The sequence below is a fragment of the Crinia signifera genome, chromosome 2 (genome assembly GCF_055691185.1).
Source record: "Crinia signifera chromosome 2, ASM5569118v1, whole genome shotgun sequence".
NCBI classification, from domain to species: domain Eukaryota; kingdom Metazoa; phylum Chordata; class Amphibia; order Anura; family Myobatrachidae; genus Crinia; species Crinia signifera.
In genome coordinates, this window is record NC_139218.1 from 233160505 (window position 1) to 233448862 (window position 288358).

General features: G+C 42.0%; 2 protein-coding genes across 4 annotated transcripts; one reads left to right on the forward strand and one right to left on the reverse strand.

Annotated features, from left to right (window-relative positions):
• The first annotated feature begins 7186 nt into the window (after positions 1-7186).
• CCDC138 (coiled-coil domain containing 138) lies at positions 7187-54106 on the forward strand. The gene is made up of 15 exons (XM_083174018.1): positions 7187-7345; positions 13323-13378; positions 13999-14134; positions 24902-24999; positions 25080-25267; positions 25846-26004; positions 31995-32114; positions 33584-33661; positions 33745-33846; positions 37781-37921; positions 42883-42999; positions 43229-43406; positions 45245-45421; positions 51920-52058; positions 53588-54106. The coding sequence occupies exons 3-15, from the start codon at positions 14016-14018 to the stop codon at positions 53757-53759; spliced, it is 1788 nt and encodes a 595-aa protein (XP_083030144.1). The 5' UTR covers positions 7187-7345; positions 13323-13378; positions 13999-14015; the 3' UTR covers positions 53760-54106.
• A 28471-nt stretch (positions 54107-82577) lies between these two features.
• On the reverse strand, positions 82578-203076 carry EDAR (ectodysplasin A receptor). Of its 3 annotated transcripts, XM_083174021.1 has the most exons (14): positions 202942-203076; positions 202619-202835; positions 128571-128647; positions 126876-126998; positions 126530-126711; positions 125934-126019; positions 102621-102707; positions 102207-102335; positions 101180-101251; positions 98960-99032; positions 96953-97112; positions 88153-88233; positions 84197-84257; positions 82578-83233 (listed from the first exon to the last, which is right to left on the reverse strand). In XM_083174021.1, the coding sequence occupies exons 3-14, from the start codon at positions 128619-128621 to the stop codon at positions 82899-82901; spliced, it is 1440 nt and encodes a 479-aa protein (XP_083030147.1). In that variant the 5' UTR covers positions 128622-128647; positions 202619-202835; positions 202942-203076; the 3' UTR covers positions 82578-82898. The 3 variants fall into 3 exon arrangements, with proteins under 3 accessions (XP_083030147.1, XP_083030145.1, XP_083030146.1); XM_083174019.1 differs by lacking the exons at positions 202619-202835; positions 202942-203076 and adding an exon at positions 140243-140383; XM_083174020.1 differs by lacking the exons at positions 88153-88233; positions 202619-202835; positions 202942-203076 and adding an exon at positions 140243-140381.
• Between the last annotated feature and the right edge of the window lie 85282 nt (positions 203077-288358).

Sequence of the window (288358 nt, forward strand, 5' to 3'; positions counted from 1 at the left end):
CGTACATTGGTGGCAGCGGGTTACCAGGGCAACGGTGCTTGGCTGTTCTGACAGTGCGTCAGGAGGACGCTGCCAGATGGGAGGAGTAACCTTCCTAAACACGGAGGTTGTCTCGGCTTCTAGCTGACTGGGTGGATGCGCGATGACGTTATGACGCATCGGACGCACGCCCCTGTCACACAGGCTGAGCTCCGTGATACGCACGGAGGTGTGCACTGTCCTGTACTCTCTGATTGGAAGAAAACCGGATACTCCATATTTGGAGATCCGGTGGGTAGTAATATGCATACACAGGGTAACGGAGTAACGTAATTGGCCCTAGCAAATTGCACAGGGTGGTGTGAATTAACCTAATTGTTGTTGGCTATATATACGTTTCTGGGACACTGAATTAGTGTGGGTCAGTCCAGGATGAAGGCAGGATAAGCCGAAACGGGCTCCGTTGACTGCCATAATGGTGAATATGTTCCATTCATTGAATTGAGACCCATGTCTTATTGTACCTGCTTATTCCATCAGTTGCAGTTGTACCCCAGCAATATATGCTAACTTTCATGTCAGGTGACATATGAAATAAAAACCCTTTTTTACAAGTATCATCAGGAGTGCTGCCATCTATATCCTTTGGATATTCTGTTTTCCTACAAATACTTTAGGCTACTTTGCACCCAATATATCATCAATTGTAATGAGTGCTTGCTCCCCAAAGGTTTTTATATATATATATATATATATATATATATATATATATATACATATATATGTGTGTGTATGTGTGTGTGTATACATATATATATACATACATATATACAGATGTAGCGGGATTCATCTTTGCAGGTGATGGCGATGGCATCGCCATCCCCTGCCCCGCCGCCATCTGTATGCCGGAAGGGGACGCGCGCGCGTCCCCTTCCGACGGTGCTGCCCTCGGTCGCCCAGTGCCCACACCGGGCGACCGCACCCCCTAACAGTGGCCAGAGGTCCCCCCCAGCCCCCTCGAGCGGGAGGCGGACAGTATTGCGTCCGCCTCGCCGCCCGGATACTGAGACGCGCTTGCGTGGGGGACGCACGCGCGTCTCAGTCAGATAGAGGCGCCGTGCGGATCGCCAGCAACAGCAAGGCCCGATACATCTGTATATTATGTATTTTATTATTATTATTTATATACATTTGGTCTATCTATAATACTTTAACTGACCCGGCATATACTGGGTCACCTAAGTGTCCATCTCCGTGCTTTGCTCCGCCCCTCTGGAAACCCCCTTCTGAAAATCCTGGGTTTGCCCCTGAGGTGCTGCAATGAAGTTACAACATCAGTGTGACACACTTAGCCAAAATGCAAGTAATAATATGATGTTCCTTCCTGTACTTTAAAAAAAAAAAAAAATGTTTTCCTATCTGCCTACATCAGGGGTCCTCACACTATTTTGCTCTGGGACCCCATACAGACAATAAAAACAATTATAGGACCCCAGCAAGTTACTACAGAAGGTCATATCATCACATGTGTAGTCGGTAGACAGCACACGGCAGCATTGTGGAGGCACAAAATGATGAGAGGAGTCTGAAATAACAGACAGTTCAACAGATTTTTCAGACTCCTTGAATCACTGACAGATTAAAAAGTCATCAGCCTGATGGTCCGTGACCCCATGCTGAGAAGGTCGGGACCCACTTTGGGGTCAGGACCCACAGTTTGAGAACCGCTGGCCTACATGATCCATCTAGCTCTGCTGATACTATTCACTAGTGACGTATGTGTCCGTTAAGCACTGTCCCAAGTCTGACTCTCCACAGTGTTTAATTTGGACGGATGTGCCTGTCAAACAGTGTCCTGAATCTCCCCTCCCGTGGTCCTGTGGGAAATGGCACCTAAATCACAGTGGGAAAGACTTATTTTGAAACCAAAACCAGTAAAATCTGACGCAGAGATGATGATGTATTGGGACGATTTGGAATTCGAGCCTGGCAGGAAAACCCAAACCTCAGCTCAGATTTCCTTAGCTCCCATAAATTTGGGTAAGCTTAGTGCTCTGAGAACTGAGGGGCAGATTTATTAAGCTTGGAGAAGAGATAAACTGGAGATAACGCACCAGCCAATCAGCTGTGTTTGAAAAAGACAGTTGGGAGTTGATTGGCTGGTGATTTATCTCGTTTTACCTTTTCTCCACTTTATCTCCAGTTTATCTCTTCTCCAAGCTTAATAAATCTGGCCCTGAGCACCCTCATTTCAAATTATTAGGTGTATTTTTTCCTGTATACACTGCTTATGAAGCAAACATTAGTGTTATTCTTAAAGTAACCTTGCCATCTACTGTTTAAAGATCATATTGCATCCCAATAATTCCAAATGGAATCAAGCGCCTATGAAATTATTGAAGTTAGAAGATTTTTTATGGTTCTCTCTGGTCCATGCCATTCCTCCATGCAGTCTTCAAAACAAATCAACTCCTTTTTTGTGGCACAGTATATGTGAATACAACCTTTTCAAGAGCAGAATGTGATTCTCATTTGTGGAGATTCCAAAAATGTCAGATTCACGCGATTACACATTGTCACATAAAGAACAATTTTTTAATTAACATTATTGAAACAAAATAAAATGTGTTTAAAATTAGCCACTGACATTGGAAAAACAAATTCTAAAATATCCAGTTCCTGTTACAGAATTGCGGATGAATGGCCCACCAGTCCATATGCCTCTCAGGCATTTGCCTGAAGTGGTGGATAGGCAGTCCGGCCCTTTGCGCATCATTAACGATGTGCTCTATAAGTACATTCACCAATTGGGGACCTGATGATGTCACTGAACGATATCGTTCTTTGTGTATGTACACTCTATATCGTACAAGCGAAAATGTTGACAACAAGGCTCATGGAGCAAATCTTCTAATGTGTATGGGGCTTGACAGTATAAAGCACAGGGTATGGGTGAAAACCGGACTAACACAAAACCTCCGGACCGCCGGACCGGACATCAAACTCTGCATTTTGTAGCTTGTAGCCTCCGGTCCGGGGGGTGTCCTGTCCGGGGGTGTCCTGTCCGGGGGGGCTGCCTGTGACACCTGTCACCAGGTAGAGGAGGGGGGGTAGAATAAAGCCTCCCTGTATGGTCCGGGCATGTAGCAAAAACCGGACGGTCCGGACCACCCGGGGAGGCTGTAATATCCCATCCCCCATGTCCCTGGTCAGGGCCGCCGAGAGGCAGGGGGGGCGGGTACAATTTACCTGGGCCCGGGCCTGCCAGGGGGGCCCGGGTCCGGACACACACTTAAAAAAAAAATATTTAGTGGGGCTGCGGGTGCGTCGGGAGGACTAGGACCTTTCCGCCCGCCCGACCGCCCGGCCAACCGCCCGCCCATGTGTCCGGCCACCCGCCCGTCAGCTACGGCTGCCCCTGCCTTCTCCTGTCTGTCCTACCCCTGCACACAGAGAGACAGACGCTAGAAGTCATAGTTCACCTCTAGCGTCTGACAGGAAGCACAGCTCTGCACTTTCTGGTAACGCTGCCGGGCTGTGCTCCCTGTTAAGACGCTGGAAGTGAAAAATGATTTCTAGCGTCAGTCTCTCTGTGCGCAGGGGAAGGCAGGGTAAGGTAGCGGCAGCAGCAGCAGCAGCTGAGGGGCTGGGGCCGGACACAGACACATATTAACCCCTTGGCAACGAGCTAGAACCCCTGGCAATGGAAATTAACCACCCTTGGCAACCAGCATTAACCCCAGGCAAAAAATATAAAAACCCTTTGGCAACATCCAATAACCCCTGGCAACACATATTAACCCCTTGGCAATGAGCAAGAACCCCTGGCAATGGACATTAATCCCCACCTTGGCAACGAGCAAGAACCCCTGGCAATGGAAATTAACCCCCCTTGGCAATGAGCAAGAACCCCTGGCAACGGAAATTACCCCCCCTTGGCAACGAGCAAGAACCCATGGCAACGGAAATTAACCCCCCTTGGCAATGAGCAAGAACCCCTGGCAACCGAAATTAACCCCCCTTGGCAATGAGCATTAACCCCTGGCAAAAAATATATAAACCCCTTGGCAACATCCAATAACCCATGGCAATGCATAACCCCTTGGCAACGAGCAAAAACCCCTGGCAACGGACATTAACCCCCCTTGGCAACGAGCAAGAACCCCTGGCAACAGACATTAACTCCCCTTGACAACAAGCAATAACCCCTGGCAATGCAGATTAACCCCTTGGTAACGGACATTAACCCCCATTCGCAACAGACATTAACCACCTTGGCAATGGACATTAACCCCCTTGGCAACAAGCAGGTAATTTATATTTTATTAGAAGCCTTACTGTGGGGGGGCAACGTGGTGTGGCATAGTCAGTGTGTATCGATTTTTGTGTGACATCCCATTTTTTGGGGACGGTCCTGCGAGAATTAGACACTGCATGCGTCTACTCAGGCAGGCAGGCAGGCAGGCAGGGAGGCTGAGGGCATGTCCAGCAGTTCACACAGCACTGGCCATGCCCTCACAGCGACAAAACGGTGCCTAAAATTTTTTGGCGCGTGCCTGCGGCACGCACATATATTCCTTACACCGCTGCCAAAGTTGGGAGGTATGCATTAGGTGTGAGGGGTATTGCAATGTGTGGCATAATGTGTCAGGGGCATTACAGTGTGCAGCATAGTATCATAGGCATTGTGGTGTGCTGCATCATGTTTCAGAGAAATGGCGGTGTGTGGCATAATTTATCAGGCATTACAGTGTGCAGCATATTGCGCAGGGGCATTACGTTGTGCGGCATAGTATCAGGGGCATTGTTCAAATTTTAGTAGCTCTCGGGGAGGTTTTTTTTTGTCTTTTTTTTGTTGCGAGTAGCTTTCGCTCAATTAAGGTTGAAGACCACTGGACTAGGAGAGCGGGCATGGGGTTTGCTGTGTCCGTGCAGCGGCGGCCACACACCAACTCACGCATGCGCAGTCTAATGCCGGGCAGCGTCTGAGCACTCGCTCAGACACTGCCCGGCTTTTCCCAACCCGGCGTGCGGCCTGCGCTGCGTGATTCGGTCATAGGTCACACTGCGCAGGCCGCAGTGCTGACCACCAATGCCGGAACCTGCTTGCCGCTGGGCCTCCCTCATCATACCCGACGCCGGAACCTGCTTGCCGCCGGGCCTCCCACATCCTGCCATATCCTCCCACATCATGCCCGACGCCGGAACCTGCTCACTGCCGGGCCTTCCACGTCCTCCCACATCATACCCTACGCCGGAACCTGTTCGCCGCCAGGCCTCCCACGTCGCACATGTCTACCCGACCCCTGCCTCTGCACAGCGGCTGCCTGCCCCCCTCCGCAGCTCAGAAAAAGTCAGTGTGGGGGCACAGGGTGCAATTTTCGGTACTTATGAGTTATCTGGGCGCCCGATTTTTTGATTGTATGCCTTAAGTTAAGGCATACAATCAGATGCGATGCGATGCGATATCGCATCGCATGCGACCATCGGATGCGATGACCCGATTTTTCCATAGGAATCAATGTTAAAATGGACTGAGTCCATTTTAACATGGAATTCAATGGGAAAAAGGGGTCCATTTCATACCCCTACTATCCAAGTGGGCATGGAGTTGGATATAAACCTGTGGCGAGCGTAGCGAGCCACCGAGCCCGAAGCGTGGCGAGGGGACGGTATTCTATGTCCCCTCGCGGGGCGCGAGCCACCGAGCCCGAAGCGTGGCGAGGGGACGGTATTCTATGTCCCCTCGCGGGGCTCGCTACGCTCGCCACGCTTCGGGCTCGGTGGCTCGCTACGCTCGCCACAGGTTTATATCCAACTCCATGCCCACTTGGATAGTAGGGGTATGAAATGGACCCCTTTTTCCCATTGAATTCCATGTTAAAATGGACTCAGTCCATTTTAACATTGATTCCTATGGAAAAATCGGGTCATCACATCGCATTGCATCGCATCGCATCCGATGGTCGCATGCGATGCGATGCGATGTGCCCGATCCGACCCGATTTAGAAATCGGGCGCCCGGATAACTCATAAGTACCCAATTTTCTTTTAGGGATGCCAATCCCGGGATCCCGGGAATCCCAGGATTGAGCATTTTTCAATCTCAGTGATATTGGTGTACCGGCCCCAAGATTTCTGTTGCCATCCCTTACATAGAAATGACCTTCTAGACCTACTGTACTTTGTCTCTGTCCTTGCGTCCCCACCATCTCTGTCCCCACCGTCTGGCCCTTTATCACCACCGTCTCTGTCCCTGCATCCCGCCATCCCGCTCTATGCACCTTTGTCCCCGCCATCTCTCTCCCTGCATCCCCACCATTCCTCTCACTGTCCCTGAATTTTGCCTCAATCTGTGTGGCATAATGTGAATTTTGGCACAATCCATGTGGAATAATTTGAATTTTGTGTCATTCCATGTGGCATAATGTGAATTTTAAGACATTCCATGTGAATTTTGGCTTATTCTGTGTAGCATAATGTGTAAGGGGCAAGTATAAGGAGTCTACTAATGTGTTGCATAAAGGGTATATGGTGTGGTACACACACCTATATCCTTTAATGGCCACACCTCTTTTCTGTAGCTCGCCACTCCAGGGGGGCCCCGTGACGCTGTTGTACCAGGGCCCAGGATTTCTCTTGGCAGCCCTGTCCCTGGTGATAGCTATCACAGGGACCCCCCCAGACAAGACACCCCTGGACAGGACACCCCCCGGACCGGACCCTACAAGCTCCGGACTGCAGATTTTGATGTCCTGTCCGGCAGTCCGGGGTTTAGTCCGGTCCGGTTTTTACATAGTCCCTAATGGACATCATGAACAATTTTGAGATCCACAACCACCAGTTAGTGAGCTACCAATCTTCTAGTCCTAACATAAATAATGAAGGCCAGCATATGATTGGCTATATGACTGGCAGACTCTTTCCTTTGTGCAGTGCAGCAGTTATTCTAAAAACAGTGATATGTGTAACCACCATCAGGAGAAACACTAAACCAGGCATGTCCAACGTTGGCCCTCCAGATGTTTTGAAACTACACATCCCAGCATGCTTTGCAATAGTTTTAGCATTCTCTAATAGCAACACTGTGGCAAAGCATGCTGGGATGTGTAGTTTCAAAACATCTGGAGGGCCAACGTTGGACATGCCTGCACTAAACTATCATCATAGAAAATATACGACTAATTCTGTCGCCGCGAGAACACGCCTGGCTGGCGGGAGCGCGCACGCAGTGTGAGCACGCCGGGGCTGTACGGCTGTAGATCGGGAACGTTTGTTGCCTAGGGAGACCCGGGCGTCAGGGCGGAGCTGTGAAACGGTTTCCGCCGCTATCGGTTGACTGAGTGACGTCATGTGAACGGTGCAGGTTGGTGTGACAGTGACCCAGACCCGGCAGCGGTGCTGTATGTGGCCTGTTGGTGACATAGCGGGTGGACATTGGGCCCGGGCTAGCTGGGTGTGCCGCCGGTGGGTGACATAATTTCCCTGGTGCTGCAGCTCACCCGCTGCCCGATGTGTGCATGCTGCTGTACTGTCTGCACACAGCGCCCTGCATACTGGCTGCTGTACTGTATATCTGCCAGTTGTGAATCTAGCAACTGAACAAGGGAAATACATTGGGGCTTTATTCATTCATTTACACGGTATGGATTATAAAATAATAATAATACCATATAAGTGTCAGCCCTAACAAATGTGCCCTAGGCAACATTTTAATTAGTTCCCCTAACCATAGATCATAGGCCGTCCTGCCTGCAACACTTCCCCATTCAATGACACTCTAGGCATTCACCTGTATGGTCTGTGTCAGGCCTGCCCGACCTGTGGCTCTCCAACTGTTGTGAAACTACAAGTCCCAGCATGCCCTGCAATAGATTTAGGATGCCCTTATAGCAAATCTGAGACCGTGCATTCTGAAATGTGTAGTTTCACTACAGCTGCAGTACCACAGATTGTCCAGGCCTGGTATATGCCAAGAACTAACTTTGACCATATAGTAGCATACCTCCCAACTGTCACGCTTACCGTGGGAACGGTATTCGAGGACGTTCCCGCGTCCCGCCCGGGGCCGCCATTGTCCCGCGGTGGGGGGGACAGTTGGGAGCCCCCCAGCTTGGCAAGAATAGACGCTGTGCGCATGCGCACATCGTCTATTCAGCGCCGAAGAGCAGCGAAAATGGGGGCGTGGTCGGAGTTTGCGTCACCCGTGAGGCCACGCCCCTTTTTCCAAGGCCGCGCCCCCTTTTCGGGAGCGCGCGCAGCTTCGCCACGCGAACGTCCCGACCTCCCAACTTCAAAAGTTGGGAGGTATGTAGTAGTACATTTATTTATAAGGCGCCACAAAGTGTCCGCAGCGCCGTACATAGCAAACAAAAAACGAATTACAAGGTAACGTACAGGGTGTGTTGATAAAATACAGCATAAATAGGGGTATAGCTGATGGAACTAAAATCGGCATCAGTTCAGAAGTAGGTGTCGAAATTGTCGAGGAGACTGAAGATGAAGTAGAGGAAGGGAAGAACAGGACAGGAGCACAGGTGAGGTAAAGAGGTAGGGTGAGTACGTGAGGCAGGAGGACCCTACTCATAAGAGTTAACATACTAAACTAAAAGTATGTTTACATATAATGTTTATGTTGGTCTTCAGCGCTCAATTCTGATCGAATAGAATTTTAGCGTTTCCCACAATAGCTCTTTAGTATATAATATACAAAATAGAACAATACATACGTACTAATTTCAAAATGGGTTTACACACATAAGTTAGCAATGGGTTACTAATGCCCCTTTCCCACTGCAGCTCTTAAACGGTATATTGCCATTTTTTCCCCACAATTTACCTTTTAAGGCTGCAGTGGGAAAGCGCCAGTTAAAGTTAACCGGTATTTCAACCCGTTTTAAAAGCAGAGTCCTACACATTTAAATACCGTTTTTAAGGCAGTGGGAATGCCACTGAAACGGTATTTAGTAAAAAAATTAAATTGGCGTGGGGTCCCCCCCACTGCCATAACCAGCACCAGGCTGAAAGAGCCGGGGCTGATATTAAAAAATCAGGAAACCCGACAAATAGGGCTTCGCTGATTTTTTTAAGACCAGCCCCAGGCTCAAGGGCCGGGGCTGGTTCCCAAAATACGGGGACAAAATGACTAGGGGCCCCCCTGTATTTTAAGAACCAACCCCAGGCACAACCAGCCAGCAGGGTAATGCCACAGCCGGGGGACACTTATTATATAAGGTCCCGCGGCCAAAGCATTAACCCTACCGACCAGTCAGCCTGGCCAGGGGTCCTGGGGGAGTGGGGACCCCCCCAATTAAGGCCCCCCCTCCAGGACTTACCTGACCAGGCTGAAGCCTGGTGCTGTCCTCGATGCTCCTGGGCGGTGGGCATCGAGCTTATCTTTGATAAAAAAATAGATGAAAAAACTATTGTTTTAAACTGTGAAACTATGAGTCCCAGCAAGCCTCCCCCGCAATCTGGGACTTGGAGAACCACAAGTCCCAGCCTGCGGGGCATTAAAGGGCCCACTGGGTCTTGTAGTTCCACAGTAAAAAAAATAGTTAAATAAACACACTGACAAGCCAGAAAAATAAAAGTTTAATACATACATTACACAAACACACTGATACTTACCTATCTTGATCCCGTAGGTAGGTCCCAGGGTCCGTTCCGGTGGCTTGGTTCCGGGGCTGGTCCGGGGCTGCAGGGCTGAAGAGTCCGGGGTCCTGGATCCATAGTAATCCAAAGGGTTACCTGGGGAAGGAAATCCTACTCACCTGTCCTCTGGCGTCCACCCCGGCATCTTCATTTCAAGTCGCGCTGCTCCCGGCTGCTGGTACCCGCTCCGCTGTACACTAGAGACGCAGAGATCCTTCATCCTAGGCGTCTCTACTCAGAATGAATTCTGGCCAATCAGGAGCCGACTTTCTCGGCTCCTGATTGGCCGCTAGGAGAACATTTGTATAATAGTATCAGTGGATCTAAAGTACCGGTAAATTACTTAATTATCAGTAACTGGCAATAAATTAAAATGTACAACTTTTTATAATATTTAATCAATATTTTATTATAAACAGTTAGCTTTCATCAGTGTCAATGTTCACTGATGAATAGGGATTTGGGATTAAAAAATGCCCGATCCCGGGATTGACTTCCCTAATAAAAAACCCTGCCTCAGCCGCCCTGCATATTTACTTACATGAGCCAGGAGGGTGGGCGGTGAAGCCGGGCAGGTGGGCAATGGAGCCAGGGTGGGTGGATGGGCTGATAGAGAAGGGAGGTCAGCGTGCCCAGGATGAGGCAGGCTGTGCGTCTGTGCGCAGCGTGACCTCTGACCTCGTCAAGCTGCACAGAGCCGCACTGCCGGGGATGGGAGAAGCCATGTCGCATCTGAACGCCTGATCAGACGCTGCCCAGCATTAGACTGCTCTTGAGTTTGGAATCTAATTTTGAAATCCCGGCGTTTCGGGGGACTAATCCTGGGATTGGCCACCCTACTGTTGACTTTATGATCTGTCATCATAATATGCCAAACCCCTAAGTTTACCCGAGTTAAGTTTACATTATTTTTCTGGATACTTTATGATATGAGTGTTATTGGTCACTGCAAGTCATATCCACTTATAGCAGTTTAAGGGGTTGGGATCATTTGGTCTCCAGCATGATGGTCGACAGTCATTAGGTTGACACCATTAGGTCGACATGGGAAAAGGCGACAGGTCGCTAGTTCGACAGGTCATTAGTTCGACAGGTCATTAGTTCGACAATGTCTAGGTCGACATGGGGTTTTTCACAGTTTTTTTACCTGAATGTCAACACAGTCGACATGGACACTGTTTAAAGTGCACCGCATCCGCTCACTATGTGTCGGGCACACTATTTTATTCTTCCACCACGCCCTAGTGCAGGCATTCCCAACCCTGGTCCTCAAGGCACACCAACAGTGCAGGATTTGTAGATATCCAGGCTTGAGCACAGGTGACTTAATTAGTATCTGAGGGATTCTGATTAAACCATCTGTGCTGAAGCCTGGATATCACTAAAACCTGCACTGTTGGTGTGCCTTGAGGACCGTGGTTGGGAATGCCTGCCCTAGTGGATGGTAGGGCATGTCGACCTTTTCCCATGTCGACCTAGACCCATATCGACCTAATGGTGTTGACCTAATGACTGTCGACCATCATGCTGTAGACCAAATGACCCTATCCCCTGTTTAAGAAGGAGATGTACTAATATTAAGCCATGGCAAGTGATAAAGATGAAATAAAGCACCAGCCAAACAGGTTTTAACTGCCATGTTAAAACCTATATATAAAAAAAAAAAGATGACAGGTTGGTTTTATCTACACTTCATGGAGGCCCATACACCAGTGGTGGTGATCATCTGTTCCCCTCACCCAACGGCAGTGCTGTCCCACCGACCAGATCTGACGAACACTAGGGATTGGGGTTTATTAGCATTTTAAAAAAATCCTGATTCTACAATCCTGCTGGGACGGTATTGGGATTTGGGAATTGCTCCGAGAAATAACAGATGTATTGGCCCCATTAGTCTCTATACAGCAGGGTTGCCTACCTGACCCTCTCCTTCAGGGAGAAAATGCTCTGTTCCTGGACTTCCCTGGTAATGTATGATTGCCATCACCTGTGGGGAGCTAGGTAATTGATAAGAAAGGTGTTTCACCACAGGTGATGGTAATCATACATTACCAGGGAAGCCCAGGAACAGACAGTGGTGTAGCTAGGTTCCACGGTGCCCGGAGCAAGGGCATGTTTCGCGCCCCCCCCCCTGATTTGTAGTAGGTGGGACCCTTGCGTGGCAAAAAGGGGGCACAGCCTAACATTATACCCCGCACCGTAATGCCCATTACACATAAAGACACATGCCGTAATGCCCATTACACATAAGGCCACACATGATGCCCATGATTGGTGGCGTGGGTGGGGGAGTGGTGGGTGCAGAGTTACTGCAGTTATCAGCGGGGCAGATGTGGGGTGGGCGCAGGTGTGGGAGCATAATACAGGTACACTATAATAAATAATAACACCAGTACTCAGTCACCAACAACATACTGTATGTAGCACCTAAACCATCTAATGCTGGTGTTGGAAACACACAATAATTAGCTGTTACACACTTGGAGGCACACACTTTTAACAAAACCATTTATAAGCACTTACTGTTACAAGGGATGCAAACAGTTAAAGTGCTCCAGACACATGCAGCTTGCTCTGTGTAGCAGCAGCATGATGACAGTAGGGAGGACTCCATAATTTGAGTGCAGTGCAATAGTTCCTAGCCTTTTGCAAGGAACAGAAAGTAGCACTAGTAAGTCACAGTACTAGTGTTTGGCTGCTTGTGAGGACTGTGGACGGGCTCCGTAGTTTCAGGCTGTCAGGGTCTGCCCTGTATGCTCTGCTCGGACAGAGGGAGCTGTATGTGTATGCTCTGCTCGGACGGAGGGGAGGGAGCTGTATGTGTATGCTCTGCTCGGACGGAGGGGAGGGACGGGACTTCAGGTTGCCATCGCTGCTGCCCTGAGTGGGATAGCTTACCTTAAGTACAGCGGCAGCAGACAGCAGCGCTGCCGAGCACACAGACACAGCTGTGGGGATGGAGAGGCTAGAGAGAGCTCCTCCCTGCACTGTGGAGCGGCCGCTCTGTAGTGTCAGACTGACACACTGGGTGGTATAGGGTGCCTGGCGGCTGCCCTGGGGAGCGGGCAGGCAGGGCAGGGGGAGCCGGTGGCAGAGCTCCGGCGCCAGTTGACATGTCTGCGCCCGGAGCATGTGCTCCACCGGCTCCACCGTAGCTACGCCTCTGGGAACAGACCATTTTCTCCCTGAATGAGAGGGTCAGGTGGGCAACCATAAGTAATATATAGTTTACTCCTTCCTAAGGTATTGCAGGTTTTTAGGACGTATAGCAAGCAACCTTCTTCAGTTTGTGAATCATTAAGTATAAAGACATCCCATTCCAAAATATATTGGATTTTCCATACTGTTGTTTTGTGTAACTAGACTGATCCAAAATCTGCTTACTAGGTCACAACCTATAAACGCCTCAATACTATTGCATACCTCTCAACATGACCCTCTCCAGGAGGGACAGAATGCTGTGTTCCTGGACTGGCTTATTAATGTGTTATTTATATCACCTGTGTTAAAACACCTTGCTTACCAATTTACCTGTTCAAAGCAGGTGATGGCAATCATACATTAACAAGGAAGTCCAGGAACAGAGCATTGTGTCCCTCCTGGAGAGGGTCATGTTGGGAGGTATACTATTGCATTTTGCCTGATGGATTGACTAGTAAAATTGTCTAACATTGTTCTGGTTTTCTTAGACCTAAGAAACTTTTAGTGGCAGCCAGAAAAGTGGGACATTCACCTGAATACATAGGTAAGCTGCAATCATTGCTTTGTGAAGGAAACGCTGTTTGTCATCAGTTACATTACTTTTTCACAACTCTTGCTTCTTGGGAAAGGAGATTCTATCTATATAAAACATAGCACTCAAACAAAGGTATCTTGTGTGGGTTATTTATATAAATATGGTTAGAGGAATTTAATTTTGAGATAGTCCCCAAAAAAAGAACGAGCAATAAGTAACATCCTATCTCATGTGACTTTCAGAAAGTCTTGGATTATACTTCTGTCACAGCTTTACATTTGAGCTCATTTCTGAATTGCTGTATTTTTCTGTGGTCTCCAAGATAACTGCTCTCCAGTATGGCTGCATCCACGTAATGGGAGGCTAAGTGCCACTGCTATAGAACTACTGTTCATAGTAGACTAGTCGGTTATGATATAGCGGATCAACAGTGTCTAGATTGACCATGCTTAGTTAAACCCATCTAGTTAGACGCCTAAAGATAGTCGTCAGTATCTAGATTGACAGTAATGAAAATTAGATGCAAATATTAGGCCGACAGGAGCATGGTACACTACCGTATATGGAGGTTGGTTTGTTTGTTCAAAAGATATACTTCAAATAATGTCATCATTCATATGTTTTCATAGGACAACTGGATAGTTTGATGGCAGACTGCAGGATGCCTTTGTCACCAGACTCTCCTTCAGCTGCAACTCTTAGCAATAGAAAACATTATAATAAAGCACTCAAGGAGTTGTTGAGGATGATACAAAACACTAATTGGTAAGCAAAATAACACTTTATACTGAAAAATATGCTAATATATACTTTGTATGGCTCATCTGCTGCAGTGTTTTATACCAGGGGTATTCAACATGCTGTCCTCCATGCAACGCCATTAGTGTTGGGCGTCTTTTTTTTATCTTCATCTAAATACAAAATGTTCTGTTACAGTGTTTGGTACTTATGTAGTATCTGGGCTGCCGATTTTCTGATTGTATGCCTTACCTTAAGGCATACAATCAGATGCGATTCGACGCGATTTTCGGCAAAATCGCATTGAATCGCATCCTATATCGCATGCGATTTGATGCGATTTTGTATAGGTTTCAATGTTAACAAGGTCCTGTTCATTTCCCCACTATCCAAGTGGGCATAGAGTTGACTTTATAAAGCGTGGCGAGCGCAGCGAGCCACCGAGCCCGAAGCGTGGCGAGCGAACGCAGATTTCTTAAAAAGTATTCTGTGTCCTGTGTGCTCGCCACGCTTCGGGCTCGGTGGCTCGCTACACTCGCCACAGGTTTATATCCAACTCCATGCCCACTTGGATAGTGGGGAAAGGAAAAGGACCCCTTTTTCCCATTGAATTCTATGTTAAAATGGACTCAGACCATTTTAACATTGAATCCTATGGAAAAATCGGGACCATCGCATCGCATACGATTTGGTCGCATGCGATGCTACCGATCCGACCCGATTTCTAAATCGGACGCCCAGATACTACATAAGTACCAAGTGTTTCTAAAGTAGAGTAGCAATTTGTATGAACATACAGCCACATTCTCACACAGAAAAATGCATTCTGCATATTATTTTAATCAGCAAGGTCTGCTTGTGCATCCTACCGGCATCAGTTTGGGAATAAGTTGCATTTTAATGGAAAAAGTGGCACAAAAACACACTCTTGACTACCAAGCCATGGCATGACTAGTAGAGCTGTTTAATGTGCGTAGAGGCTAGATGTACACATCTGTATGTCTTAATACAACTTTGCTGCAGTCACACCAAACAGCCTCTCTGGGTATGCCAGATTGCGTAAGAATCTTCTAGCATCAGGTATCTTTTTTTTTTTTTTGTCTTTGCCTCATGTATTTGGCAGAAATGTGTCTTAGTTGCAATGCAATGCGACTAGGATACACAAGGAGACTGCTGATTAATATGACATTTATCCATATAGCCACTTTTTTTCCAATATAAGTTTTGTTCTGCTTTGTATACAGACTCGGCCACACACCATATACAAAATTGAAAATGTCATATATCAAATTAATCACCGGTTTTAGCAGAAAAAGATGCCCAATGTTGCACGGGACCTGGCAGTTAACTCAAGCGAATCATCTCGCGTTTCGTGGCCGATTGAGGCTAGATGTATGAGGATGCTTCTGTAGATCACAGGCGATACTATCCCAAAAAGCAATATAATAAGATATTATTGTGGTTACATTTATACCATTTCTGTTTATTTTATTTCTTAAATGAGAGTTCTCTGAGTCGTTACAGAACAATCCACATGAAATCTTCTATACAAAGAAAACATTATAGGGGTGATTTATCTTGGATCGGAAAGGGCCGAATTAGGCAACCATCGAATGATTTCTCTCACCTTCGGTGGCATGTGAAGGGATAAGTTCTCGGACCCATCCGCTCGCGTGTTTCCGAGGGGATGTGGGCAGAGCTGGTGGCAGGGGGGGGGGGGGGTGGTAGTTTGGCAGGGCTTCGTTTAGAACGCTGCTTAGCGAGTTACTCTGAATCAGGCCCTATGTGTACTTAATGTAGATGAAATGTCTATACTCTATATTAAGTGGTGCCAATAAACCTCTTAATGTTAAATCGTCAGTTATCTCAAATACAGTAATCAGTCCACTCGGGATGCAGTTAAAATCCCGGCGGTCGGGATCCCGGCGTTCAGAATCCCGACGCCGAAATCCCGACACTTTCTCCCTCCTGGGGTGTCCACGACACCCTTGGAGGGAGAATAAATTAGTGTGCCGAGTGTAGCGAGGCACCGGGCCCGCTGCGTGGCGAGCGCAGCGAGCCCGCAAGGGGGGGCGTTCCACGTCCCCCCCCTTGTCGGGATTTCGGCGGTCGGGATTTTGAATGCCGGGATCCCGACCGCCTGGATTTCATACTGCTTCCGTCCACTCATATAGAATGGTAAAAAGCTATTGAGCACTAAATGAATTTCAGAAAAAGTTGTACTACAACTCACTAGGAATAAAAGAAAATATCATATACTAGCTGAGGTACCTGCCATTGCTCGTGTTTGGTTGTGCAATTAGCATTACTTGAACTTTATCCTTGTCTTGTTTTAAGCTTGACAGCTCTTCCAAAAGACCCAGGAGGTGGCTGCCTAGTGTCATCTACAACAGACTTTTTATTACGGTTTTCTCATTTTTAGATTTGAACATGTTAGGAAGATTATATATATATATATATATATATATAAAGTATAGGTGGGGCAGCACTTCCAAACACCAAACGATAGTGCTCCGGTGCCAAGCTGGTAGATACCGCGGTATCCAGTAATACAAAGATAGACAAGCGGCACCCGGAGGCTGTTTCAATAAATCAACGCAGTCAAAGCTGGATCAAACGTTTTCGAAGTTTAATCACTTCGTCATCAGGATACAAAGCAAGAGTAAACGTACATACCTATATCAGGAACACCACACCACGTGAAGTCATCCTGCCGGCCCCGGTCACGAATGACGCGCCCACTGATGACGCAATCATCCACCGCCCGTTGCCCGGACAACCATAAAACATAAAATCAAAAAACACCTATATACAAAGTGCATACAAGAAATATACATACAAAAGTCATCACCAGTACAGTGGTAATGAGTCATAATGATCTTCAATACAAGCAACAGCAAAAAAGGGGCTGGAGCGATCTAGAACATGGTCGCAGTTGCAGGGGTAGATGCAAACGTTTCAAGGGTGCTGAGTACAAATGTTCACTGTAAGCGAGAAAGCGCAAAAGTGTCAATACATGCAGGCATAAAGCAGGAGGACATAAAGCAGGAGATAATGGCAAAGTGCTAGAACACGCACCAATATAGTGTGGTGATCTGCACCGGTGGTGAAACATCTGTGTACACATCATAGAAAACAATGTAACCCCGCTGATTCGTTAAGCCCTCGGGGCGCAAGTGTGCCTAGGCTATGAATCCAACGCGCTTCTCTTTGAAGCAGCCTAAGTGATCGATCACCACCACGTTTGTTAGCAGGTTCGTGGTCAATGATAATGTATTTGAGCTGGCTCATGCTGTGACCGGCTGTCAAAAAGTGCCGAGCAACTGGTTGGTCACTATGACCACTAGCATATGCGGCACGCAGGGTCGATTTATGTCCTGCAATCCTCTCCCGCAATGTGCGGTCGGTTTTGCCGACATAGCCTTTCCCACAAGGGCACACTATAAGGTATATGATGTATTTCGTCAAACATGTAACCACATGTCGGATAGGGATGCGTTTACCAGTCAGAGGGTGCGCAAAACCGACCGCACATTGCGGGAGAGGATTGCAGGACATAAATCGACCCTGCGTGCCGCATATGCTAGTGGTCATAGTGACCAACCAGTTGCTCGGCACTTTTTGACAGCCGGTCACAGCATGAGCCAGCTCAAATACATTATCATTGACCACGAACCTGCTAACAAACGTGGTGGTGATCGATCACTTAGGCTGCTTCAAAGAGAAGCGCGTTGGATTCATAGCCTAGGCACACTTGCGCCCCGAGGGCTTAACGAATCAGCGGGGTTACATTGTTTTCTATGATGTGTACACAGATGTTTCACCACCGGTGCAGATCACCACACTATATTGGTGCGTGTTCTAGCACTTTGCCATTATCTCCTGCTTTATGTCCTCCTGCTTTATGCCTGCATGTATTGACACTTTTGCGCTTTCTCGCTTACAGTGAACATTTGTACTCAGCACCCTTGAAACGTTTGCATCTACCCCTGCAACTGCGACCATGTTCTAGATCGCTCCAGCCCCTTTTTTGCTGTTGCTTGTATTGAAGATCATTATGACTCATTACCACTGTACTGGTGATGACTTTTGTATGTATATTTCTTGTATGCACTTTGTATATAGGTGTTTTTTGATTTTATGTTTTATGGTTGTCCGGGCAACGGGCGGTGGATGATTGCGTCATCAGTGGGCGCGTCATTCGTGACCGGGGCCGGCAGGATGACTTCACGTGGTGTGGTGTTCCTGATATAGGTATGTACGTTTACTCTTGCTTTGTATCCTGATGACGAAGTGATTAAACTTCGAAAACGTTTGATCCAGCTTTGACTGCGTTGATTTATTGAAACAGCCTCCGGGTGCCGCTTGTCTATCTTTGTATTACTGGATACCGCGGTATCTACCAGCTTGGCACCGGAGCACTATCGTTTGGTGTTTGGATGTGCTGCCCCACCTATACTTTGCATTGATACTCCTTAGCTTCACTGCATAGGGGATATTGGGCCATAGCACCCATCAACCACTGTTGCTTTCCAGGACGCATCCCCACACGGGACTTTTTCATCACCAGTACTGTGCTTTTTTGTTATGACAAGCACTGTCAATGTTGAAGTGGGTGATTGTGCGGAGAATTTATCTCTCCTGACTCAGGGGACCTTTCTTAACTTTTCTGCGGCTGAGGCAGATGCGATATTATTTGACCAACTACTATGTGATGCGACGGTACCGATACCACTCAATCATCTCTACAAGGATTGGGTCCGACTAAAACAAAAGGAGATTGACTACTTGTACCACGGGATAACCCTGAGTGGGTACTACAAGGATAAACGCATCCCCCGCGGCTTTCGTATCAACAATTCCCCAACGATTGGCCGATACAATACGGCTTTCTGTAAGAGATGGATAGCCGTTCTTAACAAATGTAGTTTTGATTTACTACTTCTGGTTATTGAGGAGTCGGCACGGGAGCTGGGCATCGCAAAAGAAAAAATCAAGACCTTTGAGGCCCAACACCTACCAACATTTAAGGCCGATACCTCTCAAAATTGGATAGGTAAACTGGACACTCAGATCGCCACTTATCGGAACGAACTCATTGCATTTAAAAAGGACAAATTGGCAAAGGTGAACTCTGATTACGAGTGCAACCGTGTATATCAGTGGGCCAGTGGCTCCAACCAACAACACAATCGCTATCGCAGACGTCCGAGGAATTATAAACAACTATGGCAATCCGATTCCTCTCAGGAGGTAGTCACTAACAGTGACTCCGAGGGCATCGCTGAGGCTTCTGGTTCTTCACATGTGACCCCTTTAGGGGACGGTACCCGCCGCGGACGCGGCGGCAGAGACACAAGACCCGCCGAGGGGGCGAAAGGGCCAAAAGGGCGAGGGCGAGGACAACCGGGACGACCACCGCTACACAGGAAGGTGAAGGCCTGATATTTAACTTATCCAACCACCCTCTGTCGGACACTGAACTAAAAGTTTTGCAACGAGGCATGTCTTTTGTCCCTACAGTCCAACCGAATAGCATGCAGCTGACTATCGAGAAGTACAAACTCCATAGACAATTGAAATTGCACGAACATTTTAGAGGTTCTAAAGCAGCAGCACGCATTCCTCCTTCAACCCCTCCTGAAGACCCGTTACCCCCTTCTTTGCTGAAATTACAGCCCCGTTCCCGGTTTGAACCGATGTCCAACAGTTCATCGATCAAGACGTTTAATCGCATGTTGGATCACAAAATGACTGAGACCCTGGGATCGGGGACATCTCAACGTGGTAAGCACCCTAATTTAAGCAAAATGGAGAAACAAGCTTTAAAAGATTTATCTGGGTACACAGACATAACTATTAGACCAGCCGATAAGGGCGGGGCTATAGTAGTGCAAAATCTTGCTGATTATCGTAATGAATTGCTTAGACAATTGAGTGCTACTGAGGTCTATCACAGGCTTGATCATGATCCTACTGCTGAATTCAGCAAACTACTCCGGGACAGGCTTAACAGGGCGGTCAACGATGGGTTTATTACCAGTAATTTGAAAACAGCGTTAATTAATGAGAATCCGGTAACTCCGATTCTCTATTCGTTACCTAAAATTCATAAATCGTTGATTAACCCCCCCGGCCGACCCATAATTTCTGCCCGGAACGGCCTATTCCAACGGGTATCCACGTACCTTGATGCCATGCTACAGCCGTGCATCGTACGCCATCCGAGACATTTACTCGACACTACGGCTTTCATCAATAAACTCAATGCGATACCATGTATACCTGAGGGATCGTTACTGTGCAGTTTGGACATCTCCAGTCTGTATACGGTGATACCCAACCGTGAGGGATTGGACGCCGTACGTAGACTTGTGACTAACAATGTGGCTTACACTGGTCCTGATGTCGATTTGATTATTGATTTGCTGGAGCTTGTACTTACATGTAATTTTTTTCTGTTTGATGGTGTCTATTACCTGCAGGCAGCGGGCTGTGCGATGGGGTCGAATGTGGCCCCATCGTACGCCAATGCCTACATGTATATGATTGAGGATGATCTGATGTTGTCCAATGCATTATTTGCACAATACGCGGTCTTCTATGTAAGATACATAGATGACCTGTTCATTATGTGGTCTGGCCCACAGGAGAGTATTGTAAAGTTCATTAATGATCACAACAACTCTGGACATCCTGTCCAATTTACACACAACATCAGTGTCGACACGGTCAATTATCTCGATGTTCAGGTGAGCATCAGAGACAATAAAATCTGTACCGAATTATTTCGCAAACCTACTGACAGAAACACCACGTTGCATGCCTCTAGCTTCCATCCCCCTAAATTAAAATTCTCCTTACCCTATTCCCAATTTTTGAGGGCCATTAGGGTCTGTTCTGACAGAACCACTGCCACAGCGCACATTGACAGAATGATCCAGGACTTCCTCATGAGAGGTTATGATGATAAACAATTACAGTTGGCCAAAGACAAAGCACTCAGATGTCAACGGGACGAGACCCTTAAACCTACCAACAGAAATAAGGATATGGAGTCACGGTTCCCCTGGGTTAATCACTTTAACACTGCCAGTGATGACATTCGCACCATTTCTAACAGTCTATGGCCTATTGTTCAGACTGACCCTGACTTGCAGCTAGGAACTAAAAAACTTATGCCCTGCTACAGCCGGGGCAAAAACCTCAGAGACTGGGTGATGAGGACAGACATCAGTGGTCTTGACTCCTCACAATCTGTACAGAGTAACTTCTTAAGTAAAAGACCAGGCTGCTACCGCTGCCTCAATTGTGTAGTGTGTAGAGCACTCATGATCGGTACTGACTTTGCGCACCCTCTGACTGGTAAACGCATCCCTATCCGACATGTGGTTACATGTTTGACGAAATACATCATATACCTTATAGTGTGCCCTTGTGGGAAAGGCTATGTCGGCAAAACCGACCGCACATTGCGGGAGAGGATTGCAGGACATAAATCGACCCTGCGTGCCGCATATGCTAGTGGTCATAGTGACCAACCAGTTGCTCGGCACTTTTTGACAGCCGGTCACAGCATGAGCCAGCTCAAATACATTATCATTGACCACGAACCTGCTAACAAACGTGGTGGTGATCGATCACTTAGGCTGCTTCAAAGAGAAGCGCGTTGGATTCATAGCCTAGGCACACTTGCGCCCCGAGGGCTTAACGAATCAGCGGGGTTACATTGTTTTCTATGATGTGTACACAGATGTTTCACCACCGGTGCAGATCACCACACTATATTGGTGCGTGTTCTAGCACTTTGCCATTATCTCCTGCTTTATGTCCTCCTGCTTTATGCCTGCATGTATTGACACTTTTGCGCTTTCTCGCTTACAGTGAACATTTGTACTCAGCACCCTTGAAACGTTTGCATCTACCCCTGCAACTGCGACCATGTTCTAGATCGCTCCAGCCCCTTTTTTGCTGTTGCTTGTATTGAAGATCATTATGACTCATTACCACTGTACTGGTGATGACTTTTGTATGTATATTTCTTGTATGCACTTTGTATATAGGTGTTTTTTGATTTTATGTTTTATGGTTGTCCGGGCAACGGGCGGTGGATGATTGCGTCATCAGTGGGCGCGTCATTCGTGACCGGGGCCGGCAGGATGACTTCACGTGGTGTGGTGTTCCTGATATAGGTATGTACGTTTACTCTTGCTTTGTATCCTGATGACGAAGTGATTAAACTTCGAAAACGTTTGATCCAGCTTTGACTGCGTTGATTTATTGAAACAGCCTCCGGGTGCCGCTTGTCTATCTTTGTATATATATATATATATATATATATATATATATATATATATATATATAATGTTGACCCATTCCATTAGTATTCCTTCCCACAGCTTTCTATTATGTGTAGGGGTAGCATCTTGGGTGAGAATAGACCTCTCCGCCACATCTCGTAATTGCTCTGTTGGGTTCATGTTGGGTGAATGTGGTGGCTACACTATTTGTCTGAACTCTCCAGAATGCTCTTTGAACCGATTCTGGACAACTTGGGGCCAATGACATGCTGCATTGTCCTGCTGGAGTATTATATCGTTGTAGGGGTACATGAAGTCATTGAAGGGCTGCAAATGGTTACCAAGCACTGCACCATAGCCCCGTTATCTGTCAAGGATGGGTTCAGATGGACAGTACACAGGCTGTTAGAATGGGTCTGCCGGGTTCAGAAAGTCTGCGTCCAAAGACTCATGCCAGGGCCCAACACGCCCACATTTTATAAAACTGACTTGGTCACAGCTTCCCAAATGTTGCAGCATGTCAATCATTCTGAAGTGACGAGCAACAGGTCCTGTACATGGAGACCCCCAAAAATCTAAATTGTATTTAAACCATCAGGTTTGCATACAAATCAGAATTGGACACTAAGGGGGTATTCATTCCTTGCCGAAAGTCAAATATAGGTCCTTTTCGCCTATAATAGATTGAATTCACATTCGACCTACTCAATGTTTTTTAATATTTTCCAACTGTCAGAAACATTCCAAAAGTCACAAATGACATCGATCTGAATCCACATTTTTTAGACAGAAATGGCTGCTCTTTCCACGATTACACTTTGAGTGCCAACATCTCTGTGAGATGTGCAAAATATTTTTATATATATATTTGTTATATAAATAAAAATTAAAAATGTTATGTAAAAAAAATTATATTTCATATATCAGGTTAACATTTCAGGTCATTATGATGGATAAAAATGGGTACTTGTGAGTTATCCGGGCGTCCGATTTTTAAATCGGGTCGGATCGGGACATCGCATCGCATCGCATGCGACCATCGGATGCGATGCGATGACCCGATTTTTCCATAGGAATCAATGTTAAAATGGACTGAGTCCATTTTAACATGGAATTCAATGGGAAAAAGGGGTCCTTTTCATACCCCTACTATCCAAGTGGGCATGGAGTTGGATATAAACCTGTGGCGAGCGTAGCGAGCCACCGAGCCCGAAGCGTGGCGAGCGTAGCGAGCCCCGCGAGGGGACACGGAATACCGTCCCCTCGCGGGGCTCGCTTCGCTCGCCACGCTTCGGGCTCGGTGGCTCGCTACGCTCGCCACAGGTTTATATCCAACTCCATGCCCACTTGGATAGTAGGGGTATGAAAAGGACCCCTTTTTCCCATTGAATTCCATGTTAAAATGGACTCAGTCCATTTTAACATTGATTCCTATGGAAAAATCGGGTCATCGCATCCGATGGTCGCATGCGATGCGATGCGATATCGCATCGCATCGCATCTGATTGTATGCCTTAACTTAAGGCATACAATCAAAAAATCGGACGCCCAGATAACTCACAAGTACCTAAAAATGTTTGCGGGGCAATTTATACACCTATTTTGACAAGTTCACTTGGCACTCAAAGGGTTAAGCGTTCATTGCCACCAATGCAGATTCGGGTTTTCAAAGAGCAGGGTCCTGACCAAAAACTGCTGGAATTGAATAGGTCCTGGCAGGTATTTACCACTATTCGAAATATCATCTAGGATTGAATACCCTATTTTGACAAGTTCACTTGGCACTCAAAGGGTTAAGCGTTCATTGCCACCAATGCAGATTCGGGTTTTCAAAGAGCAGAGTCCTGACCAAAAACTGCTGGAATTGAATAGGTCCTGGCAGGTATTTACCACTATTCGAAATATCATCTAGGATTGAATACCCTATTTTGACAAGTTCACTTGGAACTCAAAGGGTTGAGCGTTCATTGCCACCAATGCAGATTCGGGTTTTCAAAGAGCAGGGTCCTGACCAAAAACTGCTGGAATTGAATAGGTCCTGGCAGGTATTTACCACTATTCGAAATATCATCTAGGATTGAATACCCTATTTTGACAAGTTCAATTGGCACTCAAAGGGTTAAGCGTTCATTGCCACCAATGCAGATTCGGGTTTTCAAAGAGCAGAGTCCTGACCAAAAACTGCTGGAATTGAATAGGTCCTGGCAGGTATTTACCACTATTCGAAATATCATCTAGGATTGAATACCCCCCTAAGAGGGAAATTTAAGGGTAAAAGTGCACCACTTGATGCAAAAAGGGTGGGTGTATGAGGACAAATTTGTAGATGTATATTATGTACTCATGTTGTAATTTGTCTCTATACAAACACTTGTATACTGATTGCATTTTTCTGTTAAATCCAGCCCCTGGCCCACCCTTACAGATGGAGATATTACTGTTCAGGTTGTTAGATGGGGGAAACCTCAATAGAACTATTTTTTTCTGTTAATAGGATTGCTAATTCACAACTGGAGATGACAGATGACCACATTGTTGATGGAGACATATGCCCAATTCAGGATTCCAACACCCGCTTGTACACCGAAATAGGTAACAACAGTATTAGGTGATAAGCAGTAATACATATTAGAAAATGATGTTACCAGAGGCTGTGTATCTTTCTATTACAGATGTTACGTTGCCATCTTATTTGGCCACAAACACTTTCACTGATCCATCTCTGGACTCAAGTGGTTCGGGTGCTATAAAACAAAACACTGGGCGGTCACACAACAGCTTTTTAAAAGGCTCTAATGTTTTCCCTTCTGAAGTCCATGGCATATATGATGAGCTGTCAGAAATCTACCAAAAACTGCAGGTAAATAACATATTGTGACAAAAATATGAATTCATTAATTATGAAATCATTTGGATTGCTCTACTGGTTTAAAGAGGTCCTGATAAACTATAAAGATCTGAGGTGACAGAACATAGTGGGGCTTAGTCTTCATTTTTACATTCAGAATAAATACTGGCTGGTTTTACATGTAGCCTAATGCTGGACAGCTTTATTTTTATATTGTGATTTAACACTCGCTGCACATGTTATATCTGCCCCACCTATAATGCAAAATGACTTTGCCAAGGTGCTCGCAAGATCAGATATTGTAACCATTATTTTACTCGCTCTGTTAGCCCTTTTTTATAAATCTACCAATTTGTGATGTGTATACAGAAATGTATTTTATAGAAAATACAGAAACTAGTGATAAAGGGTCCCAATGTCTACTATAGATTTTATTATGTATACTCAAAGCATTTGTCTTAGGTATATTATTTAAATAGGTATGTATGTTCCATTGTAACCTTACTTGCTATATTATTTACTTTCTTAGCAAAAGTAAGCAATTGAGCCTCAACTTAATAATTGCAATGTATGTGTGTGTTATGCTGTAGCAAGAAAGGATGTCACAGAATGAGTATTCACTTCAGCTGAAAAAGCGAGAACAGCGTTTGCTGGAAAGGGAGGAGATGCTGTTAAAACATGAAGCTACCCTAAGCAAGATAAAGGGTGTAGAAGAGATTGTGCATGAAAAATTTCGGATCATGAAAGAGGTAAATAAATATTCTTGTATAAAAATGAGCACAGGTTTTTGGTGTTTCACTTACAATTGATCTGTTATCACATAAGGATTGTATTTATTATGTTTTAAAAATTCGCTGTTGTATTAACCTTAATTTTGCTGCAGTTTGGCTTTGATTTGCTTTGTAAAGAATGTGGTGTTTTGCAGATTATATGGATTCTGCTTATTGTACATATTCAAACTAACACACTGCATTCTCATCATTGTCCTCTGTTCACAGCCTCCATTGTCTAAAACCAGATATAGGGGTATATTCAATGCCTCCGGCGAGTCTCTGATGGCGAGCTATATGGTGAGCAGTGCTGATAGCCCACTGTCAGAGTATTCAATGGCGTCCCCTTCACTCTCCGTTTCCAATTTGCTGGTTCTTTTCAGCAAGGTGGATACGGCAAGTGCGGCCATCAAAACGACAGGGCTCGCCATAAAATGCACAGATTTCTCTAGTGTAGCAATTGCAGTTTGGCATGGATGATGCATGGTTAGAATTACAGTAGTGAGGTTTTGGGTTCCATTCCCAACACAGCCCTAACTAGATATTTTCCCATGCTATAATGGGGTTACTCCTGATTAATCTGGTTTCTCCCAAAATCTGAAAAATATTCTAGTAGGTTAAATGTATTCCAACAAATAGAACCCTAGCATCGACGCCAGAACAAGGAACTCTCTCATGTACTTTGCTTTGCAAATATATCTTTTATATAGCTAATGCAGTAAAATGGCAAAGATTGGAAAAAGAGCCAACATCCCTTATGTTACTCATCAGGAAGGTATGGTCAGTGTATACATTAGAATATATGAGTAGAATCTTTCAGAGCACACTGAAAAGATCCATGTGCTCTTGGCTCCATGTATGTCCTACTTTGCATGGGTCATATAGCAATCTATTAATATTTTCACTTGCCAAACAACTGTGTAAGAGAGCTCCGTCTTTAACCATAAAACGCCCTCCTTTCCCTCCTACATAGTTTAGTATTTATTGTTTACACAAGATGTTTATATGGCCTGTGCGCCAGTAAAATTTTTGGTTATCCCTCACATGCACCCTAGTACTTTTTGCAGACCATCCCTTTGGGAAAAAATCTTTCAATCCAATCTTTTCTAAAATAAAAAGAGTACTCATTTATTTTGATTATCTTTTCTATATACTGTCAATATTACCCACTATATAACTGTTTGAAATATATACTTTTTCTTTAAATCACATATATGTCTTTAATGTTAAAGATCTTCAGAATCTCATAATAAACTTCTTTGAAGGATGCACAATTTCCGTAGTGTTACGAACAACTGGAATAACACTTCTTACACATAGCACATCAATCAGAATTCTAGTACCATATGTCCCAAAATAAAAGGTATGTCATTTTCTAGAATGGACATATTGAAACAATCTAGAAAATACATTAAGTGGTACAGTGATTTTTAAACAATTCCACATTGATTCACCAGGTATTTTGTGCAATATGCTGCATATCCTAGGCCAACAGTGCTTTGTTTGTGTTGGAATGTTTTGACCATGTATGTCTAACAAGGATACCCGGATAATATTCCAATTGGCCAAAATGATTTACTATGAAAAAGAATCACTCTCTTCAGACTTGTACATACACTTCAGCAGCCAAACTTAGAAAGAAAAAATCTACACGCACAGCAGCAAAAATATCAAAACACTAAGTTATTATATACAGGGTGAATGCTATTATAATTGTATGTGCCCACAAACGCTTGAAAAATTATCAGTTATTGTTCAGGGATGAGGGTAAACACAGTTGGACAACAGGGTCATCATCCGACCTACATTTTTGGTATTCTTTAATATCTGGCCACTCTTTTGAATTTGAGTACAATATATATTGTACATATTGTACATATATGGATATTGAGATTTTGCAATTGTCTATAACCTATGGCTAGCTTAATTTGCGCAAGGTTCTCCGCAAATAAAAAAATAATAATAATTATGTATCCATACTTTAAATCATGGAAAGCAAGTTATTTTTACTATATGTCTTATAAAATAAATAAAAAACTCCTGCAGATTATATTCTTAGTGTATCACTAAAACATATTAGAATCTCCTGAGCGAGTCAACCAGAATAAGGGCCAGAATCCATTAAAGGTTAACTGATTTCTGCATTAACGCAGATGTGGCACCCGTCAACCCCTGCTAAGGCAGGTGACTGATGTCTTCTGGGCTAATTGGATAGACCTGGGAGATCAATTAGCCTGTGGAAATCTACTGTGGCACATTGACTTGCCACTTTAGTGTGTAGGTAATGTACAGAGCTTACCGTGTTTCTCCTCCCCATTGTCGAGGGATCAATTCCCTTTTCAGGATTTTGTCTGTGTCCTCATATTATTGTTTTGTTTACAACTTATTTTTTTTTCTTTTTTAGATCTTTATTTTATTTTACATTTATGTTTATGGCTTTATTTGTATTTACTGAGTATAGACTTGATATGTCCTTCGCAAAACGTATCACCAAGTATGATATCGCCTCTTTGGTCCATTTTACATTTATCTCTTGTGCCCAATTAGGTTTTGTGCAACTACTCTTTAGCGTCATTGCTATTGATTTTTCAAAGTTCACCCCAAACCCTGAGTGACTACCTATTTTCTTAATTTTTTTCCATGAGGGGTTTAAGTGAATCCTTTGGGTCTGATATATATATAGCAATATATAACCTACAAAAGAAGATATTTTAATGTTTTGTGTGCCTATTTGAATCCCCTTCCTGGTTGGCCAGGATTGTATTGATCTTAACACAGGGTCCAAAACCAGGTTAAAGAGGTGTGGGGACAGGGGGCACCCCTGTCTTGTCCCTCGGAACATCTCAATTTTGTTTACTTTTGTAACCATTTATCACTGGTTTATTAACCACTGGTTTATTATAAAAAAATTCAACTATTGCTCTAAAGTCTGTTCCAAACTCTCCCTGTGAAAGTATATCCCTCAGATATTGCCATGAGACAGTGTTGAATGCTTTTTGTGCGTCTAAACTCAGTAGCATGTTTGATTGCTTTGCATTAGGCTGGGCAGCCGATGATATTGCTGTTAAAGTCAATCTTATTCCTTTCACCGAATGTCTGCTGCTCACAAACCCTAACTGATGTTTTGTTAACCGTGAAGGTATAATGCTCTACAATCTTGTTGCCATAATCTTTGCCATTATCTTAAAATCAACGTTAAGAAGAGTGATTGGTTGATACGAGGAGAGCTCTAACAGATCCTTTAGGTAGCAATATAGTATGCGCTGAATTAAATGTGGGGTATATGATATAATTTTATGAATTAAACGATAAGGTTGTAGTAGTGTCAGGGCCATCTCCTTTTGTAAAATTTTATAGTACTCTATTGTCAACCTGTCAGGTCCCAGGGATTTCCCTAAGCATAGGTGCCAATTTATTTTTTGCTGGTGGGTGCTCAAGCCAAAAATATAGAGGAGTGGCTTCATGGGGAAGGGGTGTGGAGACAAAATAATACCAATTTATATTACGGAGCACAGATATCTCCAATATTAAAATTATGGGAACAGAGTTCCACATACATAAATGCCCCCACAGTGCTAGTACATAAATGCCCCCACAGTGCAGGTACTCCGCAGACAGAATACACTCTTCCGGGCATACTGTTTCCCAGGTGGCGGGTCCGGCAATGTGGGTGCTGCAGCCGCAAATTAGCAAGTTAATATGGCGGCCCAGCAGTGGGACTCGGGCCTGTGGGTGCTCATCAATTTCCGTGGGTGCTCGGGCCCTTGAGCACCCACAGAATCGGCACCTATGTCCCTCAGGACATTTTGGCTATGGTTGCTGCTATTTCTTCCTCACTAATGTCAGCTTCTAACAGTTCTCTCTGGATATTTGTGAGCTGTGGGAGATCAACCTCGTTCAGTACCTTTAATGATTTTGAATCAGGTTGTTGTGATTTTATATATTTCATCAAAATAAGCTTCAAATGTATTTAAAATATCTGAGGATTTACATAATATCGTCCCCGGATTCTCTCCCCTCATAGCCGTAATATTGTTTCTACATTTTTTAGGTTTAGACATATTTGCCAATAGGGAACCGGTTTGGTTTCCCCACTTAAAAAAAAAATGTTTTTTGTATAATCCATATTTAATTTGGCTTATGCCAATAACTAACTTTCTAATATATGTCTCACATGTTGATATTTCTCTAAGTCATCAGTTGGGTCATTAATGTAGTTTTGATATATAAGTTTTGATATAAATATCAGACTGCCTTTTTTAATATATCTAATTTATCCTGGGGTATTTTTCCTTGTCTAGATGTGTATGCTATGTTTTCTCCTCTTATTACTGCTTTTGAGGCCTTCTATATTAATACCACATGCTCAATATTGTTTTCCCATATATTCCACCCATTTGTTACTTAAGAATTGTTGAAATAGTTAGAGTGGTATAGGTAGCTTGGGAACCTCCATATTCGGACTCTCTCCATGTTTTGAGATAATTTTATTGAGACTGAGACTATGGGATGATCCAATATTATTATTATGCTATTGATTTTACTAGCCACAATTTTGGGGACTAAGTAGTCAGCCACGAATATATAGTCTAGAACAAAATAGAACAAAACATATATGCTCTATCTGTCCTGTGAGTAATTCTCCATTGTTCACTTATCTCCTGATCCTCCATTAGTTGCTGTATTGGATTATATTGGTGTCTACCAATGGTCCACCATTAAAGTCTCCCCCCAAAATTAAGTTTGTGATTTCCCTACTCAATAATAATGGTCTGATATGTGAAAAAAAACACAGTTTTGGCTTCTATTGGTGCGTAAATATTAACTAGTGTAGATTTGATATCCCGAATTTGTAAATCCATTATTATATATCTTCCTTGTGGATCTATTATGGTTTCTTCAATCGTGTACTATAGGTAAACAATGACGTATATTAAGCGTTAAATCAACCCTATATGTGTAATGTTCCAGCTGCTAACCATGCGGGACTACCAAATTCCAATACAAGAGAAGAAAATAAAATAAAGATAGCGCTAGGAACAGATAAATAAAAAATAGTGCAATAGTATGTACCGGCCAATATATATATATATATATATATATATATATATATATATATATATATATATATATATATATATATATATATATATATATATATATATATACTCTGCGTTGCGGCCTGGCACTCTCCCAAATCTGTATTGCCCCGGTGCCCTCCAGAAAATGTTTAGGATGATCAGGTACTTGAAAGCAAACTGCGGCACTCCAGGGTCTTGTATAAAGTATCAAAATGGCATTTGTTACATTAAATGCAGAAAATCCGACGTTTCGGGGATCGAGTCCCCGTTTTCACCACACCTTGAAAACGGGGACTCGATCCCCGAAACGTCGGATCTTCTGCATTTAATGTAATAAATGCCATTTTGATACTTTATACAAGACCCTGGAGTGCCGCAGTTTGCTTTCAAGTACCTGATCATCATATATATATATATATATATTTTTTTTAATTGAATAATATAAAACTGTAAAAAAATTAAAAATACAAAAAAACTATAAAAAAAAATAGAAAATACTCTTTTTTTCTGGCTACAAAAGCCTGATTAGTGATCCACTAATAATCCGTTGGTTAGTACCGTGGACGGTAGCTTCTTCCGCCCACTCTTGTGTCTCCGATCCATGATAGTATCTGGGTCTGACTCTCGGGTCTCTCCCTTTTTCGAGTTGAGCATGGCGAAACGCTAATGCTCCATGCGTGCCGCCCACCAGAAGTCCTCTGTTTACAACTTCTTAACAAATGTTGTTATTTTTATTTGTTTTTTCCCCCCTGCAGTTGTTGTTGTTGTTTATTAAGGAAAAATTCAGGTTTTAAAATAATATTGACCATTCTAGGCAACTTGTTTAATATATATTGAATTTTATCTAACTAAAGTTCTTTAACAAGGGGTGTATTCTTTACCTTGCAGCAGCATGATGCGGAGGTAAAACAGGTATCAGATGCCCTCAAAGAGAAGATTAAAGAAAACAAGAGGATGAAGTCCTCATTTGATACCCTGAAGGATTTGAATGACACTTTAAAAAAGCAGGCAAGATGCAATTATCTGTCGTCTATTCTTCGTATTTGATGTGTGAACTGTGTAATGGCCAATTTAGAATGAAAATGTGTATAGTATTTAAATAACATAATGCAATCAAATTCAGATGCATTAAAAAAAAGAATAATTAAAGTGAAGATAAAAATATAGCTAATGATCTCTTAGAAAGAGCTCCTTATGAGTACTTTTTTAAAAAGAGGCCAATATATAAGCTTTGCAAACCATTTCTTTAATTAATAATTTACAAAGCTATGCATAAAACAACATATCAATAAAAAAAGTATATATATATAATGGCGGACTTAAAAAAAATCTCAAGTCATATATGAAATTCTAATAATTTTATATATTTGCTTTCTGAAGCAAATCTATAACTGTCCACTATTTTAGCACTAAGGGGTAAATTAACTAAGATGGGAGTTCTTTCAAAGAAGCACCTCCTAGAAGATAATAGATCGAATCTCATTTGTTGCTATGGGCTACATCCCATCTTCAATACAACTACCATATGAGTCGCTTACTGCCACAAGATGTGGCTTGGGTGAACTCAGAGAGATCTGGCAGAAGGGTATTTGCACAGGCTTAGTGTGGCATCTGGGTGTACACATATCTTTAAACATGTGAGTTGTGAGTAAAACCATCAGCATTGCATTTTAAGGTAGCTAGTGTAATACCCCTTTCACACCAGAAATGCAGAGACCAACCCGGGAATTAAATTCCAGGGACATGCAGGGACAGTCCCTGGTTGGGACCCATTCACACATGCTTTTGAATCTGGGACAACCCGGGTTGGCACCTTTCTCACTGAACCCAGGATGACCCTGCATTTCTATGAGAATATAATTGAAAATGGCCTTTTATCGGTCCCCCAAAGATGAGGTCATTAGGAAGAGGGGTAAAGAGAGAGAGGGAGGGCAGGCCTTTGCAGACTTTGCAGGCTTTAAGGGGTTAAATAGCACTGATGGGGTCTGTTGTGCCACAGAGCTTGCACAGTATCTTCTTGCACGCTGTGTGAATGCCATTGCAGATATTCTTGGCTTTAAGGGGTTAAAACGCACTGCTGTGTTCTGTTGAGCCACAGAACATGCACAGTGTCTCCCTGCACACTGTATGATGCCTCTGGACATGTATGTGTGCTTCCACATTAACAGGAAGTTGCCCTGCTAGCCTCAGCAGAGGCAACACGGGAAGGAGGGATGTGTCCCTACACCTTTCATACCCGCCAGGATGGATGGTCCGGGATGGACCGGGGAGCAACCCTGCTACCCAGCAGGGTTGAAATCCTGGCAGATTTGCCCAGGAATTTGGTACAGGAACCTTTCACACCAGCACTAGTCGCGGGTTGTTCCCGGACCCAGCCCGGAAATTTAGGCTAGTGTGAATGGGGTATAAGTAATGTTACTCCCATTGATGCCCTCTTCCTGGTTTAAATATTTGTTATTTCTGCTTGTTTTATAAAGCTGAATGAAGTAACTGAGCAAAATAAGAGATTGGAAATCCAAGCTAAGAAAGTTCAGTCCCGTCTAGAAAACTTGCAAGTAAGTTACGTATTCACCATTATATTGATGTTGCTGCTATTTGAAGCCAATATTTTGCTAAACAGGGCCACATATTTTTCCAGAGAAAGCAGGCGTTCGCTGCAGTACAGAAGTGCAAAGATGTTTCTCAGGTTGGACTATATCCAAAGCTTCAGCGAGCAGAGAAAACATCTGTAAAACCAAAGGTAAAATAAGCCAATGTCTGTGCCATTGTCCATCCATGGTTGATTAAAAGAAATGCAACCATTATCCTAGTTAGCTTTATTTTGCTGGGCTCGGTTACAATATAAGTATGTCAAAAGTATGTCTCCTTTGTAAAGCGCAACAGATATAAGAAACTGTTAATAAATAAATGAGTATTGTAATGATTGGATTTGAAACATCGATAGATTAAACTGATATCGCCAAGGTGCACATCCAAATCTTTTCTTCCTTTTGTGGGCACCTCATTTTCTCATGGGCTTCCCCAGCTGAGACTAAGGAGCTCTGACAATGCATGTGGGCAATCAGGAGGTGTGTAAGGTACAGTAGAATTCTCTTTCCTGTTTAGTGACCCTTTAAGTCTCCTTTCTTCTGCATTGTTGCCTGGAATATTTATTCTCTCTCACAGGGGAGTGTTTGGACTAGGGCCCAGGTAGACGCATTTATATATGTAATAGACGTTTTCAGATATTTGTTCAGAGATGCCTGTCTTCAACCTTTTTGTTGATACATTTATCTGCAGTTATATAATATGGTGCCAAGTCTTTACATAAAGCTACACAGACCTATACCATTTTGCCACATACGCCTGCTTTCGCCTGTGTAGGTGGGACAGCACCGTTCTAATGCAGGAATATCTTAAAGGCATGTTAACGCAATTACAGTACAAACAGAGGAAACAAAGAAGCATATGCGCCTGAGAAAGTTGTATTTTTGTATGTGGTCAGGACAGATGCAAATAGTGGAATGTGATGAGAGCAGTTCACAGCACAATTGAAACATTTATGTTTGTGAATACTTCACTGTCATTCCCTCATCTGACAAACTATCAAATAATCAACTTGTCAGGAAATTGCTCCTGACTACAGTATTCTGCGCACTCATGACGAGGAAGCAACTGTAAGTGGACCGTAAGAATTCCAGTACGCAATCTGCATTCACCTACTTCAAGCTACAGCTCTTACATGACTCTTCCCCAACACAGTCACTCACGTTCACTTACCTCAGCTACCATTGATTGCACAAAGCCTGTGACTTCATTTTAAACTAGCACATGCTCATTGTTCTGGCAGCTAAAAGCTTAACACAGCCAAACAATCAACCTCTTCTAAATATACAAATTTGTTTAAAGCAATAAAGACAATTTAAAAGGAGAAAGATTTAGAATATAAATTTACATAGTACAATCTGCAAGGGAAATTGGTTTGGAAGAATGAGCGGCTCATCAATATGACAATTTACTATGTAATACATCAAGGAGCAAATTTACTAAAGCTTCTAAAAGGTGATGTTTCCCATAGCAACCAGATTCTATCAATCCTGTATTGCATCCTAGAAAATGTTAGACATGATCTGATTGGTTGCTATGGGTAACATCACCTTCATTTTTAGAAGCTTTACTAAATCTACCTACAAGTATATAACTGTTTTTCACTGGGTGGGCACTGAGAGAACAGGGTATGGTAATATGGGAAGAGATTTTCCCATATATTGTGGTTGAATCCAAAATATTCCAAAATAGTATACCTTTTATATCTTCTCAATAAACAAAGAATGAACACCCCTTTTTAGCAATTAGGCAGAAGTTTCCACACATTTACATATCAAATACGATTTTTATATTGATTTCATTGAGACCCATTCAGAAGATATACAAATACTGTAGATTCCCTATTAGACTGTTATGTATACCTCTGTGTACCTGAATTGAATTCAGTACCTAGATTTTTGAAATCATGATGTATGAGAATATAAATATACGCATTTACACCAAACAGAAAGCCTCAATGCATTCTCAGAGCAAATCTCTTTGTGTTAGGCCTTCCGCTGGGGTGATGCTTTCATCTCTTCCAGTTTTGAGAATTCACTCTAAAGCAGTATTTCCCCAACTGTGTGCCTAGGCACCCTGGGGTGCCTCGAGAAACTTGCTGGGGTGCCTTGGATTGGTATTTCAGGACCAATTTGTAGTATGGGCAATACATTAGTCAAAACTAGAGGCGTAACTAGTACTATGAGGGCCCATAGCAAAATCTTGAAAGGCGCCCCCTCCCAACACCACCACTACAATGTACCTTGGGGGGAGGGGGGAGAAGAGAAAATAAGGAAAATGAGAGACAAACGGGTCAATTAAATTCAATGAACTGTGATTAACTCCAGGAGGGAGCTGCCGGGGCTATTCAAATAAGCTTGCTGTTATGTCAGAATATTTAGTGCAAGTACTGCCATTCTCCGACTAAATTGCCTCACCGCAATGTTGTTTGCATCCCGCTAGGGCACAAACAGTATTGACAAGTTTCGGAGGATTTCTGCTCGCACCCTTCCTGGGGTGGAAGCAGAAATCCATAAGTCTGGCTTATCAGCGTGCTGATTTAAGTAGACCTGGGGAGCTCTCTCATAATTCGCTATTCACAGTGTGCTGAAATAAATCGACCCCAAAGAGGGTGTGGGAGAAAGATAAAGTATACTGATGAAAAAATTAGTTGCCAGGCTCCATAACAATTTCATCTCCTGCACCCTCTATAGTTAAACCACTGGTCAAAACCAGTGCTGGTGATTACCAATCATAAAATATGAGGGCAAACACAAGCAAATCTGGTCCCTCACCACATAATGATGATATCTAAAAACGATTGACTTCATTTTTTTTCACATTTTCCAAACAAAAAACCTTTGACATAGGGGTGCCATGAAAATATTATGTTACTCTAGGGCTCTGTGATTCAAAAAAGGGTACTTGTTTTCTAGCACGGCGCCCCCGATTTTGATTGAAGTGCATCTTATGCAATCGCATCGCATGCAATAGAGCGGCATGCAATGCGATTTTTAATTGTACAAGCAATGTACCCCTAATGGGTGCTTACAATGTTAAATGCACCCCCATTGTCAACGTCACCCCCACTATCAACGCCAACACAAAGCGTGGCGAGCGCAGCGAACCCGTGAGGGGCGGCGGTACGCGTCCTCCGACCTTTTCATACCCCCACTATCCACGTCGGCGTGGAGTTGACTTTAGATAGTGTGGCGAGTCATCGAGCCCGAAGCATGGCGAGCGCTGCGCGCCCCGTGAGGGGACACGGATTACTCTACATGTATTCCGCGTCCCCTCGCGGGGCTCGCCACGCTTCGGGCTCGTATTACATGTCCCCACTAAATATGGTATGCGATGGACGTTGTGCTAGGAAACAAGTACCCAAAAAAGTTCTAAAGCTAGGTGCAATACAATTATTGCCAGTAATCTGGTGCTTGGCCAGTTTTATTGCATAGTGCGTATGAACAATTATTTGGCGGTAAACCGGAAAAATTAGGGTCAGTAAACACTCCTTGTACTAGATCAGAAAAGCTCGCCCTCAATCTCCCCAATACAGAGCAATGTGTTTGTATTCTTGATAATATGACATTTCCCTTGTCATGAATGTAAATTAAGTGTGGTGTGTCAGAATTTTTTTTTAATGCGTAGTTTGTAACTCTGATATTGGGGTCTTCAATTTGCTGAAAAATCACAGATTGTTGTGACAACCACAAAATTGAACAGTGTGTATTTAGCTTAAGACCAGAACATAGCTTACCTCATGAGGCTTTTGAGACTGTTATATTAACCCTGAAGGTTACAGACATCATTTACAACAGGGGTGGCCAAGATCTACCAACAGTACAAGTTCAGGCAACCTGTGGATCTATAGTAGGAATGAATGCAGCATGTTTGAAAATGTGACAGTTAGTAATGACTACAGCTATGCAATAGCTAGGTGATTTTGAAAACTTGGACCATTGGTACATCTTGAGGACCAGTTTGGCCACTCCTGATTTACAGTATATGATGTTCTTGAGGTTACATACATCATCATGTGCATTTACCTAAATTACTGTTTTGATTTACAGATTACACCTGCTAATGATAACATGTTGACTTTTCTGCAGGTTACTAATAATATGCAAATATACAAGCTTTTAACTGTTCTTATGGACTTTATATCAGCATCAGAAGAAAATGGAAGCCAAGACCAATCATTATATGTAGATAAATTGCCCACAAACTCTGTGCAGGAAAGGTATGCCAAGGTATGTGTATTACATTTTTATACAGCTCCTATAGAACTGCAACAAAGCCTAGCTGAGTAATGCTGTCACATACTGTGCCTTTTGTTTGCAGATGTACATCCTGATTATTAAAACACAGTTACTGTATAAAACAGTGTTCTCCACCAAACATTTTGCTAGCCAGGTGGCTTCAAGTAGTAGTTGAATGGGGTCCTTTGTGAAAAAAAAGGGATGTGGAATCACAGGGAAGGGACACACATTTTACCCATTTTATGGCTCCTTATTGCCCATCAAGCCCACGCAGAATAGCAAGCGTCAAGCGTTAACTCAGTAGAGGATGTGGATACACTACAAAGCGACTTAATTAAATTGGAAAGGTGGAAAATATGATTTAATGTTGAAAACTGTAAAGTAATTCATTATGTACTCAAACAATGCTGCTGAACTGAAGGTTCCGCTTGGCAGTATCTGACATGAGACGCTGTGAGCAGGTGGAGCTATGAGACCCTCAGCCATGATTGTCTCTTGAATGGTGCCAAAATTTAAACTGTAGCCCGATACTTATAGTCAGAGGCAGCCAAGCGACTTGTAGCCTTGTCAAAGGGCAGCCGGCCTGAAAAGGAAAGCAGAGGGAAAACATTGAATAGGTAGCATTATATAATACTAATAGGAAGTAAAAATTCTATTAAAAAAATGTAGATCTACAGTAGATTCAGTAGTCCGCTGCTATTATGGAGTGTTCAATGATTATTGATGATTATTTTAGCATGTTAAGTATACATAAAAGTCCATATAATCCTTGTTGAATTAGCAGCTCACTCAATAGGTGTGCTGATTGAACAAATAGGGATATTAGGATCTTATTAAATTATTTATTAATATTCAATAACATCTATAACAGATATTTTATAGTTTATATATATATATATATATATATATATATATATATATATATATATATAATATCTCCAGTTCTGATGTAATACTATTATAGTGCAGCACAGCAGTATTGTATTGAAATCACACCCAAATGGAATATAGAACAAAAAATGTTAAAGTCTATTACGGGTCCGAAGTCTCTCCATGATGTCCCTGTGGATTTATTTATATGTTCCAAAGGGTTTATATAATTGTTTGATTAACAAAGTACCAAGAAACTTGTCCGAATAGTATTGCTTTCACCTGACGATTCTGTGGGGATCAGCATTAGTAGTACCCCTTTAATGATGGGTACATGTGTGCCAGTATAAATAAGGGGTGCCCAATATGGGGGTATATCAGTCCCTTATGATCGATGTTTGGGTGCTACCATTATTTGGAGCAAGTCCCAGTGGAATAGATATGCAGCTTACCGCCCTGCCTGTAATTACAGAATGGTCACCTTGCAAGTGGTGAGCTCTGGTCCTGTCAAAGGTAATCATTTTTTTTTTTGTCTTACAGCATATTCCCATATGGGGGTTATTGGAATGTATTACTGCTGTGTTGCTCTATTATATTACCATTTATTACTGTATGTATTTTTATATGCATTATTACGTTTTAATGAATGAATTAGAAACTGGCTTCCCTATTTGTTGTATACTTACGGATAACTATAATGGGTGCTGACAACTGATGCAGGACATAAGGTAACTGGGATCAGGTAGTGTCCAACTATGAGGCATGTCACAGATTAAGTATTGTGCCTTCAGGCCTTTTGAGGTAAGCATGTACCCTCTGTGTGTATCCAGATGAATTACTTGCTGCATAGAAAACTGGTGCTGTCATGCACTGGGAGGAAAGAACCTGAGCTGACTGCATATCGTTATTAGTACCAAATGTTCTGCCGGTGATCACTTCCAGTTTTCATAAGAGTAAAACAAATTGCAATAATGTCTAGTCCCAAATTGAAATGACTGCTCTACAACATCAGGGGGTAGTGTAATAATGGGGAGGGGAGAGGGTCATACCGTGGCCTCTCAACAGAAACCAGGACTAGAGCAATATGAACTGACACAATAAAGTAACCAAGTTCTTGGAAATAAATTTGAAACATGTTTTGATATGTTACCAAGGGAAGTATTTAGGAAAGCATTCACAAGGGAATGTAATTTTGCACAGTAATAATGCGTGCTTTACAAATTGCATGACCCCTGTATAAGAAGGTAAATTTAATCATTTACATCTTTCTAAAGAAAAAAAAGAGTGCTGATTATAATAAGATGGTCAGTGCAAGAAAGAGTGGGGTGGCCTGAGAAGACCCGAATGTATATTTTTCTGCAAATGATCATATGTGCAACATGGCAAATCTCATTCTTTGTTATGCAGTTTTTTATTATTGGGATCTGAGAACATCAGTCTGTATCCTGGGGCAATGATTTATGCCCCCTGTGTGCCCTACATGCCCTAAACTATCACATGCCTTCCGGCAGTGTGTTCAATTACATAATTGCACTACATCATAAATGCCCCTAAACACTGCACTACATTACTACAGTACACGCCCCTATCCACTGCACTACATTCCATACCCCTACTTCTCTGTGACCCCTCAGAACACCCATATATCCGGCACCTGTGTCACGTGCCTCTAGTTGCGGCCCTGGGTAGAGGGAGGGAGAGAGATCATCTATCTCTATATATCCAAGATTCTGCACTGTCTGCTTTCCAATTCATTGATTGCTGGGTGCCTTCTGTATGAGACAGCCTATCACAAATATACTGCAATAGACAATGGCACACTAGTAGAAAGAAACAAGTGTAAAAATGCAGTCTTGGTATCAATTTTTCATCACTTTATTGCACTTTTTTCCAGATCACAAACATACTGGTAGGTTAATTAGATTCTGCCAAAATTAACACTAATGTGTGTCTGCCCTTATGGTGTAAGCACCAGTGGGGCAAATGCTGATATTAAGGAATATATTCTCTACAGCGCTGTGTAAATTTCTGTCACTACATAGATAATAATGATAATAATTACATACAGTATGTTCTACCAGTCAAAGGTTTTAGAACCTCCTAGTTTTTTTTTAAATTTCTGCAGGTTAAAGTTTTATTTTCCTCTGAAAATGAACCATTGAATGAATAAACAATTGGCAATAAAAATAAATAAAACAGACTAACTTTGATAACAAAATGTAATCATAGTATTTTTATTTCACAAAGTAGCGTTTGCAGATATAACCGCTAAACGCACTGTGGTACGCTTGCTACAATGGAAATTGAATATGGGTCGGGAGGCTGTTCTTAACTGTAGTAGAATTTCCCACAAATGTCTTGCACTTGTAGGTTTTTTTTTGCTCTAACTCTTGTGTCCAGTCCATCCCAAACCAACTCAGTCGGGTTTATGTCTGTAGGCTGTGCTGGCCATTCTATGACTTGAAGCCCAATATCCTGTTTTAGGATGAACAGTTGACCAACTATGTGTAAACAACATGTATTGCTGTGGTAGCTCTTTTGATTGAGGCTTCCAATGGCTCTGTGTAAATTGCAGACTCGAGATCCAGCACAAGAGCCTCAGACCAGCCCACGTTCTCTTCCATGTTTCACAGTTGGCGTCACAGGGATTTACTTAAGTAGTGACTTAAACTTTGACAATAATTAATATAATAAAGATCTACAGAAAGGGGGCATATCATCTTATTAAAAACACAAAGTGGTCATAAAAACAGAGCAATTTCATAGACAACATTCAAAATTCATTTAACTGACAAAATGGAAATGTTCTTGGCTGCTTATTTGCTGATAAGCCAGATAGGAAATACAGTGGCAGTTTGCAACATTTGTCACTTTTTAAATGGATATATGAAATGTGGCATCTACAAATCCTATCATTCAGCATTTGGTCCACATAACCTGATGTACTATACAATTGTGGCCAGTAATACAAAGTTCTTCTAAAATTCCTTTGCTTTCTGCATAGACCTTTGTTAATATGTAAAATACCTTTTCTTTCTGATATTCTGACTGTTTGTTGTACATTCCATTGGAAATCTTAGGCATAACAAAATGTATTTTATTTTATTTTACCATACAAAGAACCTGACCCAGAATTGTATGTAATTCTGGAAAAAGGGAAACCCTTACTCTACACGCACTGCATTTGTGATTGCACTGGCATTTGCCTACTAATTCCCTAACATATGACAAAACCACCAAGACAGACTTCCACATCTAGGTGGAGACTGGAAAATAACTAAATGTCAGAGACATTTGTGTGTGTTTGTGTGTGTGTGTACAGTCAGTGTCATTAGCATGGTTATGGATGTGGCCGAGTTCTCGCAGTATAACAGTGTCCATATAATTTGGAAGTCATACGGTTGAATCTACGTGACACGAAATTTAAGGTGCATACACATGGATAGATCTGGTAGTTCTTGCCCGATCAAATCGTTCCATGTGTATGAACAATATCAATGCTGATGCACATACCCACCTGTCGTTGATAGAGGTTTATGGTCTTTCATGCATGCAAAAAGACCATAGACTAATATTTTGCAATGTGTACCAGTCGTTTCTTGTGTATGCAGGATGAATGATTTGGTAAAGCTGATTGACTGGCTCCCACTCCACTCCACCATCATTAAAGATCAATCGTTCATGTGCAATGGTTTGTACAATCGTTCACTATTTAACACCAAATCGTTTGTCCAGGAGTTCTGAGGAAATCGTTAATGAGATTGGATCATTTGCTAAATCTTTCTGTGTGTATGCACCTTAACTCATGCAGTCAATGTTGATCTGATTGGTGGAGGAGTGTACAGACCAGCTGGCGGGTCTGCACAGCGTACAGATACGTAAAGTAGTTATTTCACAGTTTACACAGTCCATCTCTTGTTGTCATGCGGGAATGCATAAACTAGCATGTGCTTACTATAACCGTGTGCAGGATTGCAGTTGCATCAGCATTAGCGTACAACTCTGAATCAAGCCCAATGTATTTAATCTGTGTCTTGGAGCTTGGTTTTAAAACCTGAATATGTCTTGCTGTCTCTTTTCAGGTCCTGCCTGTTATCGTAGAGCAGTTTGAATGGATGCCATTGGTCGGCAGTAAACTGCATTTATCATTCATGAGGTTCACATATTGGGCATTGAGACAACTTGAAAGTGGAACACAGGTTATGTTTTTACTCTTCTGTGTTTGTATTGCTAGGAGCCATTGTCAGCAGAGATTCAAGAAAGAGCAATCCATATAAGGAAACAAAATACAGGCTCTGACCTGACTTAAGGCAACAATAGATTTTATAAGCACACATATAATAGCTTTATGTTCTGAGCATTTTATATATAGACTCAATACTATCTGCGACCTCTTGTCTGATTTCCTTGTATTTTTTATAACCACAGTCTGCTATGACCTCGACCTTGCGGCGTCTGGGTGATGAAACATATAAAGGAGTCGCGTATCAACCTACAGAAGAAACCGCTATATCAAATAAGTCAAGATCTGTGGCCTTCTTTAAAAGCAATAATTTACCACTGAGATTCATATCAACTTTAGTCATCCTAAAAACTGTAACGCAAGGTGAGTTTTAGCTGACAATTCTTAATCACTGCATAAACGGCAAATATAAACTGCATATTTATTTCAGATATAATTTGCTATTAGTATGTTGCTGTGCAGGACCCTATACGACGGATCAAATTATAATGTCACATAATTAATCTATCATACTATACTGCATTTGGATATTCCCAGCAGCAGTGCACGTGTTGTGCTAGTGACTGCACACCATTTTTCAAACAAACACTATTGTATCAGTTTTTGAACTTTTACCTTTGTTCAATAGAATCGACTTGTGGGTAATGTTATTTACATGGCAGCCCATTAAGGTAGTTTATTATTATTATTGTTGTTGTTGTTTTTTATATGTGACACAAGGGTTCAGCAGCACCTAGCAGAATACATAAATAAGCAAAAACAAGAAAACAACAACTTACAGTACAAGGACGGTAGAAGAATGAATGTGTGCATGAAAGCGCTCTGTCACCCCCTGGTTATACCTTTAGGGCTGGGGAAGGCAAAATGCGTCGCTCTAGCTGCTGTAAAATTACACATCCAAGCATGCCCTTCCACGGTTTTGCTATTTAACCAAGCTAAAGTAAAACTGTAGTTGGACACCAGACTTGTTTTCGTAAAATAAATGCATAGGAGTAATGCAGCAATGGGACACTAGAGTCTGACATTGAACTTATTGAGGAGTATTCAATGTTTTTTGAGAGTCTGGCTCACCGCTCACTGTTCTGTGTCCCTGTGATCTCTCTGAAGTGCTCACCACTTTTTCTTATCTCCTCATTTCTGACTTCCTCAGTATTCAACGTGTGGCCAGCTCGCCGGCCCCTTTTGCGAGCTTAGCATAATTATGCGAGTTCAAATGGGAGAGCTGTAACTGGAGACATCTGTTATCTCCTGCTCTCCACGTGAGCTGGTCAGACTGGGATATTCTCAGCAGCGTGTTCCTCACATTTGTGGACTTGTATTTTTTTTACAAAGGTTTAGAAAGGTAAATGTTTTGTTCAGTATTTATTTTACAACAAATGGCTGTGTGACTATTTTAATTGGGTTTGTGCAGACGGGTGTATTTTGTTCTGTTTGGCCTTTATCCTTGTGTTGTGCTTTTGGCATTGTTTCTTTGCCCTGTGTTTTTATTTAATTTATTTTATAATTGTTAGTGTGTTTAAAAGCCTGTTTGGGGGTTAGGTGAGGAAGAAGAGAGGAAGCATGGGAAATTACTAGGAGCATTCCAAAATGATTTCTTATTGGTTACCATTAAAATAACTTATTAATTCCAAATAAATTAATATAGAAGTACAGCATTATGGCACTTGCAATAAATACATTAGAGTACATTTTTTTAATTTATAAGCCATAAAAAACAAAAAAAATAACAACTTTAAGAAAGATAACCTTACAGTTCACCTAAAAAAGATGCCGAGGGAAAAATGGAGAACTGCTCTAAAAAAAGAACCAAGCAGGACTCGCAATTTGTGCATTGAATACACTTTTGGAGAGAGACACTAAAATCCCCATTGAACAGAAATGGAGAGAAGTGCAGGGTGAACTGAGTTAGCTTCGCAAAATATTTTTGGAGAAGCAACAGAGCTGAATACAGGGAAGCACAAAATAGGAGAGAAAAGTTCACCACTCTCCAAAAAACATGCACACTCAACCGTTATTTACAGCGACATAGGAGCATTGAATACATGCCATTGTGTATAAGACTTGCTTGCAGAACACTTTGTGCATGTTCTGGTCAGGAAGTACCTTTGTGTATATGCCTGTTATTTATTTTCCCCCATGTGCTGTACCCTACCGAAGATTGTAAGAGTGTACATGTCCCGCTTCTATATTTGTATTTCTAGTGGACTACCTTGCTCAGGCATTGGATTCACTTTGTATGGACTTGAAATCTGATGAAGGAAGATGTCTTTTCCTAGAATACCAGGCTGTGCCAACTGTTGTACATCTTTTACATGTCTCAAACCGAGGGCTTATTTCCAGTGTGCTTGACATTTTACTGCAGCTTTCAATGGAGACCAGTAAGTACACATAAAGTGGTAACATATACTTGTACCGGAACTTCTAATTTATCACAGTGATATGTACTGTATATACTTTGTAGGAAAAGTTCTATGATGAGAATATTATTTGCAATATATAAACTCCAGTACAAAGTAGGATGTTTGACTGTATATAATATGCAATTTATTGTAGTAATTCCTGGACCAAATTGGTGGCAGCCAGATTTCAGAAAAGCTTCTGCAGAGCAGTGCAAAAATCTATTTTAAAAGGAAAAAACCATATGTTTTCATATTGCAATGATTCACACCACAATAGTGACAAATAGAAAAGATGCCCGATATAGTGAAATGGGCTTATACCAACATGTCAAATATTTCAAGCTTGTCTGCTGGAAGTCATTTTCTCACTGGAAACGGTCTCATAACAGCTGCAGCTCTATAACCAGAATAAAAGAAAGACAAACACAGAGCCTAATTGAGAGGTATATAAGTCAGTAGTTACAGACATCTCCGATATATACAGATCTGTGCATTATTTGTTCTGTGTACGTACAGATTTGTTTCTGCAATGTCAGTCGCCATGCCACAAAGCATCAACATGATTGACATGCTGCCACATTTTGGCTCTGGCTGCATAATTTCACATGACATCCTGAGAGTTAAAGTAGAATGTAAACTACTCAATCAAATTAGTAATGCCGCTCAGGTGCTGAAAGGGAATAGGGTGTACCCCCAACACACCAAAGGGCATTAGTAATAAGATTTGAAAAACCAACATAATAGTAGGTAATTCAGAGATCTTAGTTACATATATTTAGCATAAAATATGATAAACTTCCGGGCCTCGGCAAGGCATCTCCTATACCGGGGTCCATATACTCCATGATAACAGCATCCATTCTCTACCATATAATTGTCTACTGTAAGGCTACAGGATAATAGCACTTACCAATATATCTAATTTGAGGGCCATCCTATCTGGAGTTACCCCTAAATCTTCCTTGTGGCTCTACAGGAACCAGCATGCCCTCCAAATGCATGTCAAATGCCTCTTGCACAAAAGTGAGTGTAAGATGCTCCTTCAAATTAGTAATTCCACTCAGGTGCTGAAAGGGAGGGGTTGTTAACCAGCGCTCCAAAGAGAGATATTTGATGGTCAGCCAGTTGTCCCAATGGGTGTGATTTCAGATACAGCCAGAGCCAGATTAAGCCTTCGGTGGGCCCGGGTCACTTTAGACAGGGGGACCCTCTCTCTCTTGTCATTACTGACCACAAACTAAACAGGAAAATATTACGCTGTCAAACACAGAGTAAAGGCAGTATAAACTACAATAGAATTACTAAAATAGCAGAGAAAAGCAAGTGATAATATTAGCAGCAAAGCTTTGCATGTAGATCATACATATGTATAATGTCTCTGACTAGTTCACATAAACTAGGAGGCAAGTTTAAATGTTAGGACATGTTATAATGCAAAGGTAGGAACATTGCCATACGAGATTACATGTAAACTCCAAAGTTGATGGGAGAGTACATGTAAACCCCATGAGTATAGCGTGCTAGTCAGGGCATCTGGGTTATCAGAGAGTTTTACCCATAATATATGTGGTCTACAACCGGAGGTAGTCAGAAAGAATAGGGATAGATTATGTGGGTACGTATTAACTTGGTGGAATTAGATGTCTTGTGGCATCTAGAAAATATATACACACACCACATGGAAGCCTGTTTTTGTCCCTCTGTACCTTGCACTGTAGGACATCTCACAGGCTCAGCACGGCCTCTGATTAAAAACCCTCCCAAAATGAGGCTGCTGCTGCTGCCCTCCACATTCCTGAGAAGCAGGTGATGAGCTTCACCAATCAGAGCTTAGCACAAGCCTCTGACCTCCTGTGCAAAGTCTCATGGGACTTAGTCAACTGCCAGTATTGCACTGCACACTTGTGCACTCAGTGTGCCTCAGCACCTTTAATTATTGTCACATTGGCAAATAGGTGAAGCTGCAGCACTATCCCACTCCCATGCACAAAACCTTTAGCTTAAAAATAAATAAATGTTTAAATACATGCCAGCCACTAGATAGAGCCCCCCTTAATCGGGCCCAGCAGTGGATATCTTTAAACTTAAAACACCTCCTGCGGGTTTTGCATATATTTTAGTGCAGCCACTGTACGCAACAGATATGTTATAGAATCCATCTCCGAATAAGACTCACAGTGTAACAAAACAATTCAGTGTAAAAAGCAGGTAATTACCTACAAAACAAGAATATAATAGTTTTAATGGAATGTTGACGTCTTCACATGGGACAATGTAGGTCCATACACAGCAACAAACTGTATAAGTGGAATTTTCATGCAATGTCAGTGTATTATACTAAAACTAGTGCTTAATTAGACTTCATTAGAGGGTCTTTTGTTCAGCTAAAGGTACTATACATCAGTCACTCACTGCCACAATTTCCTTATCCACTGATACTTGGGTAGGGGAATCGGTGAGATCCAACATGCTAGATTTCCTCGATGTGCCGATCCCGAAGGAAGAATATTTAGGACCTGCAAATCAAGGATTTTTTTCAAATGCAGATTTTCCCAGATTCCCAGAAGGATTGTCAATCAGTGATGGCCGCCGATGGGTGGAGCGCTTCAAGGGACTGCACACCCTAATTCTATACATAATAAGAATGTGCTACCATGTGGATACTTGTAGCCCTACACAGATTGAAAAGAGAGAAAATGCCGATGCGTACTCTAAAAACCAAGAACAGACAATAAGAAGAAGCCTTATAAACTCTACAATTTAACATGGAGTAAAATTGGGGTTCTACCATACTTTTTTGCCAATAAATATGGGCCCATTTACCACAGATTAGAGACCTCATCAGGTGTGTCTCTGGCATTCATAAGGTTCAGGTTCAGAACACGGAACTCCCTGGTCAGCATAGCCCAACCACCCCAAGACTTAACACAAGTGAGAAGCACAGTAGCAGTGTAAAGTTTGAACACTGCTACTACACATGCGTTTTAACTGCAGACTTTCAGCTTTAATTTGAGGGTATCTACATCCACATCAGGTTAACGGTGTTGGAATTACAATGGTTTCTATATGTGCCTCCCAATTTTTACACACCAAAAGTAATGGGACAATCGACTCAAAAGCTATTTCATGGACAGGTTTTGGCTATTCCCTTGTTATTTTATCATAATTTAAGCAGGTAAAAGGTCTGGAGTTGATTCTAGGTGTGACATTTGCACTTTTAATCTGTTGCTGTCGACTCTCGATATGAGATCAAAGAGCTGTCACTATCAGTGAAGCAAGCCATCATTAGGCTGAAAAATCAAAACAAACCCATCAGAGAGATCGCAAAAACATTAGGTGTGGCCAAATCAACTGTTTGGAACATTCTTAAAAAGAAAGAATGCACCGGAGAGCTCGGTAACACCAAGAGACTAGGAAGACCACGGAAAACAACTGTGGTGGATGACAGAAGAATTACTTCCCTGGTGAAGAAAACCCCTATACAACAGTTGGCCAGATCAAGAACACCCTCCAGGAGGTAGGTGTATAAGTATCAAAAGTCGACAATCAAGAGTGAATAAAGAGGGTTCACCACAAGATGTAAACCATTGGTGAGCCTCAAAAACAGGAAGACCAGATTAGAATTTTCCAAACAACATCTTAAAAAGCCTTTACAGTTCTGGGACAACATCCTATGGACAGATGAGACAAAGATCAACTTGTACCAGAGTGATGGGAAGAGAAGAGTATGGAGAAGGAAAAGAACTGCTCATGATCCAAAATATACCACCTCATCAGTGAAGCATGGTGGTGGCAGCGTCATGGCGTGGGCATGCCTGACTGCAAATGGAACAGCAGCAGGATGAATTCTGAAGTGTTTCTGGCAATATTATCTGCTCATATTCAAATGCTTCAGAACTGATTTGGACAGTGCTTCATAGTGCAGATGGACAATAACCCAAAGCATACTGTTAAAGCACCCAAAGAGTTTTTTAAGGCAAATAAGTGAAATGTTATCCAATCACCTGACCTGAATCCCATTGAGCTTGCATTTCACTTGATGAAGACAAAACTGAGGGGAAAATGCCCCAAGAACAAGGAGGAACTGAAGACATTTGAGTAGAGGCCTGACAGAGCATCACCAGGGATGAAACCAGCGTCTGGTGATGTATTTGCATTCCAGACTTCAGGCTGTAATTGACTGCAATGGGTTTGCAGCAAAGTATTAAAGAGTGAAAGTTTGATGTAGGAATGTTTAGTTTGTCCCATTACTTTTGGTCCCTTAAAAAGTGGGAGGCACATATAGAAACCGTTGTAATTCCTACATTGTTCATCTGATTTAGATGTAAATAACCTCAAATAAAAGCTGAAAGTCTGCAGTTAAAGAACATCTTCTTTGAAATCCATTGTGATGGTGGATAGAGCCTAAAATATGAGAATTGTGTCGATGTCCCAATATTTATGGACTTGACTAACTATATACTACAGTCACTGCCAAATAATTGTACTTCATTCAGCTGGCTAGTAACTCTGTGATGTACGATATGTTACAAATTCAAAGGAATTTTGTTACTCTATACACATTTATTCGACTTTCATAGAACTTGATGATGCTATACCATAGGTATTCATTCAATTCCTATTGGCTGGGGAGAATAACCTATGGACACTTGTTACCAGCCAAAGACTTTCATTGAGGTGCTTTCTAAAAAAACAACAAAAAACAACTGTATTTGAACTCTGTGAAATACAGATATAGCACCTCTCATCATTGCGGAGGTTCTGACGTTCCAATTTTCTGCTTGCACTCCAGTCCGCCAAGGGGCGTGGGCGCACGCCATGCAATACAATCCGCCACCACTGGGTGGCTAATGCTCCATCAAGCTAGCATCAGAGTGATATTATGTAATATGCCAATGGAACCCCACCATTCGCCGTACGGAGCACGCTTACTGTATGAGATGCTCGTGCACAATGAGACGCTTGTGCGAAATGAGACGCCCGTGAACATTGCTGCGAGCAAATGGGCTGTGAAGTGTAATGAGCCTATACAAATATTTAACTTCATGTTCACATAGCCGATGCTGAATATTTTTAACTGTTGGTACTGTACAGTAGCTGCATTATTACTGTCTCTTCCATGGAGTAATGTGTATGCGCTTGAAGTCAACTGTATGTGAAACTTGCACATGTATTTCTGCATATAAATAGATTAGATTAGATTTAAAAATTTAATTTTACAGAATTGAAATAAATTGTGACTATGCATTTAGGGATGGGTTTAACTGCAGCCTTGCTAGTAACAGAAAGATACAAACTTCGAGATAATGAAATTTCATTGAGTCCCAGCACGCAGCCAAGCCTACTTCTTACTATTGCAGTAATATATTCCTTTTAACTAGAAGCTAAGGAATGGAAATGTATTTTAAATTATACCTCAAATGACTTCCTAAGTGGACAGTAGATCTTCTATCTTGTTATAATATATTGTGTTCTTAAGAGAGGTGGATTGTGCTGTATACTGGATATTAGAGATGCCAGCAGATGTGTAAACTGCACATTTAATGGTGTGTTTGTACTATATATTTGAAAGATGGACACCTTCTGTTTTTATGCTCTGTAGCCAGGGATAGGGGATATCTGCATTGTGCAGTATACTGTGCATTAAAGAGGCCTGTGTTTTAAAATTGGAAAGCAGTATACTGTATCTGGATTTTATTCTGGGTATTGTGATTGAAAGATGTATGGGTTTATGATGAAAAATAAATGAAGGATACACAGTCTATTGTGCAATGCATACCCATCTAGTCCGGTATTGTGTTTTTTTGCTATTGCAGAGATGCCTTGGAATGGTGGTCCTGAACCAAAACAAAATAGTCATGGTCCATTTAATAGGAAAAACCAGTGCTGGTGGCTGCAAATCATAAAATATATGGACAGACAGAAGCAAATCCTGTCCTTTACCACATAATTAAGCAGAAGTAGTTTTTCCTAAACAAAATGTACTTATCCCTTTGAGTGCCAAGTGAATCTGTCAAAACAGGTGTGAAAATTGCCTAGCAAACACTAATATTAATCATAATGACCTAGAATGTTTACCTTATATAGGAAATATAATCTTTTTTTGTACACATTTTTTATTTGAATTTATATAACAAATGTGAGTGATGCTGGCATTTTTAGTGGATATTTTGCACATCTCTCACAGAGATGTTGGCACTCAAAGGGTTAATTTAATAAATGTTCTAAATTTCTCAATAAGAAACTTTTGGCCTGGGCAATAATTCCAAAAAATATGTGCTTACAAACATACCTTCGTATGGTACAGTGTACTGTAGACTTGTTAAGCTGCATCATAAACTGATACATTTACCTTGTGTCGGCCAGTTGCTAAACTCGCCATACAGTCCTGCAATCCTGCCCTTTGGTGAGGAAATGTTACCCACAATACACAAGCATTTAGGACCTGCATGGTTACACAATGTTTGTATCTTGCAGGATTCTTGCAACCATTCCTCGAGTACTGTAGCACTGAATCATTTTTCAGGACTTGTTCTGCGTTACTTAAAGATCCAAAAGTGGATGTGCAAATACTGGAAAAACTAAGCATCGTTCTGCAGAAGCTCTCCAAAGTCAGGTACATATCTGTAAATTATATGTTGAATTGTATTTTGTTGTTGACACTACGTAATGTATGTGAAGTGTTTTTAAATAAATATTTTCCTGAATCCCTTTTTTATCACAGTTTTGTTATTATTATATAAGTTATACATTCTTTGGTACTTGTGTAGTTTCACGGCGCCACCTGATGTCGCATGCGATTTAGTACCGGTTGATTTTATATACCGAGCCCGAAGCGTGGCGAGGGGACACAGATTACTTGACATGTATTCACTGAGCCCGAAGCGTGGCGAGCCCTGGGAGGGGCCGTGGAATACATGTCACGTAATCTGTGTCCCCTCACAGGGCTCGCTACGCTTGATACACTTCGGGGTTGGTGGCACGCCGCGCTCGCCACACTATATAAAATCAACTCCATGCCGTAGTGGATAGTGGGGTTATGAACAGATACTAAATCGCATGCAAATAGCATGCGATATCGCATGTGAATTAGGGGCGCCGTTAAACTACACAAGTACCCATTCTTTATATATTGGCACCTTAAATGGAAGATCATAACTGGAATTTTAGCTAACTTGGCACAAGAGCAACTCCTGATTATTAAACCTCCTCTACCAGAATCTTGTGAATTTCTATTGTTGCTATTGGCGTTTGGTATGTATAAATATACCAAAAATAGTTAAATGAATGCTCAAAAAAAAACCAGTTATCATGTTTACCAAAAGAAAAAGAAATAATCACCATTAAATTAATGAAAACAAAACAAAAAAAAGACCAGTAATGCAGTACAGACCAGTATTCACCACAACACTTTAGTGAATAACACTGAGCAGCTGCTGTAGAGACTGATGCTCTTGTACCTGAGGATGTGTAGTGTCTGGGACTCTGCTGGGAACCTTTCTGTATCATATGGTTCAATGAGTAAGAGATGTCCCACTGGCTTTATGTGTTAAATGCTTCATTTTTCATTTATATATTTTTTAATCCAGAAACAATTAGGTGCTGGTGGCAGTCAGGATTCGGGAGGGTTTAGAAGGCAACAGGAGGTAGGGAGTTGTGCTGCGGGAAGGAGAAGTTCACGAGAGTCCCATGTGTGAACAGAGGGACTCCCATGGGGAGATGGACTGTGGAGAGAGTCGCAGAGGGTAAGACAGGTGCAGAGGTGCACGGGGGAGTCACGCTGTGAGGAGGGACAGCAGGTACTAGGGGCAGACGTGAGGCTGGGACAGCACTGGTAATTTAGCAAAACGGGTGATCCAGCACACTGCTGGAATTCGGGGTGCCAGATTATTGATGTTCTACCTGTGTAATCATTTGGTATGTGTCTGGGACACCACTTTTTATTGACCAGCCATATGGCTGCATCTGCAGATGCCTTATTTATCAATATGTGGCCTCCTCAGTTCACAGGTATCTATTCTATCATTCACATGCTGGATATATATATATATATATATATATATATATATATATATATATATATATATATATATATATATATATATATATATATATATAAAAATGTATGTCTTCTTTGTTTTGCAGGAGCAATAAAAAGCTTTTTGACATGTTTAGCATTCCTCAAGTGATTCAAGAAATGCAGAGGACAACAAACCCAGATCATGCATTTCTGGTTATTAATTTGAACTCCATTCTTTTCCATTTGGGTTTTGCAAAGACCAAAACTGTTTCACCCAGCGTCAGCATCAATCATTGACAATGTTATATGTGTTTCCTGTTCCTCTGACTGTTTAGCCTGTAGTAAATATGTGCATATTGTAATGTGAGTAACTGTATTTTTCAGTGTACCTTCCTTAAAGTTATTTTATTGTGGTAGTTTGTGATGGTTGATTAAAGCACTTATACATTGGTGCTACCTGCTGGCATTTTGTTTTGTGTTCTGAATTGTTAAATCTTGTGGTATTTATTCTTATTGGTTTTATTTGTATTGAACCAAACAAAACCTTTACATATTTCTGACTATGGTTATTACCTGTTTTGTAAAGTGGTTAATTCTGTTTATAGATTTATTTAACAAAAAATAAACCTTTTCCTTTACATATATATGTGTGTTGATTTTCTAAGTCATTTTCTAGATTTATTTGATTGTAGTTACCCTAATGAAAAAAAGGGAAAAGGTGGAGCGCTAAAAATTGGATCAATATGGTACAATTAAACTTATGTAAATGGTTTTATTTGCTTAATATTATGTGGATTTTTAAAGCCACTTGGTAGGTATAAAATGCTTTACACAATAATACATATAAACATATTTGAACAAAATACAAAAAGATTTTGGATAAATATAAATAAAAAGAATATTAAATGGTACATATAATAAAATGCAAATAGGGGTAATACTTATGGCATGGATTCCCTTGGTGTCCTTTTATGGAGGTACTTGTGTATACTGGATTTTAACGTCCTGGGGCTAGATTGTGGTGGGGTCCATAAACCTTACCGGATGGAGGAGCGCTGGAGGAAGATGGTAACCCAAGGACACCCACTATCCCCAAGGGAATCCATGCCATAAGTATTACCCCTATTTGCATTTTATTATATGTACCATTTAATATTCTTTTTATTTATTTTTATCCAAAATCTTTTTGTATTTTGTTCAAATATGTTTATATGTATTATTGTGTAAAGTATTTTATACCTACCAAGTGGCTTTAACCCCTTCCCGACACATGACGTATATATACGTCATGAGTCGGTTGCGGGGGAATCAAGCCAGCTCACGGAGTGAGCTGGCTTGAAAGAGAGCAGGTAATGGCTGTATATTACAGCCAGGTACCTGCTCTCACGGCCACGAGCGGCGAGTTCGCCGATCGTGGCCGTTTAACCCTTTAAGCACCGCGGGCAAAGCGCCCGCAGTGCTTAAATAGCTGATCGGAGGGGGGGCGCCCCCCTCCGGCGCCGATCGGGGCCCCCCGCGGCGAGATCGAAGGGTGCCGATCGGTTGCCATGGCAGCCAGGGGTCTAATGTAGACCCCTGTGCTGGCCATGTCAGCATACCTATTACATCCTGGATGTAATAGGAAGTGCTGAAAATCACTATGTTCAGCCATAGAGCTCTATGGCTGAACCTAGTACAGGCGATCGCGCCCCCTAGTGGTCAAGTACACTAGGGGGCCTTGTAGTAAAAGTAAAAAAAAAAAAAAAATAAGTTTAAAAATAAAAAAAAAATAAAAAAATATTAAAGGTTCAAATCACCCCCCTTTCCCCATTTCACAAATAAAAATAAATAAAAAAAAAAAAAATTAAACATATTTGGTATCGCCGCGTTCCTAAAAGTCCGATCTATTAAAATATAACATTAGTTATCCCACACGGTTAAAGGCGTAAACGGAAAAACATTCCCAACGCCAAAACTACGTTTTTTGGTCGCATCGCCTACCCAAAAAAATGTAACTAAAAGAGATCAGAAAGTCGCACATATCCCATAATGGTATTAATTAAAAAGTACACTTCAGCCCGCAAAAAATGAGCCCTCACCCAGGTCCGTAGGTGGAAAAATAAAAAAGTTATAAGCCGCAGAACATGGCGACGCAACGCAAATTAGAAAAAACGTAAAATTTTCTATTTTTTTTTTAGTGGTAAAACGTAACGAAAACTATATAAGTTTGGTATCACCGGAATCGTAACGACCCATAGAATAAAGATAACCCATCATTTTAAACGAACTATGAACTCCAAAAAAAACGTAACCAGCGCAAAATTGTGGAATTGCGTTTTTTTTTCCTTTTTACCCCACATTGAATTATTTCCTGATTCCCCAGAATATTATACGGTATAGTAAATGGTACCATTAAAAAGTACAACTTGTCCCGCAAAAAAAAAAGCCCTCATGTGTCTATATAGCCGGAAAATTAAAAAAGTTACGCTTATTTGAACGCGAGGAGGAAAAAAAAAAAAAAATTAACAAAAAACGCCCGGTCGGGACAGGGTTAAAAATCCACATAATATTAAGCAAATAAAACCATTTATATAAGTTTAATTGTACCATATTGATCCAATTTTTAGAGCTCCACCTTTTCCCTTTTTTTCTTTATACCTTGTTTAGGGGTGTGACACCCCCTAGTAGGAACTGCTTGACACAACACCCTATTAGGCGCTTGTATACTATTAGCCGCAAGGCTACTAGTTTATCCTGTAGTTACCCTAATAACCATTCCTGATCATCTACCTAATTGGTCCACTTAAAGGCCTCAACTAGACAAGTAGAATGCATGATGTTTTCAGAGTGCTGCATTTGGTAACATGACCTTCTTATAATGTTACTGCAATGATTGGTTGCCCTGCTCCTGAGCTTACTGCTCTGATTAGTTACCCTGCTCCCAGCCCTGTTACCACTCCCTCTTTCCCCTTCTAACATGACCAGGCCCTAGTAACATATTCACAACTGGACAGGTTTCTGCCTTGCACAAGATCAGTACATTCATATTTTAACCCTTTTGAATTTGTCAAAATAGGTGTGAGAATTGCCAAGCAAACATTTTTATTCCTCATAATGACCTGTGACGTTAACCTTATATAGAAAATGTAAGATTTTTTACACAACATTTTTTATTTGAATTCATATAACAAATGTGACCAACACTGGCATTTTAGTGGATATTTTGCACATCACTCTCAGTGATATTGGCACTCAAAGGGTTAAGACACTATAGCTATTTGAAAATTTTATAGTTTACTGGATTCCAATGGTTTTAGTATTCCCACTTTAAAAGGGGCTGGAGTTTGTATAGTTAGCAAGAGAAGAAAATTAACAAGACTGTTCAGACTTTAGTCAAATTTAATTATATATGGGGGGGCTGCAGCCAAGCAGAGTTTACACTAGCGCTAAAAGGTGTAAAAGGTTTTAAATACTTAAAATCTAAATAGATGAATACTTCACACCTCATGTTTCACAAGAATATGATTAGAGCTGACTGGGGAAAGGTCAATGCCTGGTGTTACAGCACACACTCATGTTTCATTTCTTAAACTTTAACCCCTTCCCGCCGCAGCCTGTTTTTGCCTTCCTGACAGAGCCCTTTTTTTCAAATCTGACATGTATCACTTAAGTGGGGATAACTTTTTTTTGCTTTTACTTATCCCAGTGATTTTGAGATTGTTTTCTCGTGACACATTGTACTTCAAATTAGTGGTAAATTTGGGTCGATACAGTCTGTGTTTTTTTGTGAAAAATACCAAAATGTCGTAAAAAAAAATGGAAAATTTAGCAATTTTCAAAATGTTAAATTTTCTGCTTGTGAGACAAATAATCATACCACTCAAAATAGTTAATAACTAACATAGACCATATGTCTTCTTTATGTTTCCATCATTATTTCAACCTCCTTTTAATTTTTTTGGACACTAGGAGGCTTAAAATATGAATAGCAAATTCTCAAATTTTCAAGAAAATTTCAAACACTGATTTTTTTAGGGACCAGTTCAGTTCTGATGTGACTTTGAGGGACTTGTATGTGAGACACCCCCATAAATGATGCCATTTCAAAAACTGCACCCCTCACAGTATTCAAAACAGCATTTTGGAAGTTTGTTAACCCTTTAGGTGTTTCACAGGAATTAAAACAAAGTGTAGGTGAAATTTCAAAATTTCATTTTTTTTGCAGATTTTCAATTTTAATACATTTTTCTAAGGAACACAGTAGATTTTACTAGAGAAATGTGACTAAAAATTGATTCCCCCAATACTTTTGTTTTCATAAATATCCTATATGTGGCCCTAGTGTGCACGTTGACCAAACCACAGGCTTCATAATAGAAGGAGCACCTACTTGATTTTGGAGCCTCCTTTTTATGAGATTATTTTTTAGGCACCATGTAGGTTTCTAGGCACCATAAGATGCTAAAAGTTAGGAACCCCCCCACAAGTGACCCCATTTTGCAAACTACACCCCTCAGGGAATTCATCTAGGGGTATAGTGTACATTTCAAACCCCCAGGGGTTTCACCAATTGTGGTACAACTGGGCTGTGAAAATGAAAAATTACATTTTTTACACAAAAATGCAGTTCTGGCTCAAAATTTTTCATTTTCACAAGGAATGAAGGAGACAAAGCACCCCAAAATCTGTGCCCCAATTCCTCCCGAGTACGGCAATGCCTCACATGTGACCAAAAAATACCATTTGGGTGCATGGCAGGACTCAGAAGGGAAGGAGTGATTTTTAGATTTTGCAGCTCAGATTCTGGTGGAATGTTGGTGGGTGCTATGTCGCATTAGCAAGACCCCCGAAGCACCAATACAGTGGAACCCCCCCACAAGTGATCCCATTTTGCAAACTACACCCCTCAGGGAATTCATCTAGGGGTATAGTGTACATTTCAAACCCCCCGGGGGTTTCACCAATTTTGATACAACTGGGCTGTGCAAATGAAAAATTAAATTTTTTACACAAAAATGCAGTTCTGGCTCAAAATTTTTCATTTTCATAAGGTATGAAGGAGAAAAAGCACCCCAAAATCTGTGCCCCAATTTCTCCCGAGTACGGCAATGCCTCACATGTGACCAAAAAATACCATTTGGGTGCATGGCAGGACTCAGAAGGGAAGGAGTGATTTTTGGATTTTGCAGCTCAGATTCTGGTGGAATGTTGGTGGGTGCTATGTCGCATTAGCAAGACCCCCACAAGTGACCCCATTTTGCAAACTACACCCCTCAGGGAATTCATCTAGGGGTATAGTGTACATTTCAAACCCCCAGGGGTTTCACCAATTTTGATACAACTGGGCTGTGCAAATGAAAAATTACATTTTTTTACACAAAAATGCAGTTCTGGCTCAAAATTTTTCATTTTCATAAGGTATGAAGGAGAAAAAGCAACCCAAAATCTGTGCCCCAATTTCTCCCGAGTACGGCAATGCCTCACATGTGACCAAAAAATACCATTTGGGTGCATGGCAGGACTCAGAAGGGAAGGAGTGATTTTTGGATTTTGCAGCTCAGATTCTGGTGGAATGTTGGTGGGTGCTATGTCGCATTAGCAAGACCCCCAAAGCACCAATACAGTGGAACCCCCCCACAAGTGACCCCATTTTGCAAACTACACCCCTCAGGGAATTCATCTAGGGGTATAGTGTACATTTCAAACCCCCAGGGGTTTCACCAATTGTGGTACAACTGGGCAGTGAAAATGAAAAATTAAATTTTTTACACAAAAATGCAGTTCTGGCTCAAAATTTTTCATTTTCACAAGGAATGAAGGAGACAAAGCACCCCAAAATCTGTGCCCCAATTTCTCCCGAGTACGGCAATGCCTCACATGTGACCAAAAAATAGCATTTGGGTGCATGGCAGGACTCAGAAGGGAAGGAGTGATTTTTGGATTTTGCAGCTCAGATTCTGGTGGAATGAATGGTGGGTGCTATGTGGCATTAGCAAGACCCCCGAAGCACCAATACAGTGGAACCCCCCCACAAGTGATCCCATTTTGCAAACTACACCCCTCAGGGAATTCATCTAGGGGTATAGTGTACATTTCAAACCCCCAGGGGTTTCACCAATTGTGAAAATGGGCAGTGAAATGGGCAGTGAAAATGAAAAATTAAATTTTACAGCTCAGATTCTGGTGAAATGAATGGTGGGTGCTATGTGGCATTAGCAAGACCCCCGAAGCACGGTGAAATGATGAACCTAATAATCCATAGATGTGTGGTATATTTTAAAACACTCCTTTATACATAGGCCGGGTTTGTCGGGGCAAGTTTCACAGTGGAAAATAGTATCCTTTCTTATTCCCTTTTTATAGCAAACTTTGCACCTTTTTTGTGTCCTGCCCTTTTTTGCAGTGGAGGGGATTTCGTTAGGAAAATGCTGCCCTGGTACAATACGGGGGCCAGTACTAGAAGTACTGGGGCCCTCTGCCTGCTGGTTCCCAAATATTAGGCCCTTTATGACTTCCTCTTGAAAGTGCATAAATGTCCCCCTCTGGCTGGTAGAACGGAATAGCACGTAAGCGTTATACAGTGCCATCTGGATGATATACACGGCCAGCTTCTTGTACCAGATTTTTGTTTTCCGCAGGGGACTGTACGGCTTCAGTACCTGATCTGAAAGATCCACTCCGCCCATGTACTTATTGTAATCTAGGATACAATTAGGTTTTGAGGTGTGGGTACTGGTACCTCGTACAGGGACGGAGGTGGTACTGTCTCCATGAATTGTTGTCAGTATAAGGACATCCCTCTTGTCCTTATATTTGACCAACAACATATTTTCGGTGCATATTCCCCTGCTTTCACCCCTTCTCAGTACTTGGGCAATGTGCGTTTTTGGGAGGCCTCTTTGGTTCTTGCGCACAGTACCGCAAGCTGCTGTACCTCTTGAACCAAGGGCCTTAAACAGGGGGATGCTAGTGTAAAAGTTATCCACATAGAGGTGATAACCTTTATCCAGGAAGGGGTGCACTAAATCCCAGACAATTTTTCCACTAACACCTACGAGGGAGGGGGGGCATTCTGGCAGTTCAATTCTTGAGTCCTTCCCTTCATATACCCTAAACCTGTGGGTGTACCCTGAGGTGCTTTCACACAGCTTATACATTTTTATGCCATACCTTGCCCTCTTATTGGGAAGGTACTGGCGGAATTTAACCCTTCCTTTAAAATGTATAAGGGACTCGTCGATACAAATACATTTTTCAGGGATGTACATCTCTGCAAATTTGGCACTGAAATGATCAATGACCGGCCTGACTTTGAATAGCCGGTCAAAGGTGGGATCATCTCTGGGTGGGCACTGTGCATTATCGGTGTAATGTAAAAATTTAAGGATTATCTCAAAACGAGTCCGAGTCATGGCCATACGGTAAAGTGGGGTGCTGTACAGAACATCTGTACTCCAATATTGCCTAATTTCTGGCTTTTTTACTATGCCCATATGTAACACCAGACCCCAAAACGTCATCATCTCTACTGCATCTACAGGGGTCCACCTAGCAAATGATGACGTGGGGTTTTGAGCAATAAACTGCTGGGCATATAAATTACTTTGGTCCACCATTAAATTTATAAAATCATCAGAGAAAAATAATTTGAAAAAGTCAATTTCTCTGAGACCTGTTGAATCAAATTGGATTCCTGGGATGGCCAAAAACTCAGGAACCTGGGGCTCAAAATTGTCTGGTGGTGGGGTCCATACGGGATCAATCATTTGGGGGGGGTCTCAGCTGCTCTACAGGGGCGTCTTTGAGGGGGTCCCTCATCACTAGAGGAGGAAGAGGAGCTTAAGACGAATCCTTCAAATTCCCCGCTTGCATCACTGGCTGTGTCAGAGTCAGAGGCAAGCATGGCATATGCCTCCTCCGCTGAATACATTCTTCTGGATGACTGGGATGACATTTGGGATGACATTTGGGATGCCATTTTTATTTTTGTGTTTCTGTAAGTGTAATGTTTCAACACGTGTATAGTGTAGGGGGGGTACAAACTTTATTTCAATGTAGTGTGTAGTGTGTATGTAGTGCAGAAAAAAAAATACTTTATACAGGAATTTGATCCCAATAAAAAAAAAAAATTGAAGGGGTTAAAAAAAAAAAAAAGGTCCTGCGCCAAAAATTGAGCACAGATGTTGGTCAGTAACGTCCGTCACTGAACAGCGCTCAAAGGCAACAGGAATTTGATCCCCAAAAAAAAATTATATCAACCCTGTGCCAAAAATGCTGTTCAGTGATGTACGTCACTGATCAGCGCTCAGCGGCCACAGGACACCCACAAAAGCAACGTGGGTGTAAAAACAAAACCCCACTGCACTCTCCAAAAAAAAAACAATTTAATAAAACTGCAGAAATAAAATTATATCAACCCTGTGCCAAAAATGCTGTTCAGTGATGTACGTCACTGATCAGTGCTCAGCGGCCACAGGACACCCACAAAAGCAACGTGGGTGTAAAAACAAAACCCCACTGCACTCTCCAAAAAAAACAACTGCAGATCAGTGATGCAGTGATGCAACACTGATTAGCAGTGAGGGGCAGCAGGCACACAACTGTGGGTGCAACCTGACAGGGTATATATAAAAAAAAAAACCCTGGACCCCCAAAAAGTTGCTGATTAGCACAGATATACTGATCAGCACAAAAGGGGGGGTAGCAGACACAAAATATAGCACTCTCTATCACTCTCTGTCACTATCTCTCTCTATCTCTCACTATCTATCACTCTATGACACTGCAGCAGCAGCACTGACAGTTATATATATATATATATATAAAAAAAAACCTGCACCCCCAAAAAGGGGGGGTAGCAGACACAAAATATAGCACTCTCTATCACTATCTCTCTCTATCTCTCAATTTATACTGATCAGCACAAAAGGGGGGGCAGCAGTCAGTTGCACAGGCAGCACAAGCTTTGGTGCAACTGACAGGTATATATATAAAAAAAATAACCCCTGCACCCCCAAAAAGTTGCTGATCAGCACAGATATACTGATCAGCACAGAAGGGGGTGCAGCAGACACAAAATATAGCACTCTCTATCACTCTCTGTCACTATCTCTCACTATCTCTCACTATCTCTCACTATCTGTCACTCTATGACACTGCAGCAGCAGCAAACAGGAAGTGACAAGATCCAGGAAGCATCCAGCTGCTGGCAGCACGCTACCAGCGGTGATCAGGTAAGTATCAGGCAAGGATCAGGTATGTATATCACGACAGATTGGCCGGTGACCGCTCTGCACGCAATTCCAGACCGGAATGGCGTCTGCAGCGCAGTCACCGTTAGTTTAAATAACGCGCTATGGCTGTGATTGGTCCGTCGGTCCGACGGACCAATCACAGCCTTGGGGGCAGGTGGGGTGAGGTGTGGTCATCACCGGTGACCCCCTCACGCCCCCTCACACCCGGCGGTGATTGACACCTGTGTTACCGAGCGTCATATTCGCCGGTAACACAGGAAAACGCTGCGATTGGCTGTTCACATTGAACAGCCAATCACAGCGATCGCCGACGGGGGGGAGGCATCGCCGCCCCCCCTGGACATGCTGGGACATGTCTGCTGTCAGGGACAGCAGACATGTTTAAACTGTCACCGCGTCTATAGACGCGGGGACAGTTTAAAGTCATGACGTATATATACGTCATGTGTCGGGAAGTACATCCCGGCCATGACGTATATATGTCAAATGTCGGGAAGGGGTTAAAGAACTCCATTGAAATGTATCTGATCTGTACTGATATGTAACTATTTATGTTACTGTACTCTTTTTTTCTGTGGTGGGTATGAGTAGCACACATTTGCATACTTTATGCAAAGTAAATGGACACACACTTAACTCCGCATGAGCACCTATGGGGACACACTTAACTTCGCATGAGCATCTATGGGGACACACTTAACTCCGCATGAGCACCTATGGGGACACACTTAACTCCGCATGAGCACCTAGTGCTCCACTATCACTGGAACAGAAAATGGGCTGGGAGATTTTTTCTCTTTCCAGTTAGAAGGCTGAATTCTACCTTTTATTGGCACAGAGTGGGTCTGGATAGGAACCTGTGGACAATAATCGTATATCCAATTTCCTCCTCCTGTAAGTACCATATTACAGATGAGTTGAGACCAGAAGTTTTGGTACTCTTTACCTAGCACGTCGCCCATTGCGGGCATTGAATGCACTTAAAAATCGGGTGCGACGCGACCGACGCGATGCCCGCGATTTCCCATAGGGAACAATGTTAAATTTCTCAATTGACCCGATTTTTCTGTTCAATGCCTCAATTGACCCGATTTTTCCATAAGAAACAATGTTAAATGGCCCACAAAGGCCCAATAGGCACCCTAAAGTGTGAAATGGCCCCCACAATTGTTAACGCCACCCCACGATCAACGTGAACCCGAAGCATGGCGAGCGCAGCGAGCCTGTGAGGGGCGGCGGTACGCGTCCTACGACCTTTTCATACCCCTACTATCCACGTTGGCGTGGAGTTGAGAATAGAATAGTGTGGCGAGCGCAGCGAGCCCGCAGCGTGGCGAGCGGACGCGGATACCTGTGAAGCCCGCGAAGGGACCCGTTTACCTGTGAAGGTATCCGCGTCCCCTCGCGGGGCTCGCTGCGCTCGCCACGCTTCGGGCTCGCCACACTATTCTATTCTCAACTCCACGCCGACGTGGATAGTGGGGGTATGAAAAGGTCGTAGGACGCGTACAGCTGCGCTCGCGACGCTTCGGGTTGACGTTGATCGTGGGGTGGCGTTAACAATTGTGGGGGCCATTTCACACTTCAGGGTGGCTATTTGGCCTCTGTGGGCCATTTAACATTGTTTCCTATGGAAAAATCGGGTCCATTGAGGCATTGAACAGTAAAATCGGGTCAATTGAGAAATTTAACATTGATCCCTACGGGAAATCGCGTCGGTCGCGTCGCACCCGATTTTTAGTGCATTCAATGGCCGCGATGCCCACGATTTTTTTACCCGCGATGCCCACGATCAAAATCATGGGCGCCGTGCTAGGTAAAGAGTACCGAAGTTTTTACTACTATTACAAGATTTAAACCTATATCTTAATTATTGCAATTATTGTATAGGGGAAAGGGGAGAATTTTTACAGTTTTATCGCAATTATTTGCCTAATGTTTTTATCAGACAATTTATTTAATATCCTTTTTTTTTGCAGTAAAATTTACCGTTATCATGCGAAAAACACATGAGCTGGGATAAGTTCCCAGATCTATGTGGTTTCTGCAATCATGGCCACAAAACAACTGCATTTATCGCAAAGGTTGTTTTCCATGCCAACGAGCAGGTGAAACAATATCCCCATTACAGCTGGCGATTGGGAATAATTGAATTACCCCACAGGGATCAATTTGATCGATTTCCCCCCCCCCCCCCCCCCCGCATATTATAAGGTAAAGTATATACAAATATATTGCCTCAAAATTATGATTCTGGAATATAGTTAGTCAAAGTTGTTTATCAATAGTTAATAACAGATATAATGTCTTCTAGTATATACTCATGTAGTAAAGTCAATGATGATTGGCAGTAACTGCTAATGATGACATTAGTGAAAGGCTAGTTACATATCTGTTACCATAAGCTGCCAGGTCAGCTACATAAGACCCCCCTGAGGAAATGAACAGACCAGTTCAGACCAAACATGTTGCTCCATGAGAAAACTGAATTTTTTGGTCTGATGGGAATTTTTGCCTATTTGTTTAATCCCTGAGGACTAGTTTTGGGATAATATATAAGAATATTTTGGCTAATTCCCACTGGGGGATGTCAATCTTATTAGAATTTGGTTGCATGCCTTTTCTCCAAGTGACTCATTAGAGCAGGCTTACCCAACCACGGTCTTCAAGGCACACCAACAGGGCAGGTTTTAGAGGATTAAAATCCTACAAAATCTACATGTCAATCCACATCTTCTCATGCACCTCTATACCTTTAGTGATAGGTTTATATATTAGTTTATTTACCTATTACATTTTAATTCAATATTAAGTAATACAGGTTGTAACTGGCACTACTGGGAAAATGATATGTAACTGGCACTTAATATTTGCAAGAAAATAATTGTTTGGCATTCAAATTCAGTGCCTGAGATAGTACACAAACTTTGTTTTGTGTTTTAAAACCTTATTTCATGCACAAATAAAATATATTTGTGTGTATTTCATGTATTTGATGTGTTAATACGACGTAAATGCAAGATACCTCAAGATTCCTAATTCAAATATAAAAATATTCTAAAATATGGAATAACAAAATATGGAATAACAAAATGCTTCTGGCTCCGAGCATTTTGGATACTCAACCTGTGTAATCATGTCATACATTAAGTAATCTCATTTGATTTAGATTTACAACAAAAAACTGTATTTACTCACTAGGTGGTGCTAATTGTATTCATAATAGGGTTGTGCGTTTCTATGAGAGAATTTAGTAATTAATTTGCCTTTAGGGATTATCAGCAATGGTTTATAAAAACTTACACACATACTGTGCACTGTTTCCGAGGTTAAACACATAAATACCCAGCATATTTTCTTGCATTGTTTGAGCCCTAAATAATAAAATAAGAAGTGCATTTTGGTGTTTATTTATATTGAAAATGAAACATCTAATGTTATTCTCACATAGAGGTGCATATTACAGGTCTAAAGTTGCTAGCCTTTACAACACAAAATAGGATTTGAACATGATCTTATCTCCAAGTGCCGACTCGGGACCTGGCAATAATCTTGGTAGGGCTGCCTTTGTAAAAGGGGTCTCAAGACGGTTTGCACCCAGGTTGGAGCATATTACAAAATCCAGGGTGCAACCTGGAAATGTAGTGTAAAAGGCGTATTGGGCTACTTTTATTAAATACAGTTTAAATTAATCTTATTGTCATAGCAAGCACTAAAGTTTGGAATCAGGTCTCCACTTCATTATCCTTTTTAAGGGGAACCATTTTTGTTTTCTGCCAGAAAGTTCAGAATAACAGCCTTGATTATGGCCCTTAGATATTGAAAATATGTCTTAGGTTTTTTCCTCCTCGAACATTTCAACATAATTGGTAAAGGGGAATGCAACCTCTATCAATTATGTATACTTGCCTACTTCTGGAAAACAGTTTCAGATAGAATGTATATGGTACTGTATGAGAATTGCCATGCCATGCTCCACCTAAAGGGTGTAACTAGCTCCATCTACAGGCTTGTCTTTTGCTGCTTAGCTTGCTGCACCCCATTAAAAGTGCATTTTTTTTCATAATGAAAGGACATGTTAAGAACATAATTATTGTTTGAGTTATGACTCTTCCTCCATCGTGTCTTTAGTCCTTAAGAATTTTTAAGGGAGAACTGTTTCTGAAGTTCTTCCTTTTATCTGATTATATTTGTTTTTGTTTTTTTACTTTTTTGGTTCTTGTGAAAATATTTTATGTGTTCAGACCAGTTATTATTTTCTCTAAGGTTTAAATTTCCCAACAACGCTGTGGTAATCCGATTTCTATGCTAGCATGCCAACCAATTAATTTTGTCATTATAAAACCCACTAATTAGAAAATCACATAAAAGCTATGTATACTAATGCGTTACCTGTTTTCTGATGTGAGGTTTTAAGCAGAGGGCCAAGTCCACAGAAAGCATTCAATCAATAAGAAGGGATTTCCTGTCAATTGCACTCTGATTTTAGTACATATTACAATTATAATTTCTTAGCTATTTTACCTCACAACCATTGATCATATACCAAAACACATTACGCTAAAAAGGCAATTTTTTTTGTATTGGTTATTTAATAACAACCAAAGCTCACTGTGTATTTACCCTCTAAACAGCTGTATGTATTATGCTGTGATTTAAAGCCCCAAACACATTATTTGAGCCAAACCACCATCCTATATCTAACCATATGCAATTTCTGATATCTAGTCATTCCCAACCAAATAAGAGGCACAAGACGATTATCCACTATACTGTCAATAATTATTTGTTTATGGTAATATATAACCATTATACTGCATACTTTTGGTGGCTATTACAGAGTCATGGTGCAATGAGATTCATGACTGGATATAGCTTTACCAGGATACAGTTTGTTTAGGAAGGACAGAATAGGAAAGATCAGAGCCATGTATGTTAGAAAAAAAAATACTACTGAGGCCCTTTGGGTCACCAGGCAAAAGAAGAGAGGCACCATTCACTCTGGGGTGATCTATGGACTCCCAGACCAGGAACTGGACAGGAACCTACAGTATTGCTGGATATCACTAAAATGGCTTTAAAAGGAGAGATCATAATCATGGGAGACATTAATCTACTTGATATCAACTGGGAGGGGACTTTTGCAAATTCAACTTGAAGTGACAAATGTCTAAATTCCTTACAGACCGCATACCTCAAGCAATTGGAAGGGAGCCCACTCGCAAATACGCAATATTAAATTTAATACTCAAAAATGGTGACATAATTTAGATATGTATGTGGGTGGGAACCTAAGATCAGTTGACCATCAATCAGTATGGTTTACTATAAAGACAAATACGGATGGTGTAATGGTTAGCATTGCTGCCTCACAGCGCTGAGGGCATAGGTTCAATTCCCACCATTGCTCTAACTGTGCAGAGTTTGTATAGTCTCCCCGTACTTGTGTGTGTTTCCTCCAGGTACTCCATTTTCCTCCCACAATCCAAAAATATACTGGTAGGCTAATTGGCTCTGAACAAAAATTAACCCTAGAATGTCTGTGTGTGCATGTATATGTGGTAGGGAATATAGATTGTAAGCTCCACTGGGGCAGGGACTGATGTGAATGTTCAAATATTGTCTGTAAAGCGCTGCGGAATATGTATGTGCTATATAAGAAACTGTTAATAAATAAATAAAGACAAGGACCAATTCATATCACACAAAAATAAAGACAATAAATTTTAGTAAGGCTGAGATGGCAAAATGTATACGCAGTTCATTATCAGATTGGAGGAACTTGGATGGAGTGCAGTAGAGAGGGGAAAACTAAAAAGTGCACTACTAAAAGCAACAGACCTTTGTATCAGAAGAGTTAGGAAAAGCACAAGGAAAAAGGAAATCTGTGCAGTTTCTAAAAGAGGTATGTACTGGTGTGAAAGCAAAAAAGATAACTTTCAGGAAGTATAAACAGTCTCAAAATAAGGAAGATGTGTATCTTGCCAGATGGAGAAAGTAGCCCAGTGAGTTGAGAAAGTGGGCAAAACTTTTTTCAAATATATATGTGAAGTTAGAAATTCAGATGGAGGAATAATAAGACTTAAGGCAGAGAGTTGGAGCTTGGTGGAGGGAGACAAGGCAACAGCAGGTCATCTGAATAATTATTTTTGCTCCGCATTCAATACAGAAGGAGAGGGGAATGGGCCACAGGTAAGTTGCAAGGACATTTGAAAAAAGGTGAATGAAAATATACAGTATGTACAGATCTCAAATCTGAAAGTGGATGAATCAATGGGGCCAGATGGTATACATCAAAGGATACTAGCAGAGCTTAAAGACGTGCTGGTAGCACCATTACCAAAATTGTGCAACCAGTCGCTAGCTACAGGAGCAATTCCAGATATCTAGAAAAGACAAAAATGTATGCAAAGAAGAAGCTACAGATGGAGCTGCGATTATCTGTCCTCCCTTCGCATCGCAGCGAACCGCCTCGGCACGCCTTTCACCGACAATGGGATGCGCATGTGAGACACTCCAGCACCCCATTGCTGCGAATGGGGAGCACAGCTCGCATGCACGCTCATCCTATTCTGGGTGAATGCCGTGGTGCACAGGGAGGACAAATAAGCACAGGGAGGACAGATAAGCACAGCTCCATCTGTAAATAAACTCAAAGGAGTACATTTACTAAGATGATAATTCTATTGAAGATGGGATTCTATCTATTCTCTTCTAGAAGGTGCTAAGTAAATAAGTAGAATATGATCGGTTGCTATGGGCAACATCCCATCTTCAATAGAACTCTCATCTTTGTAAATTTACCCCAAAGTGAGGGACTGGATACTAAAGCAGTGGAATGGATAAGAACCTGGTGGAAGGATAGGAAACATTTGTAATAAATGGTCTGTATTCGGACCAGTGCTCTTTAAAATCTATGAGTAACAACAGACAGACTTGGAGGTAAGAGGGCCCTGCTGCAAGCTTACAATCTATAGGGATATAGGAGGGAAACACAAGGACAGGCACCAGTAATAGCATAGCAGTCCCACCAAATTGCAAGTCCAGAATAATAGCTATATAATACATAAGTGCCTCAGAGGGTTATGCGTGTGGAACTGAAATATGATAGGCTTGCTTGAAGGTTTGGAGGCTAGCGGAGAGTCTTATTGTGCGTGGAAGGGCATTCCATAGGGTGGGAGCAGCCTGATGAGAGTCCTGTAATAGTGAATGGGAGCTAGTGATCCGTGCAGAAGAGAGACGCAGATCTTGTGCAGAGCGGAGAGGTCGAGTTGGGAATTATTTTGCAGAGATATATGCTGGTGCAGTATAGTTAATAGCTTTATATGTGAGTAGAAGTATTTTATATTGAATACAGTAAATACAGGCAACCAATGGAGGGACTGGCAGAGCGGATCAGCAGACGATGAGCGCCTTGCTAGGAAGATCAGCCTAGCAGAAGCATTTAAAATGGATTGTAGAGGTGAGAGTCTTTCCTTAGGAACACCAGTTAGGAGACTATTGCAGTAGTCAATGCGGGATATAATGAGTGCACGGATAAGACATTATGTTTTTTAGATGTATGTAACATGATTTGGAGACAGATTGAATGTGAGGAACAAAGTTCAGAGTCAAGGTAGTGGAAAGTATTCATTTTTGTAGATGACACAAAGAGATGCAGTAGGGTAGACATACCGGGAGGGGTAAAAGAAATGATTGAAGATCTAGGTAGACTTGAGGAATGGTCAAAAACGTGACAACTACAGTTTAAGGCCAAAAAAACTGACTTAAAGGCTGGAAAGCAATGTAACAAGGTAATAATAAAGGCAAGTCAGATGCTCGGCTGCATAGGTAGAGGAATCAGGAGCAGGAAAATGAAGTACTTATGCCAGTGTAATACACTGAGTGTATAGGTCAGATAAATGACCTACAGTATATGCTGAGGTGTGAGAGGACCTGACTTACACAATCTGAGTTACCTTTAAATGGAGCTCAGTATTGCTCACTTTTAATGTGTCATCTTTATGAGCCTGTAACATCCACTTTTCATAACTCACAGTTATGCAGGGTAGAGATGTGTGCTGCCTGAAAGGCGGTAACGTGCAGTGTGAAAGGGGTTGCAGCTGTAATGCCGGTTGAAACCACTGTTATTTTATCCTGAAATGCAAAACCTATACACACCCTATATATCGCAATACCAACATATATACAGTGTTGCATTTTATATTGCATTCAGTGGCATATATATATAATAGGTGTATTTTTTAATACTTTGCCACCGCCGCTGGAATCAGGAGGTTGAGGTGGCCATTTTTCCAGTGATCTGTGCAGGGGCAATGGATTCTGAGTGCTCTAGTGCTCAGCCTCCACAATGCAGCGGAGGTTTGCGCAGACGCAATAGAGTATTAGCGTTCTAGTGCTCAGACCCTACTGCTCACGGCAGAGAGGGAGCCTGGCCAGAGGAGACTGCACATGGGGCTTCAACTCTCTTAAGACACCCATGGTTGCATTAACCTTTACTCGCCTAATGGTGAATTTTGTAGCTCCCTATATGTGTTCTTCATGACTTGATGATGCTAAACCTCATAATGCTCTCAGTGGTTTATTTATGCTTACTCCAGTGGTATTCATAAGGTGAATTGATTGAACATGAAGATGAAAGAAAACCACAGCAAAACATCACAAAGAAACAAATTCCACCACTGTATATAAATGTATATAAAATACTTAATGTATCACTTTAAATCTAGCAGATGTATGCATACTATCCTACTTTCATTATCTTCTTTGCTGAAATGCTGCTTATATTAAAAATTGGGAAGGTCCTCCGTCTACTGATAGGAAGAACACATCTGGTAAAATTTTAAAACATTCTTTGTAGCAAAACAGATTTGCTATTGAACCTGAAAGGGAAACTATGTTTTGTTCTCTGCCAAATAATTTACTTTAAAACAAAATACATCTCTAAATGGAAAAACAATGTAGTTCAAATTATGAAACAATATGGGGGAAATTTACTAAAATGTGTATTCTACTTCACATGTGATGTTGCTATGGGAAACCAAACAGAATCGACTTTCTTTAGTATTAGATTCTAGAGGGTGCTAAATAAATAAGTAGATTCTGATTGGTAAGCAACATCACATGTGAAGTAGAATACACATCTTAGTAAATTTCCCCCTATGTCTCTTTACATGTTAGCACATATAATATAGCTTACAGTATACACTGGCATGAACTCATACCTGCATGTTCATTTTGGCAAATGGAACATCAAATATACTGTAAGATACTTCCAAGCAAGGGAGCAATGTTTTGATCCCTATTATAAGAAATCTAAACCTGTAAAATTATAATATATCATTATTATTTTTTTTATATATCTTATTTAAATGTTATAAACAGTGGGATTTTGACCTCTTCATATAATGATATTGCTTTCTACAACAAAAGTAATCTATGGTGTTCATTGATTCTTAGCAATCCCAACAATTTTGCCACATCCATAGGCAAATGTATGGGGAGTTCCGGTTGCTTGATTGATTGATAGATAGATGAGAAAGCACAGATGGTATAATGGTTAGCATTACTGCCTCACAGCACTGAAGTCATGGGTTTGAATCCCACCATGACCCTAAGTGCATGGAATTTGTATGTTCTCCCCATACTTGCATGGGCTTCCTCTGGGTCCTCCTGTTTCCTCCCACAATCCAAAAATATACCTGTGGGTGCAGCCGCAGACGTTTGGATGTTCCCTCTTGCCCCTTCAATCGGGCTGGATAGAATTCACTCCAAGGAGCTACAAATATCCTCCTACTGATTTACAATGATATACCAGTATATAACAGTATATAACAACTTACCTGAGCGGTCAAACTAAATTCTTGAAAGTTTCTTTCTCAAACACCAGTGGGGTTTTGGACTCTGGTCAGTGCACTGACAAAATTGTGTGTGTATATATATATATATATATATATATATATATATATATATATATATATATATATATATATATATATATATATATATATATATATATATATATATATATATACAGGTCCAGAATAACCCACCGTAGCGGGAATAAACGGCACTCACGGAGACTTGAATAAATGCAAAAAGGTGTATTGAAAAAACACAGGTATGTGTTTTTTCAATACACCTTTTTGCATTTATTCAAGTCTCCGTGAGTGCCGTTTATTCCCGCTACGGTGGGTTATTCTGGACCTGTATTCATTGCACTTCTGGCACCTGGAGCAGCTGTCATTGAGACTACCCGAGTGCCGGCAGGATTGGATGGATATATATATATATATATAATTTTGCTATACATATTGGCCCTTATTCTGATTGAGTCGGACGGCTGCGTGTTCGGTCAGACGGCCGATGTTTTGTGTTTGCGCATGTGCAGAGGTGTTTCTGCGCATTTGCGAATGCCACGCACGTCTGAATACGCCGTGAATTCTGTACAGAAAACGATCGGTCAGAACAATCCGAACAGGGGGTGGAGAGGGGCGTGAAGGGCTGTTTGGGCTCATTACCATATGCGTACGCCCCGCATTTCATGGGTGTTCCCATGAAAATGCTGGGCGTACGTATGCTAATCCGGACGTGACACACGTGTGGGGGGCGGACAACTGACATAGCCGGATGCCAGCTGCCCGCCCATATCCCTGCTTTCCCACGGAGAAATATCCGAGTGGTCTGGAGTACTCAGAGCTGTCTGACCGCTCAGTCCATCATTCCATGGTCGGCGACCATCGGAGGATGGGGGAGGTTCCCACAGATGGGAAGTTGTTCACGTGAAACATCCACTCGCGGTCCATTCGCTCTGCATCTTACCACATTCAGACGGTGTGAGCGATCCTTACGGTAGGCGGGGCTAAGAACACTCGGTGGCCGTCCGAAAATACGCTTCCGTCAACTAGAATAAGGGCCATTGTGCTGTTGATATATATATAAGTCCTGAGATCCGGCACTCGCTTGAAATAGGCAGCTGAAATAAGCGCACCTTGCGTGTCCTTCTCATTATTTCCGTGAGTGCCGCCCGTTCTATGGATATATATATATAGTAATACAGAATGGAGTCACTCACCAGTCTCAGGCAAATCAAGGTTGATTTATTCAGGCAGCATGGCAATGTTAGTGGGCATCGACGTTTCAGTCCGCCTCTGGGACCTTTTACAAGTTCTTGAAAAAGGTCCCAGAGGCGGACCGAAACGTCGATGCCCACTAACATTGCCATGCTGCCTGAATAAATCAACCTTGATTTGCGTGAGACTGGTGAGTGACTCCATTCTGTATTACTATACAAAGTAGTGACCTGCTAGCAAGTTCCCTACCCTGGATTGTCACCCCAGCAAGATATTCATGTTGATGTGAGTGCCAGTACCATGGACTATATATATATATATATATATATATATACAGGGAATCCGCACGCAATTCAATTTGCTCATCCAGGCGTTGCTCACTCCAAGGCACAAGACCACAAAACACTATTTTTGAAGGAGGGCACTCACCATTTCGCAGATAAAATCTAAACTTTTATTTATTCCATTAAAATATTGAACTTGGTCAACGTTTCGGTCTGCATCTCAGACCTTTTTCAAGAAAATCAGCCAGACAAAAATGAGATCCTTCTCCAACAGAGACCTAATTGAGACTGGCCCCTCAGCAACATTCTATTACAGACGGAAACAAGATGGCGGTGCGTTCCACAGGGTTGTAACGCACGCCAGGTCTGTGTATACAGCATTGTACAGCGTGCAATGCGTAGTATATATACATATATATATATATATATAAATAGTCCCGATATGGCAGCACACTCACTCGAAAATTCAACGGGTCCTGGTGCCTCCAGCTGTAGTCCCCACTGCGAAGGACACAATATGTAGATGCTTGTATGTGTGGCATGCAGGAAACAAATGAGAGGTTGAGAAACGTCTTGCAATCTAGCCATTTCTCAACCTGTCATTTGTTTCCTGCATGCCGCACCAACAAGCATCTATATATATATATATATATAGAGAGAGAGAGAGAGAGCAGGGTAGGATATGGTTAATCCAATAAGGGCACTCACCAAAGTCTCATCATGAAAGATTTAATTTTGGTACATTACCAGTCAGAAAATATGTGGGACCTACATATTTTCTGACTGGTATTGTACCAAGATTATGGGGGAGATTCTCTAAGAATCTCCGCCCCCCTTCGCCGCCCATCGCAATTATAATTATCGCATATGTTCTTGCGTTAAGAGATGTCCTTTGCGGGTCCCGGCGGCTCCCCCCTCCCTCCCACACCCGGCGCTGCTGCTGCGCCGGGTCAGGATCAGTGCATGGAGGAGGTCACAAGTCAGGGCAGCACAGCTCTGTGCTGCCCGGACACAGGTGAGGGGGCGATGCGGGCCGGCGGGGGTCCGTGCAGGGCGGCAGGGGTCTGTGCGGGGCGGCGGTGGGTTCGCGTTAGAAGCCCATAGGTTTTTTATGGGGCATCGCCAGATTTTTCTGGCGATGCCCCCCGCCGGGGTAACCCGGTGGGGGATGCTTAGAGCATCCCGAAATGCGGTAAAAACCCAGATAACGGGGTTTTTACCGCATTTTCACCTTAGAGAATCTCCCCCTAAATCTTTCATGATGAGACTTTGGTGAGTGCCCTTATTGGATTAACCATATTTTACCCTGCTCTATATATATAGTTTTTATGAAGTAATTTTTATTTACTGTTTGATATTTAATGCCATTCAATGCATGTGAAGTAAAATAAAAATCAATTAATTTAATTATAAGCGCTCCTTGTTAGTCATATTGACTTATTCTTTTTTTTTCTGAAAATTTACTGGTAGGTTAATTGGCTCCCAATAAAAATTAACCCTAGAATGAAGAAGAGGTGTATTAAAGCAAGCACCTACCAATCACCATTTGCAAACAAATAGGACATTTTAAGAAGCTTAGTGAATTAAAACATGGTACTGTGAATTGCATTGGGAAATTTCATACCTTTTGGATAAAGTCAACTGGAACGGCTCCCATACGCTTGTGCAATTTGGTTTGTTTTCACCCTATTCCGACGAATCGGGCTGAGAAATCAGGTCAAATCGCATGTGTTTGACATCCGAATCAACCTGATGCATGGTCCCATGCACATTGGGTCAGAGGCCGGATGTGCTGCACATAAAATAAATTGTATGTGCAACCATCAGGTGCACATTGTGAGTGCTTTTTAGCACCCAAGATGTATCGCATCTGATTTACTTTAAACTCTCCCGGCAGCTCCCTGGGAGTCATTTTACATGCTGTAAATCACATGCGATTTACTGCATGTAAAGAAAAGGCACATCAAGTGCCAAGTCGGATGAACTACTCCCGTGGAGCTGCCAGGGGAGTTTAAGGGAAGACTGGTCCGACTTGTGTCTAAGACAAGTTGGATCAGTGTATGGGAGGGGGGGGGGGGCTTAAGTGCTATAATTATAAATTGGAAGCATTTAGGAACAACAGCAACTAAGCCATGAAGTGGAAGACCATGTAAAATCACAGAGCAGGGTCAACTATTGCTAAGGCACATGGTGCTTAAAAGTCGCCGACATTCTGCTGATCCCATAACGGAGGAATTTAAAAATTCCACTGGTGTTAATGTGTAAGCACAAAAGTTGTGCGTCAGGAGCTTAATAAAATGGGTTTCCATGGCTAAGCATTGGATGGAGAGGTGTAAAACACACCGACACTGGACTCTGAAGCAGTGGAAACATGTTCTGTGGAGTGATGAATCACACTTCTCTGTTTGGCAGTCAGATGGGGTTGTCAGAAGCCAAGGAAACGTTAAGTTCTGTGAAGTTTGGAGGGATAATGGTATGGGGCTGTTTTTCAGGGTTTGGACTAGGCTCCATGCCTCCAGTGAAGGGCAATCTTAAAGCTTCAGCATATCAAGACATTTTGAACAATGCTATGATTCCAACTCTGTGGCAACAGTTTGGGGAAGGCCCTTTTCTATTACAACATGACTGGGCCCCTGTACACAAAGCAAGAACTATGATGACATGGTTTGATGAGTTTAGTATGGAAGCCCTGACCCCATCCCATTGACCCCCACCATTTGGATGAGCCAGAATGAAGATTGAGAGCCAGGCCTTCTCATCCAATATCCTTGCCTGACCTTATAAATGGTCTACAGAATGATTAGGCACAAATTCCCACAGAAGCACTTCACATTTTGTTGAAAGCCAACTTCATATTAATGTATACGTATTTGAATACAATGTCATTATTGTTGTAAAAGTGCTTGCGCATTAGGTAATTATCATTAATGATATGTACAATAACAATATTTTTGCGCAAATCGACTAATCATTGTCTTGTCGTTATTTCAATCTTGGCATCTTTATAAATTGGTTGACCGTAAGCACTGTCTTCATTTTACCTGTGGACCTTTTGACCTTGTTACATGTAAAACATTTAGGTTTGACCTTTTGATGGTCTATCAAGTGGATTTCATCTGATCTGCAACTAGCATACAGCTGGTGCAAGTTTAAACGATCAATGATGGTGATTTCAGCATCTGTAGTCACTGCCTTGGGCCTCTGAGTTTTTACACATCCATATGTACACTAGGAAGGATCTTTGTGGCAGCATTAGCATACAGTTACAGGGGCACTGCTGCAAAAGTAGCAAAGAAAAGCAGGAAAGCAGTGACCATCTCAGAATTGTACCCTATGAGGCGGGAGTATCATGTCCACTCAACAGACCCTGCCCCCATTAGTGTTACTTCCAGAAATTTTCCAGGCTGCACCTGTTCTGAACCCCACCCACTAAAAATAATAATTTTAGATAATGCCTGAGCTCTTACCTCTGGGAATATTTTGTCTTTGATCTAGATCCAGCTGGTTTGTCTATTCCTCAGTACTTTATTTATCCACTTTAGCTGCAGTTGCATATAATTCAAGTTACATTCCTTCCCCTTTTTAACAATGTATCCAGATTATTTGAGATAAAGATAGACAAGATTTAACACACAATACAATAATATAACCAATGCATAATTTTTTGCTATGATAAATGAGCAGCTTCATAAAACTTTTTTGTTATCTTTTTATTAGCAAATTGGGAAACACATCTATACAATATAATAATTTATATATACAAAATGAAAACATAAGTATTTAACTCCATAGCATAGTAACTCATGCAAAAGCTTGTATCGCTGCATTAGAGGTCCATACATGTGAACAGGAGAACATGGTTTACCAACTCTCTTGTAACATGGATTAATGTGCTGTCATTGTATACAGAATAATAGTAAGTGATCACAGTTCATTCTCATCCTGTTAGCAGAAATGCCTAATAGCTGGGAACCCATCTGTCTGAATTGCTCTATTCACCTGGCAAAGCAAGTGGGCATGCCAATGTGTCTCCAACAAATGCTTAGTTTTTATTTACACATGCCTGCATGTTAAAGTTTAATTTCCAGAATTAATTTTTCTGTCAATAATTAGAGATACACACATATGTTTTCTAAGGTAAATTGTAGGTCTTGAACCAGTTCAGCAGCTCCACTTTGAAGTCTTTAAAATTGTTTAGATGTTAGCTAAAGGTGCGTTCTTGGTCGTATTTTAGTTCACTTTTCAAGACTGTTAAGAGTTGGATGTATTACACAGTATTTGTAACTTTTTCCATACAAAATGTGTACTTGGACTAGAATGTGGAACTCTGAATGTTAAAAATACTATAAAATGTAGCAGTTTAACCTCAGTGAGGTAACATTTTATAATTTATTTTGTTTTCTGTAATTTTAACTGTCAACTGTGACTTTAAACTTCAAACCATGACTATGACCACTGCAGTCACACCCAACCTGAGCTGGACTGTAAACCATGAGTGTACCTCACACACGTTTGACACACTTGAATTGGTCTAATTAAGATAAGTCCAAATAATTTAAACATCTCTACTAATGAGCAGCATAGTCCAATGAATATGGGGAAATGGAAAATATACCTTTAAGCTGCCATGAATACACTCATATTCCATTAAGATGGAACAGAACAACTGAGATTAAGGGGGTTATTCTGGTTGATTCGCTCGGATGCTAATTCTCACCCCTGCGAGTCAACCAGGACCCGCCCTGCGAATGGTGGTATGCCCGCCCCCCCTCGCAGTGTGTGTTTGCACGCAGGGCCTGCAAATGGATGTTTAACATAAACATCCATTTGCAGCCTGTGGGAACAGTCTGTTTGCCGTGGACGCACACACTTGGCGTATGCAGCTGCGCATGTGCATACACCAAACATCGGTCGCCGAACGAACTCTGGCTGCAAACGGACCAGAATAAGGTCCTAAGTGAGGAATATGGTAACAACATAAAAAAAACATAAGTTATAGTTAAGAATATAAAATATATTGAAAACATCTTGTGTTAAACGACATTTTGATTAAAGCACCCCATATCTGTTGAAGTTATGCCTAATATATGAAAGTAACTGAATGTGCTTATAAGACAGGGGAACTCACTACAAAATACACAACTCCATTAGGGCAGGTTTTTTTTTTTTTAAATGTTACAAGTTTTATGTATTATAATAAACATGCTTCATTAGAACGAAATGAAATCATGATGAACATGATTTTAATGGTAGACATGGTAAAAATAATCTGCCTTATAGATACTTCTATGGAAGGAAGAGGAAAATTGGTTATTTATTACCAGTTATTTATATTCCGCAGCGCTTTACAGAGAATATTTCCACATTCACATCTGTCCCTGCACCAGTGGAGCTTACAATGTACATGCACGCACAGACATTCTAGGGTTAATTTGTCGGGAGCCAATTAACCTACCAATATAATTTTGGATTGTGGGAGGAAACCGGAGTACCCGGAAGAAACCCACACAAGTTATGTTATTTTGTCTAGTATTAAAATGGACCCATTCTGTGACTGTGCAAAAAAGTCTTGCAACAACAGTAGGTAAGTATCATGCTGTCAATGACTGACAGTCTGAAACAGTTTGTGGGAGTGGTGGGGGCGGCAACCGCCTCCATTTAAAAAAAATAAACAGGTGTGTCTTTGCCATTGAGTGGGGTACCAGGAACTTCATCACAGAGATTTCCTGACCTCTTGGTAGCTCTTGAAGCGGATGGCTTATGTGACTCCATGGGTCAATCAGTTGATTGATGATGTCGGTGATGATCCGATACTCATCCAAAACTGGATCCTAGGATGCAGTAATACAGAAGATGGCATGACACCACCTGCAGCATTACCATATTAATGCTCCCACTGCTGCTTCTATGTAAGCAGCAGCGATAGTACCTTCAGCCACACCTGAATTACCACCTGTGAGTTTTCGGGGTTATTTTCAGGCTTCATTGATTATCTCTCGTCTCACGTCTCTCCTCTCTCATCTTTCTCTCTCTCTCTCTCTCTCTCTATCCTAGCTGCTGCTCTAAGTCTGATACTAACTATGTGGTAGGCTTATATTTGAGGGCTCCTAGTCTCTTTTTCACTGACTTTCCCCTTGTATTTCCCACTGTCCAATTTTATCTGTGTTTGGAAAAAATATATAATAGATTAAATCAATATAAATTGCCTCGATTCAGGAAAAAAATGCTTTAGCCAAGAAATGATACTCATCTAACAGAGCAGGTATTGCTGCCAAATTGGAGACGCCTAGTGCTACCTAGACAGTTATCAGATAACAATTGTTTTCCTTTTCTGAGTATTTACCTTTGCTGACCTGAATGCACCATCTGTTATGATCTCCATCGTAAAATGGTCTGCTCACATTTTCCACTGAAAACTATGTAAAAGCCTTGTACCCACAGTAGTATGTAACAATATTATAAATCATATGAAAATGGCTAATATGCATTTTTACTGGTTTGAGAATAACATGAAATGAATGCAAAACTAGAAAATGTAGAGTTCCAAACACACCACTGATGCAACATAAAAAAACTAAAATGAATACAAAAGTTTGTAAAGTTCATAAAAAAAATTATTTGAACATGTTTTATACCATGTGTGTGCATTTGAATGCACTGGAATACAAACCCAAGTATAATACAAGTACACATACACTAACAGGCAGGTTCAAATAGCCATTAGGACTACTGTGTTGCTAAAGCTCTGCCTACTGATGCTGCTGGTTCCCCCATGCATCAAGCCCTAGAGGGTGCACTTAATGTGTATATTTACTAAAAGCCTCTGAAGCTGTGAGGACCAAAACCCATATCAAGTGTCCCCTCTGGGAAATCTGTTGATTCTGGGCACTTAACCCAGAATGTACAGTATGGGATAACGCATGTTAGCCATTGGCTTACTGCACAGAGGAAAATGCCTAGTAATTGAATAGCTCTGGGCATTAAACCCAAAACTTTGGCCTAGCAGGTAATTGAAGCTGTGTTATAATGTGAATTGAAGGATTTTGAATTTGATATACATTTTCTCTAATGTCACAAAACACATTGAAACGTGATATTAGACTAAAAATTCTGGTAATTTTTTTCATGTGACAGCTGGATGGTACATTTTATTATCTTTATTAGTGGTTCTCAACTCCAGTCCTCAAGTTCCCCCAACAGGTCATGTTTTCTAGATTTCTTTAATCATGCACAGATGAGTTTATTTATTTTTGCTGGGTCAGCAATTATTCCATCTCTTTCCCCAGATGCAAATCCTGAAAGCATAACCTGTTGACCAAGTATTGAGGACTGGAGGTGAGAATCATTGGTTAACACAGAGTCATTTTTTTTTAGTGACAGAATGCTGCACCTTTAAAATCAATGATTCAGTTCAGCCTAAAGTAGTGGAAATGATCGTGGAAAATAAGTTGGAAATACCGGAGCAGTCCAGGGGAAAGGATAAAGCCAGCACATATCCAGTAACATGGTCATACATATTACAGTTTTAATTCAGTGAAGTTTAAATATCATCAATGGAAGTAAGACTTAGGAAATGTAAATCAATCACAGAATTGAACAAAAATAACACTATAATAAATGTTAGAAGATTACAACCATGCATTCCGTTCATTGTTATTTTATTTGGAAACCAATCTAAAAATTGGATTCACATTTTGCCATATTCTTGCAATAGGTCACATTTCATGGATCAACACTACTTAACCCTGCAGATTTCCGCATATCATATATATATATATATGATATATCACACACATAGTTAAGCTGTCAGGTGCAAGTTGTACCCAGGTGCAGGCTTTATAGTCAAGTCAACTATATTACACTTGCATTTTCTGAGTTTCGTATTGCCAATGCCATCTAGCAATGGAATCAGTATGTCTGTCCTACAGCTAATAGAATATTCTCTATGGAACGTTTATGTGAACACACCAAGACAGCCTCTATGGCATTACAAATCATAGAGCTCATTGTACATGTTATTACCATAATTGTTTGTGAGCACATGAACCTACAGTATTATAGGCATTTGGATTTTACTCTAAATCTTCCCCTACATTTCTGTTTCGTTATCGCTGCTACAGAACTGGCTGCCTGCAGAGTGTTTGCAGCTCTGTGCTATAAGTATCATTAACACTGCTGGTTTAAATGAATATACCATGTTCTTGGTTAGAATGCTTGTCAATAAGTGTCTTCAGAAACTATCTGATGAAATGAAAACATCTGGAAGGAAATGTATGGATCTTAATAGAGTTGTACAATGGGTAGGAGAACAAAAGTGACCCTGTTCTGTTACTCATGCAACATGAAATGATTCTGAGCTCTAGCTTGAATGAGCCACTTTATAGATCTTGCGTGGTCCACTTATCAAATTGTCTCTGGATTCTGAATCTCTAACGACAATCATAAAACAATAATTACTTCTTTGTGGGGAATATACAGCATTTAGCTGTTATTCCAGTTGAATTAATCAGTTTACACACAAGTGGATTGTTTAAACAAGTTCTTAGTTAATCGCCTAACATGTAGAAAGGAAATAATCCTTCCGCTCACAGGTTCCATGTACAGTTTTAAATAATTATATTTAATAGTCTTATTCCTCAAGGATTTTGAACTTTCCATCAGAAAGGACTGTCATGTATTTACTTCCTTTGATGCCTTCGAAAGAGTCACAATCCTTCTTTTCGCTACATATTGTGCCGTATGCTTTCTTGACCTCTTGTAGTGCCTAGTCAAGGCTAAGCATAATGGCTCATCCTAACAGCAATATCTTCCTCCATTCCGAAACAATGGTAAAAGTCAAACTTCATCTCATAAGCTTTCACTATTGGGCACTGTAGGTGGTGTAATTGTTGGTGTAGCTTGTGCCCACTCTATAATGTCTGTACAAAGAGATTCCACTGCATCCAGTCTTTCAATCTGTACCAGTTTGGTGAGCAGATCTGGTATGCTGTATCCAGCAGTACTGATGCGATCAAAGAGCTGAAGTCCATCTGTCATTCCTCCTATTTCATCTCTCTTCAGACCAAAACTTTCAGCAAGGTGGCGCCATGTTTTCACTATTGCCTTTTCTGTATTATAGGTAGAACTAAGCATCCTGCTGGTCTTTTCTAGACAATCAAATGGTAATTCTGTTGGGCTAAGACCTGAAAAACAACAAAAACAGTCATTATAACTTTAGTAAATCTCTGATTCTTGGATAGTTGGATTCCTTGAAAACAAATTAAATATGTAAAATGTTAATCTCCTTATGGGCGGGATGTATTAATATACATCGCCGCCCTTCGCCTGCCAGCCGCCTCGATACTGCCGCATATGTACTAACATATGCGGCTAGCATCGGGTTGCGGTGACGGAGACCCCACGATACCTGTGATGTGGTCTGCGGGGGTCTCCGTCACATCCCGGCGGCTGGCAGTGTCCCCCTGCGTCTCCTCCTCCCCCCTGCAGCCGGATGTCCTGCCGGCTGTGACACCTCCTGGGGGAGGAGGAGATCAAAGGGGGGGGGGGCGCGGACGGGTAATGCCATGCAGAAACGGGGCGGACGGGTAATGGTACATAGGAAAATGCGGTAAAACCCACGTTTTACCGCATTTCCCCTGTAGTACATCCCGCCCTATGTCTTTCTCAAGAACCTAGTGGACTGTGTGATATTGGTATATAGCAATACATGTCATATGCATATGTAATAACAGATACTCTATGCGCTTTAATTACTAAACTAGAATATACCACATGTGGCAAACTGGCTTAAAGTGTAGCTGGACAGCTGTCTTCCAGTCCTGCAAATGGCCAAGGAGATTTCTCCTTCAGAGACCCATATACTCTACAGTGCTGTTTTTCATACTAGTGCTCTGAATGTACTGTGGTAGCCAATTGGAAGACAATTCAGGACTGGAAGATAGCTGCTGTCTGGCTACACTTTAAGCCAATTTAAGACACTCCTTAGGCAATATTACAACTGGTCTTACATTTAGCATTTTTTTTTTTTGTATTTTTTTTTTGCATTAAATGGTATTTGGACTAGCAAATAGGGAATAGGTGAAACTACACAATGACTGTAACTAATAAATACCTTATAAAGTAGTGTAATTATTTTGTATACGCACCTTCTGCAACACTGCATACATTGGCATAAAGATCTAAAATCTTCTTCCTGCGACTGTGAATCTGGGAGGAAAGAAAATATTGCTGTTAATATGAATTAATTGCAAAATCCATAGTTGAGGTATATATTGTAAAGAATCTATTTTTCACCAACAGGCAAGGCATAATAGAATGCTATTTATTTTAAAAACAATGTAACATTTTTTGACTCTCATTTTCCACAGGTAAAGCAGGAGCAATTACAGTACATGAGTAATACATGCTGATATACTGTATAATTAGGGGGAGTTACAGCTACTTGGCTGAATGTCTTCCTTGTATTGTTTAAGGTCAGTGTTCATGAGTTCCTCATACAGAAAAAAAAAGTTATTACAAATATGGTAATAGTAATAACCCTTTGAGTGCCAAGTGAATTTGTTAAATTAGGTGCGAAAATTGCCAAGAAAACATTTTTATTCATCATAATGACCTGTAATGTTTACCTTATATAGGAATTATCATTTTTTTTTTTTTTACACAACATTTTTTATTTGAATTTATATAACAAATGTGAGCGACGCTGGCATTTTCAGTGGATATGTTGCACATCTCTCACAGAGATGTTGGCACTTAAAGGGTTACAGATACAAAAAGGAAATAACTTCCCATCTCAAGTGTTCTAAACTCCACCTAAATTATCTTTTTCGATTTGAGTACATTTTTAATGATTTCAGATTGTTTAAAAATTGGTTACTCAATGTTGGGCTTCCAGAGTTAAGCCACACATTTACTGTAACTAACAGATGATTTCATTACAAAATACTAGTTATGTGTGTAAATGTGTGTTTTAGCCAAACCAATTTTGGATTAAGAGAAGTTTTATTATATGTTTAAACGATTAAAATCGCCCCTTGGAAATATACCCCTAAGTCAGTGGTTCCCAAACTGTTTTTTTTATCATGGTGCCCTGGAATATCAGAATTTTATTTATTCATCACTAGACCAGAAGTTTTTTCTTAGGAAATGCTGGAAAACAAATATAAACTTAAGTATCATGCTTATGAATCATATTTAAGGTCATTTGTGTAGCACGGGACAGGATTTGCTTCAGTTTTTCCACATATTTTGTGATTGGAAGCCACAAGCACTGAATTTTCTTTACATTGCCTTTAATTGGAATTGGTCCTCGACCACCACCCAGGGCACCCCTGCAAGAGCCCTGAGGGACCCAGTTTGGGAACCACAACTCTAAGTAAAGAATATTATGTAGACAAATTAAATAAATGAGGATTTTTTAGGATAAAAAAAATATATATATTTTTAGATTCCAAAATAACTAATTGCAGCAAAATAACCTCATCATTCAGAGAAGCATTGTAGTGGGAGAATGAGGTTGGGCTGGTTTGCTGGATAACTAATTGGTAGTCTAAAGCTGGGTACACACTTTAAATCTGTCATCAGCCGGATTGTGGCCCTGATTCTGGTTCACTCACAAAAGAAAATTCTCTATCTAATGGAAAAAGCATGTGCACTGCAGGGGAGGCAGATGTAACATGTGCAGAGAGAGTTAGATCTGGTTGAGGTGTATACTTCAAACTGAAATCTATGCTGCAGTTTAAAAATAAAGCAGCCAGTATTTACTCTGCACAGAAACACAATAACACCCAAATCTAACTCTTTCTGCACATCAGAGTTTGCTTTTGTGAGTAAACCAGAATCAGGCCCTGTGTGTACACACTGGAGCAGTGGAGCAGACCAATCATGTTCTGTGCAGCACATCAAATTTGACATCACATCACATGCAACAACATAACATGCGACTGCGGGATTGTGCAAATTGGGCATACACAATGAGCTTTGTAAGTGATATCATGTTATGAAACGGCATATGTGGGCATTGCAGCATGACCTTCAGTACACGCACGAATCAATTTACAACAAAATGGATGAAGCAGAGAAAAATAAGGATATTTTGTAATTGCAGAGTGAAAGTCCTGACCTTAACTTAGTTGAAATATATCTGTAGGAGTGGTTCATGCACTAGCAGAAATATCATTGACTAGAGGCCTTGTCAATACTTGTGTGTGATCACATGGAGCAGCTACTGGCTTTCTGTGACCACACTCTCCCACTGTATCTCTAATCGTGTGTCTGTGCCTTAGTAAAAGAAGAATGTTCACACTGATGTGGATATGAAGAGCACGCTGTTCATGATTAATGGTGTAAATAGGAATAGATAAAGGAAATCTTTATAAGTTGATATGCCTGTGCTGGTAATGTTTGATGTCACTGTTGCTAAATAAATAATAAAATGTGTTAATTAAGCTGAGGGTTGGTATATTTAGGGGGTTATACTGGTCCGTTTGCAAGGACCGTACGTTCGCATGGGGAACGATGTTTTGCGGATGCACAGCAGCATTCTTGCATTCTTGGGGTGTGTGCGGCCACAGCTAAAAGACTGTTCACTGGGTGCACGTACCCAAGGATGCAGCCCAACGTGTATGCACAGTTATGATGGCTGTACACACATGTGCAAGCGATTTTTGCTCGGGTTACCAGCTTTCCATAGCGGGATGCTTTTTAAAGCCATTCAATTGGCTGCTAATACCAGCAGATGAGTGGTGGCAGCCAGCGATGATGCGCGAGCGTGCATCAGCGCTTGCCGCCAGGCCATACACATTGGGTGGTTTTTAGCTGAAAGCAGCTTAAACGGTAAAAGTGATTTTCAGCTCAAAATTGCCCAGTGTGTATGGGCCTTCAGGGGTAAATTTACTAAAGCTTCTAGAAATAAAAAAAAGGTGATGTTGCCTATAGCAACCAATCAGATTCTATCATTTTCTAGGATGCAACAGAGAAACAATAGACAGAATCTGATTAGTTGCTATGAGCAACATCACTTATTTTAATTTTTAGAAGCTTTAGTAAGTTTACTCCTTATTATTGAATATTAGGTTAAAACCAGAACACAACTCACTCTCATATATGTAAAAGGCTGCAGAAAGTAAGCGGTTTAGATAGGAGGTGCAACTGTAAAATGTGAATGAAGATACTGTATTATTTCGGCATATTGGCCCTGATTAAGGATGAGGTAGGCGGCCGAGGGGTGTCCAGCACACCGGGTCCAGCTGCTAGTGTATTGCTAGTGCATCGCTGGCTGTTTCCACAAATGGTAGGTTGCCACTGCACAAACACTTGGACGCCCCCCCCCCCCCCATCGCGCCGTGGACTGCAGTTGTGTTTTTTGCAGTGTGACTGCAATTCATGGCCTCTTGCAATCACAATCTGTGATTATTGCAGATCTGCGTTGAATGCTGAATTAGCACCATTGTGTGGTTGCAATTTGCAATTTATTTATTTTAAAATACATTTTTATTATATTTGTTGTTTGTAACACTATTAGCCTTCATGTTTTGTCTGATGTTTAATATACTTTAGATGTATATCTCTTAAAAGATAACAAAATTCGGTACTTGTGTATTATCAGGGCGCCCGCGAAATCACCCCAAAAATCGTCCGCAAATCGGCTGCAAATTGCATGCCAAAATCGGATGCGATTTAGCGGCCGATTTTCGGCAAATTTTCTGCGATTTCCTGCCGATTTGCTATTCCATCCTTGCACACCCCCACTATCCAAGTTAGGTACGGTTTCCTAGCACGGCGCCCCCGATTTCCATCGCAGTGCATCGCATCGCATGCAATATAGCGGCATACGATGTGATTTTTAATTGTACAAGCACCCTGATGGGTTGCACAAGACATAGTAAACAATTTCAGCCATGAAATACATATGTTTATACCTATTAATGGCCACTACCCTCTCCAGGCATGGGCTAATGTAGTAAGTAGATACATATATATATTGATTGGTACTATTGTGTTTAAGGAGCAAGCGTGGTTCACAGATTGTCCAGCAGCAGGCAATGTCAGTCAGTGGCAGCCAAAGCTAGCAAATCGTGTTCAAACAGAGGATTGGACTCACGTGTGGAAAATATAATCTTGCCTCTATATAACTCCATGGTAAGACCTCATCAGGAATATGTGGTGTAATTCTTGTCACCAACTTTCAAAAAGGACACATTGCAATTAGTCTAGAACATGTTATGTAATAAATGGTATGGAGACTGTAAGTGCTGAAGACAGGTCATTATGTTTACATGAAAGGCATTTCTTAGGTACAGTATATACAAACAGACCAAATAATGCCCTCCTTCACCTCGCTGGACCTTTCACTTTCTCATAATAAATAGTTACAAAAATCTCTTAGAAGAACTCAACTATATATATATTATGTTTCTTTGGGCCAGTGCAAATGGCAGGATGCACTCATCATCGCTGCATTGCTAAGCTGTGCGCATATCTGCCACATCAATCATTTCATATATATATATATATATATATATATATATATATATATATATATATATATATGAGAAGGGAAATCCTGGCACTCGAGCACACACTTGTGTAGACCAATGTAGTGGATGGCTTAGGTGCCCTTTGTAAACCCAAGGCTCACATGTAAACATACCTTTATAGAATCACCCGGTGAACGCCTGCACACGCAGATCCTTCACCGGGTGTTTCTATAAAGGTAAGTTAACCCTGTTTGTATATTGTTTTAACCTGATGACGATGTCACACTGACATTGAAACGTTGCCAATAAACTTGTTGTTTTAACCGACTGAAAGAAGTATATTGGAGTGCCGCACATATGCTGGGAATATATATAGATATATATATATATCTATATATAGTATTTTTGAAGGAGGGCACTCACCAATTTGCAGATAAAACTCAATTTATTCGATTCATTAAAATATTGAACTTTAAGTCGTCAACATTTCAGACCTTCTTCAAGACAGGCAGTAAGGCAACAAGAGATCTTACTCCAACAGAGACCTAACTGACACTGGCCCCAATGTGGGTATTTATACCCACCCATACAGGAAGTCACTCATCAATTCCAATCAGATTCGATGTGCTACAAAGCACCCAATAACCATTAACTAGCTCATAGCTGCTTAACCACAGGCATCTCCAAATGTTGCTAGTCCAAATATGTTCATAATAAAGCCAATCATAATTAAAACTCCATAGGACTTACAGCTATATCGGGTATATAGAACTGGCGTGCGTTCCAACTCAGTGGAACGCACCGCCATATTGTTTCCGCCCAAACTGTATATAAACAATCAACGAAATGAGCTGTATGATGGAATCTACCTTAGCCACCAATAAGCGGGTTAAATAGGCACTTCGATGTAGCGCCCGGATCACTCAACATTGGATATTACCGCCGGGCAGATCCTCCTATATATATCTCTCACCTTGAAAACGGTGCATGATAGACCCCTATATATATATATATATATATTTATTTATTACCCAATTGGGGTGTGGCGCCTAAAACTTAAAAATGTCCATACATATGGTGATCCAGAATTCAGTGAAGCAAAGGGAAATGTTCATCCAATATTTTTTTTATATTTTATTTGGTTCTTCAGCAAGTTGTCACAGGCAAAACAGCAATAAAGAAACGTCCCAATGTGGTTCCTTCATCAGGGGAACAGTATTTAAAATCTAAATAGAAACATTTATTTTTGTAATAAATGTTTGTATTTACCTTATAAAACACTATTTTTTTCACCTTGTTTTTTTCAGTACACCATCACCGCCATCATCTTCTTTTTCTTCTGTCCTCATTTCAGTTTTTCTAAAACTCAATGGGTCTATTGTGAAGCTAATTTATATTTATTATTATTGTATATTGAAATACATTTTGTATTTATAGATTTTAAATACTTTTTCCCTGATAAAGTCTGTCTAGACGAAACGCATTGGAACGTTTCTTTATTGCTGTTTTGTCTGTGACAACTCACTCACTCAACTGAAATATTGGATGAACATTTCCCTTTGCTTCACTGAATTCTGGATCACCATATGTATGGACATTATTTATAAATCTCAGGCGCCACACCACAATTGGGTATATTGCTGTTTTGTTCCCTAGCCCTCAGGGGACACTGTGATACGGCAGCCAATTATAGTTATTTGATTTATATATATATATATATATATAAATATATATATATATATAGCGCTTGGTGGAATATTGGGATTACATACATATATATATATATATATACATGCAATGGTTCTTGTGTGCGCTGTGTGCTGTCCTCTTGCGCACTGCCCATGCATACAGGAACGAAGCGCCACTGAGGACTGAGGTAAAAACTTTGTATTATAAAAGATGTATATATTACATAGTGCAGCCGACGGTTAAACGTCAAGCAGGACCCTGAGTGGGTTATGCTGTGCTGATTAAACTGGATTGGCTATGCTGTGACAACTCCTGATGACGGAACTAAGTGGACGGAAACATTGAGTATCTTTCCTGATATGTATATGATGCATTTATATGAAATCCACAGCTGGTTTCATATTTTTTTGCATAAAATGCTGGTGAGTGCTTCCTAATGTTTTCTATAAATATGGACTATTTTTGTTCTGGTTGACACTCCGGTGGATGTATGGTATTCGGATGTGAGTGTGATCATTTCTTGTTTGATATATATATATATATATATTTATTGCTGCAGGAAGCAGTTAATACTTTTTCATTGAGTGATCTCAAAAGTACAGTATCCATTTGGCAGATTTTAATTTTTTTCCAGGAGATTTAATAGTAACCCCTTTTTTTGCATTTTATAGACTCATAAAAGAGCAGTTTAACCTATTTTATAAAACAAATTACTAAGCCTTATTCACTCTAAAATTCTTCTTTTTATGCATAATACGGTAGCAATACCATTTCAAAGGTTCAGTACAAATAACTAATTGTTATAATAACAGCAATTTACTTATACAAACAGGCAGGCATCTGTGTAGGGCTTATTGTGAATGTTATGGGCTTGGGTTATTTCCAAACGTTTTGCATCAACAAAGAGTATTGTTCTCTTCTGGATATTCCTGGTGCAACCTCTTAAACTCAGGCTATGATAAATGGGGTAGTGTACTATGCTGTACTGTGCTGTGGTTACTACACTTCCTGCCAACAATGCAAGTGCTCAAGGCGGGCATACACGAGACAAATGATTTCATGTGTACACTAAGTAGCAGTGTACACATTGTATGGTAGCAGGGCCGGTCTAAAGTTTCTTGGCACCCTAGGCAAAAATTCAGTTTACTGCCCCCCAGGAAACCCCACACTGCGACCAATACCCACTTTTCACCTTAAGTGAAGGTGTTGAGGTGGCATCTTAGACATTCCTCAGTCACCACCTGCATTAAGTACAACAAAGATGTCTTGCCCATAGACATCTGTACTTTTGTGATAGGTAGACTCTGTGGAGCCCCCCAAAATCCCAGTGCCCTAGGTAGCTGCCTAAAGCTGCCTAATGGTAGAGCCGACCCTATGGTAGTAACTTTAAGATGTGAATTATTAATTAATTATATCACAGAGGAATTTCATGCAAACATACAGTAGTTCGGCAGTGAAACAGGTCAGTTTTCAGAGGTGCTAAGTTCCAGGTTCTTCGAGTTTCATGTTTGCGTCTCCATTCTGCAGTGGGTTAATGTAGAATGAGTACTATGGGCCTTATTCTAGTTCACTCTTTCTGACAAAATCCTTCTTAGATGGACAAAACCATGTGCACTGCAGGGGGGGGCAGATGTAACTTGTGCAGAGAGAATTAGATTTGGGTGGGGTTGTACTTCAAAGTGAGATCTATATTGCAGTGTTTAAAAATAAAGCAGCCAGTATTTTCCCTGCACAGAAACAAAATAACACCCACATCTAATTCTCTCTGCACATTTTACTTCTGCCCCACCTGCAGTGCACATGGTTTTGTCTATCTAAGAAGGATTTTGTCAGAAAGAGTGAACTAGAATAAGGCCCTACATGCAGATATTTTATGTATGTATTACACCTTACTGCCCAAAATGTAAAACAGAGATACAAATACCTCAATAAGGAAGCACTTGCACAAATGCCGCTCATGCAGTGCAGCAATTATGCGAATATGCACCTTTTAGAAGGTATAGCTAAAGGACCCAATCAGTGGCGGCTCCTGCTATTGGGCTGCAGGACTGCAGCCCCTCCAGAGAAATTCAGGAGGTTTCCAGTGTAAAACAGCCAGCCAGCATCAGAGCTCCGGTGTGCGTTCGCGACTGCTGGTGCACGCATTTGCGGGTGCGCGTGGGTGGTTGCACAAAAGGCAGATGCACATTCTACCCCCGGGGGGGGGGGGGTGGGGGGTGGGTGGTGGCTTTCTACCTATGGAGCTCTCTGCTGGCTGGCTCTGGCTCTCCCTGTCCTCATGTGTCACATGATCACGTCTTTCCTGTCAGGAGTCACAACACCAGGCTCCATGTGTGACCTCCTCTCATGTGGGGAGGAGTTCAGCATGTAGTAGCTTCCTATTGGAAGCTGCTACTGTCCATCATCCATAGGGCTGAAAACTCCTCCCCCACTTGGGCTGCCAGTACATGGAGTGATAACAACAATAGCTTTCCAGCAGGAAGCCATTCTGTGCACATCACCAGAGCTACAGTGCTTCAATGGGCTGTTACCTGTGCAGCCCAGCAGAAGCAAATCCTCTGCAGTGACCATGCCCAGACTTCAGTGAGTCACTCAGTGAGATGCAGCTGAAGGAAGGTATGTGCTTCACCAGAGAGGTGCATGGAAGTTTTATTTTTATAATATTTGAGCCTCTGTGAATAATATTTATTTAAACTATTATTTGTGCGAAGATCTTAAATAGAAGTATAATTTTCTGTACTTTAATTAATATTAAAGTTATCCAAAGTGTCTATTTTGCTCTGTATTGGTGTTTGTGTGCATATGGGTACATCATTTGTTTACAGTATATGCACAAAATCACTGGTACAGAGCAATCACAATCAGGGTTACTTTATTCCATAGTTTAAGGTGATTTAAAGTAAATTATCTCTATGTTGTGTTCCGTTTGCAAAGAGCAGTACCCAGGCAATTGCAGCCCCCCTTAAGTCTAAAGGCAGGAGCAGCCACTGGACCCAATACATGCTTAAGTACACACTGATGACGATGATGACTTGTAGTAAACTTAACACATATTCTGTAGAAAAATAGAGAAATACTCGAAATATTAAGCACTGCTAAACAGAATAATTATACCTCTGCATAAAGTACATTTGAGGTGCTATTATAATTAGATATGACCCAACTAACTTTGATATGGTGACTTCATCTGATGGGTCCCTAACATGCCAACTGCCGCAAGGCATCACATTAATGAAAGGCTTAAGTGTCACAAAGTGCAGCAGCTATGTGTTGATAGTGTAGGAATACATAGTCTGCAGAGGCACATGCATCTCGGGATGGATCGGCTATGCATCTTTGCTCAAATTAAGCACTTAATATGTATATTCAGATTGTGCTGAATGAAGAGTCATGGGGACGAAGTAATTCTGCTTATGGTATGGTCGGACAGCATTTTACTGCAGGTATCTTGTGGAACAGTTTTTATATAGTGCTCATCTCCAGTCACTATTGTGTCAGAAGGACAGTGTTAGCTACTTTATTCAACAACATGGCTGAGGAGCAGTAATGCATTATATTTCACTACCATATTATCCTAAAAGGCTGCACTGCTGTGGAGTCAATAACTAAATCATACAGCATCATCTACATGATTTTATCCTATGTAGAACTGTTAGACAGCAAGCACCAATAGTTCCTCCTGTAGATGCTTTACATTGAGAGGAGAGCAAAGCCCCAGCTACTGTACATCAGGCTCCCAGGACAGAGGAATACTCTGACATACTGTGCATCATCATTATATGATCTGGAACAGCAACAACCCAATACTTTGGGGAATGTTGATATTTAGGAAAGTCTGTTGGTTTAAACCAGGGGTGGGGAACCTCAGGCCCTGGGGCCGTATGCGGCCCCCGTAGCCGGTTTGAGTGGCCCTCCCACCCTTTGCCAGGAGTCAAGTACAGGGGAATTCTCGCAAGAAGTTGGTAGTTCTTGCGAGATTCCTCTTAATTAACAGCAGCCGGAGACTGTCAGTCCTATTCAGTGGCAGCCGCCAGAACGTGAAACGGCTGCAGCAGGACAATATGTAAGAGAAATTTTACATATGGCCCCCGAAGGATTTTTTTCCCCATACAAACGGCCCTTGGCACAAAAAAGGTTCCTCTCCCCTGGTTTAAACTCTTTAAAGAAGTGACTGTGGACCGAGGATCCAGTAAATCTCAGCTACACTGGCACTTTCTAGAACATTTAGTTATTCACTACATAGGAGGAAATACAGTATATTGGTTGTAGTATTATTTTATAATTTTGCATTGACTGTGTGACATTAGCAATACATACCCTATACCCATTTTGTCATTTTCTATACCTTTATGACTTGAACAAAAATATTGGTACTTGTGTAGATTCATGGCGACAGGCTACGCTACATTTTCAGCGTAGGCTAAGCTACGTTGTCAGGGTAGCCCAATGGCTTCCTTGCGTAGTCAGCGTAGTGTCCCCGCAGCAGCCCTGCGTAGTCAGCGTAGTGTTCCTGTCACGCAGCATAGTCACGGTACTGTCCCCGCGATCTGCAGATCTGTCCTCAGCATCCCTGGCAAGCCTAGAGAGCGCCTCTCACACAGTGCCAGTAATCACTAGATCCCCTGCGCTGGCATGCAGGTGCCGGCAGAGAGGTGGAGACAGGGTTAGGGGTTCGGTAGCGCATGCATCTCATGCACAAAGGGTAGTGTGGGCACAAGTGTGTATCATGCACACTAAAGGACGCATTTGCCAGTGCTCCATGTTACATACTGGCAAATGCCTCCTTTTCAAAGCACCACTATCCACGCCAGCCCGAAGCATGGCGAGTGCAGGAGCCCTGCGAGGGGGCGCATTACGCATCCTCCCGACCTGTTCATACCCCACTATTCACATTGGCGTGGAGTTGATTTTATAAAGTGTGGTGAGTGCAACGAGCCAACGAGCTCGAAGCGTGGCGAGCGAATGCGTAAAACGAGCCCGAAGCGTGGCGAGCGCATCGCGCCCCGCGAGGGAACACTGAATACACATCAAGTAATCCATGTCCCCTCGCGGGGCTCGCCTTGCTTTGGGCTCGCTGCGCTCACCATACTTTATAAAATCAACTCCAGGCTGACGTGGATAGTAGGGGTATGAACAGCTTGGGAGGATGTGTACTGCATCCCCTCCCGGGGCTCACTGCGCTCGCCACGCTTTGGGCTGGGGTGGATAGTGGGGGTGTTTCAGGAACACATTCACACCTGTCATGTCATCCATCTTAAACAATAATGATGACACGTGTTCACTGTGCTAACTACGTAAGCTCCAGATAGCCACGAATGTACTGACTACGCTGACTACACACTAACTGCGTAACGCTGACTGACTACGCTAACTACGTAAGCTCTGGCTAGCCACGAATGTACTGACTACACTGGCTGCAGCTGCAGGAAAAAGACGCTGATACTGACAGGGATGCTGACTACGCTAACTACGCTGGCTGCGGGAACACTACGCTGATACTGACAGGGGCTGTGGGAACACTACACTGATTCTGACAGAGATGCTGACTACGCTAACTACGCTGGCTGCGGGAACACTACGCTGATTCTGACAAGGACACTACTCCGACTATGTAACTGCCGCCGTGAAACTACACAAGTACCTGTACCAAAATATTTTATTTTGGAGTATTCTAAAGAGTAATTGCTTTAGAATGGATGAAGCTATACTACCAATTTATAGTGTTGCCTATGCTGGACTACAAAGTGGCAAATCTTGTATTTTACTTTTATTTTCATTAGCATGTAGGACCTGGACTTCCAGGGGGTGGACAATAGAGATAAGGATAACAAGACACAGGCATTAGTTGTGTGTGCATGTGAAGTGTAGAAAGTTATGGTAAAGTATATATATCGCCTCCATAATATTCCTGTAGTAGAAGGCTTACTATCAGAGAGGAAACATGAGGTAATAACCCTATCAGGCAGACTTTTGACCCCTTGAGCGGTGGCTTTTGCTAAGGCAGGACAAACCTACCAGGGCAGGTTTGTCCAGCCCCAGAAAAACCCACCACATGACGTTGGAAGCCCCCCCCCCTCCCCTCACCTCCACTCCGGCGTTAGTACGCCAGAGCTTCCCTGCCGCCGCTGCCGCCGCTGCCTTAGCCGCCTGTCACATTCAGCAGTGACGTCGGCGGCTGGCTGGGGGATGTTTGCGGCGTCTTGGGAGGACTCAGGTGCCTGAGCGCTCCCGAGTCCCCCCCGAGCCATGCCGAACATACCCGAGCCTGCTGCCGATGTCACTGCTGCTATAAAATGAGTGGCTGCTGGCGTCATGGCGACTGGTTCAGGGGAGCTCTGGCGTACCCCGGAGCAAAGGTGATGGGGGGGACTGGGGTGGTGTGACAGGGGACGGGGGGCTCTAGAGGTGCTGGGCCAGTGGACAGCCTGCTGCATCAGCGCAGCTGATCCCAGAAAAATTTCCGGCCATGCCACCCAAGGGGTTAAGCTGTGATTAGCCCTTAGGCAGTACGGTGAATAATATCTTATTCATTTTCTCCACAAGTTTCCAGCAATGCAGAGATTGGATTTGGGCTACATACTAGCAGTGTATGTTCCAGCAAAGCTAGAAGCTAAAGTCATTAAAACATATTTGTCATACTATAAAAAAATGTATGGTTACTTAGGATTATGATTTGTAATCTATTTATAAAAAGTGAGTTTGTGCTTGTATGTGAGAAGTAAAGTAGTCCCTTACCCCTGTCAGTTTGTTGTTTGCATTTGACTTGTCTCTTGCCAGGTGAACTAAGGATAAGAGGCAGAGCTCTGGTGTCCCCTGTTTGTCAAGAGCAGCCTCTTCATCACTGTCCATGCTTCTGCTCAGAAGGTGTTCATTCTCAGAGGAAGCATCATTTTCACTGGGGGAAGGTAAAACCACAGGATTTATTACAATAACATATAATAAGCCAATATTCTGCACAATAATTGTTCCATTAATAATAATACAGATTTACACAATATAAACAAGTAGTCACTGATGTTACTAATACTGCATATACAGTAGGTAACAAATATGTTCCAAGAAATGGTACTTGGAACACTTCTAAAATGCAGGGTATATTAGCAAGTGACTGAACTGGAGCTGTGGAGAATCAATTTGGTGCTGACTTTGCATTCTGCTGGGGTAACTCATGCAAGGCCACCTTGTACCTTATCCTTCTGATAGTCAGAGCGGAAAGGAGGATCTTTGGTAATCAGGATTTTCTACAATCTAACCACCATAATGTAGAGAAATTGCTCAAAACAACCAATCTGCTAACTCGTCCATTTTTTAAGTGTTAGAACCTGATTTGTTGCTTTGGGAACTTCTACACTTTATAATCTCTCCAAGGCTTGACACAGCTCCCACTTATTTGTCTGATGACATCATCACCAAGGTGTAAAAGGCTAAACAGAAGAGGGCCGTTATTACACTCACATTGTTGGGACAGAACTAAATGTGGATACTTGCCCACGTGCGTATGTGACAGCATCGCACCTTAGAATACACGGCTACAGACAGATTTCTGCTTATGCCTATCTCTACGCTGCAGCACACAATTCTCTCTACATGCCATCAATGCAACCTCACTAAAAAAGTAAGATCTGTCCGCAATACTGTGATGCTGACAAAGAAGACGAAGAGTACAGCAAAGGGAACAAGCATCAATTGCAGAGATAAGACGCAGATAGTCACAACCGCTTGGTAGCTCAAATCACTGGTGTTGTGATTTACAGATGGAACCACTGTCATCTATCCCTTTAATAGGATTAAGTGACTAATTGGATTAATCTGCTAATCCCCATCTCTATTGTTCTATGTATTGTATTGCAGCTGAGAACAATAGGATAGCCATGGCTAGCCACGCTGAGCCATGGCCTAAGGAAGATAGATGAGATGGGCTCCTACTGTATGTCATGTTGTGTAGTATCAATAAAATATTTTACACATGGTTACCAAAGTCAATGCCAAGGTACAAATACCTTTTACAATACATATGGCGGAATTATCCAAAATCAGGCAAATTATACAAATGAACATATTTTATATGCCCAAACTTAGATACACCTGTGTGCTCTGATTGTGAGTAGCACACAATGCCAGATGTACAATAGTTGAACACTTTGGCTGCACATGTCCTGATTGTGTGCAGAGTCACAATTACAGGTTCTGACACATAAATTCAGAAGTGTATTGACAATGTATTGGGCATTTCTGGGTGATGACAGGGTGGTGGCCAATGAGATGCACAGATATGGCCCATCCTATGGGTGAACCAAGTGTTTGCGTATACTAATGCTTCATCTCTCACATTGCAGGACACTCTCAGATGCACCTAGATCAGGCTACTGCAAATTATAAAGGCGCGATCGATGGTGGTGTCTAAGGATCCACCAAGCATGATTGCAGCCTCTGGGGATGCTTGAAGTGGGTGTCTCAGTCCTTGCACATTCATGCACATTACTGTAGATACAGTAAGGGAAGTAATGCAGCAGTATTAAGAAACAGACATTGCTGCATCCAACTCATGGTATTTACTTCTCCGAGTGAGGTCTGTATAGCATAATCCCATAATACATGGAAAAGTGGAGATGGTCACTGAGAAACCTACAATAATAATTATCCTCACCTACTACATTCTACTTACTGTATTGATTCATATAAAGAATAAACACATTGCACATACATGACTTGCTGTAATAATAAGCTATACAAATAGAGTACCTTTTCTCGGTTTTTGTTTGTGTTTCCGAAAGTTTTTCAAATTCATCTTTTTCAGAGTAGATGACGTTTTCAGCTGTGAATAATAAAGCATTGCATGTTTAGTATATAAAGGTAATACAGGCTTATCCAAAATGCTCGGGACCGGAAGAATTTTGGATAACGGATTATTCCATATTTCAGAATATATTTATGTTTCAATGATGTATCTTGAGGTATCTTGCATTTATGTTGTACAAACACATCAAACACATGAAATACACACAAATATATTTTATTTGTGTATAGACAAGGTTTCAAAACATGAAACAACGTTTGTGTACTATCTCATATATTGAATTTAAATGGCAAGCAATCATTGTCTTGCAGATATTTAGAGTCAGTCATGTCCTCAGTAGTGCTGGTACAGATGTACCCAGTAGTGCTTTTAGCAAAAATGTATGGACTTCGGAATAATTTGGATAACGCATATTTGGATAAGGGATACTCAAACTGTAGTGCAAATCAACAATCACAAGAAATAAACTTAAGAATCCTTATACATTAAAGTAGTGACCATTTGCCTTGTATACAATGTTTGGCATGCAACACTGACACGCAAATGAACAATCCGCAGGTGAAAGCTGAATGATATCGTTAAAGATATTGTTCATTGACATCATTGCCATATTGGGCCGCATGTTCAGGCGATCGGGGTTATTGTCAACTATCCACCGGAGCGCAGATCGGTAAAGATATAGTAGATACACACTGAACTATATGCACAAAGAAAATATTAACAATATCGTTATCATGCATATCGTTCATGAAAATCTTATAGTGTGTACCCAGCTTTACATTTGATTTGCATCATTTACAATTTCACTGTTTATCATTATTTGGCTGAAACTTAAAATTAAGTTAATTAACTCATTAACAAAACAGTTTGATTTTTGTTTTTTTTTATCAGTTTCCTTACAGTTCTGCTTGTGAAACAAGTCAAATAGCCTTCAGCCTGGCATAAGAAAGCAATGGATTTCTGCCATGTGCAGAGGATGCTGGGAGAAAGAGCTTGTAAAGCTATCTCAAGAGAAGGCTACAGTGGCAGGCTGTGATATGTTTGAGAGTGCAGTTATTGTATAAGGGGCCAACAGTCAAAAGGTTAATGCTGTCTAGGTCGACCCTAAATAGTCAATGCGGACTAGCCTGACGTAGACAAAAGGTCGACATGGTCACCACATGGAAATGTCGACATGTGGTTTTTATGGTTATTTTAGTGTCAATATGTAGAAAAAGAAAAAAAATATGAAAAACTAATGTCAAGTTTTTGTGTTCACCCTTATGTCAACCTATCAACCAGATCCCGGGGAGTTCATGGCTGAGGCATCAATCCACCAAATGTCCCCCCTCTAAATGTTGGGATATGTGTGCTGATAATTCTTTCAGTATAAGAGGCCAGATTCTCTAAGCTTCAAAAGTGATAAAATGGAGAGTAATAAACAGCCAGCCAATCAGCTCCTACCTGTCATGTCACATGTTTGAAAAACGTCTGGCAGGAGCTGATTGGCTGGCTGTTTATCACTCTCTATTTTATCACTTTTGAAGCTTAGAGAATCTGACCCTAGTGGGGAGATTCTCTAAGCAAGAAATGCGGTAAAAACCCCGTAATCTGGGTTTTTACCGCATTTTGGGATGCTGTAAGCATCCCCCGCCGGGTTAACGCGGCGGGGGGCATCGCCAGAAAAATATGGCGATGCCCCATAGAAGCCAATGGGCTTCTACCGCATCCCGCCGACCCCCCGCCGCCCCGCACGGACCCCCGCCGTCCCGCATCGCCCCCTCACCTGTGTCCGGGCAGCACAGCTCTGTGCTGCCCGGACCTGTGACCTCCTCCCTGCACTGATCCTCTTCCGGGTGCAGGGAGGAGGAGAGCCCGGCGCAGCAGCAGCAGAGCCAGGTGTGTGAGGGAGGGGGGAGCCGCCGGGACCTGCTGGGACCCGGCGACTCTCACCGCAAAGGACAGCTCTTAACGCAAGAGCTGTCCTTTGCTATAATTATCGCATATGTTAGAACATATGCGATAATTATAAATGCGATGGGCGGCAAAGGGGGGCGGAGATTCAATTTCTTAGAGAATCTCCCCCTAGGTATGCTAAGTTTTAGATGACAAATCTTCTGTGTTATACAATAGACATTAGCTTTGCATTGATCTTTTACGTCTGTATGTAAATTAATCTATATTACCTGGCACTTCCTTTTTCTCCTCCTGGTGACTGGCCTGAGCTTCCACATTCTTGGTATTAATCGTGCAGCATGCTGGAATATAGAGACACACCGATCAGCAAAGCCATCAGACTGGGATCATAAAGTAGCAGCATATTATAAAAAAAATGCAGATTTAAATAGTCTAGATTATTAATATTATTGCTTTATTGCTTTGTAAGGAAAACACTTGTGTCATGTATAGCTCGGATGGTGTAATGCAGGCATGTCCAAACTATGGCCCTTAAGCTGTTGTGAAACTACACATTCCAGCATGCCTTGCAATAGTTTTAGCATTACCTGATAGCAAAACTGTGGCAAGGCATGATGGGACTTTCACAACAGCTGGAGGGCCATAGTTTGGACATGCCTGGTGTAATGGTTAGCATTACTGCCTCACAGCACTAAGGTCATGGGTTTGATTCTCACCATGGCTCTAACTGTGCAGAGTTTGTATATTCTCCCCATGTTTGTTGGGTTTCTTACAGGTACTCCGGTTTCCTCCCACAATCCAAAAATATACTGGTAGGTTAATTAGCTCCCAACGAAATTAACCCTAAAATGTCTGTGTTTGTGTGTGCATGTGCTAGGGACTGATATGATTGTTCAAATATTATCTGTAAAGCGCTGCAGAATATGTGTGTGCTATATAAATGACTGGTAATAAATAAATACATTTGTGCTTTAATTAAATATTGGAAACATTGTAAAGCAAATATATACAAAATGTAGTGTAAGTTTTGCTTTATACTATTTATATGGTCACATTCGCTGCTTATGACTGGTGTCACCCTGAGGTCCAGCTGATATAGCAAGCATGCATCTACCCATACCAAACCTTTTCTATTAATGAATGGTATACAGAGATGAAAAGCCTATGAATGCCAAATCACATAATACATTTACACTCTATAGTTTATCAAGCATTAAACACGTCTCATTTTCTACATATGCTTTTTTTAATATTTATATAATCAACATTGCATTGATATAAGCCAGTTTGCATTACCTCCAGCTGAAGGCTTGGTCTTCACAATGTAGAACATGATGATGAGCACAATAGCAATGGCCATGATGAATATTGTAGACATTGCAATAATGAGAGCAGTGGCCAAATGTCCTTGCCCAGGCACATCCACTAAGGAAGATAATACATCAAATTATTACCATTGTTTTAGTTCATGTGTAAGGTGCCAGAGTGTTTTGTAAAGCAAGATATATAGGAAAACACATGTTGCATAACACAGCAACATACAATGTAGATAAATAAATGCAAAGTGAAAACAAAGAACCTTTATGAGTGAGCTTACAATCTAGTGGGAAAGAGCTAGAATCAGAGGAGTGAGTGTGGCTCAGAGTGGATGTTGGTGCAGCAGTGAGTGCAGATTATCACAGTTCCTGCCAGAGACTGCTGAGCACTCACCTTTGTGTGCATGCTGGAAGGGAGAGGCTGTGCTGGAGCCCACAATTCTTGATGAACTCCCAGAAGCATAGTGTTGGGTTCCAATACCTGCCAATTAAAGGACATTGTTTATAATTCAGTTTGTACAACAAAAAATTCCTTCAACCAAAAATCTTTGTTATTCTGCGTATTTGTATTTCATCTGGGATTTCATTAGAACTGGTCATGTGTGAACTGCCAAAGCCAAGAACGGCAGATATGTAAGGGAAGTAGTATCCTTTAGGTGTGGATTAAAAGATCAACAATATATAGTCAATAAATAGGTCAACACCAGGTGGTCGACAGTGAAATGGTCAACTTGGACTAAGGTTGGTAGGGCGTAAGGTCAACACTCAAATGCTCAAGAGAGAAAAAGGTTGAATTTATTTTTTATGTTATTTAAAGCCTAAACCATGGGTCTTCAAACTGCGGCCCTCCAGATGTTGTGAAACTACAAATCCCAGCATGCCTTGCCACAGTTTTGCTATAAGGGAGTGTTAAAACTGTGGCAAGGCATGCTAGGATTTGTAGTTTCACAACATCTGGAGGGCCGCAGTTTGAAGACCCATGGCCTAAACCTAACCCTCCCACTGGTACTTAACACTCACTTGTTGCCTAACCCTAACCTTCCTCTTCCACAGCCTAACCCTAAAGGTGCCCATACACGGTGCAATGAAATCCGTGCTTTTAGTACTAGATTGCATTGTATATAGTACAAAGAGCATACAATGTGCTGCAGCACTGTGCTTTTTGTACTAAATAAGATGCAATCTAGTACTAGAAACACGGGATGCACAGACTTTCTGTGCTGTGCGATTGGCTGTGCGCAGGAGTGCGCATTGCATCGCACCTGAAAAATGCACCGTGTATGGGCACCTTAACCCTCCACAAACTGCCTAACCCAAATGGTCAACTCCAGCAGCCAAACCCTCCCCCAACTGCCTAAGCCTAGCCCTTAACCCTACAAACTTTTCTATGTTGTCAATCATTCGCATGTCAACCTTTTCACTCTGTGAACCTAAGTCCATATTGACCTATTAACTGTTGATCATCTAGTGTCAAACTATTGACTTTGTATCTACTGACTGTCTATCTTCCATCCAGATACTGTGTCTTTTTGCCATTGTCAACCAGTATTGCAGGTGTGTTGATTATCCTGCAGCTGCCCCGACAACAGTACTTGATAAACTCGGGTAAAACAAGATTTTCTAATGCTGTGATGATCAGTGATGAATAATCTATATTAATCCGGAGCATAGTAAATCATCACATTACTTAACTAGGTTAACAGTATGCCAACAACTAAACTGATTTACTTTCATGATTTAGATATTCAATATCAAAATCTTCAACATTAACATGCAGAAGAATAGCAGTGATTAGAGACACACACACATCGCTGGGCTGGGGAGTGCGGCTGGCGTTGCTGCACTGCTTTACACTGCCCAGGGGGTAGTAGACAGGTAAAACACTATTATGCCCAAATCACATCTGGATCCACCCCTGGGGGCAGTGCTTCCAATAAGGGGAGATCCCCAAATACTTAACCAGGCCCTGTATAAAACATTTTCCTGGAAACACATGTACAGTATAGATTATTTTTTGGGGAACAGAACAGAACCATTGTTAACTTGATCCTACATTCCTGATTTTTTACTTTGCTAAAGAGTAATGAATTATCTCTGTTTCTGGGTGTTAAAAGTGTGTTTTGGAGAACGACCAAAATAAACATAGCTCTTATTGTTTAGCCTCAAAAGAAATGTGTCGTTAGCATCTGTCATCCTCATAAAGGGTATCAGTAAAGGACAAACATAGCATTCAGCACACCTAGAAAATGAGATCAGAGCGTAACATTGTCAAAACAAAATGCGTCATGGTAATTAGAACACCTATTCATTGCTAACAATGGTAAAATGGCCTATCCTGAAATTCTACAATTGGTAAAATACAGTATTGGAGACTACATTAGATGGCTAGGCCCCTCTTAGAAACACAAACGTCGCACTGGAACTTCTACAACTGTTGCTTCATTTTGAACCAATGTATGACAGTACAGTGAAACTTTAGCAATGTGGCAAATTGTTTCCATTTGCATTAAATAGTTATGTTGGGCTCGGGATGTTTACAATAACCATAAACAAAATAAAGTTGCTTGAAACAGATCATATTTAACATATTTTCTCCAAAATTTTGAGTTTCAGCTGCATCCGATATACTTTTGCCTCTCCTCAAGGGGCATACATTCATCCCAGTGGCCTGGAGGCAAGCCCCCTCCAGCAATAGTTTAAGTGTGTGGCAGCATTTACCAATGCACAATCCAGCACAAGCTGAGGGGTACCAGGCAGGAGCTGTCCTAACCCTATTGCAGATGTTAGCAGAGCTCCTGGGATAGAGCCAATTAACTACTTTATGTAGCAACAGTAGGAGCTTTGCAGAGCTCTGGTGGAAGAGCAATGGTTGCACTTGGAACCACACAGGTAAAGGTGGCCCTTCAGGGCTTGGAGCCCAGATGCTAGCACCTCCATTGCCTTTGGGAATTATGCCCCTGCTCTCCTCTGTCACAACTTGTTTGTGCATCTGCTGTACCAGGGATGGGGAAACGTAGGCTCCCCAGCTGTTGTTGAACTACACATCGCAGTATGCCCAAACAACAGATTTAGCATGCCCAAACAGTAGCAGGGCATGCTGGGATGTGTAGTTCAACAACAGCTGGAGAGCCAAAGGTTCCCCATCCCTGTGCTATACCAATAAATTATTAATATTTGTTATATTTTCCCGTTTACCCCATTGCTTCTGCACCCATTGTATTAGAAGGTATTACACCCAATACATATGTTTCAATTTTAAATATGTAGAATTTTCCAAGTACTGTAACTTTAGTTGTTATACAAATATATATATATATTAGAAAAATCACAAATATAAAAAAATAAGTAACATTTCCACAAAGCAACATAAAGTAGAATGTCTGCATGTACAGTATGTCTAATGTCACAATGGTGAAGGTGGCCAGACTGTGGGAAATTGTTTTATGTTTCATCAACTCCTAATATATAACTTGTCAAAACAGGTTTATGGTACATAAAATTAAGAAACATATTGAGGCTAAACCACAATGTTTACACAGTGCTCAATAACATGTCCCTACATTTCAGCACACTGTCTTGGATTTGTGATGGGAATTAAATTCCATACAGAACTCATTGGGCGGTATTCAATGCCACCGGCGAGGTGGTTTCTGTGGCGAGGGTGTCTTGATTTCGGGGAGAATTGCCACGCCATCTAACAACCTAGCTGACCGCTCGCCCTATTCTATGTTCCGAGGGAATCCTCAATGTCATTATGATGGCCGCCCTTGCCATTTCCACCTAGCTGGAAAAAACCAGCGTGGTGGAACTAATGAGTGCAGGGGCATCAATGGAATACTGACCTGCGAGCTGTGGCAGCGAGATATCAGCACTGCTTGACGTCACATCTCGCCAAAAGGCATTGAATATTCCCCATTGAGTTAATCTCTATATTGTCACATACTGAGCAACAGCAGCTTCCAGTGCACAGAAGACAATAAGGGTGAATGGAGCAAGTAGTATAACAAGCTGCTGCTATTGACTTTTGTAGGGAATGCATCTATCTATCTATCTATCTATCTATCTATCTATCTATCTATCTATCTATCTATCTTAGTATTATTTTAATAATAAATATCCTGAAACTGTAAAAGCGATAGGAAGGCAGCCAACAATAATTGTACCAAATAGAAAGACAACTGGCTATAGCCATTGCTATTGAGGAACATTTTATAAATAGAGATGCCCTATTTGGTTTTATCCAGATTTAAGGTTTATGTTCAACATCAAAAGAGTTAAATTTGTTACATTACATATTTAAAGCTAAACTAAAGCAGTAAGCATAAAACCAATTTATTGTCATTGAAAAAAACACATACTGTATGTGCCAGTGATGTTGAATTAGGGGAGTAAATTTATTTATTACCAGTTATTTATATAGTGCATATATTCCCCAATGCTTTACAGAGAATATTTGACCATTCACATCAGTCCCTGCCCCATTGGAGCTTACAATCTATATTCCCTACCACATGTACACACTTACGCAGACATTTTAGGGTTAATTTAGTTGGGAACCGATTAACCAACCAGTATATTTGGGATTTGGATTGTGGGAGGAAACAGGAGCGACCGGGGGAAACCCACGCAAGTACGGGGAGAATATACAAACTCCACACAGTTATGGGTGGGAATTGAACCCATGACCTGATTGCTGTGAGGCAGTAATGCTAACCATTACACCAATAGTATTTTCCTTACAAAGCAATATAGCAATAATATTAATAATCTAGACAAGTGGTTCCCAAACTTTTTTGAACCACGGCACCCTTGAGTAACAGAATATTTTTCACGGCACCCCATGGTCAAAAATTTGTTCTTAATAGATTTAGAAAAAAATATTAAATCAAGTAAATTGTGTTTATACAGTAGGTCATCCTTAGGATCAATTATGTAGTGAGGAACCAGATTTGCTTTTGTTTTCCCACATATTTCATAATTAGCGGCCATCAACTAGTTTTGCCTCAGGCCCATAACAATTATGAATTTGTCCTAGACCAAGGCACCCCTGCAAGTGTCCCGAGGCACCCCAGGGTGCCTAGGTACACTGGTCTATACTATGAAAACCTGCATTTTGATTGTAATATGCTGCTACTTTATGATCCCATCCTGATAACACTGTCCGTGCTGCCCTAGATGTTGCTTAATTTATGTTACCCATGAATGGAGTTGTATTTCGCAGGTGTTGTGCAATACCCGATCATGTCATTGACGTGATCAGCAGGGAGAGAGTAGCCAGAATTGATAGTATAATGTAATGTATATCAGACCTCAGCTGGAACACTGGCGAACCGCATGGCACAGCCTGATAAAAGGAATAGCAAGTTGAAGCATGTCAGTAATATGAGGATCAGACAAAACATCAACGTTTGTGTCTGATAATTAAAGGAAATACGAGGAGATGCTGATGGCCTGCTGTGGCCTGAAATACTTGGTTGGCAACTTGAGATTTCTCACTGAGATTTGGCAATGATTACTTACAAACATTTTTGTGAAGAGTGCATTGACGGCTGCAAGCCAGAGCTTTAGTTTACCTTGCTGGCTTATCTGAAGAAATAAATGTCTAAACAATGATCTGATCAGTGAGAGAGCTGGGCAGATCTGGACAGCAATCACAACCATTTATAGTGATCTACTAGAAAGAACCTTGGTCAAAATAAAAAAACAGTACTTAGGGCTTGCAGTGCAGGTTATCAATGCTAACCATTATGCTTGATAGTAATGAGCAATGCAGTGCACTAGTGTATTGGGGTGAGTAGTGGGTGGTTCATAAGTGATAGACCTGCCCCTGGGGGGGTGTGGCATATCTCCATTGTGACGCAGCCATGCCCATTTTCAAATATTTAGAATTGGAATTAGGGATGACTATGATTGCAAGATCATTATCAAATAGTGACAATGACACACACACACACACACACACACACACACACACACAGCAGGTACACGCAAAAAATAAAGGGGTACAGAATAGTACCAATTCCCATTATTTACATCAAACAGCACAGTAGTGTCTGTTATGCACTTAACACCACACGGTAGTACCCCTTAAATATATTACACAACACAGTAGTGTCCTTTATTCACATTAAACTACCAAAAAAAGCCAAACAAATGGGTGGTGATCCTCCCATAGCCGGCCTCCAACCTCTACCCAGCTGCCCACTTACTGAGTACAGTGTGCAAACCACCAGGACACATCTCTCGCTTTCCTTATCCTTTACAAACTCTATGACAAACATTAAGGGTGGGATGTATCGCCGCCCTTCGCTTGACAGCCGCCACGATGCTGCCGCATATGTACTAACATACTGTATGCGGCTAGCATCGGGTTGCGGTGACGGAGACCCCGCGATACCTGTGATGTGGTCTGCGGGGGTCTCTGTCACATCCCGGCTGCAAGTGTCCCCCTGCATCTCCTCCTCCCCCCTGCAGCCGGATGTCCTCCCAGCTGTGACACCTGCTGGGGGAGGAGGAGATCAAAGGAGGACGGGAGAGGGGGCACGCGGACGGCGGGCGGCGATACCCTGCCAGGTGAAGACGGGACGGACGGGTATTGGTACATAGGAAAATGCGTTAAAACCCCCGTTTTACCGCATTTTCCCTTTAGTACATCCTGCCCTTAATAACACATCTCCCAGCAGGTCTCATTGCTGTGCTACAGTTTTTCTCACTTTGGTTTCCAATTGATGACACCTGAACTAATAACTATAGATAGATGATATTAAACCAAAATCAGTTATTAAATTCAGATCAGGTTAGTTCAATGTCATGTTACTCCTGTTGTTATATATTTCATAGATAGGGCAAAAGCTCAGCAGGTATCATTTCCTTGGGCAGCCTTGTCTCTGTCTAAGCTATAAGCAACCTACAGTAGCAGGTCTGAAATGAATTAAGCATTTCACTCACTGGTACTATGTGCATAACAATAATTCTTTTACCAAACTCATAAACACAACCTGCCTTTTGTGAGATCTATCCAAGACGTATAAGATTGAATTATGAGAATAATTATTTTTTTAAAGCAAAAAATACTCATTTGTGGGCACTGATAATCACTGTGATTTGTGCCAGTACTTTCTGTTTTATAGTTTATTATATCCTTTTTTTTTCTTTAGAGGAAACTGATTTTCTGTGTAGATTACTGTTTTTTATGAGACACTGTAAAATGCTTTTATTGAGAAAATACCCAGCTGGATTTCTGTTTTAACTTGTTATATATTCAGTAAAATAGTTCCTCTCTGTGCTGGAGGTAGGGCCTGAGTTTATCAGACAGCGCTGTACTATATGTAAACATTTTGAAGGAGTCAATCTTTGTTTCTAGCTGTAAATATTACAGTAATACGATTAAAACATGTGTTTAATCACATAGGTGTTCTTCTAGGGAGCAGGAGAGCTGCTCAGCACCAAATTCTGTTTGTACAGAGCACTCTAACACGGAGATAGAAAAAATACTTTGTGGGTTCTTCAGCTCTTCTAAGGTTCCACACATCAATGGACAACTCACAAAGATCATCATATAGTCAGACAGTTCTGTGTGCATCAGATGGAATGGCTATATTACAAAAATAGCCCAAAGATAAAACATGCACTGAGGAATGTCATCCGGCTGTAATTGCTCCAAGGACAGACAAGAGCCACCTGGGGTTCCAGCTCTACTTGGGCATGGTAACACATTTGTGTGGCTATGCCTGATAGTTGTTCAGATGTATAGGTGGTCTACAACTAGGCATTCCTTTGTATATTCTCCCCGTACTTGCAAGAGTTTCCTCTGGGTACTCTGGTTTCCTCCCACATTCCAAAAATATACTGGTAGGTTAATTACCTCCCAGCAAAATGAATGAATGAGTGTGTGGGTGAATGAGTGAGTGTGTGTGTGTGCGTGTGTGTGTGCGCGTGTGCGTGTCTGTCTGTATGTATATATATATTTATGTATGTATGTATGTATGTATGTATGTATGTGTGTGTGTGTGTGTGTGTGTGTGTGTTTGTGTGTGTATGTATAATACATGTAGGGAAGGGAATATAAATTATAAGCCAGGGACTAATGTGAATAGACAAAACATTCTCTATACAGTGCTGAAGAATATGTGCGCGCTATATAATACCTGTGCCACTCTCCATCGCTTACATTGGTCTGAAACATGCATGTTCTGGTGCACACACAGGGGTGTGATAAGGGAGGAGAAGTGAGCCAGAGGTAAAGTGGCCCATGTAAAACCAATCAGCACTGAACTAACATCTACAATTTGCATAATATAAAATTATACAGAGCAGCTGTTTGGTTGCAATGGGCCACATCTCCTCTGGCTCACTTATCCTCCCTTATCACTGCTTCATACATCTACCTCATAGTGTGGACATAAACCCAAGCTAGTTTCCCTGTGGCCATTGCACCGGTGTGGGCCAGGCAGGGCTATGTCATTAGAACAAATATCACTGCCTTTGAAACTGAAACATAGGTATGTTAATGAAATAGTCAACACAACACTGCTAATCTGGGCACCCTGCCCATTGGAAATCAGGCCACTCATTTTCAAGAGCCAAAAGGACAGAACTGGTGTTTAAAACTTGAATTACAGTAAGTAGTAGATTGGCATGTAGTTAATTGCATTTTTCAGCATGTAGTTAATTGCATTTTCAATATCATTTGCTTCTATTTTGTAAGGAAAAAATACTTTTATGTTAAATTTAAAAAAGAACATGTGTATAAAGAAAACCACATGTTGTGGAAACCCAGAAGATCAATCTAAAGCAGAAAAAAAGCTGAGTTGATATTTTACAAGTTATTAAAAATTGTGCTTTACAGCTGGTTAGCAACCATTACTGGTTTGTCTAGAAAGAGCTGCAGATTTGGTTTCTAGAAATTTATAATAAATATTTTCTTACACTAATATATGGTTGTTCATAACTAAGCACTGCAAGGTCAAAACTGCCATCTTTGCTTAGGATAATGTGGACAGGGAAACCCCAGTGGGCCCCATTGCCTGAGGCCTATCACCTTGAATTATACAATATACACATGCTGCCTTATATATCCTTATCCTTGGACAGGACTGTGATGTATTTCTACAGTACGTTGCTGTTATTAATCTGGTACATTATCATGCATAAACTAGCAGTATTTAATATATATATATATATATATATATATATATATATATATATATATATATATATCCAGGATGCTTAATAAAAAGCAGGGGCACTCACCATTTAGCTTCAGTCAGCAATTTTAATGCACAAAATCAATCATATAGGTCGACGTTTCAACCCTCAAGGGGCCTTTGTCAAGACAGATAGAACATCCATAAGCTCAGCAGGCAGAGAAGATAATACTGACACATGCCACATGCAGTCATTTTATACCCCATTGATTATCAACATAGCTCACACCTATGAGGCTCAGTCAGCCATTGGTGGTGCCAGTGGAATGCACACAAACTAGTTAAATGCATATATTATATTTATCAAACACACATATGTAGGCTCTGGCAGACTGAGCGCTTCTAACCGCAATAAATAGAGATTTAAATATAGTACATGAAGAGCGTTTTTACCTTAATTCATGGGAGCAGCATATCAAAGTCCGGACCGGATGTCCGTGTGGTGACACGCATCGTACTTCCGGGTCTGCGTTCCAGCTTCACGCCAGCTGGAACGCAGAAGAAGCTGGGTTGGAGGAACGTCATAGCTACAGCCAGCCACTCAAAGGGGCAGACTGCGCAACATACAAGCTGTCAGATGACACTGGGGGAGACACATACACAGCTGTGTATCGTCCTCTTTAACCCTTCCAGCGGCTGTGGTTATTGTGTAGAATCGGGGCGCAGTTTAGATATAAAAAAATCTTGCTGGTTAGAGCCTTGTTTAGATAACCCAGGGGCATGGATGACTGCATTTACAATAAAATACATAAACACAAGGACTAGACATATCAAAGGAAACTTATATAGAAAAAGAACAACGGAAACTTATAAAACTAGAAGTTCTATTAAGTGTATATATATTTATTTATATATTTATCAAGGGCCCCGGACCATGTTCTTGTTAATTGTTAGGCAAACCAATGTGGTGACTGGCCACACATCCTCTGGAGACTCTCCACATCTGTTAATATGGGCCCCTATCACTGTATTCCACGGTGTGCCCTTCATGGCCCAGTCTGGCATTGTGTGACATGCACATTATACAGTAGCCAATCATCAATGAGATAGAGAGGGGCATTGCCAGGACTCCATGCAGGTCAAGGAAGCTGGTCCTATACAAAAAGTGTATGATTGGCTTAGAAGTGCACATATTCTTTGCATATTAAAATGAACAAAGACCTAACCAATTCATGAAGAACACACATCGTGTCCAGAAATGTGTGCACCACCGCAAAAAACCCGGGTCATCCGTGGGTCAGACCCGGGTCAGCAGCGGTGTAAATGGGTCATGCCGTGTCCCTTTACAAGTCCTGACCTGGGTAGAACACGGCTAGGACCTGGGTAGAGGGCAGTGTAAACGTGTATGCCGGGTCATCCGAACTGGCTCCCATTTACATCAATGAGAGACGTACAACCTACAGACAGCAGCGGTGGCAGCGGAATAGGTGAATGGATGCCTGTGTGCGGCATCCATTCACCTCCTGGACAAGGGCTGGGGGGGGGGTGCCCAGGGGCTGGGGGCAGCCCATCAGATTACCTTAGTGCTGGGCTTGCACCCCAGTGGAGGGGTTCGGGTCCCAGCGGCAGCGATCAGCGCTTGGAGAGGATGTCATCTCCAAGCGGCGGCTCAGGAACCGATTGCCCCATGTGGGGGTTTGCAGAGGTGTAAAAGGTAACAAACACCGGGTCGCACCCGGGTTGAAGCTGGGTCCAAAAATCCGGGTGCGACCCAGTGTTTTGGTATAAAAGGGGTATAACGTGAAGACTATTACAATAGCAGAGGCACATATCTAGAAATGAGCAGACTGTACTGCCAGTGTAGCTTTAAACAACCTTAATAAGTTCAAAAATCTATATTGCTGTTACGTGTTGAGATCTCTGCCCAAATAGAGTATTACTGGAAATCAGATGGAGACAGTGAGTGCTGAAAAGGTGTGAATAAAAATAGGCAACAAATATTTCTGTCCATAAATTAGAGGAACAGATTGCTCGATGTTGTTGAGGAGGTATTTGGCTCATGAGAAGCATTTAAATGCCATCACAATATGCTCTGGCAACCATCCATGGCTTGGTCAATAACTTGCATAAGGCATCCAGTATTCATTGTTGGCACACACCGGTATTAGGAAGAAAGCATGTGCCCAAACCGCAAAACTCATTCTTTAGCAGAACAGGAGTAATTTCATCCCAAACAATCATGTAATGATGCACAGAGCAACAGAAAGACTAACCGGGGTTGTAGAGGAGCAGGGTAGCAGCTTGCAGGCTGCTTACAATAGCAATGGTCAGGTTAGGTATCACTCTGCTTAGTTCTCCAGCTGTAACCTGCTTAGCAGCGCTGTATTTCATCTATAGATTACACTTATATGTCTGTCTTTTGTATTGGCAGGATATTAAAATTGTAAAGTTTTGTAATAAAAGTAGTATATGAAGGGCATTGCTATGACAACTTGTTGCGTTATGCATTTCTGCTTACTATCACACTGATACAGTCATCTCCCCACACTGAATGAATTAAATCACCTCATGGCTTCAAATGAACACAATGCATTTCAGAGCACTGACAGAAAAAAAATTAGTCATCAAAGCAAGTCGAGAAAGATTTTCTAATAAGGTCCACGTGAGGTAAATGTAAAACATGAAGTAAAAGAAATATTGTAGCATAGTACTATAGCAAAAAAACACATTTGCTTTCTGCTTATATATTCATGTTCTCTTATTTCTGATTATATATTCATGTTCTCAATGGCCAGTGAGTCATCTGCCATCACCATAAATAGTCAATATTACAGTTATATTTAATATTTAAACATCCACTTCATTTATATTTATCACGCAGGCTAAAACCTATGCAGCAATTTTACTATTCTTATTCCCCTGCTTACTCCAGATGGAAGCAAAATGACAGAACAGAGGAAATTAACTTTTTTATGCCACAAAGTAACAGAGAACACATGTCCAGAAGAAAATACACAGGCCTTCTAGGTATTCGATATGTAAAAGGTAGATAAATACAATAGGATTTATTCCTCTCTGGCTTAATATTTTAGTTTTTCATTTCTCAAAATATAAAAAACAAATGGGGTCTATTTGTCTATAGTGATAAAGTACCAGCCAATCAGCTCCTAACTGCCATGTTACAGGCTGGGGGCCAGATGTACTAAGCTTCAAAAGTGATAAAGTGGAGAGCGATAAACAGCCAGCCAATCAGCTCCTACCTGCAATGTCACAGACTGTGTTTGAAAAATGTCAGACAGGAGCTGATTGGCTGGCTGTTTACCACTCTACATTTTATCACCTTTGAAGCTTAGTGCATCTGGCCCTGGGTTTGGTCAAGTGCAAACTTTCTCTCAAATCCGTTTACGAAGTTAACAAGTTTGTGATTTTCACCAAATTTACCCATGTAAAACATTTTATTTGTTTCTATGGAAGTTTGATGTTGTGTAGCAAATATTTTTATGCAACATACTGTAACATATTTTTATTTTAAATTTACAGTTTAACTAGTTAACTTTTCATGAAACAGGTTAGTAAGAAATAGGGTACTTGTTTCCTAGCACGGCGCCCATCTCGTTGATTGTATGCCTTAAGTTTAAGGCACTTAAGGCATACAATCAACGTGATGGACCCGATTTTGTGTCAATCACCAGCTAATTTGCCGGTGAAAGACAAAATCAGGTTGATCGCGTCGGTCGCGGGCCATTATAATGGCCCGCGATGCGATCAACGTGATCAACCCGATTTTACATAGGTGACAATGTGAAATGGGCCAATATGGCCCATTTCACATTGAATATGGTTAAAAAGTATGTTTAATGCCCCCCCCCATTGTTAACGCCACCCCACTATTGACGCCAACCCGAAACGTGGCAAGCGCAGCGAGCCCGCGAGAGGCGGCGGTACGCGTCCTCCGACCTTTTCATACCCCTACTATCCACGTCGGCGTGGAGTTGATTTCATATAGTGTGGCGAGCGCAGCGAGCCACCAAGCCCGAAGCGTGGCGAGCGCAGCACACTCCGCGAGGGGACACGGATACCTGTGAAGCCCACGAGGGGACGCGGATACCTGTGAAGCCCACGAGGGGACGCGGATACCTGTGAAGGTATCCGCGTCCGCTCGCCTCGCTGCGCTCGCCTCGCTTCGGGCTCGGTGGCTTGCTGCGCTCGCCACACTATATAAAATCAACTCCACTCCGACGTGGATAGTAGGGGTATGAAAAGGTCGGAGGACGCGTACCGCCGCCCCTTGCGGGCTCGCAGCGCTCGGCACGCTTCGGGTTGGCGTCATTAGTAGGGTGGCGTTAACAATGGGGGGGGGGCATTAGAAACATGAGGGGGGGTTTGGTATTAAAATGGGGGGTTTTGGGGCTTTTTACATTGAAATCAATGTAAATTCGGGTCTCAGGGACCATTTTACATTGATTCCAATGTAAAAATCGGGTCGATCGTGTCGATCGCATCGCATGCGATTTGGTTGGCATGCGATGCGATCGACCCGATTTTTCCGACCCGATGGATACAACCAAAATTGGTGGCGCCGTGCTAGGAAACAAGTACCAGAAATAGATATGTAATAGCAGTTTGTTCATTACATTTTGTAATGATGCTTTGTAGATCAAATATCGCTCGTGTGTACACAGCACTTCCCAGAATTAATAGGGTTATATTGCAGTTTGGAATCGCTGTGAGCAAGGCTGGCACTTTTAGTGCATCTCTGTTAGCACTCAAAGGGTTAATAATGTAAATCTTATTTTGCAAAACAAAATGATTCTATGGTTTTTGCTCAGCTGCCAATTGTTTATTTGCTCCAGAGTACATTGAAACATCAAACTGTAAATTTCAACCTGCTGGTATATCTTGCAGCAACCCAGGGGGTGGGGTGTATCTAGCAGGGGTGTGTGTGTGTGTGTGTGTGTGTTAATGCCGCTTACCGGCCTGAGAAGAAGCACCTGGGTGTTCAAAGCCAGCCAGAACAATAGAAGCGTACAGCACTCCCGCGGCCAGCTTTAAATAGGTCATAGCTGGCCGCAGCCATATTGAGTATGGGCGGGAAGGATGTCGCGGCCACTAAAAGCTGTATTAGCGTGGCCCACGGCCAAGAGAAGGGGAACATCGATGGCCTAGCCGAGGGGGGGTGGCGGTCAAGTCTGGATGGCCCACCGGGAAATGACACGGTTTCCCGGTGGGCCAATCCGCCCCTGCACCAAATCCTGCAGTTTTCTGAGTCCGACACTAATTTCAGGGTCTGTTGTTGCTGCAGCTATGTTTATGTACCCTGCACTTGTCCTCTGTTGTATTCCACTGTAATGAGGCCTATTCATGGAGCGATTTCAGGCCATAAGAAAATGCCCCAACATCGCTATGTGTGTAGGGGTCATAGTGATATCGATGTGCAGCACCTCACATCGCTATCGCAAATCAATTAAGATCCAGCATGCTGGATAAATCTAGTTAGATCGGCAGTCAGGGCGAGTGTTGTGGAGTGCTGTGTGCTGAGTGATCTAGTATCGCTCAGATTGTTCAGTAAAATCTCTACATGCGTAGGCCCCATAAGTCAATGTTTTGTTTATTTGTTTATGCACGGTAGTCTGTAACTTGTCGCTGTGGATCCTGTGTGGCGCCATATAAATAAAGGATAATACATTTATTCTGGAGCCAAAGTGAAAACCTTTGTATCTCTGCAAGCAAGGGGTTTTCTCTACTTCACTGGCCGCCTTGCTTTCTACCACTGGCAATATTTAGTAGTACCGTAGTCCCTAAATGGACTATGAGGACAAAGTAAACTGCAGAAATTGGGAATGCAAGAGAAATCAACAATTTCCCTGCAGTCTTTCCTAATTCTCTTTTTTAAACAGGGCAACTTTATATTTTGTATTACTTAATACTGTAATGATACCAAATGTTGTATCACTGTGAGTTTGTACAATCTGCATGATGCTGTGTACACACTGATACAATCTGCATAAGATCCAGATAAGATTTTGACTATATAGTCAAAATCTTATCTGGATCTCATGCAGATTGTATGGGTTTTATCCCAAGCGATCCAGATGCGTTCAAGATGCGCGCTCCCATATCTTAACCAGAAAGTCTTGGCTGCCCTGTCTATATAGTGCAGATCTGCACTATATAGTCTAAATTGAATGCAGATAGTGTAAATTGTATGCAGATAGTCTAAATTGTAATCGCATCTGGATCTTATGCAGATTGTACTAGTGTGTACACACCATGAGATCCAGATGAGATTTTGACTATATAGTCAAAATCTCATCTGGATCTCATGCAGATTGTATGGGTTTTTTCCCTTGCGATCCAGATGCGATCTCGATGCGTGCTCCCGTATCGCAGCCAGAAAGTCTTGGCTGCATAGACTATATAGTGCAGATCTGCACTATATAGTCTAAATTGTATGCAGATAGTCTAAATTGTATATATTGTATGCAGATAGTCTAAATTGTAATCTCATCTGGATCTTATGCAGATTGTACAAGTGTGTACACAGCATTAATTGTAATCTCATCTGGATCTCATGCCGATTGTACAAGTGTGTACACAGCATTACACCAGTCGGAGAAGTTTTACCGTCTGCAGTCAGCAGCATATTGCTTTCTTCATTGTAGTCTGAAATGTGGCACTTGCGCAGTAAAAGCAATAGCATCTTCTCTGGGGAGTTATCCTTGGATCTGGCTGATTTAGAACTACAGTGTTCAGTATTGCACATGTGCAAGCTGATCTGCCACATATACTGTACACAGATTGATCACCTGGAGACTTTGTGGACTGGACTGCAGGGTTAGAATGCCCAAGGCCACCGTGAGATAGTGTCCTATTAGTAGCTCAAACTTTAGTTTTTTGTAGTTTGTACAAATGAAACCACTACACTGTCTCCCGAGCAATCAGGGCAAGATTAAGGGCCACATGGGCCTGGAGGTAACAATGTTCAAGGGCCTTTTATGAGGAGCAGAGAGCATGTGACCAGTGATGTGTGGGTGTGGCCAGTGACATTAGGGGGTGTACACTCCTAACACTGTCATCCCCAATGTCTCCCTACCTATGTCATAGTAAAAAAAAGTAATAACTTTGTGGGAAAAATAGACATACTATTGTACTACTTATGTTGTATGGCTTGCTGGGGGCCTGATACATGTTTGTAAGTACAGCAAAAAGTAACTTTGTGTCTTGCACAAACCATGTTGCCATACAATGGCCACAATAAAATATATTGTTTTCTGTGCAGGGTAAATACAGACTGCTTTTGCATGTCTCTACAAACTTTAGGCAGCTATATTTAAGATTTCAGGTTAAACACACCCCATCCAAATCTAAATCTCTCTGCACATGTAACATCTGTCCCACCTGTGGTGCAGCATGGGTTTTGCTTTTTCTTTGGCTTTACTTGCAAACATGAGTCAGGTCCAGCATGACCAACTAGCGGCTTGCCATCATCATCTGTCATGGTTATGGGCCTATTCTATGTGGAGGCCTGGATGCTCCATCTCCCCCATTGTATATGAAGTCCTGGATGCAATACAGAGTGAATACGGAAGGACGTCAGGTGAAAGATGTGATTTCTATTCGACTTCACTCTGGTGAACAGTAGACGGGGCTTATTACTGCTTCATAATTAGTATCCTAATTTTTATTTTATAACTTTATAATCTCATTAGTCAAGCATTGCTTAATAATCCTTTGTGCCTCTGGAACATTCTTTGTAGATACTACTGCATCATGCATGTCTATGGCAACATTCATTTTCCATGAAGCTGGTAGTTATGAGGCAAACTATATAGCTCTGTATAAGACAATGCTTTTCCAATGGAATATATTTCTTGAGTACATTTTTTTTTATATTTTGAAAGCAAGGTCCCACTTCTAATTAATTACAGGGATATGCAGGCCTTTTGTTTTAGGCATCTCTATGCAGGTTCTAACTGTGCATGTGGTTTTACATTGGCTGCCAAGCAAAGCACCTGCATGAAGAGGTAAACACACAGCTGCTGCCTCCTGACATTCTTCTGTGAATGGCCCTGTGTTCCTCAGATGTGAATAACAACACGACAAGAAGGTTTTAGGGATGCACCAAATAAGATGGATGGCTGTCTTTTTTTACAGAACAATGTGTACCTTGAAGTTGGGAGGAGGGGTTACGCCTCAATAAATTCCACACTGAATGTGCATAATAATTACTGGTTCCAGGAATATTATGTGGGAGCCGAATGTGATGTGTGGAAGATGTAAGGATACTCTAATGGGAAATGTTCCTCTCTACCCACAAACCCAAGCAGCGATACGGCAGGTTGTAATTAATGAGATGCGCTCCCACACACACCCTTCTTATTAACTACTGTTTTATTCAAATATTCCCTAGATTTTAGCATGCAGGTATTCTGGGAAAGACCGACCTTAATCTTGCTTTAATGGAAAAAGTGCAGCACCTTTGCCATACGTTGGCGAATTCAAGAATATTATTTTAGAAGAATAATTTAATTAACTCCAAACTACACTTAAATGTGTGAATACAGATATTGACATATATTTTGGTATTGTTACATAACTGAGACCTTGGGTGAGATTTAATAGGATGAGAGATTCAGAAAGTGAGAGATTTGGGAAGAAATCTCCAGTTTTTTGTAAAGCGGCAATCATTTACACTGCAAAACCAGTTTGATTTTGCAGTGTAAATGATTGCCGCTTTAAAAAAACTGGAGATTTCTTCCCAAAACTCTCACTTTCTGAATCTCTCATCCTATTAAATCTCACCCCTTGTGTACTAGAACCGCATGAGACCAAGGTTCCAGTGGAAATAACACTTTATGACCCCAAAGCAGAAAGGGTGAGATGTAATGTATTAAACTTTCTAAGTAAACTGTAGAAGTTTCCCATAGCAACCAGTCAGACTACTACTGTAGATATCATTTTGTGGAATGTACTTAATACTGTACATGATATCTAGAAGCTCACTGACTGACATGATCATCTTGTGCTAGTTAGAAGTTCTGATACATTACATACAATGTGATGGGATGGTATATGGTTCAGATGTCGTGGAGAATGATAAAGTGGATGGAGATAAATTAGAAACCAAACAGCACCTAGCTGTAATTTTACAAACACATCCTGTAAGATGGCAGCTGGTTAGCTGGTACTTTATTCTCTTCACTTTATTTCTCTCCAAGGCTTATGTAGGGTATACACAATCATGATCGTGAGCAGATCGTGAGATGATCATACGATGGTCGCGCGATCTGTTGGAGCACACCATCTGCTCACAATCTGCATACAATCTGATCACGATCTGTACCCATTTGAAGGGATCGTTTTCAAATCCTGATTGCAGCAGGTAGGTTCTGCAAAATGACCAAATGACCAGCGGGGAGGCGCATAGGATCGGAATCGGATCTAAACGTGCCAAAACATGCCCAATTTACATACAATCGGTCGAGAATGTATTGAAATTGGGGGAATTGAGGCCAAATCGGTATGGTGTGTACCCAGCATTAGTACATCTACCCTTTTTTCATTTTATACTATTTCATCATCTGAATCTGGCATAGTTAGGGCATAAGAATGAGGATATAATTATTCCGGTACAATGAATTAAAAATGTTTGCCACAATCTATTATTTTCCTTATGTTCGTTGTCCTGTTATAGTAGGCCAAATAGATTTTATCAGCATACCATAAACAGTACAATTTCAAGTCATCCATATCCAAAATGCTTGGGACCAGAAGTATTTTAGATATCAGATGTTTCTGTATTTTGGAATATTTGACTACCATAATGAGAAAGCCTAGGGATGGGATGCATGTCAATCCACAGAATACATTTATGTTTTATATACACCTTATACATATAGGCCCTTATTCAGATCTGATCGCAGTACACATTTGTTCTAAAAAATGGACAAAACCATGTGCACTGCAGGTGGGGCAGATGTAACATGTGCAGAGAGAGTTACATTTGGGTGAGTTATTTTGTTTCTGTGCAGGGTAAATACTGGCTGCATTATTTTTACACTGCAATTTAGATTTCAGTTTCAACACACCCCACCCAAATTTAACTCTCTCTGCAGATGTTACATCTGCCCCACCTGCAGTGCACATGGTTTTGCCCATTTTGAGAACAAATTTGTACTGCGATCAGATCTGAATAAGGGCCATAGCCTAAAGGTAATTTTATATAATTTTTTTTATAACTGTGTGAATGAAATAAAGTTTGTGTACATTGAACCATCAGAAAGGAAATGGTGTCTTTCGCAGTTGTGTTAAAAAAAATTGTGTATTTCAGAATATTCTGTATTTTGGAATTTTGGATATGGGATAGTCAACCTGTATTTATGTTTGTGACCTTTTTAGGGAAATTGGATGTTGCGTGCTATAATAAGATATCCAGGTATTATCCACTTATTTGTCATAAAATAGTGCAGATTTATTATTTATTGCTTACAAAGATATATGGAAAGGAGTAAAACGTGCTGTTTATGATGATTAGTTATTATTGGTTAGTATTGTTAATGTTATGACAAGCGGTAACTGGCAGTCTATGAGTTATGGAATGTGACACAGGAAGGACAGACAACAATGATGCTCTGATTCTCAGTCGCTTTCAAGACACTTTAGTCGTTTGTGTGCTCTTTTTTTCTTCCTGGAACCTGGGAAGAGAACAAAACACATGCAGTGAGGTAGTGTGGGGTTTGTTAACAAGAGGGTTATGTCATGAGGTGACTACAGAACTTCTGGTTGTTTCTGTTGTACTGGGAACTGCAAGACCAATCAGAATGGTGCAAAGTCTCAGCAAGTGTGGAAGAGTTGCTGAAAGCTAGGACTTTAAAAACAGGTTCTTGCAACTCCAATTAACCAGGCAAGGTCACAATCATATCTTTCTTCAAGCCTTTACTTTTTGATGCTCTTTCCATGGTTCCCATCTCTTCCTTTTTAATGTCAAACAACTGGTCCATAATTTGCTTTATCTTTTATATCCATCATCCTTCCTTAATGAGATGTAGATCAGTGTATTGTAATTCAGTATGCACCCCCCCCCCCCACACACACACACACCTGAAATAGCTATTAACATGGCATTTGAATATATATATATATATATATATATATATATATATATATATATATACACATTCAATTGTGTTCTACTGAATTTCTGTCGCACTTGACCAGATTCAGTGTTGAACAATATCGGAACACTGCTGGTTTTAACTGTTTGGACAAGTTTCCTTGCAGTGACATACATATGGTATATTGGTGAGCCAATGGGTTGTCTTGTAATGATGTCCTTTCTTTTGATTGGTGTAATCTTTGATTTTTTTGAGTTTGTCTTTATGGTTTGAGCTCATGTTGAGCAATGACTATTTATTTTGTTCGCATTCAGCCTGCTCTCATTGACTATGACGTATACGAGCTGCTTTCAATCATTATCCATTGTTGAAGGAATGAAGTACAGCTGTCCAAGACTAAAGTGGAATCATTTTGGAATGAACATTTGGATTGTATAGTCATAGGTCAGAGGTATAAATATTTCTAAACACAATTACAGACATCCCATAAATACTTACCTTACCAAGTGATATTTGGCTCTGCGCCATTCTTTCTTTGAATTGTGAATCTAATAAGAATTTGTTTGCTAGAAAATGAAGATGTCCAGACACATTTCTACATACAGACAAATCACACCCTTGCTGTGGCAGGCCTATAAATAAACACTAGATACTATGCCAAAAGTATAATATGACATCAGTTCATTAAAATCAGCCTACAAGTTTCAGATTAAAACAATGTAATAGGTCAGTCCAGTTCTCTTTTGCCAAGAAAACAAATTAAATAATGTACAGTTATTCGCTGATTTGTGCCAATAGCTAGGCCACCAAACCTGATTAGTGTCAGACCGGGACATGGAAGGCCCACTGGGAAATGCTGTGATAGGGCCCATGTTAAGAGGTGTAGTCAGTCTTCAGAGGGGGTGTGGCTAGCCACCACAGAGGTTTGCCTAGCCATTAAAGAGTGCATGGGCCATGGCTTGGACCCTTGAGATAGATAGAAATAATATATATACACACACACACAATTCAAAATATATATACATACTGCTAGTTCATGCATGATTATATACCAGATTGATAACAGCAATGTCCTGTAGAAAATACACCATAGACCTGTGCAGTATAAATTAACATATGTAATTCAATTGCACAGTCTGGAACCGGGTCTCTAGAGGAGGAGGTGAGCCCCAAGGAAGTGGGGTCCACTGGAGGTTTCCCTGTACTCCTATAGACCAGTACAACCCTTCACCTGTTTATGGCCATATTGCGTATATATATATATATATATATATATATATATATATATATATATATTGCACAGTTGCTATAAATAGATGTGTTCTGATTTTGCTACTATAGGCTCTCCAACATATACCCTTCCAGCAGGTACAAAATGCACTGCACCTGGATTTCCCTCTTAATTGTAATTGTAATTGTATGATTTCTGTCACCTTTGTTGAACTAGTTAATTGGTAGAAAAGGTGTTTCAACATAGGTGACGGTCTATGGAAGGGGTAATGTTGAAGGGTCTGCTACTAGTTGTTTTGATAGAATTCCTGATATATGAAGTATGTGTGTACAGTAAGACAGAAAGTAAGGAAATACAAATGGACATAGTATAGCAGCACTTCTATTGTGTCAATATCAGTACTCTGATTTAGGGATTTCTGCTATCAATAACCAGCATTTCATCAGCCTTTGGCTCACCAAGGGGCCAGATTCTCTAAGCTTCAAAAGGGATAAAATGGAGAGTGATAAACAGCCAGCCAATCAGCTCCTGCCTGATATTTTCCAAACACAGTCTGTGACATGGCAGGTAGGAGCTGATTGGCTGGCTATTTATCACTCTCCATTTTATCACTTTTGAAGCTTAGAGAATCTGGCCCCAAAGCTTTATTTATACTCTGCTGGACATACACATAGCCAGAAGCACCATCAGGCCTAGTTCAAAGCTTGAGCCAGGAACCGTACCTTTTGAGTGTGCTCGTCAAATGTCTTGCTTGTAGTGACTGCATTTTACTTAACCCCAGTATTGTTATTCTACTAATCAAACATTTTCTGTATAAATACATGATAAATTTTTCAAGACAACATCAACTTAAGAGTTTTGAAGTAGTGACTCTTTTCTATGCATTTCGAAAAATGAATGAAAGAATGTGACTTACTGACACATCAATATATAATAACCTACTGTAACTCATACTCATTGTGTTAAACTACCTGTGAAATAATTCTTACATACAGTAGAGAAAACAGTAAAACATTTGCATTATGTAAGACTGCTATGGCATATCACTCAAAGGTCAAATTGCAATCTCCTTGGAATAAACTCAACATTTAACATGCAAATGTATAGCCACTTCATTGACTACATCCAAATAAATTCAACAATCTAAATCAGCAAAGTTTTCATTGACAAAGTATATGAGCAACAGCAATGGATTTACAATATGCAAACGTATTTAACCTCCCATTATAGAAACAGAACACTTCCATAACAGTCACACACACTGGGCCAGGTGCACTAAGCTTTAAAAGTAATAAAATGGAGAGTGATAAACCACCAGCCAATCAGCTCCTACCTGCCATATCACAGGCCGTGTTTGAAAAATTTCAGGCAGCAGCTGATTGGTTGGTGTTTTATCACTCTCCATTTTATCACTTTTGAAGCTTAGTGCATCTGGCCCACTGTGATATATACTGTATAATCAGCAAAGAGTGAGAAAGTAGAGTCAATGGGATTAATGGGAGTTCTGTTGCCTATGGGCAACCATCAGAATCTACTTCTTATTTATTTAGCAACCTCTAGAAGATAATACATAGAATCTGATTGGTTGCCCATAGCAACATCCCATATTAACTAGAACTCCCATCTTAGTAATTAACCCCAATGTACTTATGTGTGCCAGGACGTAACAGGCAATCTTTGGGCATCTCAGAACCAAAACAACATTTGGAAGTGGCCAGTGCTAAATATCTGTTTCTTCCGATGGTCCCTGCTCTGCTGTATTGAGTATGTGCTGTAGACTGATGCATGTGAGAGGAACGGTGTATGTCAGTAAATATGCCTATCAATAGCCAGTGGTTCTCTACTATCAATGGTTTAAATAGAATGGTAGTGATTTAACCATTCATTGAGTGCTTTTTAGTGTTAGCTACTATACAGTAGTCTCGAAGCAATAGTCTCCTGATGCTCTCCTGTCATTAGGGTTTCTTTCTTCGTAGCCATGTCCAAGAGTGGGGATAATGGTGCACCATAGTCTTCCTCTCTGGATAGCAGCAGATGGCATTCAAAATAAGCAAAGAACCTTTTAGTTCAACATAAAAACAATGACTAACTCCGAAACATACAAGTGATATTGCACATATGTATCAGATGTTTTGCACAACTACTGTACAGCCTTTAGTTCATGAGCATAGCATATTTGTAGGAAACACGTGCACTAGACAAAGCAGGTTACTTACATTCCTTGGTGTTTGGAGGTGCCAGGGAACATGAGTGACACACCATACCATATATGCTCTTAGGACGGATCTCTAACATGTAGAATCTGGGATGAGAAACATAGAGAAGAGTTTCATAATGTTTGATTTAAAAAAAAACCTAAAACTACAGAGAAATAAATCATATTTATTACATAATTTACTATAATTTGACATCAAGTGAACCACTGAAGCATAGAATAATCTGTATGGGTTGAATACTATAGTTTAATCACTCATATGGATACACGCATGCTTTGCGCTTTAGCTATGGGTATATTTAGAACATTATGGACCCCATAGCAATGTTCTGAAATGGCCCCAGCCTCCGTGCTTCTAGGGGACATTTCTCCTTGCAGTGGCAGAGCATTTTACGCCCCACAGCAGTCAATACAAGTAAGCTATTTCATGAAAAATATATATAAGACCATCTTCAATACAATTTAGCAACTGTAATAAAATGCAGTCTAAAGTGAATAACAAATGTAAAACAATTCTACACAAACATATTGGATGCAATATTGTGAAATTAATCTTATATTAAATTACAACTCAACATATAGTGCCCATGATCTTACCCTGGGAGACAGGGTCCACATTCTGCGTCATTCTTTGTGTCCCCAGGAGTTAAAACAGTGGCTCTGAAAAATCCTTCACAGTCCTTGTGTCGTCTACATATTTGGTAGCCACCTTTAGAATACTTGCCAGATACACAAGGAACACAGCTATAGTCTTCATCTTTGGTGCCATATCCACAGGACTAAAATAACAAAGAACAATCTTATTGCAAACAATGAGCCACAGAATTAACAACAGTTCATACAATCCTTATTGTTTTACAATTGTGCACAATCCACACATTTAGGAGTTATGTAGGTATTCTTCAGTGGTACAGTATTGTTTGAACAGATGCCACTAACTTACATTATATGGCTCTTCCCCTGGCTCACACTCCGGACAGCTATGGCACAAGCCTGTTGTTTGGTTATAATATTCATTTTCCCCACAATTAGAATACTCTGCTAAAGCTGAATACACCAACGATACCTGGAAGAAAAAAAAGAAGCAACAAGATACTATGTTAAGCTGGACGATACGTATATATTGTACAGTACAGTCAATATTGTTAACGATGTGCACGCCCCCCCCTGTAGTCTGTACATGCAGCTCAATCTGACATTATTGTCAGCGACTGCATGTACGGAGCGGGTGACGGTGACATCACTGACCATCATGAATGATAACAGCCAGTGTGTGGTCTCAAAATCATTCGCCCGTGGCACTGCCGATATAAGTAACTATATCGGGGGAATCAACTTGTGTGCATTTCTGCTAGATCACCTCTTAGCACCTCCAAGTAGGCACCACATGACAGTCTATCATTCTCAGGCACAGTTAAGCAGGTTCAGAGTCATATTGATACAAAAGGATTTGCTCTGGTTTTTTGCAAATGTATAATAAGCATAATGTTCCAGTAAGGGCATTCAATGCTGTATACTGTATAACATCACAATACTTTCATAGCTCTGGTCCCAGAACTGTAACAATAAACATATGATTTATTTTATGTGGCATGACTTGTAGTCACAGTTTGGCCCTTAAATTGTAATAAATAGATATAGGGCGGTATTCAATTGTTTTTCACCAGTATTTCTCCTCGCTGTCCCTGGAGGTGGTTAGCTGAAATGCAGGAATGCTTGGCTAAACCTGACCATAACAGGTGCGATATGCACAAAAAAATAGATCAATTGAATAAAGCCCTACGATCGATCTCCTGTCACTTTAGATGGGAGATCGGCATGATATAACAATTGAATACCACTCAAAGATTTTCAAATATCAAATAAAATGGGAACCTATTGTAAATCATTTGTTACCATGATTGTGCTATACATTTAATCTAGGACTCAAGTGTTTTTTTTTGTCATCACAAATAATTACACATTTTCTCAAATAATTTTGAGAAAAATTGGTGGGTTGTGAATATTACACATGTTCAATATTTTTAATTACTGAACCCTAACTACTGAGGAACACATCACCCTGCTCTTTTTTTTTATTTTTTTTACAGAATTCGCCTGTGCATCTGGCAGGTGGGAGAGAAGTTTATCCTGTACGTTTAAGCTTGACTGCAGTCCAGTAACTGCTAAGGCATTGGGGTATCCCAGCAAAGGATACATTGGGCTTTGTCCCTAATTTGTTGCCTAAAGGCAGGCAACCCCTTTTATCATATACAATGGTGACATGGTGGCATGGAATTCTGATTCCCACACGCGTGAAGCTAAATCCTACAATTATATGTAAATGTCTACAACTATTCTCTAGTGCAATAAAGAAAAACAAAAAAATAGTAAATGGTAAGATAATAAGAAGTACATTTACTAAGATGGGAGTTCTATTGAATATTAGATGTTGCCCATAGCAACCAATCAGATTCTAATTATTTAGCACCTTATAGAAAATAATAGATATAATCTAATTGGTTGCTATTGGCCAACAACCGATCTTCAATAGAACTCCCATCTTAGTAAATTTACCCCTAAGATACATAAAGTTTCTTTTCCGTATAGCTACCGGATAACAAATTGTTAATTGATAAAACTAATGTATAGAAAATACCATTAGAAATGGGAATATACGGTTCCATTTGCTGCCACTATGCTTGCTCATATTCCTGATGATAACTTGTTTCCCACCTAAGGAAGAAAAAAATATTAGTGGTGAAAAGATAGTACAGTACTGTACTTGGCTCGTAAGTATGAGTTAAACTCTAAGTTCATATGTTCTTCATAATTCGTAACTGTATGATGTTTTGTTAATTTATATTGACTTGATGACTAATTTCAAGAGCATAATTATAATTTAACCCATATACATATTTGATATTGTTAAGTCATAGACTATAAGCAAGCTATTCTTATTTATTACCATTTTTAGTACATAGGGGCAAATTAAATAAGCCATGCAGAAAAGCAAAAACTGCGCTGTTGCAAAATACAGGATCCTGTGTTTTTGAGAGAGGGGGGGGGGGGGGGGGGGATGTGGATGTGCATGTGGATATACCTCCCAGGCCCCAATACCCCTCCAAAACATACCTGACAGCTTGCTGTTCTTGTCAGAATGGGTATGCTGTTTTGCTTTGCACTTTGGTGAGTTAATGTAAACTATCACTGTGCTCTAATATAAGATACCAATAAGCGCAACTCATAGTATAATATTCCACTGTGCCATAATGTAAGTTACTGTAAGATACCACTATGCATATGCACTACTGTAAATTACTGTGAGATACCACTTTGCACTATTGTAAGTTACTGTAAAATACTACTGTAAATTATTATAATATACAACTTTACACTATAGTAAGTTGCTGATAGATAAAACAATGCTCTACTGTAAGATACTACTGTACACTAATGTAATATACCACTGTAAACTACAGTAAGTTACGGTTAGATACCACTTTTTCTTACTGCAAGACATTACTGAAATATAACACTGTAAACTACGGTAAGTTACTGTTAGATACTACTTTGTCCTACTGTACGTCACTGTAAGATACTACTGTACGCTACTGTAAAATACCACTGTACATTATGGCAAGTTACTCTTAGATACCCCATTGTCCTACTATATGTCACTGTAAGATACTACTGTACTCTACTCTAAAATACCACTGTACACTATGGCAAGTTACTGTTAGATACCCCATGCCCTACTGTATGCTACTGTAAAATACTACTGTACGTTACTGTAATATAACACTGTGCACTATGGAAAGTTGCAGTTAGATACCACTATGCTCTACTGTACGATACTACTGTGCGATACTACTGTACGTTACTGTAATATACCACTGTATACTATGGTAAGTTACTGTTAGATACCACTATTCCCTACGGTAAGTCACTGTAAGATACTATTCAACGTTACTGTTATAGAACACTGTACACTACTGTAAGTTACTGTTAGATACCTCTATGCCCTACTTGAAGTCACTGTAAGATAACACTGAAAGGCTTTTCATGTAGGAATAATTAGCATTTTAACAATAATTTACATTTAACGGATGCTTTACTAGAATGATTGGAGATTATCTCTTAATACCTGGCTTTTTTCATACTCTTTTGCTGAGAGCTATTAGGCTAGTTATGACAAGTAACTGAGGTAAGGGTAAGCTGCTCCGTAAGCCAATTTGCTTAACTGGATTGACAAAGAGAGGAGCCAGATCCATTCTTCCTTTATTTTCATGCAAGTTTTTTTCTTTTACATTAGCAGAAGTGTAGGCTTTCCTTCCTGCAAAATATGCACTTCTTAGATAGAAGCTGTGAAGTGTGTTTAATTTGGCTAATGCTGTGGCCAACTAAGGCTGGTTATTTTGAAATAATTCCAGAGCAGTGTAATTAACAGATATTTGATTAACCCATGCACTACAGAAAAACTAGAGCGAATTCCGTAGTGCAAAACTATTGTACAAGTCTACTGCCTACCCATATAATCTAATAATCAATTTTCAGCTAGTCCTGACAACATTATGAATAAGATAATTCAGTGGTGTAAGATGGACACTGCATACACAACATAATGTAGTGTTTCCTTTCAGCGTGTGTAGAAAACAACTAAAATTATGCCTTTGAGGAATCCTCCAACAGATGCGGATATGTGGTAATACCAACTAGCTCCAGATTTTAGGCTGCAGGTGTGCCAGGCTGGCACTGGGACAATCTTTCAAACTGATATTGTATTATGTATTATTTCCATATAAACAACAACAAAAAATTTAAGCACATAACTTTTTTTTCAATTAAATGTATTTAGGTGGGGTGATATGGTGGTTGCTATGGAAAGTTATGATGGTGGCAAAGTGATGATATACATGTAACTATTCTGCAGCAGATTTTATATTGAAAATGTTGATAAGTATCACCTTACCTTATAACGTGTGGCATAATATGAATAATGGTACTACAGTGTGGTGTAATGTTTATAAGGATACCACATTTAATTTGAAATTTGGGACAAAATAAGCCACGCTCAGATCCACCTGAACCAATCAATGATTATTTTGGTTGAGTATTTTTAACAGTAACTCACTCACCATTTCCTGTTTAAAAGAGAACTGTCCTGGAAAAATCAGGATGTACAGTATGGATGGGTATAGAAAAGTGCCCTTGAGGAAAAATACATATCAAGTTCTACAATGTGTCTTTGTGGCAGATATACAAAGCATTGGAGAGTGATAAGGTGGAAAAAGATAAACTACCATCCAATCAGTTCCTGTCTTTTTAAACACATGGAGGTAAGAAGCTGTTGGTTGGTACTTTATATCTCTCCACTTTACCACTCTCCAAAGCATGGTACAACTTCCCCAAAGTGAGAGAAAGGTTTTTTTTGCAATTCAAACAGTCTGGTTTAAATGTTTAATATAATTGTCATTTTTTTTTTTTATTCAAAAATGGTCTCCTAAGAATTCTGAACAATGTTAATGTTCTTATTTTAAAGTGGCTCATCATTGAATCTGCTACTAATGCTAGGGCTGTTGAGCCTGAGTAGACGTTGGACCTGAAATGGTTAATATTACACACAACATTGCCTTTCTTGTTCTGCATGTTGGACACACGGTTTTAAATGGTCACAGCTGTATAAACGGAAAAGTTTTTCGTGTCAAAATTGGCATTCGGTGTACATGAGCTTTTAACAGCAAACTTTCATTGCTGGGAGTAATTATTCCATTACTGCAGTGCTTTTGCAAATGGCCTTATCAGTATGTTCCCTCATGCAAGCAAAGAAACCACAAGTTGGTAGAGAACACACCACCATAAGTTTCCTGAGACAAAGGGTGAAATTTACTAAGATGTGAAATACACTTCACAGGGCATGATGCTATGGGCAACCAATCAGAAGCTACTTCTTACTTATTTACCACCCTCTAAGATAGTAGACAGGATGTGATTGGTTGCCCATAGCAACATGACCTGTGAAGTGTATTTCACATCTTAGTAAATTTCACCCAAAGGGTTAAGGGTCTATTTATCACCCAGTCCCCTAAAACTTACTGAAGTATTTTGCCTCAATTTAGTATTCTGAACTCGAAGAGACAGTTCCAGAGATAAAGTGGCTTATTCTCCCCTACATATAATGCTAGCAAAGCTTTATTACTACGGAGATAGATATATCTTCCTCATTTCCAGCATTGAATTAGATGTGAGAAGTCCGCACACAATCGCCAGATTTATTTGACTTTTGGCTGCTTATGGTACTAATAAATGAGTCAATGAATTGTAAATCAGTGAGTAATGTGCTTAGAATATAATAAGAGAAACTTACTTTGCCCATCACCTATTTTAATGGAGAAATTGCAATAAAACATTTTGTGGGTCTGGAAATGTGTCTGGAAAAAATCTTAAAACCCTATAAATGTGCAAAAAAGAATGATTCAAATAACGGAAAGCAAAATGTACTAGGACATTGGTCATTATTTATATGTAAGAACTGAGGGTCTTATTCTGGTTCACTCGCAGAGGCAAATTCCTTCTCAAATGGACAAAACCATGTGCACTGCAGGTGGGGCAGATATAACATGTGCAGATAGAATTAGATTTGGTTGTGGTTTTACTTTAAAGTGAAATCTATATTGCAGTGTAGAAATAAAGCAGTTAGTATTTTCCCTGCACAGAAACAAAATAACTCACCCAAATGTAATTATCTCTGCACATGTTACATCTGCCCCATCTGCAGTGAGCATGGTTTTGTCCATTTGAGAAGGAATTTGCCTCTGAGAGTGAACCAGAATAAGGCCCAGAGATAGGAAATAGCAGTGTTATCACCCACGGCAACCCTTTCATGTGTAGGACAAAGCAAAAAGCCTAATGAACTGCTAAGACTCATGTTTTTATGTCAGCCATGGGACTGTTCTCACTTTGATAAATCTGACCCTTAAATAAATTTTGTTTACAGGATTTAGTTTACCAACATCAAATGCAACCTAACAATCGCTATGACCACTTATTGCAGGAGTATAGATAGGTTTTGTTTGTGTTCACCATGTTGGGGCTTCTTACAATATCATTTATTAGGCTCACAAATATACATCCATTATTTTCAAAGGTGTCACTTTTAATATCATTACAAATGATGAATTAATGAATGTCCCAATAACATAACGGCTTGCATTGATTTGCTTTTCTAAACTGACTTATATGGGTGGCTTTACACATTGTAAATCTTTCTTGATAGCACCGTTTTCTGAATTTAGACTAAAGAGTAAAAGCAGGAAATTGTGGTGTAAAAAAGCACATCCTCCGGGCATAAGGTGATCCAGGTGTGCACCAGTAATACTTTAGGGTAGGTGCTTCCCACGCGTCTAGCCCCAGCTCTGCCTGCAGTCATACAATGCTCTGATAACAGTGCCTAGTTGTGAATAAAAGCACACTGTAATACATGTACGTGTATGTATATCTATATAATCAGTATTTATAGGATATTGCTGTACAGTATATACATAGCTGTTCTTCTATAGATCTGATTCTTTAAGATAAATGTATACAAACTTAGTGGATAAAAGTAAAGTTTTAAATGTATACTGCATATATGACAGTGGTGCGCATATTGAAGCCAAACTGAGTTGTTAGGGTTATAGCAATGTAAAGAATAGACCACTCACTCACGGCAATATATAAAAAAACATAACTTACCTCTCCTGCGATCATGTGCCGTCTCTTCACGTAACCATGCAATGACTAGCTGTCAGCACACTGTCTGGCTGTAGGCTCACATTGTACTCTCATTGGTGGATAGCACAAGCAATTCACAAATCAGCACACTGACAGTAATTCACGGGGCGGTATTCAATGACCTGAATCGTTGGTCACAGCGATTCAGATTTTACATTCGCCAGCCATTCACCGTTTTTTTTACGTCGATTCGCCAAGCGTAGGGATTCGTCGGGAGTCGCCGGGACTAGCTGTGTCACCCTATTCAACGTGGCTGAGAATCGCCGCCCCCAACGGCGATTCTCAGCCAATCCGGCGTTTCCCTAAACAGCTTCAGTACTGTAAGAAATTGCAGTGAAATGCAAGAAAAATGCAAATTACCCTGAAAAAACGATTCCAATACAGCAGACTGCAAAAGCTGTGTAATCTCCTTTAAAGCACAAACGAAGGAGTGAGGTGGGGAGGAGAATCATGGGTAAGTGAGGTGCACCATGGGTAAGAACAGTGCTTTGTGGGAGAAAAAAAAATACCAGAAAAAATTAAATATATATTTGTATAGCACTTCTACGACCATCACATCACACAAGGGCAGCAAATAATAATACATTACACTTGCAGAGTTAAATTGAACACTTAAAACCAATTATTTCACAGGTTCCTATAAAAGTTCACCATAAAAAGATGACGAGGGACACTCGGTGAGGAACGGCGATATGAAACAAGAAATAAGAATCGCCAACTTCTCATTGAATACACTTTTGGCGATTCATGGTGATTCCCGTCGACTACCGGCGAATCCCCATGAAAATTCCTATAGACAAAAACCGGCGATTTGTAGAGAATAACATTTGGCGATTGGTGCTTCATTCACCGGTCGTCATCGGCGAATAGAGGTCGTTGAATAGGGTGATTCGCTTTTTCAGCTCCAAAAATCGCCGGCACACACGAAAAAAACACAGAATCGCCATAAAACTTGGCGATTCTGCCTCATTGAATACCGCCCACTGTCTGGCTCTAGGCTCATGGCAGGTACAGAATACTGCACTTTGATTGGTGGATACATCCAGTCATCCACCAATCAGCATGTTGACAACCATTTACTGTTTTACTGCAGGCTCAGAGGCAGATAGATAATGCTACACTCTGATTTAGTGGATAGCTCCAGCTATCCATCAGACAAAATGCTGACAGTATCCCGTCAACAATCAATAGGTTGACACCTTATGGTTGGCATTGGTCCACATACACAAAAGGACAAGCGCAAAGGTTGGGCGGGCAATGGTCAACACATGAAACGGTAGATGTGAGTTGTTTCAAAATGTTTCCTGTTTTGAACTGTTTTATACTTTACCATCCATGGGGACTCCAATTGGGAACAGTAGCATGCCTTGAGAATGGACAGCAAACAGAGTCATGCAAGTGGACATGGAACAATTATTTGGGGTCTCTTTAATGAAATCTACAAATGAAACACATGAAAAAACCATGTTGACCTTCTCATGTGCTAACCATTGCCATATGATCTATTTCTTTGTGTCGGCCTTTGTTAATGTGGATCTTGTCCATATCGATCCTACCACAAGCATTGCTTCTATGTGTAAGTGGCTTTGTACGGAGGTTCAGTGTTACATGCATATATGTATCTGTGCTGTATTTACCATGCATCTGTTATCACAAATTAATACCCCAAAAATACCTGTACCCGGAATGCTAATAATATATATGATGATATCCAAACATTTTAATGTCTTAAGCGCTTTTTATTTAAACTATTTTTGCATGTATAAAAAGGGCCGATCATCATTGCATAAGCAGCTTCTGCTCAACTGTGGTACATAGCATGAACTCAATTTGTTAACGAAGACTTTATTTTAAAATGGAACAATAAGGGCTTTAATCATCCACTTTGGGCCAGATGCACTAAGCTTCAAAAGTGATAAAATGGAGAGGAATAAACAGCCAGCCAATGAGCTCAGACCTGCCATGTCACAGACTATGTTTGAGAAATGTCAGGCAGGAGCTGATTGGTTGGTTTGTTATCACTCTCCATTTTATCACATTTAAAGCTTAGTGCATCTGCCCCTGTGTCTCCATTCTCCTTGGAATTCAACTGGCATGGGCAGCAAATGTTGGGTTGCACTGTGCCTAAGCTGAGAAACACAGCTTCCACTTTTCTTGGTAACACAGCTAATAAATAAAGATGCCCACACACTGTGAAAAAGTGCTCAATGCGTTTTGGTTTACATTGCATCGCAACCAGTTCAAAATGCATGTGATACGCTACAACAGCGTGCTTTTTGAACTAGATGTGATGCGATGCGAAAAGGCTGCACATACTTTTTGTACTTCACGATGTGGTACGCATGAGTACATGCATGGCATCACAAGGCAATAATGCACCGTGTATGGGCACCTATAAGTTCCTTAATATGCATCTCATATTGATATTAGGTAGTGAAATGTAGTGGAAGGAAGGACCCCCGGTCGCGAATGAGACACCTGCCAGTGGTTGCGGAGGTAGCAGGGATTCCCGGCCTGCAGGTCCCGTCCGAGGTGGACTGCTGGAGCCCACCCGCATTGATAATCCTGCTCCAGGCTGCCCAGGCAAACTTAGCAGCACCCCCTTCCCCTGGGGGGACTCCTAAAGGGAGGAGGTAATGGCTCCTGTAATGGGGGGGGCGTGGCAGCGGCAGTAGACCTCAGCCTAGACAGGGCCAAACTATCACCCCCATTCTCACGGACTCCCCCCACCGCCTTGGTGACTGACTCTCCCCCCTACCCAAGGTTGGCTCTCCCTCCAGCCGCAGCTCCAGCCAGGGCCCCGGTCACACTGGCCCACCCCACAGCAGGACAGCCTCTGGATCTATCCATGCTGGCCGTGGTGTGCTGGAGGGGAGATGCCCTGTTTGAGCCCTTTCACAGATGCTCTGGAAGCAGCAAAGTCAAGATGGCGCTACTGTTGGCTGCCTAGGATCTGTGCCACTCAGCCAAAATATGTACCCCTTGTCTCCCCTGTAGTATTCCATATCTGTACTGTTTTAATTGTCTACCTACTGTATCTGGCTGGTGCAATCCCCAAGTGGCGCCGATGAATGGCTGCCTGGGGCTGTACAGCTCAGTAAGTATATGTTCCCATCTCAGTATACCCATAAGGATACATCTAGTGCATATCTGTACATGTTATATACATATGTACTGTCACTGTTTACTTGTTCCTACCCTGGCTGTTGCACAGCAATCCAAATCTAATTCCTAATATATGCAAGTATACCTGGCCAATAAAGCTGGTTCTGATTCTGAACAATGTAGTCTATAAGCACTTTAAACCTTGGCATAGAGCAGGACATTGGGGTTAATTTACTAAGACAGGAGTTCTGTTGAAAATGGGATATTGCCCATAGCAACCATCCATATCTACTTCTTATTTATTTAGCACCTTCTACAATATAACAGAATTACCAAAGTTCTACCTTGCCATTTATGAGTACTCAATGCGGTTGCAACGCTTCTATTCTTCCCACCCCATAGCTTACCGGGTACACAGTACAGGTTCTGTTTCTGATATGGAGAAGAGCCCTGGACAGCACAGTGGTGCAATGGTTATCTTTACAGCACTTGAGTCATAAGTTTGATATCTGGGTACCAAAAGGTTTTTTTGCATAATTGCGGCAAGATATTATATCACTCCAATAGTGTACAACAGATATGAAGTGTTGTTTATTATCTCCATAATATAATGGAGATATTAGTGCAAGGATTTGAGGGATCTGTTTGTCCCGACCGAAGGGAATTTGGGAGGCATGTCCACAGTCTGACACAGCTGTGGTAGATGCCTCTGGTGAATGTAACAGGTCAATTGTGTATAAGGAGGAGGCAGAGAGGGAGTGGCAGAAATGCTAAGCATGCCCAATAGGATCACGGCCATTCCCCCAGTGTGCCACACCCACACTACTATGTTCTTAGCCAAATGTTCATATTGCTGTGCTGGGTGATATGAGTATTGTATTGTACCCTTGGGAAGATAGCACACCCTGGCTCAGCTCTAGATTATAGTATAAAAGTAATGCTGCTAATGTGATACAGGTCGAGTATCCCGTATCCGAATATCCGTTATCTGAATTATTCCGAAAACCAGACATTGCAGAAAGTGAAAAAAAAAAATTTTTTTTTTGCTAAAAACTCACTGGGGACATTTGTAACAGCATCACTGGGGACATGATATGTAACTGGCACTATATATGTGCAAGACAATGATTGCTTGGCATTCAAATTCAGTGCTGAGATAGTACACACATTTTGTTTCACGTTTTGAAACCTTGGTTTTTGAACAAATAAAATATACAGTATTTGTGTGTATTTTATGTGGTAATAAAATATATTTGTGTGTATATTATGTGTTTATACAGCATAAATGCAAGATACTTCAAAATACATCATTGAAATATTAAAATATTCCGAAATACGGAATAATCCGTTATCCAAAATTCTCCTGGTCCCGAGCATTTTGGATAAGGGATACTCAACCTGTATATTCCCTGTATGTTATCAATTCTATCCATTTAATTCCAACATGGTTTGTTCAGGTGATAATATTTATTTGTTAACTGATAAATAAAAATGAATTATTAAATGCTCTGAGAATATATCCAGCAATTAAAAAAATAGGTATTTTTACATTAAGAGGATGATTTTAAAAGATTCCATTTAGTGTATTTGCATATGTCTGGTCCATACACTTGAATTTGGATATGTACACTGCAGCTAAGATGCATCCTATGATACGGACTATAAGGACTGTGCATAAATGATTGCTGTGCACATTTGTACGTCACAGAACATAAATAGCAGTGCACCTCAGTGGTCATACCAACGTGCGCATTCATGCATTTCCTCTCTAAATCAGGCCTTTAGAATCTAAAAGTAAAGTCCACAGCATTTGCTTGACCATGTAATCTATGGCCAGGTAAGGGTGCGTGCAAGTAAAACAGTGCTCTGTACATATACTGAATGCACACTCCTTTGTGCCTTGGGTTACATTTCTTAGAAGGTTCCACACAAATGTCAGGGATAAAAGAGATCAGAGGAATCGCAGCGCAGGTAACGTCTTGGCAGAGGAGTGGCATTGGGAATATTTATCTCAACGCTTTGAAGAATACTGGCTTACTCTGGATCTAATTCTTCAATAAATAATACATAAGCACACTTCTGAAGCACTGTGCTCATAACCTATATGCAAACGTACAAAGAAAACTAATAGGTAAAAGATGTGTAGCTCAGAATATATCCAATCTTGTTATAGTAATATACTGTATGTATTGGAGAGATGGGTATGCAGTGAAACAAGGTAGAGATTACCTCCGTCATATACCACTCCCCCAGTTACACTGTCACATGCGGGAGCTATGCTAATCTTACTTCAGCTTCAAGTGCCATTTGTGAAATACATGTACTGTCATGTCAGCTATACACAGTACACCTTCCTTTCATCATCTGTATTTTTGGCAGAAAAAACAATGGTATCATTTGTAGTCAGATATTGTGTTGGAGTGTGAGATTTGATACTAAGATTGTATTCCGTAAAATCTAAGAAAACAAGGTTATTCATCCGGTTTAGAACCCTAAGCTCCACTTTTGAGAATGTTTCTTACTTTGTGTTTATCATATGATGTACCGTATAAGAAAAAAAATATGGGTAAATTTAATAGGATGAGAGATTCAGAAAGTGAGAGATTTGGTAAGAAATCTCCAGGTTTTTTTTTAAAGCGGCAATCATTTACACGGCGAAACCAGTTTGATTTTGACGTGTTAATGATTGCCACTTTAAAAAACTGGAGATTTCTAAACAAATGTCTCACTTCTGAATCTCTCACCCTATTACATTTTACCATATAAATCAACGGCAAAATATGTAGCGTTGTAATAATATTCCTAAAATGACTTACATGGCACATTATATGCGGTAATGTATTGACCTGTATTTAATACTGCACTAATAATACATTAATTAATTATACATAACATACCTTGAGAGCTACACAATGCTGGATGCATATTTTTTGCCTTGCACATACAGTGCATAATAATACAAATGTTAATTGTTTTATGCATAACCTGACTAATTTAGGAACTGATTAGATTGTTTGATTTCTAGTATAAATGCTTCAGGCAAGTGGCAATAGCGCAACAAGAAAGACAGAGATTGTTTCTTTCCCTGTACCAAGAATGATGCTGTCAGATCACTCTGTGCTGCACCTCCTTCCGCAAACTATCCTCTCTCTCCTGTACAATGAATGTATAATACTGTACATCACATTCAGTTGGGCCTGTAGTATTACAATACAGGTTTTGTATAGATGAGTGTACAGGTTGTGTGACAGTACTTAGGGTACCCAACCTCACCATACATTAATACACCTAACCAAGCAAGTGATATTGATTTCTCTGCTTGTAAATATAGTAGCACGTCAGCTGTTTAAACCTATATGTATGTTACATACCCTTAGAATTAAATATTCTGTTCTTTGCTACAAATATTGATATCAAGCAGTGCTAAATTGCCTAGTGCTTAAACATACTTACACACACAATTTAGGGAGCGAAGGCAGAGGTCCAGGCTACTTGGCAGTGCAGGCATTTATCCAGTCAAGGCAATAGTTTTTGGGGTTTGAACATAAACCTTTTTCCTTTTATCCTCTCAGCACACTGGTGAGGTGAGGGATCTGGCAGCCCTGCCTCCTTTCCACCCACATAAAAAGTTAGCAATGAAATACACAAAGGTCTTTGAGAAACTGTTACTTAACTAATAGAACCTGCAATTAATCTAGTGTTTAGGAAACCATATGTCCTTAATATCATACTGTTGGTAACCACTGCCCTAGGGTGAGAGGCTGGCACGGTAGCAAATCATTACAGGCTGCTGAGGTTTAATACAGACGACATCATTTGGGAAATCTATACGTTATGTGTTGTCTATAACGTACAAACATTAAAGCTGCACTGTGCTAGTTATGTCTGCCGCTATCAAGTTCACTTAAACGCTTAACACCGAGTATGATCAGGGTTACAGAAACCAGACAAAACAGCCAATCATGAGCGATTACACAAATATGTGACCATAAAACTGAATAAGCCCAAATTCTATTCATAGTCACTCTGCAGTACAGCCAGGGACGATCTCCAAGCAGCTGATGCTATGTGGAGATAGATCCAGAAGTAAACAAGGAAATCGGTCTGGCAACATCTCTCACTTTACAAAGTCAGAAAGTGAGCTCAAGCCAATTCTTTTATCTGTAGTCACTTATAGCTATTATGTACAAGGAAATTGACTACAGGTCAGCCAGCTGACAGCACCACTCAGTTGCCAGATGCTTAGAGTGGATTTTGATCAGTTCCACAGAATGAACCTACAGTACTGAGTGACAGCAACATGAACTCTGTGTCACCATTAGAGATGGTTTACTATAGATGTGTGTGTGTGAGGGGCAAGTAAGAATTAGCTCTGTAGCAATAACAAACATCCACATGCGATGCCAAATTGCTGGATACATTTTGGAGACCTAAGTACAGCATCTTTCAGTGTACACAGTCCTCATTGGTTACCAGGCTTTTGAGAAGAGAATCAGACCATGCAGCATGAGAATCACCTAATATATCCAGATACACACAATGCTAAAAGGAACACTATTGTTGGAAGCATGAAAGCAAAATAATGGAAATCAATGGGCAAATTTTAGTAATGACCAAGATCCACGTTTCTACCAAGCATTGTCATTATGACTGTACTCATGGATGATCGTTTAACCAGCCTTAGATATCTTATGAAGTCTATTGGTGGACTGTAAAGTATATACTGTAACAGATGTAAGTTACACAAAAACAGCTTATGCTAAAACAGCATCATCGTAAGTTGTGTACACTTTATATGATATTGTGAAATATGTTGCTATCTGCGATGGATGGCAGTGATCATCATAGTAAATATCCTCAAATTGAGTGGATTTGATGGTGCCCAATATACAATGGTCATTGTCCCATTGGATATGCAATGTCTGTTACATCACATGACCACGTTTCTTTGTTGTGCTGTCAGCTGTGTACTCAGCTTTACTCTACATTAATACCATATCTGCCTAATTCATTCATGATCAGTGTATGACACCTTTCCTCTAACAACAGATACACCTCCTCAAGGCAAGTCGGTGTGTTGCTGCAGGTCTACATGAGCTACAGGCCCTTACTGTACTTGTCATTTGTTTGGGAAACACTTTTCTACAATGATCGAGTTTCTACAGTCCTATGGAGGTGTGAGTGCCAGATACAAGTAAATGGGCATTGGTAGGCACATACTGTATGTGCATTCTATTTTTATCAGTATATATTCTCTTTGTTAGTAAATTGCATAATTCCTCTACCCACCCCTTCTCTTCCACTACAGGCAATCAGGTAGTGGCAGAGGGGTTCTCAGTGCAACAGTTCATCCACCTAATGGACCTGAGCGGATTCCTGAAAACCGGGAATAACTTTGTTCACTTCTGAATGAGGCCCTTTGTCTCTTTTGTGACTATAGGAACATAAAATCACACTCTGGGCTCATTAATTCTAAATTGCTTTGCCTTTTCAATTATGGGTGATAACTATTTTTCATTATTCATCTTTCATTTACTACTACCGTGTTTCCCCGATAATAAGACATCCCCCGAAAATAAGACCTCCCCCAGATTTTGGACATGTGTCCAAAATAAGACCTCCCCCGAAAATAAGGCAGATTCAAATTTCAATCCTGTGGATTGCAGACAATAAATATTAGACCCCGCTAACCTCCGCTAACCTCCAGGTGATCTTCAATCACCTCTGAGGTATTTAGAGACCTCCGGGTTCTACAGATGACGCTTTGCTCCCAGGGATGCATTGCGGGAGCCGCGTGACGTCGCCGCGCACATCACGTGGCGGCTGCAGCAGAGCACGGAGCACTGGCGTTGATGAGACAGAGAGGAGGAGAGGTGTGTAAACTGGGGGCATGTTTACAAGGAGCACTGGGGCATGTTTAAAAGGAGGACAGGGGCATGTTTACCATATCAAGGGGGTTTGGGGCATGTCAAAGATGGCGGTCTGGGGCCTGTTTAAAAGGAGCACTGGGGCATGTTTAAAAGGAGCACAGGGGCATGTTTAAAATGAGGACAGGGGCATGTTTAAAATAAGACCTCCCCTGAAAATAAGGCCTATGGTGTTTTTTGTTGGTTGAAAAAAAATAAGACAGTGTCTTATTATCGGGGAAACACGGTAGGTCAAAACGGTGTGTCACAAAAATCTCATGTTTTACTTGGTCAAAACTAGCAGTAACCATGAACTAACTACTGGCCCAGGCAGCACTGGGCTTATTCTCCAGGCAGCTCAGATGTGTCCCAGGGCTGTGACCTATAAACAGCAATGCAGAGATGTGATGTCATAATTCATGCGGGTGTGGTATGGTGGTCGAGTTACTGTATGTCAGGGTCGAGTTACTGTATGCTCTTTGCCCTGGCCATAAGTAAAAAAGAAAAACATTATGATGATCGGGAATGGGGAAGATGGCTTCTCTTCCATAATTGGTGAAGAATGATTGGTTCTCCACCACCGATGGCAAAACTGACAGCTGAGATTGAGGGTTGGTACTACAGCAAGTTCCTCTACAGCTGCAAGTCTGTGTTTTTTTGTGGTGACCTATGTATGTGGATTTTTTTCCTGTGAGGGCCAGTATGTGTGTTTGTTCACCATGTGTCACAGTAAATATTGGGGAATTTTTTTTTATTTAAAAAACAGTTTTTTTTTTTCATTTTATATTATTTGCTCTGCCTCATGTTTCTATGTACTGTATTGTACTGAGCTTTAGTAAAAATTATTGGACATTTTTTGTTTGTTAATAAAAGTATTTGGTACTTGTGTAGTTTCACGGCGCCACAAACTATGTTAAAAAAAGTAACTTAACTCCGTGCCAACATGGAGAGTTCATACCTCCACTATCCATGTTGGCATGGAGTTGATTTTAAATAGCATGGTGAGCGTAGCGAGCCACCGAGCCCGCAGCGTGGGCGAGCGAAGCGAGCCACGCAAGGGGACTCAGATGCACCGCGCCATTCTGGCCCCGTGAAACTACACAAGTACCAAGTATTTATTATGGCACCCCAAAATTGCCAGTATCAGGGGCGTAACTCCCAGAGGCAATGGAGACTAATGCATCTGGGCACCAAGCACTAAATGGGCACCTGCTGGTTCACAGTGGGATCCAAATGTGACCATAGCTTTTCTAATGGTTCTTATTGGTGCACTCACTGCTGCTGCAGAGTTAATCAGCTCTGTCCCAGGAGCCTTGTTAACACCTGAAATAGGGAACAGGAGAGCTCCTGCCTGGTACTGCCCAGTCTGTGCTATGACAAGCAACAGTGTACCCGCCACTGCGGCTATACCGTGAGATGGGACCCACCTTGTTCATACTGCAGATGGCTGAATCTTGTGAGTCTGAACCTGACCCACCTGCCATTGTGACACCTTTTTTTATGGGGAGGGGGGCCCCAAACTTTAACTTGCCTCCAGGAAACTGTGATGAACTTACGCCTCTGGCTAGTATACATAGGGCCAGCACTGGTCAGTCACAACATAAATGCATTGTCACAAGTTAAAAAGTTACGGTTCCTGTGCCAAACTGTACGATCTGTGTTAGTGAATGAGTTCTTTAAACAGTCTCATTCATGCATACCTACTATTTAACATAAATTGTTACTATATGGCAGCAGCACAAAATGGCCAATTAGTTATAAAAATAAAAAGTAATTAACTCTTAAAAGTTACTATGCATTTTATCACTGTTAAACCAATAAAAAAGTCAGAAGTAATTACAGGAGAAAGCGTACTAGGCCTATATTTATGGTATTTTCATAAAAATATATAAATTGCATTATAAGAGCTGTAGTATTCGCTATAACTGCCATATCAAGCTATTAAATGAGTCATTGTTCATGTCTGTAGGAGTCATTGCAGTTGTCTCTAGGACCCAGGAAGGCATGTCTGGAAAGGTTCTAACTGTAAATGTGTAACTTAAAAGAGGGACTTTTACCCAGCCACTGTAACTGTGGTAGCTACCCACCTTCACAGGGGTGCTGTTAATATGATTTATCTGCATGTCATTTCAAACAAAGATCGCTCAGTTTTCAATAACTGAATTTTTATCACAATTGATGATTCATGGTAATGATTTATGTACGTGTTCCATTCATTAGCACAATTCCTGTTCTAAGTTGTAACATTAATACATAAAGAAGCAGGGGCGGATCCAGGATAAAATGACAGGGGGGGCACCATGATAAAAGAGGGTTTAGGTGGGGGAGGGGCAGTGTTAGTGGTGCCAGTGTACATGCTAAGAGAACGGCAGAGAGAGGGTGGGAATGGTACTAAAAATAGGCCCTGGCAGTTAAAGTCTGCACGCCCACCATGGCGACAAATGTGAAGGATGCAATTGTGCGCGCAGCGAAGGCGCGCTCCAGAAAAGGGGGTGTGGCCACTCAACAGGGGGCGTGTCCTTGAGTGTAGTGTACAACACCATATACAACTTGTACACATTATGCAACAAAATACTACACCCATTATACTTGCCCCTTACACATGATGCCAAATGGAATGAGCCAAAATTCACATAATGCCACACGGATTGAGCCAGAATTTACATAATGCCACACGGATTGAGCCAAAAAGTTACATTATGCCAAATGGATTGAGACAAAATTCACATAATGCCACATGGATTGAGCCAGAATTCACATAATGCCACACGGATTGAGCCAGAATTCACATAATGCCACATAGATTAAGCCAAAATTCACAATACGCTTCATAAACAGGGACATTGTCCACCGAAGGCGCGCATTAAACATTTACACCATAATGTCCATTACACGTTAAGTTACACGCTATTATGTCCATTATGTATTATGCCAAACACCATAATGCCTATTAAAAATTATGCTACATAAGTGCTGCTTATCTACATGCTCATTGCCAAGGGTTCCATGCTCATTGCCAGAGGTTCCATGTTGTTGCCATGTGGGATTACATGCTCATTGCCAAGGGGGAATACATGCTCGCGGTAAACGGGGACAGCTGCCGCCAGGCAGAAGTGATAGCCACTGACAGTGGCAGAGCCTGGCTGTATTCAGAGCACTGCAGGTCCCGGCTATTTGAAAAAATACCCCTTTCACACCAGAAAATGCATTCCCAGGTTGGCCCCTTTTACACCAGCCTAGTCCCTGCATTTTCTGGTGTGAGGGGGAGAGAAAACCACCCCTCCACCCCTTTAACCAGTTATCTCATTTAACCAGCTATATCTTCAGAAATAACTGACCCATTTACATGAGACAAATATCATATTGAAGAACTTTTGAGTGGGCTTTGAATGATTTTGGTACAGTGAAACTGGAGCGTTTTGTTACAGAGTAATCTGCCCTCAAAGAACATGAACAGCCATGAAATTACATGTAAAAAATAAAAAAATTGGTTTATATGCAATATCTCTGAAACCGATTGACCGATATGGACCAGCCTGGTATCATATTGAAGGCCCAGCGATTTGGAATGGAATGAGATCAACCACAAGCTTCTGCGAGGCCAGGGGGGAAACTGGCAGCCGCCGGAACTGGGTGGGGGGTCGGAATTGACGGGTCCCATATTATCCTATGGGGAAAAAACGCTAAAGCTTTGCCAGGCGATATCTCCGGTTCCCGGCGGACTAGAGACACGGGGCTGGGCTCGTTGGAAAGCCCTGGTCCTCAGCTACAAAAGTAATGACAGGGGGGCACGTGCCCGGGTGCCCCCCCCCTGAATCCGCCACTGTAAAGAAGACATATACAGATGTATCTATGTAAATATTTGATCAAATTGCACTAAATAGCTTTTTATTGTAGTAAGTAAAGTGCGCTAAGTGTCCCACCATATATTATTTCTCAAAATATGCAACACTAATGCGATAAAAATATAATGCCAGGGAACACACTACACACTGACCACTCTTGCTGGCATTGTACTTCATTTTGTGAGCGGCTAAGTCACTAATCTGTTAAAATGCAGTTTGGATTTGAGTGACTGTACGTTGCCTTGTGCCACGTATCATTAAGCTTAATGTGCAACTTTATACCAATTCCTTTGTGGCACAAATACTAAAGTACTGTAGTTCCCCTGTACACTGTAAGATACAATGGCTGATATCCTATCACTTATAGCGGTTAATAAGCTGGTTTGGGGCTATCTAATCAGCAGCAATAAGCAGATGCGTAATGTGGCTTATCAGGGATTGGTGTCACCAATAAAAAAATACTGTCTAAACATCAGGAAAAATAGAGAAAAACTAAAAAAATTCCCTTCCGATGTTTTACCATGGTAATTGCATAACGCCCATGGTATGCAAAAAAATGTGAATCGAGGGGAAGTTTAAGGGTCTCGTACTGTATGGCACATAAACTTTAGATGAATGGCTACACATCTGTAAAACATTTAAATACATATGTACCAAAAACTTACTGTATTTAATTCTTATATATTATTTTATATAAATTAGTGATCATAAAGCTAACACCATAATTTAGCCTTCTATTCTATGTGAATATACCATGTGAATTTTATTTCACATGGGATGTTGCTATCGGCAACCAATCAGAATCAAATTATTATTTCTTTAGCATCTTTTGGTTGATAAAAGATAGTGGGGGAAATTTACTAACATTGCCGATTACGGCTGATCCCCTGTACGAATGGGATCGTCCGAAAATACGACCTGAGAATACAGCTAAATTACTAAACTGCTGTATTCTCAGGATTTATATTCGGCTACCAAGTTTCCTGGCAGCCAAATACGGATGCATTGCACGGATCAGTCAGATCTCTGTGTAATAAAATAGAAAAATAAATACATGATAACATAAACTTCATGGGGTCCCCCCCCCACCAGCATAATGAACCCCGGCTGTGGCATTAATTACAGGTTAATTAGGTCAGACTACACCTTGACCTAATTATCGTTTGTGGTTTAGGAAACCACAAAATTCCCACGCCTATTTAGAGCGGTGAATCGATCCCCGTTCTACATAGAAAGAGAGCTCCGCTTGACTGACAGGTCAGCAGAGCTCAACCAATCAGGGGAGTGCTTTTGGAGTGGGGCTCCCTGATTGGCTACAGGGTATTGCAGTGACAGGAGGCAAGGGGGGACCCGGCATTTGGGGGATGGAAGTCCATGTGTTTTTTGTGGTTTGTTTTTTTATAACCCCTGTGGATGCCTACAGGGACTGCAGAGATCTACACCACACAGGGCCCGTTGCTGCTTGGCGAAATACAGGGGACCCCATCTCTTTTTGTCCCCCGTATTTTGGGAACCAGGTCTGGGCCAAGATCCCGGTGCAGTTTATAGAAATACATGGGGACCTTATTTAATTTTTTTCACTGAATTTCTGTAACCATCATCGTCTCAAAGAGCTATGGCTGGTTTTGCTTATTTTGCTATTTTTACACAGAGAAGCCTGCATGCATCTGACTGATCGGTGCAGGCTTCAGCTAAATACGATTGGAAAATGAGGAGTTTTTCACGGCCGAATTCAGCAGTACGAATGTTAGTCAATGAGCACACCACCATAGAACTCATGGTAATATACTGCTGAGTTCTGTTGATGGTGTATTCATTCGTACACCAGATATTGGGGGTTATTCTGGTTCACTCCTTCTGACAAATTCCTTCTTAGTTGGACAAAACCATGTGCACTGCAGGGGGGCAGATGTAAAATGTGCAGAGAGAATTAGATTTGGGTGAGTTGTTTTGTTTCTGTGCAGGGAAAATACTGACTGCTTTATTTTTACACTGCAATATAGATCTCACTTTGAAGTAAAACCCCATCAAATCTAAATCTCTCTATACAAGTAACATCTACCCCACCTGCAGTGCACATGTTTTTATCCATCTAAGAGGGAATTTGCCAGAAGGAGTGAACCAGAATAACCCCCTTTGGCAGAGCATGCTGTATATAAATACGGCAAATCTGCCGAATTCGGCTAATAGTACATTAGCCAATGCTCATTTTTCCTCTTTATTTTAGATCAAATGGGTGCATCTTAGAAAATCCCCCCCCCCCCAATTTCTGATTGGTTGCCCATAGCATAATTCCATGTGAAATAGAACTCCCATTGAAATAAATTTCCACCTTAGTGTTCCTTTAACAGGTAATATCTAAAAGTATATTGTAGGCATTTCTAACCCATAGCGTGTCACTGGGAAAGGATCATAATGATGTACTGACTGTGTCACCAAGTCCCACATAAACCTGTTTTTCTTTTTGGGATAATTTTAAAAATACCAATCCTCCAATCCTGATTCTCTTCAGATGAGACCAAGGAATCAGGCATCCGTAACAGGTTTCATTTCACAGATTCCCAAATGGATCGCTGATTAACGCAGGTCTCCGATGGGCTGATCAGTGAATCGGTCATTGAATCGGAGCTGCTGTCGGTTCAGATAATTGGAGGATCATGGCCGCTGATATAAGGGGGCGTTAACTCTGCATTAAATGGAACATTTCTCCAAAGCATGAATTGAATGGTACTATTTTGAAAGCAGTAAATGTACTGACTTATATAGCAAATGGTTGGCTAAGTCAGACTAACCATATAATGTCATGGCAGAACTCAGGAGCAGCTGCGGAATGGTGACGTTATCCCCAAGGTGTTAGATACAATACTGCTCGTCTTTATCTGTTGATTGTAACAAATATGTTGAGTTTCATTTATTTGCTATTCTGGCATGTGAATTGTTCTGCTCCATTAGGAAATCCAATGCTGTACATACTTCTCTGTATAAACATGCTGTGTGGGATGTCTAAGTCCCATTAGTAAATCCAATGCTGTATACACTACATACTTCTCTGTATAAACATACTGTGTAGGATGGCTCAGTCAAGAAGAGCTGTAAGGCTGGGTACACACTAGCAGATAAATCAGGCAGCGTGTTCTCCATACACACCAACCGATCCATTGTGGCTGATGTTACAAATGAGCGGTCGCATTTAGGCCCTGATTCAGGTCGCTTTCACACAGGTCATGGGACGGTGGCGAGGGGTTGCGCAAATGGGAACCCCCAGCGTTTCATGGGCGTTCTCATGAAAATGCTGGCCGTTCCCATGGAAATGTGCCTGTGACGCAGGTGACGGGGCGGGCAGCTGGCATCAGCTGATGTCAGCTGCCCGCCCGCTTCACGCACAGGGATCCTGCATATCGAATACACCGGAGAGATCTGCGAGCACTGTAGAAATCATTCGATGGTTGCGAATTAGGAGGTGGACGGTCGTGCGGCCCGTGTTTAGAGGACCTGCAGCTTTGTGGGTCAACCAGAATCAAACCTTACATTCACCCACCCAGTTGAGTTGTCAAACAAAGCTGGTTCCTGATGTGGAAGGACGGGCAGTCAGTAGATTGCCTGTGCACACAGCAAGCACAATATATCTGTGAATGACGTCGTTTTCCAATTTATCTCTTGGGTTTGATATCTCTCCCTATATCTGGGCAAGGCCTCAGTACACTATGAGCTACAAGGGCTGTTCTTCATATAGATAATGGTAGGCCGTCAGGGAGGTGCTGAGCAGGCCCCTAACCTGCTGCACCTCTATACATGTGTCCACTCTGTCATCACCTATGGCTTGCCTTATCCATACCCCGGACACAATTTTTGGGCCTTTACACTTTATTTGGGCACCAAACCAGGATTTTCAATTAAAAAAATAAAAAGTCACAAATGATATCTCTCTATGATATCTCTCAGCTTTAGTAAAATGGACCCCGATCTTTAGAAAACTTGACTAGCCTGTCAGCAAGGAGAGTGGTCTGTTAGCTTTCATCAGGAGTCACTGAACCATTTTTTAAATGCTTTGCATCTGGCCTAGATGACATAATAAACTGTTCTAAATATAAGGTATTTCCACATTTTATTGGGAATTTTTCATTCTCTTTTGATGTTGTGCACAACCTATCGGCACTAACTAATAAGATGCACAGACTGTGGCGTCTTTCACTAATGTGCTGATATTGCTGTCACAGATGCTTAGATTAAGTGATTTCTTTCTAAACTGCTGCAAGGGAATATACATGTTATTCCATGTAGCTTGATGTCTGTGTAAAACTTTAGTCAGTTTACCCTGACACATGTATGTGACAAGACAAACTACAAAGGGGAGTGTACTAGATTTAATTAAAAAAATCACCGAAAGATCATCTAGATGACACTATATAGAGTACTGACTGAGCTTCGGTTGCAGTAATCTTCTTTATGTGCTGCTTATTGCCCACCCCGGTGTAAGAGTCACATACATGTATTTTCTGTTTTTTTTTTCTTTTCTTTAAATCAATGATTTCAAAACTTGGGACTAAAGTGTGGTGCCTAGGGGTGGCCTGACTCCCAAATCTGGCCTTGAATATAGGCGTTACGTATTTGCATTGGTGTGAGCCCGCACACACTTTAGTCAGTCTGAGACCCTAGCTAAAGCATCTCATTAATGTTTTTAATGGATTGGAGGAAACATGCATCCTCTTTTTAATAGAAGATGACTGATATGGAAAGGCTGCATCTCAATGGAACCAACAGATCCATCCCTTTCGGGGTTTTTTTTTCTGCTCCCCAGTGAGAAGCCTTAAAACCATTTTAGCACATCTTAGTACTACAGACATTTTCTTTGTCAATGCTTACCATTTCTCATATCATTCGGAGTCTACAGTCAATTCAACAATTTTCTAATTTTTTCCACATTTTTATTTTTGATATGTAAGGTCTTCTGGGACCTTCATCATCTTCGACATCCTCACAACCATCACTAAGGGCCTTATTCTGGTTGGTGCGTACTTTCCCGTATACTTTCGGATGGCGTTTTTTAGCCGTTTGCGCATGCGTGGGGAACGCTATGCGCATGTGCCACGCATAGTCTCCGTACTTGTACTCACTAATACCGTACAGAAATGTGCACCGCAATCACTCGGTAAATATGGGCGTATTATGGGCGTCATTCGGAATGACACAGGGGCGTACTTTCAAAGTGGGCTAAACTGGGCTGAAACATGGGCGGACACGGGGGAGTGCACTTATTTTGGTGGGCGTGCATTCGGACAGCACACCGAATGCACGCGAACAAAAAGGCAAGAAATATGCGGTGTCCATAAGCAAGTATTGCTTTGCGGACACCACTCGGTCATGCGCTAGGCAATCGGAACGCCTAATCAGGACGGACGCACCTCAACCAATGTCAGCTGAACACAATACAATCACCTACTTTACTCATTACTTGTTAATTACACGCTTCTCACTGCTTCAATTGGAACCATTGCAGGTTAAATGGAACATTACTAAACACACACATATATGCTGCATTTTTCACACACTTTTACACTGCAAATAATGAACACAACTTAATATTAATAATACTAATACACATGTCACTTCTACATGTATCAATTAAACCACACATTTCCAGCTTCCCGTCCGTTCTAATGCGGTAAGACCGTGCTTACGCGGTAAGACCGCACACGCAAGGTTTGTATGTCGTCCGTACACACGCCCTGTTCTTTAAAGAGTGAGTCCGTCCGAATGCGGAGGACCCGTGGGCGTTTCTACAGACGATGTCCGCACGCCACCACACAGCGTTGCGTGCGGACAGCACCGTAGGAATTCGGGAAAGTACGCACCGATCAGAATAAGGGCCTAAATGCTTTGTGCCACTCAAACACACTTGCATGTGACATACAATCTGCCACATAAGCTACAGTTAGCCTATGGAAAGATTTGGTGGCCATCTTATTCAAGTTAAGTAAAAACTTGACTCTACTTTTGAACTAAGCATTTTTACGACACACAGGAAAACACAACTTCTACCAATGTGTGACGGCAAACTATCAGTGCGACAGGGGTGACACTTGCTAAACTGTTTTTGGACTAGTCCAAGGTCACTGTTCCCTCACTGCCTTTCCACACAGTATGGCTTTGTTTTACATAGAGTCTGCATGTGTTTGTGTGTCTGCATATTTACATACTACAAACAGTTTATTTGCTGAAATACACAGGATGACAAAAAATCTCCAACATCAACCATCAAAAATAAACCATTTAACAGTTATTTTGGGTGGTATCCATTCATTAGATCTACACTGCCTAGGTCAACAACTATTGGTTGACAGTCAAAAGGTCAACATAAAAAAGTTGACATGAGTTTTTCATGATTAATTTTTGTAAAAAACGGACTTGTTCATACTTTACCATCCATGTGGGAATAGAGTTAGATTATAATAGTGTGCTGAGCGCAGAGAGGAAGCGAGCCTGAAGCATGTCAAGCACAGCGGTACACTTAAACGGTGTCCAAGTCGACAAAAAAACATGAAAAGCTCATGTTGACTTTTTGACCATGTCTACCAATAGTTGTCGACCTTCTGACTCTAGATCTAGACACTTTAGATCTAATTTACCATAAACATTTTTTGAGGGGTCCACATTTTCATGTACTTCACACTGTAGAATTTGCGCTCAATGGGGCTAACTCAGCTAGCTTCACAGAAGTGTGAAAATCTAATTTGTGTATGGTCAAACTGTGATCACATACCAGAAGGCAGGTGGCGATGCAGTGTTATAGGGGCACGGTCTGGAAACACAGGCATGTCTGGACTGTGGTCCTTATTCTGGTTCACTCTCAGAGGCAAATTCCTTCTCAAATGGACAAAACCATGTGTACTGCAGGGGGGCAGATGTAACGTGCATAGAGAATTAGATTTGGGTGAGTTATTTTGTTTCTGTGCAGGGTAAATACTGACTGCTTTGTTTCTACACTGCAATATAGATCTTACTTTGTAGTAAAACCCCATCAAATCTAAATCTATCTGCACATGTTATATCTGCCCCACCTGCGGGGGTCATGGTTTTGTCCATTTGAGAGGGAATTTGCCTCTGAGAGTGAACCAGAATAAGGCCCTGTATTTGGGGCGGTTTGTGGCAGCTGTGTGACATCATACTAAGCTGCTGCGAGTCAAAAAATGATGCATCTACTTTTGGTGCCAGGCTGTGAAGGTAGTGGTTGCAGCAATTTCTGCAATGCAATGCAATGCAATCACAATTATATTCTGATTGCATTGCATCAGAGGCTTACTTTACATGCTGGACAGCCTTGCCTTGTTCTGGGCAGCCCCCATCATGCGAGAGACTACAGTTGCTTTTTGCTTTTTTTTTTTTTTTTCAAAACTGCAACAGAATCTTAATTGCAAAGTGAACTTCATGAAAATATCCTAAGAAATATCCTAAGAAATGTGCATAATGTTAACACAAGAGCACAGGGCATTAACAGATTTGATCACTACATTTTGGATAAATCTTTAAGGTGGAATTGGGTGAGGAGCAGATTCTTATGGTTCATACACACGCTAGAAGGATATTTTTTAATTTTGACCCTTCTGAATGATATTGGTCAAAATATCAGCCAGTGTGTATGCTACGAGTGATGAACAACCATGCATGGTCCGGCCGCTCGTTCATCAAGGTTGTTTGTCAACTGTGCAGGCAGGTCAGTTTGGAATTTCTTTTACAAAATTAGCAGCACCGTCCCTCACACACGCGTGCCTCATTCCCACCGGGGTGTGCAGAGTGCCGCTCAGATGAGACCGGCTCCATCTGTAGATGGCTCTTCGTTCGTCAATTGTTCAATGTGTATGCACATTAACTATCGTCCAGGACACTAGGGAAGTTCAAGGGAAATTGATCACCAACATTTTTCAATGCACACATCTTCCAGTGTGTATGCACCTTTCCATGGGAAGTCGAGTGAGCATTTTGCTATCTAGCTGGATAAGGACTCACTGTTATCATGGGATAATAATAATAATAATAATATATTTTATTTTAAAAACATAATCCTAGTTAAGCCGTGGCTCATGCAGGTTTATTAGGGATAATTGAGTGGCCCCCAGGTGAAACAATTACTTGTGATCGATAATCCTGGCTAATTGCATACCCTCCTAGAAGTTAATGTGAGCAGCCAGTTCGGTGGCACATTGCTGACTATTAAAATTGCCCCATAAAAATTATTGAAACCACATCTTTTCATACGCTTCTTTAGGCAATATTGTCTGTAATGCAAGCAACAGCATGCCACCATGGATTGGATTGGCTGGTAATGGTGTCTTTAGCTGGCAATGGTTGCCTGCACATGTGTTAACAGCAGACTGTGCACACGCATTAGCACAACAGAGTACTGGAGAAGACATTATGCGATTGGATTAGCTGTCACTTCACAACTAGCTCATCCTTCGGCACCCCTATTCCTGCAGCAAACAATAGTTTATTATTGCTGCGACTAGCAGACATGAGAAATTATAATCATGATATCTGGAACCCGATAGTTAGTACATTTGCCACAATAAGTTAAAATCTATAAAAACCCCAAATGAATGGCTGCATCACACAAGAGAAAGCAGAATAAATTTCCTGTATTTTGGTCATTAGCCATTGCAGCATGTAAGCTTTTCAGTGCTTACTTGTATAACAGAACACCACGAGATGATACTGAGCGCTGATTGAATATTCGGTACTGCTGCTGGACCTTAAGGGGGAATTACCACAAACCCCTCCAAAGTGTGCACAAGAAAAAAAGAAGGTAGGACCAGCGCTGTACTGAATATATATAAATTTAATAAACAATTGCAATTTTACATATTATAACAGTCAATAATAGACAGACAAGACTTACATACACAAAACACAGAAACTCCCCCTTAAAATAACTGGTGCTGGTTAGGCTTTGTTAGATGCAATTGCGGAAGCTTTTACTCATATATAGAGCCAGTTAGTAGGTTAGTACTGAGTTCAGTCCCCACAGAAATGTGCACATTTTAAAGTGGTATACTTAATTTGTAATCCTGGGGTGAAGTATGGCTTGCAGATAATGGCGATTTTCTCCGACCTTTAGCAATAGGTCATATCCGAGATTGGTAATCAGCCCGATGTCATTGGCAGCCTCAGTGTCCCCTCTCAACGCGTTTCTCCGCCTCACAGACCTCTCAGCGGCTTTCTCAGGAGAAGTACTTCTCTTGAGGAAGCCGCTGAGAGGTCTGTGAGGCGGAGAAACGCGTTGAGAGGGGACACTGAGGCTGCCAATGACATCGGGCTGATTACCAATCTCGGATATGACCTATTGCTAAAGGTCGGAGAAAATCGCCATTATCTGCAAGCCATACTTCACCCCAGGATTACAAATTAAGTATACCACTTTAAAATGTGCACATTTCTGTGGGGACTGAACTCAGTACTAACCTACTAACTGGCTCTATATATGAGTAAAAGCTTCCGCAATTGCATCTAACAAAGCCTAACCAGCACCAGTTATTTTAAGGGGGAGTTTCTGTGTTTTGTGTATGTAAGTCTTGTCTGTCTATTATTGACTGTTATAATATGTAAAATTGCAATTTTTTATTAAATTTATATATATTCAGTACAGCGCTGGTCCTACCTTCTTTTTTTCTTCCTTGTATAAGCTAATGCCATTTACAGAGTCAAACGCTTATATCAGTGGTTGGTGGGAGATATCCCATCACAAACTTTCACTTTGTACATGTGCATCATTGTACTAGTTAATCAATGGGATAGGCTTTTTTGCTGACTTAAGCATGAGGCGTACTGGAAAAAAAAATCCTTATTGCATAAAACATAAAGAACGCAGTTAAGGAACTTTAATTTTGGAGGTATATTGCGATTATTCATAATTAGGCCCTCAAACTCTAGGGAAACTCTTTTCTTACAAGTCTTTATTCAACCAGCATTTTAAAAAAAAGATCTAGTTAAATTTAATTTGAAACCATAGTTAAAAAATAAACTGAGGTACTATAAAAAAAAAATTATATATATGTATATATATATATATGTATATATATATTTTTTTTACCAGTGTCTGATTTTAGAGACTAAAGGCTTATTTATATTTAATTTATTCAAAGTAGCTCTCATGTTAGTACACGTTTGCCTATGATCAGCATCACCTATGTGTGCTATACCTTAACACATGTTCCAGTGACGTCTAGTGGGAAATTCAGCAACTGCACTTCATTTTTTAATTATTTTAACATGAGATCCAACAGACACATCTCCGTAAAGGGTCCAGACAGTTCAGATTGTGCATCCTGGTGAATACTGTTTTGCCAACTACTGTATAAACCAACATACTTTAATATAAATAAATACAGGAAACAGCGAGTAGCACTCCAACAGACTGATGCTTAATAAGTATTTAAAAGTCCTTTAATCCAAAGACTTATTGAGCATCAGTCTGTTAGAATGCTGCCCGCTGTTTCTCGTATTCTATTTGGACCTTTGCTGGGTCATAGGAAGGCACCACAGCAACTAAGCTTTTTATTTGTTATCAGCGCCGGATTTTGCTCATATATTATACATGAATTATGACTTCAAAACTCATTATGTTATTTTGGATATTATGAACATTTGCATGCCTTGTCCACTTATTTCCCCAGAGTAAATCTATGAATGTTCCAGACTAATGTCAAATTACTTGCTGCTTTAACCAAGCAATCCAGTAGAAGAAATACTTCTACCACAAATGAGATACAAGACAGGAACAAAATGTGTGAGTTCTCTCCATATACTGTGGGGATTTCTTAGCTGTGGATTCTATAGGTAATCTTTACAGTAACATTAGGAATGTTTATATAGCAAGTGGACAAGAGTGTATAGTTAGGTGTCAGGCTATGTGACTTGCTAGTGTTTGAAGTAAATACATTACCCTATTGGTATACAATATAATAATGTAATGAAGGGTTATCTGTCTGAGCAGGGCACATCAAATTAAAGGTCTTGGTTCATAGATTTACAGAAAAATATTGGCGTTGTCTTTTGTTGCTTCAGAGATATGTCCACCTGCCATTCACAATGCATCACCATTGTACTTTGTGAACTCTCCCTGAGTCCATGCTGGGTGACCAGGAACATTTAATGACATTCTGGGTGGTCTGTAAACTGTGACATTTATTACCACTTTCCCACCGCACAAATAACCTGTATCCAACACAGATTGTGGTACTTGTGTATTATCTGGGCGCCCGATATATCGCATCGCATGCCACTAATTAAGGCAGGCGATGCAATGCCATTACCCAATTTTGAGCCTTTCCCAGGCAGAGTGTACAATTTTAATATCGCATCGCATCGCATGCCATTATAATCTCCATTCTGCATTTTCAACCATAAGATCATGATACAAGTCAACAATACCTACTGCAAACATCTTTGTAACAAATAAAGGTACTTGTGTAATATCACGGCGCCCGTTAAGTAGTTAACGTAGTGTCCTATTCAAAGTAGTAGGATAGCATCGAATGCGATACACATGCGATGCAATGGTACTTGTGCAGTTTCACGGCACCCCTGCCCACGGATCGCATCGCACGCATATTGCAATTTGATCGCGTGCGATGCAAAGCGATTTAGCACACCCCCACTATCCACGTCACCACGAAGCATGACGAGCGCAGAGAGCCCCGCGTGGGGACGCGGGACGCGTCCTCCCGACCTGTTCATACCCACTCTCCACGTCGGCGTGAAGTTGATTTTATATCAATTTAATTTTGATCTATTTTGTAACAGTTGGTGATGACATGTTCAATCCGTTTTCTATTATTCTGTGTGCATAAAATGGGATTATAGAGTGTTTTAAGCATTTTTATACGGTTTTCTTTTGGAAAGTTATTGTACAAAATTAAATATAATTCTACCACAAGGGGGCGGTGTTAAAACACAAGCAGATTTTAATCTGTAGTGTTGCTGTACTGCACATTGAATGTTCAGTTGTTTGTTGTTTTTAAAAGGCAAAACATTTATTGGCAAGGGATGCAAAATTACCATCACAATTTAGTGATTAATGGAGCATAAAAAGCTTCATTAGTTTTCCATAATGAAAACAATAGAGGGGTGTGAAAGATTATCAGTAGTGGCACGCTTTGTCTAGGAGGAAGGAATACTGCCATGTATAATGAATTCATTATTTTTATATTTATATGTAGGGAACAGATTCTACATTTATATTCTGTTGTCATACTTTTATATGTAGAATGTGCAAAATTTGACGGCTGCCAAAATGTTACAATCATTCCAGGAACATTTTACTGCTGTACAGGAAAAATGAAAATAGGGACATTTCCAAATAGGAAATAATGCAGGGAGAAATGTGGTCTCGTTCCTGGAAATTAGCGCCAGTTGACAAATATAAATTTGGCACTAATTTCCTACTTATAGCTGTAACAGGATTATCTACTAAATTTATGGCTATAGTGTTTCAGAAAAGTTGATCAAAGAGTTTCTGTTACATTGCTGTCACTGGTTGGAGCTTCAGAGACTTCACAAGCTGCAACAGCTCTTATCAAATAGCATACAGTCACTCTGTAATCTTTGGAGGTTGGTTGAGCGAGATATGCACAATAGCACCTGTATCTTAATAACAATTTGCAATTAATTAAATAAAGTGCTTCTCTGGAACTGTTGCAAGGAAACTTCAAAAGTGTCAATTTTCGGATACCTCCAGTATTAAATAGGGCTTTTCTATCCTTGGCAAAAAAAAACAGGGACACCTACTGTATGTAACCTGAATATTAAGGCCCCCATACACTTGTCCGACTTGTGGCTCAGACAAGTCGGACACAGAAGCTCCCTGGAGTCCTCACATCCTATTTGGCCTTTGATATGCCTTTTTTTTTTTACCTATGATAAATCGCATGTGATTTATCGCATGTGAAAGCACTCCTGGGGAGCTGCCGGGGGAGTTCAGGGGATTTAGATTCGATACATCACATATACTAAAAAAGCACCCGCTGATGGGTCAGATTATTCACCCCATATGTCCAAAATAAGCAGTTACGTATTAGTGGAAGACTGATATATGCATAGGACCAAAGTATTTGCACCCCTTGAATTACAAGGTCCCTGCCACCACTGCCCGCTGCACCCCGCTGCTGGTCCCGAAACCTACCTGTCACAGTGAAGCCAGTGCAGTCTCACAGACCACATCTGGCTTCACACAGTGCCGGATTTTACCTGGTAGGGCTGCATAGGTAAATAACTGCCACTGCCCACAAGTGAAAGGGAGGAGGTAGCATCTTAGAAGTTCAACAGCTGCCACCTGCATTAAGTACAACAAAGATGTCTTCCTCATAACATCCTTAATTTTGTGATAGGCAGACTTGGTGGTGTCCCCAGATCTCGGTGCCCTAGGTAGCTGCCTAATTGTAGAGTTGGCCCTGCAGACCCCTATTGTTTTAGGTTCCTCCAACTTGCTTGTGCTCTATGCGACTGCCTTTGGTTGCCTACAGGGGCTGATTGGGGCTTGAATACGCCCCGAGAGCAAGGGGGGTGTGTGGCTGCGGTATCTAATGCGTGCACGGGGGGCGGTATGTAATGCGTGCAGGGGGGGTGGCGGCAGTGGTACGTAATGTGCACAGGGGGCTGCGGCTCGCTAGAAGGCCATGGGAGTTGCTGTGCCCTCGGGCAAAGTGCTGCAGCCGCTGCCTGTGGCAGAGCCAGCCCAGGGGGAAGCGCGGCCGGCCCATTTTTAATGATTTTGTGCCGGCCCACCGGGAAATGGCCCAGTTTCCCGAAGGCCAATCGGCTCCTGATGGCCTAATGCATGATCAGAAACAGTTATAAAGCAACCAGCATCTGCGTTATCCCAGGGCTAACTTGGAAAAACCCAGACAGTTGGAATTCTTATATATTCTGCATTTTTACATGGCTTTTTGCTCCTCAATCATTAATCAGAAAGTACATAACATCCTTATGTTTAGGGGAATTCATTAGTTGGGGATAAGCCCCCAGAGGCAAGAATGGCACTCTTATCACAGTATATCATTGGGGTACTTTTATGTTAGTTGGGTGTTCAATTAGCATACGGATAGTAACGTATTTTATTTTACACCACAATATCGCATCTCATCGCAACTCCCGCAAAATCGCATGCAATCGCATGCGATTTTATCGGGTGTGGTATGCCATTACATTAGGTATACAATAATATGATTGTATGTCCAAAAAAATACTTTTACACACCCCCCCACTATCCACGCCACCCCGAAGCGTGGCGAGTGGCGGCTGAACGCGTCCTCCGACCTTTTCATACCCCCACTATCCACGTCAGCAGGGAGTTGATTTTATATAGTGTGGCGAGCGCACCGAGCCACCGAGCCCGAAGCGAGGCGAGCGGACGCGGATTACTTTACATGTATTCCGCAAGCCCCTTCGCGGTGCTCGCTGCACTAACCACGCTTCGGGCTCGGTGGTTCGCTGTGCTCGCCACACTATATAAAATCATTTCCACGCCAATGTGGGTAGTGGAGTAATGAAAAAGTCGGAGGACACATTCCGCCGCCCCTTGCGGGGCTCACTGCGCTCGCCACGCTTTGGGGTGGCATGGATAGTGGGCGGGGTGCGTTAAACCTATTTTTAGGACATACAATCATATATACCTAATGTAATGGCATGGCGCACCCGATAAAATCTCATGCGATTTGAAATCACATGCGATTTTTCAGCAGATGCGATGTGATGGCACGGGGCTGAGAGAGCAGTGAATAAATGACATAGGAAAATCGCATTGCACATCGCATGGCCCTAAAATGGCTCATTCCATGCAATGCGATTTCACTACCCAGAATAGCCCACTAAGCAAGTTGCTTAGTGGGCGCCCAACTAACATATAAGTACCATCATTGGTTTTAATCTCTTTAATCTCTTTATATTGATAATAAATGATTTACCTCTAAACATGGTCCAAAGAGGGCAGAAGAATTTCCATGTATTTATGTTATACTGATACCATAATGGCTGGAACCAGAGTGAGCTGGACTTGCAAGAAATATAAGGGAATATAAATATACATTTGAGACTGCCATTTAGTTACATTTTAGCCCCAAAAATCCAACTGTGCCTATGTACTACCATTGGGTTCACAGACCATTTTATTAGGGGGTGCAGCATTGGAGGGGCTTGTCTATCATCGCCTACTGGGCATCAATGCAAACTAAATAGAAGGTGACATACTTATGTATATGGGCTTCAAAATAAATGATTCACTCACACACACACACACACACCAAAAATGGGGACAGTGCAAAAATTTTAACTGTAACGCCCATTACAAATTATGCCACACACCGTAATTTCCATTACACATAATGCCACACACCCTAATGCCCATTACACATAATGCCACACACTGTAATGCCCATTACACATAATGCCACACACCAAATTGCCCTTTAAACATAATGCCACACATCTTAAAGCCTGTTAAACATAATGCCCCCCACTGTAATACCCATTAAACATAATGCTCATTACACATTATACCACACACACCATAATGCCTATTATATATTATACCACATAAGTGCCGCTTCCCTACATGCTTGTTGTCAGAGGTATATTGCTCAATGCCAATGTTATCCTCTGACTGACACTAGAGGTATGGCTCTGTCTCCACAAAGGCGGCGGGCATTTTTGGAGGGGTTGTCCCCTTACACTCTTACAGACACATGCAGCCAGCCGGAAATTCTGTAGGTTTGCAGCTGGAGGAGGTGGCGGCAGCAGCAGGGGGTGTGCCAGTAATTAGGGGGTGCCTGGGAACCCCTGGCAACCCCCGTGCACATGGCTATGTGTACTACTATGTAGTAAACTACAAAGTGTAATTATATTACTGGAAGATCAAACATTTTAGTTGCCATTGGTTACAACATGAGTATGCACCTTACACAATGTTGATAAATAAGCTAAAATTAAATAAAATACCAAACACTTTATAATAACCACATAATGGGGCAGCTATAATTGTTTTATTGCACCCAATCTCCCTTCTAAAGTGACGGAAGATTGCTGGGTAATATTAAAATGCGTGCTTTTATCACACTGATTGTGCCCATTAAGGTCGGGTTTAGGGATACAATGGGGCAAAACCTGACCAAATTAAGGGGCACCACGTGAAAAGACCCAGGGGATATATCAATAAGCTTTTGGTATTACGGGCTCCAAGCCGACACCTTACAAGATAAATCCCCTACACCAGTGGTTCCCAAACTGTGTGCCTAGGCACCCAGGGGTGCCTCAGGACACTTGTAGGGGTGTCTTGGGTTGGTGGACCAGGATCAATTCATATTATTTATGGTCAGTGTACCAGGCAAAACCAGTGCTTGTGGCTGCCAATCATAATATATGTGCACAAACAGAAGCAAATCCTGTCCCTTACCACATAACTGCGACATATAAACACAATGCACTTTATTTAATATTTTTTTCTGAATTTCTCGATAAGAAGCATTTGGCCTAGGGGTGCCTTGAAAATATTTTGATGCTCTAGGGCGCCGTGATTCAAAAAAGTTTGGGAACCCCTGCCCTACACAAATCAAATGGGAATATGCCCTCAAGTGGTCTTTCTCCCAACACCAATGGGAAAAATTCTATCTTGCATCACATAAAATATCTAGATGTAGTAATCATTTAGAAATGCATTTCAAACTCTTACATGATCTATACTTTACCCCCGCTAAACTGCATAGAATCTGGCATTCACTTTCCGACAGTTGCTGGAGAGATTGTAATGAGAGTGGAGATTCTGTACCTATCACATCTTTTGGACCTGTTCGAAAATAAGACAACTATGGGGGGGGGGTTGATCTCGCTTCCAAAGTCCTTGGGGCTCTGATTGAGGAGTCTCCCCTTCCGGCATTACTACATGTCTATCCACCAGATATACCACATGCCAATTGTTATGTTTTAGGCCATATTTTCATAGCCACACGTGTAGCAATAGCACAAGACTGGAAAAACCCTCTCCCCCTCCTCTTAGTAAAATTGTCAGGAGACTTCACCATTGATTCCAAATGGAAACTATGGGCCTACCCTCATCCCCCAAACCTTCTTCCCCTCTAGTGACATGGTACTGTTGGCAGGAGTACATTACCTTACCAGAAGGAGCAACCCTTCTATTCAACATGTTAAATACTGGAGAAACCATTTAGCGTACTCCCCTATATTACCATCCAAATCTATGTACTGGTATTGTTCTTATCTTATTCTTTAGTGCAATCATCTTATGTTCCCACACTTATGGTTGTTTTTGTTTAAGCTGATGTATGTTGGACTGTACCCTTTCCCCCTCACCCAATTCTTTATTCTGTATCCCTTTACCTTTCCGTGAGTAACAGAACAAAACCCTAAATAAAAATGTATCTTGGGAAAAAAAAAAAGTCCCGGGGGATGCAAGCTGAAATAACGGTGCTGACAGCCAAAAGTGCCCCAATGGAGCTACTTATGAATACTGTAGCTCTGTTTGACACCCTCTAGTGGCTGCCGTGGCTAAAAAAAAAACATTTAAATCTGACCCTATATGTTTAGAATATATAGTAAGGCAGCAGCATTATACACTGTTACAAATGTTGCAAAATTAAAGCATCAAGTGTACTGTATGTTCATTAGTCAGGTAATTAGACCAGTGATTCACAACTGATTCACAACTGGTATACCTACGGCCGCCTATACCCTTTGTTGACTGGTTTATATGGGCAACTCCTCCTTACAGTATGTCCTCTTCTTCAAGGGGGATCCTCAATATCAGGTCACCCTCAAGCAGCTAAGACCCCTGCTTAGTACCATTGTTGTGATCTAACACTGGGTGAATTCACAGGTCCACACATGCATAGAGGAGGCCCCTGGGAGAACAGAACTGCGGCATAAATTAGCTTTTTCGTGGATGTAGCTGAGGGGCTTAGCAATGCACTGTAATGCCCATAACTGTCCCTCAAGACAACAGCTTATATCTGTTCTGGAACATTGCCTCAATCCAGGACACCCTATTCTGCTTTGCTTTGCAGTAAACATTTGGTTAGTTTTTAGTTTGTATGACTATGAATGTTTTTTGAACAATAGCAGAAAAATTCCTATTCAGAGCTGTCTGTAGCTTTAGTAAATAGGAGGAATGCCACTGAACGGTATATTATTGAAGGCTTGGAAGAAGGATTCTGTAAATACTCCCAAGATCTACAGTTCATGAAGAAAAATAACAACGTACAAGATAAAATTGCATGTAACACATTTCCAATATGTATCTCTACTGTCTGCACAGGTGCAGCACTGCAGACCGGTTTGCAGTAACTGCACTTAAAAACTTCTGTCCCACCTTACTCCTGAGAAGCGTTGCAATACCAATATCTGCCAGAAAAAAGTGAAGCAAGTCCTCCTGCTGACGGGTTTCGAGATCAAGGTCTCTTTATTAAGGCAGTTACTGCCAACCGATCCGCAGTGCTGCACCTGTGCCCTGCAAGCTCCAATGAAGCTAAACAAACCCTCCACCAGAAAAGAGCCATTTTCTTTTAAATTTCTTTTAAGCATTTTTGTGCAACATTATTGTCTTGTGTGTTCAAATAAATACGTTTTACGACAAAGAACAAAGATGCCACTATGAATGTGAATCTACATCTCTAACCGTGAGTACCGGTACGCCACCCAAACAGATACCTTGATATGAATGTTTTGATATAGATAGATGTAAGTAAGGTACGCCTAACAGAAAATAGAATACGTCCCATTAAGGAAACACATTACACGAAAGAAGGAATCTCAACCACAACCCCAGATAAGTACCCAGACCATCTATGATTATGCTGATGTAGCACCATACCCCTCACCAATTACATTTTCACTTGCTTAACCTTTCTTTGGGGCTTAAAGGAATAGTCCTCTTCTGGTGAAGGTGAGGCAGCACAACTTTGGAAGAAGTGCCCAGAATTTTTGCCCAAACCCCATATTTTTCTAGTACTTTATAGTTAATTCATAAATAATTTTAAGTTTTTTTTATTCTTGTTGGAACTGGTTATTAGGGTATAATAATTATACAGAATACATTCTTGGACCAATATTATCAATAGCCTGGCAATCTTAACTGCAAGCGCTTGGCTTATCCACCACTCTGAGGGGAAGATTTATCATAGAGATTGAAGGGGGTATTCAATCCCCCGCCAGTCTTTCCCGACAGCATTGAACAGGAATCTCGGCAGAACATACCCGACTTAGAAGCACTCTGGCTCGTTCTGCCAAGAATGGCCATGGATTGTGGAGCTCCCAGTCGTACCTCGATGAGCCACAGCCGTATCTCACGGCCACACCCCTTTTCGGCATTCGGCAGGCGGTACATTGAATACCACCTGCCGAAATACAGTGAAGCGGGCCGAGAACGGGACCGGGTCACGACTGTCAGGCCGGCCCAATAGTCCTGACCCAGGATTGAATACCGCCCTAAGTGGAGAGATTGTATAGAAACTTCATATTTCTAGCACAGCCTGTACAATGACAGATAGAAGCTAAATATTTGGTATAGGCAACTTTTCCATTTTATCTCTTTCAAAGAATCAAAAAATCCCCCCTAATACCAACATTTTGGTGAAGAGCATGTGCATTTCAGCACATCATGTACATTACAGCTAGACAGGACTAATGCCATGGTGTGCATTTTTAACCACTCACATGAGATATGACCATGCCAAGCTAGACCTTCCCTAACAAGGTTGCATTTGATGCATTTGTGTGCAAGATATCTGATCTGCTGGCGGCTGTGGTAAGTTAAACTTCTAGCGGCCACTGGTGTGTGCAGTGTGTGTGTGTGGGAGGGGCAGGGGCCGAGGTTGCATGGTGCAGCATACAGGGGGGTTTGGCAGAGGGGGTGTGATGTCAGGTATGGGTGGAGCAGAAAAATTGTGTTATTGCGGACCGATTACTTGTATGGTGAGGCAGGGGGCAAGGGCACAGATTCTGATTTTGTAATACATTGAAAATATATAAATAATCACAAAAACATAACTGCATTCTCATTCATTTTACTTTCATTGTACTTCTAGTTAAAAAACAAGAGCCTACTGTATCCATGAATATTTATAATGGTTGTTTTTTTTTCCACACATGCTTCTGCCTCAGTACCAGTAAGATATGCAATGGTTAAAGGAAGTGTAGGAGCTGGCAGATTAGTGCCCTGGAGCTCCCCCCACTTATCTGAAGGAGGCAAGTACGCCCCTGCACTGAAATTCTCTTCCAGACTGAAAAGAAAAAATAAAAGACAAGAAGCTTTACACAAAGTCTCATCTTTTATGTCTGGAATGCTCCTCTGTCTGAAGGCATTACTTAGACCTGACACCTTGCTGTACACTGTTGAGACTCGTCTGTCATTAACCGCATACTCCATGCCTGAGGGACTGCATACAACGACCTTCATAGCATAGGCTTTTCAGTGGGGACATTGGCACTATGCTTATATTATTGTACTATGATTAACATTACAGTGTTTCTACATATTCACTTGAGTTTGGAAAATATGGTACTTGTGTAGTTTCACGGCGCCAGCATGGCACTGTGCTACTTCCGGGTTCTACGCTCGCCACAAACTATGTTAAAAAAAGTAACTTAACTCCATGCCAACATGGATAGTTCATACCCCCACTATCCATGTTGACATGGAGTTGATTTTAAATAGCGTAGCGAGCCACCGAGACCGCAGCGTGGGCGAGCGAAGCGAGTTTCACTGGCGCCGTGAAACTACACAAGTACCGAAAATATTAAAATGTATAATTGCAATCAATTCTTTGCATGGATGCCTTTACATTGCCATTGCCACATGGGGCAAGAAGGAAACATGATGCATATTGCCCTCAACTGTCATCAAATTATATACATGCACACACATTCAAAAAGTCGGGTTTATGGATTAAGGTTATTCAGGCATACCCCTTTCACCTCTATGTGAGAAATATAAAAGCATACTGCATAACGGAATATTTGTTCAGATGGATGGAGCCGCTGCTGACTAGCAGGGTCTGGTGGTCGGATCGCCAACCGCCAGCCGCTGGAAGGGGGCGCGTGTGCGTCCCCATCCAACGGAGCTCCCTGTTGCCTCACGGCCAGACCCTGCCAAGCGCCCCCACCTGCCCACACCCCACCCTAACCCTGTCCGTCTCCCTGAAGCTGAGACAGGCAGGGTTCGCGTCCCCCGTTGCCCTGAAACTGGGACGCACGTGCGTGTGGGAGCCTTGCACGCTCCAGTCAGATGGGGCTCCATCTCACCAGCGGGGGGCATTCTGGGGAGCCCTGGTGCTGGCTGAGAAGCGCTCCATCTGTACTTCTTCTTATACCCCACTTACAGGAAGAACATGTGTGGATAAAAATCTGCTTCCTGTAAGTGGGGTACACCGTCTTTGGTATACATATTTGCCTACAAGAAGTACAAAGATACCGGTATATGCTTTAATATTCCTTACATAGAGGTGAGAGAGGTACATCTGAATAACCTTAATCCACCAACCCGACTCTTGTGTATTTGGAAGTGTGTGCGATTTACTTTTTGAATGTTTGTATAATTAAATGACAGTTGATCACACTCCTGAATAACCTTAATCCACCAACCCCAACTAACTGTGGGGCAGATGTATTATAGTGGTGCTTATCGCGCCGCTATAATACTTAATGCTTTGCCTCATTAATGAGGCGAAGCAGGAAGGGACATCGACAAGATGTATTAACATCTTGTCTGCCGAAGCGGGGGAGCGCTAACCCCCCCCTCCGGCGATGTCCCCTCCTGGAGATAGCGCATCAGTTTACACTGATGCGCTGTCTCCTGTCCCCCGGCCGGCTGCACTGGGCATGCGCGGGATCTCGATACTCATGCGAGATCCCCAGCGCAGCACAGACCCAACAGCAGGGACAGCGCTGTCCCTGCTGTTTAGATAGGGCTTCGCCAGCCTGATGCTGGCGAAGCCAAAACCAGCAGCGGGCGGAACGGTCAGCGATGCTGACCGTTCATACATTCGGCCTGCTATCATTTAGATAGCAGCGCTGATATGGACAGGGGTGCATAGCACATAACGTGCGCTGATACCCCTTCTCCCCCATAATGCCCAGTCATACATCTGCCCCACTGTGAGTGGTATGTATCCCCCTTCCTGTATACACCGTTTCCATAAAAGGCACCTTTATATGCTTCCTTGTCCCTCACCTAGAGGGGAACAATGGGGCAGATGTATGAAGGGTCGTTATGGGGGAGAAGGGGTATCAGCGCACGTTCTGTGCACTGATACCGATTCTCCCCCATGTATGAAGCAGCCAGCGTGCGGTACAGGACAGAGGCGCTATGCGCCCCTGTCCATATCGGCGCTGCTATCTAAATGATAGCAGGCTGAATGTATGAACGGTCAGCATCGCTGACCGTTCCGCACGATGCCGTTTTTGGCTTCGCCAGCATCAGGCTGGCGAAGCCCTATCTAAACAGCAGGGACAGCGCTGTCCCTGCTGTCAGCTGTGGGCTGCGCTGGGGATCTCGCGTGAGTAGCGAGATCCCGCGAATGCCCAGTGCAGCCGGCCGGGGGACAGGAGACAGCGATCTCCAGGAGGGGACATCGCCGGAGGGGGGAGTTAGCGCTCCCCCGCTTCGGCAGACAAGATGTTAATACATCTTGTCGGTCTCCCCTCCTGCTTCGCCTCGCTAATGAGGCGAAGCAGGAAGTATTATAGCGGCGCGATAAGCGCTGCTATAATACATCTGCCCCAAGGTGCGTAACACTAGAGAAAACATCATTTGATCAGTATAGTATTTCTATATAAATCCCAGAATGTCTTTAAAATACTTGTTGTAGTGAAGGATTTACACTTTGTTTTTTATCTTCTTCTTTCTTCACGTTATTTCACATGGCTTTTGAGCAACATATATCACTGGATACCGACACCCGATTATTCACAGATCTGGACACCCATGATCCATCCTTTCCCTGTATTGGATAAAAGCTGCACATACCTTTTCAAAGAAGGACTTTCACAAAGGGATGTATCATTATATTATCTTTATTCCTTTACAGGAATATCACTGTGATTAATATCTATTGCGCTGTTTGGACTTGTTAACTCCCACCACGATTGTTCTGTCTATTGTTTTGGATGTGGTGACATCCTTTTGGGTCTTAATAGTTCTTTTTGGCAGTATAGTATACTAGAACCCCCTATTTTTTATATATATATATCCAAAGAAGCAGGGGCGTAGCTAAAGGTTCATGGGCCCTGGTGCGAAAGGTCAGCTTGGGGCCCCCCTACATACAACAAAATTAAAATCTTGGTCTGTTTATATTTTAATCTAGACACATAATATGCCCCCACAGTGCCAAATACACATATGCCCCCACAGTGCCAGATATGCTCCCACAGTGCCAGAGACACATATGCCCCCACAGTGCCAGATATGCTCCCACAGTGCCAGAGACACATATGCCCCCACAGTGCCAGATATTCCCCCACAGTGCCAAATACACATATGCCCCCACAGTGCCAGATATGCCCCCACAGTGCCAAATACACATATGCCCCCACAGTGCCAGATATTCCCCCACAGTGCCAGAGACACATATGTCCCCACAGTGCCAGATATTCCCCCACAGTGCCAAAGACACATATGCCCCCACAGTGCCAGATATGCTCCCACAGTGCCAGAGACACATATGCCCCCACAGTGCCAGATATGCCCCCACAGTGACAGATATACATATGCCCCCACAGTGCCAGATATTCCCCCACAGTGCCAAATACACATATGCCCCCACAGTGCCAGAAATACCCCCACAGTGCCAAATAAACATATGCCCCCACAGTGCCAGAAATGCCCCCACAGTGCCAAATAAACATATGCCCCCACAGTGCCAGAAATGCCCCCACAGTGCCAAATAAACATATGCCCCTTTCCCACCAGCAACTCACGATTGTTGCTGCAATGCTGCCTCTCCATCTGCTGCTGCTGCTGGGCGAGGGGGGGGGGATCCGGTGGGGTCCGGTGGGGTCAGACAGCCTCCTGCTCTCCCTGGCCGCTTAGCCAGTCACTGGCTGCGGCCAGGCAGCCTCCTGCGCTGGCCACGGCTTCCAGAACACGGCCGCGGCTACAGGAAAATGGCCGCCGGCATGTCCTCAGTGCAGGAGGCCGGCGGCCATTTTCCTGTAGCCGCGGCCGTGTTCTGGAAGCCGCGGCCAGCGCAGGAGGGCAGCCTGTGACTGGCTAAGCGGCCCGGGGGGACCTTGTTGCCATCGGCCCCCCTGGCTCAGGGGCCCGGTCGCAGGTGCGACCCCTGTAGCTACGCCACTGCAAAGAAGACTGCGGCAATCCAATATGTGGTATAATTAACAATATTTTAGTGCATTAACGTTAAATGCACCATCATAACATGCGCCGATGTTTTGGTGCAACTCAGTGCACCTTTTTCAAGGATGGCACAATGTGCATAAACCATGTATTGGAGTGCCGTAGTCTTGAGTAGTAGTCTAAAGCTGCTCCTCACCAGCAAATGGATCTAGAAAATGATTAGAACACAACAAAACAAGAATGGAGCTTATAAAGTAGCATGAAATTACCAATTGAAGTTCATGAAGCATTTTTATTTCTTTAAAAAAAATCCAGTGTGGCTTCAATAAAAATTCAAATATTGAGCCCCAATATTACTATGTGAGTACCGTGTGATTTCCCTTCTAAGTCTATGGTGTGTGCGTGTATCTGTGTATTTGAATGCTCAATTGTCGAACCAGAGAAAGCTGCCTACCAGAACCCCTGCATTTGCTTCTGTCCCCTCCGCACCCCCTCTTGAAATCTTTCCAGCAGCAGCAGTTGAGTCTCAACAGCAGCTTTGTACAGTATCTGGACTGCATCCAGAAGTTGAGAAGAATTATTATTTTTCCAAAAGTCATTTTGAGGGTATTTGAGGAAGAGAGGAGGTAGACTAAAATGGTTGTGTTGCATTATGCACACAAAAAAATCATGTGCAGATTGTAAGTTGTACGGAACTCACAACTTTTGTGCCTTCTGGCTAGACAGGTGTGTTAGGGGCCTCCAAATTTTATGTAGGTCTGGGGAGGCATATCTTTGTATTGATGATAATTATGATGATCAGCTGTACTTGGACTCTTCTATAAGCTATACTGAAAGTTACATGTGTCATATGCTCAAATCAAAATACAAGTTCAGAAATGTAACTGTATGGGCAGATACAGTATTTATGTCTATCCACCAGTTGCTTTCACCTCTAAATAAGTAATAAGTAGCATGAGTAATAAGTATTATTGAGAGCGCAACTTTACTTTCAAATGTGACCTTTGCATGGCCTTCTGGCATTTTATTAAATGATCTGATTTTTAGCACAGCATATGGACACCTATTAGGTTTCACTCATACGCATTGACTTTCAAACTAAAAGCTCATTTAAAAAAAAATATATATATATATTTTGGCATCTGTTTTCATTTGGACTCACCATTTAGAATCCATATTCACTGTCATCAATCCCCTGACAGGTACAACATTAATTAATTGAGCCCACATTCTGAGACTTTAAAGGTTATTCCCAAATCCTATTTGCTCATAGAAATGGTACTGCGACTGTCATGCTGAAAAACGTGACCGAAAACTTAAATGCAGGTTGCCTTGTAAAAGGCTTGCACACTGCTTTACCTTGACATCTAACACACACTTGACGATTTTCAGGTGAATATCGCCTACTGTGTTTGGGCCTTAAGTGTTAGACGTCTGGGCCTTAAGTGTTTGTCTTTTATAGTAATAGTCATAGACTTTATATTCACATTAGCCTTGTAAATGCTGTAGGAAACACCCAGGAGAAGAGTCTATGAACTGACTATATGAGTTTTTGTTTGCAGGGGAAATAGACAAAAATCAGCAGCCGACTGTCATTTCTGCCTATGGAGGATATTCAGTTATTAGCAAGGGGCACCACTTCATGATATTCTGACTACTGTATTTCTCTGGAATCTCATGACTAACAACTTTGTACATTTTTCTTTCAGATATTTTTGTCTTCTATACCTTTATTAATTTATTTATATATTCACAATTTCTTATATAGTGCAGCATATTCCATTGTGTTTACAATTGGAAACAATCTTTCCTACATCTCTTCAAGCAATGTAACTGGGTAAGATTTGGTGGCAATTTAGTTCTTAAAGCCTTTTCTCAAATCTGTACTAAAATATGAAGATTGGCCAGAACATCTTGACTGTTACAAAAGGTTTGACCATCTGTAACCAAGAGGGAACTGGTCGAACACACTTGAGGTTACAATACTACATTGATACACATAAAAATCAGGTTAATTTAGTTCCATATCTATGGAGGCACAGTAACATCAGCATGGCCTAGTGCACTATTTTATGAAATGTACTGTGTTTTGCTATCCATGAAGAGTTAAACAGAACTGGTAATACACCATTGTCTGAATAGTCTGCATTATGCAATGTTCAATGATCAAGGGTATCAGAATATTAATGTTTTAGTCTGAAGGAAAGTTGAAAGAAGCATTTTAATCAAAAGTGTGCATGGACAGCATAAAAAGAAATACACATTGTTATATGGCGGGAAGTTCTAACATCTGCAGCCCCCCTCTGCCAGGCTTCACATAGTTAATGATTGCATATGCTCTAACATATGCAATCATTAACGCAAGGGACAGATAAGAGTTGTTCCTTGCGATGCTGCCACGGCACTGTCCCTTGCGATGCAAGCGCAGAGCGCCGGAACCAGCCGCAGGGCATGCTGGGAGGGATCCATGACAGATCTCTCACACAGCGCTGTGGTAAGAAGCCCATAGGCTTCTGCAGGGAATCGCCAGCTTTTGCTTTTGATGGCGATTCCCTCCGCAGCACTGACACTGCGGAAAGGGGTTAGAGAGTATAGAAGTGCGGTAAAAACCCGATAACAGGGTTTTTACCACATTTCTGGCTTAGAGCATCCCATCCATATTCTGCTGTACACATATTCACGGTGTCAGTGTACCATACATTCAAGTATTTACCATATATTTCAGGAGGAGGAACAGGGGGAGTGTATATCCCTCATTCATTGTAAGAAGTATGTGTAGCAACTATCAGTAAGATCTGAGTTTGAAATGTCCCATCAAGTGCAAAGCATCTTCTCCTCTTACCAGCTTTCATGTTTCTATACATGTCAGCTTAGTCTTAATTATAAAAGTCAGCTGTACCAGTTATGTCTTGTTTTGCAGTGAGAAAACCACAAATCTCACTCATTTAGCTCCTTGGGCTTTGACAGCTAAATTATATGCATTGTGGGCAAGAGCTCCACTGTCAGCTTTGTGACAGAACTAAAATAACTATTGTGCAACAGAACACTGAGGGAATGTTAAATATGTTGACAAGTGATAAGCCCACAGAGCAGCAATTTGCCAGGGTTCAGATCCTAAGGTCAACACTTTATTAAACTTTACACAGTCACATCCGTTTCAAGACAAATTATTAAAATAAAAATAATTCAGTAAGCACATACCAAACTGGTGATAAAAGTAATCTAGTTAGTTCTGAATCAACATTGTATTAATATCCAGAAATGTTTACAGTAGCTCCACTGTATTGTGATAATGACAGCAAAACAATCTGAGATAATATTATAAATTAGAGGAGGATCCCACCAAGGTACAAGTAAAAGAGATGTCAGATCATCAGAGGTGTTGCATAGTTTGGAGTTTAGTCCACACTCCAAACCAGAGTAGGTTTGACTTTTAGTAAAGATTACAGGATACAGGTGATAGAAGATAAACAACAGTCAATGTGATAAGATATCAAGCTCTACCGAACAGCCATACAGCACTCGGATGCTCCAATAACACACTGACAGTCTTGGGCATATGCAGTCTCTTTTACAGAGCCAAGTTAACAGCATGCAAAGAGACTCAGACATGTGATGCTATTGTGGCTAATGAGTAGTGCACCTTAACAGTTAAGAGACAGCTTGCAATATTTAACCATTTATCTACATTTCAACACCTGTTACCTAAAAACACATGAATGGGAATATTTTATCTGCTTCAACAATTATAAACTGAAAACACAAGAAGATATATTACACTTGTTCTGGGAACCGTGGCAGAGAAGATCCCTAGGTGAGCTAAGAGCTTACTTATACCTGCTGCCAGCTTCCTCCAGGACACTAAAGACCTTTAAAATGTTTACTAACTATAGTTATAGTGTCTAAATAAGTGTTTTTCAACCAGTGTGCTGTGGCACACTAGTGCGCCGTGGCACACTAGTGCGCCTTGAGCTGTTCTCAAGTGTGGACCGAGATCTAGAGATGCCCAAACCAGTTTACAGCCACCACCAGTTCAACTTTTATTTACTGTCCTCTTTTTTTAAGGGAAGGGCCAATGTATTTTATTTTTGTTACCAGTGGCTGACAGGGACAGGGACAGGGTGCCGGGGCGCAGGTTTGGGTAGCGGCTGATTGACAGTTCAGTGGCGCTGCCCGGACCCAGGGAGGCAGTGGTCTCTTTTTTTTAAGGGCTCGCTCCCCATAAAAAAATCACATAAAAAAACTCACTAAGTGGGGACCGCTCCTCCACCCAAAAAAAAAACACTACTGAAGGGGTTAACAACTCCAGAAAGGTCCAGTGGATTCTGGTCCAGAAGATCCCTTTAATATTCTGGTAGAAAGATTCATATCTGACATTTCTGTGATGAAACATCCATTTAGTAAGATTCTGGAAAGACCTTCTGCTGCATGTCCATTGGAGGATCCTGTCATTACCATCTCCAGGAAAGTCCATGGATTCCTGTCCGGTGCTTAGCCTTTTTGGCAGATAACCTATTTAACACCTTGGGGGTAATCCTAGTGACTAGTTTACAGTTGCACCTTCAGCAGCTGCATTGTGGTATTATCCTGCCATCTAACACCACCTAGCGGCTCTCTGTCTGTACAAGTATCTACTGCCTGGAGGCAATAAGACCTGGTGGTGGACTAAGTACCAGTGTGCCTGCTTGCGCTAAGGGAACAACGGGTCAATGTTTTAGGCAGAAGAACCTCTACTGAGGGGCTCTAGTTACTTATTTGGCAGTACAGGGTTCCCTAACAAGGAGATAGTACAGATTCACAGATAATTATTCATAAGACTACTTGTATCATCTAAGTGTGTGCAATTGGTACTGGATATTAACAGTTCATATAAACTATTATCTACATACTTGCCAAGGCCGCCACCTGGTGTAATACACAACTGATTATATCCGTTGACAACTGAGTATTAATACTTTACATATTAAAATGTGTCTTTAATATTTTGCAGTGGATTTTAAGTCTAATTTCAGCGGACCAATCTCACATTAGTTCTTCATCTTTACTCTTTTTAGCACTGTCCCTGGGAGGCTCCCAGGTTAAAAGCCAACACAGAGCTACTTTATGCATATCACTTTCTACCAAGTGATGATCTTGATGGTTGTTCAACGTCATCTGATGCAGATCAAAGGCCTGATTCTGGTTCATTACCAAAAGCATTCTTTCTCTAATGGACAAAAACAGGTGCACTGCAGATGAGGCATGTGCAGAGAGAGTTAGATTTGGGTGGGGTTTTTCCCCTGGGGTATTTTTCCTGCACAGAAACAAAGTTACTCACCCAAATCTAACTCTCTCTGCACATGTTACATCTTCCCCCCTGCAGTGCACATGGTTTTGTCCATTTGAGAGAGAATTTGCATTTGCAAGTGAACCAGAATCATGCCCCAAAAGAAGAAGCCTAGTAAACAGCATCTTTTTTTTGGATTATGTAATGGTTAGCATTACTGCCTCACAGCTCTGAGGTCATAGGTTCGATTCCCACCATGACTCTAACTGTGCAGAGTTTGTATATTCTTCCCGTACTTGCGTGGGTTTCCTCAGGGTACTCCAGTCTCCTCCCACAATCCCAAAATATACTGGTAGGCTAATTGGCTCCCATCAAAATTAATCCTTGATAAAGCTGCACACTTGGTAAGCAGCAAAACGCGTTGGAGAAGTGTTCTGTACTGACTAGAAATTGTTGCCAATGGTAAATAAAACAGGGTCCAAGGATGTCTGCAATATCATCCAATAATGTTGTCTTTTTAAAACAAACCAACCTGGTAACTTAAACCTGTTATATGTTTTTATGTTATTTATATATATATATATATTTATTTATTTATTTATTAACAGTTTCTTATATAGCGCATACGTATTTTTACAGAGAATAGTTGAACATTCACATCAGTCCCTGCCCCAGTGGAGCTTACAATCTATATTTATATAGAGTGTGGAAGTTGCGGCACTCACTCAGACTTCAAACTGACACGGTTAAGGACACAGTGATGTGGCAGACTTTTCAGAGTTTATTCTGTTATCAAGACAAGAACACACAAACTGACAAATGTAAATACCTTTATGCCCTCCATCGCGTCCACCTCCACCTAATTTTATATTTATATTATTTATTGGATATGTGAATAAAAAAAACACCTTTTAAATAACTAATAAAAGCCAATGTTTAAATATCTGTTGAATGCTCAGCAAATAGTTTTTGTTTTCTTAAAATAAACCATTATCTATGTACTTACGAAGGACACCAACTTGTGTAATGACTAACTACTTTTCCTACAGTATTCCTTCAGCATATCCAAGCTCAACAACAACTCATCTGCGCATGTCATTACGTGAGTGACCAGCATATAGTTAAACAACAATATCTAAAACAGTTCTAAAACCGAGGACATCCTAAACGCTTACACAGCAGATGAATGAGGGGCAATGGTCACCCTATCATTGACCTCACTGGTGAGTCACATTAATAGGGAACATTTGAGCATTACTGTGCAGCTGCTTTGGCTATGCTAGCCCGCAGCAGTAAGAGTTCATCTGTCTTTGCCGCCAATATACTAATATTACCATCTATCAGCAGTAATTCTCTGATGTATAGTGTAAAATGATAACTAGCTCTATAACCCATTATTCTCTGGCAACATGGCTTTTTGTACAGACTGCTTTGGGGGAAATACTGTTCTATTGTCAGAATTGCTGACTAGAACATTATATACATTATAATAAGAACATTAGTGTTTGCAAGTGTGTATCTCAAAGGCTCCATGCAAAGATAAACCTGTGTACTACAGTTCAGGGACATGTCATGTGTACATCCTCCCAAACATTGTGTCACATTCTCTCCCACAATCAGCAGATTTCTCAAAGTTCATTCTGTTAGTTCAATGAACGTTAGAACAAATAGTTGTCCGCAGATCTACCAGAAATGTGATTACTAATTAAGAAGCTCATCTATCATCTACTTTTGTTTCTACTTAAATAGGCTCATTATTTGTTCTTTTGTTGATGCACAAAGATAACCGATGGCCGACTAAGCACAGAGGTGACATAAACCACTGAAGGGTTCTGTGATGCTGTCACTATAAGTAGCCTGTTGTTAGTTGCTATGAGATCTGATGAGGAAGGGCTTAGCCAATAGGGGTAAAAGGGGAGGGGTAGGCAGGCTAGGAGAGGACAGGAAGTGGTGTGACCGGCCTCTTTGTGAAGTCTTACCCCTCCCTCCCATCCCTGTTTTATGTTCGGCGGCGGTAAAGAACAGTCACTTGCCTATATATAGTAGTATGTATATAATGGGTGCGCTCTCCCGTCATTGGTATGTCATTAGCCCATCCTCCCGGATGGGAGATGGGTTACGCCACCTGCACGGGAGGGTTGCCGAAGGAGAGTTGATCACCAGCGGTGTGTGGATTGTGTGTGGTGATGTTACCCCCTGACCGTTCTTTAGTGCCGCCACCATCTATAGTCAGATCATAGTCGAGTTGTCAATCAATAAATTTGACATTCATTTAGAAATGCCAGCACTTGTGTCCATGTTTTATTTTAGTGTTAAGTGTAAAGGGTTAAGTTTATTAAAGTGTATGCATAAGGATACCCGATGGTGAGTTTATCAGACTTCATAGACTACAACACTCAGCTTCTTTTGTCTTCTGAGGCTTTTCCTGTCACTAGTTACGATACAGACCTTGTGCCTTCTTATGCAAGCCTTTTGTCAGTTTAAGAGATGGGCTTAAGCTCTTATATAGCCTCACACAGCCAGCCATGATTGTCTGTGGGTATAAGAGGATTGGCAACCCAGATCTGACTTCGAGAAATCCTTACAGTACTATGCAAAGTAAGGATTTATATGTAATTATGTATAATCTACCACACATTTCTAAATAAAAGATAGTAACAGCTACACCATTTATACACTGTGACAGCTGAAATGGTCAAAATATTTCCTTTATAGAAAAACATGCACCATCTTTATAAAGTTAGCACTGATTATGTTATTAACTATTCCTGATGCACTCAGTGTCGAACTGTGGCAACAAAGGGGGGAATGCAGTGGTTGGGGCCATGCTTGGCTATCTATCAGAGATTGCATGGTCTGGGCCCCTTAATGATTCCTTCCTATAGTCCCAGAACGGCCAGGAGACTCCTGAAATATCCCCACCCTCTACTGGAAAGGTGGGCGTGTCCCCTGCAATCCCCGGAACACCCCTCCCCCTGGACCAGATGACATGATTCACGCCGCCCCCAATGTACAATGCCTGATAAACAAGCATGTGGGGGCACGGCCATGATGATGCAGCCTCCTCATGTTAATAACATCCCCTATTCTATGTATCACTCACACCATCCCCGCTCCCTGTTTTGCAAACTGGAGAGAGTAGCCAGAAAGTTGGCAACCCTGCCCTTAATAAAAATATATAGTAAACACTGCTAGTACATGCATGATAATGTATCCGATTAATGACAGCAATGCACTGTAGCTAATACACTAGTGTCCTGTGCAAAATAATATAACATATGTATATTGTGTATACAGAATGTTCCTCTATCCGGTAAACAGGGTTTCCAGGGCCGAAGCTACCATTTGATAATGCTGATGTTTAGATGGTAAACTTAAAATATTGGTGAGTGACATTATGTCACTCATGCAGTGTCTTAAATGCCTCTTCAGCGCCCCTATTGATCCTAGGCATGAAGCAAACGCACCTCAAAGCATCTTACATGTGATGCTATCAGCACTGCTCCGAAATGTAATTCAATAATTACCATATCCAGTACCAGTGTGCATTTCATCAGCTGCGTGCAACGTATTCACAGCCTGCAGAGTGCACTACCACACTTTATCAAGCTGCAGGACGCAGTGAAACGCGTTAGGTGATCTACCCCAGCCTCTGGATATCGCTGTGAATATTCACAATTTCTGTGGTCACTACCTCCTCATCACTTTTACTGTGGACAATTTCTTATGGCGGACACCGTGCTGAGGAACTCCTGGTAAACAACATCTACACCAGTGAGAGGCACTCCTAGGCACGGAAGCCAGATTCCACAAAATTGCAGAACTACCCATTGGGTGTACCATCTCAGCTCCCCCTCTGGTGATTCGAGACACTAACATCTTCTCTCACCCCAATCAAGAGGTTTCAACAACATCAAGCGAGCTACCTTCCTCCAGTGGCAACCCACTCAGCCACAGACATCGTGAGGACTCCCAGTTCTGCCAACCATAAAGGACATCCTATCTCCAACTGGTAATGTGCACTTACCTGTTTCTCACAAAGTGACCACCATAACTGACTCAGACGTGTCCATTGAGGCGGGGATTCATTTATCCATTATCACTATTATTTCCATTAATTCCAATTTACGTTTATTTCCCCACCTGATCTATTATACTGGTTTTATTTATGTATTTCATGTATTATATTGTCTTGTATGTATTTTAACAGTAAAATTTGATATTTTTTACCATCTGGTATCATTCATTGATTTAAGCGCTGCTCGACTCGCCTAGTGAGTCTAAGAAATGTATTGTGTTTTTCTGGGCAGTGACAAGGAGGTGAACTTCACTGAGCAAACATCTAAAGCGAATGTGCGTCTCATTGCTTGCACATTCAGATGCATGCTTGTACCAGAGAAGGGTTTTTAGCAATATTTGCATAAAGAGGTGTGATTGAGAAAAGGCACAGAAACAGAACATGCAGTGTGCTGCTCAGAATTAGCCTTGTTATTACCTTGTACTTACCACCTGGTAATAAAGTACTTGGGTGGTATATTTACTAATCATTGAAGAGAGATTAAGTACCAGCCAACCAGCTCATATTATTTTTCAGCCACAGCCTGTAAAATTGTAGTTATGAGCTGATTGGCTGGTAACATCATTTGTATCCAAGTAGTAATTCCTGTGGTACATGTTGCAAATGTGTGACTTTTACAGTAAATACACAGTCATTGTGGTTAAATGCATTTGTTAGACATACAGTATTAGTCCAAATGATAAAACGTAAATACATTTCTGCTGATTTATGCTTTTTTCATTGTTTGAACATCTGTCACTTAAAAGGCATTTTTAAGTGACAGATTCTGGTACAATGTTTTCCATAGCCTGCAGACACTGTTATAAATGCTGTCAGAAATTGTCATGGCTGCTGACCGGGCCTATCACACAGGACAGCACGGGATTATCGTTTGAAGTTTCCTCGGTTTAATGCTGTCATACCAACAGAAATGATGCACAGTTCTGCTAAGTACTCAGTTATCAAGCTTTTTGTATTTTTGTGTAATCTAGAACTAGATGCCCAAGTCCAGGTATCCAGTTCTGGTGTTCTTAAGCCAATAAGCATGCGTTCCCTGGCACATAACTGGGTCGTGGTGTTGGGCAGAGCTGTAATGTTCCACCCCTTTCCTGGCTGAAAGTGGAGTATAAAACTCAGACATATTTCAAATACTATTTTTAATGTAACAAATGAAAGCAAACAAAGTACATTTCTAAAAGTAAGCCCTGTACACGCTGGGCGATATAATGAGCGATATTTGGGCCCTTCTGAACAATGTCATTTATTATACCATCCGATTTGTACACTATTGTCAATGAATGATGTGTGGTCCTGTGGGTCGTTAATGCCCCCTCCATTATCTGTGCATGTCTGGAAAGGCTGTAAATCCCCCCCCACACACACACACACACCACCGCCACTCCCACCACGGGCATAGGCAAGTTTCCAAGGATGCCCGCAATCGCTAACCTACTCTGTCAAACAAGTAGGAGAGGGCATCTGCAGAACAAATATCTTCTTTTCGTGTATTTATAAAGAAAAAGTCAGTGAGATGGCAGAATGATTCTGGACTCTCCGGTTATACAGATGACATCAGTTACAGTATTATTACCACTAGAAAGACCAGTTATGTACAAGGGTCGCACATTGCATATTGGAACGGGATGCTTGTATTTGGCTTAAAGTTCTAGATTTCACCCCTATTACAAAGAATAACAGATTAGCGCCCTGGTAAAAGCTATCACTACAGTATGTCCAGCTTTCACAAATTTGCGTCTTCCTAGCCTCTGATAAATAGACCTCTAAGACAGTTTTCTGGCAATCCAGTAACTTCCCGCAACTAAAGAGACACGGGTCCTTAAGGATGAGATTCAGCATATTGATAGCTGTTCTTCAAGTGTATACGCTGGTATCTGATTAGATGTCCAACAGAAAATATGTTGGCCTTCTTAACCCTTTGAGTGTCAAGGGAATTTGTCAAAATAGGTGTGAAAATCGCCAAGCTAACATTTTTATTAACCCTTTGAGTGCCAATGTTGCCATACGAGATCCTCAAAATATCCATTAAAAATGACAGCGCCGCTCACAGCTATTGTTCTTTTTTTGGGTGCAATATAAAACTAAAACCCAATTATTTGACTTGACCGTATTTGTATTTATTTATACTAAAAGAACAGTCTCTGTGAGCGATGCTGGCATTTTTAGCGGATATTTTGAGGATCGCTCACAGCAATGTTGGTACTTAAAGGGTTAATGTCACATATCACCTGTAAATTCTAAGCATGTCAACAGTTGACATTCACATGTCGACCTAACGACTGTCAACATAATAATCCGTAAAAAAAAACCTAGGTCTGTTTAAAATTATACAGAATTAAATAAATGCCTTCATACAGTACTGTAGCATTTCATTGGTAATGCATCTCCAGTTACCTACACAATCAACATTTCAGTTAAGTTCCAGTACTTTCAGTATTCTTGAGAGACAAGTATTTCAAGCATGGTCAGATCATTCATCAAAACCATGGTGGTTATCTGGGGAGAGATGCTTATTGTTTCCCTGAAATTCTTTGTGAACAAGTGATATTTTTATAAAAATATATTTGCTATACTCTCCTGTTTAAAGAAAGAATATTTACCTTTTTTTTAAATTGTAACATACCATGATTTATGATGTACAGTTGTGTAATATTCTAATGTTAACATTGCAATAGAGAAACAGTTGACAAATAGTGAAATGTAAAATACAATATAGAAAAGTAATTTCCAAAAGTAGAATAGTAGAATATTTATGTTAATACGATATTCTGAATAAAATCTGAATACCAAATACAATATAACACAATCTTATTTAACAATAAGAGTAACATGCAAGTATATATTGTGATTAATTATACAAAGTGGTTATTTATATTGGACTAGTTAAAATCCCATCAAAATGACAGGTTCTGCAATGTACTTTCACTTTGTGCTGTGACAGTTTTGACTTTCCCTTTGAGCTGTGACATTTTAGCCCACAAACTCTCCATGCCACCCTCCATCCTTATCTGCTCCAACCTCCAATCTCTGTCTTCACAGCTCCCTCTCTCCATATCCAGTAAGTTTGAAACAGATCAGTGCCTCTTTAATTTTCTGTTATGACATATTTTAGCACACAAAGAAGTAAATTGATTGGTCAAGTGGCCTCTAGTGGTCACTGGAGGAACTTCACCTCATGGAGATGAGGAGTAGTTAGCTTTTTAAATATATAGATAAGATAAAATATGTGACTTTTGCTGTTCTCAACAAAGCAACCAAGATATTTACAAGGTGATTGAGGGGTCAATACCAATTGGTCAGGTGAAATCCATTATGTATTGTTCTACATGTTGAAAGAGGTGACTTTGCAATATAGCTCTCTCAAACATCAAAAACTGACCAACAGGTTTATCTTTGTTAAACATGGTCATCACCCACTCCATCCTAAATATATGATGGAGTTTTTCCTCTTATTAGGAAATTGGCAGAGGATTAGGATGTATTCAGCTTTGTAAATTTTTAACTGCAGACATTTGAGCAAGTTTATTAGACCCTTTAGTAACATGTTTTGGGGATAAATCCAAAAATGACCCATTATAGTGATAAAAGGGACAGAATTAATTAGCGAGATCTTTGCATCCCCTTTGATCCTTAGCCAGAAACCCAGAATTATTGGACAGTTATCAGCGAGTGGTATAAATCAGCTAATCCTTTTTTACAGTTGGTACTGCCTGAAGTGATTAGTTGAATTATGAATTGTCTATTGGGAGATAAATAAGATCCATAAATTATGTTGTAGAACAATTCCTGATAAGTGCTAGCTAAAAGAGCTTACATGAAATATTGAAAAAACTTAAGAGATCCTGGGTTTAAAAGGCGGGAAAATGAACTAACCATTGGCCCATCCCAGAGTGAGAGGCAATGTGATCAAGGGGATTTTCTAGAGTTACTGATAAGATATAGCTTTATTTATAAACTTTATTTATGAGCTTTATTTTTATAAACTCATTAGTTTATCAAAAGGATTGTTTCAATCTGTTTTTACGTTCCCTAATCGTCATCTGAAGATAATGTTGGGCTTGTAGGAATGCCGTTGCTTGTTAGTGGACTATCCCTCCCATTTCACATATGGTAAAGGGATGAGTTTCCATGCCGCCCTGGAATATCAGGTTTTTGTATATTTAATATTTTTAACATTCTTCTGAAAAGATCCACTGACAATGACAAAGCTTTCTCATGGTTACCGATGTAAAATACAATTTCCACTCTGCTTTACACTTACAATTCAATGCTACAGTACTTGTTCATTGCTTAAAACGATCCATAAAGTTTTTCATTGTCTCACAGACTTAAAATACTTACGAAAAATATACAAATGACACAGCTGGAGCCCTGCTCTGGATTTGAACTCATGACCACAGGGCTGTGTGAAAACAATGCTAACCACTGTGTTAACATGCTACCACATTAAATAATATTTATAAAAGCAGCACTTGTTTAAATAAGAATACTTAATGTCAATTTTCTGTGGAAATTCACTAATGCTGGGTACACACCAGGACGACTAGGGCCCGATCCCCTCAATCTAGATCCAATTCCGACCAATTGGATGTAGATTGTAGGTATATTGGGCCCTTTATTTCCCTGTTCTGGTCCGATCCCGATCCGATGCGCGGCCCCGCGTATCGGCCGGTCGTTATTCAGATCCTACCTGCTGCAGGTAGGATCTGAAGAATGACCATACAGCCGGGTGCGGGTCGCCATCGGATCGGACCCGCTCACAGTGCACATCGTGAGCGGGTCGTGCCCCCCCGCGTCACCGTGAGCGGGTCGGACGAGACACTGACGACCCGCTCACGATGTGCATCGTGAGCGGGTCGTCGTGGTGTGTACCCTACATAAGATGTGTATTCTACTTCACATGTGATGTTTCTATGGGCAACCAATCAGAATCTACTTATTTATTTAGCACCCTCTAAAAGATAATAGACAGGATCTGATTGGTTGCCCATAGCAATATCACATGTGAAGTAGAATACACATTTTAGTAATTTTCCCCCTCTATCTTAAATCTGTGCGCTATATATATATATATATATATATATATATATATATATATATATATATATATCAGTATATTTATGTTTTATATCTGTAATGTTTCTCTGGAAAAAAGTTATTACAAAATATTATTATTATTAATAATAATAAAAATACTAAATAGTATAAATATAATTTAAAAAATATCATAGGAAACACTGGCATCAATTTTGCCACCTACTGGGCATATATTCATGGGCTATATTAAATGCTTTTATAGAATGTTTGCATACTGTTAAATATTGCTTATATTTTCCAAGAGTATATTAACCATGGGGTATCAAAGCCTTCATTTTTTATTATTATTATTATTATTATTATTATTATTATTATTTATAATGGTGTATATAATAATGTAAAATCCTTTGCTAATAAAGGGTTAAGATTTGATGGCTTTATTATATACTGTGAGCTGAATGGGAAATGTTCTTGAATGCTATATAATTGCAGCCTTGGACAGAACACCTGCTGAATATCTAAGTGAAAGAAAACCAGAGGTGCTGTGGAATGAAAATCCCCCTGGCAAATTAGCAGAACAACTATGGACATGCTTTATTGATGCTAACCAATACCTCACAATGGCATACCTTATATAGTTGTTAAGGTGTCATTATGAATAGTGCTTACATTAAGCCCACAACACTGGGATATTAGGGGGATGGGATGTGGGGAATCTAAATAAATAAATACATATATATATATATATATATATATATATATATATATATATATATATATATATATATATAATATAGCATTTATCACCAGAACAGATTATAGTTTATTATACAATGCACATTTCGGTGATTTTCATGTCTTCTTCTTAAGAGCTGTAAGCCGGGGTCTCCTCTGTGATTTTGTTGTGCCACATGAAGGACACACCATGATGCATCTTGATCCAGTTGTAACACAGCCTTGTCATCTGATTTATTAAATATAGCATCAATGATGTTTGAGTCAGAGCTTCTAAAATGTACCGCCATTAGATTCTCCTTATTGCATTTCCTGTGGCACATTATGACCTGAGGTCGATCTGGCTTTGTTATAGATTGGCTCATGTTTTGGATTACTATTACTAGATTTTATTTATAAAATACAACAAGTGGTCTTTAGTGCTGTGCTCAGATGTTTAGTGCGTTTAAAAATAAATTAGAGATGTTGCTCATAGCAACCAATCAGACACTAACTAGTATCTTCTAAAAGGTGTTAGATTAAGTATCTGATTTGTTGCTATTGGCAAGATCTCCACTTCAAAAACAATATCACACTTTAGTAAATTTCACACTCATGCTGCTTTTAGAACGCAAAACTGGCTTTGACCAGGTATTTTAAACCGTTTCTAAAAACGGGTCTGCCAGCTAAAACCCCTTTCACACCGCATATCTTTAAACAGTATTTCAGTGCAGTTTTTGTCCTTAAACGGTATTTCAGTGCAGTTTTTGTTCCTTCACAACACTGAACCCATTTTAACCCATAGAAAACAGTCGATGAAAAAAAAAAATGGGTCTGAAATGGGTAGGACGCTGCTTTATTACCATTTAGAAATACCAGTTCAATAGAACCGGTAAATTCACTCTGCACCTTTCAGACTGCACAAATTACCGTTTTAAAACGGTAAAAAAAAAAAAAGGCAAAATAACGGGTAAAAAGTGCGGTCTCAAAGGGGTATTAATGTCAAGCACAGGGTAAGTATGACTACATTTCTTGTATCTTTTTATTGGTTGTTATATAGTAATAATATTTTGTCTAGAGTAGAATAGTATTTACTTGGTAGGATGATCAAGATTTATGTAAAGGGGTTTAATATTATTATGAGAGAATTTTACCCCTTTTACATCAAAATCCCGGATCCGACACGGTATTTGAATCACGGTTCCGGGATTTGCTCCATTTACACTGTGGTTCCCCATTGCTGTAAACGGGAGCCAGGTCAGACGACACGGCACACCCGTTTACACTGCCCACTACCCAGGTGCTGCCTGTGGTCCACTCTGGTCAGGACCTGGGTAGAAGTCCCTTGTAAATGGACACGGGTTGACCCCTTTTACAACATTGCTGACCTGGGTCCACGAGGGAAAAACCTAGGTTTTTGCAGCGGTGTAAAAGGGGTATTACATTACATATACGGTACAGCTTACTTCTTGAGTGTAGCGAGACACTGTGCCCAAAGCATAGCGAGCACAGCGACACACTTGTGAAAATCTCATATCAAACTTTTGACTGTTGACCTACTGTAGCCATTGTTGTCCGAATGCTTGTGTTGACCTTCCAACCTTGTCGACCTTAGCCATGTCATCTGTTGACCTTTTGTGGTCGACCCAATGCATGTCAACCTAATATGGGTCCACCCAATGACCATACCCCCCCCCCCCACACACACACACACACTTGCTTCATGCCCTGACAGTGCTTCCTAACTTGTCCCCACTGTAACACTGAATCCCTGGTCAGGGAGGGGTTTGGGGGACACCCCATAACATTCTGCTTTCTACACATAAGTGACATTATTGTGTTTTTTCGTTCGTACCCTCTTCAGTAACTACTTCTGTTGGAGCTTTTTTTTCTTGCTTTGTTCTGAAATTAAGCATTTGGGAATCAAACTCTAAAAAACCTGTGTGCCTGAGAATAGTTTGTATGCATTCCTGACCAGGGCTTCCAAGAGTTCTTTTGGGCTCATCACTAGGAGGTATAATGTCCAAGCATAGGGAGCATCGCCATGCACATTATAAATTCTAAGGCTCCAATGCTGAAGAAAGACATGGCCACACCATCTGGTGGATGTGACTAGGACCATTATCAGTGGGGTACTACCGGGACTCCTGTCCTAAGCAGAAAAGGGGCCCAGGACTAGGTTCTAACCAGTATATTTTGTCATAAACAAAGTTCACATTTTCCTTGTACAGTAGCATGTAAAGATAGAGTATATAATATAAAACACTTCTACTCGAATATAAAGCTACAGTATTAACCATCCTGCACCAGCATCTCTTTACTTATCACAAAATATCTCCCATCTCGACCACTCCGCTCTGCACAAGATCTGCGTCTCTCTTCTGCACGGATCACTAGCTCCCATGCACTATTATAGGACTTTCATTGGGCTGCTCCCACTCTGCTAGCTTCCAAACGTTCCCTGAAAACTCACCTCTTTAGGGAAGCCTATCATATTTTAATTCTACACGCATAACCCTCTGAGGCACTTATGTATTATATAGCTTCCCTTCTGGACTTGTAACTTGGTGGGGCTGCTATGCTATTACTGGTGCCTGTCCTTGTGTTTCCCTCCTATATCCCTATAGATTGTAAGCTTGCAGCAGGGCTCTCCTACCCCCAAGTCTGTCTGTTGTTACCCAGTTTGTTGTATCACTGTCTACTATTGTAAAGTGCAATGGAATCTGCTGCGCTACATAAGAAACTGTAAATAAATAAAATAAAATAGTGCAGTCAGTGCTGGGGTTGCCAGGGTTTTGAGAATGGGGTCCCTGCCTATTTTGTCAGTTTCTGGGCCCCACAATTTCTGATGGCAGCCCTGGATGTGACTGCTCCTTCCTAGCTGGCCGTCTTGGTGATCCTGTGCCTGACTTGTTATACCAATCATTGTGTATTTCACCAAAGAGGCAGATGTATGGGAGTTTCATTCCATACAAGTTTCATACAGATATATAAAACTTGGCTTATACAACCCTGCTACATGAAGAACCTTGCTGAAATAAGGATTACATATTAATGACTTGGTGATATACGTATTCCTGTATATGTACCATGAAAGGTATGTTTTGTATTAAAGAAAATGTCATATAAATTAAAGATTTAGAAGAGCCCAGTCCTCCAACAAAGCAGATTGCGAATAATGGGTGCAGCATATAAATAATTACACTCTATATGGCCATACAAAGGATTGTGATTGATTTATATTATGTGAGACTGCTTTAGTTGTTGTTTTTTTTCTTCTGTTTTATGGAGATTGTTAACTTAAGGCCAAAGACGTAATAATGAATTGCAGCATGTTTCAAAGATGCAGTTCCAGATTTCCCAATTCAGGGACCAATTGTTTAATAGATTTACTTACTAAAAAGAATGTGGCCACAGATAGATAGATAGATAGATAGATAGATCTCCTGCAAGCAGAGGAGTGCTTTCGGACACTCCAGGCAGCTTTACAATGCAAGGAGAGTACCCAGAGGAGTCTCGAAGGTGCTACACCCACCACTTGCGCACACCTAGTTGTGGCCCTGAATTTACATCAGCCAAATTATAAGCACAATAATATATTTTACTAATTTATTTTCATAGTGAAAAACTAATTTGATATTAGGTTTGAGTTAAATTAAAAAAAAATCTATGACAGTTCATGAGTTCCTTATCACGCACTAATGAAAGTAGCTTAGAAAAATAAATAAATTCTAAAACACACTCACAGTCATCTAATGTAAGCAATAACAATACATAAAGCTCCTATCAGAAGAAAATCAGCCAATCAGAATCGTCTAGCTCTGTGATTGGCAACCTGAATCACTTTGGAGACTTATCGAGGATTCTCTAACCTTCCAAAGGGCATACATTACTCTTAGGACCTTATTCTGGTTAACTCGCAAGGCTTCAAATGCGAATACTGGGTCACCTGCCCCCTCCCCCCCTCGCATGCCGTTCTCGTTCGCCCGGCATGCGACTGGATGTTTAACATAAACATCCATTGGGAGGTCAAAGAGAAAATACCACATTTATTCGATGGTCGCCAACCATTGAATGAAGTGGTGAGTGGATGCATAGCTATAGTGATTCTCAGGTCACTTAGATATGCGTGCACAGTCGGGAGGAATTGGGCGGGCAGTTGACATCCGGTATATTACCCACGTCACCGGGATATAACCATGGGAACGCCCAGCATTTTCATGGCAACACCCATGAAACGCTGGGCGTTCCCATGGGCGGGCCTATCCGCCACCCCACGCCCCCTGCCTGCTATCTTGGGTGCGTGCACCCAGTGAACAGTCTGTTCACTGTGGCCGCACGCACCCAGCATATGCACATGCACAGTAATGCGGCTGCGCATGCGCATACACCCACCATTGGACCCCTTGCGAACAAAGGGGTTTGAATGAACGGACCTAGCTAGTGCTGGCAACCATCATCATCATCATTGTGTTTATTTGTACCATTCCTATGATACCACAAATGATATGCTTACTTACAGGTGGGTCTACCTTACTAGCAATAATACAAATGCCTCTGTATTAGACTCCCCTGCATTTCCAGTAACAAGAAGATGCAGGTGGTAGATTCAAACAGGGATATGCTCATAAGTCTATGACTTCTTTTTTTGCCTATGCGTTGTAGGAAGAAGTGTATTTTACGTTAAACCAACCGGAATAGACTGAGCAAAACAGAAGCCCTGCCCCCCATATGCATGCTGTAGATCAGGCCCTATGTCTTTCTTCTTTCAGATAATGCATTTATGTATGAGAATGCTTTGGCACACACTGGATTTAGGGAGTGCCTCAGTGGGAGTGCATCACTATGTACTCACATTCTCATATCTATCAATGCACCCATGAAAATCACAAGGATGAATTTCATAAGCATAAAACTCTGTTATGTACATTGCCAAAAAAGCAAATCCATCAATTAAATTGTTTTGGTAGAATGCACATGGATACTGACACAAAGTATATATTACATTTAACCTAAGTGTCCACAATTAATACATTTTGCGGTACTTGTGTATTATCACGGCGCTCACATTTACTATGTACACAAACGTAGTGATATCGCATCGCATGCCGTTATGGTATGGCATGCGATGCGATTTTGACGCTTCTAATGGCATTTAATGTACTATAGCATTAAATGACATTAAATGACAGTATTGACGTGATCCCGAAGCGTGGCGAGCGGCGGTGGTACGCGTCCGACCAACCTTTACATACCCCCACTATCCACGTCGGCGTGGAGTTGATTTTATATAGTGTGGCGAGCCACCGAGCCCGAAGCGTGGCAAGCGAACGTGTATTATGTTACATGTATTACGCGTCCGCTCGCCACGCTTCGGGCTTGGTGGCTCGCTGCGCTCGTCACACTATATAAAATCACCGACGTGGATAGTGGGGGGTATGAAAAGGTCAGTCGGACGCGAACCGCCGCCGCTCGCCATGCTTCGGGATGATGTGGATAGTGGGGGAGGAGGGTGGGGGGCAAAAATGAATGACATTATATGTCATTTTACCATTAAATGGCATTATTCTAGGTTCCATCATAACCGATATCTCATTGAATCGCATGCCATACAATAATGGCATGCGATGCGATGCAATTTTTTTTATCGCATCCTATCTTTTTAATGGATTCACTGACACAGAGCAGTGAATACATTACATAGGAAAATCGCATCGCATGCCATACAATATGGCATGCAATGCGATGCGATTTCACTACCCTGAATAGCCCTCTACGCAAATGGAGTAGTGGGCGCCGTGATAATACACAAGTACCAATTTTGCTTAATCATATCTTACATAGATAGAGCTACGTTGTTAATTTGCCTTTTTATTCATAAAGAGTGCTGGAAAAAAAGAAACTATTTTGGAGACATAAAATGTGAACGATCTCAGCAAATCCCTCTGCATCCGTTACATCATAAAGAAAGATCCAGTTTGTGCAATGTATACAGATGCTTGGCAGTTCTCCAGACTATACTATACTGCTATATATGGATGGCTTTGTTATCCAAGTTTGCCTTAGAGAGTGCCAAGACAAATCAACTGCACCAATTGTTCAGGTATTTATTCGTCGTATTTATCATAGGGCAAAAAAATCCTACAAAATCCCCAGTGTAATCCTTGTTCTGCTATCTCTGGATCATAATAACAAAAACTAAATTAATGAAAATTGCTTTAGTGCATAAGGCATTTGACCTTTGAGCAATATTTGACACACTTTTGTTTTACTTGTTTAATTTTTTTCTTACAATTATTAATTTTATTATTATTATTATTATTATTATGTAATATTTTTATTACAATTATTAACTTTTTCTGCAGGTGTAGTTGAAAACTAAAGTCTGAGCCTTAAATATTGTATATCGCACATATGAAGCAGCACTTGAAGACATATACAGGTATGTGTCCATCCCTGGAGAATACTTGCCTACCTGACCCTCTCCATGAGACATCCCTGGTAATGTATGATTGCCATCACCTGTGGTGAAACGCCTTTCTTATCAATTAACCAGCTCACCACAGGTGACAGCAATCCTACATTACCAGGGAAATTCCCCCTCATGCATGTGAATGGAAGTTTTGCATAAACATCCATTAGCAGATTGCGTGCGGCGCAGAAATCATTTGATGGTTGCTGACCATCAAATGATTTCTCAATCCCTTGCAAATCTAAGTCAGTCTCTGCTAACTTAGATCTGCGGCGCCCTTGTACGGGAAGAGGGTTGGCAGCTGGCATCTGGTGACGTCAGCTGCCCACCCGCGTCACCGGGAAATTACCATGGGAACACCCAGCATTTTCATTGGAACCCACATAGGCATCGTAATAGAGCGTACACACTAAACAGCTTAAATCATTTGTCATACTGAACCTTTCGGAATTAGCCATATGATTTAACAGGTCATTTAATGTGTACTCAACTTTACTCTTTGGGATTTATTTACTAAGATGGGAGTTCCAATGAAGATGGGATGTTGCCCATAGTAACCAATCAGATTTGACTTCTTATTTATTTAGCACCTTCTACATACCTGTGTCTCGCTACTCGGGACACTCGTGCGGAGGAGCCATGCCCACACCCAAAAAAGGGAGCGTGGCCTATTGAAAGGGGATGTGGCCTTGCGGGATGTGAACAGTGTCTATGGGCAGTACGGATGGTGTAATGGTTAGCATTACTGCCTCACAGCACTGAGGTCATGGGTTCAATACCCACCATGGCCCTAACTGTGCGGAGTTTGTATATTCTCCCCGTACTTGCGTGGGTTTCCTCCGGGTACTCCGGTTTCCTCCCACAATCCAAAAATATACTGCTAGGCTAATTTGGCTCCCAACAAAATTAACCCTAGAATGTCTGTGTGTGCGTGTACATGTGGTAGGGAATATAGATTGTAAGCTCCACTGGGGCAGGGACTGATGTGAATGGTCAAATATTCTCTGTAAAGCGCTGCGGAATCTGTGTGCGCTATATAAGAAACTGCTAATAAATAAATAAATATTCCCTTCAGGCTGGGAGCACTCCCAAGTGCCCCCATAACGCGGGACACTCACTATCACAAAACCTGGACGTTCCCATGGAAAGCGGGACAGTTGGGAGGTATGCCTTCTAGACGCTAATAGATATAATCTGATTGGTTGCCCATATCAACATACCATTAACAACTTAGTAATAAACTCTTTGTCCCACAATGGCATTGTTGTGTGTACTACCAATGTAAATGTTTTGTGCACATGATTTGGGCAGTGTCTGAATAAACGCCTTATAGAATGCCACTTTGAAGTCACTATCATCTTTCCCTACCACATCCTGCTCTCCGTGTCTTTTCCTCCTGCTCAATTTAGGATGTTATGACTGCACTTTGTGTTTAAAAGGACAGCATGTACCTACATGCTAGCTTACTTATAGGCAACGCATTCAAGTGTATCATCCTATGGAGAGATTTAAGTTGGAATTTAAACAGATAATTGTATTGAAGTTTATAAAGGCAATGGTTAAGCAGGAATCAAGGGATCAGTTTTTTACGGTGAAGGATAAAATGTATAATAATGCAGGGAAGCCTGACAGAGAGGTCCGCAAAGCCTTTGTCTGTTGTTTTCTTCAAGAATAAACCTGCCAGACGCTTCTCAGTAACATAATCACTAGTTGTAAAGTTTGTGCACATTCTATTGATACAAACATAATAAGATATAACCCAATTATAAGGGAAGGTAATGTCAATGCTTATAACTAACTTATTTTTATCATATAAGGATGGAAAAGTAAAATATTATACTATATGAAAATATATCTATAACAGAGCACTTGCCATTATCTCTCTCTCTCTCTCTCTCTCTCTCTCTCTCTCTCTCTCTCTCTCCCCCTCTCACTCACTTGACTTTTATTTGAATAAAAGGATTTATTTCCAAGCCTTATAAGTGCATCCATCATTACTGTTTTTCTACATTGTAAACCATTTGATTTATGTAAAATGGTTTATGTATTGTGGCATCAGCTATTGCACAATAATAGTTTTTTCAATGGAAAACATGTACCTGCTCTCACTTCTGTGGTCAGACTAATAGAATGTACCTGAAATGATAGCAGAAGAACTACATGTTGTCCCAAATTATATTTTTGCACCTAGGCAAACCACTCACAAGTTCTGCCATTGGAAGGATGTACCATCATAAAAAGTAAAACTGTATAGTATATACATATATTCAGTATACAGAACACATACACACACACACACGTGCATTCATAAATACATACATGTGTGTTTTTGTTTTTTTTGTTATGTCTAAAGGACCATATACACTGAGTAATTATGCCCAGCGTGTATGGACGGCTATAATCGCTATCATCGCAAACACACTGAGTGCTTTTCCCCCTGCCCGGTGCCATCAGTGGGGGGGGGGGCAGACGGCTTTCCATAGTGCAGCTCTATGGAAATCCATCCTCAAAGCCGCTCATCTGCTGGTAATACCAGCAGATGAACGGCTTTTCCAGCGATGATGGGCGCACATCACCGATCACTGCTCATCACCGAGCCGTACACACTAGGCGGCTTTCATGCTGAAAGCTGCTCAAATTAGAAAACTGAGCAGCTTTCACGTGAAAGTTGCCCAGTGTGTATGAGCCTTAACAGTGCTACTGCTTAAGACATGTTATTATCAGTTTCTTGGCAGTTATGAGCTCAGTTTTGCAATACTGGAAAGTGCATTTAGAAGTTTATAGCTGGAAGTATCTCTGGGTATTGTGCCTGGTAATTACATGTTGCGCTCATAGATATTTGGGTAATTTGTCTGTGCACATGTGTCATTTTTTATTATCATCATCATCATGCTTATGTAAATAGTTATAGTTGAGCATAGCAAATGACCATTCATATTCTAATGATAAATCCCAGAAGTGCGTAATAATTCTTGAATGTTTAGATGTAATAGCTTATTTTTGACACAGAAATGTATCGCTTAACAATAAAATAACATGTCCCAGGCTCTTATAACATATTATATAATAGCAAGTGTGCTCGCAACTTATTAGAAAACGTAGCAACAGATAGCGACTATGGGCCTGATTCAGACCTGATCGCAGGGCAGCAAATTAGCAGCACTGTGCATATAGTTAGCCGCCACCCGTCAGAGTGTAATCCTGCTCTTTGCAAGCTTGCAAATGGGTAATGAAGATGTTGTAGCCCAATGAAACGCTGTATATATATTTGTAGCTCACTCACCATTGAATGATTTAACCACTGTGTTCAGCCTGTGTGTAAGTCTCGCATGTATTAAAAGGGGCATGGAAACTAGGGAATGAAAAGTAATTATGCCTCTGTACAAATCATTGGTTAGACTTCACCTCGAATACGCAGTGCAGTTCTGGGCCCCGCACTATAAAAAGGACATCATAGAATTATAAAAAACCCAAAGAAGAGCAACAAAGTTTATTAGGGGAATGGAGACTTTAAGCCACGAGGAGAGATTAAGCAAGCTGGGACTATTTACACTAGAGAAAAGACGTTTAAGGGGGGACATGCTCAACATGTATAAATATATTTTGGGCCAATATAAGGAACTGTCAAACACCCTTTTTTCTACTAGAAAGTAATCTAGGACGCGGGGGCACGAGTTTAGATTAGAAGAAAAAAGATTTTGTTCATCTAGAAGAAAAAATTTCCTTACAGTCAGAACAGTTAAACTTTGGAACTCTCTTCCTGGAGAAGTGGTGTCGGCAGACACTATAAATACGTTTAAAATAAGGTTGGATAAACATTTATTGGTTAAAAACATCCATGGGTATGAATAAATAACATAATCTGTCTTTAAAATATCAGAACATACGATGCAACAAGGGATTAGCTACTATAAACATAGGTTGAATTAGATGGATGCAAGTCTTTATTCAGCCTCACCTACTATGTAACTATGTAACTATGTAACTATGTAAGTCTGCGTAAGTCTAGGGCTACTCAGTGGCACGAAGATATCAGCCTGATCAAAGCCGGAGCTGACATCATACACCCTCCCATAAAATGCATGGGAACATCTGCCTACGTTGTTTCTGGCACTTCCATAAAACGGGTTACCACCCCCAAACGATGGCTTCCTGTCAATCACCCTGCAAACAGTCAGCAATAAAAAATGTAACAGGATTTATCGGACTGAGGCATGCACATGCGTACTGCGACCCGTATGCATGCACAATCTACGACAATGGTTCTCAAACTCGGTCCTCGGGACCCCACACAGTTCACATTTTGCAGGTCTCCTGGCTGGTGCACAGGTGCACAGGTGCACTGATTACTCACTGACATATTTTAAAAGATCCACAGTTGGAGATAATTATTTCACTTGCTATTATGTGAGGAGACCTGCAAAACATGCACTGTGTGGGGTCCTGAGGTCCGACTTTGAGAACCTGTGGTCTATGATAATCGGTGGCCGTGCAAATTCACACAGCAGTGATCAGGTCTGCTCCTGCATTAGGTGGATGGGCATAGTCAACCCTGATGAAAGCCGATCTAAAGGGAGATCACTAGATGAAAGGAACAGTGCTGTAATATTCTTAAGTTCATTCACAGCACAAGGACCAATATATCATTGGTGGCAGTGGTGCCCTGAATGTATCAGTTGTTATTGCTCTTTATATACAGCAGGACCGCAACTACTCATGCACCGAGTGCTGGATGTGATACCCATATGTGCATTCAGGGGGGATGGAGCAAAGACAAAAACTATACTTTCAGCCCTGTATACAGTATCATTGTACAGTACCACTCAAACAAAACCATGGAGGCTGCTGGAGACAGATCAGGAGATTTTCCACCACTGACAACACCTCCATAAGTACAAAGCTGTTAACATAAGCTGATATCTACTGCTTAGTTCTAAGGTTCTACTTGAGACATTAGGACTGATGTATCAAAGTTTGGGGAGAGATAAAGCAGAGAGAAAAAGTGAGAGAGAGAGAGAAATTACCAATCAGCCCCAAACTGTTATTTCTCACACACCCTGTAACCTGGCATTTAGGACCTGATTGGTACTTTATCTCTCTTCATTTTTACTATCCAAGGCTTAGTACATAGACCTCTTTATCTCACTCTACCCTTTCTTACCATTTTATGAATCACAAAGGAAATGTATATCTTAGTAGTATTTATGAGTGATATGTTTTATCTGTTTTATGTTGTACAGTTCACAAACAAAATATATTTTTACAAGTTCTGAGGCTCATGGAAAATAATGCAGTCGTAAACTGAACTTTAAATTAGTTCTGCATTTTCATGTAATAAAGTGCAATAAAATATGTCATCCCATTCCATCTCTTGCCATACAGATATTTTCAAAGAAAGAATCAGCACAGGAAGATTTACTTCCTCTAGATTTGTGATACTGCTCTTACTGCACAGATTTTAAAGAGCGGTATATGTGAGGAGACTGTTTGTATGAAGGCTTTTCCAATGTTTTCAATATATTAAACAAATATGATTTAGTATTTTAATGAGATCTATCCTTACCCTTTTTCATTCCTACATTTATTTTGTGTACTTTGAATGTCCCCATTTTATTTGTGTCCCAGCACTGAAAAGTCCTGAAAAAGGGTGCAGTCAACCTGTCACACTTCAGACAGCCCCACTGGGTGGCTATCTAATCTTCAAACCGTCATTCCTACCCGTTAGCACAGAGGGTGAGATTTAAGAGGATGAGAGATTCAGAAAGTGAGAGATTTGGTGAGAAATCTCCAGTTTTTTTAAAGCAGCAATCATTTACACTGCAAAACCAGTTTGATTTTGCAGTGTAAATGATTGCCGCTTTTAAAAAACTGGAGATTTCTCACCAAATCTCTCACTTTCTGAATCTATCATCCTATTAAATCTCACCCACTATGCCAATTTTGGACATAATTTTTTACAACGCATTCAATACAGTTCTGTTCATAGCTGTGACTGCAGATACATATATGAAGAAATGTATTGGAAATGTGCTGGAAAGTGACGAAGAGGCGGCTATTCTAGCGCATAAATTGGTCCATCTTTTAGGCATACTATTGGAGTGTTACTGGCTTGCCATACTGCACTAAGCACAGGGTTGGTGCAAGTTTCAGTGGTGCGATTGATGATGGCGTCTATAGATGCAACAATTGGTATTACAGCATTTCAAGAAGCTCAAAGAAGATGTCTGTCTTTGCACATTCAGAAACATGGCTGTACACCAAATGCTGAATTCTTGGAAAGTGCTACGGCTATTGCCCATGTAATATAATGTCCTGATTGTTCATATTGTTTTTGATTTACTTGTCTGTTATTGAACTGAATATTCAGTAGTGTTAGGTGGGGTCTGGTTTTATATACTGGTTTTATATACTGCCAATGCCTACTATATATGTATGAAGTATTGTATTGCTAGCAGAGAGAGGAGTGTTCTCTATGGCAAAGTGGTGTGTGTACATGATCTCTTAGTTTGGAGGACTCAGACAGCAATGAGCAATCATCATGAAAGAAATCATACCGTCAATCTTTTTTAAATATTTGGTATCCTGGAGAATTTGCAAAATTCATGTTCTTAAAATATAAAAAGTATATATCAAGTTGGAAAGTGATCAAGTATTGACATATTTACATATCCCCATTATTTCACATATTGCCACTTGCTATATAAGAAAGGTGCAAAGTGGTTTGCAATGCGTGTTCTGTGCACTGTCCTCACCATCACCACCCAAGCAACCACCATTGGGTTTATTTGGGCGGACCTGTGGCATATGGACTTTTAATTGTTATCTAGTTTCTTTAATTATCAGTTCTATAGTCTACCAGTATATAGAATTTGTGTATTTAAGTGCCTAATTTTCCACATTATTTATCTATGCAACATCCAAGTTAAGGCATCATGGTGGTTTACAAATCCAGATTACACATTCTGCTTTGGATAAAGGAAAAACCCTTTATTTTAGTTGATTTGGTATTTTTGATGGTCAGTTTTTTGCATGCCATATGAATAAGGCTGGTGCTTTGATAGTTCCACAAAGTTTATGTATATTATGTTGTTTTGTCAAATAATAATTGTTTTACAACTCATCAGGCGTGGCCTGACTGACGCTTTTCCAAGTAGTAGGACACGCGAGTTGCTAGCAGCCGCCGAGCTGCCCGCCGGTGAAAGAAACTGCTAAGTGCCGCAAGCTGGGGATTTCTCCATGTGGTATCCGTAAGTGAAAACTTTTATATGTTTTGACAATACTATGCTATATATATATATATATATATATATATATATATATATATATATATATATATATATATATATATATAGGGAACAATTTCCAGGTTAGTGTAAAATTAACTGGTGCACATAAAATTGGTGCCAATGTCTGACCAGACAAGGCGATAAATGCTTGATCCAATGAGACTGCAGCTTTCTCAAGAAATTGTCCTCCAACAGGGGCAGAGTTTAGTGGCTCAGGTGTGATGTTAAATTAAAAAAGAGGTGCAGTAATCATGGAAGAATAGTCCTTTAACGCCTTTCGAAACTTGCTCGCGTTCTCAGCGGCTTCCTCAGAAAGAGAACCCGAGAAAGCTGTGAAACGCGTTAAAGGACCATTCTTTTGGAATTGCTGCACCTCTTTTTGAATTTAACATCACCTGAGCCATTGAACTCGGCTTCTATTGGAGGACAATCCCTGGATAAAGCTGCAGTCTCATTGGATTAGCATCAACAGCTGTGAGATGGATGCAACAAGGGAGCCTTAACTGCTCAGCAAACATGAGGTATCAAAAAGTTTATCACCTAGTCTTGCCAGACATTAGCACCGATTTTAGGTGCGCTAGTTCATTTTTCACTAACCTGGAAATATTTAGGTATATAAAGAAATCATCACTACCATCATAATCCTTAACATCATGATAAGTGACTAACACTGCTATATGGATTCTGCAAACTCAGTCGAATTGTACCAACAAATGTGAAGAGTCATTTAAAAACTATTACTTATTTTGTATTTTTTTTAAAGGATCACTGGCCAGTGTATCAACTTTATACGTTTATTAAAATTGTATTATTTACCTACTCCGCTACACAGTGTTTTTCTTTTCCTTTTTTTGTTACTGTACCAGGGCTGAGCATCCCCTCTAGGACTGCAGCAGTGGATGTGGGTACTTTTTAAGAAAGTCTACACAAAAATATGTTAGCGCTTATGCGACTTTTAATTGTTTAGTTATTAAGAAAATCTGAATTAAAGGGTTAGGAAAATTCCTTTTCCACATTATTTTAGTAAATATTATTTGAATAAGTTTGCCCCTAAAGCCCTATTCACACAGGGCTATATTAGCCAGAATTGCTGCGCGGCCATATCCCCTGTGTTTTCAAGGCAATATCGCTAGGAGCGTGCTCCCGCAACCAGCCCTGTACTGGTCGCTGGTTGCAGGGGCATGCTCCTGCAATTGTGACTTCTCAGTGTTGTTTTGTATGGTAAAATTAGAATGTTGCTGGAAAAATGGTTCATGGTGCCAAAATCGCTCAGTGACCGTTTTGAAAGTTGTGTTATATATTAAATACTTATATTTAGATCTCTATAGCTAGCCCTTCTATATGATTTATGTCAGTGCATATGTCTGGTATAGATCATATAGATAAAGGTATAAAGACAAAACTAATGATTAAAACAAAAGTACATTTTTTTTAAAAAAGCAACAATCCAATAACCAATATAAAATCACACATAATGTAGAGAGCAAGTCTAAAACATGTGGTACTCAACTCCAGCATAAATAACTCTCAGGAAGAAGAACATGGCTTTAACCTGTGATCTGCACTTCCCAATAATAGCCAAAACAACACAACATGCAAACGTATAAACACAAGGCAATAAAAGAGAACCATGTGACTACAAAGGAAACACAAATACAACAAACGCAAAAACACTTGTTCACCAAAACTACATAACAAAGTATATTTTTTTTTCTAGTCACTCTGCTAAATCTGTTTTCAATGTTGCATTATGAGTTTATGAGTTATGTGACATTTTATGTGAAACAAGGCTTTGAATTGCATGTTCAATATTTTTTCTGTTCAATATTTTTTTTATTACATAAAATGGTCACATTCGTTTGAAAGGAGGTAACTGATGCAACCTGCCAAAAAGTATGATGTCATTATGGACTTTCTCCTATTCTTGCCATTTATCTTGCCTAGAGCACTGATCTCTGGCACTCTTGATAAGAAAGTGTGCTTGTGAATCATACACTAGAAATGCAACATAAACATTCTCCACCACTAAACTCTTCCCATAAGGGGAGTACACATGACAATTGCCATATCATATCACATAGGTTTTACATCCAAGGTGCAAATAATATTTTCTCTTAGGTATCATACCAACTATGCATGATATAATCTTTTAGTGTATATACAAAAACACGTGCTAGGTTTTTGTACTATACAGTACTTACATAGCATACATTTAGTTATATACATAAGCTAACATCAAGATTATGCTTCATCTGTCTTTGCAGTTTTATGGAACGTATATATAGAAATATAAGATCAGAAGTGTGCTATCTATTGATTTAAGCTGTATTTGTATATAAAAGAGGATTAGTAGGGGTTTTAGCTCAATGCACAGAATATACATAAGCTGTCTATACACACAGTAGCTCCAAAGACATTGTTGCAACTGCTTGAGGGCTTGTATTTGCAGGCTGTAATTCCCCACATTCATTCAACCTCAGCCAACGTACTGATGAGTACCACCTTGCCTTGGTAGGAAGCTGAATCGTGTTTAACTCCTTTATGTGGAGTAATCAAAACATGCACTTAATTATCTGTCATAGAATATAACATTTATAACCTTCTGAAGTATTACACTAATAGTAACCGATAAGTAATGCTCTACTTATTTACAGACCACATAGATCACATATAAACATCAACTTTGATATTTTACTAATGGCAGTTCAAAGGCCAACTGTTGATCTAGACATCCCGTCTGCATAACGGATATGCTGGGACTTGCAATTCTACAATAGTTGGAGTGACATAGAAAAGGAAATCACATATTTCCCAGTATCCATTAAAAATATATTGCTTTTGTCACAATGCAGATGTACTGTACAGTATATTTGTTTGCATACCTGTATGATGTGATCTCAGTACAGTTGTCAAAATGTCCTGAACATCCAGAATTTTTATAGGTGCTCTGTTCTTCCAGCAGCCTGGCGTAGTCCAAGTCTAGGTGACATACCTGTCATCCCTAGGTCAGTGGGAGACAATTCTGTAAGACTCCTTATATTTCCAGGCTAATGTCTCAGCAACATAACATGTGCTGCCTCTCTCGCTGGAGAACACATGCTTTTGAAAAAGTACAGAAGAGATTATAGTTAGTTTAGAGTGTGCAGAGTTTCTCCCCTCTTTTAATGTATATTTGTAAACTCTCTGACACCACCTAGAGGCTTACCTGATGTGGTTTTTCCTTGCAGATTTCTTTCAGGAATAATAATAATAAAAAAAAAAAAGAAATACCGGTTTGCTTCAAGGGATGTACTATATCATAAATAGCTGTCTGTATAATTGTAGCCTAGAGAGTTAGGAAGCTTTGGCACAATCAAAAGGGGTTTTCCACTATATTCTGAATCTAACTAATAAGGCGGCTTTCCTTTTAAGTGAGGGCACTTTTTTCCGCCATTAGCATATGACATTCACTGAAACAGCACCTTGAGGACTTATAAATCTGTTTCATTTCGCAATGAATACTAGTTATTTATTAGATGAATAAAAACTGTTTTGTGTTTAAATTACTGGACACAGGTCAGTTTTGTCCCAACTGGCAGGAAATAAACCGCTTTGCAGCAAACTACATTCATTCATAAGTACAGGGAGGGAAGTAACATTTACATGAACGCATTCGAGAGCATGTCTTATATCTCACTTTGGCTTACTTATGCACTCTGCACTTATTTTTCTCTATGTAATGCCTGTGATTTTCATAGCAAGATGGTATCAAATTCAGGGATACACTGTACAATGGCAGTAGATTCTAGGCTGACTGGGGTGGAATATGAAGTAGAAGACATATATATATATAGAGGGTCAGGGGCAAAACTAGGACTTGGTGCCTCATCTCTTTTAACCTGTGTCTCCTCCCTATGTCTTTCCCAATGGAAATTCTTCATGTGACCAACTTAATATCTGTCTTCTACATGTGTCTTCCCCCAACTCTCCTGTGTCTCCACATCCTCAGCCCCAACTTCTCTGTATCAACCCCAATCCCAGCCTACCACTTGCTACCTGTGCTCATCCCCCAATCTAATGCCACTACACAGACATATCTGAAGCTACAAATCTCTTCAGATTTCCCTTGAACTCTGCCAGATATCTGATCTGACCCTGGGCACTCTGACTAGTGGATGGGGGCCTTTAGCCTCTTCATCCATTGTCTCCCTGTGTCTTCTCAACCTCAGCCCCAATTCTTGGTTCTCACCCAGCCAGAAGGGCATTTTTGGAGGGGGTTGGGGTGGATGTTGGGGTGACCACGTGGCGACATAGAGAGATGTACTTTGTGTGTGGTTTCCATGTCATCATCCATCTTACAGGACTAATGGAAATGACTAGGTGCCAATGACCATGATGTGTGTGGAAACAAGTACCTGCCAATGACCCTACGATGTGGAAACAACTAGGTGCCAATGACCCCACAGTGTGCATTGAAATTTGATCTGTACACTGCCAGCAAGCGCTGCTTTATGTTCTGGTCCACTGCATCCCAGGCCCCTGAATGGACCATATATGTTAGTCCATTCAGACTACACAATCTTCAGCTGGCATTTACTACCTTTAGTCCAATATAGGCGTACTTGCAGAATAGGGATCTTTTGATTCCTTTCTCGCATCTTCCAGCCGGCTCCCGAATCTATCCCTTTGCACATGCAGAGTGTCAAACTCTCCAGATGAGTCTTTCTCAGTTGGGAAATACTCCAATATGCTGAGTTAGTAACTCACAAGAACAGTAGTGTATGCTGCCACTGTCTCTGCTAGTTACTATAAATGTAATACATAGCAAGGATACTTTTACTCACATATCAGTTGTGGCACTTTCCCTGATAAGTGAATGTAAAACTGTCCACCAAATGACTATTCGCCATGCCCAGTGAAGTCCAATAGGAACAGGATCCTTATAGAAGAAGGATAAGTGGGGTATTATCCTTTCCAAAAAATCCAACTCCCATTCCATCAAAGTGTAGCATACACTATTATTCGTATGCACCTTATATTTGTTAATAGGTATTCTACTTTTTTACACTTAAATGTATCGTGAGTTATTTTAGTATGTTGTAATAAACTGTATCAATTTTATTGTGGATTCTCCTTCCTCAGAGCACAGTTTCCTCTTTTGTTTTTATCTTGTGAGGTAAATAACTGCTTTAAAGTCACTAACAGCAGCAAAGTACATGGTGAGTTCCGTAACTAGGGTGGTGTGGCCAGTGCAGCTGCACAGTGCGCAGGATGGCCTGTGGGCAGAAACATCCACCATCATAATGATCCTGCACACTGTGCAGCTACACTGGCTACACCACCATAGAGAGAACCCTGACTGATCCGTGCAGGCTTCAGACAAATAAGCTTGGAAAAGAGTAGTATTTTCCCGGTGTATTTTTCGGGACAATTACCGGCTGTATATAGCATACGGCCTGATAGTAAATTTGGTCTCACCATTTGAATGAATAATAAAATCCATTCGTATTCTTTTGATAATTCATTCATAATATAAAATACGAATAAATGATTCATAAAAGCATATGAACAGCTGTATACTGGCTTTTGAAAATTCCAATTCACGGCCGTATATGGCTACGAATTTGCCTTTTCGTAGCCATTCGATGTTAGTAAATTTCCCCCATAATGTGTATGAAAGTCCCCTGGTCATAGACAAAGAAATTATTGTGAATTCAGAGTGGTTAAAATCCAGACAAAACATCTGCAGAGCAAAGGCAGTCTATGCAGTTGTTTAGCCTGTGGCCCTTCTGTCTGCGAGGCCGTCCTGGTCTGTCAGTCACCTGCTTGCTACACAATGGTTCTTATTAAAGTACTATGGTCAGTGCTTTTGTAACATATTAATTTTACAGGATATGAAAAATTTAGGCTATAGAAACTAGTGAGATCATAACTAATATTTGATAATAATCCTTTGTGACTACAGTGTGTTAAACTAATGACAATTTATTTCTCTATTGTCAGCAATGTTTTAGATGCCTACAGGCATTCATAACTAAGTTGCAATGAATTTAAGAAGTATAAAACTTACTGTATTCTATACAGCAGGTGTGCCCTTAGGTAACAGTTACCGCCAAGGTGTCTGCTAGCAGCCAGGAATAATGCCTGGACTGTTCAAATGCACGGAAGTGGCTATACACAGCTTTTCTGAGTCTGCATTGTGCTTAGATGCTTATTCCAAGTGAATTGATTTTGTACAGATTAGGTAGATATTTTGCCCAAATATTTTTGTACAAGTTAATCAATTTTATGGAGTAATACTTAAAGACAGGTGTGTTCGCTGTGATTGCCGAAGTTTGTATATTCTGATAGGGGGAACCGGGTGGAACGAAACAAGAATAGTGGTGACTGATATAGATAAAAGAAACCTGGTTAATGTGACTCCTAATTCTATCTCTCAAATCCGCTCTCATATAAAAGACTATAAAACTTCAGTACAGTCCATAAAATCTTCTGTCTATAAAACAATGGGAGACATCAGAGATAAAGTCCATATAAAACATTTATTTTCCTTTGTTACTTTGTTAAGGGGCTTAAGTAATGTGCTTACGCCAAAGCAGCATCATAACCGCATAAATAAGATTTTCGGACTGGATAGTTCCACTACAGCTCATTTAAAATTCACATACAGATATAATGATAATAATAATTTTATTTATATAGCGATTTTCTACCGCAGGACTCTTTACAGGACTCGCTTTATATACATCCAAATCATGGTACCACACAAGTACTTCAGGTTTGGTGCAGACATTATTGGTAATAACTCCATTATCAATGCCTCCCCCTACTCACTAATTGTAGCAGGCACTAAAATCAGTGAGGGGGAGGGGGGGGGCACTGATATTATATAATCAATACAGCCATGGACTGAGTGATGTAATAATGGGTATTATAAAATGCTTTTATAAAATGCTTTTATAAAATGCGGTCAGAGACCGAGGGGGATTATAATGAGTAGTTTAGGCAATGGGGCTTGCTACAATCAGTAAGCCTGTGTCACTCATATACAATGCAGTCAGTGAGTAATGGTGTAATTATGGAAATTAGAGGTGAGGGGACACGGTGTAATCAGTGAATGGGGAAAGTAGTATATTGTAATAAAATATATGGAGGAATAACAACAAATAATATAAGAATCATAAATCAGGAATGAAAATATAGTGCCATGGACTGTTTAAGAGGATTTTTGGTAAGGGGTATGGCGCTACACAAGGTTTATCATAGATTTTCTGTGTAACTGCTTATCTTCTTGAGTTGACGATGTTCCGTCCCTTCTTGTTTTTTTCTCTATGCCGGCGTTGTTCTCGCGGGTTTATGTTGAGAAAAAACATAAGGAGAGAGGGAGAAGTATTTAACAGGGCGGGGGGTGTATTCGCAAAAGGTCCCTAGAACAGAAGATGTGGTATCTGGAAAAAGATACCTTTATGATCGTGACCCTGCATATACATACCGGTATGTAATTTGAGAAAGATACCTTCATGTGAAAGAAATAGAGTTATCATGTGTAAGAGAGGTACGCCTCCACGGAAATTTAATATCCGTCAATTAAAAGAAACCCAGATATGCTTACCCTAACTACATAAATAAATTAAAAAAAAACAAGGAAAGATGAGCAGCGCTGAAATGAAAAATAGCCAATTGGTTAGTCTATCAAAAAGATTTAATAACTAATTTATGCTTAAAAGGTGAATTCCACCAGCAATATTAAAAGATGTATGATATTGGCAATCAATACACATAACAGATTAAAATGTTCACATTTCCTCACCAACCATGGGGGCTCTGATGTAATGGACAGTCCCGGATTTGTATGTCCAAGCTTATTTCCCAAGCATTAGTCCAGGGGGAAAATCACTGCAACGTAACTGTGGGACAGGAGTGGCCCAAGATGGCACAAATAGCTTTATCAAAGGATAAAGCTACCAGGTGTAGCAAAACGTGTAAGGAAGACCCTTTGCCACATCATCAAAAACATTTTGCCTTGGAATACAAATTTGGAGATCTCAATTTGGATGCCAACTCCATCTTTCCAATCTTGGATACAAATTTCTTCTACTGCTGCACCAGGAGGTCGAGGACAACACTCTATTCCAACCAATGCTGTGAAGGGAGTTGGTTATTTGTGCCATCTTGGGCCACTCCTGACCCAAGTCTGTAACATCTAAGGTTTCTGCCAACTAACTCCATGTCTGTTGGTTTTAGATGTTCGTCTGCCACTCTGCCATCATGAAGGTTATTCCTGCTAATAATAATAGCTGCTTCAGTAAAGTGATCATCCATTACTAATCTAATGACTAATACCACACAGTTTAAAATTTCACATGGTGCAATTTGCATGTAAGCCTCCCTGCAATCACAGAAGCGCAATGTGACCTCCCCCTGTTGTGCAGAGAATGATGCATAACGAGGAAAATAGTGATGAGAACGTCGTCAGCCTTGAGTGAAGGTCATTTATTCTTACATTTTTAATGTTATCAGCTTATCTGTGGCATGAATTATAGGAACAAAATTCTGGAGGTTCATTCTTCATCACACAGGGGTAGAAGTATGAAGCAGTGATAAGGGAGGAGAAGTTATCCAGAGTAGACATATCTCATGGCTCCCAATCAGCTGCTCTGTATCATTTTATATTATGCTAATTTTTGATGTTACTTCAGTGCTGATTGGTTGCTATGGGCCACATCTCCTATGGTCACTTCTTCCTTATCACTGCTTCATACATCTACCCCACAGTTATTTCTGATTGGGTATCTGATATGGGCAAGTTATCCTGATGTTTAAACTTTTCTTGAACACAATTATCTCTTCTGGATGTGTAGCTAAACAGGAGACTTATCAATTCTCAGAGAGAGATAAACTACCAACCAATCAGTTCTGAAATTTATCTAGCAAAGTCTTTAACATGGCAGCTAGAACCTGATTGGCTGGTATTTTTATCACTCTCCCCTCTCTCCAATACTTGATAAAAGTTGTTAAAGGTAGGCCCCCATCTACCTACTATGATTTCTGTCATCTTGTCTCATATTCTGTATGCCGCTTATAGGAATACTGTAGCTCGGATTAATCTCTCACGGAGCCTCCTTCCATCTCACTACTATACTTTTTCCATGATTATGATACTAATTACTTTTCCCCTTTCCGGGGTCATTACTCTTGTTTACTCCCTAATGAGTACATTCCACATTAGTGTTTAGCTTAAAGGGACTTTGTCTATGGAGATCATGCTAAACTCACTGACCTATCGTTTTCTTGTTCATGAAGATAACTTGCTGTGATTATGGTGTCACACATCCTTTAATTAAATGGTTTAAAGATCCAGCAGCTATACCCAAAGTTTTTGCTCATCAAATAAATGCTGTATGACGGCAATAATATTAGGAAGGAAAAACAATTAACCTATAGAGATCTGGTACAGTATTTGGCCTAATACCAGGAAAAATAAATTAAGAGTGCCTTTCCTGGAATTTGCTCCTCAGTTCATTGATCCATCTGAAGATATTAGACAACAAAATTACATCTCTTTTCAACTTGCCTTGCCTACTCTATGTCCTTGTACTCAGGGGTTCCATATAAATATTACCAGATTCCTTAATTTACTGGAAATATTCTAACAACCATTAACATGTGATCCTACAGCGCTGTGTTGAATCACTACACAAATAAGGATTTAAAAAAATATGATGTAAATGAAACAAAGTGTAATAAACAATATAATACCGTAAACAGGTATTTTGAGTTAAAATCAGGTTATACTGAGCTATGGCACAGTATAGTTACATTATATTGAGAATGTTCTAAATATTATGACAAGCAATGCACATAAATTACAAAAAAAATTGTGTGAAGGTACTAAACAGTATGCAGTGTAATACCTTATTATTTCTTAGATTGTTTTTAATTCTTATAGTTCATTATGGGGACCAGAAGTCATTTCAGCTTAGCCCATCACATTGTATAGCTTGCTTTTGCTGAAATAGATAAGTCTGCACTGAAATCCTCAGACGGTGCACCGCTAACACCCAAAACTAGATTTGTCCTTAATTTAAAAAAATCAGTAAATAAATCTGACTTCTAGTTATAATAGAACTAAAAGTGTGTACACATGGGGAGATTTTAAGCACATATCGCTGGCAATATGGTCGCTAAGCGACCATATTACCAGTGATTTGTATCTGTTGTGGGCGATAAATCGCCGGGTGCGCGCTCCCGTGTTCAGCCCCTAATGGTCGCATGCTCCTGCGACCAGCTATTTCCTCCTGCGGCGCTCCCGGGCAGAGTCTCCTCTTCATTAGTGACCATCTCTGGTTGCTGATGAAAACGAGACACTAAGCAATATTTTAATGAATAAGGATTATACAGCGCTGGGTTTGTACTGAATAGAGTCTAATACAATTTGACCATATATAAACATTTATTAAACATGATTTAAAACATTAAAAAATAGACATTTTTAGAGAATTCTCTATATCACCAATGGGAATTGGGTAATGGGCAAAAATGGGGAGATATTGCTCCAGTGGGTGGAAAGAAAAATCAGTTCAGATGCACCTGTGATGGCAGAATATTTACCAAGTGATGTTTCGGCAGTCTCTCTCCTGTATATTGTAAAGGAGAAAAGGTGAAGTCCCGGCAGAATTTCCAGCGAGTAGCGGATCCAGATTCACTCAGAAAGACCACTCCTTGTGGTCTTTCTGAGTGAATCTGGATCCGCTACTCGCTGGAAATTCTGCCGGGACTTCACCTTTTCTCCTTTACAATATACAGGAGAGAGACTGCCGAAACATCACTTGGTAAATATTCTGCCATCACAGGTGCATCTGAACTGATTTTTCTTTCCACCCACTGGAGCAATATCTCCCCATTTTTGCCCATTACCCAATTCCCATTGGTGATATAGAGAATTCTCTAAAAATGTCTATTTTTTAATGTTTTAAATCATGTTTAATAAATGTTTATATATGGTCAAATTGTATTAGACTCTATTCAGTACAAACCCAGCGCTGTATAATCCTTATTCGTTTTCTTTGTTTATACAGGGAGCTTTACACACTCCCATATACAGCTGCTTTAACTACACTTGTGGTCCATATCTCTTTGTATTACTAAGCAATATTTTGCTCAGCAATATATTGCACCGTGTGTACACAGCTTAACATTATTTGTGATGAGAGAAGGGTCACAGTTACTATTATTTTGCCCAAGGACTATTGAGATGTTCTTCAGAGCTTTCCTTTGACTGTGATCATAGCCCCTACATTTATTACATTTATTTCATCCACTCCCACAGATTCATTAACGCTGGTGCTTCAGTTAATATAAATTTGCCAAAGGGTTGAAAAAGTCCAAGTTCTGCCTTACAAACACCTGAAGTGCACTATATCATTTTCTATTTCGACTCATTGGTATTACATGTTTATTTCACGTTATTTCCCGTAGAATATTGTCAAAGAGAAGAATTTATTACTTAATTAAATCAGTGTCACAAAGACCAGTGATATGTGGGCGTGATGTTATATATTGTGCAGTGAAGTCTCAGTTTGATGTAAGTGCAGCAGTCACTGTCTGTGAGATATAAATTACAGTATGCAATATTATAAATGACTCTTTGTGCATACAGCAGGTGATGACTTATGTTTACTGAATAAAAGATGACACTTTAGAGCTGTTAAATATGAAGATTGAAATTCACTAATGAAATCTTATGATAATCAACGGAGCAGTTTTAATTTGAAAGCTTGTTCTGGACAGCTGAATATACAATGACTCCCTTATAGTTATAGGAGAAGGATGATTTTCAAAAGCTGTGAGTTGCAAAGCCTGGAAATGTGGCATCTACAATATCCATTATATATGAATTCCAGCTATTGGGGGAAATTTACTAAGATGGGAGATCTATTTCAGATGAAATGTTGCTATAGCCAACCAATCAGATACTATCTATTATATTCTAGAAGTAGATTCTGATTTGTTACCCATAGCAACATCCCATGTGAAATCGTACTCCCATCTTAGTAATTTTCCCCTATTGTCTCAGTCATTCTGTTTCTGTAAATTAATTCATTAAAATGTTCATAGGACAATTTTGACACATACTTAGACCCTTATTTTGTATGGAATATCTTAAATACAAATGGAGCGCCGCTCAGCCAGCACTGGGAATTGGCAGATTCCCTTACATGGTGATCGACGGCGGAGAGGCGCTCCATCTGAAGGGGATGCACGAGCGTAATTTCCCTGCCCGTTTCCACTTCAGGGAGATGGGCAGGGTTAGGGGGCAGCTGCTGGGGGCTTCAGGGGAGCTGCAGCGGGCAGCGGAGGGCTCAGTCGCAACGGGGCACACCAGCGTCTTGTGCATGCGCACCCCCTTCCGGTGGCTGGTGGTTGGTGATTCGATCACCAGGAGCAGCTCTAATGAGAGTTGCTCCATCTGTATGGTCCAGTCCCAGCAAATATCACAAGATGCTCTCGTCACTACTGCTGGCTTTTTTATGATGATCTCCAGTGGCTGGTTGCCATCGGGATCATGCAGGAGTGGATCATTGTTCACTGGCAGCTTTATATATAGTTTTGTATTTAAATATATATATATATATATATATATATATGTATGAAGAAAAAGGGTATAGAGGTGCGCTTAGATGTATTTCACCAACATCTTACTTTTCTTAAAAATAGAATATGTTTATTCCAGACAATAAAAAGATATCATATAAAATAAAATACAGAATACAACAATTTTCCAATAAGTGTTTACACATAGGTGTGTGGATTCCTGATTCGACCTCAGATGTCTATTGGTCTGAGAATTCCTACGCGTTTCGTCCCCTAGGGACTTCTTCAGGGGTAATACACCAAGATCTATAAAGGTGAAATAATGCCGTGAATGGGTAATGTTTTAATATTCAATGAAAGAATAGAATGGGAGGAAGGAACATACAGAAGAAAGAAGAGGGAGGAGAGTAGAACTAGTGGTCTTTACCTTGGAGGGTGGAATTAAACGGAAAGAAATGAATGAAAAACCAGAGCTTTTGGGACCAGTGGTCTGATACACCCAAGTGTGGCTGTCATATGCTGGTGGATAACATACCATTTGGTTTAAGCGGTTATCACTCATAGATATACTGTGAGAGGAACCTTTAGAGATATACACGTTAAAGTGTGTCCGAAGTCGGTGTTCGTGAGTCACGAAACTGCTAGTATTCTGTATCTCGAATAATAGCGTTCTGTGAAATAAGTTAACAGGGTGTCAATAAGCATACTCCTCAAATGAGCCCTTGTTCACGTCATAGTGGGTTAAAAAATGTTTACAATGGCTATCTCAGTACAATACAATGGTATTGATTCGTTTAAATAAGCCAATTGTAAACATTTTTTAACCACATCTAAGCGCACCTCTATACCCTTTTTCTTCATCTCTTTCTATCGGACCTCTATTTACAGCGAGGCCCTAGAGTAGTGCTGCTTCCCTAAAAGCGCAGGCTAAGGTCACACCCCCCCTTTTTCCGGATATATATATATATATATAAATTGAAGAAGAATGAAGCGGCGCTCCAGATTTTAGTGAAATAAAGGGCTAGGTTCTTTATGTACGTATCACTCTATGTTTCGGTCTGTTTCCAGACTGTCATCAAGAATGAGGAAAACAAGATTTACATTTACATTTATATATATACAAGCAAATAATGGAACAAACATGTGAAAACACACCCCCCCCCCCCCCGTGCATCTGTGACGTCATTGGCAGTGGACTGGCCCGCTTCTATGACCAATTTATAGAGTGGGTACATTTAAATATACAAAAAGTTATTTTATTACAAGTGAAGAAAGCTGGAAACAAATGGATACATTACAAATGAGTATACATTTTGAGCAGCATATGCAGGTCAACAAAGAAATGTATCATTAAACAATTGAAACATTGTAAGCGCTGTGTGGTTCATATGAGAAGCTACGTGGTACGCTGCACTGGTAGACAGAATCATTTAGCAAAGCAATTATGTTTAATTGATTGGCAATCAGGAAGCAACATATCAGTAAAAGCTGTTGAACGTCAAATATATAAATATTTATTTATAATAAATAAATATTCATTCATTAAGTCCGTGTGGTTGTATGGTGTTAAGTTGAGAGATCCATTTTGTTTCTAGTTGCAAAATACACAGATGCACAGGGGGCGGGTGTTTTAACATTTTTGTTCCATTAGTTGCTTGTCTCCATAAATGTAAGTCCTGTCCTTGTTTTCTACATTCCTGATGACGGTCTGGGAACAGACTGAAACGTAGAATCATACGTACAGTAAATAAAGAACCTAACCCTTTCTTTCACTAAGACCTGGAGTGCCGCTTCATTCTTCTTCAATTTACACATTTGCTATAGAAGGCACCAGGCAAGGTACCGATTATTGGCGTGAGTGCCGGATCTAACGCCAAATATATATATATATATATATATATATATATATGGAAAATCCAATAGGATTTTTCTACAGAAAGGATGTCGTTTCTGATGACTCATTTAACCCATGTGGAACCAAGGTGTTTAGAGTAAATATCCAATACATCTCCCTCTGTGAGAGTAATTTCTCGTGATCACCCCCTCTTGGACCACAATTAACATGTTCGATCGCAAATGGGCAGAATTACAATTGTGGACTTTGAGAAAATGCTTGGGAACAGAATGGTTCTCCAACTTATTTTCACCTTTATGCACTTTATTAAACTGAAAATTTTAATTGGAGTTTCCTTTTTTTATCATTGAGTGGCACTGACGTTAGGACCTTGCTTAAACCTGTGGGAAACTTACCCTGAGAGGCCGAACCAATATCTCCAGGTAGCATCCAGGTAATCCACAAGGATTAAATTATGGAAACTCACTTACTACACTAGAGAGCGCTGTTTCTAGATAGATAGATAGATAGATAGATAGATAGATAGATAGATAGATAGATAGATAGATAGATGTCCACAGTATGCCGGCACTTGACAAAAACAGATAACTGTAGGTGCCTTTTTTCTAAAATCAATACAAAGTCCAGCTGAAGGGAGGCGCTCAAAAAAGATTACTCAAAGCCAATGTAAGAAAAGCATGTGTCTCCCATCAGCTGGACATTGTATGTATATAAACATACTGTATGTGTGTGTATATATATATATATATATATATATATATATATATATATATCACAAAACACAATCTCCAAAATTGCGCTAGTTTTAGATTTAGATTTAAGATTAGGTGGTCGCTGTTGACACTTAGTCCCCTACTAGTAGCAACCAACACAAGTACACAACAATAGTGTCTCCAGTTCCCTAAGAATATAATATCCTATAAAATAGATAAGTATAAAATAAAATAAATACACTTGTAGCTTAGTTTTTTTAAGAGAATTTTTATTTTTATTTTCAGAGAGCTGTAATCAATACCCCAAGGGACACTAATGCTGGGTACACACCAGCACGATGAAGCTCGTGAGCGTGTCGTTAGAGGAACGTATGACCCACTCACAATCTGGCGGAGCCTAGGACCCGCTCAGGAACTGCATCTGATGTGATCGCGATCCGCACCCACTTCAATGGTCGTATCTAAGATCCTACCTGCTGCAGGTAGGATCTCAGAAAAGACCTAACGACGATTGGGATCGCATCAGAACAGCAGTGAAATGGCCCAAAACATGGCCAATTTAGATACAATCGGTCGAGATTGTATCTAAATTGGCTCATTTTGGGCCGAATCGTCCTGGTGTGTACCCCACATAAGTCACAATCAATCTCTACATAATTTTTCTTTGAATCCACAATACATATGTTATTGGCCTTTAGATCGATTTATAAAGATGTGTGACATGGCTTCCTTTATAACATAAGGTGAAATGTCACATGCTAATGGCCAACTGAGGCTGAAAATTAGTTAACAAGGACTTTTACCAATTTCTTGACTTGAATGCTTGTTTATTATCTGATTTGCAGTGTGAATTCATCTGTAGGAGTGCATTCATGGAGGAATTAATGGTAGCAACTGACTATGGGGTCTATGCACTGAGACTTTGTGGGTCTATTTACTAAGCATTGGAGAGAGAAAAAGTGAACGGAGATGCTGTACCAGCCAATCAGCTCCAAACTGGCTGTGTTTGAAAAATGAAACACTGCTGCTTGCTGTGTTTAAAACATGATACTTGGCTAGTACTTTATCTCCATCAACTTAATCTCTCTCCAAGACTTAGTACATAGACCCCTAGTCGTAATTATTATCTAAACTTTTTTACTGACTGTGGAAGAGTTGCTTGTAACACAGCTGTGTTTTTGTCCACTCTTCTGTGCAGCCCATCCCTGCCAATTACGTGTTCACAGTAGCATATTTGATCTTTGGAAAAATCCAATTTGTTTTTATTGATTCTAAGGGCCTAATTCAGACCTGATCATTGCTGTGCGACTTTACACAATAACTGATTATCAAATGACTGCACAGGCGTACAGGTCAGAGTAAGCATGCGCGTGGCCTCCGTGAGTTTAAATCTTGCTACTTCTTTTCATCGTTGGCCATTCACAAGTTGATTGACAGGAAGCCACCATTTGTGGGAGGCAACCTGAAGTTTACTGGGAGTGTCAGGGAAAATGCAGGCGTGCCCAAGCGTTTTCAGGCAGGGTGTGTGAGATGTCATCTCCAGCCTCGATCAGGCTGATTCTATCGCACAGGCTCATACCCTCCAACATGACCCATTACATTAGGAACAAAATGCTTTTTTCCTGGACTTCCCTGCCAGTGGTAGTTACAGAGGTAAGACTTCAGCACAGTCCAAAATTCAAAGAGGGGTCACATCAACTGCCAGTGAGTCCAGGACAGTGATGTTTGAGGTGGCAGTAGGTGTGGCTCCCCTTTTTGAATATTGGGCAGTGGTGCAGTCCCACCTCTGTAACGGTCACTGGCAAGGAAGTCCAGAAACAGAGCATTTTGTACCTAATGGGATGGGTCATGTTGGAGGGTATACAGGCTGAGTAAATGTAGAGCTACTCAGAGACTGCACACAGTGGGGAATTCCATATTCTTGTAGTAGGAAAGCATTTGTTAAATTCTGTAGGTAGTAGGCACAACATCAACACTGTGTACCTGGTATTCCCTTGAGAACCTGATCCACTGCACTTTGACAGAGCACATGCATTAAAGTTATTCCAAATACAAGCTTGTTGCGTTATAGCAACCATTTAAGTATATTTATTGTATGGTAATTTATATGAAGCTTCCTCCAATTCCATCTACAGATTTAATGTTGCTAGTGCCAGGTCTGTTTTCATGAATTGTCCTCCTCTCTCCCGAGTCCCCCCCAATAAGACCGCAAAAAAATATATTCCTGATTTTTGGCAGGATGTATTGCACAATAAGCAAACTGTATTTATGAACTTAAAATCACTACAGGTTTTGATGTTTTTTTCATTTAGAATTGTTTCAATCACTTCATTCTACAGGAGAAAGCTCCCTTAAGTTTACTAAAGTAAGTAATTCTTCCTCCACCACTGGCCAGATGGTGTATAGGACCAAAAGTACAATGCAGAATTCTGAGGAAGCATAAGGTTCCAGTTCAGTGTGAGCTTTGATGTCTCAGAGTTCTCAGGGGACCTATGTATGAATTATTATTCTGAGCTGATTTGTGGGGTACCTGCGAATATAAAGGATCAGTCAGATGGACCCTGGAGGGAATCCGGTACATATCTCGAAATTAAACTCACACACTTCTTCAATCTTCTAATCAGGCATTATTTAAATGGAGAAAAGTACAGTAGTTACTGTGCTGTTTGTCATCATTGTGTGCTCCATTATGCAGCACATATAAAAATAAAGTCTGTGTGGTTGTTTTTTGGATTTAACCGCTTAACTGGTGGTTTGTATCCCCCGCAGCAGCTCAGACAATGGGCCTTAGTCGAGTTCACTCTTTCAGACAAAATCCTTCTTAGATGGACAAAACCATGTGCACTGCAGGGGGGGTAGATGTAACTTGTGCAGATCTAATTAGATTTGGGTGGGGTTTTACTTCAAAGTGAGATCTATATTGCAGTGTAAAAATAAAGCAGCCAGTATTTACCCTGCACAGAAACAAAATAACTCACCCAAATCTAATTCTCTCTGCACATTTTACATCTGCCCCCCTGCAGTGCACATGGTTTTGTCCATCTAAGAAGGATTTTGTCAGAAAGAGTGAACTCGAATAAGGCCCATAATGTTAGGATTTTTTTAACTTAATAAAGTCATCCCCCAATATAATATAACTTCCCACATCCATTTGCAGTGGTCTTAATTCTAATAATAGTACCCCTCACACCTCTTTAGCAGCATAAAAAAATCCATCAGTTTTTCCAAGATAAAAGTTTATTCTTCAATAAGTAGCCACAAGGTTTTACAGAGGTTCAGTAATGTGCCAATGCATTTAGTCTAGATCGACTTCATCAGAGAACATTTAACATCTCCTAGTATATTTTGGATCTCATAGCTTCCCGGTGAAATAAACTGGTGAAATCCTTCTAGAGGAAGGTGTAGCTCCTCCTACTACTAAATCTTAATTGATTATCAATCAAGAATTTGATGTGCACAATATGCCTGAAAATATATAAAATTCAAATTAAAACATTGTACAATTATGATGTGTAACTTATGGAGCCCACACACGCACCGTTGCCGGCGGTGCGATGCTGTACGATGGGGTGCGCGCTCCCGCGGCACCTCATCGTACAGTACAAAAAGTATGTGCTGCACATACTTTTTGTACTAGCCTTTTCTAGCATAGCATCGCATCGCATGCACAAGGCATACGATGTGATGCTATGTGTGCTAGTTAAGCCCACAACGCACGCTGGGATCGGTGCGTGTGTGGGCTCCATCACACCTTTCATGTGGGTCCTATATATTTTAAACACCAGAGTATTAAAACGCATGCTCATGCTGTTACAAACAACCAGGGGAATATGTATCCCAAATATTTGATCTATCTGATAAATTATCCTGTTTGTACCTTTATTTGGCATTTCTCTTAATTCACAATCTCTCTGGTAATAACGCTCATCTCCTATTAATGCAATTTGCAATAGGACACAGCAGCATATTGCCCAGTTAGATCTAATTATTCCTATACTTGCACCCACTATAACTTAGGAGTACTCTCATCCCCCGATAAGGGATTCGGCAGGACCCTGCACTGATTCACTGATTCAATATCGACAGGGCACCTTATACCGGAATAAGGGGATAGCAGATACTCCACCTATATACATGACGCAGTATTCGGTGAGTACCGCTCACTACCCATCAATGTGTATACAATGAGAAGCAGTAGCCTACTAACCCGACAAACGCGAGTCGTCTCTTTACCCACACCTCTTATTTTTCTCAAACAGTACTCTCATCCCCCCATTTGAGAATTCGGCAAGACCTTGCACTGACCCAGTGTCAACAGGGCACCTTATTCAAAAACAGGAGGAGACAGCAGATAATCTAACTATACTCTTCAATTATTATCCTCACAGACCAACTTTTTGCACATAGACACATACTGTGTCTTAGAATTATTTAGCAATTAACTTCTGTGCAGCTAATTACAATCTGATCAAATCTCATATCTGCTCAAACCCTCTACTTGGAATAACAACTCGCAGCCACCACAGTCTATCCAACCTGTACAGGGAGCCCAGCGCAGATCTCCAATTCCCCTAACGAGGGGGAAATTAGCCGCTTGCCAATCTATTAGTATTCATACAATTCCCCTAGCGAGGGTGATACTAACCGCTCGCTATTATAATAGTTCTCATACACATATGAATTATCATAACAGAATTTGGCAATCATAAGAAATACATGTGGAATTGACCGGTACATACCAATATAATTTCGCTAGCCTTGTGAATTAAGTCAACAGTGCCTTATCTAACCATTACAATCATTGTAATTGTTTGAGGAGTGCACAGTAGTGCACCACTGCTTTACATGTTCTGTGTTGTCTGTCAGTCTGTCAACAAAAGTATTTTAAAAAGTATATAATAAAAGTTATGTCTTAAAATTACCAATCACAACATTACTATTTATTATTCTTTATTTTCTTTTCCTAAGCATGCCCCCAAACAAAGGAGAGTACTTTTTCTTGTTCTTTCAAATCTAAATGTTTTATACTCTCAGGGGTGCACCTCCACACCTAAGAACAGTTTCTGTATTGATACTCTTGTTTATTGTGGAATGAATTATTAATAGCCAGTTATTGCCTGTTATATAAAAAAAAATGTTCACATTTATTGAGTGCAACTTGTGCGCCGGTACACCTCCCAATTCCCCCTTTCCCCACCTCTACATAATCCTAAAAGATCACAATGCCGGCAGTCGGGATTCCTCATCGATGTTGAGATTAGTGACGGTCCATAATTGATCTTAATCAAGATTGGGCTTTCAGGGTGGGAACATAAATTTACTAACATTTAAACATGAAAATAAATAAATCATCTGACAGAAAATGTGTGTTTTAGCCTTGGAAGTCCAACATTCATTAAGATATATATATATATATATATATATATATATATATATATATATATATATATATATATATTAAAAAATCTTAATAAAGCATTAAATAATGGTTGCACATCATATTAAAAAGTTTAATAAGATTTCCCATAGAAGTTATCTAAAAATCCAATATGGATGTGCGCTCCACCATGAAACGGGAGGAACGCATACAACACACACAGAGACCTCACATAGGAGTTATCTAAAAATCCAATATGATGTGCGCTCCACCATGAAACAAGTGATGACATCATATGTAGGGTGCCTTACTAGTCTAATGCAGGTGCGCTCCACCAGTCGAATAGGTGGAACGCACACAGACGTATAACAGAATATACCAGGAAGATACGATAATGAGTTACACCGAATCACCTGACAAGCTGATTTCTGGCAAGATGGCGGTGCGTTCCACTGAGCATTCAGTGGAACGCAAGCCGCGATATTAAGGTTTATACACTTATTGGGATCATTTTAATCACCCCACTAGCATTAACTCATATCGGACACCCAGCATAAACCTATGAAATCCACATTAGGCCACCGAACCCCTTATTTCGGGCGAATACGGAGGAGTTATCGCAATGCATTATGGGGCGGACACCCCAACTAACAATAAAGGGCATAATATAACATTTAGGATCTATGTATGTAATTTCCATCCCTTTTTTATCAGTAAAATACAAACATCATGGATTTTTAAGAAATAATTAAACACATAAGAGTTAATCAAATTATGACACATATAGGAAGTGATATCATCACCATAGCCCTATATATTTGGCTTCCCAGCACAGCAGGACTTCACTTGCTGGCTGGACTCCAAGGAGCAAACACACACACATAGCTGTGGTGATTACCTATTTGGGATGGTTATTTAAGATTACCTCAATTATGATAGTAATAATTGTAAAAATTGACAAATGTTTTCTATATTAGGAATTATACCCTGAGTGTGTATCCATCCTGACTGTGTATCCATCTTAACTGGATTGTTTGCCTCTGAAATGAGATCTGATGCAAAAATTATACTCCACACTTGAATTATAGGTGTGTTTCCATCAAATTATATAGTCAATAAACCAATATTACCTAAATTACTATATTAGAACTAAGACCAATTATTTCCCCTTTTTACTAGAGAACCAATCCAAGACCACTTATGTGGTAAAGGGCGGGATGTATCAATATTCACTTTTCTGTAGTGAAGTGGACTCTGTTTTTTCGCGCTTTTTTCGCGTATGGTTTGCGATGCTTTCCGCGTTATTTATGATGATTTTCTGCACTTCTTTGGTCCGCGGTAATGCGGACCTCCCCCGAAATCTTTTCGCTTGTTTTTTTTTTTTTTCACTGCGCATGCGCGATGACGTTTTTTATTGCCTTACATGCCTCACACCCCTCATTCTCATTTACCTTACACCACGGCCAGCTATGGCGCACACCTCACCCTAATGATCCTTTGTCCGGCCACTATTTAGGGTCTCACCCTACGCCCTACTATATGCCTCTGGACTCACCCCATTCGACATCTCTCCCCTATCACCTCCGCCCCATTGTGCCTCACACCTCGCCCTAATAGTAACCCTCACCTACTTTACCTTTCACCCTATTTCAATAACATGCCTCTCACCACAACCCAACTCACACCTCGCCCTACTTTGAATATGCCCTCGTATGCCACACTCCTCACCCACCCTTATCCCATCTGTCACAGTGCCTCACACCTCAATGGCTCCTGGTGCCTCTTGTCCACATAAAAAAACCAGGACAACCGGTACAAAACATTCACCTCCAGAAGAATTACCTTAGACTTTTTACCCTGACAGGACACAAGCAGTTCGCCAGCAATACAAGGCGAATTATATGTAAGAGAAGCTGAGCGCTGCGAGTGTTAATACATCACACAGTGCTTCAGCTACAATACTGTCCAATGGGAGGATCTTTCGCGCCGGAAACTCCGCGATACTTCAACCCGGCGGAGTTTTTTCAACAACAGAAAACGAAAACTTTATTGATACATCAGGCGAACAAGTGACGAACGCGAAAACGGGATGTCAAGCCACGGTAAGCGTTGATACATCCCGCCCAAAGGCTCTATTCTAGAAAAACTTGTCTCCTTAAAGGAGCCATTCCCACATTATTGAATAAAACATCACAATATGGCTCACTAAAAGAGGCACTAATACATTCAAGGTATGTAAACCATAGGACTACTATTATTATTATTATTATTTCCATACCCACATCCCCCCATTAAACGTGTGATGTTCTCAAACCCCGAAAAGTACCATTCCCTCCACTAAACCTTGTTCGAAGTTTTATTTATTTTTTATACATTTATTTCCAAATAATTGGTTTTAAAAAAAACATGTGTATGTAAATACTAAAAGATCTTATATGTATGTATATGAATTGTCGGTACTTGTGTACTAGCACGGCGCCCACGATAATTAGTCGCACGATTTTTTATCGCATCGCATGCCATACACCCGATGCGATTTTGACCCATATACGATATTGAATTGCATAAGCACCCTATATATATATATATATATATATATATATACATATATATATATATATATATATTTTTTTAAATCTATTTAAATTGCCCAAAATTGACCCGCATTCAGGGACAGGCCAAAATATAGGGGAGATAGTTAAGGATGAGTTACAGAACAAGTTGTCAGACAACACATCATGGTCAGGGTCATAATAGCAGTAAAAATACAAGACAGGAATATAGTAATAACAATAGAGAAAACTGAAGACATTCAGGAAGCCATTTCCTCATTGAGGGGTAGATGTATGAAGCAGTGCCGTAACAACACTGCTGCAGTGGCATAGGGGAGCCTGCAACAGCGGGGTCTGCGGGGAGCGCAGAAAGTGCAGCGCCCATGAGTACCGCCACCTGGCTACCAGTCCTGTACCGCTGAAGTCCTTGCCCGGTCCCGCTGCCGATGGAGGTTTTAACTGTGTGTGCCCATCAGCTGGGATGCAAACTGGGCTACTGGGCCCAGGCCCCATCTCTGTTGCTTCTTGTCACTGGGTCTTCCTCTCAGATGGCCCACTACACTAGTGAAGCCTCTGAGAAACTTTTTTGGCAGGGGGGAGAAAAATATATGGTTTATAAATCCATATGCAGCTCGTTAATCACCCACAGCTTCTTTCATATTCAACTCCTTCAGTGGCAGTCCCGGAAATTTTACGGACCAAGCTGCGGTGCCGCAGTGGTGCCTGCAGGTGTGCACCACTAGCACATCACCTTAGCAGTGACCCCCACTAGGCCGCTCCCTCCCCACCTCCACTGTTGTGCGCCCCCCCCCCCCCACCTTCACTCCCGCAATCGTTTGCTGGAGCTCCCCTGCCGCCGCCATTACTTTGGGGATGTTCGGGGGACTCGGGATCGCTCAGGTGTTCAGGCGTCCGAGTCCTCCCGAGCCTCCCCGAGCCTGCCGCCTGCTGCCGGCTAGTGTGCTGCTATGATTGGAAGCGGCAGCAGGGGCAAGGGAGCTCCGCTGAAGACTGCTGGAGCGGCGGGGCTGGGGGGGGGGCACAGGAGGGGAGGGGAGCACTGGGACTCATCTAACCCATCAGTGGATGGTTTTTCTGGGACAGGAAAAACCTGTCCTATTTAGGTACTCCTGCCTCAGAAAAACCCACCACTGAAGGGGTTAAACAGCTGGCTTCTGAGGGGTAGATATATAAAGCAGTGATAAGGGAGGAGAAGTGAGCCACAGGAGAAGTGGGCCATGGCACCCAATCAGCACTGAAGTAACAGCAGTGGTAGGCAACTGGCGGACCGGAGTCAATCTCTGGACCACAAAGGACAGAGATGCGGACCACCTACCCACTCCTGAAACTGCAGCGGACCCAGGAATGCATTGCGGCAGGTGCGTGGGTGACATCACTGCACACCTGTGCGCCGTTTGTAAGGAGCTCAGTTGGCTCCATGTGGCGAAGCTGAGGGCCCAGTGGAGTTCTGGAGTTCTGTGTCCCCTCTGTGCCTATATATATATATATATATATATATATATATATATATATGCTATGAACAGCACTCCATGAAGCATGGGAGTAATGACCGGGTGCACACTCAGGAGAGTAAATAGAAGTAGAACATAGTGGCACACACTCGGATTTGCACAAGCAGAGTCAGACTACAGCAGTAGATTATACTGCTGTAGTCTGACTCTGCTTGTGCAAATCCGAGTGTGTGCCACTATGTTCTACTTCTATATATATATATCTATATATATAGATATATATATATACACGTGGGGGTTTGACCCTGAATGCGCTTCCAATAATAGATAGCGGCCAACCTCTACAAAATCCCCCCTGTTAGTGGGAGATGAGGGACGAGACACGAGAAAAAGATGTAGAGGGCGCTGTAAGAATTCCCACCACCTTATTGTGTGCTCAGGTTTCAAGCAAATAGGTAGAGTAATAATTCAATCACATTTATTAAAAAATACAAATGTATGACATTTACAAATTCATATTCTTGTAAACCGCAAGGAAACGACCCGACGCGTTTCGTCTCCGAAGAGACTTCCTCAGGGGTACACAGTAGAATGCGGTATGTTGTAAAAACAATCTTTTAAAATTCTTTATAAGAATCAAACAGAGTTCGGAAAGGACTTTGTAAAAAAATCCAATGTAGACAGGCCTTCAATAAGGGCCCTTTTGGCAGAATAGGGCGCTGGAAAAAAGGGGGAGGAGTGTACCAGAATTTGGTCACCAAATTCTGGTACACTCCTCCCCCTTTTTTCCAGCGCCCTATTGTGCCAAAAGGGTCCTTATTGAAGGCCTGTCTACATTGGATTTTTTTACAAAGTCCTTTCCGAACTCTGTTTGATTCTTATAAAGAATTTTAAAAGATTGTTTTTACAACATACCGCATTCTACTGTGTACCCCTGAGGAAGTCTCTTCGGAGACGAAACGCGTCGGGTCGTTTCCTTGCAGTTTACAAGAATATGAATTTGTAAATGTCATACATTTGTATTTTTTAATAAATGTGATTGAATTATTACTCTACCTATTTGCTTGAAACCTGAGCACACAATAAGGTGGTGGAAATTCTTACAGCGCCCTCTACATCTTTTTCTCATATATATATATATATATAGCATAAATCCGGCACTCGAATATATGATTCCTATTGATGTCCAAAAGGCAGCAAATGGTAGAAGTAGGAAGGAGGCGGCACTCTGCAGGCTTGAAATAAGGGTCCTTTTATTAGCCAACCGTTTCGGGGTCACCCCCCGTCATCAGGACAGGACACTTTAACAGATATTTGATTTTGTGGTCCTCGATCAAAATAATTGAAAATATTCGGACTCTGTTAAAAATTACTTGCCTACACCTGACCTATAGTTTCCATAATATAAAATCATACAGAGCAGCTGATTGGTTGAAATGGGTCACTTCTCCTGTGGCACTCTTCTCTCTTATCACTTCTTTATACAGTGAGTTATGTGAATAAGCAGTTGTGGCTTCTTTTTATTAAAGATTGTGCTGAGTTTTGGTCTAAGTTATTAATCCCCCTGAACTCCTGCTGAAAGTCTCCTCTCTGGGCTTCACCCGGAGAGGAGACTACAAAAGTCGGAAACCCTACAATATTTGCAACCTATAAGTGCATGCTACAACTTACTCCCAAGAGTTAATGAAAAGAACACCCACTTGCAAAATGCCAATCAGTAATACAGTTTACTGGGATAACCCTAGTCTAACTATTAGCGCAGACAGTATTTTGGCTGTGTAGAAGGTTTTGATTTTAACACATCCAGGAAACATGTTTAAAGCAACTTTCAATAGTTTTCTCTTCTGCTCCAGGGTACATTGAAAATTCATACATCCCCAACCGCAGTTACTCCCTATAAAAGGTCCTCAACATACAGTTTAAATTGATATGGTATAATGCAAGCCTTTATCTGTAATGAGAAAACACAATGAGAAAGTGCGTATTACAATGCACACCATGTTTAACAATATTTTACCTTTTGAAATGTTTTATGTTGAAAGTCTTTACACAACTACATTAATATTAATGCAATGAATGTAATCAATATGTGCAAAAAAATAATTAAAATAATTCAGCAATGCAAAATGCAACTTTATAAGATTAGTGTTTGTGTACTGGCACATTATTTAAAAGAACAGGACTTTTTCATGAAAGCGTTTCTTTAATGATCTGGATACAGTAAATCCAGGATGTTGAAGTGATGCAGCAATAATCTCACCATCACACACACAGAAGAATATGTTGCTTTGTAATTATATACCTTGGCAGGAAACACCTGCAGTGGCAGAATTGCAGGGTTCGCCGTGCTATCTTTTCAATTCCAGCCAAATCGTGCCAATAACATTTTTAAAATTGTATTTGTATTTTGCTGTGTAGCTCTGTAATTGCTAGGAATAGGAAAGCAATTGTGCCCTAGCCTGCCAACATTACAGATCATTTTTTAATTACTGGCAGATTATATTGATTTAATTTATACACATGGGCCATAGAGGAGGTTTGGGCAGTGGGTTCTAGTAGTGAAGTGGACTTAAACAAATACATCTTTAGATTCATAAGATTTTTATGTCTGGGCATAGAAGTGTGTCCAACTGTGTGTGTGTGTGCCTTTGCAGAGTCTATGAGCTTGCAGTGACTGACTCCATGCAGCCAGCTCAGGCTTCTATATTTGCAGACTCTAGGTCAGGTGGGTGCTCTGCATGGGAGGGGGGATTAAGTTGTAATGTGTGGCATATGTGTAAGTGCCATTTCTTTGTGGCATTTTGTGTATAAGGAGCACTACTGTGTGACCTAACGTGTATGAAGGACTCTACTGTGTAGTGCACCGCAAATGAGGAGCTAAACAGTGTAGTGTGGTGTAATGTGATTAATAAGCAATACAGTGTGGTATAATGTGAATAAGGAGCAATACATTGTGGTGTAATGTAAATAAGGAGCACTACATTGTGGTGTAATGTGAATAAGGAGAAATGGGTCAAAGGAGGAACTAGTGCCTGTGCTAGGAGGCCAACCAAAATCTTGCCTAGGGCATAAAATTAGCTAAGGCCAGCTCTGCTTTAATCAAAACCTCCCTCTCCCATCCCCACTGGTATTGGCTGTGCACAATAAGTGACTAATGATTTAAGAACTGCACAAATGTCATAAGGAGTCAAAAAAATTGCAGCCTTATGATGGTCACATAACTTTTAAAATAATGCACGTAGTTGACTACTCTATTAAAGAGCCAGTTCAGGGTGTATTTATTCCGATAAACTAAACCTGATATAAGACAGGTGTCATATACGAAAAGTACTGTATATACTCGAGTATAAGTCGACCCGAATATAAGCCGAGGCACCTAATTTTACAACAAAAAAACTGGGAAAACGTATTGACCCAAGTGGGACCCTCACTCGAGTACAAGCCGAGGGGGGCTTTTTCAGCATAAAAAATGTTCTGAAAAAGTAGGCTTATACTCGAGTATATATGGTAAATCTTTCTTGCTGCGCTTGAATTTTAAATATCATTTTTTTTGTTGTGTGTCTTTTTAGATAAATTAATAAGCTGTCTTATATTTTGCAATTTTATCACGCTTCGCTAAGGTTAGAGAGTGCACCCACCAAAGATTTACTTCTCTCTTTTGCTCCCTTAGATCCATTAACAGTAGTTCAAGATTTAAGTTTCCCCAGTATTCTGGGCACAATAGACTGTACTAATGTGGTTTTCATTCTAACAAAGCAATTGGAAGAATGCTTTTGAAACTGAAAACACTTAGGGAAATTTAATAGGATGAGAGATTCAGAAGGTAAGAATTTTGGTAAGAAATCCCCAGCTTTTTTACAGCGGAAATCATTTAAACTGCAAAACCAGTTTGATTTTGAAGTGTAAATGATTGCCACTTTAAAAAACCTAGCATAAACATCCATTTGTATGCCGTGGATAACCTCCCACAACTTTCAATGGCCACCGCCGACTTTCAAGTCACTTTCATATGCGTGCATGCTAGGTCAGATATGGGCGGGCAGCTGACATCCGGTGATGTAAGCTGCCAGCCTCCCGCACCCATGTCACCGCCTCATTACCATAAGAATGCTGGGTGTTCCCATATGGTAATGGGGCAGCTCGGCGCCCGTCGCCCTTCTCTGGCCCATGCACGCCGTCTAGGATGCATGCACTCGGCGAACTGAAAGTTTGCCGTGGGTGCACGCACCCTCTGTCTGCACATGTGCAGACACACAGCATCGGTCCTCCGTGGACCGAGGGAATAAGAATAACCCCCATAGCATTGAGAGCAGTGGTGTCACTAGCGGGTTCTGGGGTAGGTGTGGGAGCTGTGTGTGGGGGGTATTTTTGCGAGACTACAAACACATTTCTAGTGAAGTGGGCATGGTCTAAAACAAATTAAACAGGATTTCTGCATCCATATTATGTGAAGAGGGTGATGTCTTGAAGATGATAACCCAGTGGGAGAGGTAGAAGTGGGTGGCAGCGGGAGATATTGGGAGACGAAAAGGCAGCAGGTGATAGGGACAAGCAGAGAGTGACATGAAAGGGTAACCTTGAGAAATAGTGGGTGACCCATGGAGAATGGGTGACAGGGGGAGAAAGTGTTTGATGCCAGGAAATGGGTAACAGAGGTTACATGAGGGAAGCAGTGAGTGACCTAGAGAATGTTGGGGAGATGATGGGTGATGGAGATAGTGGGTGACAAAGCCCTCTTCTCTTCACATTTCACTCACAGCTCTCCTATACTCAAACACCCAGTGACCATCTTCGTCCGCATACTCATCTCCATCATTGGCCTCAAGCCTCTCATAGTATATTGATTGAGTCCTCACTACTTATATTTAAGCTGTAATGTGTATTGAACTGTGGTGCTCTTTATTTGTACTCTATTTTTGTTATTTATTCTATGTTATGCCAAGTTTTGTCTCCCTGTACTGTTCCTTTGTACAGCCCTGCGAAACACTTGTGGCGCCTTATAAATAAAATAATAATAATAATAATAATAATAATGGAGAGGCAGTGATGGCAGGGAGATGATGGGTGACAGAGATAGTAGGTCACAGAGAGATAGTGGGTGACTGGGGAGACAGTACTTGACAGCTGTAAGGTGGCTGCAGGCAGACATAAGGTCACTTACTGTCGGCTCTCGGGATGGGCTCACAACAGAGAAGCAAGTCAGGCCGGCTCTTCTTAGATGGACAAAACCATGTGCACTGCAGGGGGGCAGATGTAAAATGTGCAGAGAGAATTAGATTTGGGTGGGGTTTTTACGTCAAAGTGAGATCTATATTGCAGTGTAAAAATAAAGCAGCCAGTATTTACCCTGCACAGAAACAAAATAACTGCCCCCCCCCCCTGCAGTGCACATGGTTTTGTCCATCTAAGAAGGATTTTGTCAGAAAGAGTGAACTAGAATAAGGCCCAATGGCACAGGGCACAGGGCACACAGCACAGAAGCTGCAGGCAGGATAGATCATGATATCACTCAGGCAGCTGCATCTCCCCCTCAGCACCCAGCTATTCCATGCCATTACTCCACCTCCTCTTCCTCTGGCTGTACCAAACGGCAGGGAGCAGCATTATATTGGTTGCGGGCTGCGCTTATTAGTGACTGCTCAGGGCAGCACCACTGCTACCACCATGAGGGATGGCATGCTGAAAATCACCCTTTGTTACCCATTACACACCTTTTCCTTATCCAGGCTCTTTCCATCACCATAAAAGATTTATTTTTTATTATTTAAGATTCACTGTATTCGTACCTCTTCTTTTTGTTTTCATTCACCGCTGATTTCAAGGGCCTGATTGAGTGTTTTGCACTTCTGCGTGACTTCATGCAGATTCCAAACTATCGGAAATCTACAGCTGTGCAAGACCTGTTCTGTGCGTATTCTTTTCTTGGACTTGAGAGGATTTTCTTCATTAGGGTGAGTTTTGAAAATCCCTTACAAAAACACCAGTAATAAGAAAAAATATGTATTCAATTATATATTTTTATTTTTTTATATGTTTATAGCAAACGAATAGGCCTAAAGAAACAGTGATCCCTGAGGTAGTGTGCGCATTGGGCACGATTCAGACCTTATTGCTTGGCTGAGAATTCACAGTGGGCATTTATTGATTCACCATGCATGGGAGATCTTTAAATCCTTTTAGAATAGCATGGAAGCTGTGTCATCCATTTTTGTTGGAAACTGAGGAAGAAGTCCACTGAAAGGCTGGAATTGCAGGCACTCTCCACTGGTGAGGCGGCTGGTTGGATCCCAGGATAAAGTGCAAATGCGTAAAGTGGCAGTTGGAGGCAAGTAGAGCAGCGATTGACGCGTTTCACTGTCACCCAAGGACAGCTTTGAAAAAGTTGTAAAACTACAACTAATGCTAATGCTGAACAAGTCCATAGTGCGTACATACTAGATGACACACATGAAAATGATGCTATGACTGGTTGCTATAGTGCAAATCCTTTAAATCGGTCAATTCAATTAGCCGCAATGAATTTGCGGGTGCGAATAATTACGGCAACGGCCTCATTTTACGGCAGCCGGAATTCACAGAACAGTTCTTGCTGCCCCATAGGGTAGTGAACATTTTTTTCAGCAAATTTGGGGTGAAACCAGTCTGTACAGGTGGCGAGATCATTTACCGCTGCTGACATTTAAACGCTATTGGAATGGCACCTTGCACCCTTCGCATTTAATAGGATCGACCCCAAAATTTCTAATGTGTATGCAGCTTAAAGTGTCATGGTTCAACAAAGTTTGGGAACACTGGTGTATAAATTTTTCATGGGGATTATAGACGCAGGGAACATATACCCGCCAAGCTGCCCAGCACTTAGGCATCCATCAGCGGCGCCACTGGTCGCCGCGACAGCCAGGCAAGCAACAATACAAGCAGACAGTACAGTTATCACTCAGGAAACACATACCCGCCAAGCTGCACAGCGCCGAGGCAGCCATCAGCGGCGCCACTGGTCCCAGCAACAGCCAGGTAGGTAACAGATATGCAGAGACAGTACAGATTGCTGTGCAATGTACTAGACAGGGGAGACACGAGGGTTTACATATGGCTGAGTGCACAGCTCCTAGGCAGCCATTTGCAGTGCCATCTTGATCTTGCTGCTCACAGCAGCAGGAGGGCTCAACAGGCCATCTTCCCTAGAGGGAGAGCCATCGTGGGTGGTCATGGTGGAGTTGGGTGGGTGGGTGTCAAGAGTCAGTCAGTGATGCCGGGGGAGAGAGTCGCTGAGGCTTCGGAAGAGTCAGTGAGGGCTGGGGCTGGAGTTGGGCCCTCTGGGCTGAGTTCTACCCCGCTGTCCCTGACCGTGTAATCATACCTCCTCCCTTGGGCGGCGCCGCCACTGTGTTTCGCCCAGAGTATCGGGTGGGTGCTGGAAAGGCTCCCGCAGTTTGCTCACGCTGGAGAAGTGGCTGGGGCCTGCAGGGATGCAGTTGGGGTCGATGGAGCTCTCCGCCTCTGGTGGTCATGCTGGGGGCTGTGGCAGTGCGTCTGCCTGTCCTGCCCGGGTCCTGCGCCGTGTCTTGAGCCGGGTCCTCGTCACTTGCATCCGTACACCTCCTCACCGCATCAGTGGTCATGCCAAGGCTGACATGTAATTGACATTTTCTGAAAGTCCCTTTTACATTTAGGACTTATATAAATCGTCCATGCCATGTACTGTACAAGTGCAAGATGAAGAAGATGGTAATCTGATCATTTACAGATTGTTTAGCCTTTATATAGAGAAAACACATAATGATAATGTGAGATTCGTCTTATGCATCTAATGAACAAGAAAAACATTGGTTAAACTGTTCAAGTCTTCCTCTATTATTCCTTTCTTAAGCTCTGAAATATATTAAAGCCCTTGAGGATCTGACACACCTTTCGTAAAATTAATGATCTAACGCTCAGTGATTGTGCCAGTTTGGCTTGAGATGAAAATCTTTTCCCTGAAGATTACATGGAACGTACAGAGTACAGGCAGCTACAACGCAGGCTGGCCCTGGTTATAACAACACTTTTACTGCCACCAAGAGGACAATCTGATGAATGGCGCATCTGGGTTATAAATACTTCTACGTTTAACACCTCCATGTACTGCAGTGCTAATAAAAGTGTAAATGTAACTATTATGAATGAATTATTATAGTCCATGAGGATGGCAGCATCATGTTGCTTTGTTGTAGGAACTGCATATGTTATATGCACCATAGAAATTCCAGTAAGGAAAGCACAACATATCAGCTGCATAGTGTAGGTCTGGAATACTTTTTATTATGGCCAGTCTTCTGCAGTCTAACCATGCTTTTAATGTACAGATCCTTAAAGTGTCCCTTTAAAATAAGCTCCTTTCTTTTCCATGCAGTTTATTCAGTAGCTTGAAAATGTATTTAAACCATACAATACTGATATTCAGATAAAACATGCCTTGCCAACAGCTACTCTCACATCTTAAAACAAAGATAATATTTGCGTTAACATGTTTATAATTGAATATTTGCCAAAAATACTATTATACTAAAGATCTCTTTCTAGCATGACTTATAATTGATGTTTAGCAATACACAGCGATTACATTAATCAATGATATTCCCTTTTATGGTGCCTATATACCTGCGTGCTCAATCCCCCATTCCGCCGACCAGATGCGCTGATCAGTGGGCACTGGCAGTGACATGGGTGGATTAAGGAGGGGGCACCCAGGCACGTGCCCCCCCCCCCCCAGTCATTTAGTTGCTTTTTTTTTTTAACAATTTTTTTTATTTTACGTGCTGCCCCGGACTCTGTATATAATAATAGGGCTGGGCTAGATGTCAGTGTCTCTGAGGATTGGCTCCCCAGGTCCTGCACACATGATCTGTGCAGGGGAGAGGAGCCAATGGGGCAGATGTATTAAAGATAAATCAAAGGGTGATAAGGAGAGATAAACGTCCAGCCAATCACCTGCTAACTACCATGTTACAGCCTGTGCTTGAAAAAAGTCAGTAAGGAGCTGATTGGCTGGACGTTTATCTCTCCTTATCACCCTTGAATTTATCTCTTATTAAGGCTTAATACATCTGCCCCAATATGCGGATGCTGCCTCCCTTCCCTGCTTTCCCACCTTCAGTAGACCACGACGGGAGAAGGTGGGCCAGTGGCTTGAGAGCTGGAGCCTTGGACTGCCCTGGTGGTGAGTGAGCACTGCAGCAGTGACTGCGTGTTACTGGGGGGAGCAAACATCGGCAGCGGTGTCAAGCTCTGCTGGCTCACACGTTTATACTCCCCCGCTGCATCAGTCACCGCCCACCTGCTACAAGTGTGTTCTGACTGTGCAGAGCACTGGGCAGGCAGTGTGTCTCTGTTGCTGCTCCTTTCACCCTCCCATGCCGCCGCTGCCACTATGTCCATCCAGCCAGCCAAAATGGATCCGTGGCAGACGACAATGAGCAGTGCACCACTCCCCCCTCCCTGCTGAGTATATATTGTTTGGGTACACAGTACTTGTATTATATGTTCTGAAAGGGGCAGGGGCACAGAAAGTGCCAGGTATAATAGGGTACAGTGTGGGGCTGGTGTGACAGGGGACAGTGTGGGGCTGATATGATGGGCAACAGTATTAGGCTGGTGTCATGGGGGATAGTGGTGTGATGGGGCAGTGTGGGGCTGGTGTGATGGGGACCGTGTGGGGCTGGTATGATGGGGATAGTGGTGAGATGGGGACAGTGTGGGGCTGGTGTGAAGGGGGACAGTGTGAGGCTGGTGTGAAGGGGGGCAGTGTGGGGCTGGTGTGAAGGGGGACAGTGTGGGGCTTGTGTGATGGGGAAAGTGTGGGGCTGGTGTGATGGGGATAGTGGTGTGAAGGGGGACAGTGTGGGGCTGGTGTGAAGGAAGACAGTGTGGGGCTTGTGTGATGGGGGACAGTGTGGGGCTGGTGTGATGGGGATAGTGGTGTGAAGGGGACAGTTTGGGGCTGGTGTGAAGGGGGTCAGTGTGGGGCTGGTGTGATGAGGGATAGTGGTGTGAGCATGTAGGTAAGCAGAACTTATGTAGCATAATTTGTAATAGGCAATACGGTGTTTGGCATAATATGTAATGGACATTATGGTGTGTGGCTTAACGTGTAATGGGAATTATGGTGCAAATGTTTGGCGCAATGTCCTTATTTATGGAGCATGTGAATTTTAGCTTAAGCCATGCAACATTATGTGAATTTTGTCTCAATCCATGTGCCAGTATGTGAATTTTGGCTTAATCCATGTGGCATTATTTAAACTTTGTCTCAATCCGTGTGGCACTATCTTGGTGCCCCCTGTCATTTTCTCCTGGATCCGCGCTTGGGCAGCGATGATCGGTGATCCATCGAGGGGATATACAATAAGCCTGTTAAAAAGTCTTGATTCTGCAATCCTGCTGGGATCAGGGTAATCAATATTTTTACACATGTTTACTAGCCTGAATTGCTTGGCAGGAACGCCAGGGGATCAGGGGATAACCCCAATACACTGCTGGTGTATGGACCCCTTTAGAAAGCCTGTTGGTGTGACAACAACCTGTAGGGGTGGTTTATCTAATGTGGGTGTGGTTTAAAATTGTTATATCACAGAGCTATAATCCAATACAAAACATACAAACCCCTTCTCACAGACCAGAGATTATATTAATGACTCAACATAAAGAGCAGAGCATTCTAGCAACCACTATACAATACAGTGAAAATCTTAGTGCTATCTACATCTATCAGTGCCCGTAGTCTACTGCCATCTCTAATGCTTGGCATTGGCAGCCATACAGTGTCTTCCTGGAGGCCGGCGGGGTAGAGTGGTCAGCTGGGGGTCAGCAAAACCCATACATGCGCAGACCCTGCAGCACCCAGCACAGGAGATTGCAGGGATGGGATCATTTTGGATCCCTTGTCCCTGTGCCAGACATACAGCCAAAAGGGTTGCATTTTGCAATGCAATCCATGGTGGTAGATCCTGCTAAGATCACATTGTTTATGTAATACAGAATTGTACAGTAAATGGGACCCTAGAAAACCTCAATACGTGTAGTTTGGAGCAGAAGTTTGGAGCAGAAAAAGGAAAGGGTGAAAATTTAGAGATATATAAATATATTAAGATTTTTTAAAAAGATCCATAGGGAAACATTTTTTCAAATTAAGAGAAGTATTAGAACATGAGGAAATGCACTAAAACTGGAGGGATCTAGGTTCAGGGGAAATCTGAGGAAAATTACTTCACAGAAAGAGTAGTGGACAAGTGGTAGGATATCCTTACAAAGAAATAAGGATCAAATAGGGTTTGAGGTAACTATATGGTTAAAAAGGGGCCAAAATAATTCCTATCTGCTGTCAAATTCTATGTTTCTACGAACATCTCCATATTATTGTTAGTATTATTATTCTTTATTTATATTACACCACAAGGGTTCTTCAGCACATTACAAAGTTAATAAATTAGCAAAACAATGTATATTGTATATAAAAATAATGCATCAGCTGAAATCAACTAAAATAGCAATCAGGGTAGCAGAATCTGAGAGGAATGCACCATTGTAGGAAGTATGGAGTAGAATATAGTCTGAGTAAGGAAAAGCACATAAGGGGAGAGGGCCCTGCTTGTGAGTGCTTATATCCTATTACCCACTGTCTCTCCCTGTCACTCTCTACCTCACTCTGTCATCCACTCCCTCTCCCTAGTCACATTATGGGCGAGGCAGCAGGGGTCCACGCAGGGCGGCGTTAAGAAGCCCACAGGCTTTTGATGGCGATACCCCCTGCAGCGATTCCTGCATATCAAAATGCGGTAAAAAAATGATAACGGATACCCCCTTTTTTGCCCTCTGTCTAAAGGCCCCCATACACTAGGGCGACTTGTCCTTAGGACAAGTCGCCCCCGACTTCCCCCTGAGCTTCCCCGGGGGGGGGGGGGGGGGCTGCTGGTGGGAGCAGGGGGGCTGGGGACACTGCGGGGACACAGACGCTGCGGGGGACACAGACGCTGCGGGGGACACAGGCGGCATAGAGCCGGGCAGAGGGAGCCGGGAGCTGTCAGTGCTAGAAAAAAAAGCCTACTGTATACAATGAATGGGCAGCCTGTGATTGGCTGAGCGCTCTCTCAGCCAATTGCTGACTGGCTGAGAGAGCGCTCAGCCAATCACAGGCCGCCCATTCATTGTATGGGCTTTTTTTTTTTATTCAGTGCTGACAGCTCCCGGCTCCCCCCGCCCGGCTCTATGCCGCCTGTGTCCCCCGCAGCGTCCCCAGCCCCCCCTGCTCCCTCCACCGCCGCACCGCCCCACTAGGTCCCAAGTCGGGTGGTCGGACTGACAGCTCCCGGCTCCCTCTGCCCGGCTCTATGCCGCCTGTGTCCCCCGCAGCGATCTGGCCAGGTATACAGTACTTGTGTGTATACTAGGATTTGGATTAGTGTGCAACAGTAAACATATACATAACACATACATTAGATGTACCCTGGAAATTACAGACACAGGGAACATATATTCGCTGAGCTGCACAGCACCTAGGTAGCCATCAGCGGCGCCACTGGTCTTTGCAGCAGCCAGGTAGGTAACCATATAAGTAGATACAGTACAGTTATCACACAGGGAACGTATATTCGCTGAGCTGCACAGCACCTAGGTAGCCATCAGCGGCGCCACTGGTCTTTACAGCAGCCAGGTAGGTAACAATATAAGTAGATAGAGTACAGTTATCACACAGGGAACATATATTCGCTCAGCTGCACAGCACCTAGGTAGCCATCAGCGGCCCCACTGGTCTTTGCAGCAGCCAGGTAGGTAACATTATAAGCAGATTCAGTACAGTTATCACTAGAGATGTGCGGCGGCCACTTTTTCGGGTTTTGGTTTTGGATCTGGATCTCCCTTCGTGTTTTGGATCTGGATTGGTTTTGGCAAAACCACCCTTGTGGGTTTTGGTTTTGGTTTTGGATCTGGATTTTTATGAAAAAATGCTAAAAATGGCTAAAATAACAGAATTTGGGCCTGTTTTTGCCCCTAAAGTATTATTGACCTCAATAACATTAGTTTCCACTCATTTCTAGTCAATTTTGATCACTTCACAGCTTACAAAATTGTTTTCATTTACTGTAGTTGGGCCAAAAGGGTATACCGAGGTAGCTGGATGACTAAGCTAAGCGACAGCAGTCGGCATCACATACATGTGGACCTTACACTTCCAACCTGGGAGAGCGGCACTGCAGGGGCAGACAGGGTGGCAGTTTAATAAACTATCCCAAAAAAAGAGAAATGCTCCAAACAGCAAATACAAAGAGGTATCGGCCTTGTCATGACTGGTGGTAGCAGCTTCAGCACTCCCATTATTTCCTCCTCCATCATCTTTCAAAAATGTGTTTTTATTTTATTTATTACTTTTATTTCTTTTTTCTTACTTTACACTGGACACAGCCTGTCACACTGGACACAGCCCCTTGGACACTGGACACTGCCCCTGGACACAGCCCCTGGACACTGCCCCTGGACACTGGACACAGCCTGTCACCCTGGACACAGCCCCTGGACAATGGACACAGCCTCTGGACACAGCTCCTGTACACTGGACACAGCCGTCACACTGGACACAGCACCTGGACAATGGACACAGCCGTCACACTGGACACAGCCTCTGGACACCGCCCCTGGACACAGCTCCTATACACTGGACAATGGATATATGTCATGCTGGACACTGGATACATGCCGTCACACAATGGTTAGATGTCACACTGGCCACTGGATATATGTCGTCACACTGGACACAGGATATATGTCGTCACACTGGACACTGGATATATGTCGTCACACTGGACACTGGATATATGTCGTCACACTGGACACTGGATATATGTCGTCACACTGGATATATGTCGTCACACTGGACAATGGATATATGTCACGCTGGACACAGGATATATGCCGGCACACATTACATGTCACACTGGACACAGGATATATGTCGTCACACTGGACACAGGATATGTCGTCACACAGGACAGGACACAGGATATATGTCGTGAGTGACTCGTGACACTGGACAATGGATAAGATATAGGCCATCACACTGGACACAGCCCCTTGTATTACTGCAGCCCCTGTACACAGTGTACTACTCAGCAGCACTGCAGCCCCTGCGTGTGAGCACTGCAGCACTGAGTTAGTTAGTTAAATCACAAAAAACACAGGGTTCAGGGCTAAATAAATCACAACACAGGGCTTAGGGCTAAATTAATCACAACAGGGCACGGGCCACAGGACAGCTCCTGGACAGTGGACACTGCAGCCCCTGCGTGTGAGCACTGCAGCACCTAGTTAGTTAAATCACACTACAGGGCTCAGGCCTATAAACAGTCATTGACTCTCAAGTCTACAACACAGGGCAGTGAGGGCACAGGGCAGGTCACGGAGCACAGCACAGCACAGGGCAGTGAGGGCACAGGGCAGGTCACGGAGCACAGCACAGGGCAGTGAGGGCACAGGGCAGGTCACGGAGCACAGCACAGCACGGAGCACATGGCACAGAGCACAGCACGGAGCACATGGAGCTTCCCAACCACCCTCTTTCCTCTCCAAGATTGGAGTGAAGATGGCGGGGCGCGCGTGCGTCTTTTATAAGATCCCGCTCCCGCGAGAATCCGACAGCGCGATGATGACGTTCGGCCTCGTTATTGGTCCGGAATTCAGGCGGGAACTCCCGAGCCGGCTCGGATCTGGCCCGGATCCCCAATATTCGGATCTGTCGGATCTCGGGGATCCGGACCCGCTCATCTCTAGTTATCACACAGGGACTGTATATTCGCTGAGCTGCACAGTTCCTAGGTAGCCATCAGCGGCGCCACTGGTCATTGCAACAGCCAGGTACAGTAGGTAACAGTTAAGCAGAGATGGTACAGTTTTAGATTGCAATGCAGTGTATGAGACACGGGGGTACATATCGCTGAGTGGCACCGTTCCTAGGCAGCCATATTGCGGCACCATCTTGATCATGCTGCTCATTGGCAGTAGTAGAGAGCTCAACAGACCTTCTCTCATACAGCACCCACAGGAGTCAGCCAGCATGGATGGATCCTGAGGCTGTCCTGCTGTGGGTCTGGGGGGCAGCATGTTAGGGGCCCTGGTTGGAGCCTTGTCTAGAGGGAGAACCAGCGTGTGGGGGGAGCTAGAGTAATTTAGGCCGGGTGGAGGGTGGGGGTGGGGGTGGAGAGTCAGTGAGGCTTTGGAGAGTCAGTGAGGCCTATGGCCGGAGTTGGGCCCTCTATGTGTCGAGGTGCACCGTCGCAACCCCCCCAATGCTGGGAGTGACTTTAAAAGTGAAAATGTGGGATAAAATTTAGAAGCTTACAGCAAAAGCTTAATGACTGACTGCAGCAATAAAGAAAATACAGGACTAACTCCGTATATTGTACAGTATGTGCAGAATTCAATTGAAGCCGAACAGGTTTGCATGGTTGAATCCACATGGCATAGCCGCAGTTTACAGCAGTGGGGTCTCCCTCAAAAGTGTTCACTACCCCATAGGATAGCAAGCAAAATAGGGGAATTAATCAGATAGGCAAAAGATGCAAGTTGAACTGCCATTGCTGTAGCTTTTAAATGGTGGCATTCGCCCCCTTCACAAGAAGAATTAGTGAACTGCATTTGATTTATTACTAACTTTAATGGACTCCACCCTAATACCAGTTTTTCCAACTGGCATAGATGCTTGGCAGATGGAACCTCCTGACTAGCATTCTCTTTAGCACTTTTCCTTTAACAAAAGAAAGTTGAGCGAGAAATCCTTGTGTTTTGGGAATTCCCTGCCAGAAACCTCGTGGAATGGCGGAATAGCCACCAATCCACCTGCTTTTGGCAGAAACAGAGCCAAATTCGACAGGTTTTGGCCTGTTTCTGACAATCGCAATAAGACTTTAAAAAGTTGGATTGAGGAGATGAGGCAGGGAGGACGGCAGTTCCATTCCGACAAAAGCCCAGCATTATCATCTCTCCTTAATGGCGGCCCCGGAGTCTAACATTGTCCCTGCAGTGGGGGATAGGACAATGCTACCCCTGAGCTGGTGTAAGAGGCAGGGTGATTTAATGCCTGGGTGGCTGTTAATAAATTCCCCCGGCCACTAATCACTGTCAGGGATTTCAGGGGATGGCACTTCTGAGTCTAACTCGGCAGGCTGTCAGTAGCGCACATTAGGTCGCTAGTAATACATTAGGGAAAACGTAATTCCCCCCCAGTTAACTAGTGTTAAGTGCATTTCTGCACTTAATGCTGGTTAATACATTTGCCCCAGTATCACATATATTGAGTTACAAGAAAATAAATATAACAGCAAATGGTTGCAAACAAAGAATTCAATGTTTGCAGGCTGCAATGATATTATTAGTATTTGCTATATTTACCAAAATTTATGGTCAATAATGTTATCTAAAAATATTGTGCAACAAGCATTTATGCACAAATATAGCCATATATATGTGGAGCATGACACGCCCCCTCAAGAGGGCACCATGAAAAATTATACAACCAACTATAATCTCCCTGAAACTAGTTATCAAAAGTACACAAGTATGAATAATAATAACAATAATAATAACAATAATAATAATAATACACTATAATGAGATAGAAAGACATGTTCAATCTCCAAACTTACTTCATAGCCACATAAGTATTCATAATGTTTTCCTACTGTAATTATTTCTACACGCTCTGCTTCCCTATAGACACAAGCAAAAAGTCTGTGGACATTAAATTGAATAAATAGTTCTAGTACTGTAATTGAATCTTATGAAATGTGTTTAGAACTGCTGCAAGACATGGTAGTAGTGACCTTATCTCTATAAAACGGATAATGTATTGCAGACATGATGGAATATATGGGGTAGTTTTATCATGAGTATGATTGTGCTCCCCATTTTGAAGTCTCAAGCTTTATTAGATCATCCACATTGGCTCTATTCTGCAAGGGTTTCTCATTCTCCTCACATACGTAATGCCTGCTATTATTCTGCTTGACATTTATAAATTAAATGTGTAAAGAGCATATTAGATTTAATATACTTTTTTATATATACAGTAGGCAGGTAAATTCTCTGATATATACATATATATTACTTATGTGATACTATTTGGTCTCTTTGTGGGATTTGTTGAATTGCACATATACTGTATCACCAGTCAGGTCTACAGGGCCAAAACGAAGACTTTTGTCACCAAAATGGAAGGCAGAAATTCTTGTCTGTGTTGACCTACTGCATGTCAGCCAATAGTAGTTGATCTATTGAAGGTCAACATAATTCATGTTGATCTAAAGTCTAAATCCCACAGTCAATGAGAGAGTGATGAATGACTAGGTGAGATCCATATTTGCTGAGTCACGGATGTCTGTCTGTGTGACCAGGGCCGGACTGGTCATCTGGCACTTCTGGCAAATGCCAGAAGGGCCGAGGATCTTGTGGGCCGATTCTTTGAACACTGAGCACCAGCGCGCGGCGCGGCAATTGTATACTTACTAACGTCATGATGCTGCAGTGCCCTGACGGGACCATGCCTGAGCCGCCATCCTCTCTCCTCTCTGCTGTTGCTTCCGGCCTGCGCTGCACCCACCTGTCCCAGTGTATATTACAGGCAGCGGCGCCGGAAGGCTTTTACACTCCACAAAGTTGATCTGTCCCTCCCAGCAGCGCCTCCCATGATGTCCGCACAGGCTGGCAGTAGTAACTGCAGCATCTCCCTGCTGCTTGATGAGTTTCTCTTCCTGCTACTAAGCACGGAAGCTTTTACCATGCACTCTAGTTACAAGCCCTCCCCCTCTACAAACTGCTGCTGCTGCACGCTGTGCACAGGGAGCCAAGAAAGAGGACAGGCAGATTTAACCCTCTGGAATCCTGGTAAGCACCAAATGTGTGTTCATATCATTTTTGTATGTATGTGTGTGTGCCATAATGTGTAATGGGCATTACAGATGGAGCACCTCTCATTTTTGCTGGCGCTGCGCCAGTGCCAGAATCTGTCCGAGAGGCGCTCCATCTGTATGTGTGCCAATGCCAACATGTGTAAAGGTCATATTGGATTGTGTCATAGTCTGTAATGGGCATAAAGTTGTGTGTGCCACCATGTGTAATGAACATAACAGTGTTTTCCATAATGTGTAATGGGCATTACGGTGTATTCCATAATGTGTAATGGGTATAACTGTGTGTTCCATAATGTGTAATGCCTCCTTTTTGTGATGCGACGCCTCCTTCCTGTGAGACCACGCCCCCTTTTTAGCTGCAAGGCTTTGCCGTGCAATGGGCCCACCTGCTGCAGGTGGGCCTGTGTGCTCAAAATGCCTGGGCTGATTTCTGGTCCCAGTCCGGCACTGTGTGTAACCCTGGCTGTAGTTGTGATTGACATTCCTTAACTCAAATGAATAGAAGGGGCCAGACTAAACTACCCAGTGTCAATAACTCTGCTATGTGTAAAGCAGTGGCATAACTATAGAGGGTGCAAGGAATGCAACTACTATGGGGCCCAAGCCTGTACCTTTTTTTCTTTAAATTGATCCGCCTTTCAGTGGAGAACCAGCGCCGGGGAGCAGGAGCAAAAGATCTGGCACCTGACTGAGTGACCCGCAATGCCAATTAGAAAAAAACAGACCTGCCACTGCAGGACCTAAACAGCTCCCACCTGCACTGTTGGAGGACAACATGTACTAGGGGAAGAGGGAAATTAGAATATATACAGCGATGCCTGCTGTCACAGCGGTTATCAAACCCCTGCTCTCCCTTCTACTCCTCCCTCCCCTGTCTCTCCCTACCTTCTCTTCCTCTTCCTCTTGTATCTCTCCCTCTCTCTCACTCTTCTCTTCCTCTCCTCTAGCTCCCCTGCCCCTCTCCCCCTCCCCTTGCTCCCCACTCCTCGTCATCCTCTCCCTCTCCCCCATCCCCTCTTCTCTCCTTGCCCTCACTCCCCCTCCTCTCACTCTCCCCATCTCCCATCCAATTTCCTCCACCTCCCCTCACTATTCTCTCCCTCCCCCCCCCCCCCCCCCCCTCACACGCCTCTCTCTCTATTTGATATACTTAATTTACTATTCCATTTGGCTTCTGCTGGGAAGAAGATTCTCATTTCATGTTTAAAAGGGAAAACCACAGATATTTGTTTTTAATAATGTTTTATTATGTATTTGTGTTTGCATTTAATTTAATTTAATATTGAAAATGCAGTTTTCACATTTCAGCTGTCGAGATAAAATTCTCTATTGTGCGTGATATATTATTAAATTAAAATACGTTAATGTGATAGCAGCATTTAGTACTAACAAGCCAGATGCGTAACTCTGGGAGACAATGAAGTCATCTGTCACTGGGCTCCTGCTCCCAAGGGGGCACCTCTCCCCCCCTGCATGTTTGAATCAGTTCATTGAAAGCCGTCAATATCACTTCTGTGGCTGACTCCCCCTCCCAACAGGACAATAGACATCCCACTCTTTTTTTCTAAACGTAATTTTTGCAAGTCTCTCTCACACACACACACGGGGGATCAATGTTGAAGCACTGCACATGCGTATATTAACTTATGCGCATGTGTAGGGCTTCTGTACGGGTGCCTTCGGAGACTTGCATTCTCTCTATGGCACTCGCACATAAGGGGCATAATGGAGCCGGGCAGGAGGCATTCGCATGCAAAGCCCTGCGTTTCCTGGGCGTACCCACAAAAACACTGGGTGCACCCAGGAAAACATGGGCGTCCCCAATGCGAATGCAGACAGGCACCTATGACATCAGCCACCCACCCAGTTCTTGGACCATGACGCCACATGTCTAAGTCTGCCCACACTGGCTTAGATCGATCTGTGTGCACTGCAGAAATCATTCGATGGTTGGCAAACATCGAATGATTTTGGGCCCGCATGCTACCCTGAGAATGGATGTTTATGCAAAACATCCATTCGCAGTGCAGAGGGGATATTCGCCGCTCTGTGGATGGCATTAGAAGGCTCACTAAGTAGTGAACTACTGCTGCTTATCGATCCAACTAGTCAGGGCTGAAGCCTGGGGCTGTCCCCGGCATCCCTGGGCGGTGGACCCCAGGCTGGTAAAATAATTGTAAAACTGTAATAAAAACATTGCTTTTTACAGTAGAACTACCAGTTCCAGAAGGCCTTACACGCATGCTGACCAGCCACGGTCATAATGTTTCGTCCGGGGGACCTTGTGTAAAAATTGTCCCCCGGCTGTGGCATGACACCTCTGGTTGTTGGAGCCAATGCTGGTTCCACAATACAGGGGACCCCAAGTTTTTGTTTTTCCCCCATATTTTTGGAACAAGGCCCGGGGCTGGTTATGCTCGGGAGGTGGGACCCCATATTATAAAAAAAAAGCTCACACTCCCAAATCTAAAAAATCACACATTATCGTTACTAAAAACCGCATATGTCTAAATAAAAAATCTCAAGTTTTCATGAATAAAACTTATAAAGTCTAAAAATGTGCAAGTTATGGTGCGATTTTCTGCCTAAAAATTCACACTCTATTACATCTTGCCCATGATCTGCCCTGAACAAAGGGCCTGATTCAGACCTTACCGCTAATTAGGGAATTCACATATTGATCGACTATCGAATGACTGTACATGCATAGCGTTCGCATTGTGCACATGCACAGGTGGGGATGTATATACATATATATATATATATATATACACACACGATATAAAATTGATGCGCAAAGTCCTTAGTAATTTAAAAAGTCCATCCCTTCTTTTCATCCAGAATTTCTGGAATTAATCCGGTGCCGCTCGACTCCAAATGGGGTATGCCAAACCCCCACCAATAACATGTAGAAACAAAAAAGAGAAGAAGGAGCGCACAGATGAGCAGATACAGTAGTATATCAAATCTTTTTACTCAAGGAATAAAGCTCACATACAATTTAAAACTTAGCAGTGTGGGACAGCTCACGGGGTACAGGCGGCAACACAGGCGTATAAACCGGATAGAACCACGGCAGCAGCGTCTCCACGATCCAGGCGAAGGGACTCGGACACAGCACGTCAGAGAAGCCACACCCCAACGCGTTTCGTAATCTAGGACTTCGTCAGGAGGCGTGAGACACGCCTCCTGACGAAGTCCTAGATGACGAAAAGCGTCATCTGCTATCTGCTCATCTGTACGCTCCTTCTTCTCCTTTTTGTTTCTACACATATATATATATCTGTCAAGGAGACAGACGCTGCTTTTGGCTTATACCGGAAGCGGCGTTCTGCGACTCCAGACTGACGGGGAACAGGTGAGTAGCGCTAATTCCTTTGTTTAACAGGTGAGCTTGGTTGACACTAATGAAACACGCTGGTGACTCTATAAAAATGCACTCAGGGGTTCAGTTCATTGTACTCCTGACGACGGCAACCTTTGTGCCGAAACAGCTGTCGAGTATGACTGTTCTACAGTGATGTATCCATTCCATTTTGAAATGCTAAGTATGGAACCTTGTCCTGTTTGATGCCTCACTGTTCATCGCTTTTATTGGATATATAAGACTATCTTTTTTCATTGCAATTGGTATGCCTGCCTCTAATTACCTGCCTATATATATATATATATATATTTATATATATGTGATGCAGAAGCCTGGCACTCCTATGCCAACATGGGGTGGCTTAAGTACTTGGCCCGGGTGCCAGCCTGGGGAGTGTTAATCCCCTATGTATATGCCAATTGGAAGTAAGGCGTCACTCCGGGACTATGTGAGAAAATCTTTCATATTGCGTGCCTACGCCATTTTGGGAATACTCCCGTCTTCAGGACACTTACAAAACATTACAGTGCAGTGAGATTTATACATACCAGCATACCATGGCTCACCCCTTCGTCTGGCGGTCCGCCGTCCGGGTCTCCGTTCCTGCTTCCGGTTTGTGTGCCGGAATAAACCGTAATAAACGGTTTGTCCGATATCTTTGGGTAAAGAACAGATAAGACCAATATATCGTGCGCAAAATAAAAGCTGCTTAGGGTACACAGACAGTGAAGAACCACTCCACACACAAATACAATACCAAATGGGTGTCTGAGGTTCCCAGAGCGCTAATGATAGGGATTTTTCTCTCTCAGGTTAGGCGAATACGACCCAAAAAATAGAGGAAAAAAATACAATAGTGTAATATTGTTTAACGATATGAGATATCACATGTAGGTGGTGGAAGATAAACTCGTACCAAAGGGATATGTCTACATTTTTACGGCAGACAATAGCGTTTGATTGAGGGGGAGTCTTCAACTCTACCACTGGATTCTTTCTCTCTGGTATATCCAATTGGATATACCAGAGAGAAAGAATCCAGTGGTAGAGTTGAAGACTCCCCCTCAATCAAACGCTATTGTCTGCCGTAAAAACGTAGACATATCCCTTTGGTACGAGTTTATCTTCCACCACCTACATGTGATATCTCATATCGTTAAACAATATTACACTATTGTATTTTTTTCCTCTATTTTTTGGGTCGTATTCGCCTAACCTGAGAGAGAAAAATCCCTATCATTAGCGCTCTGGGAACCTCAGACACCCATTTGGTATTGTCCGATATCTTTATTTGATCGTGAAGTTTTCGTGCATAATACGGAAGTGACCCAACGCGTTTTGTCTTATCAATCAAGACTTCATCAGGGGAATTAGTCTTCCAATAGAGAAAATTGTGTTTGATTTGGTATTTTCCAGATTTGTCAAACCAAATTTTTTTGGGATACAAAATGCCCTCTAGGTATAGGACTGAATCATAAAAGTTAATGGAACAAGGATTTCCACAATCAAGTAGTAGCTGGTACCTAGAATAATCAAATTCCAGTGGAGCTGTCTACCAAACTGAGTGCATATAGGTCTACATGTAAAGGGATTTTATGTTTGTTTGTTTTTAAAAGGTGTTTTTTTATACATAACTATCCACGTGGACATAGAGGGAGAATATAATAGCATGCCAAGCGTATCGAGGGGACGTGGTACACTTATAGGATGTCCATGTCGACTTATGTTGACATAGACACCAATAATGCATGTTGACCTTTTTCATGTGTCAACTTTTTGACTGTTGACCAAAAGTGGTTGACCTAATTACTGCCAATCCTATGACCCATACCCCAAGGGCGAATAGTGCAGGAAAATGCGTATGGATTGTAAAATGAATCCCCTCACAATTTGACTGAAAGGAAACCAGCATTTGGGGGTGGAATCCTGCCATTTGCTGGGTGTGTCAAATTCTTGCAGGCACAGCATGGGGAGGGACATGCATGGGGAACATCCTTTCCCTTTACTGGCTGCTATGTCTTTTGTATTGCACACAGCTATGGGCAAAATTATGCTAAAGTCACATGAGGTGTCATATACACTCATTGCTGGCTTCAGTGATCTGCTGCCGCAACCGAAGATGCAGCATAAAATCAACCGCATTATTACCATCCTACATTTGAATAACTGTCAGGTTATGGAGGATGTCTGATTAAATCATGCTGCCATGGCAAGCAAAGTTGTATCCAAGGAAACAGCCACTGGCAAGGTGCCCAAAAAATTAAGGTAACTTGCTCTTGTTTTCTGGGAAGTTTCCTGATGCCACCCACAAATACTGTACTAGCAACATGTCAATCATGCTGGGCCACTTGGCTGCTGAGAGCAATATCGCATGACGAAATGCATGAAAGTTATTTTGTTAAAATGTGGGATCTCAAGTAATGTCTTCATCTGATGTGTAAAGTATCAGCAATGATACTCAAAAGCAGTGGCGGTTTTTACCTATGGGCTGCAGGGCTGCAGCCCCCCCCCATATAAAATCTGACACTGTAGTAAAGCCAGATGTAGACTGTGAGACTGCACTGGCTTCACTGTGACTGGCAGTGACTTCCTATTGGAAGTCCAACTTGCCAGTCACAAAGGTACTCCCATTGGGAGGTGTTCCCTTCCTCCGGGATGCCTTTCTGCGGGCTGCCGTGCAAACTTGCCGATTGCGCATACGCAGTACTTATATCAGTGCTGCGCATGCCCTGGTCCCGGCAGGGCCGGTGTAAGGCTTCTCAGCACCCTAGGCAAAATTTCAACCTTCTCCCACCCTCCCAACCAATAAAAAAAAATCATGTGGTCCTCCCAGCCCCCCTGGAGGCCCTCTGCATCCTCCCCTTTGCCACCTAAACAGAGTACAAGGAGGAGGGGGCAGCAATGTAGGGAAGTATGTCTCAAGGGAAAGTTTGGAGGTGAGGTCTCCACCTCTCCACCTGCATTAAGTACAACAACGATCCTCATAGACATCCTTGATTTTTTGATTTGCAGACTTGGTTGTGCCCCCACCAGATCCTGGCGCCCTAGGCAGATGCCTAAAGCTGCCTAATGGTAGAGCCGGCCCTGGGTCCCGGTGCCTGTCATTTTGTATTATGCAGGCGCCGGGACCATGATTCTTTCTATGGGCTGTTGCTGAAGCAGCCCATAGAAGCTGGCCGCATGTGCAGTACAGAGGTTTGTACTGCGCATGCACCAGTCCCGGCACCTGTTATCAGAGCACAGGCGCGGGGAACTCTACAGGGACCGGAGGTGGTGACAGGGGGCGGGGGGGCCTGCATCGTGGTACCCCAGAAGCCCCCCTCCCCAGAAAAGGTACATGCTGCCACTGCTCACCAGGGCTTGTTCCCTTATGCCTCTAGTGTTTGGTTTAGTTATAGAGCTACTTGTGGAGAAGATTAGACATACTGTAACCGCTGGTACTCGAATGCAAGATATGCAACAAAAACTTTATTTACCACCTCCCCTTTTGCATTTTTACAGATATCCACTCCTTATTAGCTGAGTATACAAAATGCCTCTTCCTTTTGTTTGAATATCTAGAAAACTGAGGAACTTCAATATCTGTGTACTGTTACAAATTTTCCAAGCTAAATATAATTGTGCCTGGCAAACATTATCATTGCAATACTTTGCAATTTACATTCCTGCCAAAAATGATGAATTACTACAATATTAGGATAATTCCCTACTGACACTACTGACAACTGACAAAGGATGGGATGTACTTTGAAATCTCATGGTTAGGCCAATTGGCGCCTTTTAAAATGATGAGACCTTCCAAAATTACTTTTTAGCCCAATCTCAAGGCTTCTCAATCTTTATTGGTTTAATAAATTCTATGCTGTAATAAATGTTTTTATTTGGAAACTAAACAGTCAGGACTGGTGAAAAAAATACATCAAGGTTAAAACCTGATTGAGGCCTTATATTATGGGGGTTATTCTGTTTCACTCCTTCTGGCAAATTCCTTCTTAAGGTGCGTACACACGGGGGTGATTTTGTCCAAAATCGCGGGAAATATGGTCGCTGAGCGACCATATTGCCCGCAATGGGAGTGTGCACCGGTGATATATCGCCGGGTGCGCGCTCCCGTTTTTGCCCCTGTGGTGATCGCTGGTCGCAGGAACATGCTCCTGCGACCAGCTGATTACCACTGCCGGGCTCCCCCCGGCAGTTTCTTTTTCATCAGCGACCATCTCTGGTCACTGATGTAAAGTAGAAACTGAAAAATATATTGCTCAGCCATATATTGCTCAGCGATATATGGCTGAGCAATATATCTCCCCCGTGTGTACACAGCATTAGATGGACAAAACCATGTGCACTGCAGGTGGGGCAGATGTTACTTGTGCAGAGAGAATTAGATTTGGGTGGGTCTTACTTCAAAGTGAGATCTATATTGTAAAAACAAAGCAGTCAGTATTTTCCCTGCACAGAACCAAAATAACTCAAATCGAATTCTCTCTGCACATTTTACATCTGCCCCCCCTGCAGTGCACATGGTTTTGTCCATCTAAGAGGGAATTTGCCAGAAGGAGTGAACCAGAATAACCCCCTATATAATAATTATTTTAAATATATTGGCCATTATTACTTTCAATAATAATGGTTATTTTGACCAAAAGAAAACATGCAATTATTTGACCTGGGAATATTTAGCAGCCATGAAATTACCTGCAAATCCATTCACAATCCCTCACCATCTTATGATTTTTCTAGTGTGCGCAGTTTGTGCATAGCCCAGGACTTAGAGCAGAGGTTCCCAAACGCGGTCCTCAAGGCACCCCAATGGTCCAGGTTTTAGGTATATCCATGGCTCAGCACAGATGGTTAAATCAGATTGACTGGGTTACTAATTAAGTCACCTGTGGCCAAGCATGGATATACTTAATACCTGGACCGTTGGGGTGCCTTGAGAACCGCATTTGGGAACCTCTGACTTAGAGTTATTGGCAGCAATTAATTGCCATGCAATAGAAACAGACTGTTTGTGGCTGGAGCTAATGTCACACAACTTCCGTTCATATGCCTAGGCACGTTTGCTTTTAGCCTAACACTCATAGAAAACGTCCATTTACCACAAATGCCGCCTTACTGTCAATCAACTTACGTACAGTCAGCAATAAACCGAAGCAGGATTTTATCAAGGGTTGCCTACCTGAGCCTCTCCTTCAGGGAGAACATGCTCTATTCCTGGACTTCCCTGCCCTCACCTGTGGTGAAACACATTATTTAACAATTACCTAGCTCACAACTGGTGATGGCAATCCTACATTACCAGGGAAGTTCAGGAACATAACATTTTCTCCCTGAAGGTGAGGGTCAGGTAGGCAACCATGATTTTATCAGATGATGGCCTTGCACATGCTTACTACGAACTGTAGACATCTGCAGTCTATCCATTATCGCTCTCCCTGCAAATTCTCAGCTATGCGATCAGGTCTTAATAACCCCTATAAATGAGCAAACTGGCTCCTAACTGTCATTCTTCAAGCACAGCCTGTAACAGTTCTAAAATGAATGATGAAATGAAAATCATGAAAATCATGAAAATGATACTCCCGAGCCCCTGCCGGAGGACACCAATTCTGAGTCCCTGCAGGAGGCCTGGAAACCCTATGAGACTGATAGTTTTCCAGATGAAACAGAGGACAATTAAAAGTGCCTATTAGTATCAGATAATGCCACAACAGGGGGGAGACTTTTTATACAAGTCCACCCGGCCGGAGCTGTCCCCGGTCACCCTGGGTGGTGGCCACTGGGCTGATAAATGTGAAAAATTAGAAGAAACTATTGAAACATAGAATTTGACAGCAGATAAGAACTACTTGGCCCATCTAGTCTGCCCCTTTTTTAAACATGTTACCTCAAACCATATTTGATCCTTATTTCTTTGTAAGGATATCACTATGCCTATCCCAAGCATATTTAAAATTTAAATTGCTCTACTGTATTTGCCTCTACCACCTCTGATGGGAGGCTATTCCACTTATCTACTACTCTTTCTGTGAAGTAATTCTTCCTCACATTTCCCCTGAATCTTCCTCCCTCTAGTTTCAGTGCATGTCCTCGTGTTCTGTTGCTCCTCTTCCTGTGAAGAATGTCTCCCACCTGTACCTTGTTAAAACCCTTGATATATTTGAAAGTTTCTATCATGTCCCCCCTTTGCCTTCTCTGCTCTAAACTATATATATTAAGATCTTTTAGTCTTTCCGGGTAAGTTTAGTATTGTAGGCCATTTTAGTTTCCCTTCTTTGTACAGTCTCTAATGTATTTATATCCTTCTGGAGATATGGCCTCCAGAACTGAACATGGTACTCTAGATCAGGTTGTGCCAATGACCTATACAGTGGCATTATTAATTATTTCTTTCTACTGCAGATTCCTCTCATTATGCATTTGGACATTTTTCAGAATGAGCGAATTCACAGCAAAAAGTGCGAAATTGATGTTTTTGGGAAAACGTGTGATTTCGTCAGTTTTTTGCTAATAAATCGCAAAAAAATCACGTCCTATTAAATGTCACTCAGAATGTCTGCTAGAGAATGAGTACAATTCTTCAAATGGCCAGTAGATGGCTTAAACATTCTACAATAGCATCCAGATTCTCCACAATGCAGTGATGACAGATATTCCTACCACACTGTCTTTGTTTTAGTGCTGACAGGAATTATCCAATGTACGGATGTTGCATTACACATACACAAGGGACTCATCAAGGACCATTAGTGTAAGAGGGCAGTGACTATTGTACCTTTATTCTAAATTTGAATTAACGGCAACAATGACATGTTTCTTTCCCCCACCTTTATAAATATCGCAGTGTTAAGAGCACTTTTCCTTTTTCTTTTTTTTTTTACAAACACAAAGATGATCTCTTAAGAGCCCATTAACCCCATGGTGCTATTCACTCTTTACACTTAAGGGTGACTCAGTAGAAGGCTGTGAATGTACTGTACAACACTCTATTACTGTATATGTCAAGTCACCATATGTGCATCTTATCATAAGTGAATCTCATGGGAAAGCACATCATCTGTCATATCCAATCCTTCCCATCAATACTTAATACATTCTTGCTGTAGCATGCTAAAAGACTCGGAATGGTTCCTTAGGTACTGCAGCATGCGTTCAGGAGGAGAAATGCTTATTTTCCACTCATTCTCCAGCTCCAGAATCAAATCCTAAGCTTTTATCTATAATAAATCCTATGTTAAACCAGTATCATGTATGACTGTAATGTCAGGTGAGTGAGAGAAGTTTGGGATGTGTAACTGACAGCCAGCAGCACTGCTGTAATTCAATGATTGGCTGTGCAATGAGATAGTTAACAATTCAATGACTGTACTGTATGTACATTTCACTATGCTTATTGCAAAATTCCAAATGAGAAAGACTGATACTAGTTAAAACGCATTGGTGGGAAGTGGGGCTGATCTACCTCTATACCACCTCTGCTCTATGTTTTGTGAGTTAGATAGATTTCCTGGGTTCCAAATGCAGCTTATAGTTATTCTAAAGGCCCATATACAGTATACACTGGGCGATTTTGAGCTGAAAGCAGATCACTTTTACCATTTGAGCTACTTTCAGCTCAAAAGCCACCCAATGTGTATGGCCCGCCGCTGCACATCTGCTGGTATTACCATTACATTTGCCTCTCAAACATGTGACAAACTGACTTGTGAAAGGTGGCATCCCATGATGCTGTCACACAGAAAATCCTTATCCATGAGCACTTCCATTAGACCCATTACCCTTATAATCATTCGCGGCTCCAGAGGAGGGGCTGCAGCACAGTAAAAAATTCAAATAAGAAAGCCACACCCACTCCACCAACTGCCATTCCTAACTAATTCACTGGCAGTTGGTGTTGCTCCTCTATTTGAATTTTGAACTGTGTTGCAGCCACACTCCTGGACATGCCACTATTTCTAATATTTGAATACTTAGATTGCATGGCTGTATGCTTAATTTTATGCCACTTCTAAAAAAGGGTGTGGTTGAAGAGACAACACCACATAAGAGGGTGTCCACATATTGTTGGCCATATAGTGTGTATACATATTTTTTGCACTATTGTAATTAGGTTCATGTTAAATGAATATTAATTTTATAGTATAATTTGTCCAACTGCCGCTAATATTTACCATAGAATGTTCTTGTATTGCTGCCTTTTGTGCGTGGCACAATGGGGGTAGATGTAAGAAGTGTTAATATGGGGAGAAGCTGTATCAGCACAGGTTATGTGCAGTGATATCACTTCTCCCCATGTATGAATGTGGCAGTGTCTATATCGATATTGCCATCTACAAGAGAGCACGCTGATATAATGGGTAATGTATGATCAATCAATGGCACTAACTGCTCAGGCACCTACAGTTATTGATTTCGGCAACTGCAAATTTCGTTGTCCATATCACAGCACAGACAGCTCTGACCCTTGACTGCTGCATCTGCACGGGAGATCTCACGATCATCTTCTGCTTGACCATGTACGTGTAACTTATTTCTTATCAGATCATCAGACTGGCCACAACAGCGGGTGATGATTTCTATACAAATAATTGGGAAAACGCTATAACAGATATATAGCTATTAATATAATAAACATCAGTGATTGCAATTCCTCTCCAACCCCTCACCATGGTATACTGTAAATGGGCTACTAAATATGTTGATTTTCTCCTAGCCTTTGTATATCTTTATTTACTACTGCAGTTGAGTTGTCCTGAGTTCTAGAAGCAGTCAATGTGTTGAAAAAAGAGCAAATCTTTTCTCTTAGAAAATGTGAGGGCATAAAGCACTGTTTAAAGGACTGTATACTATAACCTTTACCTCTCAGGGAGACTGGTGACAAGACATTCATGGGGTTTAAGGATTTCCCACATCAATGTCTAACTCATTCAAACACAGATTTTGGGGTAATTTTAACTAAGATGGGAGTTCTATTGAATATGGGATTCTGCCCATAGCAACCAGATTCTAATTCTTATTTATTTAGCACCTCCTAGAAGATTCCCAGAGTCGGATTGGTTGATATGGGCAACATCCCATCTTCAGTATTACTCCAATCTCAGTAAATTTACCCCTTTATGTCTCAGACAGGAAAGAAGGAAAATATCATTGTGGTTTCTACTTACTATAAGATCACATATTACATCACACTTTAAGGAAATAAATGTCAATAGGAGATGCCTGAATGAATCCTATAAATGAGACCTCAAAAAAGCATCACCCTTCAGCACACATTAAACTGCATAGATCAGCATAGATTCATTATTGCAAGCAGCGATATGCAACGTAAATCTACATGTTGCATTTATCTCATTTATTTTTCATGGACTGGTTAACGAAGCGCAAGGTGAAATCAGAGGCACCGTAGTAGCAGGACATGTTGGAGAGGAGCACTTGCATTTCTGTTTGACATTAAAAAAAAAAAAAAAAAAAACAACTCAAAGCATCACATCACACACGTCAATTACATTGATTCAATGGACTGTAGAACAGGACTTATATAAAAACAAAGGGCCAGTTCAGACCCGTTAGTTACGGGCCAAATTCATCCCCGATGTTCAGGGTTTACGCATGCATGATTATGCCCATGTGCAAATCCCGGGAGCGAACAGCTTTTGCGATGCCTGCTTGGGGCAAATGGTTTATGATAATGATGAATGACATCAACGCCCACCCTGAATTCAGAGGACAACAGGCCCTAAAAGAGTCAGCCTAGAGTGACTAACTTTTCTTAGGGAAGGCAGGAGAAATCTTTCGATGGTAAGCGACCATTAAATTTATTCTCCTGTTTGCAATAGTTAGCAGTACAAATAAATGCAAATCTCACCGTGGGGCAGATGTATGAAGGGTTCGATATGGGGGAGAAGGGTATCAGCGCACGTTATGTGCCCCTGTCCATATCGGCGCTGCTATCAAAATGATAGCAGGCCGAATGTATGAACGGTCAGCATCGCTGACCGTTCCGCACGAAGCCAGGTTTAGCTTCGCCAGCATCAGGCTGGCGAAGCCCTATCTAAACAGCAGGGACAGCGCTGTCCCTGCTGTCAGCTGTGGGCTGCGCTGGGGATCTCGCGTGAACAGCGAGATCCCGCGCATGCCCAGTGCGGCCGGCCGGGGGACAGGATATAGCGCATCAGTATTAACTGATGCGCTATCTCCAGAAAGGGACATCGCCGGAGGGGGGAGTTAACGCTCCCCCGCTTCGGCAGACAAGATGTTAATACATCTTGTCGATGTCCCTTCCTGCTTCGCCTCGCTATTGAGGCGAAGCAGGAAGTATCATAGCGGCGCGATAAGCGCTGCTATGATACATCTGCCCCCGTGTCCCATGTACATGTTACAAACACACACTGAGAAATCAACTGAAGCCCACATTGTATGAGATTCCCTCTAAGAGGAATATGAGGAGGCCGCAGTATCCCAGGATAAGTATTATAGGAGGATCTCCCAACAGCAACCTATTCTCATACCTCTCTGTGCATCTGAGTCTTTAATCCTCCATTGAAAATCTAGTAGTCACATAGTTTTCCCAATTATCCAAAACTTTCAAGGCTTTTTTTTTCGCTAAAAAGAGATAATTTGCAGCGCTGTTTTAATGACACAATTAGATAAAAGTATAACAAAACAATTTATTATTCACATGTAATATAAAAAAAATTATATATATATATACAGTGTGACAAATATATAAAAGAAGGGGGGGGGACCTGTCAGCAGAATGATGAGGGGGTAATATAACCTGCTCTGGTCACTCATACAGTCCCGGCACTGGTGCAGGAGGAGGAAGATGGAGTCCAGAATTTTTGTAATCCAAGCAATAAGTGGAGTTGTCCCAGCCCTTTTGGGGGGCTGCGATTTGGGGGGATCCTCTCTAGAAGACTGTTATGCCTGTTGGATGGCACTCCCGAGTGTTACTTCTCCTCACTGCTCTCAAGAGGGGTCACAGTCTGCTTTCACTGGACGGTGAATACTCCTCAATAAAGTGCAATGTGCTGGAAAATAAAGTCCAATTGCCAGGAAAGTGCTGGTGCAGATCCATAAATTAAGAAGGATGGGGTTGGCAAATCTCTGACCGGTCCCTGAGGTGACACCAACCGGTTTCGCTGTCACTCCAGGACAGCTCCTTGAAAAAGCTGATTTTATCTATTTTTTATTATATATCATGTTTTTAATATAACATTTGTGGCATCACATCGCTGTACTCCTATTGAGCACAGTCACACCACCGACCCTATTTTTTGTTACTATTTTACGGGAGTGAGAACCCCGTCCTTTGTACTGCAGCTTGGCACAGCAGTCTCACATCTGGCACCCCATTGGATACTTGTTATCTTCTCCACACACTTTTACCTTAAAATGGGGGCAAAGGGCCAGTATAACAAGACACAATCTCTTGACTAGCGGTGAAAGAACAATAGGAGCAGGCCTAGATAATGGGGCTGCATCACCCAGTAAGAAGCAGGGGTACTCTTTACCTAGAAGGGCGCCCGTCGCGGGCATCGCGGGTACATTTATGTGCGGCCGCGACGCGACCGACGCGATGCCCGCGATTTCCCATTGAAACCAATGTTAAACTTTGAAATCGTGTCGGTCGCGTCGCGGCCGCACATAAATGTACCCGCGATGCCCGCGACGCGATGCTCCCGATTTCCCATAGGAATCAATGTTAAAAGGCGCGATGGACCCGATTTTACTGTTAAATGGCTCAATCCACCCGATTTGGCCATAGGAATCAATGTTAAATGGGCCACAGAGCCCATTAACCCTTAAATGCCCCCCCAAATTTTTAACGCCACCCCACGATCCACGCCAACCCGAAGCGTGGCGAGCGCAGCGAGCCCGCGAGGGGCGGCGGTACGCGTCCTCCGACCTTTTCATGCCCTACTATCCACTAGGGCGTGGTGTGAGAATATAATAGTGTGGCGAGCGCAGCGAGCCACCGAGCCCGAAGCGTGGCGAGCGCAGCGAGCCCCGCGAGGGGACGCGGATACCTTCACAGTTATGCGCGTCCCCTCGCGGGCTTCACAGGTGTCCGTGGCGACGCGGACACCTGTGAAGCCCGCGAGGGGACGCGTCTACCTGTGAAGGTATCCGCGTCCCCTCGCGGGGCTCGCTGCGCTCGCCACGCTTTGGGCTCGGTGGCTCGCTGCGCTCGCCACACTATTATATTCTCACACCACGCCCTAGAGTATAGTAGGGCATGAAAAGGTCGGAGGACGCGTACCGCCGCCCCTCGCGGGCTCGCTGCGCTCGCCACGCTTCGGGTTGGCGTGGATCGTGGGGTGGCGTTAAAAATTGGGGGGGACATTTAACGGTTAATTGGCCCTATTTGGGCTGTGTGGCCCATTTTACATTGATTTCTATGCCCAAATCGGGTCCATTGAGGCATTTAAGTGTAAAATCGCGGTCAATCAGGCTTTTTAACATTGTTCCCTATGGGAAAATCGCGGTCATCGCGGTCATCGCGGGCATCGCGGCCATCCCGCGATTACCGCGATGAGCGCGATTTTTACCCACGACGACCGCGATTTCAATCGCTGGCGCCGTTCTAGGTAAAGAGTACCCAGGTAACTTAGAAATAAAGCTTAGTATAAATTATTTTACCCCTTTCAGGTCCAATGTCTAGTCATCCCTAGCGCTAGTAGCAGATCCAATGGTGAGCCACTTTAAAATAAGAACATAAACATCGTTCAACATTTAATGTAGACCATTTTTGAATTAAGAAAATAATAAAAATGTCAATTAATTTAAACCAGAATGTTTGAATTGCAAAAAAAGTGGACTGCACAGGGTAAAAATAATAGTGCAGCTTTGCCATTCAATTTTACACATTGTAAGTCTCCAAATTCAAAGTTTTATAAAACACAAATGTGTGACCTGCATTGTGCTTTCTTTAGAAAGTTTAAAAGATGTCCGACAAGTGCATATATTCTATAGGTATAGAATTATATCTTACTCATATACTGTACTGACAATGGGGCTGAAGCAGAGGTGGATGCAGTAGTACGTAGCACTACGGAATCATTAGGTTAATTTCAATGGGTACCCTTTTGACATACTCGCTGGCCATGGCACAAATCTGCCCTTGTGCATGCATGGTTGCGCCATCAATCAGACATTGGCCGTGCCTGTGGTTGCCTAGAATGTCTAGTGGAACATGGGCACCTGTGTAAGTTTTTTTTTTAATACAGTCAGGGTAGGAATGGCCCACAGGGGTTCAGGGAGGTTCATAAAGATGTGTGTCCATCAAGTTCAACCTGCTTTAAAGAACTTATTTATAAAGTTAGGTCTAGATGTGATATCCCCAACTATGTTTCATTTTAATTTCTTGTTTCTAATCAGAATCAGCATCAGCTTTATTGGCCAGGTATACTTGCGTATACTAGGAATTTGTTTTCTGTTTGCTGTGCAGCAGCCAGGTGGGTAACAAGTAAACAGCATACAGTATAAACAATAAACAAAATAAACAGGTGGGGGAACATGTACAGTCATATAGCAAGTTATTCCGAGGGGACACCGTGTTAGATTATGTGCAAAGGGTTATGGTGTGACTAGACAGTGAGGAGTTCATGAGTTCACGTGTCAACAAGTGAACCGCTTTAAGAAAAAAACTTTAGGCTTCTGGTGGGCCTGGTGGGAATAGCCGTGTAGCATCTGCCTGATGGCAGCAGGGTAAACAAGCAATGGCCAGGATGTAGTTGGTCCTTGACTATCTTCGTTCACGCTTTTTTGCTCTGGACAGGTACAGGTCCTTGACAGAGGGAATTAGGATAAATAAGTATAATTAGTGATTATGTCGCCATTGTGTTGCACACTGCTCTCCCTACTAAACCATAACAAGATGGTTGTAATCATGGATGTTGTTATCCCCTAGGAATTTCTCCAACCCTTTCTTTTTTTCTTTTTTTTCACTATTGAATTTATTTTATTTTACAAAAAGTACATACAAAAAAATACGTATATATGACAATACAAAAGTACCACACTATTAAACTTAACCATCATGTTACTCTATCTAACTTTTGTTCCTTTCTACCGTTCTTACTCATTCACGTTTACAGTGTGTACTTATACACTAAACAGATTACTAACTACAAACATTACAATTGGACACTTCCTTTTTATGGACATTGAGGCACCATCTATCCATCTTTTCAGTATATTATACCATGGCTATAGCGTACATCATGGGGATGTTATCTTATCCTTTCTCCTCTACAATTTTCTTTAAGTTTAGAGTTATTTTATTATACGTGGGATATGTACAAATACTTCTATAAAATACGTATATTTGGCAACACAGAGACAATGTACTATAATACCTCCACCAACTTTGCATTTTATTTTATGGAGCTGCTGTTCCGTACTACCGTTCTTACTCGCCCGTACTTACACACTGAACAAATTACTAACCACATACAATATCCTTAAACACTATTTTTTTTTTTTTATTTATTTATTTTTTTAAACACTTAGGCACCGTCTAGCCATCTTTTCAGTATATTTTAACATGGCTATAGCATACAACATGGGGATGTTGTCTTATCCCTTCTCCTTAGCATTTCCGTCAAATTTAAATGCATACATCAATCTCAACTATATTCTCATTTGTGTCTTATCACCTCAACAGCACTTATTACCCCCCCTTCTCTTTTTTTTTTTTTTTAACTTCTTGTTTTTAATCAAATCAACTTTCCTTTTACTGCCGTGCATTAAAAGACATGTGCACTGCTCTATTTTGTTCGTTTATGAAGGGACCAATAATACTGGCTCCTACCTGTTATATGTGCTCAAACGTGAAGTCGTTATTAACTGCAATTCATAATCATTACGTGTTTTCAATCCTATATTTTGTGTTTATTCTGGATTTCTAAGTGTTCTCCACTATATACCCCGACTTATACCATCTATGCCACACCTTTGTGTATATATTATTACTGTTTTTGTTCAAATACACATATTTTTCTTGTATGATCGTGAGATTGACCAGGTTTATCCATGCTGCGAATTCAGGCCCCTCTTTTGCCATCCATGTTCTTGCTATAATTGTCTTAGCCAGCGCACACACATTATTTACATACATATTATCGTGTTTATTCAGGTTATTTCCTTCGCATATCCCCAGTATACAACTTTTTGGCCCTAGTGCTGTTCTAGATATTCCTGTTTTGCATATTGTTTGGATCACCTTTATCCAATACTGTTTAAGACATTTGCATTCCCATAATAGGTGCCACAGCGTGCCTATCCCATTTTGACATTTAGGACACATTGGTGATACATTACCCCCCATTTTTGCTAATCTTGATGAGGTTAGATAACACCTATGTAAAATAAACAATTGTATCTGCTGTATTTTTATTGAGTTGGTTGCTAATGGTACTACCTTTAAGGCCGTATTCCATTCTGTTTCTGTTATTGTCCCCACATCTTCTGCCCATTTGGCTTTGAGCTCTTGTAATCCATCTACATACATTATTTCCGTCAGTTGATTATATAATCTCGATACAATTGTCTTTTTACCTCCCTCTACTAAGGCTTTTTTGATCGGAGATATTGAAAATTTGGGATTTTCATTTTTAAATTGGGCTTCCAGGGCGCTTCTTATTTGTAAAAATCTAAAAAAGAATGAGTGTGGCAAGGCAAATTCATCCACCAGTTGCGCAAATGATTTCAAACCCTCTAAATTGTATAATTGGCTAGTAGCCCTGATCCCATAGGGTCCCCATATTCCATCTGGTTGCAATTTTTCAAGTTGTTTAAAATGATTATAATCTGATATAGGATGTTCTACTTCTATATCCTCGTATTTGATTAATTTGCCAACCTCTCTCCATATTTTTACGGCCTGTACCACCAGGGGGGTGTGTTTCTTAGTGATTGTTCCCTACAGCAAATACTGTAATGGACTATACAATACCTGTGCCACCAAAACCCTAACCAAATTGCTCCCTGCGTCTTCCGTCACCCATTCCCGCATGTGTGTTAGTTGACCGACCAAATAGTATAATCTAAAATTGGGTAAGGATAATCCACCCTGCCCCTTTTTCCTCATAAGGGTATCTAGTTTTATCTTTACCCTTTTTTTATCCCATACAAACGATGATATTAAACTGTTCAGTTTTTGAAACATGGCCATGGGTAAGTATACGGGTGATTGCTGCAGCACGTATAAGAATTTTGGTAGTCATTTTTATTAAATTCACCCGACCTGACACTAAAAGGGGCAATTTACCCCAGGACTTAAATTTAGTGACGGCATAGTCCATCAGTGGTTGTATGTTTAAATTGAAGTACTCATAAGGGTCACTAGTAATCCAAATTCCTAAGTATTTGAACGACTGTGTCCACTTTATTGGGAGATTTTCACGGGGGACATTCAAGGCCCGATTTTTAACTGCCAAAATACTAGACTTTGACACATTTATTTCAAACCCAGAATATCCGCCGTGGGTCTCAATAAGTTGCAGTACTTCTGGGGCAGAGTTCATGTAATTCTGCAGGAAGATTAATACGTCGTCGGCGTATATGCCAATTTGTCCATTTCCTGCCCTGCTTTTAGGCCTATTATCTCTGGTTGTGTTCTAATGGCGCAGGCCAGTGGCTCTATAGCCAATGCAAAAAGGCTAGGTGATAATGGGCACCCTTGCCTTGTCCCTCTTCAGAGGGAGAAGGCAGAGGATGTCCAACCATTTACAGAAATTCTGGCTCTAGGGCTGGTGTAAAGCAACTGTACCCATTTCACGTAATTTGGCCCAAAACCGAATGACTTTAGCACCTCCCATAAGTATGTCCATTCAACCGCGTCAAACGCCTTAATGGCGTCCAATGACATTATTGCTGAGTCATCTCGGTCATTCGTAACTACCTGTAGGTGTCTAAACACTTTCCTAATATTAATAGAGGTAGATTTTCCCGGCATAAAGCCGGTTTGATCCGGGTGAATGATCCCATCAATGTATTTGTTTAATCTGAGTGCCAACACCTTGGCCAATATTTTGGCCTCAGAGGGTAACAATGATATTGGCCTATACGCTTCCATTTCTTCAGGGTCCTTGCCCTGTTTTGGCAATAGGATGATCCTTGCCTCCATCATTGATTGGGGGCATTCACCCGTCTCAAAACAGTACCCAAAAAGATCCACCAATAGGGGGGCAAAAAAATCGATATCTTTTTTATATATATCCATTTGTATACCATCTAACCCCGGCGCCTTCCCGCCTGGTAGTTCGTTGATGGCTCTAACTATCTCCTCCATTACTATAGGGGCTTCCATTGCATGCCTGTTTTCCTCATCGAATGTGGGCAGATTTATACTTTCCACATATTCTCTAGTTTGAATCTGGGAGTATGGGGATTTGGACTCGTACAGTTTGCTATAGTACTCACTGAACGCCCTTCCAATATCCGCTGTTTTATATTGCATTACCCCATTCACATCTTTAATTTTATGTATTGTACTGAGAGGCTTATCCGCATTGGCCAGATAGGCCAGATATTTTCCTGACCTGTCCGATATAGCATATAATTTCTGTGTATTATACCTCATATTTTTAACATTTGCTATGTTTAAATATTCTAGCCACTGTTCCCGGGCTGTATCCCATTTCCCTTTTGATTCTACTGTGCCATCAGACAGAAATTTGGCCTCGCTTATATTACAGGTTTTTTCCAGTTCCGTTATTTTTTTCTGACTTGCTCTTCTTACTTCCCCTATTTTTTCTTATAGGTTCCTCTTAGATATGCTTTAAATGTATCCCAGATTATGTTTTCATTGGCTGACCCTCTATTATTCTCCCAAAATTCACTCCATTGGTCTGTAAGACCGTTGGTCACTTCAGGGTTGTTCAACCACCTAGTGTCACATTTCCAAAACTGACAACCTCTCTCGAGGGATTCTTTTAATTCTACCATAAGTGGGGAGTGGTCCGAGATACCTCTAGTTTTGTAACAAATTTCAACTATCTGTGGCAACAGTACTTTAGATGTTAAGACAAGGTCAATTCTGGAGAAAGAAATGTGTGATGCAGAAAAACAGGAGAATTGTATAGCATTCGGATTTCTTTCCCTCCATGGGTCAATCCATCCCATATCCTCCACAAAGTTACCAAAATTCTTAGAATTGCTGTCACCACATTTACCTATTGTCTTTTTACTCCACCTATCTATCTCAGCATCTATAACATTATTGAAGTCGCCCAGGCAGATCACAGGAACCTCTGGGGTCTGTGTCACAAAATCCGCTACCTTCACTAAAACTTCAAAAGAGAATGGCGGTGGTATATAAACAGCCAGTAACAATATGTGGCAGTTATTTATCGTACAGTCCAAACATACAAATCTACCTCCGGGGTCGATTTTGACCCTAGTATATGCAAAAGTAACCGACTTTTTAATAAGTACCGATGTGCCCCGTGCTGAGGAGGTAAATGGCGCATGGAAAACGTGGCCCACCCAGGCCTTCTTGGGGGCTAACAATTTCCCGCCTACCAGATGTGTCTCTGTTAAGCATATAATATCTGCACCGCTATTTCTGATGTATTTTAATACCAATGACCGCCTTATTTTCTCATTTATCCCCCTTATATTCCACGTTAGTAGTTTGACCATTTATGTAGGGTGGGTGACTCCACGTTTCCCATGTCTTCCACTACTGCCATCAATCCACACATAATTTTTCTGGTGCCTCAGTGTCCTAGTCCAATATATTACAAACACCCCTACACATTCACCCCCCTCCCTCCACCCTGTATACCTACCCCTCTTTGGCATACTTCCCTTATTCCTCCCCCCAACACCCTCTACAGGCCAATTTAGCCTGTTCCCCAGTTACTACTTTTTTTGAGGCTAATTACCCTTAACCACCTACTCCACAGCGGTCGCTATCGCCTGCTCCCCCGACTTCTACAGTATTTTTATCCTACTTACGGATTATACGTGCTACTCTACTAACAGTGTCCACAAATATTTTCACATGTAATTATTTCCATATGCACAGAATCCTGCAGACCCCCCCCCCCCCCCTCTACCCCTCCCTCCCCGTCAAAGCATCTATACCTTTACAAACGTTATTTCATAGTGGAAGAGAGACAGGGGTAGGAAAAAAAAAAAACCACAAAGAGAAAAAAAAAAAAAAAAACAGACAGCATCAAAACGGTTTAAGAAGACTAGATCTTAACTGTCTATTACTCTTCAAGTGGCCAGCTGACGTTTTGCTGGAAATTTAATGTCCAGCCATTCTCCAGCCTCTTTAGGTGAATGGAAGAATTTTGTTTCGTCCTCCATTATAACTCTTAGTTTTGCAGGAAAAAGCATGGAATATTTCAAGTCCAATGTCCTTAATCGCTTTTTAATTTCCACATACTTAGACCTGCTTTTTTGCACATCGAGTGAAAAATCTGGAAACACTGCCAGCTTCGTTCCCTTAAATTCCAGCGGACCTTTCACCCGTGATAACCGCAGAATTACATCACGGTCTTGATAGTTGAGCATTTTAAAAATAAGTGTACGGGGCGGCGCCCCGGGTGGTAGGGGTCTGGTTGGCACTCTGTGCGCCCTCTCAACCGCAAATTGCCCTGAGAATGAGGGGGCACCATAATTATCTTTTAGTAGTTGTTCTACAAATTTCCATGCCTCATTCCCCTCCTCTCTCTCAGGTAGGCCCACCAGTCTTATATTGTTGCGGCGTAGCCTGCCCTCAGCGTCTGACAATTTAAGGTTTATGTCCCGTATCTGGCCTGCCATTGTTTCCACTGTTTTTAACATTTTTACATTAGAGTCTACCAGATTGGAAACCCGACTTTCGGCCTCTTTCATTCTATCCTTCACTGTTTTTACATCTTGTCTTATCTGTGTTATATCCGATTGTACATCATTGATTTTTTCTAGCAGTCGTGTCTCACTGCTGCTGATGGCATCTAGTATTTGCTGTAAGGTTATATCTGGAGTATCAACAGGGTTTGGTCCTTTAGCAGGAGTAGTAGTGGGGTTAGAGCCCTTAGTAGGAGTATTTTGTGGTGTAGTTACCGCTGATTGCGGGGGATTCCCTGCCTGGGATCTCGCATATTTTTCCAGGCGTGCTGCCGCCGCTGTATTGCCTGTTTTTCCCATTTTTAAGTTGCGCTAAGCAATTGCTTATTCTTATGTTAGGATATTATGCGCACTTTTTATGGGAACTTTAACCCTTTCTTGCTGGTCCCGTTGCTTTTCTGCTAGCTGAGGGGTTATTATCACACAGTTCTGCCCTTAGCTCCTTGTCACAATCTCTTTTAATAACAGGGTTCTAGCAGCTTTGTGTGTACAGCTGGATAACACAGCAATCACTTATAAATACAACAGGTCACTCACCCCTGTTGTACCCCTTGCAGGCTGAATGTCCGGTCTGATGTAGGGGAGAGTCATTCGATTTTATATGGCAACATGCAGCTTATTCACAGTTGCTTTTCTATCATCAGGAGCTCTGACCAACTGCTTCTAGCAGCTTCTGTGTTGCCGATACCCAGCAGAACGTGTCTCTCCACCGGGAGCACAGACAGGGGAGGCGAGGGTTCACTCTGTTGCCGCGTGCAGCCGCAGCAGCGCTGTCACTCGTTGATCTGGCAAGTAATCTCTTGCTTGTAGCTGGGAACCTTCACCCCTTCCCGCGGGGAGTGCTGCGGCTCCTTTCTTGCGTCCTCCAAGCGGGACACTGCAAGAGGGGCTCTCACTCTCCCTCCCGCAGCGCCGCTCACCGCTCTCCGGACACTGTATCTGGCGGTGTATCGCAAGCACACCGCCCGCCAATCTCTGCGGGGCTCCTGTCTGTGTCTGCACAAGCGGGACACGGCGAGAGGGGCTCTCACTCTCCCTCCCCCAATGCCGCTCGCTGCACTCCGGTTGCTGTGCCTGGCTGTACACCACGTGCACGCCGCCCACCAATCGCCGCGGGGCTTGCTCCGATGTCACTCACTGCGTCCTGCCGGAGAAACACGTGGCTACCCGGACACTTGCTGTGTGTAGCACCGCACGGAGGTTTTCGCCGGGGGAGCAGCGATCACACACCTCACTCCTTCACGTCCGTGGCCACGCCTCTCGCTCCTTCTCCAACCCTTTCTTAGTTGTGTTATTGATATGCCACATTACCATGCATGGACTAGCAGTATTTACTATACTTTATGATACTATAACTCGCTAATGGTTAGCCAAACCTCTATGGCAGCTGGCCAAACCCTCTTTCACTTCACTATGGGGCATACTTACCAGAATCCACATCTCAGATGAGTATTGGATGTGCTAAAATTTGCCACAATCCGCAATGTGCTAATTGAATACATTGCAGGGATGTATCATTTATTGCATGCAGTAGAAAGCTTGTGCAAAAGGTCTCTTCGAATTCTGCTTTCCACAATTCTCAAGGTATTTTTTTATGAAAAATTCCCTGAGATTGTACAGGTCAAGCAGCCGCTGCCCACCAGCTACACAAACAGCACCCCACGACCCTTGCTCCTCTGTTTGTACTTACCAGCCCAGTCAGTGATCACTCCTCTAGGTAGCTGTCACCAGTCTCCTGCTCTGTGACACCAATCAGTTTTACTGTATACCGTTTGACTGACCAGCATCACGGAGCAGGAACCTAGTGAACACCAGTCCCCTGGATGCATTAAAGCAGGCATGTCCAAACTGTGGCCCTCCAGCTGTTGTGAAACTACAAGTCCCATCATGCCTTGCCACAGTTTTGCTATTAGGGATTGCTAAAACTATGGTAAGGCATGCTGGTATGTGTAGTTTCCCAACAGCTGGAGGGCCACTGTTTGGACATGTCTGTATTAACCCCTTCCCGACATTTGACGTATATATACGTCATGGCCGGGATGTACTTCCCGACACATGACGTATATATACGTCATGACTTTAAAGTGCCACCGCGTCCAGAGACGCGGTGACAGAGGGATGATGTCTGCTGTCCCTGACAGCAGACATCCTCCCTCATTGCCCAGGGGGGGCAGCTATGCCCCCCGTCATGGGCGATCGCTGTGATTGGCTGTTCAAACATGAACAGCCAAAAACAGCGTTAAACTGCGTGTTGTGTAAAAATTAGACGCTGCTGCCCCCTAGTGTCCAAAAAAATTAAAGGAGGTTAAAATAATGATTTTTTAATAAAGTATAGATATGGTCTTTGTTAGTTATGAACTATTTTGAGTGGTATGATTATTTGTCTCACAAGCAGAAAATGTAACATTTTGCAAATAGCAAAATGTTCCATTTTTTTACGACATTTTGGTATTTTTCACAAAAAAAAAAAAAATTGTATCGACCAAAATTTACCACTAATTTAAAGTACAATGTGTCACGGGAAAACAATCTCAAAATCACTGGGATAAGTAAAAGCAAAAAAAAGTTATCCCCACTTAAGTGATACATGTCAGATTTGAAAAAAAAGGCCTCTGTCAGGAAGGCAAAACATGCTGCGTCGGGAAGGGGTTAAAGTATATTTTTTTACAGTGATCAGCCTGTGATCTATTTATTTACACAACACACATGCCTGTTCCCTGCAATGCAATGCTGAATTGATCCTGAGCTCGCAGCGAGTTAGATAGTTATGGGGACAATCCTGCCCCCAAAAATCTACATAAATGTCGTTTTCTCATAAAATCTAGCTATTTTATGGTTTTCAGGTTTTAAAACACCTAAATACATTTAGTATGAATTAAATTTGATGTCCCAAATATAAAACATGAAAATCATAAACTGTATAATTGACTTTTATAAGTTTGTTGATCATTTCTGTTGTTTACTTTTTTATTTGTTCACACTGAATCTTTTTAGTGAATAAATGAACTTGTACTGCTGTTTTCTGTTAAAAAACATATGATGCTCACAATTTAATTATTTGCACTATTAACTTTGGCAGATAAAGCCTTCTATTTGCATTGGTTAGGTTAATTAGTGTAATAAACCATTATCTGGAATGGTTAGTCAAAAGAACATGTTAATTAAATAATAATATATGTGTTTAATCGTATATTATGTGTTCTCATAATGAAAGATATTTTCTAAACTGTGAGGCTTGATATTTGACATTGTTCCAACCTTTATACAAAGACTAATGTTTTCTATCAGTCCGACAAATTAGTGGATTAATCAGTCTGCAAAGATTTATGAATTACCGCATATGATTAATAGCACCTGTTAGTGTGTTATACAAGGTCTGGCTGAATTGGGAAGTGGCGCTTATGTGAAATGTTCTTGTGACTCACAACAAGCAAAACAGAATGGAACTTCTAAGTATTGCCATTAATCTGAAAGAGAAAGAAATGCCATACCCTTCAGAATGTATTTATTGTACAGTATATCTGTAAAGCACACATTGAACAATAAGAGTGCATTAACCCTTAAAATAATCAATGCACAAAAATAATATTTTTGTGTATATTGCAATGTTTTGCAATTTTAGCTGACCGTCACCAACATTGTTGATATGATTGCATATAAAATATCAAAGGGCCCAGTGTTATGCTATTGTGCATACCTCCCAACTGTCCAGACTTTACTTACCCCTAGTGATCCCTGAATAAATGCCATATGTACGTGCATGGCATCTATACATTGCTTGGAGGTTAGATGGGGGCAGCCCTGTTGCTCACGCAGAGCTGGACACAGGCCCAAAATGTGAGCACAGGTCCATGCCACAAGGTCACAGTCTCTTACTCATGGTCCCATTCCTCCCACAGAGACAGCAACCCTTTTCTGCAGTGGTAATTTTTCCTATGGGCTGCAGGGCTGCAGCCCCCCCCCAGGTAAAATCTGCCACTGTAGTGAAGCCAGATGCAGCCAGTGAGACTGCACTGGCTTCACTGTGACTAGCCCTGACTTCCTATTTGAAGTCCGACTTGCCAGTCACCAAGGCAGTACCATTGGCAGGTGTTCCCTCCCACCGGCAGTCCTTTCTGCGGGCTGCCGAGAAAATTTCCCGATTGCGTATGTGCAGTACATACATCGGTACTGCGCACGTTCTGGTCCCAGTGCCTGTCATTTGTATTATACAGGCGCCGGAACCATGATTTCCTTTATGGGCTGTTGCCGAAGCAGCCCATAGAAGCTGGCTACATGCGCAGTACAGATGTTTGTACTACACATGCACCAGTACCGGCATCATAGCACAGGCGCTAGGGACCGGGAGGAGAGGCGGCGACAGGGGGGGTGCCTGCATCGCAGCACCCCCGCTGCGGCTGCGGCCAAAGGCAGCCCCCCTCCCCCAAGATCGTATGGGCTGCCACTGCTTTTCTGGGATGTAAGCCATAGGTGAGCAAGGGTCTCAATCTGGTGGGATAAAAGTTAGGAAGAATGCATCGTGTGCCTGACAGAGTTGATGAGTTGGATGCAGTGCAGAGATGACTTTCATGTGTGCATGCATCTGAATCACACTATGGATGCATCTGAGTCACACTGTGCATGCGTCAGAGTCACATTGTATATGCATCTGAGTCACATGTGGCATGAATCTGAGTCACACTGTATATGTAGAGAGTCACAGTGCATATTTATATGCATACTAAGAGAGATGTAAGGGGCATTCTGGATGGTGACAGGCTTAGCTAAAACATACCTCCCAACTTTTGTCTCCAGAAAAAGAGGTAAGACCTCAACTGGGAGAGGGTATGGCCTCACAGAAAGTACCAAACTCGCAAGCCACACTCCCATTTTCATCCCTGTGGGGACCTGCCCAGCGCTTTATGAGCTGCTGGATTCCCCTGTCCCTCTCTCCCAGTGAATAGACACTGATCACATGATCATCTCACAGGCAATGTCTGGGTCGATTGTCAGTATGTTGACACCAAATGATCGACAAGCATTAGGTCAACACTGACAAAATGTTGACATGCACTAGGTCGACATTGACAAAAGGTCGACATACACTAGTTTAAACTTGATGAAAGGTTGACAAAAGTAAAAGTTCAACATAAGTTTTTCACTTTTTTAGGCATTTGAGCATGTGGACATGCTGATCATGTGGACCTCCAAATAGTGTACCAAGTGCTGTGTGAACACAGGTCCATGCTGTAAAGCCACACCCACTACCCATAGTCCTGTCCCTCCCACAGAGACCATGTCCCATTCCAGGATGCAATCTATATGCGAGCAAGGATTCCAATATTGTGGCTAAAGTTGGGAAGTATGCATTGTGTGCCTGACTGTTTTTTTATTTGCACATAAGGCCTGATTCTGGTTGGTTTGCTAACACATCCCCTCACATGCGGCATGGAGGAGAAATGGTCCTTTGGAAAATTAAGTCCGTCTGAACTCACATTTCCTCCGCAAATCACTGAAGACGGGGTGGGAGCTGATGTCCTGTGGCATCAGCTTCCTGCCCCTGGCCGCCGGAGTTCCCATGTGAAGACCCAGCATTTTCAAGGGGACGCCCCGAAAAACGCTGGGCGTTCCCATGGCCCAACCCTATTTCCGCCTCCGGCCCTCCCTCATCGAGTGACCCGGCGAGTGTGTGGGATGTACGGTGCTGGGTTTTGCACATGCCCAGAAATGCGCATACGCAACCCCGACCATCGGGGCTCAAGCCAAATTCGGATCACACCAAGTGATCCTGAACTAGCTCCATAGTGTCACGATCAAAAAGCTACACCCCCACTTTCATATCTGTGGAGGCATGCCCATCGCTCCATGAGCTGCTGGCATCCCCCATATCCCTCTCTCCCAGTGAATAGAAGATGTGCGTATGTTGAGCTTACAAACAAGGTATAGGTTGACACCAAAAGATCCACATGCACTCTATGTCTCATATATATAAATGAAAGGTTGGCTCTCCATAATTCTACCCTTTTACATTTCCAGCATTATGGATCACTTAGAAATTAAGCACGGATCGCTCCATGTGTAGGCCCCCCAGGGACATCGTTGCATGGTCCCACTCATCTCCATTGCCACAGTAGATGTTGCATTGGACATTATGATTAATACAGATGGAGCGCCTCTCATACAGTGCTGAGAATCACCAGATTCCCTGCCCTGGCATATGCTGGCGGAGAGGCATTCCATCTGCCGGGAACACGCGAGCGTCTCACACGCGTCCCCTGCACTTGGCGGCGGCCGGCGGAATCCCTGCCCATATCCGCTTCAGGGAGACGGGTAGGGTTAGTGGTACGGGGACCAGCGGGGAGCAGCGAGGAGGCGGAGAGCTCCGTTGGAACAGCACGCACAAGCGTCTCATGCACACGTGCGCCGCCTTCCATTGGATAGCGGGGGCTGGTGGAGGCTGATGATTTTATTGCCAGCTGCCAGCTGAATGAGAGCTCCATCTGTACACCTGATGTATTGATGTTTGAGGTCTCAGCTTATCAGGTAAGAAGAAGCAATATAGTAGGTTGGGGCAGGGCCACCACCAGGGGGGGGGGGGGGGGTTGCCAGGTCTGGTGTCCAGGAGCCCTGAAAAAAAAGAGGGCCCGGCGTTGGACCTACAACTTAAAGTATTGAAATAATAGCCCCACATCTTACCTCTGTTCCCTAGGGATTCGGTATGAAATCCCTATGGTTGAAATTCCGACAGGGTCAAAATCCCGAATGGATCATAATACCGACAAGGACAAAATCCCGACAAGGTCAAAATCCCGACATTTAAAATCCTGACAAGGACAAAATCCCGACATGTAAAATCCAGACAAGGTCAAAATCCCGACATTTAGAATGTACAGGTGAAACAGTCAACATGACTTTGTGTCGACAGGTCACAGACCCTGCTGTTTATTGGCACCAGACTAGATTAGACAATGCCTGCAGCTACTCTTCCAGTAAGTAACCCACCAAGGTGAGTATTGTCATTTTCTGTCCTCATCTATTCCTTCTGTTTCTCTCTAACCTTTCAGAATTCCACTTACAAATGTGAAAGTACACTTTAATGAAAAGTTTTCTATTTTCCAATTGTATATGTTGAGCACGCTGAACAAGCAACATTACAGCTGGTTTGATTATGTTTATTTTTTTAACCAAAGTTGTTTAACACTCATCAGCACAGTTTGCAGTACAGTATTTATGCATGTAAATTACCAGTGAAGCTGAAGATGTATATATTGTGTGAGAAAAGACATTAAAAGTCCATTTCTATGTAATAAGCGCATTCTCTGTAAAATTACTAAATTAGTATTTATTAAATTGTTAGCGATCGCACAATGCTAAATTGGATCTTAGACTACTGTCTATTCCTACCAATTCTCCTGTTATTCTAGTACAATTGCTCCATAGTTATGGCCAAGTCTTTGCAAAATATGTATATACTGTAGGAATTGGAAATGTGTGTATTGTAGAAGACAGAAAAAATAATTGTAAAGTTAATAATAATAATAATAATAATAATAATAAAGCTCTATCTAACAATAAAATAATATAAAATTATATAATGCACTTTGAAGCACAAGCATTACTTGCATTGTTGATTCTCTTTAAAGTGCTGCAGAATATGTGGGTGACATTCTATGCTTTGAGATAAATGCGCATGTTTTTTGTGCGCACCACATCGCCGCAAATCGCATTTTTTCAAATCGCACTTTTCAGTCAAAATTCGCATATTTAATGTGATGCGCATTGGAGCCTGAAAAGTGCGAAGTGGTGCAATTTGCGGCGAATTGGTGCACTGTCTTTAGTCCTGAAAATGTGCGATTTTCATGTCTGAAAATCGCACGTTTGCAGGAAAGCGCAAAGTAAAAAAAAAAAACGCGCGCGGGGTCCCCCGCCCGAGCATTACCAGCACCGGACTCATTGAGCCGGTGCTGGTGACATAAAATCAGGGTCCCCGACAAATCGGGGTCCCCTTGATTTCATGAAACCAGCACCAGGCTCAAGGTCCGGCGCTGGTTCCCAAAATACGGGGGACAAAATGACTAGGGGTCCCCCGTATTTTAAGAACCAGCACCGGACCCAACCAGCCAGCAGGGTAATGCCACAGCCGGGGGACACTTATTATATAAGGTCCCGCGGCCAAAGCATTAACCCCCTGGCTGGTCAGCATGGGCAGGGGTCCTGGGGAAGTGGGGACCCCCCCAATGAAGGGGTCCCCCCCCTCCAGGACTTACCAGCCCATGCTGATAGTCCGGGGCTGTCCCCGATGCCCCTGGGCGGTGGGCATCGGGCTGATGAATTGTGAAAAAAAAAGAAGTAAAACTATTGTTTTCTACTGGCGAACTATGAGTCCCAGCAAGCCTACCCCGCATGCTGGGACTTGGAGAACCACAAGTCCCAGCATGCGGGGCATTAAAGGGCCCGCTGGCACTTGTAGTTCTGCAGTACAAAAAATAGTTAAAGAAAACACACTGACACCCTGAAAAATAAAAGTTTAATACACACAGAACACACTTACACTGATACTTACCTACCTTGAGCCTGTAGGTCGGTCCCTGGATCCTGGCTCCGGGGCTCCAGGGCAGAAGAGTCCGGTTCCGGGCCTTGGTCCTGGTTCCGGGGCTGGTCCTGGGGTTCGGGGGCTCCTGTCCTGAAGAATCCGGGGTCCGGGATCCGAGGTAGTCCCCAGGGGTACCTAAGGAGGGAAATCCTACTCACCTGGTCCCCGGCACCGACCTCGGCATCCTCTCCGGCTGAAGCGCTGCTCCCATCTGGTACCCGGCTTACAGGACTTCACCGGCGCAGAGATGTTTCTTCCTCGGCGTCTCTGGACAGAATGATTTCTGGCCAATCAGGAGCCGAGAAAGTCGGCTCCTGATTGGCCAGAAATCATTCTGAATACAGACGCCGAGGAAGGAACATCTCTGCTCTAGATGTGGCAGGGGGATGGTGCATGGTGTGCTCAGAAAAATTCTGGGTGTCTCCATGCAAATGCAGGCGTGGCGAAGCCTGCACGGGGGGGGGGGGGGTTACCTGATATCACATGACGTCAGCGCAAAAAACAAGTGACAGTAGATACTTGGCGCAGTGCTGCCTTGAATCACAACCCCTGAAGGTACACCTTTACTTCAAAATACAAATGTGAAAAAGAATGGTATATAGATACAATGGCGCAAATAAAGAAATACTTGAAAAAAGTACTTTCCGACTCCTCTTTTCTTGAGATGAGGTTGATCTCAAGTGAATATGGGTTGTCAAGCTGTATTGGTTCGTGAAAAAACAAGAAAAATAAACAATAATTAAAAACCGTGTGTGGGTTTTATTATAAACACTCCAGTGAGTGGTATCATAAATGCTGAGGTAAGCTGAGTTCCGCAAGGCGTACCAAGACTCACGTTGATTTTAGATGTTATCCCTCTTATAAAGGTTTCTTTAGGCCCAATCTCGGGGAGCTCAGCCTCTCAGCATCAGTGGACATATTCTCATTTGTGACGTAATTTCACAGGTGCTCAAAAGAAGGAGAAATGGTGTCTCAGAAACAAAGTGACTCTTTGATTGAGTAAGTGGGGGGCTGTACAAAAATAATATATCTTGACAGCGTACCTCACTTACATTTTAATCAGGTAAAATACACATAAAAAGGTTTCTTTATACCTAATTTCGTGAAAGCGTACCCCTACTCACGGTGTGTTTTGTGGTTTTCAAACCTATAAAGGTTTCTTTATGCTGGTGTGACAGGTGAAGTGCTTGTAAAAACCAGATGAGTGTCTGTTGGCCCGGTAACTCCAATATTTCAGGATATATAAAACCTTACTCACCCCTTATAGAGGGGGGCAAAAGCCCATAACGGTTTCTTTTCCTATTGATAATCGGTGGTTGAGGTTTAACAGGAATAGAGCCAGAAATTCGATTGGGTAAAAAAATCCTCCACAAAGTTTAATCCATACAAAAATGTTCTACATATGTCCCATGAACAAACCATGTGGACATGAAACAAAAACCAAGATGTCCAATAGGATCCAAAAAGACTTTAAAACATAATTAAAAACATACATACATACAGGAGTGTGGCTGCTCACTTTCCTCTGACAGGATCCTGTCAGAGGAAAGTGAGCAGCCACACTCCTGGATGTATGTATGTTTTTAATTATGTTTTAAAGTCTTTTTGGATCCTATTGGACATCTTGGGGGGAAATGTAATAGGATGAGAGAATCAGAAAGTGAGAGATTTGGTAAGAAATCTCCAGTTTTTTTTAAAATGGCAATCATTTACATGGCAAAGCCAGTTTGATCTTGATGCGTAAATGATTGCCGCTTTAAAAAGCCTGGAGATTTATTACCAAATCTCTCACTTTCTGAATCTCTTATCCTATTACATTTCACCCCTTGGTTTTTGTTTTGTTTTGTACTATATACAATAGAGATGTGCGGGCTCGGATTTCCGAGATCCGAGCCCACACGAACGTCATCAATCTGAGCCCGGATCCGAGCGGCGCTCGGAGCTTCCTGCCTGACTGGAATCCGGCTGCGCAGGAAAAACTTCATCGCACGGCGCCAGATTCTCGCAATACTTTAAATAGCGGCTCCCGCGCCCGCTATCTTCACTCCAGTCAAGGAGAGTGTTGGGAGAGGGTGTGTTGGTGTCGCTGCTGCTGGGGCTTGAACTTTAACTGAAGTTGTTGCTGGGGCTGTCTGCTGGGGCTCCCTCAGTGCTGCTGTGTACTCTGTCCTCTCTGCTTAGGGTAGACAGTCAGCTGTGTAACTGACACTGTAAACTGATTCTGCTGTGAGTGTAACTAACTGTGTACTTGTAGTACTACTGTCTCCTCTGTGCTGGGGCCTACCTCTGGTGCTGTGCTGTATATACTAATATTATAGCACTGGTACTGCTAGTGCCTGCACTGAATAGAGGCTGCCAGTACCTACTCAGTCCACTGGTGCCACTGACAGTGCCTAAGTACCTACCTAGTTGTACCTAGGCTATTATATTTAATTAATAAATAATACCTGCTCTGCAGTGCTGTAATAAATTCCAGGTTGCTGGTGCCCTGCAAACCAGTACCTACTGCAATATAATTATTATAATATCATTCTGCTGGTGCTTAGTATTGCCGTATCTACCTGTCTGGTGCCTAGTACTGGCGTATCTACAGTGGCGTAGCTACGTTTTGGGCGCCCCCCCCCATCGCCGCCCCGCCGAGCACCCCTACCCCGCCGCCCCGCCGAGCACCCCTACCCCGCCGCCCATGCAAACCCCCCCTCAATCCCCCACAGCCTTACCTATCGCGCTGGTCCCGGCGGCTCCGTTCTTCTGCTGAGGACCACCAGAAAATGGCCGCCCCCATACAGCAGACAGTTTCAGAGAACTGTGTGCTATATGGGGGCGGCCATTTTGTGGTGGTCCTCAGCAGAAGAACGGAGCCGCTGGGACCAGCGCGATAGGTAAGTCTGCGGGGGATTGAGGGGGGTTTAACTATAGCACCGCAGCCCCTGGCGCCCCCACATGCACAGCGCCCCCCCGCGGTGGTGGGGGCTGCAGTGCTATAGTTACGCCCCTGCGTATCTACCCCCTGGTGCCTAGTACTGCCGTATCTACTGTCTGGTGTATAATTCATGGGGCGCTGCCAAGTTTGCTGTATTAGTCGAGGGCTGATGCTAAGAGTTCTGTATCAGTCCAGCGGTGATGCTAAGTGTTCCGTATCAGTCCAGGAGTGATCCTACGTGTTCAGTATCAGTCAAGGGGTGATGCTAAGTGTGCCATATCAGTCTAGTGTTTGTGCTGCACACTTGTGTGGCTTAGCATAGTTATACAGCTATCTCGGTGCAACCTTTTGGCCTAAAAATAATATTGTGAGGTGTTCAGAATAGACTGGAAATGAGTGGAAATGAATGTTATTGAGTTTAATAATAGTGTAGGAGCAAAAAAAAACAAAATTATGCGATTTTAGCAGTTTTTATGCTTAAAAAAAAAGGTACTTGTGTAGAATCACGGCTCCCATCGCATGCCACCGCATGCCATATGTAGTGGCATGCGATGGCATGCGATGGGATGCGATTTTTGCCGTTTTAAGCATTTTTTAAAAATCGCATGCGATCGCATCGCATGCGATCACATGCAATTTTTAACAGAAATGTATCCAAATGCATTGAAATTAGGGTACTCTTTACTTAGAAGGGCGCCCATCTCGGCCATCTCGGGCATTGAATGCACTAAAAAATCAGGTGCGATGCGACAGACGAGATGCCCGAGATTTCCCATAGGGAACAATGTTAAATGTCTCAATTGACCCGATTTTCCTGTTCAATGCCTCAATTGACCCAATTTTTCCATAGGAAACAATGTTAAATGGGCCACAGAGGCCAAATAGGCACCCTGAAGTGAATAATGGCCACCCGAATTGTTAACGCCACCCCACGATCAACGTCAACCCGAAGCGTGGCGAGCGCAGCGAGCCCGCGAGGGGCGGCGGTACGCGTCCTACGACCTTTTCATACCCCCACTATCCACGTCGGCATGGAGTTGAGAATAGAAAGTGTGGCGAGCGCAGCGTGCCACCGAGCCCGAAGCGTGGCGAGCGCAGCGAGCCCCGCAAGGGGACGCGGATACCTTCACAGGTATCCGCGTCCCCTCGCGGGCTTCACAGCTGTCCGCGTACCCTCGCGGGGCCCGCTGCGCTCGCCACGCTTCGGGCTCGGTGGCTCGCTGCGCTCGCCACACTTTCTATTCTCAACTCCACGCCGACGTGGATAGTGGGGGTATGAAAAGGTCGTAGGACGCGTACCGCCGCCCCTCGCGGGCTCGCTGCGCTCGCCACGCATCGGGTTGACGTTGATCGTGGGGTGGCGTTAACAATTCGGGTGGCCATTATACACTTCAGGGTGCCTATTTGGCCTCTGTGGCCCATTTAACATTGTTTCCTATGGAAAAATCGGGTCAATTGAGGCATTGAACAGGAAAATTGGGTCAATTGAGACATTTAACATTGTTCCCTATGGGAAATCTCGGGCATCTCGTCGGTTGATCGTACCCGATTTTTTAGTGCATTCAATGCCCGAGATGCCCGAGATTTTTTACTAACGATGCCCACGATCAAAATCGTGGGCGCCCTTCTAAGTAAAGAGTACCGAAATTAGTATCAAACATGTTCAATGGCCCCCAAATGTCATTTTTCAGGCTGTACCACCCCCACTATCAACGCGAACCCGAAGCGTGGCGAGTGCAGCGAGCCCGCGAGGGGCGGCGGTACGCGTCCTACGACCTTTTCATACCCCCACTATCCACGTTGGCGTAGAGTTGAGAATAGAAAGTGTGGCGAGCGCAGCGAGCCACCGAGCCCGAAGCGTGGCGAGGGGACACGGACACCTGTGAAGCCCGCGAGGGGACGTGTATACCTGTGAAGGTATCCGTGTCCGCTCGCCACACTTCGGGATCGGTGGCTCGCTGCGCTTGCCACACTTTCTATTCTCAACTCCACGCCGACGTGGATAGTGGGGGTATGAAAAGGTCGTAGGACGCGTACCGCTGCCCCTCGCCACGCTTCGGGTTCGCGTTGATAGTGGGGGTGGTACAGCCTCAAAAATGACATTTGGGGGCCATTGAACATGTTTGATACTAATTTCAATGCATTTGGTTGCATTTCTGTTAAAAATCGCATGCGATGCGATCGCATGCGATTTTTTGCTATGCGATGGACATCGTGGGAGCCGTGATTCTACACAAGTACCAAAAAAAAAAAATCAGAACCCAAAACGTTTAGGGGGTGTTTTGGCAAAACCCATTAGAACCCAAAACCTGAAGGTAATCAGAACCCAAAACCCAAAAAGTGGCAGGTTCACCGTATTTTGAGAAGCAATACCAAGTCGAACTATCCAGCACCTTATTATATAAGGTCCTGCGGCTGAGGCATTATACCCAGAGGCATAGCTAGGGTGGAATTCTGCCGCAAGCTCCAACGCTCCCCGCTGTGCCCAGCATCAGTCAGTGGGGAAAGTTAAAACCCGGCGAGCGCTCTCACTGTGCATGCGCCGGTTTGGGACGCCGGAGGCAGGGATGCGGCACCATGACGTCACAACGTCATCAACGTCATGGCGCCAATTCCCTGCCTCCGGAGTCCCAAACCGGCGCATGCGCGATGTGAGAGCGCTCACCGGGTTTTAACTTTCCCCACTGACTGATGCCGGGCACAGCAGTCATCAACATCATAGCCAAGGGCGTAACTACTATGGGGCCTACGAATATATACTGTAGTTACGCCTCTGATCATGGCGCCGCATCCCTGGCACCGGAGTCCCTTTCCAGGGGTCAAGGGGTGAGCGGGTGGAGGCTGGACAGCATGTGGAGGGTAGGATAGTGGGCTGGGGCTTCTACCTTTGCTTCCAGCTCATTATTGCAGCAGCCAGCTGTGGGGTACTATTATTATTATTATACAGGGGAGCAGCCTGTGGTTTCCTTTTATTATACAAGGGGAGCTGCCTGTGGGGGCCTGTTGTTGTTGTTATTATTGTTATACAGGGGAGCAGCCTGTGGGGTCCTGTTGTTATTATTATTATACAGAAGGAACAATCTGTGGAGTCCTGTTATTATTATTATTATTATTATACAGGGGGAGCAATAGATAGATATGGTTGTAAAAGCAACACAATTGGGCGCTGTGGTAGGATGTATTGTGAAGCTGCTACTAAATAGGGAATTGAGAGTCCCTTAAGGAAAATACAGAAATACACAAGGTACAGATGGAGCCGGCGTTGTCTTTGCAGGGGATGGCGGCGGAATCGCCAGCCGCCATCCCCTGCTGGCCGCCATCTGCTCTGCAAAAGGGGACGCGCGCGCACGTCCCCTTCCGACGGCACTTCCCCGTGTCCCTGTCGGCTTGCCGGCGGTCACCCGGGGTCCCCACCGCCTCCCCGCTCCCCCCCCCACCACCTCCCCTAACCCTGTCCGTCTCCCTGAAGCGGAGACGGACAGGGTTCCCATCGCCCCGCCTCCCGGAAACTGAGACGCGCGTGCGCTTGAGACGCACGCATGTCTCAGTCAGATGGAGCGCCGGGCTGCTGGCGGATCGCCAGCGGAGACAGTCTGGCGATTCGCCAGCAAGAGGGAGCCCGGCTCCATTTGTAGTAGCGCTAAACAGTAATACATTTTAAAAAAACAAATTCAATAATGACATAATATCATAATGCACATACAATTAAAATTAAATAGCACAGGCACCTCTATTGCTTTGCTACCTAACGTGAGGGTCCATTCCTGGTATATAGTGCCACAAATCTTTGTATATAGATTTCCGGAAAAAATAACAATCTCTCTTTGGTTTGAAGAGATGTAGTATAATTACCGCAGTGGGTGTCCAAATGAGGAATTAATCCCTGTTGGAAACTGTAGCCAGGTACAGCTTTATCATACAGGGGGAGCAGCCTGTGGTGTCCTTTTATTATACAGGGGGAGCAGCCTGTGGGGTCCTGTTATTATTATTATAATACAGGGGGGCAGCCTGTGGTGTCCTTTTATTATATGGGGGAGCAGCCTGTCATATAACCACTCACACTAGTATCATATGGCCATGCCCATGACCATGCCCATTTTTTCACAGGCGCGCGGCACAGTACCACTAAGACATTTTTTGTACTTGCAACACTGGTCAGAGTCCACTGTCCGATGCTATTTTCAATTAAAATTACTCGCTGGACCGCTCGCCAATAGGCATTTGCAGAAGCAGTATTGGCTGCAGGACTGCGAGTGCCTATTGGTTAGCAGTCCAACGGGAGACTTGAGCTCTGGCTCAGGCGGGGACAGCGGGGAGCTGGAGTGCTGGGCGAGCAGGCTTGGCAACGAGCAAGGTCAGTCCTCTTAGCAATGAGCAAGGTCAGTCCCCCTTGGCAACAAGCAAGGACAGTCCCCCTTGGCAACGAGCATGAAGCCCCTGGTATAGAGCATGAGGTTCCTAGCAATGAGCATGTAGGTAAGTGGCACTTATGTGACAAATGTGTAATGTGCATTATGGTTTGTTATATAGTATCAATGGTCATTATGGATTGTTATATAGTATGTAATTACGGCATGTGGCTTTATGTGTAATGGGTATTACAAAGTTCGCCAAAATGTGCAATGGGCATTACGGTGTGTGGTATAATGTTAGGCTGTGCCCCCTTTGAGAAACACAAGGGTCCCACCCATAGGCGAATCTAGAATTATGGTAATGGGTGGTCCCAGATCTAGACACAACAGCAGGGAGACCTTTGCGCGGAGTAGCATGGGAAGGAGGCGTGGCAACACAAAAAGGGGTGTGGTATTACACTTTAGACCATACACAGTAATGCCCATTACACATTTTAGCAAACTCCGTAATACCCATTACACATAAAGCCACACACCGTAATGCCAATTACACATAAGGCCACACTCCATAATGCCCATTACACATTGTGCCACACATCATGATGTCCATTTCATACTATATAACAAACCATAATGCCCATTACATATTTGTCACATAAGTGCTGCTTACCTACGTGCTCATTGCTAGGGGGTTCTTACTTGATGGCACCATAGTACCCATTACACATGATGCCACACACCATAGTACCCATTACACATGATGCCGCACACCATAGTACCCATTACACATGATGCCGCGCACCATAATGTCCCTTACACATGATGCTGCACACATAATGCACATGATGCTGCACACATAATGCCCCTTACACACGATGCTGCACACCGTTACACATTAAGCCACACATTATGCGTAATGCCCCCACATACCGCCACTTGTAGCGTCCCTTAAGCAATGCCCCCAAAAGTACTTACTTTTCAAGGCTAACCTAGGTTAGCCTTGAAAAAGCCGACAGGGCGAAATGCGCATCGGCAGTGTGCTCTGTTGACCGTTAATGTGTTAGTCTAATGTATCTTAATGTTATGTCAATGTCATGTTATGTCCTGGTTGCATAGCGCAATACCGGCTCACTGAGATCACCCAGTGAAGCACCTCAGCGTGTACCCTAAGCGCTGACACACAGAAACAAGTGTAGATACCTGATCCCCCACAGCGGGTACAGCGAGCCGGGACATATTCCCCACACACTCCGGTGCGTGTGCACCACAGACGTGTTCTTGTATTATGGCTGGCATTGGGCGGAATAGACCGCAGTATTAGCTTTGTGCCCAAGGACCCAGCCTCAATAGCGCTATGAATACCTACTAGCGCAGGTACTGTATCTAATAGACTGACTGGTGCTTACCACATAGCACTATTAAGCGCAAACAGTGGAATAATATACAGCATCAGCCAATACAAGATTGGGAACGCTATGCAATGTAGATCTGCATAAAGGTTAATCAATTCAGTTACACTCAGCACGACTAAAGTTGTTAAATCCTGTAATTCAGCATATCTAAGCGACACGTTGGATAAACAGCCAAGTGCACCCACATGCATACACACCGGGACATTATTGTGCCAATTTGTACTAATGTGTATGTCAAGTGATAGCCTAATATATTGTACCAATAGGCAGTTCACCGGGCCATACGGCAGGCCACTACCTATATGTTATTTATACACCATATAGGCATCATGTATAATAGAAGTGTAACACTGTATGATTAACTTATTCTCGGATCACAACTGAGGCATTGAATAAGGTTCTGTGCATAGTGTGCTTGAACACACGACACAGATAGCAGAAATATTGCAAGATATCTATGTGGTAACAGTGCTAGGTATCCTGCAAGGAGCAACATACATTGAACTGTTGCGAAGGGACACTCTAAATGTGGATAGCAGCAAAAATTAAGTCCCCATATAAGAGGGGATTACGCAATTAACCAAAATAAAACACACAATAAGAGTGGAGATTTGACTTGAGATTGGTAATAAAACCATTTAATATATGCATTTGCACTGAGACTATATATACTAAACTTACCTGCATAATAAGCGGGATCTACAAATTAAATTGAGCAACAATCTACTACAACGGTTAACAGAGAGTCATTTTTAATCTATTATAACTTCTTTCTTTCTATATCTCATATCTTCTTTATTTTAATATTTTCGCCACTGTAATCCCTGATACAGGGACACAGATCATCGGGTCAAGCATGATTAATGAAAATTAAAGATTATTGCTGTAATGCATGATGGCCTGTAAGTGATATTAATAATAAAAATAAAATATACTAAGTATCTACACTTATTAAAGGAACTGCACAAATTTTAGTCCTTTTGGACGCTATGAATGAGGAGTGCATCATGATAAACTGATTTGCTTTTCTTTCTCTTTTTTTGCAACCACTCCCCTCTCCCTACCCCCCTTAAACCAACCAGCTATATCTTTGGAACCAACTGACCCATTTACATGAAACCAGTATCATATTGAAGAACTTTTGAGTTGGCTTCGAATGATTTTGGTCCCGTGAAACTGGGCTGTTTGGTTCCAGAGAAATCTGCCCTCAAAGAACATAAACAGTCATGAAATTACATTTAAGAAATAAAAAAAAAGGTTTAGCCTCAATATCCCTGGAACCAATTAACCCATATGGATCCAGCCTGGTATCAGATTGAAGGCCCAGCGATTTGGGTTAGACTGAGATCAACCTCGAGCTTCAGTGATGCCGTAGTGGGAACTGGCAGCCGTTGAACTGGGTGGGGGTCGGAATTAGCGGGTCCCATGTTATCCTATAGGGAAAACGTTCCAGCTTTGCCTGGCAGTATCTCCGGTTCCCAGGGGGCTAGAGACACGGGGCTGGGCTCGTTGGAAAGCCCCATCCCTCAGCCCCCGGACCACCCCCTAGATTCGCCTATGGTCCCACCTACTACAAATCGGAGGGGGGGGGGGGTGCTCCGGGCACCGTGGAACCTAGCTGCACCACTGATTATACCCCCTGACTGGTCAACCCGGCGGGGACCCTGGGGGAGTGGGGATCCCCCCAATAAAGGGGTCCCCCATCCAGGATTACCCCTGCATGGGCTGAAACTTGGGGGGTGGGCTGATAGCCATTGTGTAAAAATAGAAAAAAAATATTATGTATTGTTGTGGAACTATGAGTAACAGCGAACCTGCATGCATGCAGGGACTTGGAGAACAAGTCCCAGCATGCAGAGCATTAAAGGGCCCACTGGAACTTGTAGTTCCACGACAAGAGGTTCAGCTGCTATGGGGCCCAGAGCTGTAGGGGGCCCATCTTTACAGTCTAATGCTGGCTACACATCAGACCAACTTTCATCCAAAAATCCGACTAGTTGGTTAGATGGAATAAAATTCTGGTACTGAATGGGAGCAAATGTAATTTGTAATCTGGAAAAAAATAATAATCTGGAAACGGACAAAACCTGTCTCTAAGTCAAAGTAATGTAGTTGTATCTGTTTGATTTAAATAATTTCACTGAATATTTTTGTCCATTTTTCTGGGTTTGTGAGCAAATTGCTTATTGGCATTTGCCCCCATACAGTACCATATTTTTATTCCATCCAACCAAATAGTTGGATGGTTGGATAAAAGTTGGTCTGATATGTGGCCAGCATAAGTTGTATGTGCTATATACATTTATTACAATCATTTTCAAAATAGGGGGCCCTTACAAACTTTTGCTATGGGGCCTACAAATGTCTAGCTACGCCCCTTTTCTGCTGGTACAGAAGACAATTCATTTGGATACCCATATTCATACAGTATATACGACTGCTAAATAGGAATACGGCCGCCTACGCCATCGGGAGAATAAGATTCCGTAAATATGGGCGATTAGTAAATCTGCCCTATCTACGATTCATGTTTTTCTAAAAATATGACTGATGCCGGTCCTATAAATTCGTACCCGGCATCGGTTGTATTTGGGGATCTTAATAAATTTCTCACATAGTGTCTCTGAAAATTACAAAAAGTTTCATATAGTTTAATTCACAGGCTTTCTTGGAAGGAGAAAATAGCTCTAATAGTATCTGACTGCAATGTTAGAGGTGATGGGTTTTAGTCTTGGGTATTTTTCAAATTACATCATTTTTAAAATGTACCCTAAATAAAGGCAGACCAGGAAAGAGATATCAGTGGCCAGAAGATGCTGGAGATCAAAGAAGAATAATATAGACGTAAAAATTATTTAGATGGTTGACAGGTTCTGCCGATTAGGCCCCCTGCCTTGCAGTGATCTGTGACATGGCACATGTGCCACTACCCTAAAGCTGGCCATACATCTACAGATGGAACAAAAACCTGGTAGTATATGAATGACATTTTTGGCAGTTTTTCAGCATTTCAAAGCAAATGGTCAACTGTCATCTGCTTTTATCCATTACCAGGATTTTGTTCCAACCAGCCCAATCTTAACAATCGATCTGTAGATGTATGGCCAGCTTTAGTTATGGCCCTGCACTTTAGATGTTTCTTATATGCACATTATGCTGCACAGGGCCGTTTCTAGAGGCGGACAAGCCGTGCAGCAGCCCGGGGCGCTGCACGGCTTGTCCGCCTCTGTTAAACAGCCAGGGCGCCCGGCAATGTTCCCTGTAAGGTGCGCACAGGGGCACCACAGGAGAGGACAATACAGCAGAGGCGCAGCGGAAGGTCAGGTGTGCTGCTGGCTGCCTTAGCCTGCGCCTGTCATACTCTATGACAGCCAGCAGCACGATCCCCTCACCTGCTCTTCCCTCTCCTCTGCGCTCAGCGCTGTGCTGCCCTGCCCTGTCAGATATTTTAGGCAGCGTATGTCATCGGCCCCAGCTTCCTGATCTAACAGGAAGTCACATGGTGCACACACACTGTGTGCACTGGAGGAGCCCTGCCAGTGCTCAACCTCAGCCCACTAACTAGTGAGAAGAGCAGCAGCAGCAGAAGCCACCTCTTGGACACTCACAGGAGCAGAGAGGTCAGGCAAGTGCTTCTAAAAATCGGGGGAGAGTGTCACATTAAGCTTTTTTTTTTTTTTTTGGGGGGGGGGGGGGGGGGGAGGTATAGGGACTAGGGAGAGTGTGTCATTAAGCCTGGGAGGGGGTCACATTAAGCTATGGGGAGGGAGGGGGAGAGGGAGAGTGTCACAGTAAGCTTTGGGGTGGGAGGGGGGAGAGTGTCATTAAGCCTTGGGGGGGTCACATTAAGCTTTGGGGAGTGGGGAGGGAGCTTTGGGGTGGGAGGGCAGAGAGTGTCACATGAAGCCTGGGGGGGGGGGGGGAGGGGAGAGTGTCACATTAAGCTTTGGGTGGGAGGGAGAGTGTGTTATTAAGCCTGGGGGGGGGGGTCACATTAAGCTGTGGGGAGGGAGGGGGGAGAGTGTCACATTAAGCTTTGGAGGGGGGGGGGGGACATCACATTAATGTTGGGTGTGGATCATTTTCTTGACCACATTTAGGTCGACAGTCATTAGGTCGACCATGTTGGGTCGACAGGGGGGAAGGTCGACAGGGTTGTAGGTCAACATGGGTTAAGGTCGACAGGTGTTTAGGTCGACATGGTACAAGGTCGACAAGTAGTTAGGTTGACATGGGTTTTTCACTGTTTTTTTACCCCGAATGTCGACACAGTCGACATGGACACAGCTGGAGGTGAACCACAGCCCCTCGCAACGCTCGCTTCGCTCGTGATGCTTTGGGCACTATTTTATTCTCCCACCATGCCCTAGTGGATGGTAGGGCATGAAATACCGCCTGTCGGGACATGTCGGCTCAAAAACAGTAAAAAACCCATGTTGACCTAACTACCTGTCGACCTAACCCATGTCAACCTTGTCCCATGTCGACATAAGCGCCTGTTGACCTTGACCCATGTCGACCTACAACCCTGTCGACCTTCCCCTCTGTCGACCCAACGTGGTCGACCTAATGACTGTCGACCTAAGTGTGGTCTACAAAACGACCGTATACCGTAATGTTTGGGGAGGGAGGGGGGAGAGTGTCACATTAAGATTTGGGGGCGGGGGGATGTCACATTAATGTTTGGAGAGAGAAGGGGAGAGTGTCACATTAAGGTTTGGGGGTGTCACATTAAAGTGTGGGGGGGAGAGTGTCACAATAATGTTTGCGGGGGAGTGTCACATTAAACTTTGGGGAGGAAGGGGATAGTGTCACATTAAGCTTTGGGGAGGAAGGGGATAGTGGCACATTAAGCTTTGGGGGGGGGGGGTGTCACATTAAGGTTTAGAGGGGGAAGGGGAGAGGGTCACATTAAGATTTGGGTGGGTGTGTCACATTATGGTTTACATTAATGTTTAGGGGGAGTGGGGAAAGAGTCACAGTAATATTTGCTGGGGGAGAGTCACAGTAATGTTTTCTGGGGTAGGGGGAAAATGTCACAGTAATGCTGGCTTGGTGGGAGAGAGTGTCAAAGTAATGTGTACTAGAGCTGACTTCGGCGACTGTCAGCGACTGTCAGCTCTTCCAGGTACCCCTCTGCCGTGCTGGCCCGCCGCTGATTCCCCCAGCTGAGAGCAGCTGTCAGCTATATCAGCTGGCTTGGAACCGCCGCTGCTACTCTGGCTCCCACAGTTCGGATCCCCCCAGCCGCCGAAGTCCCTGGCTTGTATCGGGGAATGGCGGGGCAGTCTCCAGTGTGCTCACTTAGGGCACAAAATTTATTTGAGCGACCACCGTCACTGTTGGGGGCAGGCTCGGCACCAGTACTGAGATGCTGGGCTTCCTTCTCCCAAGCTCTCCCTGCTTGCATCTGACAGTGACACTGCAGCAGAGGGGACAGACATGCAGGCTATGGGGCACATTTATCAATGATCGCATTTACAATGCGATCTGGGCGGAATATTACCGCCCAGGATCGCATTGTAAAATGTGATCAAATCACTGGGATGTATCATCCGTGGCACTGCAGGGACAGGGCCCTGAAAGAAGCCCGTCCCTGCGAAGTGTATCATCCCTGGCACTGCAGGGACAGGGCCCTGAAAGGAGCCCGTCCCTGCCCGTCAGCGAATGCGC

Excerpts from the sequence above, each read along its gene's own strand:
- CCDC138 (XM_083174018.1), top strand. The coding sequence starts at position 14,016 with ATGGCAGACTGCAGGATGCCTTTGTCACCAGACTCTCCTTCAGCTGCA. Across the intron at positions 25,268-25,845 it reads AAATCTACCAAAAACTGCAG|CAAGAAAGGATGTCACAGAA; the intron begins GTAAATAACATA and ends GTTATGCTGTAG. Across the intron at positions 37,922-42,882 it reads TGCAGGAAAGGTATGCCAAG|GTCCTGCCTGTTATCGTAGA; the intron begins GTATGTGTATTA and ends GTCTCTTTTCAG.
- EDAR (XM_083174019.1), bottom strand. The coding sequence starts at position 140,297 with ATGCCTGCACTGCCAAGTAGCCTGGACCTCTGCCTTCGCTCCCTAAAT. Across the intron at positions 102,708-125,933 it reads ACCTCCAAACACCAAGGAAT|GTATTGGAACCCAACACTAT; the intron begins GTAAGTAACCTG and ends TTTAATTGGCAG. Across the intron at positions 84,258-88,152 it reads CAAGATTATATTTTCCACAC|ATTCACAGTCGCAGGAAGAA; the intron begins GTGAGTCCAATC and ends CTTTCCTCCCAG.